The sequence below is a fragment of the Drosophila elegans genome, unplaced genomic scaffold (assembly GCF_018152505.1).
Source record: "Drosophila elegans isolate 14027-0461.03 unplaced genomic scaffold, ASM1815250v1 contig_520, whole genome shotgun sequence".
Lineage (NCBI taxonomy): Eukaryota > Metazoa > Arthropoda > Insecta > Diptera > Drosophilidae > Drosophila > Drosophila elegans.
The window spans coordinates 1,887,691-2,131,981 of NW_024545903.1; the positions used below are offsets into that span (position 1 = coordinate 1,887,691).

The 244,291-nt window shown below is 43.0% G+C and overlaps 43 protein-coding genes and 3 non-coding genes across 65 annotated transcripts; 25 read left to right on the forward strand and 21 right to left on the reverse strand.

Annotated features, from left to right (window-relative positions):
* Positions 1-590: 590 nt before the first annotated feature.
* Positions 591-49,520, reverse strand: LOC108149074. Its single transcript, XM_017276442.2, has 6 exons — positions 48,806-49,520; positions 27,604-28,267; positions 8,086-8,295; positions 7,178-7,407; positions 2,725-4,502; positions 591-1,891 (listed from the first exon to the last, which is right to left on the reverse strand). Exons 1-6 carry the CDS (start codon positions 48,869-48,871, stop codon positions 1,732-1,734), a joined length of 3,108 nt encoding a protein of 1,035 aa, XP_017131931.1. The 5' UTR covers positions 48,872-49,520; the 3' UTR covers positions 591-1,731.
* Positions 49,521-69,763: 20,243 nt separating this feature from the next.
* On the forward strand, positions 69,764-75,812 carry LOC108149123 (solute carrier organic anion transporter family member 74D). Its single transcript, XM_017276523.2, has 8 exons — positions 69,764-69,849; positions 70,500-71,260; positions 71,383-71,612; positions 71,680-72,012; positions 72,951-73,813; positions 74,925-75,056; positions 75,126-75,445; positions 75,509-75,812. Exons 2-8 carry the CDS (start codon positions 70,941-70,943, stop codon positions 75,681-75,683), a joined length of 2,373 nt encoding a protein of 790 aa, XP_017132012.1. The 5' UTR covers positions 69,764-69,849; positions 70,500-70,940; the 3' UTR covers positions 75,684-75,812.
* Positions 75,813-76,015: 203 nt separating this feature from the next.
* LOC108149137 (solute carrier organic anion transporter family member 74D) lies at positions 76,016-78,383 on the forward strand. Its single transcript, XM_017276543.1, has 5 exons — positions 76,016-76,173; positions 76,227-76,456; positions 76,511-76,831; positions 76,893-78,063; positions 78,130-78,383. The coding sequence occupies exons 1-5, from the start codon at positions 76,034-76,036 to the stop codon at positions 78,305-78,307; spliced, it is 2,040 nt and encodes a 679-aa protein (XP_017132032.1). The 5' UTR covers positions 76,016-76,033; the 3' UTR covers positions 78,308-78,383.
* Positions 78,384-78,827: 444 nt separating this feature from the next.
* LOC108149141 (solute carrier organic anion transporter family member 74D) lies at positions 78,828-81,259 on the forward strand. Of its 2 annotated transcripts, none has more exons than XM_017276546.1 (6): positions 78,828-79,021; positions 79,075-79,304; positions 79,351-79,674; positions 79,733-80,574; positions 80,630-80,940; positions 81,000-81,259. In XM_017276546.1, exons 1-6 carry the CDS (start codon positions 78,843-78,845, stop codon positions 81,175-81,177), a joined length of 2,064 nt encoding a protein of 687 aa, XP_017132035.1. In that variant the 5' UTR covers positions 78,828-78,842; the 3' UTR covers positions 81,178-81,259. The 2 variants fall into 2 exon arrangements, with proteins under 2 accessions (XP_017132035.1, XP_017132036.1); XM_017276547.2 differs by having other exon boundaries at positions 79,363-79,674; positions 81,000-81,258.
* Positions 81,244-82,414, forward strand: LOC108149142. Its single transcript, XM_017276548.2, has 2 exons — positions 81,244-81,666; positions 81,861-82,414. The coding sequence occupies exons 1-2, from the start codon at positions 81,310-81,312 to the stop codon at positions 82,335-82,337; spliced, it is 834 nt and encodes a 277-aa protein (XP_017132037.1). The 5' UTR covers positions 81,244-81,309; the 3' UTR covers positions 82,338-82,414.
* A 725-nt stretch (positions 82,415-83,139) lies between these two features.
* LOC108149128 (potential E3 ubiquitin-protein ligase ariadne-2) lies at positions 83,140-87,937 on the reverse strand. Its single transcript, XM_017276533.2, has 3 exons — positions 87,270-87,937; positions 84,236-85,548; positions 83,140-84,172 (listed from the first exon to the last, which is right to left on the reverse strand). The coding sequence occupies exons 1-3, from the start codon at positions 87,346-87,348 to the stop codon at positions 84,026-84,028; spliced, it is 1,539 nt and encodes a 512-aa protein (XP_017132022.1). The 5' UTR covers positions 87,349-87,937; the 3' UTR covers positions 83,140-84,025.
* A 314-nt stretch (positions 87,938-88,251) lies between these two features.
* Positions 88,252-89,968, reverse strand: LOC108149058 (glycerol-3-phosphate phosphatase). Its single transcript, XM_017276403.2, has 2 exons — positions 89,166-89,968; positions 88,252-88,564 (listed from the first exon to the last, which is right to left on the reverse strand). The coding sequence occupies exons 1-2, from the start codon at positions 89,906-89,908 to the stop codon at positions 88,297-88,299; spliced, it is 1,011 nt and encodes a 336-aa protein (XP_017131892.1). The 5' UTR covers positions 89,909-89,968; the 3' UTR covers positions 88,252-88,296.
* A 1,446-nt stretch (positions 89,969-91,414) lies between these two features.
* Positions 91,415-93,941, forward strand: LOC108149134 (membrane-bound alkaline phosphatase). Its single transcript, XM_017276539.2, has 3 exons — positions 91,415-91,878; positions 92,567-93,257; positions 93,333-93,941. The coding sequence occupies exons 1-3, from the start codon at positions 91,474-91,476 to the stop codon at positions 93,833-93,835; spliced, it is 1,599 nt and encodes a 532-aa protein (XP_017132028.1). The 5' UTR covers positions 91,415-91,473; the 3' UTR covers positions 93,836-93,941.
* Positions 93,942-94,900: 959 nt separating this feature from the next.
* Positions 94,901-95,683, reverse strand: LOC121467697. Its single transcript, XM_041709884.1, has one exon. It carries the CDS (start codon positions 95,681-95,683, stop codon positions 94,901-94,903), a length of 783 nt encoding a protein of 260 aa, XP_041565818.1.
* Positions 95,684-97,158: 1,475 nt separating this feature from the next.
* Positions 97,159-100,515, forward strand: LOC108149139 (membrane-bound alkaline phosphatase-like). The gene is made up of 3 exons (XM_017276545.1): positions 97,159-97,595; positions 99,069-99,759; positions 99,817-100,515. Exons 1-3 carry the CDS (start codon positions 97,191-97,193, stop codon positions 100,317-100,319), a joined length of 1,599 nt encoding a protein of 532 aa, XP_017132034.1. The 5' UTR covers positions 97,159-97,190; the 3' UTR covers positions 100,320-100,515.
* A 617-nt stretch (positions 100,516-101,132) lies between these two features.
* On the forward strand, positions 101,133-103,988 carry LOC108149050 (membrane-bound alkaline phosphatase). The gene is made up of 4 exons (XM_017276393.1): positions 101,133-101,212; positions 101,270-101,619; positions 102,231-103,251; positions 103,759-103,988. The coding sequence occupies exons 1-4, from the start codon at positions 101,140-101,142 to the stop codon at positions 103,947-103,949; spliced, it is 1,635 nt and encodes a 544-aa protein (XP_017131882.1). The 5' UTR covers positions 101,133-101,139; the 3' UTR covers positions 103,950-103,988.
* Positions 103,989-105,215: 1,227 nt separating this feature from the next.
* Positions 105,216-121,189, forward strand: LOC108149076 (tubulointerstitial nephritis antigen-like). Of its 2 annotated transcripts, none has more exons than XM_017276447.2 (4): positions 105,216-105,425; positions 118,247-118,437; positions 119,379-120,364; positions 120,438-121,189. In XM_017276447.2, exons 2-4 carry the CDS (start codon positions 118,275-118,277, stop codon positions 120,579-120,581), a joined length of 1,293 nt encoding a protein of 430 aa, XP_017131936.1. In that variant the 5' UTR covers positions 105,216-105,425; positions 118,247-118,274; the 3' UTR covers positions 120,582-121,189. The 2 variants fall into 2 exon arrangements, with proteins under 2 accessions (XP_017131936.1, XP_017131935.1); XM_017276446.2 differs by lacking the exon at positions 105,216-105,425 and adding an exon at positions 116,092-116,252.
* Positions 121,190-121,271: 82 nt separating this feature from the next.
* On the reverse strand, positions 121,272-125,157 carry LOC108149075 (vacuolar protein sorting-associated protein 35). Of its 2 annotated transcripts, none has more exons than XM_017276445.2 (8): positions 125,039-125,157; positions 124,366-124,555; positions 123,564-124,297; positions 123,270-123,505; positions 122,874-123,212; positions 122,253-122,816; positions 122,009-122,192; positions 121,272-121,951 (listed from the first exon to the last, which is right to left on the reverse strand). In XM_017276445.2, exons 1-8 carry the CDS (start codon positions 125,039-125,041, stop codon positions 121,790-121,792), a joined length of 2,412 nt encoding a protein of 803 aa, XP_017131934.1. In that variant the 5' UTR covers positions 125,042-125,157; the 3' UTR covers positions 121,272-121,789. The 2 variants fall into 2 exon arrangements, with proteins under 2 accessions (XP_017131934.1, XP_017131933.1); XM_017276444.2 differs by having other exon boundaries at positions 124,782-125,133.
* Positions 125,158-126,112: 955 nt separating this feature from the next.
* Trnaw-cca lies at positions 126,113-126,184 on the forward strand. The gene has a single exon. It is a non-coding gene; the product is annotated as a tRNA-Trp (tRNA).
* A 515-nt stretch (positions 126,185-126,699) lies between these two features.
* Positions 126,700-126,770, forward strand: Trnag-gcc. The gene has a single exon. It is a non-coding gene; the product is annotated as a tRNA-Gly (tRNA).
* A 279-nt stretch (positions 126,771-127,049) lies between these two features.
* Positions 127,050-127,121, reverse strand: Trnaw-cca. Its single transcript has one exon. It is a non-coding gene; the product is annotated as a tRNA-Trp (tRNA).
* Positions 127,122-127,388: 267 nt separating this feature from the next.
* LOC108149100 (heterogeneous nuclear ribonucleoprotein U-like protein 1) lies at positions 127,389-134,986 on the forward strand. 3 transcript variants are annotated; one of them, XM_017276498.2, is made up of 10 exons: positions 127,389-127,824; positions 127,999-128,784; positions 129,391-130,257; positions 130,325-130,800; positions 130,858-130,986; positions 132,239-132,410; positions 132,985-133,856; positions 133,918-134,092; positions 134,169-134,239; positions 134,309-134,986. In XM_017276498.2, exons 1-10 carry the CDS (start codon positions 127,683-127,685, stop codon positions 134,468-134,470), a joined length of 3,852 nt encoding a protein of 1,283 aa, XP_017131987.2. In that variant the 5' UTR covers positions 127,389-127,682; the 3' UTR covers positions 134,471-134,986. The 3 variants fall into 3 exon arrangements, with proteins under 3 accessions (XP_017131987.2, XP_041565761.1, XP_017131986.2); XM_017276497.2 differs by having other exon boundaries at positions 127,390-127,824; positions 134,306-134,986; XM_041709827.1 differs by lacking the exons at positions 132,239-132,410; positions 133,918-134,092; positions 134,169-134,239; positions 134,309-134,986 and having other exon boundaries at positions 132,985-133,078.
* Positions 134,987-135,441: 455 nt separating this feature from the next.
* On the forward strand, positions 135,442-137,869 carry LOC108149138 (serine palmitoyltransferase 1). The gene is made up of 6 exons (XM_017276544.2): positions 135,442-135,525; positions 135,780-135,852; positions 135,927-136,426; positions 136,486-136,813; positions 136,871-137,236; positions 137,293-137,869. The coding sequence occupies exons 2-6, from the start codon at positions 135,805-135,807 to the stop codon at positions 137,455-137,457; spliced, it is 1,407 nt and encodes a 468-aa protein (XP_017132033.1). The 5' UTR covers positions 135,442-135,525; positions 135,780-135,804; the 3' UTR covers positions 137,458-137,869.
* Positions 137,870-138,512: 643 nt separating this feature from the next.
* Positions 138,513-142,166, forward strand: LOC108149124 (1,4-alpha-glucan-branching enzyme). The gene is made up of 4 exons (XM_017276524.1): positions 138,513-138,688; positions 139,701-139,870; positions 139,942-140,882; positions 141,154-142,166. The coding sequence occupies exons 1-4, from the start codon at positions 138,609-138,611 to the stop codon at positions 142,018-142,020; spliced, it is 2,058 nt and encodes a 685-aa protein (XP_017132013.1). The 5' UTR covers positions 138,513-138,608; the 3' UTR covers positions 142,021-142,166.
* Positions 142,154-143,545, reverse strand: LOC108149041 (ficolin-2-like). The gene is made up of 2 exons (XM_017276385.2): positions 142,490-143,545; positions 142,154-142,429 (listed from the first exon to the last, which is right to left on the reverse strand). Exons 1-2 carry the CDS (start codon positions 143,332-143,334, stop codon positions 142,285-142,287), a joined length of 990 nt encoding a protein of 329 aa, XP_017131874.2. The 5' UTR covers positions 143,335-143,545; the 3' UTR covers positions 142,154-142,284.
* Positions 143,546-144,459: 914 nt separating this feature from the next.
* On the forward strand, positions 144,460-145,326 carry LOC108149060. Its single transcript, XM_017276406.2, has 3 exons — positions 144,460-144,626; positions 144,682-144,840; positions 144,903-145,326. Exons 1-3 carry the CDS (start codon positions 144,534-144,536, stop codon positions 145,275-145,277), a joined length of 627 nt encoding a protein of 208 aa, XP_017131895.1. The 5' UTR covers positions 144,460-144,533; the 3' UTR covers positions 145,278-145,326.
* Positions 145,327-145,747: 421 nt separating this feature from the next.
* LOC108149071 (probable lysine-specific demethylase 4B) lies at positions 145,748-169,432 on the reverse strand. Of its 11 annotated transcripts, none has more exons than XM_017276430.2 (9): positions 168,787-169,431; positions 157,388-157,919; positions 156,962-157,300; positions 156,578-156,900; positions 156,234-156,493; positions 155,748-156,107; positions 154,685-155,077; positions 150,801-153,162; positions 145,752-148,328 (listed from the first exon to the last, which is right to left on the reverse strand). In XM_017276430.2, exons 2-9 carry the CDS (start codon positions 157,817-157,819, stop codon positions 147,134-147,136), a joined length of 5,664 nt encoding a protein of 1,887 aa, XP_017131919.2. In that variant the 5' UTR covers positions 157,820-157,919; positions 168,787-169,431; the 3' UTR covers positions 145,752-147,133. The 11 variants fall into 11 exon arrangements, with proteins under 11 accessions (XP_041565770.1, XP_017131924.2, XP_017131919.2 ...); XM_017276427.2 differs by having other exon boundaries at positions 155,748-156,110; XM_017276428.2 differs by lacking the exon at positions 168,787-169,431 and adding an exon at positions 159,898-162,851 and having other exon boundaries at positions 155,748-156,110.
* A 549-nt stretch (positions 169,433-169,981) lies between these two features.
* On the forward strand, positions 169,982-173,959 carry LOC108149090 (valine--tRNA ligase). 2 transcript variants are annotated; one of them, XM_017276485.2, is made up of 6 exons: positions 169,982-170,047; positions 170,098-170,313; positions 170,459-170,626; positions 170,691-171,953; positions 172,122-173,151; positions 173,219-173,959. In XM_017276485.2, exons 2-6 carry the CDS (start codon positions 170,128-170,130, stop codon positions 173,719-173,721), a joined length of 3,150 nt encoding a protein of 1,049 aa, XP_017131974.1. In that variant the 5' UTR covers positions 169,982-170,047; positions 170,098-170,127; the 3' UTR covers positions 173,722-173,959. The 2 variants fall into 2 exon arrangements, with proteins under 2 accessions (XP_017131974.1, XP_017131975.1); XM_017276486.1 differs by having other exon boundaries at positions 169,989-170,047; positions 170,102-170,313.
* LOC108149091 (origin recognition complex subunit 3) lies at positions 173,877-177,260 on the reverse strand. The gene is made up of 4 exons (XM_017276487.2): positions 177,081-177,260; positions 176,209-177,021; positions 174,166-175,400; positions 173,877-174,102 (listed from the first exon to the last, which is right to left on the reverse strand). Exons 1-4 carry the CDS (start codon positions 177,105-177,107, stop codon positions 174,006-174,008), a joined length of 2,172 nt encoding a protein of 723 aa, XP_017131976.1. The 5' UTR covers positions 177,108-177,260; the 3' UTR covers positions 173,877-174,005.
* On the reverse strand, positions 177,201-179,065 carry LOC108149092. The gene is made up of 6 exons (XM_017276488.2): positions 178,844-179,065; positions 178,646-178,790; positions 178,464-178,589; positions 177,984-178,133; positions 177,681-177,921; positions 177,201-177,317 (listed from the first exon to the last, which is right to left on the reverse strand). The coding sequence occupies exons 1-6, from the start codon at positions 178,969-178,971 to the stop codon at positions 177,298-177,300; spliced, it is 810 nt and encodes a 269-aa protein (XP_017131977.1). The 5' UTR covers positions 178,972-179,065; the 3' UTR covers positions 177,201-177,297.
* Positions 179,066-179,636: 571 nt separating this feature from the next.
* Positions 179,637-182,544, forward strand: LOC108149107. The gene is made up of 5 exons (XM_017276506.2): positions 179,637-179,728; positions 179,788-180,114; positions 180,175-180,365; positions 180,425-180,895; positions 180,958-182,544. Exons 1-5 carry the CDS (start codon positions 179,705-179,707, stop codon positions 182,507-182,509), a joined length of 2,565 nt encoding a protein of 854 aa, XP_017131995.1. The 5' UTR covers positions 179,637-179,704; the 3' UTR covers positions 182,510-182,544.
* A 2-nt stretch (positions 182,545-182,546) lies between these two features.
* LOC108149112 lies at positions 182,547-183,403 on the reverse strand. Its single transcript, XM_017276511.2, has 4 exons — positions 183,289-183,403; positions 183,063-183,235; positions 182,868-183,003; positions 182,547-182,755 (listed from the first exon to the last, which is right to left on the reverse strand). The coding sequence occupies exons 1-4, from the start codon at positions 183,395-183,397 to the stop codon at positions 182,682-182,684; spliced, it is 492 nt and encodes a 163-aa protein (XP_017132000.1). The 5' UTR covers positions 183,398-183,403; the 3' UTR covers positions 182,547-182,681.
* LOC108149113 lies at positions 183,377-185,608 on the reverse strand. Its single transcript, XM_017276512.2, has 7 exons — positions 185,363-185,608; positions 185,101-185,288; positions 184,903-185,038; positions 184,061-184,342; positions 183,899-184,005; positions 183,694-183,832; positions 183,377-183,580 (listed from the first exon to the last, which is right to left on the reverse strand). The coding sequence occupies exons 1-4, from the start codon at positions 185,469-185,471 to the stop codon at positions 184,284-184,286; spliced, it is 492 nt and encodes a 163-aa protein (XP_017132001.1). The 5' UTR covers positions 185,472-185,608; the 3' UTR covers positions 183,377-183,580; positions 183,694-183,832; positions 183,899-184,005; positions 184,061-184,283.
* A 339-nt stretch (positions 185,609-185,947) lies between these two features.
* On the reverse strand, positions 185,948-189,081 carry LOC108149109 (aquaporin-11). 3 transcript variants are annotated; one of them, XM_017276509.2, is made up of 4 exons: positions 188,979-189,081; positions 187,915-188,095; positions 186,796-187,209; positions 185,948-186,705 (listed from the first exon to the last, which is right to left on the reverse strand). In XM_017276509.2, the coding sequence occupies exons 2-4, from the start codon at positions 188,090-188,092 to the stop codon at positions 186,497-186,499; spliced, it is 801 nt and encodes a 266-aa protein (XP_017131998.1). In that variant the 5' UTR covers positions 188,093-188,095; positions 188,979-189,081; the 3' UTR covers positions 185,948-186,496. The 3 variants fall into 3 exon arrangements, with proteins under 3 accessions (XP_017131998.1, XP_041565774.1, XP_041565773.1); XM_041709840.1 differs by lacking the exon at positions 188,979-189,081 and adding an exon at positions 188,547-188,671; XM_041709839.1 differs by lacking the exon at positions 188,979-189,081 and adding an exon at positions 188,518-188,536.
* Positions 189,082-189,279: 198 nt separating this feature from the next.
* On the forward strand, positions 189,280-190,278 carry LOC108149110 (transmembrane protein 186). Its single transcript, XM_017276510.2, has 2 exons — positions 189,280-189,505; positions 189,575-190,278. Coding segments are annotated over exons 1-2 (621 nt in total). The 5' UTR covers positions 189,280-189,504; the 3' UTR covers positions 190,195-190,278.
* A 123-nt stretch (positions 190,279-190,401) lies between these two features.
* Positions 190,402-196,107, reverse strand: LOC108149108 (organic cation transporter protein). Its single transcript, XM_017276507.2, has 8 exons — positions 195,713-196,107; positions 194,359-194,985; positions 192,774-193,494; positions 192,610-192,703; positions 191,762-191,862; positions 191,623-191,703; positions 190,737-190,847; positions 190,402-190,673 (listed from the first exon to the last, which is right to left on the reverse strand). The coding sequence occupies exons 2-8, from the start codon at positions 194,907-194,909 to the stop codon at positions 190,650-190,652; spliced, it is 1,683 nt and encodes a 560-aa protein (XP_017131996.1). The 5' UTR covers positions 194,910-194,985; positions 195,713-196,107; the 3' UTR covers positions 190,402-190,649.
* A 584-nt stretch (positions 196,108-196,691) lies between these two features.
* On the reverse strand, positions 196,692-197,436 carry LOC108149054 (UPF0587 protein CG4646). The gene is made up of 2 exons (XM_017276400.2): positions 197,119-197,436; positions 196,692-197,059 (listed from the first exon to the last, which is right to left on the reverse strand). Exons 1-2 carry the CDS (start codon positions 197,369-197,371, stop codon positions 196,821-196,823), a joined length of 492 nt encoding a protein of 163 aa, XP_017131889.1. The 5' UTR covers positions 197,372-197,436; the 3' UTR covers positions 196,692-196,820.
* Positions 197,437-197,480: 44 nt separating this feature from the next.
* On the forward strand, positions 197,481-198,096 carry LOC108149096 (COP9 signalosome complex subunit 9 homolog). Its single transcript, XM_017276492.2, has 2 exons — positions 197,481-197,631; positions 197,833-198,096. Exons 1-2 carry the CDS (start codon positions 197,554-197,556, stop codon positions 197,968-197,970), a joined length of 216 nt encoding a protein of 71 aa, XP_017131981.1. The 5' UTR covers positions 197,481-197,553; the 3' UTR covers positions 197,971-198,096.
* Positions 198,022-199,451, reverse strand: LOC108149095 (F-box/SPRY domain-containing protein 1). The gene is made up of 4 exons (XM_017276491.2): positions 199,232-199,451; positions 198,955-199,169; positions 198,526-198,890; positions 198,022-198,459 (listed from the first exon to the last, which is right to left on the reverse strand). Exons 1-4 carry the CDS (start codon positions 199,322-199,324, stop codon positions 198,365-198,367), a joined length of 768 nt encoding a protein of 255 aa, XP_017131980.1. The 5' UTR covers positions 199,325-199,451; the 3' UTR covers positions 198,022-198,364.
* A 139-nt stretch (positions 199,452-199,590) lies between these two features.
* Positions 199,591-206,136, forward strand: LOC108149093 (transcription factor Dp). The gene is made up of 10 exons (XM_017276489.2): positions 199,591-200,232; positions 203,286-203,446; positions 203,515-203,581; positions 203,651-203,715; positions 203,774-203,835; positions 203,902-204,235; positions 204,298-204,533; positions 204,594-204,676; positions 204,741-204,824; positions 204,880-206,136. The coding sequence occupies exons 1-10, from the start codon at positions 200,166-200,168 to the stop codon at positions 205,062-205,064; spliced, it is 1,344 nt and encodes a 447-aa protein (XP_017131978.1). The 5' UTR covers positions 199,591-200,165; the 3' UTR covers positions 205,065-206,136.
* Positions 206,137-206,262: 126 nt separating this feature from the next.
* Positions 206,263-208,209, reverse strand: LOC108149094 (probable peroxisomal membrane protein PEX13). Its single transcript, XM_017276490.2, has 3 exons — positions 207,274-208,209; positions 206,987-207,216; positions 206,263-206,854 (listed from the first exon to the last, which is right to left on the reverse strand). Exons 1-3 carry the CDS (start codon positions 207,903-207,905, stop codon positions 206,433-206,435), a joined length of 1,284 nt encoding a protein of 427 aa, XP_017131979.1. The 5' UTR covers positions 207,906-208,209; the 3' UTR covers positions 206,263-206,432.
* A 376-nt stretch (positions 208,210-208,585) lies between these two features.
* Positions 208,586-209,832, forward strand: LOC108149118 (transmembrane protein 183). Its single transcript, XM_017276519.2, has 2 exons — positions 208,586-208,762; positions 208,816-209,832. Exons 1-2 carry the CDS (start codon positions 208,696-208,698, stop codon positions 209,688-209,690), a joined length of 942 nt encoding a protein of 313 aa, XP_017132008.1. The 5' UTR covers positions 208,586-208,695; the 3' UTR covers positions 209,691-209,832.
* Positions 209,831-213,134, reverse strand: LOC108149117 (sulfhydryl oxidase 1). The gene is made up of 2 exons (XM_017276518.2): positions 211,564-213,134; positions 209,831-210,622 (listed from the first exon to the last, which is right to left on the reverse strand). The coding sequence occupies exons 1-2, from the start codon at positions 212,986-212,988 to the stop codon at positions 210,137-210,139; spliced, it is 1,911 nt and encodes a 636-aa protein (XP_017132007.1). The 5' UTR covers positions 212,989-213,134; the 3' UTR covers positions 209,831-210,136.
* Positions 213,135-214,063: 929 nt separating this feature from the next.
* Positions 214,064-215,407, forward strand: LOC108149098 (probable palmitoyltransferase ZDHHC24). The gene is made up of 2 exons (XM_017276494.2): positions 214,064-214,374; positions 214,428-215,407. The coding sequence occupies exons 1-2, from the start codon at positions 214,137-214,139 to the stop codon at positions 215,039-215,041; spliced, it is 852 nt and encodes a 283-aa protein (XP_017131983.1). The 5' UTR covers positions 214,064-214,136; the 3' UTR covers positions 215,042-215,407.
* Positions 215,408-215,421: 14 nt separating this feature from the next.
* LOC108149097 (protein PTCD3 homolog, mitochondrial) lies at positions 215,422-217,630 on the reverse strand. Its single transcript, XM_017276493.1, has 2 exons — positions 217,170-217,630; positions 215,422-217,117 (listed from the first exon to the last, which is right to left on the reverse strand). The coding sequence occupies exons 1-2, from the start codon at positions 217,497-217,499 to the stop codon at positions 215,486-215,488; spliced, it is 1,962 nt and encodes a 653-aa protein (XP_017131982.1). The 5' UTR covers positions 217,500-217,630; the 3' UTR covers positions 215,422-215,485.
* A 213-nt stretch (positions 217,631-217,843) lies between these two features.
* On the forward strand, positions 217,844-219,922 carry LOC108149099 (glutathione S-transferase E14). Of its 2 annotated transcripts, none has more exons than XM_017276495.2 (4): positions 217,844-218,067; positions 218,327-218,527; positions 218,587-218,709; positions 218,771-219,922. In XM_017276495.2, exons 1-4 carry the CDS (start codon positions 217,864-217,866, stop codon positions 219,017-219,019), a joined length of 777 nt encoding a protein of 258 aa, XP_017131984.1. In that variant the 5' UTR covers positions 217,844-217,863; the 3' UTR covers positions 219,020-219,922. The 2 variants fall into 2 exon arrangements, with proteins under 2 accessions (XP_017131984.1, XP_017131985.1); XM_017276496.2 differs by having other exon boundaries at positions 217,845-218,067; positions 218,799-219,922.
* A 6,679-nt stretch (positions 219,923-226,601) lies between these two features.
* LOC108149104 (muscle-specific protein 20) lies at positions 226,602-227,706 on the forward strand. The gene is made up of 3 exons (XM_017276501.2): positions 226,602-226,721; positions 226,863-227,195; positions 227,265-227,706. The coding sequence occupies exons 1-3, from the start codon at positions 226,692-226,694 to the stop codon at positions 227,454-227,456; spliced, it is 555 nt and encodes a 184-aa protein (XP_017131990.1). The 5' UTR covers positions 226,602-226,691; the 3' UTR covers positions 227,457-227,706.
* A 1,085-nt stretch (positions 227,707-228,791) lies between these two features.
* On the reverse strand, positions 228,792-230,957 carry LOC108149103. The gene is made up of 3 exons (XM_017276500.2): positions 229,508-230,957; positions 229,290-229,386; positions 228,792-229,224 (listed from the first exon to the last, which is right to left on the reverse strand). Exons 1-3 carry the CDS (start codon positions 230,912-230,914, stop codon positions 228,827-228,829), a joined length of 1,902 nt encoding a protein of 633 aa, XP_017131989.1. The 5' UTR covers positions 230,915-230,957; the 3' UTR covers positions 228,792-228,826.
* Positions 230,958-231,355: 398 nt separating this feature from the next.
* Positions 231,356-234,105, reverse strand: LOC108149102. Its single transcript, XM_017276499.2, has 3 exons — positions 232,363-234,105; positions 231,799-231,895; positions 231,356-231,740 (listed from the first exon to the last, which is right to left on the reverse strand). Exons 1-3 carry the CDS (start codon positions 234,103-234,105, stop codon positions 231,367-231,369), a joined length of 2,214 nt encoding a protein of 737 aa, XP_017131988.1. The 3' UTR covers positions 231,356-231,366.
* A 2,409-nt stretch (positions 234,106-236,514) lies between these two features.
* Positions 236,515-237,303, forward strand: LOC108149126. Its single transcript, XM_017276531.2, has 2 exons — positions 236,515-236,955; positions 237,031-237,303. Exons 1-2 carry the CDS (start codon positions 236,606-236,608, stop codon positions 237,251-237,253), a joined length of 573 nt encoding a protein of 190 aa, XP_017132020.1. The 5' UTR covers positions 236,515-236,605; the 3' UTR covers positions 237,254-237,303.
* Positions 237,304-242,876: 5,573 nt separating this feature from the next.
* On the forward strand, positions 242,877-243,482 carry LOC108149127. Its single transcript, XM_017276532.2, has one exon. The coding sequence runs from the start codon at positions 242,977-242,979 to the stop codon at positions 243,454-243,456; it is 480 nt and encodes a 159-aa protein (XP_017132021.1). The 5' UTR covers positions 242,877-242,976; the 3' UTR covers positions 243,457-243,482.
* The last annotated feature ends 809 nt before the right edge of the window (positions 243,483-244,291 follow it).

A 244,291-nucleotide genomic window follows, 5' to 3' on the forward strand; every position in this document is an offset into this window, starting at 1 on the left:
GCCGAGAAGAAGCTAAATGTGCTGCTCAAATTGCCATTTTTCCTTCGTATTTCGTACATATGCATATTTATTTCCCCTTTGCTTATCAGTGACTTACCAAAAAAAAGTATAAAAAAGCAAAGGAAATAAAGCAAAGATCTGGCACATATGAGAAATTGCCAAACACATTACGACTGCAGCAGCACATTAGCTTCAGGCGTCTAAAAGGAAAAAGAGAGAGAAGGATATCACCAACCCCATCCTTTCAGCCTGACCCAAGTGCAGTGCATTTCATTTAAAATTTATGAACTCCCTAATTATGTTCCTCTGAAAAGGAACATTTAAATCATACAACCTTCCATTTTTAATATTAACCACAAAAGCACCATTGCAAAACCCATTTCTTAAACATTTAATTCATTTAACTCTTAAAAAGCTTATCTCTTTGATGGCAATAACACTCTCAAGCAGTTCCACTTGATTGAATATAAATTTATTCTTATCATTTTCAATTTAGCTGCAATCTGTCACAGTCACTTAAACCTCTTTAAATGAATTATATATTTATCACAGCTCATCCCACTGCCATTTGTCGCCATAAAAACTCATCATTTGAATTTGACATTTAAAATTGTATTTATTTAATCATTTAATAATTGCAGGGGAATATATGTCTATTTATATTATATATAAAGATGTGTAGATGTTTTTCTCTGTTTTTCTGTTGCTCTGTCTATGTTGTGTGTCTGTGTGTCGGTGTATTGATGCTTGCAATAAATTACAATATTATTTGAATTAAGTTTATTATCTATCTGAAGGCTTACGAAACTAATGGAACAATTTATAAAACATTTTTATTTCAGTGTGTAGATTTAGTTATGTGTATGTGTTTCTTTCGAAACGCTCGAAATGGAGTGGATAGCAACGAAAGGTTTCATCCGAAGCGAAGCTGATTGGGTCGCTGGAATTTTTGGGGGTTGGTATTAGATACCAAGACTTCGAAAGCAACGAATCGTATGTTATACATTCTATATGCGATATCCGTGTGCATGGATCGAAAGGGATATGTGCTAGGCTTGGGAAGGGAGGGGCTTCTCAAATAAGGCAGGATAACTAAACGTACTGGTTGAACTCAAACTTAAACGGTAACTTATCATACTGCGGATACAAATGCAACTAAAGCCGAAACAAAATTCACAATGCTCAAAGAATGCGTACCTAGGATAACATACATTATATACAGATCGCAGTTTGCAGTTCGAAAATTGGCTTTCTTTGGTTTGCTTATTCTTAATGAGCTGGCCACTAAAATTGTGCCGCCCTTCTTCTATGTCAATGGCTAAGAACTAGGTGGAAATACATACATAGATGCAGAGAGTTGTATACTGGGTAGGGTTAGGGCTCTCTGGAGCTATAAATTAGTCATACTGGTTCATGCAAGATCGTATTACTCGTAAGGTGGCTTTATCTATTTGCTCTAATTTTCGCTAGATGCTCCTGGGCAACTGATAACGCGTAACTGGGTTAGTTCTCTCGTTCTATAATACTTAGAGTTGACTAAACTAGGGGATTACATATTTATGAGCTATCGTATCTGTTATAGTATTTGTCATAGCTGCAGCCACAGATTTCAGCTGCTTAAATTGGGTTGTGTGTGGATGTGTGTGTGTCTCTCGTTCAACTATTTACAAGAAGAAATGCTGCTAATTTTGATTTCAAACTCCGCTTTCCGGCTGCTCAGTTGCCTGCTGCCTAGTCCCGCTCCTCGTACTTGGGCACAAACGAGCCGAGTCCGCCCAACTGGGCGCACTGATTGCTGTCGTACAGCGACATCTTGAGTCGCTTGCACTTGGCCCGTCGATTCTTGAACCAGAACTGCACATTCTTACTCTCCAGACGCGGGAACTTTTGCCTGCAATAAGAGAAGAAAAAAAGAAAAGAAGGTTAGTCAATGCTAATTACATACATCATAATTACATTACATACTGAAGGAAATATAATCAAAATTATTATACTTTCTTATGTAAATGATTTTACACCGCGACTTTTCAAATTGAGCATTAAAAATACATAGCAGAAAGTTTATGGATAAAAACGTATTTATCACTTATTTGTATGGACCTCAAATCATTAAAATTGAACAATTAAGTTTATCATAGATTTCAAATTTTAGAAATACACTTTGTTGAATTTCAACAGCCCAAAAAGCTAAAGTCTAACATCAGTTCACAACTTGATCGTTCAAGGATTGAAAATAGAACAATAAACTTATTAAAAAAGAAAACCCTTTAAAAGCTTATATTACACCCAGAGGAAATACAAGGCAAAACCCAAATTTTTCATTTTGAAATAAATATTTTCGGTACTAATGAAGCCTCAAGGACTGTTTTATTGAAATCAAATATGTAAAACTTTTGATTTAAAATTAAAAAAATTAAATCTTAATTTTTTTATTGGATAAACCAATAAATATGTTAATAATTACATTACAATGTTTTTAGTTTATGTTAAGAAAGTGTTTACTTTGAAAGACCATGTTACATTCAAACATTTAAATTATTAATTCTAGTATGTGAAAACTAGTTTCGAGAGCTATTACTAATACCATTTTTAACCCTTATTGTTCAAAGTTGATTGGTTTTATTTTAGTGCTTGGTTCCAGCTTCGTATGATTTGTATGATTTTTGATTTCGGGATACTGATAAACTACCTTATTTTATAGCAAGCAAAAAGACAATAACTCACCTATATGGCATGGTGTTCAGGTCCTCGGTGTACTTGAGGATGAGGTTGTGCGAGGGATGTGTGTTCATGGCGAACCACTGCTCCAGCTTGGGCACCTCGGTGACCGGATCGATGAAGGTGCGGTTCCGCTTGCGGCGCTCCTCGTTCGAGATGCTCGACAGGTTGAGACCGCCGCCGCCCATGAGGGCGTTTGGCTGGATTCCGGCTGCAGCGGCAGCAGCCGCCGCATGGTGGTGCGGATGTCCGGCGGTCGCTTGGCCAAAGGCCGGGATGTAGTGGCTCATGTACATGAAGGACTGCGAGAACATCGAGTTGGGGACCATGGGAAAGGGCAGCTGGTCCTTGTGCGGCACAACGCCGCCCGCGAGGTCCGGCGATGGCGATCGGAACTCGTCCAGGTGGCTGGCATCGTTCTCGTTGTCCTCCTCGTCCTCGTCCATGTCCAGGTCGTCGTCCTCCTCCTTGGGCGTGGAGCGTTTGGGCGTAGAGCTCACCTCGGGGTCATTGTGCGAGCCGCTGTTGTTGTGGTTGTTGTTGTTGTTGAGGCTGGAGCTGCCCTCCATCTGGGGATCGCTGTCCTGGTGGCGATCCTCCGCCCCGGAATTCTCCTTTTCGTTGTCCTGCAGCTCATCCCGTGACTTTTCATGGCGCTCCTCCTCATTCAAGCTGCCATTCATGCCGTCGCTTTTGGCCTCCTGCTGATGCTGCTGCTGTTGCTGCTGCTGCTGCTGATGCTGCTGCTGCTGTTGCTGGTCCCCCGCCTCCTCCTCGTCGTCGTCCATCAGCGGGGACGTGCGGTGCCGTTCGTGGGTGGTCAACGAAAGCGGCAGCTGCGGCGTGTTCGGCCGGCTCTGCTCCTCGTCCATGTCATCGGAGTGTTGCGACATGGTGTCGATGTCCTCCGACTTCAGGCTGAGCGGACTCTTCAGATAGTCGTGCGACATGGACAGGTTGCCCATGCTCATGGGCTGGCTGCCGGCACTGCTGCTGGAGTTCTGACCCAAGGGGGCATGCTGGCTGAGGTAGCCATTCATGGCCGCATGGCCCAAAGCACTCATCGCACTGCCCAAGCTGCCGCCCCGCATCTCGGCCCGCTTCTGGGCCGCCCGAGCGTTCTTGAACCAATAGACCACGTTGTTCACGTCCAGCGGCTTGCGGCCCCTGCGCGACTCCAAAGCATTCAGCTGCACCACATACGTCTGGATCTGCTGGCGCGACGGATGCGGATTGTCGGCAAACCACTTCTGCAGCTTGGGCAGCTCCATTTCGGGATCGAAGCTGGTGCGCATGCGAGTCTTCTGGTTGGGATATGGCGGTCCATGGCCACCGCCACCGCCATGGTGGTGATGGTGGTGCATGGACGCGTGCATGGGATGCACCAGCATGTTGGCATGGTGTCCCGCCCCCGGCGCCTGCCCAGCGCCCGCATGATGAGCCACCTCGTTGGCCAGCAAAAGGCTCTCCCGACTGCCCATTGATCCCAGCGGATTGCCGCCGGCCGCCCCGCCAGCAGCGGCTGCATGAGCCGCAGCAGCGGCCGCCGCCGCCATGGCCGTGCCCACCGGAAAGTCCATCTCGCCGGGCACTGCCACCGGAACGGGCACCGCCGACGGACCCGTCATGAACGGCAGCATCTTGGGCGCCATGGCCGCCGCCTGCGGAGAGAGCTGGTTGGACCACCACTGGTCGAACTTGCGGCGCAGCTCGTCGGAGATCTCACCTCCGGGCAAAGCATACGTGTTCTGGTGGGAACTCCGGCAGATCTGTGACAGCGTCACCTGGAAAAAACAAAATAAGCATGGTTTTTTATTAAGTATTAAGGATTAAAAAGAGAAATTGCAATGAACATTCTTGAAATTGTTTAATCCGCAAAGATATAAGGAAAAGTATCTTGGAAAAATAAATGTCTAATGTCATTTAACTATCTCGATTTTTGCCAAATAAAGGTCCGTGAATGAAATCATCCCAATATTCTGATCCCAATCCAATAGTCTGAATATATAATTTAGATTTATTAATCCAAGCAACACTGCTACTAAAATATATAGCTTTAGCAAAACAGATTTCTTGTAAAATTAAATTAATGCTTATTTTTCATTTAAATACAATAAATATAATGAATTATTAATTCAAATGAAAAAGAATCATTAATCAGATTTTAATGGAAAAAAGTGTGTCACATATAGCGATAATTTAGCTTTTCCGGATTCCTCAAATATGTGATTGTTTTATTTAGATTAACTATAAATAATACTGATATTGAGACAAGTTTTAAACTTTAATTTCACTAACAAAAGTCCAGAAGAGTGCCAAATAATTGATATATTCTCAGATTCATAAACATTGATTTTAATATGTAAATGCATGTATCATGCACATCGAAATTAATGGAAACTTTTTAGAATCCAAATTCTCTAATTATTCTATTATTATTATTCAGACTACCCATATCAAGGATACTAATAAAAATATTAAGAGATCTAAATTTGTTTTAAATTTTATTTTTAAATTATTATTCTAAAAAGCTTCGAATGGATTACCTACTTTTGATTCAGCAATGTTATTCATAATCTGCCATTTTATTCTGCAAAAGCATGTGTCATACACATCGAAATTAATGGAAACATTTTGGGTTCCCCAATTCCGCAATTGTGTGACTGTTTAATGTAGATTACCCATTGCATGTGTTGCCACGCGAGGTAGTCACATAATGGTTATATGAAAACCAACGATTCGATCATCGGACAATTCGAAAAACCGAGTTCCGTGTGGAAATCAGAGCCAAATGCTCGGGATTAGTGGGGGCAACCTTGGCCAGCGGTTTGCACTGAGCGACTGTCAACAGGAGCTGCACTAAGTCCCCGGAGTCCGCCGGTCACTAAGCGGCTGTCATAAAAATCACAGTCGCCGGCTGGCGGACGGGACGATCCGGGGGCCTCAAGTGCCGGGATTTACTTAGCCATAAATGTGCGAGTGCGACTGAGTGCGAGTCCGAAATTGCTTATTACGATATAGACCCAGGGCCCTGATACCGCCGAGCTGATATTAACAGACAGTGCCGCAGTGCCTCGAATCGAAGGCGATAACTAGATAGTCCCTGATAGGCAGCGACACATCAGCTTATGGCGATTAAAATTGAATTTACCCAACAGAAATAGAATCGAAATGCGATGAGTTGGCCGCAGGGTGGTGCTGAATGGTATGGCGTATTAAATGCTCATAGATACTGCTTTGTCTCCCAACTGCGGAAAGATAATGTCTGGGTGTTTCGGTGATTCCGAGGTGCCTTCTAGCCTTCTCTGGTTTTTTTTTTTTTTTTGCTTTTCCAACACAGTGCTATCAGCTAAGGAGGCGCCCCAAATCACTTAAGCTGCTCAAAACAAGCGGGGAAACCGAAGGGTTAGGTGGTGGGGCAGAGGGATGGTGGGGGCAGAGGGGCTGTGGGTGTTGTGGACACCTAATTGTAAATAAAATGGGTTGACGCTTCTTACGTGGCGGGGTATTATTAAATTGATTTTCCTATCGCCGCACCCCAAAGCTCCTCGGCGGACACTGGAGAACCGCGATGGGCTGGAGGTGTCGTTGTCAGACAACAAATGTGGAAATTATGGTAAATGCTTATCATGTGATTAGGACAGACGACAACTGCCGTGCTTTGCTTTGCTTTGCTTTGCCTTACTTTGCTTTGCTAATAATATTAATCGGGAGAGGAGCACAGGGGGCGGGGGTGGTGGGTGGAGCCAATAAAATAGCAGTCACAATAACAATTGAAGGGTATTTCTGGCCGTGATTTCGTGTTGTTCATCGTTGGCGATAGTGTACGAGCGCTTGATTTATGGCGTTAATGCACCGATATCGCCCTCCGCCCACGGAATTGGGTCATGTGAGTCGTGCAGTGGCTTCCCCTCCTGCAGATTCCTGCAACTAAGCCTTCTAAACCGATTTCAATAAGGAAAACAAAAGCCACACACACACACACACATCCTGGAGACTGCTGGCAACGCAAAGCTGATTAAAATGAAAACTATTGCAAAAAAGGATTAGTTAAGTGAACCAAATAAATGAACTCGGCTTAACAAAATTTCTTTGTAGTAGCTATCAAAACATTTTCAATGCGTTTAATATTCCACAAGCAGACAGGACATGCAAAAGTTCTGTGTGTGTTTGTGTGTGTGTCTGCGTGTGTAGCTGTGTGTTCTCTGTGTTCATGCCTCACAACACGCAAATTAGCGTCGCCACTTCTCATCCGGAGACATTTTTCGGCAAGTTTTAGCAACTCCAAGACGGATAAGAGCGCTTCGTAGTGCGGATAGGGGGAAGTTCTCCATAAACCGCTTATGAATCATTATAGAATTTTGTCGTCTTAGTGCTGAATTTTAAGTGAAAGTTCAAAGTGAATGTCTAATTGGCTGCCGAAGGCTTGGGGGGAACAAGAATGGGAACGGAAACTCACCTCATCCAGCGGACATCCTGTGGAGCGGAGTACCGCATGCGACTGCAGGACCAGCAATTTGAGCAGTTTGTCCTTGATCTCGCCGAAGGGCGATGTCTTGGGTCGCAAGATCACGATCCTCAGGGTGATCACCGAGGTCAGTTCGCCCACAATATCGCTGACCGGCACCGCTGGGTTGTCCGATATCTGCTCTAGGGGTATGGGCTTCCAGTGTTTGATAATTAAAGAGCCTGCGGAAAGACAAAGCCCTCAGAGTTAGTTTTTGTTTGGGAAATATTTTATGCTTAAAAGTATTAAAATATGTAAAATTATCTATTGCACTAATTTTGTTAAATTATATAAATGTTTTTTGGCTAGTTTAAGGCAGCACTGCTTCAACTAATCTTTCCAAAATGGCTTCTTTTGGTTAGCGAAGACATTAAAATTGTAATGTTTTTTTTTATAAATAAATTTAAATATTTTTTAAACGTATAAAAATAACACTAAAATTTTGTATACATATGCCAGAACCCAAGACTTTTATTTTCAAACTTTTTCTTGGAACTTTTATTTAACTTTATTACCAATCTGGCTCATTTTCATCATTTTGTATGCAAGAGTATTTAGATTTGGCTTATTTTAAAACGTTTTGTAGGCAATATTTTAATTTGTGACGCTAATAATGAAAATCTCTGTAGTTCTTTATAAACAAACGTTTTGAATTTCTGTCTTTTGCCTTGAAAAACCAAAAACTTAGAAATAAAATTATTGTACAAAGAAGAAAATGACCTTCTCCTCATTTAGTAAGAACTTACTATTAAAGTTATTGATAATTCTGTGGGTTATAGGTTTAGTAGGGTCTCACCCCGCCTAATAACAAATGTACCGAGATTTCTAACTGATATTTTGTTAAAAGATAAATAAGTTACCTCTGGCCGTGTTGGCCACCTCCTGCGAGTAGCCCAATCTCTGGAGGGCCGTCTGGACAATCTCGCTCCAGGGCGTGGCCGCGGCGATGATCACGTAGCTGTCCGTCTCGATGTTGGGCCTCCGCTTCCAGGGCTGCCGACTGTCGATGGTGAGGGAGGCGTGCAGCGAGTGCACCGACTCCACCACACAGTGAAGTGGAAGTGATTTGGCTGCAAGAGAGAGAGAGAGAGAGGGAGAAAAGCGGTAAACGCTGGTTAGAACTAATAACAATAATAACTGAACGCGGCCAAACACTCGAGAGCTGTTTAATAATCGGTTTAGTTCAGTCTAGTTCCAAGTGCAAATCATCGACAAATTAAAAAAGGCAATTAAAACATATTCTAAATGATGAATTTTATACAGATTTGCGCCACACCTCCACACGCACTAAAGTATTAAAATAAATTATTGCATGTTGCGGTTAGCCGCAAATGGTTTTAGCCGCTAAAATGGCAGGCAATTTCGGGGGATGGAGCATAACTAAAACCCACCCGAAAACTGGCAGAGAGAATTCTGAAATTTGAAAACACAAATTTTTAAAATCGAAGCGAATTATGTTTTTCATTTTTCCTAAAACTTACATTCTTTTCCTGCTGACCAATTATCAAAGGCTTAAATTAAAATGGCAAAATTCAGGAAATAGAAGTTATAGACATTTGTCCATGGCCGCAGGGGGCGTGTCTCGCCCTCAATTTGGGGGGCTACAAGGGGTGGAGGGGCACACAGTAAATAGGCTTAACGCCCCAGGTCCGGCCGACATAATGGTATTATTAATTATTCCAATTATAAAAATTGTAAGCAGCCAGAGATTGGCGAACGATTGGCATTTGCCGGGTGGGTTTGGGTTCGGGCAGCTGAAAGCTGGAAGCGTTTTAAAGAACCGCGGTCGGGGACGCTATGCGGAAAATCGGACCAACCAAAAGTTCAGCCCAATTACGTGCGATTTTCATGCCATATTTTTGTGGGAGGTGTGTGTGTGTGTGTGTGCCATGCAAATCTTTTAATTGCCATGAAAACCTCATTGGGGGCCATTGGCATTAAAAATAAATACATCAGCCTCGTGTGGGTGTATGCTCTGGGTCGAGTTGAAAAGGAATAAAGAATTCAACTATAATGCATTGTTTGTCACCGGCGCAGATCAGGCCGTAAAGCACTATAGAACTTTAAGTGATGGGGAAGTTATGAAAATAATCCCATTAAATTCAATACATGCCAAATTTCCCCAAAATATTTACATGAAATGACGAATTTCGCACAACATTTGGTTGGTGTTCGCCCTATTATCCACACACAAAACGCATTGTTTTTTGGACCTCATCCCGACCAGTTCCCGCGCCCAAAAATTGGTCATTAGCGCAGCGGTCCGATTCCCCGGATGAAAACTCGTTGTGCGGTCCGGGCAACCGTATTATAAACTCAATATATCCATTATCCATGGAGCCATGATTCGATGGGGCTAAAACAAAAGCGGATTTCGTCCACCTGCATATGCATATGTGTGTGTGTGTGTGCGAGTTGCGTTTAGTGTGCGGTGGTTTTAGTGTGCAGCCCAGTGCCACGGAGCACCCACTAATTGTTGCATCACAACGGGCATTTCAGCAACCACAACCTCGGCCCGGAATCAGCAGCTTTAAGTCACCCGGACCAACGATGGCAGACAGAGCTTATCCTTATTAGCATTATCAGTGGCACTGGCAGCAGGGCAAAAAAAAAAAAATAAAACGGAAAAAATTGTAAGTAATCGAGACAGTCGAAGCGGGCCAAAACAAATTGAATTAAGCGCGCGGGAGGAAAACTGTTTGAGGGCATTAAATCTTGGCGCGGCAGACAGACGACTCCGGCGACTTCTCCCCCAGTTCCCCTCGGTAAGCCGACAAACGATTTGTAAATGAACTCTACTTTTCAGAGGCTAAGACGGTATCCATCCCCTGCCCCTGGCGAATTCACAGCGAACCGCCACGCGGCTTTAGATTTATTAACCTGCATCGATGGCAGCAGAAATAATCAAGTTCAGTCATCGCAATCAAGCGAAATTGGAAAATTCCCAGCTCAAGGAAAATGGCAGCGAAGGTAAATGCCGGGAGCAGTTTTCCCCCTGGTTTTTTGGGGTCTCTACTCCCCCCCCCCCCCCCGAGGACTTATAATCTTTTGAAAAGTTTCCAGAAACATCTCATGTGTGCATAAAATATCTGGGTTTGGGTTTGTATGCTGGGCCAAAATGGAAAGAAAGTTTTATCCACTCGACTTTCTTCTAAGAAATTGACCAATTGGCTGACCACAGGCCGAGGCAAACAAATAATTATAAATTGCCCTGGCAAGGACATCAAAACGATTTAATCCTTACATGAGCACTCACACAAAATCTGCCGGACAGAGCTATTTAGGTGACTGCAAGGGATTACTCAAGTATCCTTCTTGGCCAAATGCCGGCAAATATTTGTAGTCTTTTCTCGACTTTTTCGATGGAATAAATTGTGTGATTGTTTATTTATAGGCTGAATGCTCATAATTTACTTATTAAAATGATTTTGAGTGATTTGGGTATTTGAGAAAATTAAAATTTCAACAGACCAAAAGTTTTAATAACCAGAACGGACACGTGAGCAGCAGCTGGAAGAAAAGGGATGCTGGATGCTGGAAGGGGGAAAAGGGTTCGTCTTAAGCCAAGTGAACTGTTGGGAAATTTGCTTATCATTGCTTGACCAGTGCAAAAAATCTCAAGGATTTTAAGGGACTTAAGTAGGCTTCTCGGTGCCAGACCAGCGTGTGTGTGTTTATCAGGGTGGTGGGTGGTTGGGTGGTTTGGTGGTGTTTAGTTGGGTGGATGTTTGTAGGAAGAATGACCGGAAATTAAGCAATAGTCTTAAGGAAATTGCCACAAGTTTTTCCTTCACTTCACGCCAGAAAACAAATTTCCATGTCCTTTAGCCCGGCATCTTAAGGGATTCGCCTGCGTGTGTGTGTGTGTGTGTGTGAATTTTTATTTACACTTCAACTTAAGTCCTACTTAATTGCAAACTCTTTTTTAGTAGAATTTTTAATGCGTGCATTTTAATTTATAATGCCTCTGACAGCGCTCGGCAGCTTCAGCAGCATTCGGAGCGACTTAAGAACTTTGCCCAACGCACACAGGTACACACACACACACACACACACTGGCACAAAGGAAAATGCACACACATACACGCCCGCCTGAGCCCTACGCTTGGCTGCCATCTCACACCTTTGGCTCCCTGCACATATCCCGGCCTTAGTCCCTGCGCTTTCCCCGCTTTCCCCGCTTTTCCTGCTATTCCTGCACTCCCTGCATTCCCCGCTGCATTCTCAAAAGAAAAACAAACATATTAAACAGGACAATAAAATGAAAATCGGTTTGCGTCTTGCCTCGGGTGTTTTCGGTCCCTTGCCGCAGGACACAAGCAATATAAGCTACCTAACAATTGCCTTTGCCTTTGCGAAAGGAATAATGAATACCTAGGAAATGAAAGATTAGCTATAGAAAAACGACACGGGGCAGCGGTGGTGGATTGCTGGGGTATCGAAGTTGGATTGCCAATTAGGTTGGATCATTTAGTATTTGTAGAGAATAAGATTGGGTATTATAGATTTCACAAAAAATGATTTCATTAGAAAAAAATATTTACAATATATTTTGAATGTAATACAGTTGATAGATTACTTCAAAGCGTACTTATTACTTAATAGAAGTTAGTTATGGAATACTTTGCCACTGTATCGTAGAAGGATTGCCAATAAGATTGAATTGTTGAGTATTTGTAAAGAAGAATACATTTGAACACCTATATTCATAATATACTTATTTACTCAGTACTTTTGATTATATTTAAGTGGTTTTATAATTTTTGAAATTTAAAATTTTAATATAATGGAATACTAAGACAACTGATATCGCAATTAATGGTTTTTAAATATTTTAATTAATTAATTAACTAGTTTATGATGATGGGTTTTTTATAAATCGAACTTTAACATACGAAGATTTGTAAGGGCTTACAACCCGTTAAATTGGTTATTGAACTATTTTTTCAATCCCTTTTTTTTAAATGGACTTTAATATACCTTATTTTACACCTACAAAAAGAATTTGAATTAAGCGGTTTGTTTTATGAAATGAAGTCTTGCAATAGAGATTCCAAGCTCCGTCATTTTGTTTTCTTTTCAAGGACTACTGCTGTAAGTCGAGGGTCTTTAAGCTGCCTCTTATGATGATCTTTCACCCCCATGAATACTTCTGTTCCGAATCAAAGTCAATGCTCTTCAGCACTTCGAGTTCCACTTGTGCACATGCGAAAAATCAGCGCTTTGCATTTGAGTTGGCCCTCTTCTCCGTGGCCGTTCCTCTGAGTCAGAGGCGTATTTTGAGATTTGCACTTTTTTTGTGCCGCCGTATTTGTATTCGTGTTTTTTGAATAGGGCTTTCGGGGCTGGGAAAACATGTTGAAACTTTTAAGCGGATTATAATTAATGCCGCGAGGCATTTTCTTTCTTTTATCGCTGACTGTTCGCGTTTAGCGCCCTCACCGGCGTACCAATCGAAATCCGCCCAGTCGGATATAGCCGGAAATCAGGAATCCTTTGACTCGACTCGAATCGCCAGCCATCCAGCTCTCCTCCAATTACTTCGCAAAGGAAAGGAAGTTGTGGAGCACGTCAGTTTGGGGGTTGGCCGTAAATGTTAGTCAAAAATAATCCTAATGAAATAAGTATGGCCCGTAGCGGTAATTTATTTGAATCCTTTACCCAAAACCTCCACCCCTTTCAGACCATCTCAGCTGCTAAATTGGCCTGGGCCTCTTGGGTTAGGCTTTGGAATTGTCTCAAGTTTTGTTTTTGTTGCGCAATAAATTCATTTTTTGTCCTTAGACATGTAAAACTATGCATGAGGACAGGCTCATGTGTGTGGGTGTATGTATGTGTGTGTCTTGGACTTAATCCTTTTTGTTGTTTGCTTCATATGTTGATTTGGGACCATCATCAGGTGAGCTTTCTTTTGCCGGCAAATACGACAGGGGCCAAACCTCAGACGAAGCGTTCGAAAATCTTTGCAGGACACTCACACACACACACACACACACAGAGACAGAGCCAACGGCAGGTTTGCCAGGACTCTAGTTAGTTTCAGGTTGTGAATGGATTTTCTTAAGTGGTTCTAAGCTTTGTCTGTGAAGCAAACCAGAAAACATGCTTATACATGCGGCCAAGTGGCTGAAGAGTTCAAGAGTCCAGCAGGGGGAACTAAGGAAAAAGGACTCCAGTGGCATTAGCAGGCAGCTCAAGGAGCTGCAGCACTTCATTAGTTTTGCGAATTTGCGGACAGGCAGCCTGAGACAATGGCCAACTGCGAGGCCAAACGATAATTGAATGCACAGGGGGGGTTTGGGTCGAAGGGTGGGCAAAGCCATGTGCCGGGGACAAATCCTTACAAAAGGATTATGATGTGTATTTTTCGGCCAAATGACTCTCAGCTCCTCCGCAAACCAATGCAAAGTTATGCAATCGAAGAGAGCAATGATAAATTGATGGCAGCAGGATTAAGTCAAGTCCAAGAACTGAATAATTAAGGCGCAAAGAAAGAACCTTTGCAGCTCAAGGACTCGCCAGCTTCTCTGCGATTCAAATAAGCAGAAATTTTTGTGGAACAGGATTAAAATTATGAACTGCAGGATAAGGCCATGCGTGCACACAAGGACGAGAGCTAGCCACAAAAGGATTTTCCATTTGTCAAATACTATCAAGGGCTCTGAGCAGAAGGACGCCCAAGTAGCAGACACAAATAAGGGATTTAAATGTCGATAATGTCTGCAAACAAGCACTGCCGAGATAGAGTTCGGGAGGGGGCTCCCTTTGGGCTTGGATGTCCAAAAATCAACCAGAAGCAGTTGAACCGAACATAATCGCAGCCGCAGCTCGGAAAAGAAAAGGCGAAAGCCAAAATGGCACCCAAGAAATCGCTCATGCCTCGCCTCACATATAGCCATAAACCCACGGACTCAGACTGCGTTTGTTTCAACCATTTCGAATTGACCAAGTTGGCCACCCACTCGGTGGCACACTGGCACTCTGGCTGGCATGGGATCCATACTTAAGTTCCAGCGGACAAAGACAAAGCCACACACAGAGACCGAAGGGAACTGCAAATGCAACTGCATCAGCAGCAGAAGCTGAAGCAGAAGCAGAGGCAAACGCAAAAGCACAGGCCATGGCAAAACCAAAGGCAACCTTAATCACTTTAGTTATCAATATTACTTATTTACGTTGCTTCTACTTAGCGCTTAAGACGCTTTGACTGTGTGACTGAATTATAGGCATGTATACATAAATGCATGAATATGTTAAGGGCGGTGGGGGCTGAAGAGGGGAATCGGCTAGCATTACGTTTAAATCTTCCTGCTTAAAGCCAAACAAAGTCTCTGGTCGGCGGAGGCAAAAGGAGCACAACATGCGATCTGTGCCATTGATTCAATTAAAGCGGGCAAAAAAGAACTCGTAGCAGGTCTGAACCGAGAAACCAAGGGGCAAATCCCTCGATGACGACTTCCTGATACCCATTGTGACTACTTTAATTATCATTTGTATTAGACTGATAGAAAGGTGAGTTCTAAATTAAATCAGATGCTATTTAAAATAAATTCAAATGTGTTAATTAGGTAAAATACTAAAATGCATTTAATGAGTCTCTTACTTTCTGCGTAAGTAATCCATTTATATTATTTCAATTACATCCTTTAGCTTGGACACTGCACTACTATAAATATATACTCTCATTTGGTTACCAAGACAATACCCTTATCTTTCCCAATCGTTAGTACATAAATGAATTCATAAAGATTTCCACTTTTCAGAGAAAGTAGCTCTTGCGCTGAAGTAAATTAAGTATACGCCTAGTGGCTGTCAGTCTGTTTTAAACCTCCTCGCTGGCAAATAAGGAAGAGGAAGCCGGGAGCAGAAAGGAGCAGGGCTGAACAAAAGGCCATATATATATCACTGTATTGATTAATATAATCCGCTTGAAGACGCTGGCAGCCACACGGCGAATTAAGTTACATTCGCTCAGCGAGAGAGAGAGAGAGAGAGAGAGAGGGGGCGATATTGCCCCCCTTGTTTCGAGCGGTCCGCACCCCGGCTCAACCACCTGCCACAGTTTTAAGTACAAGTTAATGGTGCTTATGCATATTACCCTTCCGCCTTCGCCTCCGCCCCCCTTTGCGCTTATTAATACCCACAACTGATTTTTCTTCGCCATCCCGCTTATTTTCCTTGCCGTCGAAGTATTTTAAATCGATCCAATGGCAAAAGCGTCTTTTGTATTTGCTGCCTCTGCGAATGCGCGCCGTCTTAATCCGCTGCCAATGAACTGCGAACTGTGGGGCAGGGGGCAGGGTGTAGGGGGTTTAGCGGGTGGAGGGACCGAAGGAGCTGCCAGATGAGCGGCTTTACAGAGGCGGCGGCGGAAGGGGGAGCTCGGGTTTATTAGTGGCCCACAGACGTCGACGATGTCCTACTCAGGAGGCAGAAAGGATGTCGACGATGTCGCCATATCGCATTGGTATTTTGGCATTTGGGCTTTGTCTGCCCGGGGGGACGAGGGGCAAAGGAGACGAAGGGACGAATGAGGAGAGGCTTCGGCTGCCCTCAGAGGAGGATGAAATTTGATCCGGCTGCGGTGAGCGCGTAGCATTGTATTTGCATTAAGCGTAACCTCGACTCGGAACGGGGAATTCGGATGAAGGGTGCGAGACGTCGATACGCGAGGCTGCCAAGGAGCTTAATTTGAAGGGGATTTACGCAGTGCCATTATAAGACCCAGCTCCTCCGCCCTCCGCCCTCCGCCGTCCCTCCCTGCAAGCCACCTTTTTTTCTTTTCTTTATTTCCAGACTTTTGTTGGACTCGCTGCAGAGATCTCTGAACTCTGGCCGGGATTAGGTTAAATTTCTCAACAGATTTCTTCACTAGTTGCGGATTAAGTGCCGTGGGGGCAGGGGCCGGATTCTCTAAGCCTTGGCCACAAAAGCCAAACCGCAAACACAGTAACACATACGAGCTGGCCGGCCGGGCCGACAGCTTAGGTCCCAGAACACAGCTCGCTCGCCATATCATCCGACGTTCCCAACTTAAAATCTTAAACATTTATCCGCGCGTATTATGTGGCAACTCCGGCTAATTGCCGCAAACACGAGGCCAACAAACACACACACACACACACACACACACTCACGCCTCTTGTTTGCGCGGTTAGCTTTTCCCCCCAAACAATCTCTGTGATGTCCAGGCGTCCAGTTAACTTTGCTGGTTTGCTCTGTTTTTCTTTCTGATACTGATTCTGTTGCTGTTGCTGTTGCCCTTAGCTGCTACATCAACTAACACAGAAACAAGCAACTGAAACAGAAACAGAACGACAGCGGCAACACCATCTGCGGCATTCAATTTAAGGGGATTAACTGCTAATTTTTTGCGATTTCGCCCAATGCCAGCGGTATTCGAGTTCATTTTTTTCCAACTCCGCATATGTATGCACGAGCACTCGAATGTGGGAGGTACACAGCAATGCCGTGGGGCTTTTACAGTTAAATCTTTGGGGATTGCAAACACACACACACACACACACCCAGGGACACATGACACTCTCAACCGCCTGTGGATCCAACAAAAAAAATGCAGCAGTTAGCCAACTTTAAGGGCATGGGGTGGAGCTATGACTATGAATACAAAATCAGATAATCAAATTAGTCAAAAGTTGCTATAATCTCTAAGCGGTATGGGGTATGAACTACCCGAGTGCTTCGCGGAATAAAAAGGGATGAAGGCAGCGAGTTGGTTTTTAATCCGAAGCGGAATTCGCTTTTTAGGCATAATGAGCGAAACCACGCTACCTAATCACCAACGAACACGCTTGAGGAGTCACTCCGGGCAACATAATCTGATATGACGGAGTGGGCTAACCAGGGGTTGGGTAATTAAATGCCCCGGAGTACTATTGTAATGATCAGATATCGCGCGCTTAATCTGAGATTTTTAGTGAAAAGAGCTTTGGGCTTAACATGTTTTTATCATATGCTCTGATATTCTGGACTTCGGATCAAAGGGAACGGATTTGCAGATCAAAATCAAATCGAAACCCTGCCTGGTTACGCGTTTCGAAAGCGCGGAATGCCATATGGTAATTGGTTTGGACGCGAGCCTAAGCGGCTTTTGCTATTTCGACTAAAATAGTTCATTGTCATAACAAAAACAAAAACAATAATTATTACAAATTCATTTCAAAATAAGAATTAAAAATACTATATTTTAATTTAAGTTGTCCTACAATTTTATCTGATGATCATAAGAAAATGAGTAGCTGACCAATCCATAATATTTATTTACTTTTTAATAAGAATTCTATATAACCTAGAATCTTATTTAAACGAGTTTATTATCTAAAGTTTCTTCATTGCGCAATTATCTGACAATCAATCTAAAAGATTTAAGGGCAAAAATTATATGTTACATTGAATGCTTCCGATTAGACCTCATCTTTAACTCACATTTCGTTAAGATCAATTACTAATTCGCCAGCACAACTTCAATTTCTTCTTAGAGTAACCTTCTATTCTAGGACATCTAGTACCTACATACATGGATGATCCCGTCTAGACCCCTAGCTCAGTTCCCCATTTCACTTATCCTTCTCACAGGCTTTACTTTATTTTCACAGCCTCGCTCCTTGTTTGTTTTTGCTCTGGCTTTTATTTCTGCGGGCGGTGGGTTGGTTGTGGATGGTGGGTGAGCGTGGCTTAGGTCAGTGGGTTGTTGGGTGGTCGGGTCTTTGGGGCGTTGGGTCGTTGGGTGGTCAGAGTGGGTGGGTACTTTCCCAGCTCCAGCCTGCTCCCTTGGGCACTGGGGATGAGCTCTGCCCGACGGCTCAGTTCGGTTTAAGTGCCAAAGCGCGCCGTGCATTGTTGTTGCTGTTGGCAGCTCTCCCTTGCCAGCTTTGCTTGGCATCTGTGTTGGTGTCTATGTGTGTGTGTGTGTGTGTGTGAGTGTGTTTGTGCGCGTTTATGGGTGTGTGGGTGAGCTGGTGTCTGCCACTGTTGAACTGGGACAACAACAGCAACAAAGCAAAATCTAGTGAACTTCATAGGGATTAGCCTGCACGAAAGCAACAGATTTAAAAGCTTTCGCTCTGCTTTTTAAGTTCATTTGAGCGCTCCGTCTGTGTGTGTGTGTTTGTGTGTGTGCGAGTGTTTGTTTGCTGGTGTTTGACAGTGTGTTAGTGTAGCCTTTGTTGACAAATGCGACTTGACAGTGGTGTGGCAAATCTGGTCTGCAGACTCAAAACACACACTCGCACACCCAGCTGTCGAGCTGTCGGGGTGTTAAAAGAGGAACTCAATGGCGGGATCTATTGTGTGCCAAGTGGCAAGTGTCCTCACTACAAGTTCTTTGGTCACTTTCTTACAGCGGGTCACATACAGTTTCAGTTCACATCTTAGTAGCCTAGCACACACACACACGCTGATAATAATCCCGAGCCTCAAACATAATCCAATTGCCGGCCATCAAACATAAACAACAACAAACACCAAATAACACCGGCGCGAACTGAACGAAAACAGTGGCAACAGCGAACAGGCGAAAAGCGAAAAGCAGTAACACCAACCTTCTTCCAGCATGTTTTGAACGATACTAAAACCGAAACCGAAACCGAAAACTCTGAGAGTCGAGGAGCGTTCTGCCCCATGCAAAGGCACTCACACAAATGCTCAAACTCACACATACTGCGGGCAAAGGCACAGATACAGATACAAATGAATAGCAACATGTGGCTCTGGGCTCTGGGCTCTCTCTCTCTCTCTCTCAACTCACACACACACTAGAGCCAGCCAGCCACCCACCCCACTCACTCTCTCTCTCTTTTGATAGCCCCATCTCACTCGCTCTGCCGCTGAGCCCTGGCCCCGCATTACGCTTATCAAAGTATATCTCTGGGATTATACGAAATGAATGGAATTAAGGATTAATTTCCAAGGGATGTCATTTCGTTTTGGGATAATGCCCCGGCTGTACGTGTGTGTGAGTGTGAGTGTGCGTGTGTATCTGGGTGTTGGTGTTGGCAGCAGCTTAAGCTATAATGGATTCGGGTTCACAGTTTCCGTTGGCGAATGCTGAAGCTGTCGCAGGCGATGCGAAGGTTTTAGTTATAAAAATACACCGGAGTTTATAATGCCAAAGCGGGTTATAGAACAGTGGCGTGCTAACCTCGCATAAAAAGTGGTTAACGTTTGGATGATGTACGCCGAAGGGGGGTGGCTGGATTATAATGGATTTGGCTTGAAGATAAGTACAACTGAAAAATATGTGAATCATATTGCGATCGCGGGTAAGCAATGTTAGCACCGTTAGAGAATTCATTTTCTTCGACTTCCATAACAAATTATCTTCAAAGTGATCGTTCAAACATATTATTAAATTAGCAAATTAGAAACAAAGTTATATTAAATGTTCTAAATTTTACTATTTAATTTAGAAATATAACAAAAATTAAAAAGTCTTATTCAAAAAGGATTACTATGTGATCATTCTCTTTGAATATTGGCAGATGATAATAATATACAAAAAACATTTTGTAATCGAAATGTCATCCTTAATTTTTTCATATGTATTATCTTCACATCATGCCCCCCTTTACGCCCATGACCATTCAGCGACGCCGCTGTTCATTATAATGCCAAGCGATCCATAAAACGAAGAGTTAAATCCGAAATAATAATCCCGCACGAAATTAAATCCCTCGCCCACACGGCCACCAAAAGCAAACGCAAACGCAAAATCCCAGCCCCCACAGCCGCTCCCCTGCTCACGTCCCTGCGCCCCCCTCGTAAATCCCCCGTCACCCCGCCACTGTTTGCATGGAAAAAAGTTAATCTCCCAACAGCAGCAGCAGCAGCAGCCGTCGCCATCGACTCATCCGCAAACCGAGACTCGAAGGGCGGGCGGCCAAAAGGGGGTGGGGCTGGGACGGAAGGGGGCGGGCTGTCACTGTGCGTTGCTGTCGCTGTGTGGGGCCCCCTCCCCCACTCCAGCCAATGACCCCCCTTTCCTTCCGCCCAAAAAACCACCGCACACCCTTCGAAAACTCGAACTCATGGCATGCTTTTGGGCCTTTTTCGGTTGCAGTTGGCAGAGACGTCGACGCGGGCAGCTTTAGCTCTGCCGGTTTAAGGATTAACACAGACACACACAGCCTCACACACACACTCAAACACACCCAGGCACGAACGGACCGGGCACCAATACTCGGACAAATAAAGCACACGCAATGCCCAGAGCACAAAATCGTTGGGATTAATGCGGGATCTACTTTATTGCGAAAATATGCTCGACCCAACGAAAATCGAGGATGGTAATGGGGGGTGTGTTGGGGAAGGGGAAGGGGAGGGGGGCGGAGGCGGGGGGTGACGATTTGGCATTGGACAGTGTGTGAGTTTGAATGAGTGTGTCCGTATTCGTGTGGATGCGTTGCGGCATTGCCTGGGCATCCATGGATTGTCAGTGACTTAAACGAATTGGGATTACGTTGCGTATGATTCATATGGAGGCTAAAACAACAAAGCACCAGACAGCCACTGGCTTTAAGCAATAACAACAGCAACAACAACAATAGCAATGCAGGCTGTGCATATATATGTATGAATATAGATGTATCCGCACTTATAGGCAGCATTGGCTGGGCATTCGAACGGATTACAGGCCCACTCCGCACACCCCACTGCCCAATACATCCCAAACCCACTATATTTCGACGTACGTTTCCCCTTTCCCGAATCGCTGGTGGAGCACAAATTGAAAATGGACAATCGCCAGACCGACTGCCAGCCTGCCAATATGCCAGCGCCCTGGATAATCCCCTGCGCGATCAATAAAGCCTGCTGGCACACCGAGAGAAATTGTTGAGACAAAGGTAAGAGTGGGAGAAATTATAGCTAGAAATGTTTCCATGGAGTGCGGGAATGTTAAGATATAAATAAAGACTAATTATAAGGAAAACATTTGATAATTTTGATTATTATGATTATTATTATTAAGACATCAACTTAAGAACAGGTTATTTTGTAAAAAAATAAATTACTTGAAACTTTAATGTTATGTTTATAATATTTTTTAAATGTATCTGTTAAAATAAAATTTAATGTAATGTAATGAATGCTTTTGCTTTTGCTTCTAGACCCTAAAATGTTATATTCCTAATTATTAAATCTTTAATTTAATACAAGCATTAGTTTTAAATAAATTTCATGTACATGTTGAATTTAATATTTTATTATTTATTATTATTTATTAAAATTAACCTAAAATATTATTTTTTTAAATAACTTAACTTTAACTTTAATTTACTTAAGTTTAATTGATTTGGGTTTGATGCAATTTAATTTAATTGAATTATTTCTCGCGATGTACTCATTTTCTATACCTATAGAGTCAAGGCAAACTTTACTTTCAGTGACTCAAGGCAATTCTCATCTCCTGCAAATCCGGGCCTTTTCTGTTTCTCGCAGTACATCGCCTGCAGTTGCGAGTTGTCTGCCGGCAGTTTGGCAGGATTGGCAGTCGTATTGGGATTAGCATCCCCAAAGACTCGACCTCGACTCGACTCGCTCCCAAAACTGGCAACTGTCTGGCCCGCCGTCTAACCCACCTGGCTCACACACACACACACACACACACACACACACTAGCACTGGCACTGGCGCACGCATACCTACACAGGCACGGAAAAGGACACGCACACACACACACACAGGCACAAGGACGCATTAGCTGGCGGCCTAATCCCGACGTCGTTGCCATTGCCAAAGCACTTCAAAAGCAAAAGCAAAAGCGAACGAACAGGAACAAAAACAAAAGCTTAAGGAGCTGGAACAGGAGCAGAAGGGGTAGCAGGGGGCAAGGGGGGCAGCAGGGGCAACGCAACTCGAAACGTGAAACTTCTCTTCATTTGTGTCTGATGGGATTAGGGCTAAGGCCAGATAAAGGGATAAGGGATTCCCAAATAATGTCGTGCCCTCAGCTCGAGCAACTCGGGCTGAAACTCGAAAGTTTTTGGCGCCAAATTCGCATGCAAAGCAGGCAGCCAAGTCGCCGAAAGAGATGGCTAGATGCAGATAGAAAGAGAGAGACAGAGAGAGGGATAGACATGGGGTGCTGTATTTCGTACTCTACCCTTTTTTGGGCTGAACGTTCACCGGGTTCAGGAGGCTTAGGTTGCAGGATAAGTCGCAAACTTGATGCTTTTGCTTAATGTCCTTGGTTGGTCGCTCCTGCTCTTTCCCCTTTCCCCTTTTTCCTGATGATGATGATTTTGTTTTCGCTTGCGGATTATAAAACGCCCAGTTGCATTCGCATTAGTTGCTCTCGCCTGGTGGTTTTCCTAATTCCCCTAATACCCTATATGTGTGTGTGTGTATGCAAAAGCAGAGTTAAAGTTGAATATTAAATGGGCCGAAGAGGGAAAATGGGGAAAATTCCATATTAAGTGACAGGAAATAAACGGTTTAGCAGAAGCGTTAATTGGCACTCTGGCATTTGCTTGTGGCTTAATAAAATAGTAAAGGATGCCTGTACAGAATCTCAAGAAAGTGTGTCCTTCAGTCGGAGGCTTATGGCAAATCCCAGTTGCAGCTGTTGTTGCCAAAAGGGAAAATGTCTAGTCTTCTAATATTCATAATCGAAACGTTTGGCAGACCTGGTCCTTGTCTAATTACAAATGTGCTGCCAGCATAATTCCACTTGTGTATTATTAGATACGCACTTCCACATATATTTACTCGCACAAAAGCGCTCAAAGTTAATGCACGTGATTTATAGTTGCTATTCCTGCCGCTGTGGCTTGTGTATGTACTTCTGTTTTGATAATCGCACGGCACACAGGGAGTATTTATTCGATTATAAACCGAAACGAACAGAGATCCTTAAGCCGCTCGAATCGAGCTGCAAGTGGCTCGGGGGACGTTACACGTTGCACGTTTGGAGATTGGAGTTTGGAGGTTGCAAGATGCATGTTGCTGAGGGCAGAAGGCGGGGATTGTGGACTCTCCGGCTCATCTCCCGATGTGGCAGCTCGGAGTGTTCGATTCGTGCTCCCCTCCCAACATTTAAATCCTTAAAATTTGTAGTTCTCTTTGTGTCAGGGCTAAAAGGACCAACTGGAAGTGGAGGCGCTAGCCATCGAGGCGAAATCTCCCTTCACAGATACACATACAGAAATGGGCAATGCTTCAAATGGTTAAATGTATAAAGAAATGAATATAAAACTCGGATACTTTCAATGATTTGATCAAAAATATTTTTGTTTAATTTTTAAGGCCTATTTAATCCTTTGCATGGAAGTAAGCTGAACTTATGGAATTTTATGTAATTTTAGCTTACCAAAAATACGTGATCATGCCTATTTGTTCCAAAGAAAAATTTGTACTGTGCTTTAAGGTCGTTAAAATTAAATTTTAATTTAAATTAGTATATAATTAAGATCTAATATGAAGGTTAAAATATGTCTGATAAGTAAAGTTTATTTACATATTTTTATAATATTTATATTGATTAAGTTAAACATGTAAGATGAATGACGTTCCCTTTTAATTATGACATCATCAGATGTTTTTTTTTAATTTAAATTTGTTATTAAGTAACTTAATGATCCCTGATTGCATTACTTTCCGTGGCAGGCAAAACATATCACTCAAGTGAAGGGCTACTCTTGAGTTGGCCCTCTGCATTTTGCAGTGCACTCGATGATGGTGGCTTAACTCAATCAGCATCACCTGCAGCACCTGCCTTTAGCTCCTGGCGATGTCCTGGCTAAATGTATGCCAGAGTGTGTGTGGCTGTGTGTGTGTGGCAACAACCGGCTTTTATGCTGTAGCTCCTGCTCCTGTTGTTGTTGTTGTTGTTGTTGCTGCCGTCGTTGGCCGGGCCAATCCCTTTTTGCTTATAATTCGGAAATGTTGCCTCCTGTTGCTTTTGGCATTTATTCGAATTTGTATCTCAATCTGAGGTTGTATCTGTATCCGCATCTGCATCTATGCTCTGCGTCAGCACATATGCCAGGATGGGGTTTTGGGTTTTAGGAAGTGATTGGGAAGTGGGTGATGGTGGGCTGGGAACCGGCTTAGGTGAGTGGTATCATTCAGTTCCGCACTGGCCACTGTGCATAACGCTTAACACTTAAGCTGCAGCCGCTCAACCGCCCACCTGTCGCCCCGGCGGATCCATCGGCCCAGGGCTTAGCCACTCCTCTCACAGGTGACTGAGGTGAGTTGGAGTTCGATTCCGATACCGAGTCCGAGTTCGATTCCGAGTCCAAGTTGAAGCTAGTTTTGCGTGTGATTGCGAAGCCGGCTGCTCCTTCCTGCTCTGGTTTTGAGTATCTCTTATCCTGCAGCAGGAGCAGTGCGTTGCTTTTGTGTGCGCCTGATTACCGGTAGCACTCCACAGAACTCGGAAGCTAAGTGAGTGCGTTGCCGACACTTGTGCGTCCATCAGGGCTTATCGGTGCTTCTCCGCCCAGACCGAGCCCGAGCCGGAGCCGGTGCCCACCATCTCATTATACAATCCGGCCCCATATGACATCTGCATAATAGCCGATCGAACGGGTGCCGGTGACCATTTTTTGAATCCTTGAGCGCATGCTTATGTCCACAGAGTCCTGTATGTATGGCGCCTGGCTTATGACACATGCGGATGCAGCTGCTACTGCTGCCGCTGCTGCCGCTGCTGTTGCTGCTGTTGCTCTACTTTCGGTGGCCAAAGGCAACAATGATTCAATAGCAGGGTCAAGTGGGGGCCAGTGTGTCCAATGTCCAGTGTTTTTCGTTGCCCAAACGCGTTGATCCACAAACGTGTCGTTAACTAAGGCGCAGTGATTTTCAATTGCAGAGCGCGCGTCGCCTCGCCGGCATGGGTGTGTGTTTGCATAGGCTTATAGGTGCCAACAGTATGGCACAACTGCAGCAAGCACCAAGGGGCCTGGACAGCCACAGCCACAGTCAGAGCCATAGTCATAGCCAGAGCCACAGCCATGGCGCGCATATTGACAAGTGCAGCCGGGTGGGGATTTATTAAGGCTAACGTATGAAAATGTTGCATACTAAACTCTGCATAAATCGAAACGCAGCGGCAGAGACAGCAGAATCGCAAAAACAGGAACATAAAAATTGGTCCCAAATGGAAAAGCCCAGCTGCCAAAATGGGGGTGGTAGTGCTGGGATTGGGTTTGAGTTTGAGTTTGGGTTTGTGATGGGTGGTGCGGCAGGATAAATATCGTGTTGCGTCGCTGAGCAGCTTAGGCGCAATAAACACGCACACACATTCCGAAATATGCACAACAAAACGCATCGGAATAAAACAGATTTACATGTGAGCACACACACTGAGTCACACACACACATGTGCAGCTGTTGCCAATGGCAATGTTAAATGACAATAATAACAAAAACAGCAATAACAATGCCAAATGACGGCAACAATAAGCAAACCAAACTGCACTGAGCCCCATCCGTAGGTCGTAGGATATGGCATCCATTGGATCCCAGTCCATTCCATTTCTGTCCACGTTTTGTTGTGCAAATCCTCAAAATATGCTACAAAGCACATTACACAGATACTCACCCACACATACACACACACACACACACACGAAGCGAGCGAGACTTTCACAAATTCACAGCGACAAAATTCAAATCAAATCCTCTCTGCTGCAGTGGGTTTTAGGCTCGAGCCTTGGTATTTGTGAATTTGGAAAAGAAAGCTTAAAGTATTGGGTAACCTGAAATATTAACAATAACAACATTTATCGGCCAAGTCAATTGTTTGGCCAACTATCTGCGAAGGTGAAGCCACAAATTGGCCATGTGACACATCCACATCCACATCCACATCCACCAAGTTGCCACCGGTGGTCAAAGGCCACCTGTTGAGCCAGAGCACACGTGCTGCCACACATCCGGCCAGATTGCATATACGCATGGAGTGCCCGAGAGACGAAAGACTGAAGCCAGAGTAAACAAAAGCAAGGCACGCTTCCTGGCCTGCATTCTCCTCGGGGGATTCACTCCACAAGTGGGTGCTCACTTAGCACCCACCCAACCAGCCAAACAGCCAACCACCCAACCTCAACCTCAAACCCCCCCACCCACGTACACACTTCCTAAGCAGAAGTGAATGTTTGCTCGCAAACAGACGCAGATACAGATACAGATACACATCCGTACACAAAATAAACGTTATGAATGCTTCATATGCTTAATCCAGGGGATTTCGATGCATATACGAGTGTGTTGTATCTGTATATGTCTCTGTGTTTGTATCTGTATCTGTGTCTGTCTCTGTGGCTGAATGGAGCCAAGGAAGTGCCTCGTGCTCGGGCTGATATCGTTGGTATGCAAAAGGCTTCACAGTTTCCATTTATATCCGGCAGATACTCGACGCATGCATCCGCATCGAGGTGGCACAGGTTTACTTCTGGCCATGGCTAAACTATTGATGAACCAAACAAGATTACCACGGCCATTGCTCAAGGAACGTATCCACTTGTCTGTTTGTGCGTGTGCCCTTGTATGTTTCTGTGTATCTGTGTATCTGTGGGATACGTGCTTAATGCCTTGTGAGCAAATCAAATGAACTTTTCATGGATTAGGCCGGCTGAGTTGAGACAGAGGAAATGCCTCGACCATTTCCATTTGCCATCAGCAGCTGGCCTGATTAAAGATGTGTCTTTAAAGTGGTCTGAGAACTTCCCCGCACCAGTTGCCTTCGCTCACACAAACCCCTTTAATTACACACATAATCACGCACTGGATTATGAATAATAGTAAATTTCATTATATATTTTGCTCCTACTCTTTGTCATTATTGATTAGAAATCATTGCAATTTAAATTATTTTATCAAATCCTCAATGTAGAGCATGCTTCAGCAGACAGATTTGTTTTTTAAAATCGACTTATTTAATATTTAAGCCATAAATTCTCAGTAATTACACCATTGATGAAAACATAAAAAAACAAAAAAAAAATAAAGAAAATACTTTTTGAAATATTTTTAATCTACGCAATCATAAATGTCTTCCTTAATATAAGCTAAAAAAATATTAATGTTTGTATAACTTTTAATGCAACTTTTAATAGTTTTAGAAAATATTAGATATTTTGAACATTTTCTGTACGGAATGTCGATCACAAAACTAATATTATTTCTAAAGAATAAATTAAGGGAAAGGTTTACAATGCTTGTGAAAGCCTTATTGTTTTTTAAAGTATCCATTTGGCCCTTAACCCACCCTCCTTTTTTTGTGAGCTAGTTACAGCTATTCAGATACGGATTATATTTATATACCAAATATTTTAAATTATCAGGATTCCCTTCCCTTTATAAATACAAGTAAATATATTTGATTTGACATAATGAAAGCGTTCTTTACTCACGATTCACTTTGCTGACGTCGAACTCCCTTCGCGAGTCCAAGGCCGGATGGCTGAGGAGCTTCTCCGCCTGCTGCTGGGCCTGCTGGACGCCCACGGCCATTCCAAGGGCGGCCGGTGGGAGGCATGATATGCTGCCCCGCTCCACACGCTCCTCTCGCTCCCTTTCCCTCTCCCTTTCCCGATCGCTCTTAGGGGTGGCATTCTGACTAGATGAGGCTGTGGAGGAGGAGAGCGCCTGGCCCTCTGAATTCGCCGGCGGATGGCCGCTGGGTGGGGTGCCCTCGGAGGACCTGCGCCCAGCCACCTCGCCACCCACTCCGCCCGCCTGTTGCGACTGTTGCTGGTGGTGATGTTGCTGCTGTTGATGCTGCTGCTGCTGCTGGTGATGTTGCTGTTGCATCTGCAGCTGGGTGAGCTTCTCCTGGACACCCTGCAGCGAGGCTCTGCGGTGCTGATCCTCGCCAGCCACGCCCACGCCCACGCCAACGCCCACACCCACACCCACACCCACACCCACACTGTGGGGCGGCGACAGTGAGTGCTCCTTCTTGACGGCCAAGTCGGCCAGGCTGGCTGAGGCGGATGAGGCATTCGGCGATTTGGCATTGGCCGCGGCCACAACGGCGGCCGCGTTGGCAGCTCTGGTTAAGGCCAAGGCCTGACTCTGCAAAAGAATCGAAACAAAAAGGGAAAACAGACAATGAGTACTTGGGCCAAGCTTTTCCATTTGTCGCTTGTTTGCTCGGCTAAATGATCCGGTGAAATTTCCACTCCACTCCATTCGATCAATCGCCAAGCGAAATAGAAAACAACCCAAATTCGCTTTATTGATTAAGTCAACAATGGCCATGAGAATCGTCTCAGCCCTGACAGGCGTTGATTTCTATTGATTTGTGAGCAACAGCTCCGGCTGCAGAGGGGCACTGTTTGCTTTCTATAATTTAGCAAGTAATTTGCTGCACAAATCGTGGCGAATCACGAAATTGTCTTTAATGATGCGCAGATCTCCGACTCGAGATCGTTGTCGAAGCGTAACTAAATTAATGTGGCTCTCGTCTCCAGTCCATTAAAGAGCAGAAAGAGCTCTTTCACAATGCTACACACATGCCCCAGCCGAAGACCCAGACCAAGACACAGACCAAGTCGCTGACCAAGTCCGAGCCCCCACAAAGCGGCAATTGATGACGGAGTCGGACCCAAACTCTCGGATTCAAAGCGAAATCAGCGATGGCACTCTGCCCTTGCAAAGTGTTGACCGAATTCCGATCTATTCAACTAGTGGTGTATAATTGGCTTTGCAATGATTGAAATAATTAGAATGGGACTTATGTATTAATCCCATAATTTAATTCATTTGGAAACATTATTCATTCGGAAAGCTTCTTAGGAACCAAATTAAAAAAAAATGTATTAAAAGCACTTAGTTCGAATTTATTTAATATGCTAAAATGAGTTTAATCTCAATGATAGATTCATTAATTTTAATATAAAATTTTCTTGTACCAAACGGTTTAAATTAAATGAATTTAAAGTTAAGTTTTTGTAAAAATCGTTTACTTTTGATTCCCAATCGTTAAAATAAAATAAATTGAAATTCTTTTTTTTTTTAAGTTTAGTTTTTTTTATTATTTCTTATATCCCATTATTGGAACAATGCTTACCGGAAAGTAAGTAAGTTATATTTGTTACGCTGAGCTATTCGCTTAAGACGATATTTATTTTAGCCGTAAAATATATATTTTTTTTTTTTTTGAAAATTTGGTATTTTAAGCCCTCTAAATTCTTTAGAACTAGCTCATCTGCGAACCGAACTCTGTCTGTCTGTTTGCTCATGGATCTTCATTTTCCCACTAGCCATCCCGATTCGACCCCAATAATTATAGCGTCTCGCTGTGGCTACCGTTTTTACCGTTTATGCTGGCTGAGCACGCATGGAATTTTAGCAGATTCTAAGGCCCAAGGATTCCATACCGCCGGTTTTTTTTTCCCCAATCCCGTGCGTGCGGATTGGCAAAAAATTATGGCATTGGCATTTCGGCTTTTTGGCGCTGATCGTGCGGATAAACTTAAATCGAAGCCGAGGCATCGCATCGCATCGAGATTTTGATCCGGGCCAGGTCGATCGTGGCCCCTGGCTAGTTTGTCAAATGAGGGCATAAAAACAGCAGCAGTCGATACCAAGATCCTTTTCGAAAACATGTTCGGAAACTTAATAAGAGCAGAGGGGTCTGGCTGTGGGTCTGGGTCTGGGTCGTCCATGGAGATGAAGATGACGATGGAGTTGGAGTTGGAGTTGGAGAAGCTGCTGCTGCGGCGTCTCTGCTTTCCACAGTAGCCGCATCGAGTTAGCGATCAGCGACAAGCAATCGATCTTGTGTTATAATCATCGCCAGCTCCCCACCTTTTCCTCTTGGCCATCAGCGGCGATTTAGGCCCGCAAAAATTCATTTACGCTTTAATCAATTTCATTCACTATGCAACAGCAGCCGTTGAAAAAGAGGTTGTGGCGAATGCACAGAAAGAAATGTGTAATCTAATCTGCTTTTTGTTTTAAATAACACCTAAAGTTAAATGCAACCCGGAAAAAGTATTACATTTAAGTAGACATTTTTCAAATGCTTTTATTGGAATTTATTTAATAAATACTTTTCTGTGCATAAGCCTTTCAAAAGAAACTAATTTTGAAAAAAACCAAATAATTTAGTGAACAGAGAATACCTAATCAATATTTTTCTTGCTGTGCAGCGAAATATGGAAAGGAACCCGCAGACTGAGCAAACTTCGCCTAAGGCCTCCGGCCGACAATTTCAGCTTACATTGATCTCGTCTTGTCTCAGTCCCTGTGCCCGTCCGCTTTTTACTCTTTCTGCAGTTGCTACTTGGCTTCTGTTCCTGGCCACATGTCAAGAAATTGACGAAAATTCGATCAAAAATTTTAATTGATCGCCCTGCAGTGATTTGGGTTCCCGAAAAATTGATCTACCCATGCCGAGCCATCTCCATCTCCATCTCCGCGCATAAACCCATATGTATATTCTTCGCGCTCGCACTTGCCGTAATTTTCGGTTGGCCGTCGAATGGGCTGAGATCGACGGACGACCGACTCGTGTTGTGATTATGTTAATAGAGGTGCTGCCTCCCAGTGCCCCCTCCCCTTTCCCTCCTCTTTCCCCCTTCCCGGATTCCTGTTTCCGCATCCCGCCCGAGGGGGAGGACGGCGCTCGTCTCTGCCGGAAACTGCAGTGCCAGCGGCCACAAATTGCGAAATAATCAAACATTTCAAGGGCTGCCACCAAATGCATGGCATTAAGGCTGATCGAAGAATGCCAGAAGTCGCTGATCCTCCAGCAGAACTGAATGAGTCATCATCAAGAGAAATGAGGTGGAAAAATGGCAGGTGGGTAGTTATAATAGGTATCTATTTGTCTACACCAGACTGATACGTTTTTGAAAAAAAGTAAATTAATCAATTTGTCTTGAAAAAAACTAAAAGGAACTAAGAGAACTAAAAGCTTGAGAGTCAATCATCAAATTCAGTTGAAACAGTACCAGAAAAAAAGTCATTATAGATATCTCTTTGTGTGTGTCAGTGTGATACGTATTTGAATAAAATAAACTTTCAAAATGTCTTGAAAAACACTATAAAATATATATGAAACAAAAATAAGCTCCAATTAATCCCTTCTCGATCACACCACACCACACTGTTGTTCATCCGTTTATTAATAGCTATCCAGGGCATTAATCAACTCGGCTCGCTCCTGATCTTCCAGCCGATCATCCTCGCTGAATGCTGCCAATCAAGGGGCCCATCACCCTCCACACTTTTCCACCCATCGAGCCGAACATTTTAATATTAACCTGTCAAAGGCCATAATTGACAACGATTAACTTTGTCTTTTGTCTCGCGAAAATTTACATTTTTATGGTTCAATAAAATAAATCAAAGAAGGGGAAAAAACCCGAATATGAAGAGGCGATGGCAAAAGGCAGCAGCAGCAGCAGCAGCAGCAGCAGCAGTGAAGCGAAAGAGCTAAAAGAAACCACGAGCACAGTGGCAGCGAAAAGTAATTGCAGCACATAATAATCTCGCATTTAATAATCCTCATTAAAGCGCAAAATCACGTCGGTGCGCTGGAGAAGAAGAACGGAACGAACAAGAAGGGCCCATCGACTTGGCTGATGGACAGTTTACACTAACAAATATCACCACCACCTTGACGAGGGGAGGGCGACATCAACTCTCGGATCTGCACAAAATTAGAGGCCCAACAACATTGACGTGGTGTTTTTTTTTTTTTTGTTCTACCCTTTGAAAATTCCAGAACAGGGCTTCTGTTTCTGTTTCAGTCCCGAAAAATATGCACATGGGCCCCCAAAAAAAGGGAGGATCGGGAAAAAGGAGGAAGCGGGAAGCGATGCGCATCAATCGATGATATGATGAGCTGACGTTTCGGGTTGACGTTTGCTTGTCGTCAATACGTCGCCTAATAACACGTCGCAACAGGTAGTCCCCGAGCATCAAGCAAACGGACGGACAAAACGGACGGACAAACGGACAGACGGACAGTCTGGGATTCTGATTGCGACACAGATACAGATACATATGGTGGCTGTAGCTGGAGATGGTCCCGAAGCTGAGCTGCCCAAGAAAGGAGTCGCTTTTTGGGGGCTTGATGGAATTTCATCAATTGCATGAAAAATATGAAATTAGTTTGGGGCCGAGGCATCGGGAAAGGCGACCAAAAACCAAAAACGAAAAACCAAAAAGCTCAGTCTGCGGGGCTACTGGATTTTTAATGTGTTTTAATCATCGACAGCAGATACTACTGCTGCGCCTCCTCCTTGCTGGCTAAATTGTTTTTGCTCCTCTGATCCTGGGACTGATGTATGGCGCATTCCACTTGGGCTATAAATCGTGGTTGCGCCTGGCACCATGGCGCTGTCTCCTTGTCCTTGGCCAAATATCATTTGATTCCTCCTCTGCCAGGCATTAATTGTTTTTGTGCCGAGTGCTGCGTGATGGGAATGACTGATCAACTGCCTCGATCGGGATAGGGATCGGGATAGGAATCGGGATCGAGCTGATCGACAGATCGACTGATCGCTGGTGAGAATGAGGTAAAATTGCCTGGACAGAATTCGGTGGGAATTTTGGGGGAACCGTGGATAAGCTCCTCTATCTTCTGTGTCTTGTCAAAGGCCTTGTTCTTGTCATGTTCCCTGTCAGTTTGCTTAGCCAGCACACATGTATTCCAAAAGTGTTGATCACTTGAGCAGCGAACACTGATCGAAGATCTCTTTTATGTGATCTTAATCGGAAGAGAACTGAGTGCACACACTACAAGAAATGTCTTTGGGTATATGATTTATGTATTCTTGAACAAGTTATTTAAATTTTATGTGCATTTAATAAATCTTTATCATATTTAAAAATAAAGTAAAAACTTAAAAGTCGGGTATTGCTCTGAGCTTTGAGCAAGTAAAAGTTAAAAGGTTAGTTATTGCTTTTAACTTTAAACAGTCATTCAGTATTATTCGACCCTTAATAAGACGTGATCATATTGTTAGTTTTTAGTTAGTTTTTAAAATTGTATTCAATACTACAGACTTTCATCCAGACTTATTTCCAGGGGAACTCTCCCAACTTGACACTTTATTTTCCTTTAAGTGCAGCCACACAATGACATTCCCCACCGTCTGAGATTATGTCCGACTGGTCGGTCTTCTTTTTTGCTTATCGGGAGGAGCCTCGCTCCGAGACATTACCATTTCCATTGGCCGAGACTCTGGGTTTTTTTGCTGGCCGTGCGATTGGGTGTTTGGCAGCGTTTTTATGCTCTTTGTAGGGGCCGGGCCCCTGTTATTAATTATCATCGTCAGCGGGAGGCAATCAGCATCAGCGTCAGCATCAGCGGACCGAGATTCGCATTTCGTGTTTCTCAAATTCCCTAGCGAGGCAACTGGCGGCCAGCAGCAGAATGCGATCATTCGGAATTCGGCGCGTAGAAATATCATTTTCGTGGCTCTGCGCTTCGTGATTTCTCTGGTTTTGCCTCCGTGTCTCTTCGCTTTTCGTAATTTGTATGAGATTTTTGAAATTTTCGCTGACTTTTGCCATTTATGTGTGTCCCTGCTGTCTGTCTGTCTGTCCGTCTGTCTGTCCGTCTGCCTTGTGTCCTTAACGAAATTGTGATTAAGTGTTTCAATATCGAAGTGACGAAAGGCAGCAGATCGAGCGTTCAGGCCAGCAGCATACATGGGCCAAACTCAACGATGGCGAACATCGTTGCGACGTGCAAAATAATTAAAAATCAGCGAACGTTTTGCAACAGAGCAGTGGCTACCGAACTCATGAGCTCTCAAGCTCCCAAGCTCCCGATCTCATCCCCCCCCTTTGCCCCCTTGGAAAGATCGACGCCCGCATCGAGTTGGCGAGTGCGAAAAAACGCCATTTAAAGATGCCACAAAGCCGCAGATAAGCAGAGACAATGTGCGAAGGGGACGAACGATGGCCCAAAAACCGGTTGACAAAATACGCCGGACTTGGTATGCGATCAGTTTGAGCGATAGCCAGATCCAGACTTCGACTTGAGTCCAGACAACCGTCCGGCGATCAGCGATCGCGGAAGAATTTCTGGCCAAATTACGAGCCGGCCAACAGCTACCCAGCTACCCAGCTACGCGAACTTCGTCTGAACAGCGACATTTAATTATATTTCATTTCATTTTATTTTACTGCCTCTGCTGCTGCTGCTGCGCCTGCATCTCGGAGGGCTTTTTCGGTAATGCTCGCTGCACTCGACGCATTAATGATGACTTTGCCCTGAATTGCAGAGGCCTACACTCAATAATAACAATAATCATAAAGGGGAGAAGCAACCGCAACAGCAGCAGCAGCAGCAACAGCAGCAGCAAAGGCAAATCGCCAATTGGCTATGGCAATGGCAATGGCATGTCCAAAGTCGAGGAGCAGGTCCATGTCCATGTCCATGTCCATGTCCCCATGCCTTGATTATGCGCGCGTTCCTTGCAGCCCCCCGTCCTCCTCCTCCTTCTCCTTCTCCTCAGTCGTCGTCCTCCCTGCAAGGTCCTCATTATTTCTACTCGTCGGACATCAATTTGAGATCATTGCTACTGGTGCTACGGCTACTGGAGAATCGAGACCCGAGTTGAAGCTTATGAAACCTCAACTCAGCTCAACTCAAACTGGTACTGCTTCTGCTACTGCAACTGCTTCTTCTGATGGGGAGAAGGTGTCGAGTGCTTGAAATGTTTTAAATACAAAAATTAATAAAGCTCTCTCGTGCTTACAATGTGTGCTGGCATTTTCCATTCTTTCAATTACCTGCCCTGAGTGTATTTCCCCCCAAAGCGAGCTGGGCAAATTATTAACTTAACACTTGATGCCCACTTAAATCGATCGAGAAGGGAATAAAAAGTAGAAGCTGTGTTGGCAAATACTTATCGACTTTTAATTATAGATATCTAAACTTTTTATGGCAGCTGCATATTTTTTTAATAGGTCATAGAATATTGAATAACACTAACAAGAGGGAAATTCGAAATTAAATTAAAGAAATATATTTTAGATATATTTGTGAGAATAATTTGTGATAGCAAGATTTCTGTTCCTGCCTTGATTTTACCATTAAATAAATCGCTTTGAACGCAGCTTTGTACACCATCCAAGAACGATCTTTTTTAAGGCTAGATTCTTTATTTATGCAAAATTAATAAAGCTGTATTTACTTTTGTGAGTAATTCAAATTAATCACTTTGAATGCTGCTTTGTATACCATTAAAGTAAAATTGCAATAAGTTCACCATTTAAAATGTTGATGACTATCTCAAACAGAGACGCTGTCCATAAATACATCAACTTGGAATTTGTTTAAGCCAGCAATTCTTGATAATCCTTTAATAACAGTACAGAACGCCCTTAACTACCTGCCTGTTGTTCAGTAAGTTAACATTTCCAATATCCCAAAGTGGTGGATAATTTTATAGTGTCATTTACCATCGATCGAGGAACAGCTGACATCGTTTCTGGAGGACCAAAAACAGTTAACGGAAGAGTAGACTGCAGTGACAACCCCGCTTTTTGTTTTTTGTTGGTTCTGGTACGACATGATGGCCTATGTAGGTGCCCTTGCCAATGCCAAATGCCGGGAACCGAATGCCAAATTACATTTTCAAGTTCAACATGCCGGGGCGGCATAATTTCCTCGATGCCAGCCCCTCCCCTTCCGCCCCTTTTCCCTGTGCCTGCGGCTGGAAAACTCGTTCATGTGTGACTGCCTCGGCCAAGAGCACTCTGCTAACTGTTTCACATGATCCTTTGTTCCCGGCCCTTCGAGTCCGTGTTGCGCTTGAGGAATTCCCTGCTCAACAAATTATAACCTACACACATGACGGACCCTGTGTGCGTGAGTGTGTGTGTGTGGGTCACTCCGAACTCCAATTATAAGTCAATTAAATAGGTTAAAAGTTAGAAATAAAAAGGCAGAGGAAGCGGAGTTAGGGGACACAATTTTGTCACGGACAAATGGGCAGGAACCAATTTACGAGCAAGAAGGTCAGGCTTTCCAGGAAGAGGATCCCTTCGTTCTCTACCTGAATCGGGTGCAATTGTACTATATCATTTCTCCTCCCATCACTTATGTAATCGCCTGATTCTGGGCAAATATATTTTATTTATCAATCAATAAAAGACGCCTCGCTACAATGCCGAGATTCATGCAAATTCTAAACTGATTCTCGCGGACAATTGGCCCATTGATCAATCATTTAAGCGAACCAAGAGCAAAGCAATCAAGTGATCTGTGAGCCTAATCGACACCGAAAGAAACCGATGCACACACGATGTGGTGTGGTATGGTGTGGTGTGGTGTGGTGTGGTATGGTGTAAGCATCAAGTGGCAGCAAACGATTTTAATTCAATCGCACCAATTAGGCCAGAGCCGCAGGCGCCCCCAAAACGTAGAGCCACGGATGCTTCTCTATGGGCTCAATTAACACAAATATCTGTAGATGTAAATAATCGCACTGCGGCTTGACAATTTGCGTCACTCGCAGAAGAAGGGGCTGATGGGGGATGGGCCAATCGAAGGGGGCTGAGGGGTTGGGGTTGGGGTAGAGCTGGGATCCATTGGAGCCCGAGGAATACTCGAAAGCAAAGTTCAACATTTCGTTCGCCTCGCTCACTAATCTGTTGGGGTCAATCGATGTTAAGTAGAATCACGAATACCAAATTAATTGATGCCGTTGATATACGCAGCTCCCAGTGTTCGGTGTTCAGTGTTCAGTGTTCAGTGCTCAGTGCTGAGTGTTCACTGTTCACTGTTCAGCCTTCAGTTTATAGTCTTCAGCTACCAAGAAGAACTCTCTCTGATGATCCATCCATCTATTTGCAGCTCCCCCACACTCGTCGATCGGGAGATGTATGTCAATCTGTGAGTGCGGCTCGCATACGCCATACCATACCGTACCATACTTCTAGCGAGTGTCAAATGGGTAAATAATACTCGGTTCATGTTTTGAATTAATTTTAATTGAGATTCATTTGTAAGCAATCAGTTAGATTGTTCAGTTGAGCTCTGCCAGCTTACTGATTCAGCGCAATGCCCACGTATGTATCCCATAGATACTTGGAGTGACGAGATTTCCTCATTTTAGATATCTATACTTTTTAATTAACCTAAGGTATGGGATAGAAAATATTATTAACCAATTTAAGAAGCTTTAATAATTATTCAGCACTAAAAACATTTTCAATTAATTGGCTATTATCCCCCGGTAACATAATCCACTTTTGGATCAGTTAACGATTTTATTATTTCAGCTTTTGCCAGCCAATTAAACATTAACAACACCCCTAGCAGCTCCCTTACTAAATGCCGGACTAAATGCTGTCTATCGCTTGATGGTTGTAATTAATAAGGCACGCCAGCAATCATAATTGAAAACATGTCTCTTAGCGCCGAAAGCCTCGTAACAGCAACACGTTGCAAGTTGCTGCGGGGCGACGGGGGCATGGTTGCAAGTGGGATGGCACCCAGGCCTCTGTCTATATCAAACAATCTTAAACTTAACAAGCCACAGAACACAAAACACTCCCCCTATTTGTGGCCAGCCCCCTTTGCCACCGCTCTAGTGCCTCCAACCCATCGACAATTGTTTGACTTTGCAGCTATGTTGCAAGCTGCAAACTGCACTTCATGTGTGTGTGAGTGTGTCTGTCTATTAGCGAAGACAGCTAGGAAAATACCAGTTGCCGTGGCAAAATAGCTACTTGATGGTGTTGCTGCTGCTGCTGCTGCTACTGCTGTTGCCAGTTGCAGTGTTGCAGTGTTGCAGGTTGCTGTGTTGCAGGTTGCAGACGAGACGCGACGCAGACGAGCGTAAGATAAACAATTGCCTCTCGGACAACCACTGCGGCCGGAACGTGCGGCCAGCCAAATGCAATTAAGCTAAAAATGTGAAAAATATCCCCCAGCGTTACTCCAGTAAAAGTGGATAGACGTACTCGGCAGCCATGTCTGCGCCCAGGAATGGAAGCCCCTCGATAAATAAAAATGTAAATTATGTCTGCTCTGCTTTAAATTGATAAACCGGGCACGGCCGGGGCGGAGTTGCATCCGAAATGGGGAGGTCGTATGGAATATAGAGTTTTAATTGGCGTTAGTGAATGGGATGTGATAGAGTGGATTATTTGATGAGATAATTTCCGTGTAGAGGATGTGCCTGAATGGCTATCAGAATTGTTTTTCATATTAAATTACATAGGCAGGTGATTGACAGTTCAAAACTCTCTTAGTCTTATTAAATTACTATATCCAGATCTTAAGGCTAAGCCAGCTGGTTAACAGTAAAAATCAGTTTCTCAAAGTAAAGACCTCATTTATAAACTCCCTTCCAAGTGACTTGACTCTTCGAGCTAATCCCAAGATGCTCTAATCCCGCCAAAGAAGCTATGCAAACAGAAAAACAGGAAAACAGAAACGAATATCCCTCATTTCAATTGCACAATTTGGACAGCTGTGCGCGAAGGCAGCCGAGCAGGACCTTTGCAGGGTTTTCTCCTCGAGGAGCCCGAGTCCTTCTTCCTGTAACTGCAAACTGCAGTTGCGTCGGCGTTTGCTTTGACATTTGGCCCAGTGCAAGTGGCACCACCTTGAGGGCTCCTGTAAGCGAGGGAAGAACAGGAAGCGGCCTGAAAAATTTCGACAGTCCATTGCAGATAGCCGAGAGCCCTACATAGATAACAATTGCAGAAAGTGCATTCGCAATGTAAGTGCAGCCCAAGCAGCTGAGGAGTAGTCGAGTGGAAAAGGATAGGGATAGAGATAGGGATAGGGGATGGGGATGCCTCGATATGTGTGTCAAGGGCAGGCGCCAAAGAAGCACCAGGACACCTCGCAACGAGGGAAAGAAGTCGGTCGAGGAGATCACAGCTGTCGCGAAGTACCGAGTCGGGGTCACACCCACCGCCGGACAATCGGCAATAAAACAGGACGAACGGCGACCAACGAAAGGGAAATGCGACAGCAGAAAACCGCAAGCCAAATTGACCGGAAGCTCTTATTAATTTGCTATTAGCCATAGACAGACAGGAAGTTAACTTAATTTGTGTGGCTTTCGGCCTAAACGAACTGGGCAAGCTACGGCAAGCTAAAAAAAAAACCCAGCGACAGCATTTGAGAGCAGACAGTTGAAAGAAAACAAAACGTTTTTCTAAACAGGATGTGAGCAGCAGGACATGTGACTTCAAACAAAGCAGTTGCGGAGTTGCGGAGTGGTACGAAATGCAAGTGAGCTTTTACCGTTAGCGGTAACGAAGGCTGATTAGATCAGCCAGGACAAAGGACAAAGGACAGGCTCATCCTTTCTCCCCATCAGGGTCAATTAAAATGTTTGCTCCAATTGCGTTAGGTCACTTTTTTACCGCCCCCCGCCTCCCGCCCTCCAGCTCACTGCTTTCACTTTTTGTCCAGGGGAGTACGGCAAAGGTAGGGGAACCCCAGAACTTCAGCACTCCAGCACTCCAGCACTCCAGAAACCCCAGACTTGAGATCGCAGGCTCGCGATATATATGGCACATGAATAAAAAGAACAAAAGTCGTTAATGATAAGAGACCAAATGACGAACAGCCCCTCTGTTTTTTCAGCTTCAAGGGGGGGAAACAACGATTAGACGACGCGGAGTCGCGGCATACAGGCACACACATGCCAAGGTTCACCTTGGACTCGAGTGGAAGCATTCCCGTTTTTACTGCCACACCGAGACAGGAAGCACTCGGCATACAATGGGGGAAGACCAAGACCTCTAGACAATTGCTGTTCCACAAATGAGGTGCGAGCTCTCGATTGCGAGATTATCATATCAGGGCACACATCGGATGTGTAGAGCTCTGCCAGCACCCTCATTTGTATAGGAAACAGCAGTGTCCTACTTCTCGAAGTCCTGTTTCTGCTCCTGATGCTCCTGATGCTCCTTCTGCTGCTACCCCAGAAAGTGAAACCCGAGGTCTGACAGGAAGCCGGGAGATGAGCGTGTGCCGACTTTATTCTGGTTTTCACATGCAGCACGTGCTGTTTTATGAGATGAGTTAACATCACCGCCGCAAGCTCTTGCCAAATGTATAAATTGTTACACCTAATGATATGTTTCAGGTGACAAATAACAGAAAATATGAAAAAAGGGGTTACAAAAACTAAGGCATTGTACAAATTTTTAGATTTATAAAGTAAATGGTACAAAATAAAAATATACTTAACGCAAAAGTTTTGAAGATTTTTGAGTAAAAACAAGAAAGGAAGCAAACTTCGCCAAGCCGAAGTTCATATATGTACCTTTGCAGCTATTGATTTTAAGAAAATTAAGAGCGTAATTCTATATTTATAACCATTACAATGTCCAAATGAATTTTTTTTTTAAATTAATAATTTATTATTTTTAATTTAAAATTTCGATTGTTCCTATAGGAGCTTTATGTTATAGTCGGCTGAATTGAATAAAATTAAAATCGTAAATCTTAATTATTTAACCATTACTATATCTCAAAGAAATAACAAAAAAAAAAAATAAAAAACAGCAAAGCTATCACTTTTTTCATTTATTTTTCTGATTGTTCCCATGGGAGCTATTTTAGGTGATATTAAATGAGTATTCTTTACTAAAATGTTCTAAGAATATTTTAATTATTGTGCCAACAAAAAATGAAGTTGATAAAATAAATCAAATAAATCAGATTCGGTAAAAATATAATGTTTATAAATTATCTAAAAATAAACAGAAAAACTGACAGGTATAATTTTACGAGACATCTTCGTGACTATAATAATACATAATTATTCTGTGCTGATACTTTTTTGGCGTCAAACTTCCTGATCCCATAAACGCAGTCTAAGGGCTAAGACTGCCTATATGTCACCCTTTCATTTATTTCCCTGGCATTTGCGAATAATGGTTTTATGCATTCGATGACAGTTCTCCGCCAGGCGCAAACTTTTGTTTGGTTTGATCGGCTTAATTATTCGTAGACAAATGGCTCTTGCCATTCAGGGAGTCAAACGTAAAAAAGTCAATTAAAGAGGGTGGGGGAGGCTAATGGTGGGGGGGGAGGGTGGTGGAGGCCATTGGCAACTGTCAACGGACACGCGCCACCATGGAGCTGCAATTTCCGAGCTATGCGTGCGAAAATGTGGCATGGCCAAGTGGAAACTCCGAGCGGCAAGTGGAAAACGGCGAATGGAGGATGGCGTAGAGCGAATGGCGAATGGAAAACGCGGCACCTTGCTCCGTCTGGCGTCGCTTTTAATGCTTTTCTTGGTGTGAATTAATTTTATTGCCTAATTGTCTCTCCGCGCCACATGTTGAAACTATTAAGCGCATTTTAAACAGGCCCAACTATGTAAGTTTATGGGGTCCTCGCAGGGACCCGCCCCCTTCGGCGAGGCCCTAATGCTTCCACTTTACGAGTCCGCCCGCAGGGTAATGTGTTTTCCAAATATATATACCGCTCGCCAAACAGTTTTTGGCGACACTCGGAATTGGTTTATGCTCTAAACGCTGGAATATGTCTTTATTTTTAAGCGGAAAACGTTTGCCAGGCCCGAAAATCGCCAAACAGGAAATGCTCTCTGGGAAAATATAAGTATTTCAAAGAATTTCAGTGTGTGGCAAAATTCTAAAAGGTGTATCTTAACGACGGTATAAATATCTGAAGCATTTGTTCAGTGGAAATTTTAAATATGTTGCATTTATTTAGAGAATTGTCTATATTGTTGCAAGATAAATTTAAATTAATGATTTTATCTTTATGATGACTTGCCCAAGTATATACTCAATAAAATTATAAATTATTGCTGTATTTAAACATAAGAATTAAGTGATTTAAAGATGCAACAGTTTTAGCTATGTAGATTGCAATCTTGGGACTCCCGTTTAAAACTTTTTCGTTAATTAGCTGCTGTAGTAGATACAGTTTGCATCCCGCAGATACATATCTCTTGCATCGCCTCGACGTTGTTTCAGCTGTTCCCAGCTGACTGCGGACTTGTCTAGGACAAGTCACCCTCACCTGTTTGCATTGCCATAGCTACGGGGATCTCCTACCTCTGTGGCTCTGTGGCTCTGTAGCATTGTACCTCCCATTGCCTATGGCCAGTTTGTCGTTTCCCTCGCCCTGAAAACGTTTTTTTTTTATTAATTGCACGTGGGGGGACCTTTGGTGGTTGTCTGTGTCTTCTAGCCATTTTTTTTTTACCCAGTTGTTCCTATTCTCCCTTCCAGTTCCTTCCCTTTTAACCGGTAGTTGTGCTGCTGCTGCTGCTTTTTTTTTCTGACTTTCCTCATCGCGTTTTTCCTTAGCGCTTCCCGCTCATTTTTTCCTTCTTGGCACAATGGGTTAACCCACACACACACACACACACACACACACGCACATTTGATCACTTCCCCGCTCGATTACGCTTCCGGTTACTGGTTCCCTACTTCTTTTTAATGCCAAACGATCCTGCAATCGAATGACACAATTTCTGTTTTGTCATCTGCCCCTGATCGCTGCCCAAGAACGCTTCCTCTGGCCATTGTCATTAGCCTCCTTTCTATATTCCGTAGTATACTATATACATATGTACCTCTGCGCCTGATGATCGTGGCAATTAGGTGTGCACTGGTGTGAGTTCTTGTGAGCTGGAAAGGCAAATCCATTGTCTGGCCGGGGCACAGCTCACATAAATTATGGGATAATCCGACATAAGCGTATTTCCATGATCTGCTCGAGGCCCTCCGGTTTACGGAATGACTGAATGAGTGCCCGACCGACAGACCGACAGACCGACTGAATGAATGAATGAATGAGTAAATGAGTGATTGAGTGTCTGACTGACTGAGCGAGTGAGTGAGCTGCTGACAACTTCCTGCTGGTGGTGGGAGCAAAAAAAAAAAGGGGGGGAAACTGCACTCCCCACTCTCTCTAATTAGTGTTTTGCGTAATTGCTGCCTCGTTTTGCCTTGCAGATTAGCTGACATTCACATAATGGCACATGTAGAGCTACCGCCATTTAGCCTGGATTAGTTTTGGCTAACACGCAAAGTTTAGCCAAGTCAAGCTGCATCGCATCCAGCGTGTGGGCAACAAAATACGATGACACCGATAAGCGGCTACCGCCGTCTGACATGCGAGCCACCCACTTTCCAGGTGATTTCCGATTTTTTCACCCCCCCACCTGCGGTCGCTTTCAATTTGCACAGGAATTGATTTGTTTTTTGTTTTTTTCTTTTTTTTGGGTTAGTGTCAAGCACGCAAGCGATGATGGGCGATGGGATTTGGTGTGGGTCATCGGCTCGACACTCGCCTTTGACCCCCAAAAGATGCAGCTGCTGCCAGAAAGTGTGAAACACTCACCATGCCCCCATTTGTTGTTCGAAAGCGAAGTCGAACCCCCGCCGCAATCAAATGTGATTGTCTTAATTGTGTGTCTAATCAATCAAATGATGTTTACCTAAAACCACACTCTAAGTGAAAATTGGGGGCGCTTCATTATGATAGCATAGCATTGGGAATTTATCGAATTCCGTTCTTCGCCTTGCGTTGGTTATCTTCCCCAGCGGTCGCATAATTCCCAGAGACCCGATTAGATTAACCCGCGGCGACAATTTGATATAACTCTGGTCAGGCTTTGGCTTTGGGACCCTTGGCCAGTTCAAAAGGCCTCCGATAAAAGGCAAACACACTAATTTACACATTTAGATATTGTTCGGGAGGGAGCGCAATTGGTGGAATTGATTAGATTTGGATAAAAGGCGGCTGGTGAACCATTATATAGATTAAATTGGTTAATGATCGGCGACTTTATGACGCCGATTAAAAATATGAAAATGTGGTTCGATTTAAAGGAAGGTGTTTGTTGGGTTGGCAGGGGGGAAGGAAAATGAGGGGTTTTCAGATGCAAGACTGATAAGTGGATTAGGTGATCACGGTAGCCAGACGGCGATCGCCAATAAATCGCTGGTAATTTGAATCGATTGGAGGGCGGGGCAGGTACTCAAAGGGGAGCTACAGCAAGTAGCTTATTTTCCCGCAATCCGCTTTGCGCTGCAAATTCAAACTATTCCCCTGTAAGATGTCCACACACCGGGCATTTCCTCTCGCCATTAGCCAGTTACCATTTACCATTTGCCATTTACCAGTTGACCAAAGTGGCCAAAGGGGAAGAGGAAGGCAGATCACCACTTCCTGGGCACCAAGCTGCGCGATCGTCGTCGCTGTTAATGTGTGACTTTTGCTGTGTTTTTCAACGACATTAATTTTGTGTGTTGGATCTTAAGCCGGATTTAGTTAAGCAGCTCAGCGATCGTCGGGCATTGAATAGCCTACACCATACACCATATATACCTCTCCGTACCAGACGCTCCAGCCGCTCCAGCTTCGGACACATTTTGTTGGGACCGCTTAGGAAATATAATCCCTTTTGTCGATGCCAGGCATGATCGCCGCTTACTCACTGTGCCGGCGATCACCTGTTTGGTATCGATATGTGTTATGCCCGGTCTCGCGCTCTTTATAATGTGTCGCACATTAGTTAGCAGTTAATACTTTAAATAAGACGAGGTTACCGACATTTTGTTGACTCGACTCTGTAACTCTGGACTTGAAGAAATATGCTGGAAGCCGATTGTCGCTGTGACTTGTAGAAATCAAGCGGCTGCTGTGGCGGCTTATGATTTTCAACGGGGCGTATTAGTGATAAATAATAAATCTTCAAAACCGAAAATACCTTCGTGTAAGCCCCACAATGTCATCGTGATCAGAAGCATCAAAGTTTATAATCAGAGAAACGCCCCAATAGACAAGCATGCTATATATATATATATGAAAGGCATGGCATATATACGAATCTCCCCAGATATTCATTTCATACCCACTTGTCTCCAACCCACTTGTCATAATTTTCAAAACATTCGAAAATTTATGTTCGCCGGAGGAGTGGAGGAGCGGCGGAATACGGATTTGGCTGGCCCATATAAAAATAGTTGCGGAGGGGCTGAAATTCAGGCAGTCTCGTATATCTACGGGGAACAAGCTAAATCCACTAATTAAGAATGAAAAAGGTGACAATGGGGGAGGCACGGCAACGAAAAGCAAGGCAACATTCGGAGATGACTTTCGAAATGCGTAAATTGTATAAAATTCGATTCTTTTCTCGTGTTTTGTCACAGTCTGTGCATTCCGATTAAGCTGAATGACAAATGCCCAAAACAAATACCTAAAGACATCGAATCCACAATCATTCCTCCTTCGCCTCCACAGGCGAAATTAATTACCCAAAAGTTGTCATTATCATTCGAACTTTTCCGTTTTTTCGGCTTGTATTTTTATCAGCTTTCGGTTCGCCTTAAGCTACAAAGCCTGAACCGCTTTTATCGCAATGTCTTACAAATCGTTTTATCAAGGTGTCATTAGCTGCGAAACAATAACAACAACAGCAACAGCAACACCCCAGTCGAAAGGTGTTCTATGATAAGTGCAGAAAGGAAAACCTCGACAAGTCGAACACGTTTTGTTGATTATCTGAGGAGCTGCAAAGAGGCAAAGAGCTGGCTAGCGGCGCCTTTGAAAGTGATTTCGATTCCGAGTGGGGGAATAGAAATACCAAAACCCGAAACATGAACACACAGAAAAACCGATCACGAAATAGTGGGGAATTGATTTAAGGCCGCTCTGCAAGTGCCAAAATACTAATAATGAAGAAATGGAAGACTCTGCAGGCTGACAAGCTGACAACGTGTAATTAACTTAAAGCGTTTTTCGGTGTTTGATATTCTTGCCACTTACCGCCAACTAAGTACAATCAGCATTTAGTTTGATTGAAACGAAGCTCGCAGAATGAACAACAGACAGAAATCTGGAACTCAAACCTGAGTCGCAATCTGAATCTCTGAGGCCAAGTCCGCCGACTTATGATAATAATCATTATAAATTATTATAATCCAATCGGCTTTGAATAATTAATAAATACGTTTACACACACAGAGGCGGTGTATCGCTTGTATGCGAACTCAGCGAAGGCGCATAATCGGGCCGTAAAAGCCCCCACCACGCCCCCCTCCCTCCTCCTCAATCCCCAAGCCGCTCGACTGACACATCGCGGAGCGGAGTGAGAAAGCGTCGAATGAAATGCTAAAAATGTGTTACAATCAAGTAGCAGCAGCGCATAAAGCGGCTAAAGAGATCAGGCAAAGAAGCAGGGGGACATGCCTAAGCTCTGATAAATACGGACTACGGACTACGGACTACGGACTACGGACTACGGACTACCCGAAGAATTGAAAGAGGTGCTAGACCCAAGGAAGAAAAGAAAGCCAGAAGCCAGAAGTCAGGAGCAGCATTCGAAGGAAACACAGTCACAAAGATGACAAACAGTTTGGACATTTATGAGCAGCATTTAATGGACATTTGACTACCGGAATTTAACGAAACCGAAAACGTGGGAAGGGGCCCTCAATAAGAAACGAAAGAAGAATGCATTTGATTGGAACCCAGATTCGATGCGCGGCCAGATTAACCCCGATTATCATTAGTCTTGGTCGCAGATCGCTGGGGAAAACGAGGAGTCAGAGGAAATGACTATTCGATGATGATCACGGCGGTGAGCAGGAAGCAGCGGCGAAGAAGATTTCAATTAATAAATATTCCATTATCTGACTCCTAAGGCCTCCGCCCGGCTCCTCGCCCCTCCTAACACTTTCAGATTAGACAAAATCGAACCATTTATAATTTATAAGACGGCCTATCTGATCGCAAGCGAATGAGGGCTAGGTGATCTAACCGGGTGTGAAGAGACTCGCTGGGCATTATCTATTCCCCCAGTTCGATTCCGATATTTTTCCCTAAGAAAAACCCAAAAAAAAATTATCACAACAATAAAACTAAATGCTTTATAATTAGTTTGCAAGCCCAAAAAGTCACTCGCACTCTCGCCAAACCAAACAGTTCCTATTGAATATGATTTGTTAGAGTTTTGAAAGAATTCCCATTTATTTATACCCATTCTGGCCATACTGGTTTATCATCTGGCCCAGTCAGCGGAGAACTTACGCCGTCTTATCTTAATCCCATTCACTAAGCATATGCGTCGACACATAAAACTGTCAAAACTAAAGAAACAACACCAAAAGTTGATAAAACTAAACGCGTAAGACCGAATTTTCAAATACTCTGGCTATGGGATATATCGACTAAATTGGGAATAGACGGAAATAATATGTGGACAAATTATTTATAACAAAATTCTTGAGCATTGAGTTTTATCGAGAACGTAATCTTATGTACGCATGTACATTCTTCAACCCGAATCCCAATTGAGCCCATTCCCAGAGGGTCTAGATTTCAGCTCCATTAATTCAAGGTTATATAAAGTAATCTCAATCTTCCTCTGGGAGGACGTAAATTGGTGATTAGAAGGCAACTTTTCCCAGTGGCAAGGGTATACGAAGTAACTGGCAATCCGGCGGCTGGTTTTTCAAGAGCTTTGCGATTTGGCCAGCACAATAATTCTTGGGCCGTGATTTCAGGCAAAAGACAATAACGGTGGGTTGGTTCCCGTTTACCCTCCCCAAGATTGGGATTTGTTTAATATACAACACAAACTTTTTCGAAATCGAATGGAAATAAAATCCATAAATTCTTGGATTAGTCACCCCCCTCCCACCGTTTTCGGCGTTTGGGTAACCGATATCGAAGCGCTATCAATGGGTTGAGCAGCCGCGGCAGAAGTCAGACCACAGAGCCAGATAAATAATAATTACACTCACACAACATAATCAATTATGTCTGCTAATAAACGCTGTCCGCCCGGGGAACTCAGCTCACACACTGCCAGATATCTGGACATGTGTATGAGTGATCCCCCACACCCTTCCAGATCGACTTGGTTCGGTTCGGTTCGGTTTGGGGGGAGTTGGACTAATCACGCCAGCATGTTCATAATCAATTTTATCGCACTTATTTGGATTAATTGCGATATCAGTGACAGGGGCGCTCGAGTCCGATAAAAAGCGGTGCACAACGATGACGCGATGGCCGAGCCCAGAAACATTCTCTATGGGCAGGGTAGGAATATTACCTCTTTCCAGTGACATCCATACATTCATCCATCCATCCATCTATCCCCACACGTAAGTCCCATCGATATCTAAGTTCGTCATCGCCTTATGCCGAAATTACCAGCATTTGACAAAGTTACCGACGGGATTATCTTATCTGGCTGGCGCAAAAGCTCTCGGAGAACTCGTAACCCAGAACTCACCCACTTGGGGATCGGCTTTACAATGCAATTAGTGGCCAAACAAAGCGGGGAAAATAAACAGTGGGGGAGGGGGAGTGCCCAGCAGTGGGCTTATCGCAGCACCGATCTCGAAAATCTCAGCCGATAAGGATTATCTTAATCTGCATAAATAGCGAAACGGGCGCATATCTACACGGACGTTATCACTTTAGCTTGGCCATATGTCGCAGGGCCGATTTTGTTTGTTTTTGAACTGATTCATTTGGTGGCGGGAGCGGGAAAAGTTGATGAACATCTGACTAATGGCTGTAAAGTGCCGGCGGCAAAGCGATCTCGCAATGATGAAATCTGGGGGAGGGAGGGGTGGGGATCCCTGATCCCCGAACATTTCAGGGTCAAAACTCACCTGCTGACCGGCATTGGCTGCCACCCAGGCCTCCGCGAAGGTCTCCATGGCGCTCTGGAAGTCCATCTCGCTGGCGATTCAAAGTTCTAATCACTGACGCTACAGTTCACGTATTTCTTTTATGCAGCCAGATGCAGGCGCTTTGGCATTAATTGCAATTTGGATGGTTCGCTGTGATTTGTTTGATTGCAATTTGTGACCGCGATAATGGGGTTGCTCGATTACAAATTCGATTACTGGGGCGGCCGGTTATATTTCTTGATTTGATTTTCTATATTTTGTTGCTGTTGTTGTTGTTGTTATTACGATTTAGTGGCGCGGATACGCAAATTAGACACAGGCACACACACACGCGTAACCGCACACACGCTCAGGTGAAACGCGCGTCTCCTTGTGGAACGGATTCGATGACGCTAGTGGAAGCTGCAGTTGCTGTTGTTGTTGTGGGCGACGCGACATCATTAGTGCCATGAAATCGGGAGCTGATCGCGTCGCTGCTGCGTCACCAGGATTGGCAGCGTATCGAATGTGGCAGTTGCAGATCGCAAGTGGCACGTAGAACGTAGCAAGTAGCAAGTAGCAAATCGCAAATCCAACCAAGCGTTGGGTAATGGATATGGCCGAGTCCTTTGGCTCTGCACTGATGACTGATCTGGACTCTCTTCGCAAGTGTGTTGGTGAGCGGACGCGCGTCAAGACATCCTCTCTTGGCCAAAGTTGTCGCACTTCTGACGGCATTGGCATTCTTTCGCCTTCGCACGTTCTGCCGCCGCCACCGACGCTGCCGGCGGCGCAGTCCATGTTGCCGGTGCCGGTACTCGGTCTCTTTCGGCCCGCTGTCGTCGGTCTTCGGTCTCGTTCTCGCCCCCGGCCGCGCTCCTCCCCAGCCCACCCCCACCCCCTTTTGGACCGCGTCGCTCTCTCACGCGGCTCCATTTGCCGCCTGTCCGTGTGCATTGGTGTAAGTCAGAGAGCCCGGAGAGCCGGCTTACTCTCATGTTTTCTTGCAGAGAGAGAGCTCACGAAATAGTAGTAGACCGGGCACTGAAAAGGTAGTAGAACCATATCTCAATTGTATATCGAAAGTATTGCTATGGCCATAAATAAAAGGAAATATGCCAACAAAATTGAACTGAATTCACAGATCAAAAAACTACGATGCTATCTCAATGTGATATATAAAGTATTGCTTTGGCCAAATATAGTTGAACAATCAGAAGAAAAAGCTGGAGCTCTCGACATAATAATGCATAGAATCAATAACTGATGAGATCAAAAGATGACTCCCGATTGAAACATTTTTCTTGTCCTACAGGATAACCTAATTGCGTACAAGCTTACAAGTATCCTTGTCCGCGACTTCGGCAAGCAAATTAACTTTTTTCATAGAAGTTCTATGAGAAAATCAGATTATTTACTGATTTGTTTGCAAATCAATTTTTTTATAACAACCAAAAATGGATGCGACAATAATCACTAATGAATGACTTAAATATAAATGCTAAGCGTCGAAATTGATTTTTTTTTCTGAAAACTTCTTGGAACATATGGAGATTTTACAATTTTATTGATGTTAAAATTCCTGAACGCTTGTTGATGCCAAAAAATTTAAGTGGGATGGATAGAATGGTTTATATAGAACATCACGCAAAATCTTGCTTTTCTATTCTTAATTCTTTAAATTATAAATGGCCATGGTATTTTAAAAGACAATGGTTCTATTTCGATTCTTACCCCATCCAAATATATAAATATTGTTAAAATAATTATTCCTTTTATCGACGAAAGTTGTCTTTAAAAACCCTGAAATAGCCCCACTCCCCATTACTTTAATAAGTTAAAGGTATTACAATATATATTTTATTCATACATTTTATTTTTTTTTTAGGATAAGGAATAAATTTCAAGTTTCTTAAATGTTAAGCCAGGATGAACGAAAATTATTATTTTTAAGATTTTGTTATCAGTAAACCTTTTTATATTTTTGTTTTTAGCATTGACAGACAACCTTAAAGTATGAACTCGAAATCTGTAGGGTCGGACATATTACTTGAAAATGTTGTCAAATGAATGGTAACTATTTTTTCAAGAAAGCTGGCGATTTGGAAATATTTGAGTTATGGAGTATTTATTGTAATCCCATGTTTGCTAACAAAATTAAACACTTAATTCATTATTTGTTATTACCTAGCGAATAATGATGTTTTTTTTTTTTTTTTGTGATTAGCTTAAAAATAAAATTATTAAAAATAGATTTAATAAAAATGATAACTGTAGGTACTTGTCAGAATCCAACTACATCGAAAAGGTCTTTCAAAACGTAGTAGAAATACTGCCAAATTCCATTCTCGTTAGTGAGGCAAACAAGCAGCTATGCATGTGTGGGTTGGTGAGTAACCAAAACAAAGCACACGCACAGGGGCAGAGTAAGGAAAGAGAGTAGCGTTTGGAGAACGCCAGAGAGCGTCTCTCCCGGACACACACACAGACACACTTGTGAGTAAACAGTGGGTAAACCTGTTCCGGCGCAGAATTGCACTTGTCGTCGCCACAACCTTCGCCCCACCCCCTGCCATCACCTCACCTCACCACACCACACCCCCCTCCACCCAACAAATTCCTGTTCGGCTGCGCGTTTTCTTTTATTTTTTGTGCGCTGTGGCGAAACTCAATGGATTTGCTGCAAATTCGGGTGGAATTATGCCACACACACATACATACCCCCCTACACCATGTAGAGTGGGCGTGGGCGTCAGCCAAGCCAGTGCGAGTGCGAGCAGTGCGGCAATAGGTTCGGTTCGGGTATTCGGGATGAAAGAGTAAAGTAAATCGGCCGTGCTTATTCCTCTCGGTGGGTGGTGGTGGGAATTTTAGGGGGTTACACCCACTCGGCGTTTAGCACCTCCGTCGACTGTGAATGGCGACGGCCTTCGTTTCTGGACTCGTGAGTTCCAGGCACGAAGTGGATTTCGCCGGAGGGCGGGGTTGGGTGGTTCCCCCGGAAAACAAGAGATAAGAGCGCAGATAATGCGCGCGCATTACATGTGATTAGGTGTCCGGGCTGCAGGATTTAGCCAACCGCGTCCAAGTAAATGGTACATAGGCTTTCTATGTACAGTAGCCGTAGGGAGCCACTCTTCCAAAAATATATCGAATCGGGGTGGAGTTACAGTGGGTTTAGTAATTAGTTAAGGATCATATATCCGTTTTTTACAAAAATATAATTGAAACTGAGTTTACCCCGTAATAAACGCTTAAAAAATTACAACTTTTAAATAGTTTTAAAAATGCCTAAATATAGCAAAAACTGAAAACCGTTTTCCTTAAGAAAAAATTCAAATTTGAATCTGGATATCTTTATCCCGCGATTCGTTTTTCCCCACTTCCTCAATGCGCAAGCTCTCCCTTTCTCACTCTACAGCGCGCTCTCTCTCTCTCTCGCTCGGCAGGTTTCTCACTCACACAAACACACACGAGGGTCGTTCCCTCTCTGTCGCTCCAATGGCCTCGTGCCAGAGCGAGATAACCCATCGAAAAAATTAGAGCAAAGAGAGATGAGCAAGGCGAAAAACGCCAAAGAATACGAGATACGAAAAAAGAGGAAAAACACGAAATAAACATAAAAAGTGCCGGCAAACCAGTTCGGGATAGACTCCGCCCCCGCCGCTCGCTGATTGGCTAAGCAACCGCTTTACCCGGAGACTTCATCTTGTTCTTTTTGCTGTTCATATATTCTTTTTCCACTGCGGTTTTATCGTCCCCCCTCGTCACTCTCATCTATTCTTCACTTCTTTCCATTCTCGACGTCGACGTTACTTGCGGAGCTTTACCAAATTTTGGGGCTCAAAATCTTTTGCTGCTCTTAGCATTTTAGATGAAGCCCCCCCGACCCAAACACTCACTCACTGAGTGAACATCCTTTAATGTGCCTCGCAGAACCATTTCTATGTGGCATGTAATTTTAGATCCCCAATCGAGAAACTTAATTAATTTCTCAGCACAAGCAGAGTTAATAACCCAACTACAAAGTAGAAATTGAGCGAGGGCTTCGGTTAAAGGATTGTGTTAGTTTTTATGATATATTTGACATATTTGTCATTGATTTTTTCTTATTTATTAATAAGTAGATATAATTGATACAAAAAATATTTTTATTTCTTTTTTTATTTATGTATTGGTCTTACTACTATTTAATATAATTTTGGTTACAACAAAATGTTTTTTTAGCATGTACTTACATGTATTTAAAGTTACGCCAAATGTAATTATTTTTGTAATGAATTGATATTTGAATTCAATTTAAAATGAATTAAAATATCAATACAAAATCAGGAAACAACGCTGCACTCCAGTATTAAGATTTCTTAGATTTTAATGTGGAGTGGACGGCATTCCTGAATTCCATTCCATTTTTGGAAAAATAACATTTTCGGGGCACCGAATATGTATAGGAAATTAAGCATCCTGGGCAGTAGGTTTTCAAGCAGAATAGTTTTTACAAAACCATCAATTCTTTAAAGAAATTTGAACAAGGATTCTTAACGTTTAATGAAACACATATTATTAAATTAGAGTTCATCTATATCTTTGCATGACGTAAAAATGGATGCAAAGCTTTTAGAAAACCATTGAAAGTCAGTTTCAAAAACATTGTAAGTCCTACTAATCTAAAAATCTTTTTTTGATATGTACTTCCAAAAAAATCTTTCTTGGAAAGTATGATATTGACGATGTCTTTCAAAACGTTTTGAGTAGGAAAACTCATAAAATAACCCCTCTTGAATGCACACATTCGAATTTCCGGTTCGATGACATCTTTTGGACCACCAAAAGCGTTGCAAATTTTGCGCTTGCCAAAAATAAACCCATGTGTCTGGCTGGCCTCCCATACTTCAAACGTAAATTATATTTACTGTTAGCCAACTCATCATCGACCCTCTGTTCCAAAACCCCACCCTCCTGGCCGTCTATATTGTGCGGAAAAGTATTTAAATAAGCAAGAACGCGACATCATCAGGCTAAAAAATACCTACACATGCTGTGCGAGTGTTTTTAAGGTGTGGACGGAGCCTGATGTCTCCTCGCGGTACACGAAAAATCAATAATTTTATTAAAGCTCCAGTTTCGGCGTTTGGAGTGCGCCTGAGTTCAGTTTGAACTTTTGATTTTGTAAGCTCCGTTTAAACACTATGCAAAAATTGGTATGAAATGTTATTCAATAGAATTTGATGGTCCTTAGATCTTATTTTAGGCGATAAAGAAGAGATAACACCATTAAAATACACAGAATATAAATAATTAGGAAAAAAGTTAACAAGTACTCTTTCTGAAAGCTAGTTGGGTTTTCTAGATTTAAAGCTTTATAGACCAATTAAAATTCCCTTGCAACTATTACAAAAATATTTTTCGCACAATCTTTTCATCGCTCTTATGGCAGCTTTATTTTCATCGTCGTCTGATCTTAAGGGGGTTATATACATTTATGATTTTCAAAAAGTCAATTTTTTGTATTTTGTTTTTTTAATGTACATATATGCACTCAGAAAATTTCATATCGTTCCGGTAATCATTTTCAAAGTTACACGCAAAGTCGTTTCAAAGTACAGGTATAATCTTTAAAAGCGTTTTTATCAAATAATTCCTAGAACTAATTACTAGATTTGACAACACTTTAACGAAATCTTTTTAATTTTTTAAACTTCAGAGGATCCAGTCCAATGATATAGTGGTCACTGCAAAACGCCTTTCTTGCAGTTAAAATGCGTAAGCCGAGTCGGAGTCACAATTTTTGTATGGGGTGTTTTAGAAAATATTAAAAAAGGATGTACAAATACACCAAATGTTTTTAGTGAAGGTGTTTTTAAAGGAACATTTTAAAAGCTAGAGGGTTTTAAATCAAGATAACTTATGTTTATGCTGCGTCATTACGTTGAGAAATAAGCTTTCTTAAATTAGTGATTTTATTCTGGAATTTCAGTTTGGTAGGAGACAGCGTGGCGCTATAACGTGTGGGGAAGTGCTTCAACTTTAAGCGTTTGGAGGGTGGGCAGTGGGCCAGTTCTGGCCATTCCCTGTTACCGCTATTACGGAATGTGGCAGCCATCAGCCACGCTAAGAGCCCTGTTTGCCGTCATTGCCCCATCAACATCATCGCAGTCATCATCCCGGACACTGCCACAAGCACGGACACTGCTGCGGCGGACACGGATACGGACAGAGGCACGGACACGGATGCCGTTACGGTCTTTGGGCGCGGAATGAGGCAGCTACCCGTCATCATCATCATAAGCATCAGCATCAGCATCAGCATCATCGGTCCCACCCCGAAACAAAACCTCCTTCGGTGTCATTGTGTCGGCGTAACGACAAAAGGACATTCATTAAGTTTTTGATTTCTGATTTTATTGTTGATTAAACGCATCACAGCCCCTTTTTTTTACAGCGCCCGGGGAGACTGGGTAATGCCGAGAAGGATACAGAGTCCTGGTATCGCTGGCATTGTCCTGTTTTCTATTTCCCAGCTCTCAGATCCGAGCACTGAGCACTTCCGGCAAGAGCGTCAACTTGACATTTCCGCTCTGCTCGGGCGTCCTTATTTTTTGGGTGGTCCTGCTGCCTGGCTTATCAACCCACTCGACCACTCAAGGATACACTCGACAGCCAGGACATCGGCCCCTTGTGCAACTTATGTACAGAAGTATATTTACAGAGGCAGGCGGTCTGGCTGCTGGCTGCTGGCCAACCAACTCGAATGCCCGATTAGGGAAGCTTCGGTATTATCCTGCGGCCAGGATGTGTGTGCCAGTCGAGTGCTGCCATTCGCCTGGCTCAAGTATCGACGTTCCACGAGGAGGGAGTGGAGGCAGGGAAATCCACTGCTGGCGGTGCCATTGGAGCTTCAGCAGAACTCGTTGCCAATGCGCCTGCGCCAATTTAGGGTTTTCCTTTATTTTTTCCCCCAATATATATACCAATGCGGATACATATATGAGCTTCTTATATGGGCGATTATGTACTTGAATCGCTATTTACTTGCTTGAACCGCAAAATGGGATCTCGAGCGGAAAGAATGTCGCGGAAAATGGTGGAACATGATTACAGAAAATAATTTAATAAGATAGTGCTATACATATCTATTGATAATTTTCTAATATCTTTTCTCATTTGTACTTGCTTGACTTCCCCAAAAAATTAGTTTCAATTTATTCAAAAGTTATCAGCTGGAAATATAAATTTTATCTATCATCTTCAATTGGTTCAAATCTTTTCGATAGTTCATCAAGACATACCATCAATGGATTTTATTTCGTTGAAAAATATTTCATATGAATGCAATAAATATAATCTTAAAAAAAAAACAATTTTTCCAAGCTTACTTTTTTTAAAGGAGCAGTAAATAAGGATGCGTTGTCCAAACATACGTATTATAAGAATTAATATAGTTACAGAAAACTAAATTCTTATTTCACTTTTCCTGCTCTGCTTGTCAATTAAAAACCCTCAAAATTTCTCAGAATTTACCAAAATTCCGGTTAAGAGTAAATCATACGGGAAACTCTAACAATATTGAATCAATTTCTTTATCTTTCCGACTCTGACCGACATTTTCAAAGGGCTAACCTTGGTCGATGAACGCACTTCAATTAGTCGAAGAAGTGGAATGGTATGAGACATTAGCCAAACAATGTACTGGCTTTGTTGGACCAGTCGCACCTCATGATTAAATGGAATAACCACATTTCCCACTTGAAGTAATTGAATGTGGAGAGGGCGACAGTGGGTGGTGATGCACACACCCAAACCAAATGGTGACACTGGTAAGCGTGTTGCGATCGGCAAAACTTCCACTTGAAAGCCTTAATTGATTTAACTGATACCGAGATACCGGAGAGAAGATGCCACCCCCACTCGGCCCAAGCCCGATTCTCAAGTCAATAGATAATTTCGATGACTTTGTATCTGTATCAGTGTCTGTATCTGTATCTGGGGAATCGGATGTGGCAGTGATTGCGGTTACCGTTCGGCCGGCATCTTCAAAAGTTCGCTCCGAACATGATATCGATTTGTAAATTTCGCCCGACGATAAGGAGCTCGACTTTGGTGGCTTGACAATGAAACCGAGATCGGAGACCAAAATGGAGTCGCCGTAGTGTCCACAAGCTGGCAGATTGTTTTCCCCCTTTGTGGATGCCGCCGAACAATGTTTGACGAGTGTGTGTTTGCTTATCGCGATCGATAGATCGATAGGCAATTGCTATCGGCGATGTTTGCCTGTTGTCTTTGATGCCCGACTCTGTCGTTCGACTCGTTTCGGCCGGACAAATCCCTAATTAAAAAAGATACTTAGATAGCAGCTTATCGCCCATGCAAATATTGACCTCTCGCCTTAGCCAAAAGTCGCTGACTGGCGGCGTATCGGTTGTTGGCCAAACAATCGCATCTGCCAGACTACCTGACTACCCGGCCTCTATTCTCCGGTTTCCATGTCTCTACCCGTCTCTATGGGCAACACTTGACTTTGTTTGCCCTGCCATTGAGGTCTCGGTCTCGTCTGCGGGTCCGCAAAAAAGACCGTGTGCCACACCCACCCACCTTCACCCACTCACCGAAAGACCTTGCGCGATTTGCCCGCTGTATTTGCTCATTTCAGTAATGGTTTATTTTTAAATGGTCTACAAAATTAACGCAAATAAACACACGAAGTGCAGTAGAAAATACTTTTAAATGTGCGATTTTTAAATAGACTTTTGAACTTATAAAGAGATTATGTTTAATTCAGCGCCGGATAAAAAATAAAACATTTTATACTATTATACTTAAATTAAAAAATAAGATAAATTCTTTGTTTGTATACCCGGTACTCTGTGTTTTATTATGATATATGATATTATTTATCATTATTTACTTAGTCATGTTCATTAACGGTTCCTTTTCCATAGAACTATAGAAAAATTGGTTAAATTGACATAAAAAGTTAATTTATAATTTAAAAAAGTTATTACTAATGTTTTCAAATATGATTTTTTTTATCTAAGAAAAAAACATTTTGTTTATTTGCCAAAAATCCTTTAAACATATAAAGTTACCGCAAGAAAATTAAAAATATTTTCACTCTTAACTCATTTAAAATTGATTCATAAACTGCATCTGCACCCAATTTGAGGCTTTTATAGAGAGTTTACCGCAATTTTCTAGTTTCGCAAATTTCATCAATAGGCCAGCAGCAAATGTGGTTAAACTTTCGAGCGGACTGAACTCAATTTCAGAATTTGAAACATTTTCCGCTAAAAGCAACTCATTTGGGGACCAGGGCAGAGAGCTGGCTGACCAAAGGATAGTTTGATATGACCACATAATTAAATTAATTGCATGCAGAGAACGGGGAGCTGTGGGCCCCAAAGAGGAAAACCATTTATGGGTGGTGGGGAGATGAAAGCCGGGCCAAAACATTTTGTGTGGGCGGCGGCTGGGGGCGGTAAATATTGGTTAAAAACTGAGAGCCGGCTCGTGTTCGTGGCCTAAACAAACACGGACTCGGCTGAATCGAATCGGGGTACAAAATCGAAAATCAAACAAACAAAATCACTCGCTTTGATCGCTCGAAACTCGAATTCGGCTGGAGTACTCCACTCTCACAGGGCTTATCTCGAAAGGGAAATTTTTTAAAGCGGGTAAGGTCGACTCGAGTGGGCTATATAGCAGCCAGTGCCATAAGTTACTAGCTATATAGACTGGAATACCTGCTCCACCTAGCTGAGATCGATAAGTTCATTTGGTTTTGCGATTTGATTAATGTTGACTTAAGAACGATTCTGTTTGCTTAGCTATTGTGTTCAGCTGTTCCCCGTTGATTAATTTGAGGCGATAAAGCTTAATTGGATTTCGCTTAGATAACTCAACTGAACAGTCCACCGATAGATTTCCGATAGGCGATCGCCTCGAGTGCTGTTCAAAATCGCGGCTAATCAGAGTCGGTGCGGTAAACAGTCTTCTTGAAGGCAAAAAGGTTGAAATTGCTAAGCAGTCCGGTTAGCAAGTGAGTATCTTACCCCATCAAGAGTCGTGAATCGGCCGGAATTCATCGCTATCTCCGGCAAACAGCTACCGCAACCTTAAGTCTTACACTCTAACTAAGATGTCCACTTAAGTGAAATAAATTTCTACTTATGCGCAACATTTCATCGAATGGCAATCCTGCAAGAAGGGGTGACTCGCCATGCAATATACACTTATACTTATACTTATGCTCACAATCCTCCTAAAAGGCAATAAAGTTTATCATGCAATTAAGAACGAATTACGCTGCTAATAGAATAATTAATGCAATTTCCCACAACATTAGGCACGAGCACAGACACGGCCCGAGAAAAGGGCAGAAGGAGCCAAGTGGCACAGGCACACTGCGAAATCAAGATGAGAAGCTCTCTAGCTCTCTATCGGACTCGCCATCCATCCCGTCCCGTACAACAACCCCATCCCCGCCAGAACCCACTCCCCCAAGACGAGTTCAACTGTGACAACTGTCGACGTGGACCGGGAATGTTTTCGTGAGGCTGCGAAACCCCAAGAACTAAGCCATTCCAAATGGGGTTTATGTGCGTGATCTGTGGGCTCAGCAGGGGCAGGGGGTCCTCAACTGGCGGAATGGGACTGCCAATTGCTTGGCCACCGCGTATGTGTACTGTGGATACAGTAGTTAAAGAATATTTTTAGACAGCCTAGAAATTAGCCAGAATATTGTAGCCGAAAGACTTTAGACCCAAAATGGTGCTTTAATAAAAAGCCCAATATTAAAACATACAGAGTAGTGTAGACTCCAAGGGAAGTAATATTGGTTTCCATTGAATTTATATTTTTAACACGAGCTCTAAGATCGATTATAATCGTGTATAATCGTAGACATAAACTTAGACGGCTTCTTGTAGCGGGGACTATTTTCATGTAATGCGGTCGTATTCAGCAACAAATAATAAGGTAATTCCATTTCTGCGGAATCTGTGGGTACTGCCAAATAAGTTTAAGGGAGACTTTATTTCGGAGCACCTAAATATCTTGTAAAATTCAAATGGCTCGGGGAAATTACAAAAAGTTCCTGTTTTAAGTTAATTTGCTTTAAGGCATCTTTAGCCATTCATTTTGGCAGTAAGCATAAATGCCAAATTTGTTGTTTATAAAGTTGTTACTAAGCAGAAGGAGAATAAAACAGATAAAAACTCATTATTAATAAAATTACAAATTATACTAAAATGAACGCTAACAATAAACAATATTATACATCGTTTAACTCGTAAAACAATTCAAAATAATTTAAAACGAAAAATGTCGGGTAACTTATACTTCTAAAAAGCTTGTGAAATAACAAATAGAATATGTATTTTCTTGGCTAAAATATAGGGAACAAATAATTACGTTAGTATCTTACTCACATTAATATACTTAATTGATTGTCATTCAAACTGTCCATTTTTTAAAGAGATGTGAACCAGAACCTCCTCAAAACACAGAAGAGTATCTATAGTATAATCAATTTATATTTGTATTAGAAATAAAACAGAAAGAAGTATGATCCTATTCTGTTTTCGTTTTGTTTTTTAAATTATTGGTCTTTGTTTCCCTACAGTTTCATTGTTATATAATATCAGCTTGCAGCAGTGTCGTTGATTTATTTTTATTGACAGGCTTAACCAAAATGCTTATACCACTGTACTCATGTGTGCTGTTCTGTGCAGGCAATCCTATCCATTTTTATTCCTGCCAGAAACCGCAGGCAAAACGCAGCTACGAGTGAGCCCTCTTTGAAAATGCGGCTGTTGGCTGCCGGCTGCCGGCTGCCAGCTTCCCAATCCCAATTCCATTCCCATTTTGCTATTTTTGCTCCTTTGCCGGCAGCAGACTGGCAAAGTGTTTTGTGGCTGTGCCGCACTAATGAAAATGTCAAGTAAATTCCTGCTTTCGGACGGAAACTGCTTCTCCAGCGATATCGAGACAACTATCTCTGGGATGGCTTTTTACGGGATGCTGGTTGGTTGCTGGGTGGCAAATGCATTTTCGTGCCGGCTTCAAGCCAGCTTCCGTTTCATGTCCCGCGCGTTGATGGCAATTGTGTTTGGCTTTGCTAACCCTCTGCCCCCCGCCCACCGTCCCAGCCACTCACATTATAAACTCGATGAAAAGTGATGAGGCAGAATCAGAAACAGAATCAGAATCAGAAACAGAAACAGAAGCTAAAATAATTTGCAGTGCCAACCCATTTCAGTGGGTCCCCAGCTTTGGCGGTGATTTTTTGAACAGTTTTCAGCTTTCAGTTTTCAGGTTTGCTTCAATTTATCTACGGTGGAAATTGCATGTCAACCGGAAAGTAGTTGTCAAGATTGTTAAGTCCCTATTTCTTTCACAGTGTGCAGTTGGCTAATAGCTGGAGGTAAAGGTGTCCTGGCAACGCATCCTTCGAGTATTCGAGTATTCTTAAGCGGTTTGGGTAAAGGAAACTGCTTCCGTTCTCAGAGATTTTCCTTCACTCTCCAAAGTATTTGGTTGGGGCAAAACCCATGTTCTTCTGCCGCTGCGAACAACGTGCAAATTTAGTTTTACATTTTATATTCGTTTTTGGGGGCATTCTTCATCAAGCCACCTGCTTACAGTGGGCCACGAAATGTGAACACCCCAAAGATTGCTCACAACTGGGAAATCGTTATTGTCGTTCCACGGTAAAGAAGCTTTCAGACGTCTTAGAATTTTAAATGCAAATACTCAATGAAAGAGGCAAAACTACAAGCATACATGGGGTTTTACCCAAAGATTTATTTTGTGGTCTCCCCTAAAACCTTTCCCCTTCCGCCACTTTACGAGTGTATTTTCGCAACCTTTCAGATTGCTTTATTCAGGAAGGCGGCTAATTAAGTGCGCTGCCTAAAAGTATGCAACAAAAGAAAACTATATGATGCGGGGAATGGGGCGGGGAGGAGGAGGAGTTTCTTTATGAGGCCGAGGGGTTGCAAAGGACTTCTTAGCGCTGTCAACTCGATTGTCGCGCTGAAAGGCTGAGCTACCCGCCCCCTCTAGCCTCCATCTAGCCCCATCCATTATGCTGGGAGCTCTGTTCTTACGCCTTTCTTATACAATTACGCCTAAATCCCTTCCACACGCCGAGCATATTTCACGCTACTTTGTGCCGCACTTCGCTTCCGTGGCGCAGAATTTATGAAAATTTGATTAATCTTATCAAGATGCTCTGAGGCAAGTCAGTCAATCAAAGGGTTGCCGAAGGAAAAATGAATTATCAACAATTTTTGCCTTGTCTTGCTGGCTGCCTTTCAGCTAATTGAGTTACAGCCAAGTTGGAAACGGAGTGCTCCGGAGTAAGTGAGTCACTATCGAAACACATACAAATTGTTGGCCATTTGACCCAGCTCTGCCACAGCCCCAAATCGAAAAGTCAGCTTACAATCGATGGCCAATTATGGGGGCTGGCATCCTTTAAAACATATTCATGAGGTAATTTGTCTGGACCGTTGGCGAAGCCTTTGATAAGGACCAATTGATTTAAATGCGTATTAGTATATATTTTTTATTTGACCAAGTATCGACTTATTGTGTATTTGTCCTGGGGCCACATCCTTTCAACCTAAGCTGCTTGTATCAATAAAAATTCGATTATACACACACATGGGAGTTGGAAGCCGGACCCTTGCAACGATTTATCATTGTGCTGACTTTATCGGCCAGGGCACACATAAAAAACAGTGGGCGGGCGGGGTAAGTGAGTGCTCGTCTTATAGTTGGGGACGCACACACACACATCACGCATACGCCTAGTTGGGCTTGACAATATCAGCTTAGTCTGCCGGGACAGGACGCTTCTTCTTTATTGCAGCGTTTTTCATATTTTTATAAATATTTTAAGCAGTAGTCTGGGGGGGCGAAAATCTGCAGCATTCAAGTAGCTTATCAGTCTCGCATGTGAGCTTTACTTGTTTCCCTCTCCCAAATGGCCCATAAGCGTATCAGGCAAGTATCAAATGCCAAACAAGTCAACAAATTGCCCGAATCTATGTTGTTTTCATAAGCAGAAGAGGGTTTCCCAAAAAAACTTTTCCGACTTTCCGACCTCTGAACCCCCTTCGATGTTTGACCAGTTAAATAGTATAGTCGAGCTGGTTGGCTTTTGTATTCTGCCAACGTAATCGACTTCGATTTGATGTGCCTCGCTTGTCGGCTAAAGTTTGACGGTGACTCCTTTGGCAGGACACTCGAAAGCGACTTAATTGCTTACGTAATTGTTGGCATTAAGTGATTTCTTGTTTATTTCACAGTTGGTTGCATTTGAATTTAATTGAAATTGGATGGTGGTCACAGTAAGGAAAGGGTGAAAAACATATTAAGTTAGCATACTTTACAGAGCTTAACAAAAATATAGTGCAATTTTCTAGTAACCAAGGTTGGTATTTTAAAGCATTTTTTCATCATTCAGCCAAGTATTAAGAGCATTCACCTGCGAAATGCTAATTAAACAGAAAATAAGCTTAAGATTGCCTAGACAAATAGTAAAGAAAAAAGGCGCTGTGTGGAAATTAAAAGAAAAGTTCGGACATCAAAGAAAAACTTAATGAAAATTAAATAGGCAGATTAAAAATCAGAAGCAAATATTAAAAGAAGCGACGAGAAATTAAAATGCATTTGTCAATGGAAAAAAGTTGGTAATTAAACAAACACAAAACGGAATATTCAATAACTTTGGGCCAAGGAATGGGCAATTTTTTTATTTTTTTTTGGGAAGAAAAGACACCGATAATCGCGTCTTTCATATATTTTTCCCCCCGTGATTTATTGAATGGAAAACAGAGGGGAGGAAATGAATCCCAAGTTGTGTAAAATCCTGTCATTAAATGTATTCGGTTTCTGGAACCATCCCAAGTCAGTACATCGAAGCAGAACCAAGGCAGTTTTCTTCTAATCCAATAAGTCCGTGCAACTGGCACCGTGGCGAATTTCCATTTACAATTTTTAACCCTTTTTTGCGGAAAATTACAAATCGAAAGAGAAACGCATCGCTGGTCCTGGCCAAGAAACTCTCGTTATCCTGGCCCAGAACAACAATAAAATAAGAGAACAGCGAGCCAGCCACGGGGCACTTAATTAGAAAACGTTTAATGCCCCCAGCGATATCCTTGTGGCATTCGACTCCTTCAACCGGAAGCCATTTCGGGATTCAGTCCAAGAGGACACTTGGCATTGGTATGCCGTAGCCGTCGTTTCTCCATTTCGGGGACCAAAGAGTGGAGCTCACAAAAGACAATCTAATTTTCCAACTAATTTAGTTAGAGTGCTCAATAGTTGAGTTACGTATTCGGCTCCGGCCATTGATTAGAAATAAAGTTTTCGCAAGGCGAGTGGCATTGCTGGTAAGTTGAAAAAATATTTTTGCCTGCTTTGGGTGCAATTATATTTTTAATGAAATTAAGAAATAAACTTCTAAGAAGTTCCATTCAAGCAGACAGAAAGATGGAGCCAAAAGATACTTTCTGCACAACTGAATGCAATTAAAAAGTTGAATGCAAATTGAACTTTCCACTGCCAGGGATACCTTAATACATTCAATCAGACAGAAACTCCACTCCTTCATCAAAAAAAAACAAAAAAACCCAACCCTGATCATATCGGCGAATCGAAACAGAACAAGCGTGTCAAACCGCAAAAAATGCGCGGCATGAATATATTAACGATATAACAAAAGCCGAGGGAAATGCCGGAAAAACGCTGGCTGGGGTGAAGCAGATACAGATACAGATACATTAAGTGGCAACAATACGAAGCGCAGAAAAAATTAAAAGGGTCACTTTACAAGGACTTATGATACAAAAAAAGACAAAAACAACACAAAGAGAAATGAGATGAAAAGTATGGAAAATAAATTCATATTTTAGACCAGCGAAGGGTGGGTAAAACTTGATGTTTTAGGGGATGAGAGGGCTGCAATGTTTGTCGATGATAAAGAGACTTTGCTTGTCTTTTGGTTTGCTCATTGGACACAGATTCTGGAAAGGTTTTCCCCGGGCTGGGGTGGCGGCCAGGAAAATATTTACAAACATAATCGCTGAAAAATTAAGTTTCTGAAATTGCTTTTTTTTCAGTTTATTACAGCATATTGCCTGAAATTTATCAATGAAAACGAGCTTACTCCCTCGAAAACCCGGGATTTTCTAAGGAGTATATTTTAAGAAAATGGTTAAGGCAAAAAAAGGCATGAAACACAATTAAAAACGAAGGCAAAACGTGATCGAAAGAGGTCAAACCCCAGAGCAAGATTAAGCTGTGAGCTTAGCATACTTAAGTGGTCACGGGCCTGGGCTCTAAAAAATAGAAAAATACCGTGCCCGGTTAAGCGCAGTATCCCAAGAAGAGAAAGGTCTCTAATTGAGTAAACGCGAGCGGAAAAAAACAGGAATTAAAATCGGAAAAACGATAGATATACCCACACAGAAATATACACAATGAAAAAGGGAAATTGGCGTGGAGGCCAGGCAGCGGTTTGTTTTCCATTCCTAAGCTTATTTTGCAGAGCCGCTTTCGCCGAAGTGGCATAAGATGCATCAACAACGGGCAGAAAGGAATCAAAATATAAAAAGCAAAGGAATTAAAAATGTGAATGGTTGAGGGGTCCGCGGATGGAGTGCTTCCACTGGCAAGGAATCAAGACAAAGCAAATGGAAGGCCAGAGGCAGCGACCCGCAGCGCATGAGGGGAACATTAAAAATGTTGGGCAGCTTTCGGTTCTTAATCCTTTTGGCCGTCGAGCTCATTATGCACGCCCATTGGCCGGGACGTTTTTAATGACCCAAATCCGGCCGAATGTCGGATGCCCCAAAGGCGGACGGCTCGAGCTTCCATTTTTTGATTAATTATGTGCCGAAAGTGAATGAGTTTCTCCAGCTCCCGGGTAATTCAGGTAATCTCTGCATTGTCTATTTTGACATTTGCTGTGGGGTATTCATTTTTTCCCCAGGATGGGAGCTCAAGGTGTGCTGTTTGCATCCACCCCTCCTTTCATGCTAAATTTATCAAATGCGTAATGAGCGTACGTGAGCTGCATGCCATATGCTTTCCCCCACATTTTCACCCATGACTCCCAATATTCTTTTATTTTTTTTTTTTTTTGGGTTTTCGACCACTATTTGGCAGGGGGGAGTGGGAGGGGTGCTCAGCCGTCGGTCTGTTAATTACAACTTAAATTGACAGCAAAAATTGGACTGGAAAATTGTGGGTTTTCCATGCGGTCGGCATATTAAGCGCTAACTTCGGAGGAGTTGAGGTACAGAGTAGCATAATTTCGCTGGCAGGAGTAGACAAATGAAGACTTAAGACCTACTTAAGGCCAAAGGCAGTCGGGCGTATAGCATTCAAAACTCCTAAGCTGCCCGAAAAGTATTCCGCAACAAAAGCGCCGCATAAAAAATCCAAGTAAAAACAACAAATTAGCTAAGAAGACAGGGGAAGTGATGGGTGGATGGGTGGCTGGGTGGATGGGAGTATGGACGGATGAACGGATGGAAAGGGAGAAGCATTTAACCCTAATTTGACACACACGCAACCTTGACGAACGGAGTGGAGAGAGGGTTGAATAAAGCAGGGGGTTCTGGATGCTCCAGGGGGTGCGGCGTCATAGGGCAAGTCACAAATAAATACATTTACGCCTATCAAGGGTTACAATGAACACAATAAAAGGAGTTAGTAGAGGTTTTACTTGGAAGTTTTAATACCCTATAATAGGCAGATGCCAGAACATATCTTGAAAAACATAGTGTTTGACTTCTGAAAGCCTTTCGATGTAAATACCACATACTTCTATATAACAAAGATTCCCTTATCCACTTTCAGAAACTATATTTATATTAAGCAAAAATGTAATAACGCAATCCTCGCACAATTTTAATTTTAAAATAATTTATATTATCTAATGAAAATCCGACTTCAAAATGCTATTTATTTTTAAGAAATTAAACTTTAATTGAAGGTACCAAATATTTTTAGATTTAAATTGAATAGGAAGGAAATAAAAATAATTTACTTTAAATAATCTGATGTGAAAATAAAATATTTTGCTTTCGCTATTGTTTAGAGCTGACCGCCAGCACCTAGTCAAATGCTCATAAGTGTGCGCTGCACATGCAAGGCTGTTATACAGCTTGCATGGTTATTGTTCTTCGTCTTTCTTATCTCGCTACATTTGTCGCGTTATCTATTCAGATGAGCATGTATAAAAATTTTAAGTCAAGCTTTCTGCAAGTCAGTTATACGAAATCGCTGCAACTCCGAGCACAGCTAATAAAATCAAGAAATAATTTCAATTGAACCTATCGTGCGTTTAATTTATATTTCTAAACTAAAGTGTGGCATTTTGGTTGTTTTCCCCATAAACAGCTATGGTTATAGTTTGAAGAATTAGATGTATCCCTACAAGCAAATAAAAAAACAAATGTTAAGTATTAATAAGTGAGTCTGGAAAACAATCTACAGACAGTATTAAAGTTTCAGTACTAATTCAATACTGACTAATATAAGTTTAAGTTTATTTTCTGTACCGTCTAAAACTGTAGTCTAAGGTCTTTTTTTTAGCCACACAAGTTTTATTTTAATACATTCATGGTATTAATTTAATACTCATCTTTTATAAAAATTTTTCATACCCAATAGTTTTGAAATTCATGTAACAATAGTTTAGATTCTATGACAATTTTTTTTTGGCTACTAAAATTTAATTTTGAGAAAATTCAAACTTGACTTTGACAATGTTTAATAAAATTCCTGACTACCCTTTCAGCATTTAAGTATACATCACTTGTAACTGAAACGTATGCTAACTGCCGTTAAATGCGAATTCAAGGAAGACAACAATATCAATAAGCACACATAACCACTCACACCCACACTCACACTCACACTCACACATACGACGAAGGGGTAAACGGATGATGGGCGTTGGGGTGACGAGGATGTAGCGACAGCGGAAACGGAAATCACAACAAAGTGCTGACATGTGCCGCGGTTGGCCAAGGGGAGGGGGTGGGTGGAGTTGGGCCTATGTGGTTACCCACACACAGACACACACACAAACACACCCACACAGATATGTGTGGGTGTCAAGTTCCTTTTCACGCGCAAATTGAGTGCTTAAGCGGTTTAGTTGGCACGTCTCTCCGCCCGCGTTTTACCACCGGAAGCGGAAACTCCGCATGGGAATGTATTCGCACTCGCATTCGCATTCACACTCGGATGCTGTTTGCTATTTGCTATTTGCTGTGGCGTCGGTAAGCCGTCTTGGCATTCATCTTGCGCCTCACTTGAGACTCCCATTCAGATGGTGGAACTCCACTTTCCATATCCTGGCGTGAGATAAGCAAGTTTCGCATTCGCGTTTATAATTCATGGCGATTCAGTTGGAGAAACAAAAAATTATTATTTATTGTCAACGCTTGCAGCTTCATCTTCCGCTTGGTTTATGTGTGCCGCAGCGATAAGAAGGAGGGGCGGGGAAAATTCGGAGAAAATCAAGGGGGCGGGGTCGTACACATTTGCATACGTTTTGGCCGGAAATAAAATCGCAAACCGAACGCGTGCCAGCGACATAAAGAAAGCAGCTCGAATTGCGGGTTCTTTCACATTTGTCCATATATAGGTATAGATATATATATATAGCATACTTACAGGCAGACCGTAACAACAACAAAGATAAAGATGCTACATTGTGTGGCTATATCTTTCTCCCTTTTTCGCGCATTCGGCTCATTTGTTGTTATTTATGCTGAGCCCTAGTGGCAAATGGTATATGGAAATCCCCCCCTAGCAACCGCGGTCACATTTGCTCCTGTTTTCCTTGTTTTGCCTATGCCAACATAGAAGTAGAGCGGAAAAGCGAGTGAGACGGCAGCTGGTGTTGGGAAAATGAAAAATACTAATAATATGAAATAATAATAAACATGCTTCGGCTGGCATTTTATTGCCGCTCAATTGATATCATGAAATTATGCCTTTGATTTTTATTGCCCTGCCGGAACATATGATGTTCCCTTTAAGGATACATCTGCATATGTGTGTGTTTCTTTGCCAAGTCATGTCCTGGGATTATTTTTAAGCTACTGCCACTGCCTACATATGTGCTCGTTGTAATTGCAATTTGAATTCAATTTGCTGGCGATGGGGAAATTCGTTGGCTAGTGTAGCTTATCGTTTACGATCTAAAAAATAAGTGGGAGAGCAAGTGTCTGGGGGAGCTTTCTTGGAAACCTGATACCCAAGACTATAGAACATCTTAGTGTCTGGGGGGGTGGATTGATGCCACTGGCAACCGCAGGCCTTATTTATCTCTAACATAATACCACAAATTGGCAACAGTTTAGTTTGATCTGTTCGATTTTCTTCCTCATTGAAAAGCTGCTTCAAACGCGTGCTGCTCTGTTTTAGTTTGTTTTTTCTTAAGCTTGTGGATTCTATATATATTAAAAGCCAAAAAATATATACATTTGTAATGTTTTCTGTAACAATATTGATTTTTTTTTTTCACTCCACATCACAGAAAAAAATCTAAACAGAAAGCAAATGCTCTTTGTAAATGCCCATAATTACTCAACGGTTTCACTTTCATTCGCTGTCATTCATCCGCCGATTCGACAGAGAGTACCCAATTTACTTGAGCTACATAAGAACATTCGCATATATATAGATACCTGCGATCTAACTATTTTGACTGCGAATTGATGTCAGTGACACAGTCAAAATACAAAGCTAATGAGCATGAGTCCGAACCCAAATCCGAATTCAAGTCGAAGTTAAAGCTAAGCTTTCCGAGTGGGCTCGGCAAGTGAAATGTATGAGAAATCTTCCTGAGATGAGTGAGCATTTCGTGGAGCATCCACAACACGCTGCGCTTAGATTAGTTTAGTTTAGTTCGCTTACGATCTTGTCCGAATTAAGATCGTCTCAGCTACCGCCTTTGCTGAACCGCGAACCGCGATCGAAACAAAACAAATCTAAATAAATAAATAGTACTCGTAAGTTATGCAAGGGCAAATAAATTACAAGAATTAGCCCGAAGTGTGAAAGAAAAGAAAGTTCAAGGGGCGAAGTTGTGGAAAAGTTGCTATTCAAATATTTATCAAGAACAGCACAATCAAGATAAAGTTCAAGTGATAAGCTGCGCATAAATTTAAATATGCTAAGTGAATTGTGGCGACACATAAGCTCTACATACGGACACACACATGGGGATACACGTTAAATAATAGAGAAAGATTCTCTGTTTTTTTTTCGGCGTGGGGGCGTGGGGAAAAGCCGAATCCGGACTGAATCCAGACTGACAATAATAAACGAAATACCCGTAAGGCAAATCCGCTCTCCAGCGCTCTGACTAAACTAATTTGGCACTCACACAGGGACACAGCGATAGCCACTATATCACATTGATCCCGTCCCTAATCCGAAACAAAAACAATGAGCAGGCAACTATAGTGTTTGCCTCGGTGGGTATCTGTAGTTCTTATATTATTTCCCTGGAAATCTCTGGCAATGACTGGGCCGAGATTTACGTGCTCATCAATGTGCAAACCTGGCGCTCTAAGATAAGTCCCATCGCCCGCTGCACATCTTCCGTCTGGAGCCGGCCTTATCACACACTTTAGCTGTCTATTTTATATATTTTTAGTACCCGAAGCTCAACCCGCAAACAAATTGTAAATTTCGCAGGCGACAACAGAAGCAGCATGAGCGAAGATCAACTTTCTCAAGATTAGCTCAATGGCTCTGAGGAGTGATAACTCGGCCTGAGATAATATTTTGATACAATATTTGATACAAACTGTCGGAACGTCACTATTTTGGGCGAGAGCTTGAAGAGGTCTGTCTGGATGCGAGAGTTAAGATCCGCGGCCGCCGAACCACATCATGCCACTCGATCCGCGAACGTCCATGCGCCAGGTTGTTTTCTAGATCCCATCCCCAAGAAGCCAGCTAATTGCCCGCGAAAATTAAGAAACATTTGTGAGCAACTGTGTGCATGTGTGTTTGAGCGTCTGAGTGCCGGTGCCACAAAGCGGAAGAGACCGATGTGCCAAGTGAGATCGCGACCCAAGTAAGACCAATTAGAATGGTGCAGAGCGAGAATCCCAGCAGTCTGGGACCCGAGGAGCAGGATGTGGAGGCCAGCAGCCCAGGGGTTCGGGATGAGACCGATGTTGAGTCCAGACTACTGGACAACGGCAAGGCCAACGACAAGGAGAAGGAGGCTGGCATCAATCTGGGGGATGAGGAGCCCACTCCCAGGACAGGCAAAACCAAAAAGAAGAAACAGAAATCCGCGCAGGATCGCCTTATGACGGCGGAAATCAACAAACTGCTGGAGGAATCGCCGCTGGAGAAGAACGTGACTTGCGGCTTTTGGATATTCAAGGGAAAGTTCTACCAGCGGTATGTTAGCCAAAGCACTTGTATAACTTCGAGAGTTAAATCTTTGAGTATAAATCGATCTCAGAAAGTATTGAATAATGAGTAAACATAATGTAATCCTTTATAAACTTAATCCCCTGTAGCTTTGCCAATCAAACAGCTTATGTTCTACTCTACGGCATCGTAGGCTGTATCTTTTCGATGACGTATGCCTACTTTAATGGCACGATCACCACCATTGAGAAGCGTTTTAAGATACCCTCGAAGAACACAGGCATTATCTCGGTGGGGAATGACATTAGTCAGACTTTGGTGTCTGCAGTGCTGGCCTACTATGCGGGAAAGGGCCATCGGCCGAGATGGATTGGTTTTGGTAAGACTTGTACATTTACTGGAAAAGTTTTCCCCGTTTCTGGGACTTATAAAACTGTTTGCCTTAGGTCTTCTCACCATCGTCCTGTTCTGCGTTCTAACCACCGCACCACATTTTCTCTACGGCCCCGGGGAGGATGCACTGGCTCTGACCTCGGAGTTTGGCGGAATGCCCGATGAGAATGCCACCATGGAGGCCATCGAGGAGCAGCGATCGAAGACCCTTTGCCGCTTGAATGGAGGCGGAGCGGAGTGCGAGGTCGGCGAAGGGAACTTCGCACCACAACTGCTGCTCTTTGTGGCGCAGTTTATATCTGGAATTGGAGGATCCCTGTACTACACTTTGGGTGTATCCTACATGGACGATAACACTAAAAAGTCCAAGACTCCTGCTTTGCTAAGTGAGTAAACCGGTTCTAGCCAACCTTAACTGTAAAACTGTAGAATATGTTAATCTCTTGCCTTGAACCTCTGTGTGTTTAGTGTGATAAGTTAACACAACCAAAACTGGAAAAGTGGCTTTTTCACGCTGATTCAGCTTCAATTTGTTTGAGCGCAAAAGGAAGCTCCTTATCCGAAAGTTTGGGTATTACAATAATATACTAGCCTAAAAAGTTGGCATCTATAAAATACTTTAAGCTTGCTGAAAAAATAAAAATTATCTCAACTTCAAAAAAATTATGAAAGCAATGCATAGAATACAAATACTTAAAGGGTGAAGGTCAAAGAATATTTAGTAGTAAACTATTGTTCGTTATATATTATCATTACACATAAATCCACATTCTGAAACAAAAATAATATAAAATTCAGAAAATTGGTTTATGTGTAATGAGTTTCTGGCGATTTAACATATAAATATTATATCGAGTGCTCCGACTTTTTTAATAGGTACCTAGCTCAAAAGCGTAAGCAAACATTTTAATCCAATCCACGTAAAAATTGTTAATTTAAAATGGCTTAATCGCTGTTAGTCAAGAAAATTTATACAGTAAATTTGATGGAAAAAGATTTATTCTCTCTGTTAAATATTTTTGCCCCATTTCTAAACAAGTGATGGGTTTGCAAGTTGCAGTTGATATACATTTTTGACTTCAATACTTTGTTGTTTAATGTCAGATAATAGTGAGTTATCTCTTCTAAATATTTTATAAGCAGCTAGACAAACTAATCGCTCACTGTTTGTAATTTTAGCTTAAAAGATATGCTTATCTCTAGTAAGATAACCAAAACTGCAACGTGTGGCATTAATTGAACCCCATACTAAGATAAATTAAAATTTATAGAATAATCTTCTCTACGTAAGTTGCTAAATGTAAGTTTATTGTCCATTTTTAAGGTCTCTCGTATTTCCTGCGCATGTTGGGTCCTGCCATCGGCTATGCTTTGGCATCCTTCTGCCTGCGGCTATACATTGCACCGCAGATGCATCCGGTGATCAACAACAAGGATCCTCGCTGGCTGGGTGCCTGGTGGTTGGGCTGGCTGGTGATGGGCGGTCTGCTCTCCTTCTCCGGCGTATTCCTCTCCATGTTTCCCAAGGAATTGCCCAGAGCAGTGGCCCGCCGGAAGGTGGAGGAGAACCGTCGGCGTGAAAGGGAGCGACTGTCGTTAAAGAATACGGAGAGGGAGCGCCTGACTGCCGAACTGGAGCAGAAGGCACCGATGGAGGCGAAAGCCTCCTTCCAGGACATGCTGAAGACCTTCCGCCGCCTGATCACCAACAAGACGTACATGTGCAACACCCTGTCGAGCATTTTCTACCTGGTGGGCTACACACCCTACTGGATATTCACGCCCAAGTACATCGAGGTGCAGTACCGCCAGTCGGCGGCCACTTCCTCCATGGTTACCGGAACCGTGGCCCTGGCCTTCTCCGCCGTGGGAGTGCTGCTGTCCGGCTTCATCATCTCGCGCTATAAGCCAAGGGCTAGGTATATGGCCGCTTGGAACGTGATTGTGGGCTTCCTCACGGTGGCCGGAATTCTGGCCTACGCTTTCATCGGCTGCCCGGGAAATGAGAGTTCGGTGATAGTCAATATTCACGATAGCTCCCTGGCGGGCAACACCACCACCTGCAATTCGGCCTGCTCCTGCGACTACGTCCGGTACTCTCCAGTTTGTGGAGAAAACAAAATGACCTACATCTCCGCCTGCCATGCGGGATGCAAAAGTTTGCACGTCAATTCGGAGGGCAAAAAGGTAAGTGCAATTACAAAAAAAATGTAATCTTTATTTATAACTACAACAGTCTGGAAAAAATGGGGAGTTTGTCGAAATGACATAGCATCTTTGAGGTTTGCTTTTTACATTAGTAATTGTATTTAAGAGTTGATGTTATCTATGCCTCTAGTTTAACTGAAATTAAAGTTATGGATTTATAGATATCTGAACACAGTTTTGTAGATAAATGTTTTAAACCGTACTGGAAAAAAAAAGTTTGTGGAAAACATAGTATGTCTTAAGTATCTATATTTAAGGGTTTTTGTAATCTTTGGTTTGAAATTATATTTATGGCTTTCAAGAAATCTGAATATAGTTTAGTAGTTCTAACCAAATGCTGAGGACATAATATATTTTAGTTTTGTTTACATCTAGTGTCGATAGCGAAAGAAATTGTATTTAGGGTTATTGGAAATCAAGGTGTTTCATTTAAAAACAAGAAAGGAAGCAAATTTCGGCAAGTCTAAGTTTATTTACCCCTGCAGCTATTGCAAAAAACAAAGCAAATTTTAAACATCTTAATTTCGAATTATATGAGTATCTATTAAATTCCATTCCAAGCTATTATAATCTTCACCCCAATTATTTGATCGTTCCTATGGCAGCCATATGATATCAATTTTCGATTTGAATAAAATTAAGAGCGTAGTTCTGAGTTTTAAAACCATTTATATGTTCAAAAGAATTACAAAAAAACATTTAAACTTAGAAAAGTTAAAAATTATTACAATACCATGGGAGTTATATAATATAATCGTCCGATTTTGATTATATTTAAACAAAATATTGAAGAACTATAAAAAAAAGAAAGAACAGCAAAGTTATAATTTATAATTAATTAAAAGTTATCATTTTTTACCCGAGTGTTCTTATAGGAGCTATATGCTATAGTCGCCCGATCCGGCTCGTTCCGTTGCTGATAGTTTCCATGGCTAGATCGAATTCTCTAGTGATCCATGAACAAGAATATATATGCTTTATAGGGTCGGAAATGTCTCCTTTACTGCGTTGCTAACATCTGACTGAAATTATAATACTTTCTGCGTGTAGTACTACTATAATAACTACTACTTTTCTCGAATTCTCTTAGATCTTCTATGATTGTTCCTGCATTCCGGGCAACGAGAGCGGCAATTCCACCGGCCAATTCAAGCGCCTTACTAGCTCCGATTTGAGCAGCGATAACTTCAGAGAGGACACATCGGCTTTAACTCAATTGGAGGTAAACTATTTACCCATACTACTTTACACCATTGAGGCCTTAGAACTTAGGTTCGACTTATTTTGATAGGAGCTAGCGAAGGGGCAGGCGATGCCCGGAGCCTGTCCTGTGAACTGTTGGACGCAATTCGTGGCCTTTTTGGCCGTAATGTGCTGCCTGAAGTTCGTGGGGGCTAGCGGCAGAGCCTCCAATTTCCTGGTCTCCGTGCGTTGTGTTCCGGAAAAGGACAAGACGGCAGCCATGGGCTTTGGCATGACCATGTGCTCGATGCTGGCCTTCATTCCCAGTCCGATTTTCTTCGGTTGGGTCTTCGACAGGGTCTGCCTGGTGTGGGGCAAGACCTGCACAAATAAGGGAAACTGCTGGCTCTACGATCCGCTCTCCATGAGGTGAGTCCTTTCACAAAGTCATTGAATATTTAATATTACAATATTCGATAATTCCCATTTTAGATACACCCTGAATTTCACCGCAGCCGTCTTTATTGCCATTGGAGCCATTTTTGATCTGGGGGTGTGGTACTACGCCAAGGACCTGCAAATCTTCGACGAGGACGTTAAGGAGGTGGAGATGAAGATTGTGCAGCTCGAGGAGGAGGCCAACAACGAGAAGAATACAGAGATCTAGACATAAGTTATTTTTACCCATAAGTGCTGTGTCAAGCGAGAGAGAGTTTTGGTGCCTTGACTTGTCAATATCCATGTGTGATTTCCCCCGTAGAGTCCAGTACCATAATAAACGGTATTGTAACAGTAAGGTTGCCCCACTGTATATACTCGTATGGTAATTGCTGACAATTAAAGACCAGATCCCGATTAGAAAGATAAATCTCACACGGACTAAGCTATAAAAATGAAGGTCGTTATCTAGTTATCTCGCAGCTTTTTTTTGTTTACCCCCATGCCGCAAGTCGATTGTAACCAGCTCCTGACTAGGGGGTTCAGTGTTTCGAAGCAGTTCGACAGTGAAGGATCGACATGGCCAGTGAAGAGATCGAAACCTCCAGGTTTTTGAAGGATAAAGAAGCCGGGAGAAATGCAAATGAGAGGCAGGAGGAACAGGAATCATCGGATACGTTCTGTGGTCTCTCTGTATTCAAGGGACCCGCTTTACAGAGGTAGATAGTTCTGCTCTGGCCAAATTGTTCGATAACACTATCCTGATCTCCAGATTTGCCACTGCGCATATGTTTGTGATCATGTACGGCATAGCTAGCTGCTTTCTGGCCATGGCCTTTACCTACTTCACTGGAACGATTACGACGATGGAGAAGCGCTTCAATATACCCACCAAGATATCGGGTCTCATAACGGTGGGCAATGATATAAGCACTGTTTTCTCGTCGGCCTTTTTGAGCTACTATGCCAGTAGAGGTCATCGCCCGCGTTGGGTTGCCTTGGGTAATGTGCCTTAAGTAGAATCCCCTCGCTTGGTCAATAGTTTGTGTTTTGTAGGCCTCATCATAATAGCCCTTTTCTGCCTGCTCATGTTGACCCCGCACTTTTTCTACGGAGCCGGCGAAGAGGCACTGAGACTGACCGAGGAGTACATACTGAAGGAATCCGTTGACACTTCAGTCAATGCCACGGATAACAATGACGCTCTGTGCCATGCAAAGGACTCGAACTGTGTGGAGGGTGCTGGCGACTACACGCCCATCGTGCTGTTCTTCATCGCCCAGTTTATTGGGGGCATTGGTTGTTCCCTTTTCTACGCTCCGGGTCTCTCCTACATGGACGATAACTCTGCGAGTTCCAAGACGCCAGCTATGCTTAGTATGGTTTGAAACAAGTTGTCTAATCTAAATTATATTAATTGATAGTATACTTCCCAAAGGTTGGACCACCTTTCTGAGGATGCTGGGTCCTGCAATGGGTTTCTCCATGGTCTCCTTGTGTCTCCGGCTTTACATCGATCCCTTCAAGACGCCTCTGATTACCACAAAGGACCCACGCTGGATGGGAGCCTGGTGGCTGGGCTGGATTCTGATCACCTTTATCCTGCTGATATCGGCATTCTTTGTGGCCATGTTTCCCAAGGAGATGCCCAGTGCCAAGGCAAGACGTTTAAGAGCCGAAGGCGAGGAGGATGTCCCACTGGCGAAGCGTTCCTTTCAGGATATGCTAGACTCGCTGAAACGTCTTGCGGGCAACAAGGTGTATGTCTACAACATGCTGGCCTCGATACTCTACTTCTTCGGCTACATGCCCTACTGGATATTCACCCCGAAGTACATAGAGATTCAGTACCGTCAGTCGGCTTCGACTGCCACCATGGCCACGGGAACCTGGGCGCTGGGCTTCTCCGCCGCAGGTGTACTGATCTCTGGATATGTGATCTCCAAGTACAAGCCGAGTGCCAGGGCGATGGCTGCCTGGAACTTTGTGGTGGACTACCTCACGGTGGCCGGCATCCTTTGCTACATCCTGGTGGGATGTGACGAGAGCGATCGGGCCAACTCACTGTCCATTCTGCCAATCGGCGACAGTTGCAGTGCCTCGTGTGACTGTGAGTATGTGTACTATGCTCCGGTTTGCAGTCCGGAAAACATCACCTACATATCCGCCTGCCATGCGGGATGCACCGAAAAGGGTCTGGATGATCTGGGAAGAATCATTTACACAGGCTGTCTGTGCATGGACAGGTCCCCCAACCTGACCACTTTGTCGAGTGTCACATCACTGGCCGCCTTCCAGTCGGAGATCGCCGTGGACGGAGCCTGTCCGGTGGATTGCAACAAACAGTTTCTTATCTTCTTGGCCGTCATGTGCTTCCTGAAGTTCGTGGGGGCTACTGGGCGATCGAGCAACCTGCTTTTGGCCCTGCGATGCGTTCCCTCGAGGGACAAGACCTTTTCCCTGGGCTTTGGCAGTATGGTCTACTCCGTGCTGACCTTCATTCCTAGCCCCATTGTCTTTGGCTGGATGCTGGACAGCTATTGTCTGGTGTGGGGCAAGACATGTAGCTCGAAGGGTAACTGCTGGATATACGACACGAAGTCCTTGAGGTGAGTAGTTGCTTTTAGCATAAAATAAAACTTAAATTTAACTTTTTCCTTTCACCTTTCCTTTAGGTACACAATGAACCTTGTGTGTGCGTCTTTAATTTTTCTTGGTAGTTTTTGGAATATTGGCGTCTGGTATCATGCCAAGGACATGAAAGTCTTCGATGAAGAGGAAGCCGTCAAGCCGAACAATCAGGAAGATGTAATAGAGCTTAAGGAAAAACAAAAAGAAATGGTTCCCACATGAATTTTAAGTTAATTGTAAGAAAACTGTATTCTGCCTGTAATTTCCGAAATGCCAATTATAATCTGTAAAACCAAAAGCTGTGTGTATAAGTTCAAGTGTTTAAAATTTTATTGGTCCCATGAAAAAATACAAATAGAGTTTAATCTAACAACTCAGGTAATGTGGGTTGCTTGTTTTTTGGATTAAAATTCACAGAAGAGACTTATATAAGCCATCATAAATAAGTGAAGATCCTATTTTTTGCACTTTGATAAGTAAATTTGTATCTGAAGAAGACGTGGCCTAACAATGATGGAAGAGGTGTGCCAGAATTTCACACATTTCCGAAACAGATGCGAAATCGTGATAAGGGAGTCCCGTCAATTAACATAGCTGCTCTTAAAATTACATCTTATACATGGTTGATAAATGTCGCCTGTCTGATCCCCACTGTCTTATCTGACTGCTTTGATAAGATGCAGTTGGCTATATGGTGGGGCGACCTGGGTTAGAAAGAATCAGTTCAGTCGCGGTGTTTGAAGATAAAAGTTGAAACATGGCAGAAGAACGAAAGCCGGAAGCCCCACAGCCGAGTGAAATGTTGCCCTTTATCGAGAGATCATTATACAACCCGGAAGAGGTAGAGGATTACTCGGAAGATGAAACGGAAGAGGAAGTAGATAGTAAGGACACGGCCTGTGGTTTCTGGGTATTCAGGGGTCCCTCCATACAAAGGTGAATAGTAAAGAACTTTCCCAAAATCTTTCACCTAAATGATTTCATTGCAGATTTGCCACTGAGAATATGTATGTGATTCTCTATGGGTTGGCTGGCTGTGTGATGGCAATGACCTTCGCCTACTTTAATGCCACTATTACGACCTTGGAGAAGCGCTATAAGATACCAACAAAGACTAGTGGCATAATCTCGGTGGGAAACGATATCAGTACCATGCTAACAGCCGCCCTCCTGGGTTATTATGCGGGAAATGGGCATCGACCCCGCTGGATGGGAATAGGTGAGCGAAGATCTGAATACTGATTTACCAATTACCAGACATACAGTTTCCCATTTAGGCCTACTGACCATTGTGGCTTTTTGCCTACTCACAAGCTCCCTGCATTTTCTTTACGGAGCTGGCGAAGATGCCCTTAAGTTAACCCGGGAGTTTGGTCAGGTCAATGAAACATTGGCTCGGCAAGAGAAGGACCAGAAATTGTGTCACTCAAGTCCAGGGGGATGTGTCCAGGATGTGGGCCAGTGGGTGCCCCAAGTGTTTCTGTTCGTGGCTCAACTCATATCGGGTGTGGGTCAGGCCCTTTTCTATACTCTGGGCATTGCCTATATGGACGACAATGGCACCAAGTCCAAAACACCTGCCATGCTGAGTAAGTATTGTAAATTATTATATTTCCAGAGAAAGTTTTCAGTTTTTTCATCTACCAGGCATGTCCACATTCTTGAGGATGCTTGGCCCAGCTATTGGCTATTCCTTGGGTGCCCTGTGCCTGCGTTTGTATATTGAGCCCAACTTGGAACCCCTGATTGGGCGTGAGGATCCCCGCTGGTTGGGCGCCTGGTGGCTGGGATGGTTAGTACTGGCTGCAATTACCTTGATCGCTGCAATATGCCTGTTCATGTTTCCCAAAGAACTGCCCAGTTCACGGAGGAGACGTCTGAAACTGAGGCAGACGGAAAGAAAGATGTCACTGCCCCTTAAAGAGTGCTCCTTTGGGGACATGATGAAGACTGTCAGGAGATTGGCGAGGAACAAGGTCTATGTGTACAACACCTCGGCCTCCATCCTATATTTTTTCGGTTACATGGCCTATTGGATATTCACGCCAAAGTATATCGAAACCCAGTACAGACAATCGGCGGCCACGGCGACCATGGCCACGGGTACAGTGGCCCTCGGATTCTCCGCCGCCGGAGTCCTAATCTCCGGCTACGTGATCTCAAAATATAAGCCGAGCGCCAGGTCAATGGCCTGCTGGAATGCCATAGTGGACTTCGTAACGGTGGCCGGAATCCTGTGCTATGTGGCCATAGGATGTGAAGGCAGTGACAGGTTGAACTCCCTGACCACCTTGTCCGCTGGAAACAGTTGCAGTGCCGCCTGTCACTGCGACTACGTGCACTATGCTCCGGTTTGCAGTCCGGAGAACGTCACCTTTATATCAGCCTGCCATGCCGGGTGCTCGGAAAGGACGAAAGATGTCCTTGGAAGGACCATTTACACCGGCTGCCAGTGCATGGGCTCATCGGGTTTGATCTCCGACCCTGAGGTGAAAGACCAAAATCTCTAAATAGCTTTCTTACTTATGATTCTGCCATTTTCAGACCCAATTCGCTGTGGATGGAACCTGTCCGGTAGACTGCTTTAATGAGTTCCTGGCTTTCCTAGGCGTCATGTGCTTCCTGAAACTCATGGGAGCATCTAGTAAATCCACGAACCTGCTCATCGCCCTTCGCTGTATTCCTCCAGAAGACAAAACCTTCGCTTTGGGACTAGGTTCCATGGTTGCTTCCCTACTCGGTTTCATTCCCAGTCCAATTTTCTTCGGCTGGCTGATAGACAACTATTGTTTGGTGTGGGGCAAGACCTGTTCCAGCAAGGGAAACTGTTGGCTCTACGACACGGCATCCTTGCGGTGGGAAAACCTAAAGATTTTATTTCAAACTTTATCCATCGATATCTTTTGCTTTCCAGATACGCTTTAAATCTCACGGCTGCTTCCTTTATATTTTTGGGAGGCTTTCTAAATATTGCCGTTTGGTATCATGCCAAGAATCTCAAGATATTTGATGAAGAGGAAACGCCAACAGACAGTTCGCAAAATGAGGAAGTTGAAATGGAAACATTGGATTGCAAATCTGAACAAAAATAAAAACAGTACCTATTTTTTAGTTATTTAGATAAATAAACTAGCTATGATTGAAGCTTCAGTTTTTTGACTGCTTCATAGCATTTCCAAATTGTTCGTCTTCCTGTTGACACTGCTTTTTTTTTTGGCCTCACAATGTCCGCTCCGGAGAGCAGTTGTCGGCGCGTGATCCTCAAAAATTGGGTCGATGGTCCATGCCGGAAGTGCTACGAATCCTCCTGCGGACCGTGCATCGACTACAAAGTAACATCGCCTTCGGGAAGCGTAGTCGAGCCGCAGGCAAATGTCATACAGGCCACTATCGAGCCGGACGGACCCGTGCGGCCAGAGATCAACATCCGGGCGGAGTGCAGCAAGGGTCGTCCGCTCCTGGAGTCCGACAAGGATAAGCTGAGGTGCTGCACCATGTGCGTGGCCCAGGAGCAGAACATCCAGCCCAATCTCTGCTCGGCGGCGTGCAGACCCCTGCACACCAATTTGCACCTGAGTGAGGTACGTTTAATCATAACAAATTAAAATTTGGCAAATCAAAACCACAACTCTAAATGTTTTTAAAAGAAACAGACTGAGTTAAGGCCATAGTTTTTTTAGTTACTTAAAGATTGAACTCATTTGATTGATGGCCGATTTATAGATTTATATTTAGATAAATAGATCAACTCAACCAAAAACATCCTTCTCCACAGTGGACCAAGCGACCCCTGCCAAAACCCACCTACAAGCATTCGGTTATCCTGGACAATAACACCATGGTGGGTCGGTGCTTTCCGATTAAGTTCCAGCTGAAACGCATGAAGAACAAGTGCCTGGATTGCGGCAAGGATCTCTACTTCCGGTATCCGATTACAAGCACTAGCGACCTGCTGCTGATAAAAAACTGTTGCGATGTTGAAGTCTATCCCGCCATGAAGGTGGAGAATATGAACAATGTGAGAGTGACCAAGATATCGGGGGTCAAGAAGTTTGCCAACAGTCTGCTGAAGGAGCGCTCCGAGTGCCGACTGTTCAGCCTGGCCGCCCAGCAAGAACCGTCGTTGGATGTGACCAGCAGAATGAGCACTAGAAAGAGCAGGAAGAGTACCAGAAAAAGCAGGAAGAGCAACAGGAAGAGCCGGAAGAGTACCAGGGCCAGCAGGAAAAGCAGGAAGAGCAGTAAGAAATGAAATTAAACATAAAAAAAAATAAGTACCCATTTGAAAAAGCCAAGAAACCTGAATAAAATTAACAGCTTTAACTTCAATATATTAGCTCATTGCATTGATCGACTTAAAAATAATCAAAACCTGATAAGGAGATTTATAAGAATTTTGATAGCATGGTTTAAAGTTGCTTGGACTTCCAAAGGTTGGGAGGTGCCAAAACAAAGTGGCCCAATTGCTGACATGATTCCAGCCAAATGAGTAGCAGAAACAAAAAAAAATTCAAAAAGTTTATTTCAGTTGAAAGTATTTCCTATACAATGACCAACAAGCTTTAAAAAACATCAACCACATATTTTGTATGCCAAACTTATCAGTGCAAGGCAATGACAATGATTTTAAGGCATTGCAAGTAAATACATTCAAGAACACTCAGTATCAATTTGAAGTCGATCGGCCAATTTATCATCGAGTTACGATATCAGCAATTTTGGAAAATGTTGTTTCGAGAAAAACGCGTTTAAGTGTTAAGTAATCAATACCGAGTGGTCGTTCTTTAGAACGCTGCCATTCCAAAACTTTTCAAGATTCAAACTGGGCAAAACTTATTAAAACCCAAATAAAACATTCTTAATATTAAAATTAAAAAAAAAAAAGTTCAATAAGATGAGTTAAAGTCAAACCGCAATTAACACTCAAACTTGAGTGAAAGCTTAGCTCCACATAGCTCTAACCAAAGTTTGCTCGAGCTTTTCCTCAGCTTTTAGTACAAAGCTCGCTTTGCAAACTTGCAGCCCACAGTCCAAAAATCAGTTGTTTTGTGTAGTTGTATATCTAGTGTAAATTTAATTCAAATTCAGTCGCATAAGCATAAATACATAGCGTAATCCTAGAATATAATTTATGATTCAGCTTACAACGTTAATCGAGAATCAAGTGAGAATCGAAGGGAGCGCGATCAGGGGACGGGGAATACCTAGTTTCGTTATATTTAAAGACTTCTTTCGTTCGATTGATGTGCTGCGGGGTTAGTAACGAGATTACGAATACTTGATGCTGTTAACGCGCCTGCTGCTCAACCCTGGGCTAGGTTAATACGAGATTTAAAGCTTAGGGTCTAGCCGAAAAACCGATCTCTATACGCGGTCATTGATCTATGTATAATTGCTTGACTTGCGGCGCTATAAATTTAGAATTGTTTCTGCATTTCGTCGGGTCATTTGGGCTAGTTTTTGGAAAACTGTTGGAACACTTGGCCACTGAAATGCGTCTGGTTTGTCAGTTGCTAGATTTATAGTTAGAGTTATGGTATAGCTATAGCTATCGCTATCGCTAGGTCTATAGCTACTATCGTTAACGTTCTGCGCAAGGCGTTGTATTGCAGTTACACCGATCATTTTGAGTGATTTCAAAGGTCACAACTATTATTATTATTATTTTACTTCAAGTAGTCGACTATGCCCTATGGTATGTACTCTAGCCTATATGCACTTGATTATTTGTTTAATTTTAAAATTAGCTACACGTCGTTAGGCCTACTGCTAGATGGATACAAGTAAGTGTGTGTGTGTGTGTATAATTTAATTTAAATAAGCGTCTATATACTGTCGTGTCGTTCGCGTCGCGTCTCGTCTCATTATTTCGTTCAGAGTTATTTGTGCTAAACGGAACAAGCTGCCTGTTCTGGGGGGTCCTGGAAGCGTTCAATTTGCCTATGCATCCAATGGGAAAAAGTCTTTGAGTAGGGTGGTGCGCCGCTTTTCAGCGATGTCCATTTGATTCTCGAGATCACCCAGGTCTGTTGTCTCGGCACGCTCAATCTTCCACGACAGGTTCTCGATCTCGGCCTCCAGTTGCGCCTGCAATGGGAATTTCAGTTATTTTTAGGCAATTGTCCAATGACCAAATTCAACGAATCTTACCTGCTGATACTCAAAGAGATTCTTTCGCGAACCGGCCTCCATGTAGTAGGCATACGGATAGGTGTACTGCAGCGTGTATCGGCACTTGGCCAGCAGTGCCGCCGCGTTGAAGAGATACTGCCAGTCGATCCAGGTGCCGCTGCCGTTCATCACCTTGGAGTTGATGCGCTGGCGCAGCCGGTCGATCGTCTGCTGTTCGAGTTTCAGCGACTTGGAGTGGTTCTCCCAGCGCTCGTAGTAGTGCAGGTACTTCTTCAGCGCCTCGCGGGCCTGCACGTGCACCGACTCGTTGGCAATATTGGGGTTGTCCTTGTAGCGGGAGCACTCGTAGTACTCGGAGCCGTGCGTCTTCCAGTCGCCCAGGCACATCCAGCAGAAGTCGTGCTTACAGTTGAAGCACTGCATGTGATTGCAGCCGCCGTTCTTCTCGATGCAGATGTGACACTTGGGGCAGTCTTTGGTGTGGGCGCTGATGTAGTTGGCCGTCTCGCTGTCATCGGCGCACTTGGTCAGCCACTTCTTGATCACCTGGCAGTCGGTGGGCGCATGGTAGTCCATGCCGCACCGGAAGCAGAAGCCCGTGTGGCAAGCCTTGCAGATGGCACGTTTGGCGGAGATCTCCGATGATTGCACGATTATCTGACAGTTGGGCCCCGGGCAGAAGCGCAGCTCTGGGTGCGACTTGACGTAGTCCTTGAACGCAAACTGCTGGTACTTGTCCCGCATCACCGGTCTTGTGACCAGTGTCAGCACCAGATCCTCGGGCACCCGTACATTGCACATCTGGGCCATGCAACCGATCTGCGTGGAGATTCCCTGGAAGATCTGTGTCTCGAAGTATATGGTCCAGCAGTCCTTGCAGAACGAGTGTCCGCAGGCCAGGCTGTAGAACTTGTCACCCAGTTGGGAGCTGGCGCACACCGGACACATCTGGCTGCGGTACTGCGGCGCCGTCGATGACGTCGACGTCTTATATCCGCTGCTCCCCAGTCGCAGCAGTTGGGCACTGGCCGCCGCTGCCGCTGCACTCGTCGAGGCGGTATCCGCTATCGCCACCTGCGGCGGCTTAATGCGTGCCGTGACCAACAGCGCATTGGCGTCCTGACGGTACTTCTCCACCACGACCACGTTGTTCCACTGGTGCTCCAGCAGCAGCACCTTGGCCAGCGAGGGCGTGATCTGCAGGATGGTGTTCAGCTTCTCCACGCGCTCGTTTAGCAGCTTCTCGATGTCCTCAACAGTGAGGCAGTCGAACTCAAAGTACTCGGGATCGGCCCGCTTCGGATCCAGGCGCTCCACATCGCAGTCTTCACCTGAAAGGAGATAGGATATGAATAAGTAAACGTTTCTTAGTGAAGGTGGTAAGTTGTAAATGAGGTTTGCAGTCAGTGCCTTTTCATTTACTTGGAAATACTTACGATAAGAGTACAAATTCTAACGAAGATATTGAGAAGGACATTTTGGAATACTTAAAACTAGTGCTTGAGCTTACGAAAAGGGTTCTAATATCTTTACTTGTTGAATTAAAATCGTACTTCTGACATAGTAAACCATTAATATAATAGTTACAGAAATAACTAATTTTCATTTCCTTCGCTGCGTATCAATCATTTGGTTAAAATTATAACACCCTCAGTAGGAGTATAACATGGTTTGGTTTGTAACAAACCTTTTATAACCATTTGAGTTACGTAAAATTGGATATTTATAATCCTCTTTTTTACGTAACTGGTAGAGTTTAAGTGATTTCGGGTTAATAGCAAACTTAGTTGGATAAAACGTTTCTAACTGAAGTCAATTATAAGCCAAAACTGCACAATCCGGAAATATTCAATTAATTTACCTCCTGTGATTTATTAGGATAATAACAATTTACTTTTTCTGTAACTGACAATCATTTTGGCATTTTGTAAGCCATAAACTTTGGCTTATTCACGAATATAGCCACCCGACAAGGCTGCCATAGAAGTGCCCGATGTTACGGGTATCTGATTGAAGGTTGCTTTACGGGGCGTTTTGGCCAGGTCGAAACAATAAGGGACAGGTCAAGAAGCGAAGCCCGAATTGACGGAAGAGCGGGCACAAAACAAAATGCAACTGCGTACTCGAGCACGCACCTGAGTTGGTGTTGGTGTGTGTGTGCATGTGTATGTGCATGTGTGGGTGTGGAGCTACGAAGAGCGTGAGAAGAATGGCAGCCAATAATGAAGCTAGCCACAAAACACAAACCTCGCAATCAGTCGCCACTCGCAACTACAAATCGTACTTGCCCATGCACAGAGAGAAATAAAAAAAAATTTAAAAATTAGTTGTAAACAAAGTAAATTTGGAAAAATAAAAATTGAAGTGGTATCATCTGACGCTTAATTAAATGGACTAATTAAACTAATTAATTTTAAGGTATTTTTTCTCTCGATTCCCAAGATTGATTATGATTTTAATTTCTTTTAAGGGAATTGTGCACTTCCAAAATCCAGCTTCCACTAACAATTTGTCACAAAAAATTTAAAATATAAGACTGTTTGATTTTCAGATTTTGAGCTTAAACTTATAAAACTAAATTAAATGAATTTGAGTTACATGATGTAAACAATTTGACCGACTAAATCATGTATTTATTGAAAGTACATATTTAAAGACATACTATTAAGCCTTAATTTAAGCCCTTTTAGTGATTTTCTTGAATAAACTATTATTTTTCTCTCCGTGCAGCTAAGTCCGTGTGTGTTGGTTTCAAGTTCAATTCCATAATTTTAGCTTCATGGTCAGCAAAGAAAAGGCGGGGATTGCAGAGGGGGCGGGGCAAGGGGGGTTTCGGTAGTGGAACCCAAGGCGAATGTCAAGTGCTGAATGCAAATTCTCGGGTCTTATGGGCCCTGGGCCTCCCAAAAAGGTGAATAACCAACCCAGGCCAATCGTTTGCGTGTGTGTGTGTGTACTTCCTCTCAGATACACTCGTACCCCTATTTAGTCTCAGTTAAATCGATGGCTGATTGTTGTCAGGAGGAAACCCTTTAAGTAGTCCCATTCTTACCTGTATTATAGTAATCGTAGTCGTCGTCGTATTCCCCATCGTTGTCCGATTCCAGATCCATTTCGATATCAGAGTCCATCTTAAGGGATTTGGATTACAATTACGGTTGAGATTGTGATTGGGATTGGGATGTTGGAAATTATTTCGAGGACACTCGGTGTATGTGTGTGTGTTTGTGTGGTGCGGGGTGTCTCTCTTTCGCTTTTGTAACAGTTGTTGTAAGGGCGCTGGTGGTTGATGTTGTTGTATGCCCAGGAAAAGGAGGTGGATGAAGAACGAACAGGGGCCGGGGGGATGGTGGCCGATTTAGTGCGATGCAGTTCCACCTATTCTCAGGCGGATGATGAACTTTGCGGGGTGGCAATTCGGCGGGGAGCGGTCCCTTGTTTTATTTTCGTTTATCCACATGTATACGCATACACACACGCGCGCTCTCGCTCTCACACACGCACACACTCGCAGCCGTTGCACTTAAATGCAGTTTATTTTCATCCTCTCGTATTTATAGACCCACTATTTTAGGCCCACTGGCAATGCAAAAAGTGCAGATCGCGAGGGCCAGTTGTCACTAACTTTTTGGCTATTGAACGAGCACAGCTTTTACAGAGAACATTTTGTTTCTTTGTCTTTCTGTTTCTCTGCAATCTAGAGCTGCACGGCTATCGATGGGCCCTATCGATAGGCAGGGCCAGCAGCTATCGGTTCCAATCAGAACACTGCTAGGTGCGAGTGTTTTTTCCAACACTAGTCTATAAAATAAAATAAATAAATGGTATAATTTCTTTTATTGCACATTCCGAAAATCCTCAATTCCAAAAAGATTTAATTTTACTCATAAAAAAAGTGCAGACCTATATCACAGCTGATACATCAGTATACCGATAGTAGTCTTTGTAAATCAGCTGTGATAAGGGTCTGCACTTATTTTTACTTTTACAGTTCGCAATAGTGTTGGAAAGTCTTTGGTTTTGACAAGCAGCTGTTCGAATTGAGCGCCTTTATTTAAATTTGAATTTTATCGTAATTATTACTTTTCTGATTGTTTCTTCTGCTTTCCTGAGCCGCCCACGGTTTCTTGAGGTTTCTTATCACTTTTCTGGCCCGGTTTGACTTCGATGCTCAAAAGCTCCAGAATAGGAGCCAAGCTGGGCAAAAATGTATCTGGAACAAGTTTCATCTTTTTCTCGTTACCCTCTTTTTTTATATTTTCCGCTTCTTCTAAAGCTCCATTGTCTTGGCCCACCAGTAATGAATGAAAACCACAGATATTGGCAAATGCAATGTCCGCCCTTAACCTGAAAATAATACATTTTTTTTTATACGTTACTCGTAGAATACAAGGGTATATTGTAACTGTTGAAAAGTATATAACTGGTTTCCGACCCTATAAAGTATATATACTCTTGACCAGGATCTATAGCCGAGTCGATCTATTCGTGTCCATCTACCTGTACAAATAAACTGCGAGATCTCGGAAACTTTAAAAGCTTGAGATTTAGGATTAAAAATGCGGTTGTGCATGGCCGTCCACGTAGTGACCACGATCACTGGGCAAATTTTTTTAAATATTGGAACTGTTGGGGCCGGTGGAGCAAAAAGTCTGACAATTTCAAAGAAGTTAAATAAAAAAAGTTAATTTTTTGGTAAAATAAATATTAATCGTCAAAAAATTTGATAACAGAAATTTTTGGAGCTTATGGTGCGACAGTCACTTTATTCTTACCCCGTCAAGAGGTATTTTGTTTGTTTATATAATAATGAAAAAGTAGCATTTTATAAAGCCAAAAATCTTGAGTTTTATCGATGCTTCAAGAGTAATGAATACGATAAAAACTTAAGCGTGATGGTTTTCTACAATATAAATATTCCCACAACAGCGACAAAAACTCAACTTACGAGCTTCCAATGACGAGCGTTCTTTCCGGCTTAATTTCGCCGGACTCGAGCAGTTTGCCCAAGATTCGGGGATTAGGTTTGCCCAAGACGGTTGGCATGCGATTCACAATCACCTGGATGGCTGCTGCTACGGTGCCGGCGTCCGGAATTCTCCGCTTGCCAAATGCCAGGAACGCATCCGTACAAGTAGTCAGAAACAATACTTTGGGGTCTTGCAGGTAGTTGCAGGCCACGATCAATTGGTTGGACCTCAAGGAGTCGTTTCTGCCCACCAGAACAGCACCCACGTCCGGATCGAGTACCAGGTTCATGACGAAGTCAAATCTGTTCCGGCCATCAGGCCGTTGATCGACAACCACGGAGCAGAAGCCAGCTTTTTGCAGCTCCTTGCAAATGCCATTGCCACCCAAAACAAGTACCTTCTTCTTGAACTTTCTATCGGTAAGATAGCTCGATATGGAACCCGCCGAACTGAGTATGTCCTGGTCCTGAGCTTTGAAGCCCATGCACTTGGCCTTTTGGATCAAATCCGATGATGTTAGGCAGCAGTCGTTGGTCACCATCAAACATCTCTTTCCTTTGGCCGTAAAGGCATTAAAAGCCTCCATGGACCCATCGATAGGATTGTTTTCCTGCCACAGAACCCCATCAGTGCCGCAGATTATGGTGTCAATCCCGCTTAGCCACTCGGCCACCTGCAACTTGGGCAACTTATCCAGTTGGCTAAGACTGCGCTTGAACATTATGAATTTTTGTGTAATTATAAATGTTGATTCTCAAGCCGATGCCTATGGCATTTTTTTCCATGATATATAGTTAACCCAGGCAGGGCCATAGCTGGCTTGGGACGGTGCTCCTGGGCCCCCGAAGGTAAGGGGACTCGCCGGGGCCCCTTTTTACCGACCATTTTACATGTTGCCCCAGGGCCCGATGCTCTAGCTAAGGCGCTGAACCAAGGTCAAAAAAATGAAACTTTTTAAAAGGTGAATGCTTATTCCTGCAAAGAAAATGTTAGTATAGACCTATCTAAGCTTAAATCGATACTTAGTTTTCATTTCTAATGCACCACATTCATCATAATGACCCCCACCCTTATCAAAAATGCAAAAATTGGTCATAAAATTAATATCTTCAAAAAATCGATTCTTAAAAATCTGTTTTTGCACCAAAACAAAATTTATTTTTCTAAACCGATTGTGGATGGGTAGAATAAGTCGCCAACTATACAAAACAGTCACTCTTATAAATTTGCAAAAATTGGTCATAAAATTATCTAAAAATATGTATATTCTATTTATTAGATAAAAATAGTACGTACAAGATATTACTTGAAATCCTAACCCAGCAGCTATGGCTGACACTAGTTTTATACTTAAGCTTTCATATAAATATTTAAAAAAAACCCACCGTCACGAGATTCGGTGCGAAATACCTTCCACTGATGAAAATGCAAAAATTGTACTGATAAGTTAGCTACACGTTCCCCATAAATTATGACCATAAGGGTGGATGAAATTTGTACCACCCCGAAACGTGAGTGAACTGATTCAGATAGCTGAATAATTCTTTGTACAGGTGATCCCAGCATTTTGGGGATCATGAGCTAGACAAATGGGAAACGGCTCTTGAGTTTTAAGACTGTACAAGGGTCAAAAAAACTTGAAAAACATAATTTTCAACAATAACGACTACTTAATTACTCTTTTAACCAAGGTAACAATCGTAATTGTAAATTCTATATTAGTTGCAAGGATATATAAACTTTGGCTTGCCGAAGTTGGCTTCCTTTCTTGTTTCAAATAAACTTCGCTGGGTATACATCACTAGAATCTGCATTGTTAATACGAATTCTCTGGCTCTGAAAGTTTGGAAGTTTCTAGACGATCATACGGACGGACAGACAGTACTAGATCGACTCGGTTATTGTCCTTGACCAAGGACATATATACTTTTGAAGTCAATACTATAATACATACATATATACTTTTCAACGAATACCAAATACTCTTATCCTCCATGAAACGGGTATACAAATCTTTAGACCATAAAAATGTGGTAAGATAGAGGCAAAGCAGTCTAAACATACCGTTTTCCAAATTACCGAGCACCATGCTAAACACATCTGATTGTATGAGAGATACGACATTCCAGCAGAGATAATATAATAAACCTAATTTTGGTTATTCTTTGTATGGAGTACAATTATCCGCACACATGCATATCCGTAGGCTATATAAGCCTACGGAATCAGACAGATTCGGCTTAGTTAGTGAGATCTCACCAGCAGCACAACAGCAAAGAAATAAAGATGGACTCCTCCCAGAGGCAGTTATTGCTCCCGATCCTCGGGCTTCTGGTCTTGACCGGAACAGCTCTCAGTGGAGTCCAGGAGATGCACAATGTGCTCGAGCTGACAGGTCAGGCGGTCAATAAGCTGAGGTTCTCCACGGATGTGGCCATCGGCAAGTACACCCCGCCGGAGGAGATGGATCCGCAATTCTGGTACAATATCGCTGACGAGGAAATTGCCAAGCGACTACTTCTACCCCAGCCCAATGCCCAGAAGGCCAAGAACGTCATTATGTTCCTGGGCGATGGAATGCCCCTAGCCACCATCACAGCTGCTCGTATCCTGAAAGGACAACGCCAGGGAAAAACTGGAGAGGAATCCTCGCTGAGCTTCGAGCAATTTCCCTATACGGGTTTGAGCAGGGTGAGTTTTGGTTAGACCTCCATTCACAAACCTATCTACATTTTTCTTAGCAACAAAATAGGACCCAATCAGTTGCGCGACACCTAAATAAAAGGGACTTGTATTTCGTAATTAAAGAATTTTTAACCACCATTCCTATAAAGAAATAAATAGAAAAGCCAACTAAAAATTAGGGACTGTAATCATATGAGCGATATTCAAAAGCGGAAAAAATATCGCTCAGTAAAACGGATTATTTTTTAAGCGATGTAATTTCGCTTAAAAATATCACTCAAAAACCGAAAGCAGAGAATGATGACAAGATTAAAATATGTACTTGTAGGTTAGACCACGGAGCACATATACAAGATATAAAAAGTTGTTAAAATATTCATTATTTCCGAGTGATATTTTTTTTCGCTTACAAATAAAAAAATCATTATTTCTTATAAAAATCAAAAAGAAAATTATCATTGCGGATTCGAAAAAATAATCCAAATAGCAACCAAATGGTATAATTCAATTGATTATGAGACTTTTGGAAGTGGATGATTTTTTAGTTTGGAAAAACCAAAATAATGATTGTTTTCGGTCCCTGATTAAAACATAAATTCAGTAATTGTCAGCCTAAAAGATTATAATTTTTAGTTGTTCCAAAACACCATCAATTTATTTTAATGTTATAATTTGTAATGGTTTATCTTTTCAGACCTATTGCACCAATTCACAGGTACCGGACTCCGCCTGCACCGCCACCGCCTACTTGTGCGGCGTAAAGACCAATGTCGTCAACATTGGAGTAAGTGCGGCTGTAGAGTTCAATAACTGCACCGCCAGCCAGGATCCGGCCAACCGCCTGACCTCCATTGCGGAATGGTCACAGAAGGAGGGCAAGTCCACAGGATTTGTGACCACAACCACACTGACCCACGCCAGTCCCTCGGGAGCCTATGCCAAGACGGCCAATCGAAAGTGGGAGTGCGACACGGACGTAACTAAAAATGGTGCGGATGCCAGCACCTGCATCGACATGGCCACCCAACTGGTGACCCAGACGCCTGGAAAGAACTTCGAAGTCATGTTTGGCGGGGGCATGGGCAAGTTCCTGCCCAACACCATCGAAGATAGTCATGGAAAAGCTGGAGAGCGATCCGATGGTGTCAATCTCCTGTCCCGTTGGCAGGGACTCCACGATGGCAGTGTCCTGGTCACCAATCGCAAGCAGCTGCTCAGCGTAAACGTGTCCGCGGTGTCCAGCATCGTTGGTCTCTTCCAGTCAAAGGTGATGGACTTCCACATGGATGCAGATGCCACCTACCAGCCCACCCTCTCCGAACTCACCGAGGTGGCCATCAAGAAGCTGAGCCACAACGACAAAGGATACTTCTTGTTTATTGAAGGTGGGTTGTACTCCGTAATTAAAAGTCATATCTTGAAAATCCATAGTTTTGTAACTAACTAAAAAACATTTTCAGGTGGTCTAATTGACTATGCCAACCACTTCACTAAAGCTGGATACGCCTTGGATGAGACTCTGGAGTTCGAAAAGGCCGTTCAGTTGGCTCGTGACATCACCAACATTGAGGACACGCTTATTGTGGTGACTGCAGATCACGGCCACGCCGTTAGCATTGCCGGATATCCTGGCAGGGGCACTCCCATCCTGGGCATCAATCAGCACGACGCTGATCTGAATGGCGTGAAGTACTCGGTGCTCAACTATGCGGCAGGACCTAACCAGTATCTGGATGAGAACGGCCAGCGCATTCCCTTGGACGATATCCTCGGCTCCTATGACGCCATCACGCCCAGCTATATCGCCAAGGACGCAGGCGTGCACTCTGGCGAGGATGTGGGCGTCTTCGCCTCCGGTCCGCAGAGCCACCTTTTCACCGGAGTGATGCAGCAGAGCACCATTCCCCACCTGATGGCCTACGCCTCATGCGTGGGCAGCGGAAAGAAGGTGTGCGACAATTAAGTGCGGAAGATCTGAGCACTGAAGAAATTAATAGACTCAAGCAAACAGAATTAAAGCGCCAAATTTTTGAATGTATTTGTTTCTCTATTAAAATGTTACTAAGCAATTTTATATTTATGTTTATTATTAAAAGAGGCTTTAACATTAAATAAGGGTGTAGGAAAAAACTTGTTATAAAACGTTTAAATACTTAACCAACAAGCCATAAAATGGAGCAATATAAAATATAAAATTGTAAACTTAGATTAGATATCCTGATTATATTTACTTGTCTAGCATAATAGGCAAGTATTTTCTCTTAAATAAGAAATCTTGCCTATAGTAAGCATCTTTTTAAAATGTGCCCCTTTGGTAATCGCTATATCTTTTAATTACCAACGTGATTGTCTTGAACTCATGTTTCACTTAGCACCGCCACCCCCAAATCTAACCTTGAGTGTGGGGTGAGGGTCAGTTCCTTGGTTAAAATCTGGGTGTCGTGCCCACTTTTTAAATCCCAAGGTGTTTCGTACACTCAGACTTTACGACTGGTAGCCACTTCTATTGACTTAAATACCACAATAATCATAAAGTCTAATAACTAAAAACTGAGTAAATATGAAACCATAAACTGAGATTTTTTTTTGACGTTTGAAGGATTACGATACGGAGATGCGACAATTAAGATAAAATCTGCCGCGTGTAGAACGATGGTATGGCATCAGTTTAATAGCTTATCCGAAGAGACAAATCTGTATTTGATTTGTACTCGAATAAAAAAAGCGTATCAAAATATAAAATTACAAATATCAAGTTAAATGTTTCGAGAATATGGTAAATGTGTGGAGTACAAATCACTACGCCTAAAAGCCACTAAGATTGTGAGGTTTACGATTTAAGCTTTGCCTTGTTTTTCTATATGATGGTATGGGTACCAAAAAATATCAACTGGGACTACTATATCCTACTGAATTTGCAAACCCAATTATTTTATTAATTCCAAACTTCACTTTTTTTGACCATGTTTCCGTATTTGAAATGTATCCAAAACTGTATCAGTATATTTGCTTGCTATTTATTTCATTTTTAAGCCTGGCAGTTGGCATTGGCCCAGAGTTGGGCCTGAGTCTGGAAGAAGCTTACCAACTCGTCCATGCTCACGTTGGCCAGCAGATCGTTGATCTTGGGAACAAGGAAGTGCTGGTACAGCAAATCGGTGATGTTGGGCTGGATCTCCTCGAGAGCGAGTGGCAGCAGGGTCTTCATCAAGCGGTTCCAGAAGTTGTTGGTGGAGCTGTTCCACAGGGTGTTCCAGTTGTCCAGTTCGACGCCGGCCAAGTAGATGGTCTGCTTGAAGTCCACCACGCGCAGTCCGGACGAATTGGTAAGGCTGTTGGCGAAGCTGTAGCTGCCCACGAAGCGCAGATCCATCAGAGCCTCGTTGATCACGTCATTCTGGCAGATGGGCAGCTTGAGGCCCCCGACGTTGATGAATCCATCCATCTGCGCAAAGCCCAGCACTTGAATGTTCGGGAAGAGCAGGTCGTAGGCGGCCTCGCCGGTTTGGCCATAGTCGCTGGCGCTCAGAACCTTGAAGGTGTCCAGGCCCTGGATGCGGATGTTGGTCACGTTGCCCACCACGGTGAAGTCATCGCTGGCCACATCGAACTCGTAGAACGGATTCACGATGGGGGCCAGCACTGGGATGTCTCCGTAGCCGCAGGGCATGATGCTCTTGAAGGCCTGCAAAAAGTCGGTCATTGCCGAGGTAAACTGGGCGCTGGCCGCCTGTTGCACCACCGGAGTGGCTCTGACTGCGGTCAGACCCAGAAGGAGGGTCACAAGGAGCAGCTGGGCGCTGGAAACCATTTCGATCGATCGTGGTGAGCTGGTTGCCAAACTAATAGCGAATAATTAACGATCAAGACAGTGAGCCTTTTATATGCGAATTCTTATCTATTATCGTCTAATTGATCGATTACATATCGATTGAATCGCTTGTATCTTGCTGATATCAGAGCTATAGCTCTTTAATCCCAGCAGACCAGGACTGAGTCATCCGTACGCTTGTGTTTCGGAGGTTTCGTTTACTTAATAGCTGATAAGTTCGGTAACAACACATGTTTTGCTTACAAAAAGAAGTTCTGGGAAAACTTTCTTTAATTGATTGCCTTTTATAAGTAGTGCTTCGAACTACAAATAAAATTCAAATAAATTTTTACCTTTCGGAATTTTGTAAGTTTTGTGCTGCAAAAGACGTTTTGTGTTAAAATTAACTAATTTGTATCACCTAATCCAAGGTTCTGCAATACTGAAACAGGTTTGATCATTTGATGAGTACATTAGTTATAAAAATAAATTTTGAAAGTAAACACACCAATATGTATGGTTTTTGCCTAATAACGCTTCCCAATTACAATCCTCTCTGGAACACCGTTTATTACGAACTATGACGTACCAATATTATACGCATACTCTAAAGTTTTTTTCAAAAATAACAGCTCAGCTTTAAGAAATTTGAATGATTTAATAACCAAACTAAGTTAACATAAAAAACTTGAATTTGCTTCAGTTTTGATTATAATATATACCAAAGTAAACTTGACCTAATAGCATTTTTTTCTTTAAGAATCAAAATTTGATTGTAATCGGTCTTTCAAATTTTAACTTAGCATATAATCCGATATCTTTATCTTTAAATTATGATATAAATTATGATATAATAATTTGTGATGGTTTAGGAAAGGTACCTGCGCAGGTGTTTTATATGATTTTAGTTATTGTGATAATGAAATAATAAGAAGTGAACTAGAATGCCCGATTAAACATTAACAACTTTCACCGTAAGCAAATCCATTACCACGAGATGCGCTGTAAATTACCCCCAATTAGAAAAATATGTGCAAGTTACAGTGATAAGAAAGTCACACGTTCCTAGTAGATTAGTATCTTGAGATGGACTGCCTTTTTTACGACACCAAACGTGACTGAACTGAATCAGATATCTGGACAAATTCTTTGCACAGGTGATTCCAGCATTTCGAGGATCATGAACTAGGTAAATGTACAACGTCTCTTTAGTTTTTTGCAACACATAGGTAAAACATTCTCAGAAGACAAGTATAAATTTTGTTAGAGCCTTACACAGTGTAACAGCGTCACTATCTCAATAGAAATGTATTTGTAAGTTTCAGCAGATCTTCCTAGAGTTACGGAATACCAACAGAGATAAGTTCAAGGGTCCATAAAGTGGGAATAAAGCGTATTTTAGACATTCCTTATTTGTAGTACAATAATTCAGTGCAGGGCAAACGATATAAAACCTCGGAATTAAAAAAGTTCGGAGTAGTTAGTTGGATTTCGTTTCAACTGAAAGATGCACTTGTTCGCCATGCAGGTACTGCTACCGATCCTGGAACTCCTGGCCTTGGCCGGATCAGCCTTTAGCGGAGTGCACGAGGTTCACGACGTATTACAGCTGGCTGGTCAGAAAGCTAACAAGGCGAGGTTCTCCACGGATGTGGCCACCGGCAAGTACACCCCGCCGGAGGAGATGAACCCGCAATTCTGGTACAATATCGCCGACGAGGAAATTGCCAAGCGACTCCTTTTACCCCAGCCCAATGCCAAGAAGGCCAAGAACGTCATTATGTTCCTGGGCGATGGAATGCCTCTAGCCACAGTCACAGCTGCTCGTATACTGAAAGGACAACGCCAGGGAAAAACTGGAGAGGAATCCTCGCTGAGCTTCGAGCAATTTCCGTATTCGGGCTTGAGCAGAGTGAGTATGTTTTAGAGCTTTGTTCACAAAGAGAAATATTACATACAAAATATTGGATTATTTTACCCTAGCAGAAGGTATTTCAGAAAGTTAAATATATGTATTCTTGATTACCAAAGAGTTGATTTAGTCATGTCCGTCTCTCCAATCTTCCGTCCTTGTCTACACTCATAGAAAAAATCAAGAATTTCGATGTCAATTCAAGAACGAACGATGTCAAAAGTAGGGTAAATTCGAATTTTTTTGATTCAAGAACGAAAGGCTTTATTCAAGAACGAATTATTCAATCCCGAAGTTCTACATTTGAGAACGAACGTCATCAGTTCAAGTACTCAAAAGTGCTTGAAGAAAGAGCGAAAGATATTAATTTGAGTACGAAAAATTCTTAATGCAAGTATGAAAGTTTCTTAACTTAAATTTTTTTAAAAAATGTTTTTTGTCTCTTTTTCTTGTTTTTCTTTTCTCTTTGACTCCATATGAAATTAGAATGAAAGAGAATATGATAAATTGATATGTAAAGGAAACAGAAAAGCAAACCTTATTTATTTTACTGCAAGTCGACCCAACCGGGATTCGAACCGAGGCCTTTGGATTCGTAGACGCATTAGCCGGTTGCGCCACACTGGCATCACAATTTGCTGTGTACTACGCCCGTATAAGAATTCGAAGCAATTTGTTTGCAATCAAATTGCTTTTATTTGCTATACTTTTGAGGTCAACTAGATAAAAATTTAAATAAAATTGAACGTTTGAAAAAAAATCATAAAAACCAAAAAAAAAAAAAAAAATTGATAACTTTGTCTGGGATTTGAGCTCGGGTTCTTAATAGCTTACCCAATGTTTGATGTTCCAAGACACTTACCCCCTAGGCCAATCATTTTAAGAACGAAACATTCTTGTTTTAAATTTATAGTTCTTGTTTTTTTGTTAAATTAATAGTTTTTAATAGAGTTTACTGTTTTTAATAATTCTGATATTATTTACAACCACTATAAGCAGGGATAAAGCGAAAAATATCGTTTTCTCTATGTATTAAAAAAACATTTTAAAATATTATTATCAAGTATGACTCGTACTTATTCTGTACACGTTCGTTCTAAAAATTTTAAGAATTATTCGGGCGATTTTCAAGAACGTTCGTGCTAAAATTATTCGTTCTACTTTTTTCTGGGTGTACGCAAACAATTTCTTTTAAATTTAAAAATTAACCAAAAATCGACTTTATTGCTTTTGTACATGCTCGAGTAAAATCCAAAATGTTGTTGTTTTATTTATGTAATAGCTGCAAGGGTTTTTTTTTAACTTTCCATAAGCAAAGTAGAGAGCAGCCATATATATATATATATATTAGTTTAGTTAAATCTTATTTTTACTGCCATTACGTAAGTTGCCTGCGTTCCTTTATTATAATTTCATTTGAGTGTCTTAAGCATATAATTTGTATAAATATTTGACTTCGTTTTATCTTTAAAGACCTACTGCGCGAACGCCCAGGTTCCCGACTCGGCCTGCACTGCCACGGCTTATCTTTGCGGCGTGAAAACCAACATCATTAATATTGGAGTAAGTGCCGCTGTGAACTTCAACAACTGCACCGCCAGCCAGGATCCGGCCAACCGCCTGACCTCCATCGCTGAATGGTCACAGAAGGAGGGCAAGTCCACAGGATTTGTGACCACCACCACACTGACCCACGCCAGTCCCTCGGGAGCCTATGCCAAGACGGCCAATCGGATGTGGGAGTGCGACACGGACGTGACTAAATATGGTGTGGATGCCAAGACCTGCATCGACATGGCCACCCAACTGGTGACCCAGACGCCTGGAAAGAACTTCGAAGTCATGTTTGGCGGCGGCATGGGCAAGTTCCTGCCCAAGGCCATCAAGGATAGCCACGGAAAAGCTGGAGAGCGATCCGATGGGGTGAACCTGCTGTCCCGCTGGCAAGGACTTCACAACAAGGGCGTCATGGTCACCAATCGCAAGCAGTTGCTCAACCTAAACGTCTCTGCTGCGTCCAACATCATTGGTCTGTTTCAGTCAAGTTTGATGGATTTTCACATGGACGCGGATGCCACCTACCAGCCCACACTCTCCGAACTCACCGAGGTGGCCATCAAGAAGCTGAGCCACAACGACAAAGGATACTTCGTGTTTATTGAAGGTGGGTTGTCCTTCTCATTTACAAAACGTATCTTGAAAATCGTATCTTATTTTTCAGGTGGTTTAATTGACTATGGCAACCACTACACCCAAGCGGGCTACGCCTTGGATGAGACTCTGGAGTTTGAAAAGGCCATTAAGTTGGCCAGGGACATCACCAACATTGAGGACACACTGATTGTGGTGACTGCAGATCACGGTCACGCCGTTAGCATTGCCGGATATCCAGGCAGGGGCACTCCCATCCTGGGCATCAATCAGCACGACGCTGATCTGAATGGCGTGAAGTACTCGGTGCTCAATTATGCGGGTGGACCTAACCAGTATCTGGATGAGAAGGGCCAGCGCATTCCCTTGGACGATATCCTGGGACCCGATGACGCCATCACGCCCAGCTACATCCCAATGGAAATTGGAGTGCACTCCGGAGAGGATGTGGGTGTTTGGGCTTCCGGTCCACAGAGTCATCTTTTCACGGGAGTGATGCAGCAGAGCACCATTCCCCATTTGATGGCCTACGCATCATGTGTTGGCAGTGGGAAGAGGGTGTGCGGTAACTAAACACCGAAAACCTAACACTACAAAAATTAATCTAGTTTTCTTTACTTTTTAACAATGTACTTGACTGTTTGAAATAGTCAAATAGCATAGTCAAATAGCATAAGTTGTTAATTTTTAAAATTATTTATTTGTTACTCGTAGAGTAAAGGGGTATATTGTATTCGTTGAAAATAAATATATATATTATTAATCATGATCAATAGCCGAGTCGATCTGTCTGTCCGTCTGTATGAACGATGAGATCTCGGAAATTATAAAAGCTGGAAACTTTTGCATTTGGCATGCAGATTCTTCTGTGTAAATAAATAAACCGTATTTTGTTTAATTTTTACTTTTACATTTTTTTGTAAAGCCGTTAACATTTAAGCCTGATCTGTATACAAATTCTGCAACACTTTTCATTACGATGGTTGAGTATGTATCTGACCAAAAAACCTTAGAGCGATTGTCTCCTTTTTTTCTAGAATAATCTCTTAGTCTGTTATCACGGTTCTCTAATTTAAACTCATGTTACATTGCAACCACCATCTCCATAAATTCGGTTTAAACTCTGCCGTGCTTTTGAAAGCCGAAGTGTGTTCGTTTATTGGCGACATTTCATTGGACCAGATTTTCGGCATGGTAGCCAGGTCTTTTATCTGAGAGACCCCCATAATCATAAACTATGATGACCAAAAGACTTGGTAAATATTAAAACATAAACTGGGATCATTAAAGGTAGACAGATTATGCCACGGTGATATGGCAATCCAGATAGCACAAGTCTGGAAGGGCTTATAAATAGTCGCGTGCAAAATCTGAAATTAGTTCAAACGCCGACATGAAGAGCTACGTGGCCATTATCCTGGTGTGGAGCGCCCTGGTGGCCTCCTCCATGGCTGCTTCTATAGACAGTGAGTTCAGGAATGGATTCCAATTCTAAGAGAATTCCTTAGGAATCAAATTTTCAGTGCCCGAGATCCATACCCAAAGTCAGTTAGTCGGAGCATCGGTGAGTTCGGCGAAAGGCCGTGATCTAAGCCTCATCGATCCCAATGTCATGGGCAAGGGAAAGCCGACCCCCGAGGAGGAGAAGAACGCCCAGTTCTGGTACGACCTGGCCCACGAGGAGATCGCCAAGCGGCTGGAGCTGCCGCAACTGGACAAGAGGAGGGCCAAGAACGTGATCATGTTCCTGGGCGACGGCATGTCCTTGTCCACGGTGGCAGCCGCCCGCATCCACAAGGGCCAGTTGAAGGGCAATCCAGGCGAGGAGGATTCCCTGAGCTTCGAGAAGTTCCCCTACACCGGTTTGAGCAGGGTGAGTACTTAACAGGTAGCAAGACCATTACACTGGTAAATAAACGTAGTCAGTTTAAATATTTTTCGCTTTGATATTCATCCACTGCGGTTTCTAGCTATTTTAAATATGAAAATATACACTATTAATATTAAAAATTAAATTAATTAATGTAATAGTTCGATAATTATTTTGACTATTCCATTTTTATTTTTTAAATGGAACTTAAAAGCCCATGTGATCTACCATTATATTATTTTGGATCCTTATTAGATAATGTTAGACTATCATTATTGTTACTGGTATATTTCTTAAATTACTTTTCTGCTGCCTTCGTGGCTGCATTAATCTAATTCTATATTGAAGGGGAATGACTATCTATCTATATTTGACATGGGATGTTAATGTTTGTGTAATGAGAGCTAGATTGAATTGTTTGTTTTGTTGTTGTGAGCTACTCGAGCTGAGTTGTTTAAAGCTCATTAAAGAAGCTGTTACTCGATGAATTGATGATTCCATGACCATGATTACCAAATCATAGTCAAACAGATAAAACTCTAGTTTCGAGCTGATTCTTTCAATTTTTTGTTTGGTCTGAATTACTATATAAGTGATACATGCTTTTCCCGCAGACCTACTGTGCCAATGCCCAGGTGGCCGACTCTGCCTGCACTGCCACAGCCTATTTGTGTGGCGTGAAGGCCAATATCGTGGCTCTGGGAGTTACGGCGGCAGTGAACTTCAACAACTGCAGCGGCAGCGAGGATCCGGCCAACCGGGTGGAGTCCATCGCCGCCTGGTCTCAGGCTGCCGGAAAGGCCACTGGCATCGTGACCACCACCACGCTGACCCACGCCAGTCCGTCGGGAGCGTACGCCAAGACCACTAACAGATTCTTCGAGAGCGATACGGATATCCTGACCTACGGCGAGGGCCAAAATGATCCGGCCACCTGCACGGACATCGCCACCCAACTGATCACTCAGTCGCCGGGCAAGAACTTTGACGTGATGCTGGGCGGCGGAATTGGCAAGTTCCTGCCCAACACCATTACGGATCCGTTCAACAAGAAGGGAGAGCGCTCCGACGGAGTGAATCTACTGTCCCGCTGGCAGGGTCTGCATCCCGGCGGAGTTTTGGCCTACAATCGCGACCAGCTGCTGAGCGTGAATGCCTCGCGGATCACCAGTCTGATCGGCACGTTCCGGTCGGGCGTGATGAGCTTCCACAAGCTGGCCAATCCCAAGGAGGAGCCCACTCTGGCGGAGATGACGCGCAAGGCCATCGAGGTGGTCAGCAAGGACGAGGACGGCTACTTCCTGTTTGTGGAGGGTGGTCTGATCGACTACGGCAACCACTTCAACTCACCCACCTATTCGCTGGACGAGACGCTACAGTTCGAGCAGGCGGTGGCGGAGGCTCTGGGAATGACCGATCCCGAGGAGACCCTGATCGTGGTCACCTCCGATCACGCTCATCCGCTGACCATCTCTGGCTATCCTGGCAGGGGAACCCCCATCCTGGGACTCAACCAGCATGACACCGATGTGAACGGTGTCAAGTACGCCACGCTGAACTATGCCGTGGGTACGAAGCAGTACCTGGACGAGCATGGCCAGCGCATCGATCTTACCGATCAAATTGGAGCGGAAGGTAAGAGCTATTTGTTACAATGTTTTATTACCAGTAGATGCTCCAAATGGGGACATAAAGTGACTGTTCTTAAACCAAATTTGTAAAATGCTTAGCTTAATTATTTAGTTTTAAAATATTTTATTGAGTGTCTAAAAGTAGGCAATGAAAAATAGAAAGGCCGTCTTCCTATCGGACTTCGGGATTTAAAAAAAAATGTATATACATACTGCATACTTTCAGGCATCTTTATAAGGTTTTTCAAAAACCTGTTGACTTCTGTAATCCTATATCATAAATATGCACACCGAATAATTTACTTTTGAATTAAGAATGTTCTACATTTTATATTTTTTATCGCTAATTTCGAAATCGAGTCACTTAAATCAAACTGATATAATTTGTTTCCTGATTCAAGCATCCCCATCGCTATTGTGAATTTAGAATTTACTTCATTTCTTATTTTCAATCTTCATCTTAAATTGTTCATAAATAAATAAATAAATAATGTCTTTGATTTTCTTTCAGACTTCATCCATCCCAGCTATATCCACGGTAGAATCGGCGTACATGCTGGCGATGATGTGGGAATCTTTGCCACTGGCCCCCAAAGTCATCTCTTCAGTGGAATGATGCAGCAGAGCACCATTCCCCACCTGATGGCCTACGCCTCGTGTGTCGGCAATGGACCCACTCTATGTGACAACAATGAAGACTAGAATTCCAATGAACATTTTAAATAGAGTATTTGAAAAGCACTCTCCTTTGACTTTGATTATTGTGGGCACTTTCGAGAATTTAATAATCAAATTGGCCCGACTCCCGTAATTTATGGCATGTGTCTGCCGAATTGACTTCAATTTAAAACGCATCAGCAGAGTCGCAGACACTCGCAGATGCAGATACAGATACAGATAGAATTTGTTGAGCGATCGAATCGATTTGTTGCCAGTGGACGGACGTAGACGGCTGTCACTTGCCGCATGTGGCGGGGAATAAATATGAATGCGCCGAATGTCAGGTTCAAGCGTTGGCATTGCCGCCAGTTGGGGATATGGCGGTATGGCGATATGGCAATATGTAGATATATGGACTCCCACACGCATGTGGAGCAGCTCCTTCACTCGCTGACTTTGACAATTGCAATTGTTTGCTTGTTTATGGGCCGCTCATTCAACAGAATTTATTTAAATGCGCTTGACTTGAAGTGAGCCGAGACGAAGGCGCAGCTCCGGACAATTAAGCTTAATGTTCGATCGTTGCTTATGCAATTAAGGATCGCTTTTGCCAAGGCAGTGTCCTTGCCCCATCAACTTCAATAACTCAATTAATCTGAATATTGGATCATTGGGGCAAAATATGAGAAATACACAAACTTAAAAACTGCTTAAACTTTAATATAGATGTGTAATGATAAATAATTATTTTTAATAAAAAAACTATTTACCGTCAATAAAATTAAATAAATATATATTAATAAAAAAATTTTTGAAAAATATTATAAATTTTGGGTTTACTCCAATTTAAAAGCAACTAAAGTAGTTAAAGCATTATGAGAAATACACAACATTTAAATACAAGTAATAAATAAATATAAAATATTTTTCTAAGGTATTTTGAATAAAATAAGCAAATCCGAATTTGGGTGTAAAGCTACTATATTTTTTACTGGCTTAAAATTTTGTAAGAAACCAATTTAAAAAACGTCATCACATCAGTTCAAATATCATATATTAAAGATTATTTTTTTTTTATATTTCACTGTTTAGGTTACTTTGAATATGTTTTCTTGTTGGTTTGTTTTGTTTAAAAAGTTTCCGAACAATTTGCTTGTTCAACGATTTGTGGGCTCAGCGAAAAGTGGAAGCCGTCAGAGGCTTGAGGTTCGTTGTGGTCGCAAAAAGCAAATCGCTTGTCGGCAGTTGCTTGTCGGCTTTTGGAGTGGCGTCGTTTCCCCGATTTTCAGTCCTCCGATCGCAGTTTAGTCTGGCAACTTGGCTCAGTCGCAGTCCGAATACCAAATCTGTTGCGACAGTAAACGCGAGTGCGGATCAGATCAGTCTGTAAGGTTTATTCCCAGTTTAACGCTAATTTCTGCTGACTGCTGTTAGCCAAATAAAAGTGCGCGAGTGTATCTTTGCATTGAAAAGTCCCGATTTCGGTGCAGTGATTGCCCCTTCAGTTGACTGCGACAGGTGAGAATTTGAGTTAGATAATGCCAACCAAATCCAATCCAGCTCGAACTGCCACCAATCGCAAATGTTGAAATCGAAATTTAATGCGTGGCTTGGCGGGAAATCAATATCAGATGGCTGGTCCCCGGATTTGCGGTAAATGAGTGTGTGCCCACAAACAGAAATTCGAGTCGGAAAAACAAAAACAGGTGGAACTCAATCTGACAGCTATCAGTTAACACTTGCTAATTAATCATACCAGACAAACAGCCTGAATATCTGCGCTAATCCAGGTAGCTAAGTCACTAGATTGGCGTAGGTAAAGAATTGATAACCTATTTAGCCCGACTTTTGGCCCCTTTTGGCCTGCTGGATATTTCTACAGGCAGAAACATTTATCAGAAATCTGAGCTTGAACTTGCATTTTTCATGGGACGCACTAGAAAGTCTGGAAGATGGCTGTGCCACTTTGGGCCAAGATCGGGTCTGCCCAAAAGCGCTGATGGCGTTTCGTGGGTGCAGACCAGATGCAGATGCAGATGCCTTCTCCAGATACGGATGCAAAAACAGGCAACGGAGCACAGTCACGCTATTTAAGAAAAATAGGAGAAAAATGCCCACTAACACGAGGCATTTCCCCATTCTCCACGAGTTTGCAATCGATCATCGCGGAAGAAAGATGTGGGATTTGGTGCTGAATTCATATCTTAAGGCAAATAGACAACCTGGGGATTGCGTCTTATTTTCGATGTGCAGCTGGAATTTCTCTGGCAAATGTTTACTTTTGGCATTAGAACGTCAGCGGGGGAACATGTTATTCTAGTTCTGTGTATTTTGCTCCACTGACCGTGAACTTGGGCACGTGGAATTCCTAATTGCAGCTCACATCAGCCGCCGAATGCACTATCCTGAGTGATTTGTGTGTAACCCCAGAAAAAGGGGTCAGATATCACGGCGCAAAATGTGCTGATCAGTTAGAAATACCTCTATTTAAATGCGGTTGGCTCTAAGGTTAACCAGAATTCGTGCAGGAAGCGATGCCTGAGCAATCTGTAATGGAACACCTGAAAACCAGAGCAGCCAAATATTCGGTATTTGTATCATCGCCATTGCCACTAATCCCATAAATAAGTCAGTTTTTCATCTCTGAGTGGACGACGCAAACACGCAATCCGGTCCAGTTCCGGCCCCTCCCCCTCCGCAGCCACTGGCTGAAAATCAAAAACAAACAAACAAACACACCTGACGAGTGAGCCAAAGCCCAGTCATGTAGCTACTGGTCTTGTCCAGGTGATGTCATATTTATCTCTGGTCGCGGGATGACGCTCTTAGAGTTAGGGGATCTTGAACCCAATTTGGGGGCTTCAGGCTTCATTCGTAGCTCCGAAAATTAATTCCTCCCCGCTACACTTACGATCTTTTTTGTCGCCGATCCAATTTGCATTTACATAATTCTCAGAGGTTTTACGACTCGTTAAGTATGGGGCCAAAACCCTCAGATCTATTTGATTACCTCTGCGGCATTTGCATAATCAATGATTCGAAAAGCTCAAATGGCGCATATTTACATAGCCCGAATTCGAAATGGGGGAAGTGTTAGCCGGGGCCCACTGTAAACGGGGGAACGTGACGTTGTCATTAGGCAAAGCGCCATTTAAATGGATTGGCTTGGGCAAGAACACACAGCTTGGTAAGCGGCAATTAAAATGTAAATTGCATCACAAGCAGTTTACATTCTGCCTTCAATTGCTCCGTCATCGTTTTGAAATATGGCTCATACGCACTGTTAGCCGACGAGTGGCGCGGCGGTTAAGGTTATTGCTATAGTACGAAAATATGTTAAATGCCCACATTTATTTATTCGCAATTGACACGCTTCGTGTATCAGTCCGATCTTAGCATTTTTTCTCAATTGATTCGAATGGTTATTGTGGCTATTACGATTAATACAATGTGGTTATGACTCGCCTGGGGTGCTTGCATGCAACCAAATAGACTCCCACACCCCGGCAATCAACTTCGACCTTTCCGCAGGTGATGGAATGTATCTGCTTTTCTCAATGTATCTCTATTCGCCATTTAACGAGATATACGATCCGACGATGTCACAGAAGCAATTGCGCTCTGCCGTCGATTTTGATTTATGGCACGTATCGAACGACTCCCATTCAATCAGTGATTCAATGGCGCTAAATGGAAAATGCACTTAGCTATCAGTCGGCTGTCAGCAGGTTGACAAATGACGTCACCGCCATTGCCACTCGAGTGCAGCGGCAAATACGGATCTATGTGACGTCACGGCCCACCTGCAACACTGATAGGCATTTTTTGTTTGGCCAAGAAACACGGGCTTTGGGCTATTTACTTTTCCCAGTCAGTTGCTCTGGGCATTGCCACGATATTTGTGGCCCATTAGCAGTTTACACCTTGGCGAGCGCTAAAGTGGCGCCCTGCGATCGAATCGGGGGAACCTGTTGGCACTTTCAATTATGCAACCGGTGCTAATTGAACTTGGCCAAAGTGAAACCCCAGTCCAGAAAATGACAGCCAGTCAGATCGATAGATAGAGCGAATAAAGCCATAAAAGTTCATGAATGGGGCGAGTGAATAGTTGACGACGACAAAAGTGGGAATTGCTTATCCATGAGATACTTAATTAACACACCCTTTTTAAGTACGCATTACCTCTTTGTCCCTTCAAAATGGAAATGTTTATAATAGCCAAGCACAAGCGAAAAATTCTTTATCATAAAATAATCAATTTAGACAACTATTTTCAAACGTTGGAAAAATTCAAAATAAATTATCGAAGAGATACTCAAAATCAAAAAGATACTCAACTTCAATAATTTTCTAGGTGACAAATTAAAGAAAAGAGATCATTCCTCTCATCTTCCCAACCCAAAAATTCACATTTTTTTGTGTATTTAAATTTTTTATTTTTCTACGTCCAATTATGAGATATTTATGAGATATTAAGTTTAGGTACTCTATTGTTCCATTAATTTATCACTCGTGGGCAATTAATTTATGATGACATGTCACCCATTAACATCACACAAAGTTTTTGGGCTAACTGCGCAAAATAATGGAATGGAAATTAACTATATAATTGGAGCGACATTGTTGAGCAGTGTGACAAGCGTAAAAGAGGTAGGCAAAAATAATTTTTGTTTTTGTTTGGGGGCACGTCATATCTATATCCGTACATGTAGCCAAATAACATCGCTATGATTCAGTCTTACAAGCAAATAGCATTTTTTTGGGAATGCAAAGCACATTAAGCCCGATGAGCGAATGCTTTGTCATCGGCCTGCAGACATTGACACTGCCTGAGTGTCACTGACATTGGATGAGGCCGCATTAAAATCAACATGCCCATGTACACGGATCGTATGTGTATCTACAAGCAGATACAGCTGTATCTATCGCACGCCAAGTGATTCGCTCTTGGCATTGACAATGACTTTCTGGCCGAAACAATGGCGCAAACATCCGCGAAAGCGACAATTGTCACAAATTCGAAGTGATCACATTTTTCGATTTATTGGGACTCTTTCGGGAAGCTCATTAACCCAGTAACCCCTTTAAGGATCGAACGATTAAGGCTTAAAAAGTTAAAGCTAAAAAGACCCAAGTCGTTGAACAATTCCTAATTCCTGTGTTTATTTTGGCAATATACAATACTTCTGTTTTATAAAGTTTGTTATGGGATTTTTCTTATATTTTTTGAGCAGTTTTGTTTACGATGCTTACAAAAAGTTGCACTCATTACTAAGGTAAAAAATCAATATATATTTATACATTTTTCTTGAAAAACTAATCAAGCAAATAAACATTAATTCCAAATTAAACATATATAGGTACAGTAAAACCTTTCTCTAGATAAAAATGTATCAATAAATTAAAATAACAAACTAAATATGTTAATTAATAACCGAGTTTTTTCAAAATTCATGCATAATTTCCTACTTGAAATTCTTGGTTTAAGTGTGTTTCTCTGAATTGTAAGTGTAACATTAATATTATCCTCTGTTGAAAAGTAAAAGTAAATGCTTTGCCACTCGAAACTTGCCATCTGTTTCAAATGAAATTTTTGGCAGGCCCCAAAACAAATCGTTGTTAATGTTAGTTCACGGTTCGCCCAATATTTGGCAATGCAAATAAGTACAAATAATTTTCAGTCAGGGTAATTTTAAATGAATTCGCTTTGGATCTAATTGCGCTACCTTTTTCGGTTGATTGGCGTACAGAAGAAAGTGCCAAGAAAATATTCGTCGTGCGAATCAGAGGCTAAATCAGAAGCAAGTCGGCTATGAATAGAACTCCGAGTGACACCAACGCTCCAGACAGACAAACCGCTTGTATAACATTCGGATTCGGGTTAAGATTGGAGCTCAGTCTGGCACTGAGTCGAGGCAAAAAGCGGAGCTAAATCCAAAGTCGGGGGCGGCAGGCGGAAATCGGATGACGGAGGGCGGTGGGCGGTGGGCGGGGCAACTGCCGCGATCGCAGATATCAGACTTGTCCCACTGGCCTGCTCAAAGCCCATGGGACCGTAGGCGGTCGAATATGGGACAAGCCGTATCGAAAGCACTACTTCTCAGTATAATTAAAACATTTGTCCCGAGCGCATGCAAAGCAATTAATAATAAGTTCGATTGAGCACATGTTAACCATTGCAAATACCGAATAATTGACGGGGGAGTTGAACTCCAAAACATAATACACAACACTGCGCTGAATCTGCTTTTCATTATTTACAAAATGTAAACTAAAAAATTAATGATATTCACCCTTTTTAATTCTTAATAACAGGCGAAGGTATTCACGTTTTCCAAATTTGTTAGCAAACTGCAACTGTTTGGCTTTTTGAGATTTATATCCAAAAAATTTTAAAAATAAATTTTGAACAAAAAAATAATGAAAAGGCCATTTTTCAACTTGAGTAGGATTTAAAAAAAAATACATATAAATTAAAAAATATTAAGTTCTGTAGCAAAGTGTAATAAGTACGTTTGGGCACATGTTGCCATGGCAAATACCAAATATTTGACGGGGAAGCTGAACTCTAAAACTACAATTATACATAACATAACAGACAACATTATACCCAAATCCAAAATTATTGTCATGGGAAAATAAAGTTTTAGGCAATCACTTAAAAATAAATTAATTTTGTTTCCTTTGTTCCACAATTTGTTCATAACAATTTGAATTGTAAATCTCACTATTCGTTTTACCTATTTAAAGTCTAATTAAAAGAAATAAATCTTTACATTTTACAAAACAGAAATAAATTAAATACTATTTTAGGAATTGGCACTTAAATCTACAAAAAAAAAATATAGTTCAAGTGCATTGCTTGTTTCTAAAAAAAACTGAACCAGTATAAATTAACTTGTTTACCGCACAATAATCCCAGATGCATGTATACATATTTGCCAATAAAGATATCCAAAATAGACGTCATTAATTTGTGGGGGAGTAAACCGTTTAGTTTGGATTATATTACCCAGAAAACTGTTAAGCGAGCCGGCTAGTAAACAAATCATTCTGTCTATTTTGCTCACCGTTTTATGAGCCCCATTGGTTTATTTTGCTTCCCTTTGCACCAACAATCTGGGAACTTGATGGCAAGGCATTTTAGCTTAAGTGCTAACAGCAAAGCGAAAATTAAAAGGCAAACGAAGCGGTCACAATAAACAGAAAACACACAACTCGGGATTCCAGCCAGCTCCATAAATTAGCGCCAAGCAAAAGCAAAGGCAAAGGCAAGGGCCCATTAAAATTCGTCCACTCAGCAAGTGGAGCTCTACAGAGCTGTAAGGCCAGCTGTTAGGCCCCAATAACAGCACTGTTGTGCTATCAAAAATTCTTACCCTCTGGTGGATCGCATGTAATTCCCAACCAGTTCTAGACCCCGCTAAGTGGTAAGTCGAGTGATTTTGACTATTCACTGCGAGAGGTGACGATTGGGCTAGGTCTCGCTTTACAATGCTTGAGGGCCTTGTTCTCCCAACCCATATGTTACGACTTACGGAACAGCCTTGAAAACATCTGATCTCGCTTGTTTCAAATAATGCATATATAAATATAACTTGTACTCTGTATGTGTTTGGGGATGGGTATGGATTGGATTTAAGTGACGTGATGACGAGTTCGAGAGGTGGATTGACAAGACGCCCATTTCGGAGACCCGCAGCTGAGTGACTGACATGTGCGATAATTACCAATCACACTGCAAACATGCCAAACAAAAAAAATAGCAATAATATCCGAGTTGTGTGGGGGCACTCGAGTGCAACTTTTAAGAGTACTGTGTAGTACACCTGCCCTGCTAATAAGTCGACGTCTGCAGCTAAATATAGAAGCTTACAAACATCTTCCACCCGTTGAATTGTTTTCGATGAGCGAATTATTAATTATCGACAACAGACAATAGCAACAATGAAGAAAAACAATTTCATTCCGCGTATCTGGAGAGCAACAACTGGTATATCCAAAAATCAAGCTTTGTTTGTTTTAAGAATTTTAATAAACATAAACAGGGAAATTTTTATTCGCCACATAATGCGCAACCTATGAACAAACAGGTGATTCCGGTCCATACGACAGCGACAAGATGTAACAATCTGCATCGAGGAGTAAGATCTTCAAGGTCGCAAACAAATTCACGATCAAGGAAACTTAAGCAGCCGTGAAAAAATCAAGTGACGGGCAGAATTTTTCAATTTTCCAATTTCCACGTAATGGCTCCAGCTGCCGATTATCAGAAATATACATAAATATGCTCCAGCTAGCCGTGAATATTCCAAACTCATTTAATCTATGACGTCGGTCTAGAGTGTTTGCAAATGTTTTAAAATAGCCGCTTGGCTGCTTGGATTGCTTTCCATTCTTTCGTGAAATAACTCCTATAAATAGCCAAATCGCTGTGATCAGCTGATAGGATTATGCGATTTATTTTCTTTGGCGCGGTAAAATCAACACCAAATGGCAAGTCGTAAAGCGTAACTGCACCAGAACAATAGAAATGCAATATAAACAGGCCATCTGATTGGGTGTGTTAGTTGCACCCGGAAACAATGTTGAAATCGAAGCCGATCAATAAATTGGCTATCGAGCAGCTGGGCGAGAGAGTAATAATAAACCAATTGTCAAACTGTCAAATTCCCAGCACTTTGTCTGCACTCGCATAAATAAAATACTTTGGCACACAGACAATTCTCGCGTTTACTTTGCCTGACACCTCTGTCTGTCGTCGCGTAATTGTGTTTTTTCCTTAAATTGTTAATATAATAATTCGCTTTCAATGTCAGAGAGCCGCACCGAAAGTATTTAAATTGCATAAAACAAAACAGACGCCCTGCACTTGATGCCCGACAAGTGGAGTGTAATTGAAACGAATCGACAATTTGAGATATTAAACACAAATATGCCAAAAAGAAAAAAAGAATGTTTTTTATTGCCCGCTGACCTCCGCTTCTCGGGCGGATCGTCTTCTTGTCTTGTTTGTTGCTGCCGACCAAGAATTTGTCGAAATTGATAAATGAAATTAATTTAATTCGCCTTGTGGTCACAGTTCCACTTGCTCTATTTCGTCATTACTTGACCAATATTCCCCCAAAATTGAACTGATGCGAAAATTGCGTGCCAAATCGAGAGACCTCGACCTTGAAGACACACAACTCAATTTGATTTACGAAAATTCATCGCATACCTACACTAAATTTCTCTGTAATTGTTGGAAAATAAATACCTCCATTTCCACCGAAATATTCCCTCAATCGATCCGATCAAGGTTTCAGTCCAGCCGGTGACCCCGAACACCAAGGAGAAAGCCGAAATTCCTTCTGGCAAACACTTCATTAATTGCTTGATCAACAAGTTAAAAATTCCCACCCGCAATTGCACATAAACAAAGACAGACCGTTAAAGAATTGAGCAAATAAATACACTTTTTAATGATCAGTTAATTGATTATGGACGGATGAAAATGGCCAGTGAATTCCGGCAAATATTTATGCATTCTTTGGTATATTTGCATTACAATTCATTCGATTCGGAAACGATTAACCACAGTTATTAATTTCTGAAAATAGCCCCATTCGCAGTCCGACTCAAATGGGCCGAAAGAAATTTCTTCAGACAAATATATACAAAAGCAAAATGATTTTGCCAGGGAGAGCTAATTAAAATTCCGTTCGCAACTTCTAGACAATAAAGAGGCATTCACGGGGGAATCTTTCCATTTATCATCGAAGTTTCCCCATTTTTATGTCGTCTACCATAACAACTAATCAGTTGGCGCTATGACGAAATAATATGAATCTGTCCCCAAAATGGAACAATGTAAATCGTACCGATAACATCCGCGATAAGGAAGTTACATGTGAAGTGGGATTGGCATTGGATTGGCGCGTTCTTGAACTACTTTTGGGTATCGAAAACACCTGTTCCGCCTGCTCCGCCTATTTGTCCAGATACCAGTGTCCAAGCAATTCAATTCAACAATATGATTTCAGTGCTTTGGAATGCCAGCCAATCTATACAGCCAATACAGTCCAAGTGCGTATTGCCAGAATATCAATAAAAAAGCCTTTTGGCCCGCATAGCCAAACAAATAATGCTAATCAGGGGCCAATTAAATAATGGCATAATTATGTATAAATACCAGCTAATTGATTGCCCAGTTTAAGTCAGGCATTTGCCATGATAAGGCATAAGCCAGTCGGACGTGTTTCATTCACCCGACGACGGCACTTTAATGACTTCATTTACCTGGCAGATTGTCATCGGTTTCTCACGTTGATAGTTCACCTTAATTGCATTCCATTGCGATGGATCAATGTAGTCACAACTGGACATTGTTGTCGTGCTGTCATTAGTAAATATTTGGCATTACTAAAAATTAAAGATTAGATATTCAGGGATTGCTCATGGAATTCCAATGACAGGAAGTAAGCATTGCAATTGCAATCAGTTAAGCTTAACTGGCTTACTTATAGTTAGTTTTGTCCAATCTGGCTAAGTTTGCATCCCAGTCCATATTTGGTTGGCCTAATCGAATCTCTTTAAACTGAAAATAAGTTATTAGGATTACATATGCCATTTTAATGTTAAGAAGTAGACATTGCACTTGAAATCGGTTAAGCTTGCCCGTTTTTTATACTTCCAATTGCAAACGGATTAGTCTGTCTAAATTCGCATCCCAAGGCATTATTTGTTGGCCTAATCTTATCCAATACCTTGAGCAGATTAGTGGTAAATGTACAAGGAGAAAGGGCCACTACTCAGACCGACTTTTGACTTGGCCATTCGCTCTGGTTTCCATCAATCTCTTGGCCGCTTTTGTCCGCTTTGGGGCTCAGATCGTAATTTGGTTCGCAGCGGACCGAAATCGCTCGTAAAATTGAAGTTTAATGCCATGCAAATCGCGTCGGGCGATAGAGCGACTTAATGTCGTCTGATGGCTTTATTTCACACATCGAGGCCTGATTTGTTTCCCATTTAGCGTCGGAGACATGCTTTTTATTTTGCTTTCCTAATGCTTATGGGTCGTTTTTTTTTTCCTTTGCCTACATTATTTTTTTTTTTGTCTTTGTAATTTAATCTATCGTTTCTAACATCGTCAAATAATAAAAGGGAAATGCCTTAACATGAATCATGAGCAATATTTTACAAAGAAACTTCCGGCTTTTGCCTGGCATTCCACGCGCATATTTGCTTTAAGTTTACTCATCGATAAACAAATAAAGGTTGCGGGAATATCTTGTTTGTTTTAGGCGTAATTCGAAATTGGATCATCCAGCCACGATGACGATGCTCAGTTAACTGAGATGATGATGCGGTCTATATATGAGAGGGATGTTTGCAATTGCATGTGCTCTTAATTACAAATACTTACATATATGCAAAGAGCAGAAGCTTCAGATAGAAGTTAAGTGAAACGCCAGACAGATTGGCGATGATCGCATCCTCAAAGCAACTGGCAAACCAGATACTCGGGAATCTTGGCATGTTGCGCAAAATAATAATAACAATTCCACAATGACTTGCCAAAAGTTAAAAGATTTTCTGTTTATTGTATTATGGTCTGAAGGCCTTGAACTCGAATTGGTTTCAATTATCACTTAAATATTATCAATTGATAAGATAAATTTTTGGGTCTAGATAAGGGTAAAGAAAAACAAAACCGAAAACTAAATTTAATTGCGCACAAAAATGTGCCAAGGAATTTGCACACGAAAGTGGTTTTTAATGATCTCTGACCTTGCACCGGTGGGCTACATACCGCTGCCATCCGCCCACACACATTGCACCCACTATCGCTACTTTCATTGTGCCGCTGTTTGCCAAATCCGGCCAAACATTTTGCCAACCAAAATATGTACCTTGGGAAGCGTTCTGCTGTTAACACAGCAAAGTCATATGACGTATACGCCACAGTGGCAGTAACAGCAGGACGGATCTCTCGCTCTCTCACTGTCTCCTCCGTTCTGTAGACCACCACCTGCCACCTACGCTATGGCTATGGCTATGACTATGACTACAGCAACAGCTATATCATACAAGATCTGGCAGCAGAGCACAGCAGAGCAGCGCAGCGCAGCAGCAGACAACAGACAGCAGCAGCAGCAATAACAGCAGCAGCAACCTTATGTGGTGGCCCATAATTCTAACCGAATTCAGTCAGCAATCAACCGCGATCGGAGTAGGAACAGCGCGATAAGGAAATCGAATTGAAACTCTAAAAAAAAAAACGGAACAGCAGAGAACGAACGCCTCCAATTATTGGCCATTAAGTGCGGGCATTTGACTCGAATTGTGCAAACTTATCAAAATGTTAGTATTGCGTATACGCTTGCGGGCAAGTAAAAGGTTCTGAAGCCTTAGCCTTTGTTTACCACACTGCTGTGTCAGCAAAGACGAGATTGTTTGGGCTTCAATTTAATGCCTGGAATTCCGAATATCTCTTGCTCCACCAGGAATCAGCACTGGTGTTTGTGTTTCGCCAGTCCAAAGTGTCAACAATCTTTACCAATCTGGGACGAAGTTATTAATCTTCATTGTTTACTGGGCTTCTAATTATAGACCTTCGTCACGACTCCAACTACAATACAATTTCACTCTTTTGCGCTTATTTTATTCACGCCAAAACTTTATTGCCAATTGATTTGGCAATCAATTATCAACTCGAACGTTCAAATTAATTATCACTAAATTAAAAACGGGTTCAGCATTAGCGAACAATCAGCACCAAAAAAAATCAAATAATAATACTTGAGTGGGGGAATGTTTGAACACCTTTGAGACTTTTGTTTGACCACAGCCACTCGTGATTCAGAAGATGTCTAAACTTATATGTGTGCGATATGTTTTAATTGAATACATTTTGTGGCACAGTCGACGAAAACGCTGACGGTTTTGTTTTGGCCAACAGGCGAAACAGGAAAATCTATTTGCAATTTGCATTTATTTATTAAAACTTTGGCTTCGCGTCGTGTTTTCAGACATAAACACGTTTAATCTTCGTCTTCGTCTCCAGAATTATAAGCCGAAAAGAAACATATTAAAGCGCCAAAACGAAATGAAATAAAGAGGCGCTTTTGAAAGTAATTCTACGGATTGATTTCGACTTGAGTGTGCAAATTTGAATTCGTTGCCGAAGCAAAGAAGTTTAAACCGCGGACAGGGAAACAAGCTGGCGTCATCAAAATAAATATAGCGGAGCTAACTGTTAACTGTTTGTCTGTGCACGACCAGCGAATTTCTGATGAGGAACTGCCCGTATCCAAAACATATAAAATCGAACTTTCAAAACTCGAACCCTCATTTGCCAACTTTAAGTGTCGAGTGACAGTGACTCCAAGTTAGAAAAAAAAATCAAAGTTTTTTTTTTTAATGTACTCAAACCTATTTATTAATAACTATTTATAAAAGAATTTGCTTTATATTTGTTTTATTTTATTTATTATGCACAAAAAAAAGTTAGCAACGAACTCTCTCCTTCAGAAATCTTAAACATGAAATAACGAAATCTTAAGATTCTCAACAACATCAACAACATCACAAAAAAATCGTACTCGCCGAACAAAGATTTTTTTAAACTTTTAAAAATTGTCATTTCATTGCGTAAAATGCCCATAATTAAGGCAACCAATTCCTTCAGACCAATTTCAACAATTTTTAGCCGTTTTTCGGAAATATTTTATTATGGGTGTACTATCAAGCTAAACAATTCTAATTAAAATATAAAGATTTTATACATTCTTGGAGACTATTAAAAGTAAAAACAAACTCGGGGAATTTCATTCGAGTCAAAGATTAAATACTTTTTAGCACAATTAATTCGAATAGAAAAAATCGACTCGTGATTAAGAAATTTAAGTGAGTGTTTTCAAAAAAATAAAAACCCTAATATACTTTTTGCAATAAATGTATTTTAAATTGTATTTTAAGATTTTAAGTGTTAAAATGAATGTCAGTTATATTAAATTATTAAAAATGGTAAATTAACCAAAGCGTAAAGGATATGGATAAAAGACTTCTGTCTGAGATATAAAATATAAATGTTAGAAAAAATCGAGTTTTGGAAGTCCGACTGTACCAATTAATTATCTCACCTAGAACGAACGGGTTTCTGATTCCCAACCACATTTGCCTAATTGCTTGACGGCATCGCATGGGTCGTATAAGCGATGTGTGGAATTTTGTGTATATGGCTTTGTTGATTGTTGACAAATTGCAGATCGCTTATCTGGCTGCGATCTAACCGATAAGATAATCTTTCCGGAGACATATGCAAAATTTGAAATTTTCTAATTTCACCGCTTTAGTTGCAGATAAGAGGTCGTTCGAAAAGCCATGACCATCAAGTGCGCCCAGCTGGTGGGCCTATTGGCCCTGCTAATGGGCGTGGCCAGCGTCATCGATCCTACCATAAAACGAGACTTCCCGGGTCCCTACTGCGAATTGCGCAACACCTGCTGTAAGGAACGGCACGATGGATGCTCGCTACCCATCGCCAGTAAGTAAAACCCTATGAAATCAAATCAGAAATAAAAAAGCCTAGAGGAATACTCATCATCCCTAAAAGTAAGCCATTGGTAAAAGAAAAACGTAGTTCAAGAAGTTTATACTAAATTAAACAAAAACACCCCCTAACGAAGTGAAAATGTAGGGACGATCGCACCTCAACAAACAAAATTTCTGATATCAAATTTTGGGACGAAAAATGAATAAACATGCGACTAAATAAATACACTTCCCATTGGGATCGCCAATCGCAGCACGAAGACGTATTGACTTTGTCGAAAATCATCACAAAATTTGATGTCAGAAATTTTGTGTATCAAAGGTGCGGTCATCACGATGATGAAACTTAATATAGGTACATTGTATTTATTATTGTGATTTTATATTTATTTATTTTTTTATAGAGCCCTTTTAAAATACTTACCTACTCAGTTAGGGAACAAAAGAATTTCAATTGAAAATATTTATTTATTTTCAAGTACAAAAAGTTAGAATAGACTACTGCAACAAGTATCTGCACTTGCCGAGTTGAATTTTTCAACATATTCCACTAATTTTATAGCATCCTTTGCTCAAGGATCTATTGTGAATAAACTACTTAAATTAAATAAATTAAATTTAATTGTACACCTAGAAAACAAATTAGTTTATTTTTCAAAATATTTCTTAATTTTATAAAAAAGTTACCTACAAAATTAGTATTGACTTATGTAAATTTTTAAGCATTGTTTTTTTAAATATGTGTTTGGCAGGATCATCGTGCCATGTTTAGGTGATTATTCCAAAATTAATGACAATGTGCTAGAATAAAAGAAATATGTTTTCTGAGTGTATACTATACAATGCATTATTTTCATTTTTTAAATGCGCTATTAAATTAAAGAAAATAAGTGTAATGTTCATCTGAGAGTACATTTTTTGCCCCTTTTGCAGACACTCTTTGCTACTGCGATGAGTTCTGCGACCGCGACGACTCGAGCGACTGCTGCCCGGATTACCGCTCCTACTGCTTCGGGGAGGCGGATCCGGTGGTCGCCTGCCTGCACGAGGGCACCTACTTCACCAAGTTCAACACGACGTTTGACAACTGCAACGAGTGCCGCTGCCTGGACGGCGGTCGGGTGCAGTGCGACACGGACCTGTGCCTCACCGACGACGAGCTGATCAACGGCGTCAACTCCATCCACCAGCTGGGCTGGTCCGCTCGCAAGTATCCGGAGTGGTTGGGCCGCAAGTACGCCGAGGGTCTGCGCCTGCGTCTGGGCACCAAGGAGCCCACGTATCGCGTGAAATCGATGTCGCGCCTAAAGAACCCCACCGACGGTTTGCCCCGATCCTTCAGTGCCGTGGACAAGTGGTCCAGCTACATATCGGATGTGCCCGATCAGGGCTGGTGCGGTGCCTCCTGGGTGCTGTCCACCACTTCGGTGGCCAGCGATCGCTTCGCCATCCAGAGCAAGGGCAAGGAATCCGTCCAGCTGTCCGCTCAGAACATCCTCTCATGCACGCGCCGCCAGCAGGGCTGCGAGGGTGGACATTTGGACGCCGCCTGGCGCTACCTGCACAAGAAGGGCGTGGTCGACGAAAGCTGCTATCCGTATACGCAGCACCGCGACGCCTGCAAGATCCGCCACAACAGTCGCTCGCTGCGGGCCAACGGCTGCCGTCCGGTGGACAACGTGGACCGGGACGCCTTCTACACCGTCGGTCCGGCCTACAGTCTCAGCCGTGAGTCCGACATCATGGCCGAGATCTATCAGTCCGGCCCCGTGCAGGCCACCATGCGGGTGTACCGCGACTTCTTTGCCTACTCGGGCGGCGTCTATCGCCAGACGGCGGCCAATCGTGGAGCACCCAGTGGCTTCCATTCGGTCAAGTTGGTTGGCTGGGGCGAGGAGCACAACGGCGATAAGTTCTGGGTGAGTAATTGTGGACTTGGGCTTTGGCCACTCTTAGCTGACCCATCTTATTGTTTTTGTTCGGCACACACAGATTGCGGCCAACTCGTGGGGATCGTGGTGGGGAGAGCATGGATACTTCCGCATCCTGCGCGGCTCCAATGAGTGCGGCATCGAGGAGTATGTGCTGGCCTCCTGGCCCTTCGTCTACAACTATTACAACGTGAAGTCGGCCTAATGGGACGGCCTGTACGCCTCGCACCGAGCAATCTCGAGCTATAGCTATGCAGAAACGAAAACAAATTTATCTCATGCTTCAAAATTTTCCATTTGCTAAATAGCACTCAAAGTGAATTAGGCGCTTCTATCTGTAATGTTTATGCTTAGAATCTAGTGACTAAAACCGATTAGCTTTAAGTTGCGCAAACGCACCAAGTTAACTGCCCGCAGTACCAGATCTGTCTTTGTCCCTTTCCCTGTCCCTGTCCCTATCCCTAACCACTTTTCTCACCCACTAACTGGTCTCGAAGCAACACGAAACTGCCACTAAACCACCGCTCCATCCCCCCAAAAAAAAAAAAAAACTGCCACAACAACCAGAGCCAGAGGAAAAGCAGAAGAAATCGAACATCTAACACTAATCTAATGATTGTAGCGCATGTGATTGATGGAAGGACGAACTTCAGATCAGATCGGCGAAAGTCTGTAGGATGTAGGATATGTATGTACGTGGGCGAAACTCAATCGTGTATTGTAAATGGAAGCTAAGTTAGCTGATTGATAGACCGATCGGTCGGTCGGTCGGCTTATATATTTTTAATAAACGAATTACTTTACATGTTATTATCGACGACGACTTTTGATTCACTTCAGTTCAAAGTTCAGAGGCCACACATCCAGGCGAATTGTTCGCGAAAACACTTTGATCTTAACTTTATTTGTAATACATATTTATACGTAGCGCGTGGCGATTCGTGAACCAATTCGATAAACGTATGTAAGATTTGTATAATTTTTTTTGTTTAACAATATTTTCACATTAGTTTTTAGGGTAGAGTAGGGTAGGGTAGGGTAGGGGATTAAATAGAGTAGTAAAGTAAAAATCCTCTGTTAAGGGGTTGCGAGGATTATTTACGCATAGCTATCATACTAAATAAATCAGGAAAATAATCAAGAATGTTTTTACTTTGCACTTACGATTACGATCGAAATCAAATTGACAAAACAAAAGTTGGTCGAAGGCCCACAACTTTCCTAACCATGGAATTTCATATCTCACACAAGCAATTTGGATATTCTCTCGCCGAGCTTCGGGTTATCTAAACGGTCTGAACGAGCAAGCTGATAACTAGCAGTACAAAAACGGGCCTGGCCGATCGACCTTCGCGTCTTCACGCCTTCAGCTCTTCGATGCTTGCGGGGGGTGTCCGAAGTGGGTGGGCTGGGCTAATTGAGAGTGATGCCCGCAAAGGAGACCTCCAGCGTCGAGTCATTGGACTCCATGCGACTGCGTATGTGCGCCAGCGTGTTCTTGTAGTGGCTCTCGATCTGTTTGGTCTCCTCGCTGGGCTCCAGATTGGGCAGCTCCTCGTTCACCTTGGCAATAAGCTGAAAAGTGTAATTGACATTAGCGATGTTTTCACCCTTTCAATTAGCCGCATTCACCTGGTTGAGCATGGCCACGGTGATGAGTGAGTTGCCGCGCTCAAAGTAGAAGAGATAGTGGTTCAGCAGCTCCACATATAGTTGCACCTGCACGCCGGTATCCAAGCACTGCGAGGCAATGCGAGCGCCCTTCTTCAGGCAGTCCAGCGTGCGCTTCTCATCCCGCATCTCCTCACCGTTTTGTCTGATGCAGAAGAGGGTTAATCAAACAATGATTAAGTAAGGAATGAGGGAGCCAACATACTTGCCACTCCAGAAGAGCGCCGCACAGGCCACAACTCCACGACATTGATCTGGCTTTTTCAGCAACTTGGATGCGGCCAGCGCACAATTCGTCCTGAGCGGCTCGGCGTTCTCCTCGCCAAAGCAGGACATCTGCTCGAATGTGGACATAATAAGCGTTATGGCTGCCAGTTGAGCCTTGGAGTCGGAAATCTCGTCCTCGTAGAGGGAGAAGGCCTGGGTCATGAACTCGTACGCCACCGTCTCGTGGTTCGTGTAGCCAATCTCTCCGATGACCAATGCACCCTGCAGGTAAAGACGCAACGCCAGATCCGCTAGATCGGCTTTGGCCAGAGCACTGATGGTGCTGTGACAGTACTGCACGATTTTCTGGCACTTCTTGTCCCAGTTCTCGTCCTGCTCGGCAATTGCCTTGTATTTGAAGGCCAGCTGATAGGCGGCGAAGACGAGTGGCGGCAGGACATGCTTCAGTCGCTGACCTCCACCGTTGCCCAGATGCTTGCGGGCAGTCTGCAGCATCTTGTACTGCATGTCAGGTTCTTCCGACCGCAAGAGGTGAATGAATCTTCAAGAAGGAAATGAGTTATAAAAGGGGCGATTTAGGCAGAAACCATTCACATACCGTGCCACAACGCCTTGCTCTTCTGCAAACTCCTCGGCATCAGGGATAGTGTTTCCTGCTGCCACTGGGTTGTCTTTGTTCGCCTCGTCGTCTTTTATCAGCGGCGTGATGATGGTCAGCAGACTGTCCGCCTGGTCAGCCATGGGAACGACGGTCTCGTTGTCCAGAATGTTCATCACCAGATACAAGGCCAGCGATTTGCGGGATGTGTAGTCAAACTTCTCGAGCAGCGGGCAAAAGTTGTGCAGCTGGATGATGGTCAAGGCGTTGTTGTAGAAGTCGATGCAGATGCGCAGCAGGCGGGACAGCTCCTGGTTTACGGACAACAAGTGCGAGATGCTGCAAAGGATGAATATATATAGCAACGAAAGCCACACCTTCCAGAGCTCAACCTACTTGTTCATGTTCATGCGCTGCAGAATTTGTGCGGTTGTGCCCAGCACCTTGTCCACATAGTCAACGCGATCGGGATACACCTTCTGGGCCAGGCTCAGCAGGGCAACCTGCAGCGAAATGGTGTCCTCCAAGGGCATGTCCATTCGAGTCTGCACAATGTTAGCCACCTGGACGCTAAATACCTCGAACAGTTCCACCTCGGCGGGTATGATGGCATCGATCGCGTTGCCGCTGGTCTGAAAGGAAAGTTTGTTAAGTATTGGGTAAATTTATGCAAGTTCTGGAAGGGATTACCTTGCCACTACGCTGGTTATAGGCAGCCAGTCGCTCGATCAGGGATATTATGATGTTCTTTACGTTAACACCGGTCTCCAGCTGGGCGCAGGACTTTAGGAAGGGATCGAGAGTCTGTAGGTGGAACTCGTCGGGGAACACCTGGATGATGCACTCCATGAGGTATTCCTGAGCAATGGCATCCCGGCAGCTGACCACCTGCTCCAGAATGCCCGGCAGAATGAGCCGCTGGTAGGTCTCCAGAGTGGCCGACTCAAGCTGCGACAGTCGCACCAAATTGGTGCCCACCAGGATCTTCAGCTCCTCGCGCTCCTTCTCGCGCCGAGTCTTCTCGCTGGAGTGTCCCTGGTGCTGCATACGCACCCACAGTTTGTTCATCTCGGCGAAGTTGGTCAGCACAAAGTCGATGGCATCGTACACGTTGCCCTCGTGCTCGTTCTCCGCCACCATCACGTCGGGCAGGATGTTGCGGGTGCACTGCAGCAGGTAGTTGCGCAGGAAGAGGCCCCGCAGCGGATGCTGGACGCCGCGGCACATCTCCACCAGATCCTTGAGAATACTGCGCTTCAGAGTTGAGTCGTTCTTGATGTACACAATGCCCACGGTGATCAGCAGGTACAGGCGCGGCACAATGGTGTGCGAATACTGGACCAGCTCGTACAGATCCGTCTTCTTGTCGCTCTTCTCGCTGAGGTACAGCTCCAAGTGGCACAGCTCGTTGGTGACGGCCATATCTGAAGGGGTGGTGGGGCAATGCTATAAGATCGTGGCGAGTATATATTAAAGTCCTTCGATGGCTTACACAACTCGTAGTAGCTCTTGGGGGAGAGCAGAGAGGTCCTCAGCTCACTCAGCATGGTGCTGGCGCACTTGAGCGAGTCCAGCATGCGCTCCTTGTCCAGGAAGTGGTTCATCTGGAAGGCCTGCTTCCTCGCCGCTCCAATGGCCTCGGCGAGCAGCTTCTCCTGGTCATCCAAACCATTCGGCATGGTCTGAAAGGAGACAGGAGAAAGCAGACGACAATTACTCCACTGGGTGGAACATCAAGTAGGTTTGGAGCACACACACACACAAGACACATAGCTCGAGATAAGCCTGCTCGGCCAGTACGGATGGAGAGTCCGGAAGCAGAGCCCGAGGATTACCCGAGTTGAAGATAAGAGCGATAGAGATTACACACGTCCGAGATTCGCAATCTGGGACTTGCGGAGTATTTACCCGGGCGTTGGCGGCACTGGGCACCTGACCGCCGTACGAGGACGAGCTCCAGGGATACATGGACGTGGGCGTGGGCGTGGGCTTTGGACCGGGGGCGTTGCTTCTCACCACGGACAGCCCCTTTTGACGTCGACAGAGGGCGCAGTCAGAGTCAGCGGTTTGCTTGGGGCACTGGCACTCGGATCTCTGCCAATTCGCAATCCAGATTCGCGAATCCCGGCTTCGGGGGACTACTGGGAGCTCCTGGACACACTTACCATTACTTCAGCGTGGGGGCGGATCGAAATTGGCCAATTATTCTCAAATTATCTGGATTTTCGGCACAAGAGCTCAGTGTGACCGTGGCAACGACAAACAAATATACCGTACCATATTCAAATATAACGAAAATATGAGCAGTCTGACTGTTTTTAGTATATTTGAAAGTATCGAAAATATAAGCACTTATCGATTTATGTTTTAGCAGCCGTGAAACGCGCCATTTTTAAAAAATTTAAACGAAAAAATTTTTAAATTGAGAATAAATAAAAAAAAACAAATGAAACGACTTTATTTAAAGTTTAAAGCAAACTTCGTAAAATCGTTCATATGTTTTAATCATGAAAATTAACTCTGTAATTCAAAACATACCCCAAAAATATTTTAATGTATTGGCATGTGTGTTAAATGTTTTAAGAAAAATGTTTTGACTCTTGACCAAAGTCCCACCTAAGTACGAGAGTCACCCTTAGGCTTTTATCCATTGGCGTAGTAAAGGGGTGCTCTTGTGATGAAGAACTCGCGGTTGCATCGTTGAAAACGTTATAAAATGTCCAAACGAATGGCATTTACAGATAAAAATGTATAAGTTTCGAAAACAATAAAAACCATCACGGCGAAATTCGACATATTTTCCATACTCTTAGATTTGACCATGTTAGGCTAAGCAGCATTATGGAAAAGGAAACCAAATCAATAAACGAATTATTTCCTCCAGAGTCCTTGTACAATAAAACTTTTGTCCAAAACAACCAATTCGGAAGTAGAGATGGTAGGTCTGTTGCGCTTCAAGCGTGCATTGCAAATAATGAAATGACGTGATAAAAATATCTGTAACGAATAGTTTATGACATTAAAATATAGTAAACAATTTGTAATTTTCGACTTCCACAACAACTGGATCCTGTTAGGCCGTAAGACTTCTTTGGAAGTTAAAGATGGAAACCCATTTTTTGGAATTAATTTCCTAAATAGATCTAGAAAAGTCGAATTCGTGAGGATTGTGAAAACCTATACAAAGCTGTATACCAAATAATATATTTTAAGGAAATGTAATACCCTCCCCGCGTCAGGACTCCGTGGCGCAACGGTAGCGCGTCCGACTCCAGATCGGAAGGTTGCGTGTTCAAATCACGTCGGGGTCACTATAATTTATGTTTTTATATATTTTACTAGTGGAATTTACGATTAGTTTTTGTTGTCACATAAAACAAACGCTAAACAAATTAAAAATATTAATCAGGAAAAAAATAAATCCGAGTTTCGAAATTTTTTTTCTTAGAGATAAACAAAAAAATGTTGTTAGAGAAGTAATTACATTTGGTTGTATAAAGTAAAGTTCGAATTTAATGGTGCTATCCAATTTAAATTGACATTTCAGTTTTTATCTGGTTTTACTGAACTTAAACAAAATTAAGCAATTCTTTTTGTTTATGGAATACCTTTGTTATTGGTAAAATCTGCCAATTGCATCATTCTAGTCATCATCAGACCAGAAGTTAATATTAGCATTTTTTTCAAAGCAAAGTTTTTAAGTTGTTTTTAGATAAGGGCTTTTGACATAGTCGTATGTAGATAATTAGCATACGTATTTCACGAAAAATCTAAGTAGCGTTTAATCACCAAACTTAATATTTACATTTGATCTCTCTTTTCACAAGCATCGGTGGTTCAGTGGTAGAATGCTCGCCTGCCACGCGGGCGGCCCGGGTTCGATTCCCGGCCGATGCAAAATACTTTTTTTTTACTTCTTATTTTTATATCTTATTGTTTTCTGACATAAAAACTGACCTTTGTTTGGCCCTTGCCTTCATCTTCAACTTCTTCGTCAAGATGAGCCGAATCCTGCAGGCGCAAAGCCAAACAAAAAACAACATATTTAATCAAAATGCTTTCAGCCACCTGGTGTCAGTATGATAAGTTTGCGTACTCAGCAATTAGATCTTGTACATCTTTGTGTTTATGTTTATAACAAAACTTTTACTTTAAAAAAACAAAAAAGTTTCACCATGACCCCGACGTGATTTGAACACGCAACCTTCCGATCTGGAGTCGGACGCGCTACCGTTGCGCCACGGAGTCGTTGCTAAACAATGTGCCCAAAAGCCAACAAACATTAGGCCTTTAAGCCAATACATGATTTAGGTTTTTTTTAAGTTATCAATGTAAGGGAAAATTGTTAGACCCCTGTTTATATTGTTTTGTTATTTATTACATTTTTCTAAAAGATTTTTCAACAAGTCGGTTATATATTTAAACGAAAGTACATGCACTCTTTACTTTGATATCGATAATCGATAGGCGGCCGAGCACATGTATCGAACGGCTGCACAGCAGCCCTGCGTTTTCTCAATCGCAGCCAACTTCACTTCAACGCGTTCGGTGTATAAGATTTTGGGCCATTTATTTATTCGCAACGAATGCGAATGTAAAAGCAAATTCGGTGGTTAAATTTTTCGCGCACGGTGCTAGAAAACATTGTGACTTGTCTTTGGAGACATTTTCAGCGCGAGTTCCATTTGCCGAGAGCGCGATTTGTCGCCTAATCCCCCGTTTTTTTTGCGCATCGCCAGCTTTTCAGCGTTGCGTTGGTGTGAGTGAGCGTGTGTTTTTCTGCCGCCAATCCACAGTTGAAGCGGAAAAATGGATGTCGCGAAGCTGGAGAAGATGAAGGTGGTGGACCTGCGCAACGAGCTCCAGTCGCGTGGCCTGGACACCAAGGGAGTCAAAGCGGTGCTCATCGAGCGCCTAAGGGCCCATGTGGAAGGAGGAACCGGCGACGGAGGTGAGTTTGTGTGTGTATGCGTCATTTGTGCGCCCGTTGTGTCTGTGTGTGCGTGTGGCTTGCCGCGTCCAATATTCATTTGTGTGTGTTTGTGTGCATGTAGCTCAGCGTGAATAAGTTGTAAGTTTTCCTTATATAATGGCCAGTTCTTACCATTCACTTTCCCGCCTCCAGAGAATGCGCCCGTCACACCAAGCCGCCGACAGCGCCGCACGCGCTCCATGTCCCGCTCCCCTTCGCCCGTGCAAGCAGCACCGGTGGCCGCAGAACCAGTGCTCGATACTCTGCAAGAGGAGGAGCAGGCGGTCCCGGAGGAGAAGCCAGCGGCAGAACAAGAACCACAGCCAGAACCACAGCCGGAACCAGAGTCAGAACTGGAAGCAGAGCCCAGTGTACCGGAGAAGCCTGAGCCGGTAGCAGAGGCCGAGGAGACATCCACAAACCAGGCGGAAAATGAGGAACCGCAATCGCAGGCCGAGGAGTCTAATGATAAGTCGGAGGCAGATGACAAGGAGGAAACAGTTGAACAGGAAGCCCCAGCCTCCGCACCGCAAGATGACGTGGTCGACGAACCCATGGAGGAGGACCATGACGCTGCCCCAGAGGAACAGGAGCAGCAGGAGCAGGCGGACGAGCCAAAACAGGAAAAGCAAGAGGAAAATGCTGTTGCCGAGCATCAGTCAAATGGCGACAGCCAGAAAATGGACGTCGACGAGGAAGACTCGGCAGCCCCAAAAGCAGAGGAGAATGTCGAAGCCGCTCCCAAGTCGGATGAACAGCTCCAGGAGCGCCGCAAGCGCTCACACAGTCGTTCACGTTCCCGCTCGCGCAGTGGCTCCCGCTCACCCAAGCATCGCAGCAGTGTGGGTGACAAGCGCGACTCAAAGTCAGCCGCCGAAGAGCGCACCGTTCCTGAGGACGAGCCCACCATTGAGGAGAACAAAGTCGGTCTGAGCTGGCGTAAGTATTCCCTGTCCACATAAATTTTCTGAATGCAGAAAATCTGTCTAAAATAAGTCTTTTAGTGTGGTCGCTTAACTCGATTTCTATAAATGTTTAGGCACTCAAGTACTTTACTGGGCTTAGAATGTAATACATTTTTTTTCTTAAAGTGATTTGTCATTTTTTAAAGGTGGCGACTTTTACATTTACGGAAGTATTTCCCAGACTTATCTTTAATCCACATAAGTTTATTTAAAACCTATATAGTTTATTTGTGTTAAAGTCAAGTCACTGGCTGCAACATACTGTTATAAACATGTATTTTGATAAAGCAATCTGTAATTCTTCACATAAGAGAACTTTGTCAACGGTTAAAGTCCACCGATTTCAGTTTGCATTTTGCAGCAAGATCTTTTGAACCTAATTGACATTTATTAATTATTATTACGTTAAGAGAAATCAAGGATCTTTTTTGGAGCTTGTGATAATTATTTAAGCTATGAAAATGTAAGGGAGTCGTCTAGTCTTTTAGCACCCATTTTTTTTAGTTTTTAAGTACCAAAAATATTTCTTAGTAGATACCAGCATTCATACAACTAAAATTACGTTGCGTTTCTATTTCAGTGGATTCAGATCTGCATTTGCGCATTGATCCGACTACGTTTGCCTCGGCAAAACCTCTGACATCGGAGATTTACTCCCTGATTTGGTCTGGAGCCCGCGCTAACTACGGAGTGCGCGAGGGCAAAGTATGTTTTGAGGTACGCTTAGCAGAGGAGTCCGTGCCAGAGAACTCACACTACTTCCGGGACGAGCCACATGTGCGAGGTTTCCGCGTGGGCTTCTCTGTGCCCCAGAGCTCTCTGCTGCTTGGCGAGGCAGAACATTCGTTTGGCTACTGCGAGACCGGGCGAAAAGCCAATCAGGGCGAGTTTTCCGACTACGGCAAGCCTTATAAACTGGATGACGTGATTGGCTGTTATTTGGATCTGGAGAGTGAGCCATGCACCATTAATTACACTCTGAATGGCGAGGATCTCGGTGTCGCATTCGAGTTTGAAAAGAGTATACTGGGCGAGGAGGGAGCCCTGTTCCCGCATATTGTAACCAAGGGCTACGAATACTCGGTGAATTTCTCAGACACCGAACAGCTGCTGGTTAATGCCGAGCGGCCAACACGCAAGCGCCGCAAGCCGCGCAAAGACGAGGATAAGGACAAGGACGACGACAAGGATGACAACGATGGCGAGAAGTGGAAGGTCTTGGACGAAGCCACAGCGGACGATGATGAGGTCGAGAAAAAGGAAGAAGATGGCAAGACATCCTCGGAGAAGGACGAAGAGGATGGTGAGAAACCCGAGAAAGCCAAAGAGGCTGACGACTCGTCCCCTAAAGCGGAGCCAGAAGCAGATGCACAAGCGGAAGCTGAAGTCGAGGCTTCTTCTGAAGCTGCTAAGCCGGAACCAGTAGCTGACGAGTCTTCAGAAACTGGTACGTATTATTAGAATTAAAGTAACTAAACTTAAATCTACAGTTATCGCGTTTTCTTTTTCCCCAGCCGAGACGTCTACCAAACCCTCCGAAGAGGCGGCAGCTGTGTCCAATGGCGATGCTTCTGCAGAAAAGACCAACGATGAAAAGCAACCTGAGGAAAAGAAGTCGTCGGCCGACAATGAAGAAGAGGACAAGGACGGTCCATCGCCCAACAAGCGTCCCAAGACCGATGGCGATTCTGAGAAAGCCGAGTCTGAAAAGGAGAAGTCACAGACAACGGAGGATGAATACGAAGATGTTGTGCCCGAGCCAAGAGATACGGCTGCCCTGTTGGAGGGCTATGTACTGATAGGTCTTGTGGCTGTCGAACAGCTGGTTCCTGGCCCACAACGCGCCGGTTCTCGCAAGGAGTGCGAGGTCATTCTATTGGTTGGCTTGCCCGGAGCCGGAAAGACCCACTGGGCCCTTAAACATGTGGCTGAGAACTCCGACAAGCGTTACGAGCTAATTGGACCCGATTCATTCATTTCTAAGATGACGGTACGTTAATTTCATGTTAAACTGTTGATTAAAACTATTAACCAAACTGATTTTCAGATCGATGGAGCCTCCAGGAAGACTGTGCACAAAGGCCGCTGGGACAAGGTGTACGAAATATGCTTGAATAGCCTGGCAGCTTTGGAAGATATTGCCATGAAGCGGCGTCGCAATTTCATACTTGACCAGGTAAAACATAAACAAATGACTTACACACACCCGAAACAAAACACCAGTCCACAAACACACAACAAACAAGATAACACAATGAACGAACGATAACCAAACACCAAACGAAACAAGCGAGAATGATACGTTGATGATGTCTTTGGCGCCCGGCCAACACACTGGGGCCCAGATCCCACCCAGATCCCCTCGGGAACGAGGTGGCGGCCCACCCACCAGCAGGGGTGCAACTCAGTTGCTCTACCATTTTTTTTTTTTTTTGTTATGTACATTTGAGTATGAATTTAATGGCTCATTGCTCAAAACGTAGAGATCCCAAGTGCCCCCAAAGGGGTGCCAACTTGCTTAGCCGGCAGGCAGGTACGTTCTAACTTTAAGTTGATCAGATAATTAGAGTGCATAAGTTAAAGGCAGTAAGTATCGATGGCATACCCGTAAGCTTTAGTTTTAGGTGCAGGTGCAACAGTTGACGGGGCAGTTAAAGAGGGCATTGTAATGGATGTGGGGATGGATGTGGAATGAATATGGCATTGGAGAAAGATGAGTGAGTGTAATGGAATGGCAAGGAATGAAGGGAAGTAAAGTGAAGTGAGGTGAAGGAGGAGGAGGAGCGAGCGGCATGGAAGCCACTGTAAGTAGACAAACACAAATCCGATCGACGAGTCGTTCGCCTACAATCTAATCACATATACGTATTAGTACCTACTATCTCTACTCTCTATCTCTCTCTAAATGCCAACTATCTCATATATATGTATGTGTATCTACAGAGAGCTATGCGATGCTTCATCCTACAGCCAGCAGCACAGCCAACCACGACTACTTTTACCCCCATTGTACATTATATATTATCCCTATGCAAATTATTGAGTCAACTGTTGTTAGATGCGGCCGGGTTAACCCTTGGCCTCTAGGTATTATATTGGTGTGCGCACCCCTCTCTGTAAGACCCCTCCCTTGCGGAGTGTGGGCGGGAGAAGTGGGTGTCCAGCCGTGTCACAGGTATGTGTTAGCTTGTAAGCACAGAAGCCGGGCTTCGACAGGAATATGGAGAACGATTTCCGGGGTCTGCAACCGAGCCGAATCATCAACGTGTTTCTCAAATGGCTTGCTATCCGTTCGACGACTATCCCAACAACAACAACAAAAACCAAACCAATCCAAACCAACCAACCAAACAACCAACTGGCAGACAACAAAATCTGAACCCAAATTCAACAAAACACCAACCAACCGATCAACTGTATTCTTGTAGACCAATGTGTATGCCTCGGCCCAGCGACGTAAAATGAAGGGTTTTAACGACTTCAAGCGCATTGCGGTTGTTTGCATACCCAGCGAAGATGAATTGAAACGTCGCATCGCCGAGAAAGAGGAAAAGGGAAATGCTTTTACAGTTAAAGAATCAACAATTAATAACTTACGAGGTAAATATTGTCCACCATTGACACCAAAAGCAACGAATTGATAACAATATCAATATCAAATATCAAGAATAATGTACGATCGTATTACTTATGTTCTACCTATCTAAATAAGGAGACAATCTTGTAAAAAAGAAATACAGTATAAAATGTTATGTAACGTATTTAGTTCTTAAGCAGCTGCACTTTATGTATCTGTACGTAATTGTAACTGTAAGCCTTTAAAAATATCTCATAATTTAATGATTCAAATTTCCATTATTCATTTATATTTATTCTATAAAAACTCCCCCAAATTCCCCATTGGCAACTGGAATGTATAAAGTATCACCTGCACTTAAAGTACAAATGTTATTAAACGGATAATAACAAATTCTTGTATACTTATTAAAGTATAAAACAACTCTTTTAAAAAATTAAAATTCTAAGGTTTCTACGTCCAGTTGTCAATATTTGACCTGATCCTTCCTACCCTCTTACTCTTCCCCTAAAATAATGCCTAATGTGTAATGATAATGATGAGCTATTTATTATATCCTGCAACCCTACTAACGATGCACACGCAATCTTTTTCCAGCCAACTTCACACTTCCCTCGCTGGAGTTTGGCTGGTTTGATGACATAAACTACACGGAGCTGACCGGAGACGAGGCCAAGAGCGAGGTCAAGAAGTACAACGAGAAGGGCAAGAAGGCCATCGACGCGGAGAGGTCGCGGGACAAGAGGTCCCGTGGAGGTCGCGACAACTACCGTCGTGATGACCGCAATAGGAACCGGTACAACGATGATCGTCGACGGGATTACGGTGGCCAGCGGCACGAAAGTCGATGGAGCGATTCGAGGCGCGGTGGTGGTGGTGGTGGCGGCGGCGGAGGCGGCGGCTACTCTAGCAATAGTGGCGGTGGAGGAGGCGGCGGCAGCCGTGGGTATGACAATCGCCGCAGCTACAACAGTGGAAGCGGTGGCCAACAGAATTGGGTGCAGAACAGTCGCAGGAGCGGCTACGATGACCGCGGATACAGGGGCGGCGGCGGAAGCGGCAGTCGTGGCTACGACAATCGTAATCGTGGCTATGCAGGTGGCAGCGGAGGCGGCGGCGGCGGTGGTGGTCAACAAAACTGGATGCAGAACAACCGCAGAAGCGGGTATGACGATCGCGGGTACGGAAGCTCGCGAGACTATCGCGATCGAGATCGCGGCAATGACCGCAGTCGAATGGGTAGCAACGACCGCAACAGGGGCAGTAGCCAGAGCAGCTATCGCTCGGGAGGCGGCACTCATCAACAACGGGATTTTCGGCCTGGCCACCGCGACACCAAAGAAGATAGTCGCGGTGGCTATGAGCGGTCGGCTGGACAATCGCTGCCCAAGTACGGCAATAACTCTGCTGCCGGCGGAGGCTACGATCAGTACAAGCAGCAGCCGGGTGGAGCACCCGGCGGAGGCAAGGTAAGTAGTTCACGACTTCCTCTTCGTTATTCGATAGTTATCTAACCCCCATTTTGTGCAGGCCTCTCTCAGCGGCAAGTGGAGCACCTACCCCCAACACCATCAGCAGCAGCAGCAGACGACGCAGCATCAGCAAACGGGCGTCTGGCAGACTCAGCAGCAGTCACAACAGTACCAGCAGACGCAGCAAACTGCGGCGGGCCAGCAACCATACTGGGGCTATAATCAAATGCAGGGTAAGTAAAGCAACGTGTGTGTGTGCTGTCCTGGGATGACAACAACTGAATAATTTGGTGGTTTACCTGCCCACAGGTTATGGCAACCAACAGGCCTGGCAGAGCGCCGATCCGCAGCAGCAACAGCAATGGATGTCCTGGTGGCAGGTAAGCAAAGCGTCTCCTCTCTGGAGGAAAGAATGATGAAAACTAAAGGTCTCTATTCCCCTCCAGCAGCAGCAACAGGGCTCGGGCGGAGCAGCGGCCGGAAATGCCATTGGCGGGGCGAGCGTCAATGTGGGAGGCGCCGCTGGGAACAATGATGGCGGCGCCACCAATCATTATTGGTCTCAATATTCGTACTCCACACAGTCCAATGCGGGCGCCGACAAGAAGTAGAAAGCATTCTGCAGCCCCGTTCCTTCTGCCCAGAACCCTCTACATTATTGCGCAAGGAGTAAACCACAAATCTGAACTAAACTTTATAAAATAGTTTTAAAAGATTAACAAACAGTAAAAACGAAAATTAACTTAGTTTAGCCAGTTTTAGGCGTATTGGCCGTTTGGGCTAGTCCAAACACAACCACAACGAGGAATAATCCTCAAGCAAAATTCTTACCTAACCCACAGAAGCATTGTGTACCATGAAGACGAGCTATTTTCGATATAAATTGAACCTGCACTAATGTTTTGTTTTTCATTTTCCATAAAGCATTTCCCCTTTTGACGGTGGCAAAGCAAATAAAAAAAAAATCGCTCTTTAATCTGACTCCTCTACGTATCTAGGCAGTACAACTTGTTTTAACGTTTTATTATGATTATTGTTTTGTTTTTTACAATCAACGCAAACACTTGAATGGAAAGCATTAGAGAAGAAACATTAACAAATAAATCTATACATTGAAAAAAGTCAAACAAATGGAGTTTGATTGGAAAGTGTGGGAGGAGGATTAAGGCAAATTTGGATTAATGTGTATCTTATTAATCAAATGTGTGGAAAAAAAGGTTTATGAATACGATAGATATTCAAAACACTTCACTGATTTGCAAACTTTAAACTGAAATTATAATGCTCTGCAAGAATATAAGAAAAATTAATATGTTTGTTGCACCTACTACATATATAACTTTTTTTAAAATTAATTAGGATGCTAATGATAAAAAAAATACTCTATTTAAGAAATCAGGCTAGTTGTGGATCCTGACAAATAAAAAAAGGTTTGTTATCTGTTGTTGTTATTTTTTAGTGGTGAGATTTTTGAAAAAAAGAAAATAGGGATAACTTTATTTTGTGTGTGGGTGAGCTTAAAGCTCGCGTGTTAATAAAATTTTCATAACATTTTGTTTGCTTTTGCGTTTGGTATTTCTTAGTGAATTATATGCATCAGCTGTTGTGTCGGATATATGTACATACATATGTACTCCGCCTTTTAAAAAGTAAACCCAACTTTGTGGTAAGTACTCACTCTGAATAAAATTGAAATGCAAGAAAATACCAGTTATGGGATAGGTTTGAATTCTTCTACTTGCGTATAAATGGTTTATGTCAGAATACACGCCCATTTCCAAAAAAAATGGCACTGTATGGTTGCCTATGTGTAATTGCTTTTTAGTACATGGGCGATAAGAAAGCGTCGCCTGCATGACACATACATTAAACTTTAAAGTTTAAAAGAATTAAAGGTGGTTTCAATTGATTTTTCCACAGAAAGGGCACGGAACACGATCCCAAAATGGTGGCCATACAATTGTTTAACGAAATCGGCAGCATTTTCCGAAACGTGAGTCAGAATTTGGTGTTTTTGGTTCCGCACTTTGCCCTAACCGGTGGTTGAATTTGGTGTTCTTGCGACAGACGCCCACATTTGCCCTCGTTTTGGAGACACTGCTGGTCATAACCGTGATCTGGCTGCTGCTTCACAGGCGTGGCGGCGGTCGTCGCCGTCAGCTTACCAAGGAGGAGGAGGACCGCATCATCGCCGACTACGAACCGGAGCCCTTGGTGGCGGACACCGATCCCGAGCATCCGTTGCTGCGCACCCGCATCGTCCAGTCCAAGGTGGGCAAGCACATCCGGGTCGATGGACACGACTGCCTCAACCTGGGCTCCCACAACTACCTGGGCTTTCTCGAGGATCAGGAGATACTGGACGAGGCCTGCAAGTCGCTGCGCAAGTACGGCGTAGGATCGTGCGGACCGCGAGGTTTCTATGGCACCATGGACGTGCACCTGGACCTCGAAGACCGGATTGCCAAGTTCATGGGCCTGGAGGAGGCCATTGTCTACTCCTACGGCTTCTCGACGGTGGCCAGTGCCATTCCGGCGTACGCCAAACGTGGCGACATTATCTTTGTGTAAGGCACTTTTGTTAACCGCCCTCAATTGTGGCCCCCTAAAGACGCACTTTTCGTAGGGACGAGGCCGTCAACTTTGCCATTCAGAAGGGCCTGGATGCTTCGCGCAGCACCATTGTCTTCTTCAAGCACAACGATGTCGAGGATCTGGAGCGTCTGCTGATCGAAATGCAGAAGCGGGACCAGAAGAACCCCAAGAAGGCGCTCAAGACACGTCGCTTCCTCGTCGCCGAGGGCATCTATATGAACACCGGCGAGATTTGTCCACTGCCCGAGCTGGTGGCCCTGCGCCAGAAGTACAAGCTGCGTCTCTTCCTCGACGAGAGCATATCCTTTGGCACAATGGGACAAGGCGGTCGCGGAGTTACGGAGCACTTTAATGTCGATGTAGGTGAATAACTTTAGAGTCATTTAACAATATAATTTAAATTGCCTATCCTGCAGCGCGACGAGATCGATCTGATATCGGCAGGAATGGAGGGATCCATGGCCACCATTGGCGGCTTCTGCGTGGGCTCCCACTTTATAGCCGAACACCAGCGTCTCTCAGGTTTGGGCTACATCTTTTCGGCCTCCCTGCCGCCAATGCTCACCCAAGCGGCCATTTCCGCATTGGATCGCTTTGAGCGAGAGCCAAAGATCTTTGGCCAGCTGCAGTCCAAAGCCAAGTCGCTGCATCAGAAGTTTTCGCGTTTCACCAAACTGACCCTGCGCGGAAATGAGTTGTCGCCAGTGAAGCACTTGTATTTGGCCCAGGCCGCCGACAACTTTGACAAGGAACTAAAGCTGCTCACAGAGGTGGCCGATAAGGTATGGGTTGCTCTTTTCATAGCAGCTTAATTGCTAACTTTCTCTATTTTTCACAGTGCATTGCTCGAGGAGTGGCCATTGTGCAGGCTGCCTACCTGCAAAACAGGGAACGCCAACCGGTGCGTCCAAGTATTCGCATCGCCGTCAACCGGCTGCTGGAGGATGCGGACATAGCCACTGCGTTCGAGGTCATCGAAAGTGTTTCCAACGCCGTCCTTTAGGTTCTTCCTTTACAAAGAAATATGATCTAAGACAAGAGCCTTAACTGTTATAATTAATTGTCTGCCGGCTCCAACATTTTTCCTATCATTTATTAACACCCAGATCAGTATGCTTTATTTAAGCTAAACTATTGCACTACTATTTTGTTTTTAGCTGCATTGCCTTTAAATAAACACATTAAATCTAGGAAAAATTCCAAAGATACAAACTTTTCTGATAAGAGCTGGTTAAATAAAACTTAAGGTTACTTGGCATCCATTAATTTTTTAGGTGTTTTCTATCGCCTTCGGAATCACGCACGCCATTATATATTCTGATAATGGAAGCACAATGTGATTTAACCTTTATGATTTTTTTTATAAGATCCAATTAATGTGAAATCTATTATCTAACATAAAGGCATTGCTCGAAGGGGTGGTAGTTTTTCTTATCTGCATTTGGGAACGGAGTAGTTTTAGTACTTTAACAAGTTGCCTTTGGTAAAGTCCATTAAATTTTGTTTTTTAAATAGACCCAATACTAACAAAGTGTAAATTATTTAGACTAACAAACTGTTTTAAATGTAGAATCTATATACCAGACTTATAGCAATCTGTTGTTTCTCACAGATAAATTTGAAAAGAATTGGCTTAGGGAAACGAACAAGAGTAAAGCAGTCTCCCGAGCAACCGTGTCCCAAATAATCTGTACCAATAATAACCCTTTGACTTTCAAAATGATGTACTCGATCCTCCAATGAACTTGACAGCGACGACCCCAAATCATGATGCTTTGTACATAACGCTTCAGCCGCTAAAAGCGATCGCCGATCGGTAATCAGCGACAATTGGGCGTATACGTACTATGCACCCAGGTGCTATCAGTGCGGGTACGCAACATTTGGCGACAAAAACATGCAATTGCAGCGCCTGGCATTCCGTTCGTTCGTTGTGTTGTTTACATACGCGAATGGAAGGCGCAAAGGCAAAGCTGCAAAAACAGCTGTTGCGCTGGAAAGCTCCCGTTACCCGGCGAGCTTTTGTGTTGGACTGCAGCTGATAAACGAGCACAGTTGTCGGCCAACAGGCAAACGAACAGCGCCGTTGCCTCCGTTTATTTTTCCTCTGTTCTGTTCCCACCGAGAATCTTCTCGGGCTATTCCTAATCCGCCATGGTCGAGGTTAAGGACATCGAGAAGTTGTTTGAGCTGGACGGCTATTTGAGGCCGCACGAGCACGAGATCCGGCGCCGGTGAGTAGAGATCCGCTTGCCAGGTGACACCATAACCAGCACATCATCATGTAACCCAACCCAAGGTTGGCGCCGGCTTTATGCGCTCCCCATGCTGATAAGCGACTACGGCGTATAACCCATGCTGCAAAGAGCCGTATCAGCTTCTTGGCCCGAGTGGCCCCACCTCGCCACCCGGTGACATGCAGTTGGAAAACTGCGTTCGCAATGTCGAATGAAGGTCGCCGGTGTTTGCTGCCCTCTGTGTGTGTGTGTGTGTGCGTGTCTGTGGCCTGTGTTTGTGTGTGTGTGTGTTTGCTAAAAAACATTTCTTTGGGGAAGTGTTCGCAGCGTGATGCCGTCGTGTTTGGAGCATGGATCACCTGGCCTTGATGCCACTTTCCGGGTTGGCCAAATTGTGTCAGCGCCATTTCTATTTTTGCATCGCCGCAAATCTTAACGTTTCGGCTACTCTTCCGCATTTACGAATTTTGTTTTGATTTCTTTTTTTGCTGAGCGCAAAACTTTGAGATGAGAAGATGTTTTGTTTTCTATTCTGTAAGTTGGTAAACAGAGTTTATGCTAACATTTTTTAACACAAAGAATACTATTTTAATCTCATCACTAATTTTGTTTTTTTATATTTTTAAATTTTTATTTAAATGATCAGATTTGAGATCGAAACTTTCCAATTATTTGCATATGATCTACGCTCTAGCTTATCATGTCATCTTATTAGAATATATATAAAATCTATCTCGATGTGACCCCATAAAAGAATATACATACTTGATCACTGAAACAGCAGAGTCGATATAAGTAGTATTTTTCGAGAAGAGCTAAAAACAAAACAAACAAACGCTTAAAAAGAATGAAGTATGTTGCCATTAAAAGTTTCACCTCTTGAAAAAAGTGAAAATGGAATTGGAAGGATCACCTTAAATCCCTTTTTAGGAAATTGATATTTTAAATAATATACATAGTTTAATAACATTTTGGTGCTATCTAACTAATCTAATCATTCCCGTTGCAGTCATGGCGTGCTCCAGGATTGGCTGACCAAGATAAACCAGAGCGAGGGCGGAATGGAGGAGTTCTCGCAGGCCTACAAACACTACGGCCTCCATTTCCAGCCGGACAATTCGGTGATTGCCCGCGAGTGGGCACCTGGAGCCAGAGATGTTTATCTCACGGGTGATTTCAGTAAGTCATATTGGCTAAAACCGGCTATATATGGAATACAAAGTCTAATCGATTGACCCAAAACCACACAGACAACTGGCACTGGGAGTCGCATCCGTTCAAGAAGCTCGACTTTGGCAAATGGGAGCTCCACCTGCCGCCCAACGAGGACGGTAGTCCGGCCATCAAGCACATGAGCGAAATCAAGGTGATCATTCGTAACCATTCCGGTCAGCTGCTCGACCGCCTGTCGCCCTGGGCCAAGTATGTGGTGCAGCCGCCCAAGTCGGCCAACCAGGGGGTCAACTACAAGCAGTACGTGTGGGAGCCGCCATCCTACGAGCGCTACCAGCGCCAGCATCCGCGTCCAGCCAGACCAAAGTCGTTGAGGATCTACGAGTGCCACGTGGGCATTGCCTCCCAGGAGCCGAGGGTCGGCAGCTACGACGAGTTCGCCGACCGCATCGTGCCGCGCATCAAGCGGCAGGGCTACAACTGCATCCAGGTGATGGCCATCATGGAGCACGCCTACTATGCCAGTTTCGGCTACCAGGTGACCAGTTTCTATGCGGCATCCAGTCGATTTGGCAATCCGGAACAGCTCAAGCGCATGATCGATGTGGCTCACTCGCACGGACTCTTCGTTCTCCTGGATGTCGTGCATTCGCACGCCTCCAAGAACGTTCAGGACGGTCTGAACCAGTTCGACGGCACCAACAGTTGCTTCTTCCACGACGGAGCCCGCGGTGAGCACTCGCTGTGGGACAGTCGTCTCTTCAACTACGTTGAGTACGAGGTGCTGCGGTTTCTGATATCCAACCTCCGTTGGTGGCACGACGAGTACAACTTCGACGGCTATCGCTTCGACGGCGTCACCTCTATGCTATATCACTCTCGAGGAATCGGCGAGGGCTTCAGCGGAGACTACAATGAGTACTTCGGCCTGAACGTCGACACGGATGCCCTCAATTATCTGGGACTGGCCAATCATATGCTGCACACCCTTGACCCCAAGATCATCACCATTGCGGAGGTAAGTGATTTGAGAGCTTCTATATCTTTTCATATGAATTTAAGATTTTTATGGGTCTGCTTTTAATCCGGATGCTTTTCAAAAACTTTTGTTGTACTCCAAAATTATAGGCATTTAAATGATAAGTTTGTTTTCCTATAACTACTAACTGCCATTTCCAAAAATTAATTTTAATTTTGTAGGGAAAGTTAAGTAAATTAAGAGTTTATGGCATTTTGTTTTGGTTAAATATGTAAAACAAGATAATAAAACTTTGTTTTATTCAACTTAGGACGTGTCCGGAATGCCCACCTTGTGTCGTCCTGTTTCAGAGGGCGGCATTGGATTCGACTACCGTTTGGGAATGGCCATTCCAGACAAGTGGATTGAGCTTCTAAAGGAGCAGAGCGACGATGAGTGGGACATGGGCAACTTGGTGCATACGCTGACCAACCGACGGTGGATGGAGAGCACCGTGGCGTACGCAGAGTCCCACGACCAGGCACTTGTGGGTGACAAGACGGTCGCCTTCTGGCTGATGGACAAAGAGATGTACACGCACATGTCGACGATATCTGACTCCTCGTTGATTATCGATCGAGGAATAGCGCTGCACAAGATGATACGCCTGATCACGCACGCCCTGGGTGGCGAGGCGTACCTCAACTTCATGGGCAACGAGTTCGGCCATCCCGAATGGCTGGACTTTCCGCGCGTCGGCAACAACGACTCGTATCACTATGCCCGCCGCCAGTGGAATCTGGTGGACGACGATCTGCTGAAGTACAAGTACCTCAACGAGTTCGATCGGGCGATGAACGAGGCCGAGGAGCGCTATGGATGGCTGCATTCCGGACCCGCCTACGTCAGCTGGAAGCATGAAGGCGACAAGATCATTGCCTTCGAGCGTGCCGGCCTGGTCTTCGTCTTCAACTTCCATCCCCAACGGAGTTTCACCGGCTATCGCGTGGGCACCAACTGGGCCGGCACATACCAGGCCGTGCTCTCCTCGGACGATCCACTCTTTGGCGGACACAACCGAATCGATGCCAACTGCAAGCATCCCTCCAATCCGGAGGGCTATGCCGGTCGCACCAACTTCATCGAGGTCTACACGCCATCGCGCACGGCCGTGGTCTATGCCCGCGTCAGCGATTAGCTTCTGGACGAGCTCGACTCCGGATCGGGACCCCAAAATTGTTAATGCCTAAAACGAATTTCACATATAGTCATAGTGTTTGTTAATGTTACGAATCGGGAAGCCATCATTGAAATATACGCTCATTGAGGTATAGTTTTCTAAAATTAATTGCTTTATTTTATGGTTCTTCTAGGAAAAATGAATTACAATTACTAAATGTTGGTTAACTGATGGATATATAGTTATATTTTTCCGAGTCAGCATTGGACTCCTTTGGCCAAGTTAAAGATCAGGGTTAATACGACGAATTTTCATCTCAACAAAGGTAAGTGAGAATTCAAAGGCTTTTGGGGACCAGGTACCCCAATGAATGCCAAACACTTTGTTTCTTACAACGCCATCTTTAAGGTACAATCCATTGAGGGTACTGTAATTTCAAGTCTTTAAATTTAATTTGTTATTAGTTTCCAATTTGATATAAGTTTACCTGATTCCACACCTATCGTACCACCAACCGCCACCGTGCTTTACTGCGCAATTCTCATTGGATAAGTCGTTGTCGCGATCATAAGTGCTAAACTTGTCCCACGCATTATATATTAGGGAGTGTCCGGCTGGACCTCCTAGGAAATGGTTATATACGTCTTTAATTCTGTACGATTCTGCTTCGCTATCAATCCCAAAACTACCGTAATGGGCGTATTTGGATGTTCCATTAACATCGCCAAGCACAATGTATAGTTCATATTGACCTGCATCAGTTATTCGATAAAGTTTTTCAAGCCCCAGGAAAAACTCTTTCCTTACATCTCCGAATCCATTCTTATAATCCTCCCACGTTCGATTGAAGTCCTCGGATCCATCCATACGCCTTTGTATTGTTAACCAGCCATCTCCATCGCATGGAGCTTCAAAGTATTCTATTTCGGGTATTTGTATTTTGTAAATGCCACTTGGACTGCCAATGGGACATTCAGTTCGCTCCTCAATAAACGATTTGCTTTGACCTTCAGCAGTTTCTAACCGACTTTTTAAGTCCTTAATAGTTTGCGCCATTGAACTCAGTAAGTCATCATTTTCCTTGAGCTGTTTAGCTTGGGTATTGATCTGGTCAGTTAGCTTCTCATAAATCGATTTGCTTTGTCTTTCAGCACTCACTAAACGACTTTCCAAATTCTTGTTAGTCTGCTCCATGGTATTTAAGAAGTCCTCTTTGTCCCTAAGCTGTTTAGCTTGGCTAATGATGTTGTCAGTTAGAGTCTCATACATCGATTTGCTTTGTCTTTCAGCATTCAATAACCGACTTTCCAAGTTCTTGTTAGTCTGCTCCATCCTATTCAATAAGTCGTTTTTGTCCTCAAGCTGTTTAGTTTGGGTTCTTATTATGTTATTTTTTAAATTTCATTTAATCTGCCAGCTTTTAGTAATTTTTGTTATCTTCCACTGTACTGTTTGATTGACAACGTCGTTGATTGTCGCCTTACAATCTTCATAGCGAATAAAATCTTTACTTGGAGTTATTTGGTTTGCACTGGTGAGAGGTAGCAAAATATGCAGGAAAAAAACCAAAAACCCCGACTTCATTATGTCAAGTGTTGGGCACCGTGGATTTTAAACTGAACTCAAGAAAGAGTCTTTGGACAGTATATATAGGCAGACTTAAATAAACGTCATTGCGATAATGGCCTTTAACAGCCGAAATTATAAGGAGTTTCCCACATCCGATAACCGTTGACCCAAAAAGTAAGATTCCTATGAATTAGGTGAAGTGACACATTTTGGAAATTCGCACGAACTGTCGTCTTACAGTTCTCCGCTTAGAATTTAACATTTATTTACTGTTTTGATCACACAGGACAATAAAAGTAAGGCTTTGTAAAAGGTGCAGGCTATCCGTATATAAAAATTGTTGTATGCATATCTGAAATTAATAAAATCCCACGATAGCAATAATATATTTAAATGCTTACATTTTGTTGTATTTTTAGAGCCTTTTCACTGCATAAAATGACTAGAGATAGACTAGATTAGACATTAGTTTTACCTAAAATATGATGAAAATTTTAATCCAAAAGGGTTGCATCACAAAGAAATCGAGTACCACTTTTTAAGGTATCTTAACACAAAACATTATATGTTGTTCATTTATTCGAACCTCGATATCACAAAAAACTTACGATAGAACCCAAAACTACAATGCTAAGATAAATCTCTTGTAAAATAATTGAGTTTAATTTAATTATAATTAAAGTACAATTTTTACTTTATTTTCTTTCTTTTTTTCAAGATAATAAAATCAATACTTTGTTAAAATAAAAGCATCTATAAAGCAGAATTATGTAAGAGCACTTGAGCGTAAATATTTGTATGACGACTATAACGATCTTTTTTGCTTGTGTGTAAATAGGTAAAAAAACGATTTGTCATCTAATCACTCATGTTGAACAAATGTTTCCCAATAAACAGATATAAATTAGATTTCATAAAATTATTTGTAAAACGGTCCAATTAAAAACACATTAGACGTAGATATGTGGGCTGTAAATAGCAGACATATCGCACTACCGAGAAACATGCATTCCATAGTTCTTGCCATATTGGTAAGTTACCTATCCTGGAGGGTGGTAAGTATATCATCATCTTGTTTTTTATTTTGTTTTTTATTAATTTATTTATTAGCTATGTGAACCCTCTGTTATATACAAAATGAAGAACATCGAGTGCTCGACCGTGCCCGGGTACTCAGCGAACGCTAGGTGCTATATAAAGGCCCTTAACTGGAACAAAGCTGTGGCCCAAATGGATGTGGACCTCGTTAGGACTTTGCATAATATCTCTGTGAGTTTAGTTGAAGTGTGCCCCGTTTTTCTTTGCAAATTTATAAAGCCACCTACGCTTAGGTCCAACTCCAGCTCTTCAAAAAGGACTACAGCAACAGGTTCCAGCCTTTTCTTGTAGATGTACACTTAAACATATGCGATTTGTTATCAAAGCGAAGCTTTATGCCTTACGGCTTAATTATTCTCAAAGTAACAAAGCGTTTTTCAAATTTTAATCATAGCTGCCCATATGCCGGCCACTTAATAGCCCGCGACGCATACCTCCACGAATCGGTTTTTCCAAACTTTTTTCCATTGGGCATCTACAAAATAAACATTACCATAATGGAAAACTACGTAAGGCCGCCAAGTGCACACGTTGGGGGTATCGTGTGGTATTTCCAGGCTATGGAGCCAGTCAAGACTAAGAAAACTGTGAATATAACAGCCGGCTAGTTATTAGATACTTACCTTTCAGAAATACCATCAAATTTAATAATCGTGTATTTGTACAGAGAAAGGAAAATAAAAAAGGCAATGGAAAATTCCATAGCCATAAAGTTGCATTAAAAACATAAAAAAGGTAAGCCGAGCGTAAGATTTATTGCTTTTTAACCTTGCAGAGTCAGTCAAAAGTTTAAAAGCGAAGTGATTGAGATATGTATATATATTCTTGATTTAGCCATATCCGTATTTCTCTCCGTCTGTTCGTTTCTACCCAAGCTAATCTCTCAGTAGCACATGCCTAATCGGACGACTATAGCATATAGCTCACATGGGAAAAATCGGGAACACAAGGGATATGGTATTTTTACAAATCAGAAGTTCATTCTGTAATAAATTAATTCTGCGGTTGTATTTGGCACCTTTTTACACTGCTTCCAACAAATATACCGATAAGTAACAAATACGTTATTTATTGCTTTAAATTTTTAAAATTGTATTTTATTGTTTATAATAAATATATATATATATATGTGTACGTAAAGTAATATTAGCTTTATAATTTGTATCATACATAATGTAGGCTACTTGAGTTGCTTAATTTTTTTGCTTTTTCGCTTCGTTATAATTTAAAGTATATCTTACAGAAGTGCAACTCATTTTTGCTTATTTGTCTTAGATTACATATTTTTATATATATATTTTGAATCATTGTCTTCCATCGGTTAAAGTTATTTTAGGCTTAACCTACTTCGCTTAGCTTAGTGTGTTGTTGTTGTTGTATTCTCGGGCTGTTGTTGTTTTCGCAAGAATCTTTTAAAAAAATACTTTAGTCTAAAGTATCGAGCCTACAACTTAGAGTAATTTTAGGTCAGTGCTATGCTTGAATTCCTATTTGTTTATGAATGGCATAACAAAATTGCAAATAAAATATATAATATATATATATATAGGTATGTAAAGAATATACAACACGTTAAAAGAAATAATGAGGACAAGGGGGCGGTGGTGGGTGTGGGGGTGCACAAGTAAGATTGGTTAACAAAAATAAATAAATATACTGAGAACTTATTGAGTAAATACTACATGAATTACGTTGCATAGTTGCCTGTCTATCTCTCTTATGCAAGGAACAAATTATATTTATAAGTACTTGTAGAGAACGCTCGCGTGGAGTTTCAAAAGTCAGTTATCATCTTTTCATAAAACGGAACAGTTCTCACAAAACTAAATTAGGCTAAACACATTTTGACCCGCTCTCTAGGCAGGAAAAAATAGTTACAACTGGTTGGGGGTGTGTGTCTCGTCTCGTCTTTTCCTTTCTTTCCTTTAAATTTAATTTAGCTTAGGCGTAGAAATAATTTAAACTTACGATGCTCTTAAGTATGCCTTGAAACGTACATATTTGATTCTTCTGCAACACCATTCGCGTGTGTGTGTGTGTGTGTGTGACTGTGTGTTGAACAACATTTGATTTGTAGTCTTGTAGGCATTTGGTTTTTGAATAAAAAAATAAATTTCGTATGCACATCCAACAGTGTGGTAATATCAGTTTGTTTAGCTTGGCTTATGGTTTGAGTTATTATTCATTGTGTGACGTCTATACACGCTTCAGTTTTCCCATTTCTTGCAATCCCTTTCAGTTGATGCGGTGGTGGCCAAATGTGACGATTTTTAACGTGTTCTTAGGGTTTTTTTTTTTAATCTAAACAATTAAACGTTGCCGACAGAACAAAGCTTTGCTTTAGCTTTGTCCCATGAGCAACCGAATCACGGCTGAATATTTTTGGAGAGTTTTAGAAAAAGTAAGTGGTCGGCATTATGGTGGCACTGTTTAAAAATCGACCCATTTGGCCACCCATTAGCCCCTACGCGGCGAACAACTGAGCAGCAGCAGCCGCGGCAGCCTGTTGCTGTTGTTGCTGCTGCTGCTGCTGCTGTTGTTGCTGCTGCTGTTGTTGCTGTTGCTGGTGTTGTTGCTGCTGTTGCTGATGGGGAGTGGTCGCCAGGATGGGAATGGCCGTACCGTCGGCAGTGAGGAGCAGGGTCTGCGTGGCCTGGGGCGTCGCTGTAGCCTGGACTTGGGAGGACGTCGCATCGGTGGCGGTGGTGGTGGTGGTGGTGGTGGCCATGGCCACGTTACCCGGCAACGCTATCAGCTGGTGCTGGCCCGCCTTGCTGGGATGCGGCACCTGGGTGGCAGCGATTATGCTGCCATCGGCCGACTGCAGCAGGATGGTGTTGGGCGGGAGATTGAAACAGGTAACCGTTCCATTGGGGGACACTGTCTGGAGCTGCAGGGGTGGCGGCTGGGGGGCAGCCAACAGCATTGTGGCGCCCGTTGTGGCCGCCCCGTGAGCGTTCGTGCTGCTGTTCAGATCCAGGCCATCGGTGGTCGTCGCCTCCTGCAACTCCGACTGCTCCTCGCTGGGCTCCTCGTCGATTATCTCCTCGACCAGATCGTCCTCGTTCAGCTCCTCGATGATGTCGTCCTCGTTCTCCAAATACCCGGTGGCCTCCTCCTCCTCCTGAACGTCGGTGCCCACCAAATTGACGACGCCCGGCGGCGAGGGCGTTGGCGTGGGCATGGGCATGGCCAGGTAATGGTCCCCCGATTTGGCCGTCACGGCCGTACCCTTGGGTATGCGGAACTTTCGCAGGATTTGGGCAGTCGAAGAGGACAGCGCATCTAGAGCCACTGCATCGTCGTCCAGGTCATCCTCGTCGAGATCCTCGTCGTCGGCCAATAGCTCTTCGGCGGCCACAGGCTGTTGCTGCACAGCAACCGCTTCCGGTGCGACAATAACTTGGCGCTGATTGCGACTGGAGGCATTGACTCGCACCAACGTGACGCCTCCGTTTCCGTTTCCGCTTCCGTTTCCGGCTGTAACCTTGGCATTGCCATTGAGTATGCTGAGGGCTGAGGGCTGCTTGGTGGCACCGCGAGCGGCCAACAGGATGACCGGAGTCTTCTTGGCCGCTGGCTTGAGGCTGCCATTGCTGGCGCCGCTGCTGCTCACCACGGCGCTGGCGTTGTTGCTGTTGCTGCTGGTGCTGCTGCTGCTGTTGGTTTTAGGAGGAAGGATTGCATTAGTCGCATTGCTTGTGGGTGGCGGCACATGGGACTGGACATGGGTCTTGGGCATGGGAGTAGTTCGGCTCGAGTGGGTGACAAAGTCGGCGAACTTGTCGACGAAACTGCTGCCGCCACTGCTTCTGCTGCTGCTGCTGTGTATGATGGTGTTGCTGCTGCCGATGCCGCCGCTGCGACAGCAACTTTTGTTGCTGTCGGCGAGGCGAGCACGAGCGTTCGCCTGCTTCACGGTGATCTCTTCATAGTAAATTCGATGCGCTTCCACTTGGCGACGCTGCGAATCTTCTCGTGTTGTGTTCATGTTCATGTTCATGTTCTTGTTTTGATTCTGATTCAGATTGTGATTTTGATTCAGATTGTGATACTGATTGTTGGTGGTGTTCTGGGTTGTGTGATGGCTGGGTGTGTATGGCCGCTTGAACATTTGTTTCGCGTTGTTGTCGTGTTTAGAAGAACCTGTTGTTGTTGTTGTTGTTGTAGTTGATGTGGTTGTTGTGTCGCATGATTATGAATTTTTGTGTGCAAATCATAGGGAATAACACAAAAACACAAACAACAGACGAACGAACGTAAAATGTTGTTGGGTGAAAAAAGAAAAAATAAAAACAATTTGATTAGCATATTTGCTTCATTCTTATTTTGATTTGTGTTAGTTTTCGTTTCGACTCTTCTTTCGTTTAATTTAGATGTTAGATATGCTTAAATCAAAGTTCATTTTGGTTAGTAAATGATAATGATGACACTTATGACTGATAGCTTAATCGAATGTTTGTAGATGTGTGGCGATTTTGTACTGTTTAGTGGTCGTTAACTGTCTGCACAGAGACTCAAACGAAAAGTGTGTGCAATTTTATAGAATGAGTATCGGTGCAAGCAGTTCCCTTGGTGGTCAAAACCAATTGTTTTTAGGATGCGGGAACCCAAGGGACATTCGTTAGTTACAGAACAGAAAAAAAGGTTTATGCAAAACAAAATAAAACAAGAAAATAAAGTACACATACCTTTCACTAAATGTCCAATATTATTAGTTATGTTCTTTTTTATATTAATTTATTGTTTCTTTTGTTTGGTTGTGTTGGTGATTTGTTATTTGTTTGTTGTCATTGAATCTCTGTTCTCGATCGGTGCTGCTCTTGCACACTCGCACAACAAGTGACGATGAATGGGGAATGAATTAATAAATGACACAAGACGAGGTGTCCTCAAGCAATTGAGCATTACGAGTATGATGTGACGGATGTAAGTACACAAATGATTCGATAAGTTAGTTGGATTTGCTGGATTATTTATGATTGCCCGCTGATCTGGGCTTACATTTGAAAATGGCTTCCATTTGCGTTGCTTTGCTTGGGAATTATGGGTTGGGGTTTTCTTTTCAAACTCGTTTTTAAGCGATCGTTTTGATTGCGAACTCAGCGATGAGTTTTCATTATTTCATTATATAGAATTTTTGGTACTTTGGCTGCAGCTTTTTGTGGCGGTCGATTGTTCAGAGAGCTAATAGCACTGCCTCTGATATATCGTAGCTATTGTTAAAATGCGTGTTTTTTTTTTTTTATTTATTTATTTAGGCGAGTGTTTTATTGTGTTTCATTGTTGTTTTAATTATTTGATTGATTGATTGATTGGTTGGTTGGTGGGTTGGTTGTGTGTACATAAAATAAAACAAGAGAAAAAGAAAGAAAAAGAACAAAATTGCATTGAAGTATAAAACGTATTTGAACACAAGTTTTTTTTTCTCGAAACAAAAAGGAAACGAGTTGGTTATTATGATTAATTTTGGGTTATTAATTGGGGGTAATCGTTGGCATATCATTTTACAAGGAAGCAACAACAAGCCACACAAGGTGCAGTCTATTCGAAATAGAGTGCAGTACCTTTGCAGTGTGGTTTCATGATTGGTAAATAAATAAATGCACAAAAATCAATTCATACGACTAGAATACAAACTGAAAAACTCTGTTAAGGGCTACAAAATCATACACATACGTAACAACTAAAGATTTACATAATGGATGAGTACAAAATATAAATAAAGTATGCATAATCCTAGTTTAAAACTAAACAAGTTAATGCTTAATGTAGTATCCCCTTTAGTATTTCCCCTAATGTTCAGTTTATGTGTTTTGTAGGCGGCCATCGGGTGTTTCAAGAGTGTTTTTTTTTTTTTTTTTTAATGGCAAGTACACCGTCGTTGCGCGTCTCTAAATACGTGAAAGGAAGATCAGCGCAATAAAAGGGTTACGGAGGCAGAGAGTTATAGTTATAGATAAAGATACAGAGATATAGTACAGATACAGATAGAGATACAGATACAGATACTGAGCGGCAATCTAATCGAGCGAGCGCGTTACACTAAGAGAAGTCGGGGCAGACAGAGGAGGGAGTGGGTAGTAGTAGTGGTAGTAGTGGGTTTTTGGTTAGTTGGAAAGAGCGTTTACCTAATTTCTTTGGTTTCCAGCAGCGACGAGGTGTTCACATCGTTCACCGCGTTTATCATCGAGGTGGGCGAGAAGGGCAGGTGGTACATGGAGGCGGTGTCCAGGGCGTAGGCGTCGCCGCCCTTGATCAGCAGCTCGTTCTTCAGCTCCATAAACTGCTGGTGCGGATTGTGGTGCGTGGCGAATGGATGCTGCTGCTGAAGCAATTGCGTCTGCTGGTGATGTTGCTGCTGCTGCTGGTGGTGTTGTTGCTGCTGCTGCTGCTGGTGCTGGTGTTGCTGCTGCGTCTGCGCGTCCAGCGCGTTCGCATTCAGCGTGGGCTGTGCGCCGGCGTGCGTGGTGAAGGTGTACTGCGAGTAGGGACATAGGTCGCCCAGCTCAGCCGGTTCCAGTTTGGGCTGGAAGCTCTGCAGGCCATCCGGTGTCAGGATTTGATAGCTCTGCACCGTGCCAATCACGTGCTGTTGCTGGTGTTGTTGCTGCTGCTGCTCGGCCGTCGCCGGCGTGGCCGCCGCCGTGGAGCTCAGATAGGTCACGTTGTCCAGCTCGTAGTGCGGCTGTTGCTGTTGCTGCTGCTGCTGTTGCTGCGACTGGGTGGCGGGCTGTTGCTGCTGCTGCTGTTGCTGCTGCTGGGTCGTCTGATATGAGGTCGTTGTGGGCTGCTGGCGCTGAGCCTGCGGCGCCGTTGTGTATATCGCCTGGGTTCCGGGGTCCAGTTGAAGGGGCACCAGGTTGCCTGCCTGGTCCTGGATCATGATGCTCTGGCCATGCAGCTGCTGCTGCAACAGCGCCTGCTGCAGCTCCAGCTGGTTCGAGTAGATCAGCGTGGTGGTGGGCGCCGTCGGCTGACCGCCATTGGGCGTTCCCGGGCCGCGCTGCAGACCCACAGAGCTGGTGGCCCCCGGATTGGCCAGCGCCAGCTGTGCCCCGCCCGGCAGGATCATCCCGCTGAATTCCAGCGATGGCAGCGTCTGCAGCTGGTGCTGTGGCTGCGCCGTCGTCTGCGAAGGAGCCAGCGTGGTGGTCAGACTGTGCTGCAACTGCTGCTGCTGGTGCTGTTGTTGCTGTTGTTGCTGCTGCTGCGGGTGACTCACATTGACAGGGGATTCGCCGTTCTGGACGTCGTCCAGCACACTGTCGATCTGGGCCAGACGCTTCTTGGTCGGTGTGCTGCCATCGCCGCCCTTGGACTTGCGGACGCGTGGGGTGCGAGCGGTACGCGCCCGCTTCGCTGGCGGACCGTCAGCCTTTAGCGGCGTCGTGGCGGCCGACGGCGGCATGGGCACATCGCCGTGCTTGTCCTTCTTGTGCATCTTCATCTTGTCGGGGCGCGAGAACTCCTTGTTGCAGATGGGGCAGGCGAATATCTTGCGGTTCTGGCCCTCGTGGAAGAGGTAGGCATGCCGCTGGAAGCTGTACTTGTTCTTGAACGTCTTGAAGATGTCATTCTTGGCACAGACCAGGCAGTAGGCCACACCGTCGATGATGTGCTCGTAGCGAGCAATATCCAGCCCGCGCACGCTCATCTTCTCCAGGTACTCGCCCTGCTCATCGTCGGCGATGACGCGCGTCTTGCGCTTGCGCTTCTGCTTGGCCGCCGCCGCCGATCCCGACTTCGGCACCATCGACGACATCACCGTCGTCGTGGGCGTGGCCGCACCCCCGCCCGTCTGATTGTCCTGACTGATCGTATAGCTGGTGGTGCCGGCCGCCTGTTCCGCCGCCTCGGCCTCCACCTCGGCCTTGATCACCTGATACTCCTCATACTCGTGCTCCTGCTCTGCATCGTGATCGTGATCGTGATCATGGTCATGGTCATGGTCGTGATCGTGGTCATTCTCCGTATCGTGCTCGAGGCTCTGCTCCTCGTACTTCACCTGCAGCAGGCCGTTCTCCTCGTCATCCTCCTCGTCGCCGACGATGCCGTGCTGCGGCTCGTACTTGATGATGTCGGCGGCCACGGCACTGCTGCCGTTGCTCAGGCAATCGCTGCTGCCCGGCTCGCTCTTGAGCACATGGTACTCCTCGTACGTGCTGCCGTCGAACTCGATGATCGTTCCGTCCGTGTTGACCAGCGCGGTGGTGGTGGTGGTCGCGGCGGCATTGCCCTGTGCCGTCACTGGAACGGGCGTTGGAGCGGCGGCACTCACTGCCGTCGGCATACCGCCGTTGTAGTTCTCAAACACTATGGTGGTCGGTGTTTGTCCATCCTCGCCGGTGGTGGTGATGTAGTGGTAATGTGGCTGTGGCTGTTGCTGCTGCTGTTGTTGTTGTTGTTGTTGCTGGGAGATCGTGTCCACTCCGTTGGTGTTGGCGTTCGTGTGCAGGATGGAGGACGAACTAATAGTTGTGACCACATTGTCTTTTGTTTATATATTTTTTTTTGGAAAATACATATTTGGTTTGGTTCATAAAAGATGTGTTTGAATGTAATATTTGCATAAATCAATAAATCAATTCGTAATCGAAATCGAAATCGAAATCAATCAACAATTCACTCAAATCAGGTTCGATAGAAAAACAAATGTAGTGCAAAATGAAAGCAAATTGCGGCTAAACATTTGCGTGCAAGTGCCACAAGATGGGAAGCATCTGTGGCATTTACACGGGCCGCTTCTTAATCGAATCGATTGGATATTGGCAGCAATACAACAGGTAGCAATAAGGATAGAAAGTGAGTGAATTGGTTTTTGTTTGTCGGTAGAATTTGTGTTTTTACTTAGATCTACTTTACAGCAATCGTAATCGTAACTCTGGTACAGTACTCGCAACTCAATACGTACTAAATAAAATTAAATAAATAATCGACTTGAATAACTGAGGGGATTTACAGGAGGACAGAGCAGAGGATGAAACTGGTGGAGTGTTGGCCAACGTTGGTCAGACTCCTCCTATTTTTTTTTTTGGTTTGGAGGAGGAGCTGAAAACGGAGTGTGTTTCGTGTTGTGTTGTGTCGAAAGTGGTAAACAATAAGTGACGTATAGAAGAGGATATAGTGTCGTTGCTAAAAATAACTAAATCATAAACGCAAATCTAAAAAATAATGAGCTCAATTTAAGATTTGGCGACCAATTTGGTTTTTACCCTCAGGCGCCAAAACTTCAATTGCACATTCTTAAACTAGCTAATAAAATAAAATAATACGTGATCAACTATTTTTGAGCCTTTTTCGACGCGCTTTGCACGAAGTTTCCTCGCATGATTTGTGCATTTATTTATGTGATAGTTCCAATAATCATGACAATTCGAGAAGAGACAGACAAAGACCTGGGGAAGGGTGGTCGTAAATTAGACGAGTATGTATCATAGTGTGTAAGGCAGTCGAAAGCGATTGTTGTTATTAATTGGGCGATGCGATTGGATTTTCATATTTTCAGATAGGTCGGTGGTTAATTGAAGAGTTGCCTTTTCTTTTCTTTTCTTTTCTTTTCTTTTCTTTCATTTTCTCTCTTTATTTTTTTTGTTTTTGAGGGGCAAAGGTATGACAAGAACACCGCAAATGGAAGTCAATTTCATTGTTCTTACTCGAAAACATTCTCTCTAAATGGCGCGCTTGAATTTTGGCACAAAACATTAACAAATCATAAAATCAGTATTGAATGTCGGATGGCAAAAGATGTAATGGAATGGATTGGAATGGATGACATGACATTTCTGTGCGACACTTACAAAACAAAACAAATTTGATTTGGATTCGAATTTGGCCAATTCGGATGACGATAAAATCATAAAGGGGTGAGTTTGTATTTACAATGAGCGGTTAGTGGTAATAGCTTTAACTGAAACACCAAATACGAGTACATAGGAGGGTTAAACCATACACAAAGACTACAACCAACAAACAAATGAACATAAAGCAAACAAATTTTAAGGCGGACACTTACCGGCAACATTCTGTTGTTGCTGCTGCTGCTGCTGTGGACTGCTAGCCGTTGTTTGATATGAAGCCGTGGCGGCAGTTACGGCATGTCCGTTTGCATCACAGAGTATTTCATTTTGCAGTTGATAGACGTTGCCGTCCGTACTGCCGTACTGTTGTTGCTGCTGCTGCTGCTGCTGTGGAATGCCATTTAGGGTATTGGCCGCTGGCAACATGTTGACGTAGACAATCTGTTGCTGCTGCTCTTGACTAGACTTGGATGTGGATGCTCCAACTGCTGCTGCTGCTACCGCTGCTCCTGCTGCTCCGGCACTCGGCTGACTTAGTTTTGGTATTTTTCCCTCAAATTTACGCGATTGTTGCATAAACTGCAACGCCTGCTGCTCCTTTTTGGCATCTGAAAAAGGGCAATCGATAGAATTTAGTGCTTGATCGGGACAAGCTTTTCAGTGATAGTGATTAAATGCGTTTGCTATTGTTATTGTTGGTGTAAACACACACACACACGCACACGCACACACATGGACTCTGAATAGGGAGGGTTCTGGGGTTAAGGTATTGCGATTGGGTTGGACTATGGAGGTGAGTAGCCAAAGCGAAGGAGCGAATGAAGCAGATTCTGGGGCAGATTTTGGGGCAGATGCGGCAAAACAAGAAGAACAGGCCCAGGCAGCACCAACCAACAAGAACACCTTGGATTCGGTTTAGTAAAACAGTTTTGGTTTTTGGTTAGTTTTTAGCATAGATTTAAAAGCGTGATCGTATATTTCTCTTACGCACTCTTACAATTAAAACAAACTAGGCGACTTATTTGTACATTAAACGCAAAACGAAACGATGAAATGCTTGTCAAACGGTTTTAAACACATGGAAATTTTTGTAAAAAAAGAACCGAAAGGCAACGAAGTAGCTGTGAAAAGTGGAATGATGTAGCTAAAGGAGGGGATGTTTTTAAATGCGGCATTGGGTTAACTGTGTGTTTTGGGATGACTTGGAGGTGGTGGTCAGGTGAAGCAGTGATTATGTGGATGCAGTGGTGCAGTGGCTGCTTTAGCTGCTGCTCTCACCTCCATCACCGCCATCTGCCGCTGTGGTTAGTGTGGTTGGTGGTGTAACTGCCGCAGTTGTTGTTGGTGGCGATTTCGCCACAGTTGCTGCCGCCGGAGACGTGACCGTGGTGTCCTTTTTCCGTCTCGTTGGCGTCTTGCGGGGCGTGTTGCCGGCCTTGCCACGTCTCGCACCCCGTGACGTTGACGAAGTCGACGATGCCGGCGATATGGAGCGGTCATCTTTGGTGCGTGGACTGCGACCTCGACTGCTATTTCGTGAGTGCGTCCTGCGCTTGGACGCCAGCCAGTCGTCATCGTAGTCGGCATCGTACCGTCGCTTCTGTTTGCGCCGCTTGAAGTCTTCTTCCTCGTCGTCGTCTTCTGTCAACAAGCAACAAATTAAAGGGGAAGAGACAGAGAACAATAGCGAGAAAGGGAAGAGATTAAAGTTCAGCTCGGGGGGGATTGACTACTCAAGGGCACCTGCCGGTGGCCCCCACACACCTGTGCCGTCGTCTATGTACTCCAGCAGCTCCTGCTTGGTCTTCAGGTTCGCCGGACTCTGCAGGCTCATGGCGTCCTCGTTGGCAAAGTCACCCTCTTCGGCGCCCAGATCACCGGTGTCCAGTGTCAGCACGCTCTCCTTCAGCATGGCCTTGACATCGTCGGGCACGTTGGGATTCTGTTGGATTTCATCCAGATCCAGATCGGGATTGCGTTCCTTGAAGCTCTTGGCCTTGGTGGGGTTGCATTGCTTTTTCATTCTGGGGGTGCGGGGGGAAGCGGTATACAAGAACAACAATAAGACAAAAGGTTCAAGGGGAACGCCTAAAAAAAAAAAAACCTACTTTTTATCACACAGCAAGACATCGAGGTGTGGTGGCAGTGGAGCTGCGCTGGCCACCCCGTTCGTCGGATCCTCCGGATGACGACCCACGTCGCGACCCTCCATCCACAAGTCATAGCGATCACCCTGGAAGCGCTTGACAAAGGTGTCCATCGATATTTTGACCATGTCGTTGCTGCAGGTGCACTGCACGGCCCGCTTGCCGTACTCGATCCAACGCTCCATGGCAAAATTGGTGGACTCGGCACAGTTGAAGCCGTGATTGAAGCCGGCATGATAGCCAAACGGAAACGTGATCATGATCTCGCCCGCCTCCTGCGTGATCTGCAAGAGCCGGATATATATAGCGGCCACTAGCCAAGTGGATAACTACTGATTAACGCACCTTGCTGACGGGCACATCGTGCTGCTTGAGGATTTGCGGTGAAATGAGCGTCATCTTGTGACGCAGATAGGCATTGCAGTTCTTATAGCTGGCCGGAAAGTACTGGTTGGCAACCTTTTCCAACTTACGGCCGCACTCCGGCGGTACCACGTACCACGTCTTGGGCGCCCCAAAATGCAGGTAGTTGATGGAGTACAGATCCATGTCTTCCGTGTGCCATGCAAAGGTCGTCTTCCACATGCCAAAGTACAAGTATGCGGTGTTTACGCCGTCTATCTGGATGTTGTAGTCCTTGTTAACAAAGTCTAGGATGGTGCCCAGCCGGTTAATGTTCCAGCTCTGCAACGGCAAAGGCAATAGCAAAGGCAACGTATCGTCAACGGGGAACGGAAAGTGAAACTGAAACTCAAGTCCTAATCAACTTACATCCTGGTCGGGATCTGTGATGCTCCCACTGACATCTGCACCGTAAATGGGCGCCACATATGTTATGTTTTTCCAATACTTTCGCTCCAAGTCCTCAAAGTCAAAGTGTTTGGGAGTGGCGTAACGCTCGGTGCTGGCCAGTTCACTGAACTGCTTGACCGTCAGTGGCTTCTTTTGGATATTAATCTGTTGGTAGTAGCCCTGTTTGCCGGTGACCACCTGACAAATGGGCGCCGGAATCGTCACGTTCAGGGCATCGAGATCATCGTACCCACTTCGACGTGGCACCCATTCCGGTGGAGGCACCACCTTTGCCAGACCAGCTTTGTGGGCACCCTGGGACTCCATGTAGGCAACATATTTGGGAAAGTCCTTGAACTCCTCCCAAGTGGGTCTAAAGACCATTATGCGGGGCACCTCTGACATTTTCATTTTCCTGCCAGTTTTGATTTCGTTTTCGTTTTATTCTATATAGTCTTCTTAATACTCTACGAGACACCTTTCTCTCGGAGTTCTATGCTTCGATCTGGAACTGTGATAGAAGCAGCATTAAAATTCCGTACTCCGTGCGGCCCATTAATCTCGAGCAGATGCCTAGCCCGTCCGCCAGTCCGCCCGACTGCCTGGCCCGTCGCTAAGCGCTCAACGATCAGATCGCTTGGGATCGGTTGCCTGTCAGAAAACAGAGAAGGAGCGCAAGGAACAGCTGCAAATTTTCGAGGTTTTTTCTTTTTTAATGGGCGCGGCAGCAACAACAGCAGGCAGGCAGACTGGCTGGCTGGCAGGAGAATAGAGGCTGGCAGGATATGCAGTGGCCGCTGCCCCTGCCCCTGCCCCTGTACTTCGAGTGGTTTTCTCTTGTGCTAGCAGGCCCCGTATTAACCCATAGGAACCCATAAAAAGTGCAACGATCGTTAATTTGATAACCTTACAAACTATGTAGAAATGTAAATTGAATAAAAATATCACATTTCATGCAGAACTGGCTGAAAATTTGAGAGATTAAGAAAGCGCTTTTTTAATGAAAATGTTATGAGCTGAAAATGTTAAATTCATTTGATATTCTTACCAACAATTATTTAATGATACAAAGCTAGAGAATTAAATGAACAAAATGTATTATACATATATGAAAACAATAGAAGAGATTTAGCAAAATTAAGCAATAAACAAATTAAATTAGTCGGGAGGCTTGACTTACTAACAGCTTTTTTTTTAAAACATAAATAAAAGTGATTTGCATTGCTATTTATTAAAAATAACTATCTTTCATAATATATAGATTCATAAATATAACTAAAAATTAAACCTACATGTATCTACCATTAACATTTAATTAAATTAAAATCTGGATGCTATATTATTTATGGCAACATTCATGATATGTGAGGGACTTATAGAAAACTGTGTGTCAAAAAGGGATATTATAGCGTTAATAATTCAAATGAACGGACGGACATGCCTTTTTTGCTTGAACTTAACTCCTGAAATTATGGGTACAAAAACTAGTTAGTAACTTAAAAACAAAAATTTAGCGTATTACATTAAACATGATATAAGCGTTTTAAATTTAATTTGACTTTAAAACATTTAAACATTTTTTTAAACTCAAAGATAACGATTAAATGATGAAAAAAAGTTTAATTTTAAATATTAAGACGCCTAGGAATGATGATTAAATCATAAATTAATATTCCATCAAATAAATTTTCCTAAAATTTCATTAGCAAATGAAACAATTTTTACCCAACTATTAATAAAACGTACATGTAAATTTAGTTTTGGATAATATTGTGTGTCTTAAATGAACACAAAAAAAAAAAATAAAAATACCAAATTAATAAGTCATGCGAGATTAAAAAATTTCGCTGTCTGTATTTCTGTATACGTTAAGCCTCCCAAAAAATCACAATAAATCAAACTGAAGAGGATAATTAATTATTGAGTGCCAGGACGAACCGTTTTCCCCGCGGCAAGCCATTTATATGGATTGAAAACGCCCAATAAGCAAATGACACAAATCCGGCGACATCTTTTTCGCAGTCAATACCAATGGTTTTCCGTTTGTTTTTTCTATTTTCCGCACAAGCAGATTGCAAGCTCTGCAGGACGGAGGAGCAGCGAGGATAACGATAACGAGGACAACGCTGTGCGAGACATCCCAGAAAACTAGATGAAAATTTACGCAATTTTTCGGCCACGCAGAAAACTGTACCACCACCCGAGGATTTCAGAGAGCGAGAACACCAAAAGGAGCGAGAGAGAGAGAAGAGCCGACGATGATGGGGAAGGGGAGGGGTGAGGGGGGCGATGACGAGTGCGCAAAACTATTTGCTAGTTACAAAAAGAGAGCGAATGGGAGGACTGTATGCAAAGGAGCGGGCAGGATATACTCGCTACAGAGGGGGTTTCAATATGAGCGAGTCGCAAAGCAGCGAGTTCATGTGCGTGTGTGTGTGTGTTTACGAATGTGTGAGTGTGTTTGTGAAAGGACGAAATTTAGAACTCACTTGTGATGTGTTTCGATGGTTTTTTTCTGCTTCTCTAGTTTATTCGATGCTCGTCGTGCGTAAGTCCCAACAAAATGGCAAAAGTAATTTTGTTACTTTATGAGAAACGCTTGCTTGTTTTTGTTGTTCTTGTTGATGATGCGTTGCTTTTGTTAGTATTGGGTAGTAGTTTATTGCACATTATTTGATTGTGTGTTTGTATATAAAACTTCTGCTAACAGTAACTAATTTGCACAATTTGGATGTTTGATTCGACACTTGAAGCACTCTTTTGTTTTGCGATTCTTAAAGAATGATTTAGCTTTGGTTTTGGGAGGATGCTTTATTTATTTTATTTTGGTTTATTTTATGTTATCCTGCAACATCTGATGGCGTCGTTGTTTTGCGTTTTACAGTCTTTGACTTGGTGGCAGCTCTCTCTTCGAGGATGTATATATATATATATATATATATGTGTATATGCAATGAACTAGCTAACGAAAAGCACTCACGACGGGCGCGACATGTCTGAGCGGTCTGAGCGGCAAGCGTCGACTGAACGGCAGTTCGATGCCAGGACGATGGCGACGCAGGCGTCGAACGAACTCGCTAACACTCACTCACTCACTCACACACACACACACACACTCTCAGACGCAGAAACACGTACGCATGAGAGCGTTGTCCTTTTAATGCGAATGCTCTGGTCAAAGCATAATGCGAAAGGAAAATTGGTGTAGAGCAGGAGGGAGACGGCGCAAACAAGTTTGACAGGATAATTGTGGAAAGGAAAAAGGCAAGCCCGAAGGAAAACTGACAGTTTTTATCGTTCCTATTTTCCTCCAGCCAACCAGCCAACCAGCCATCTATTCATCCGTTCATCGAACAATCCCTTTTCCCCTGCTCTTTCGTTTCATTGCGAAAAGCAAATGTTGCAAAATGAAAAACGCATTCGCCATTCGAAACGCTCTGCTCTCGCAGTTGGGACTTCCTTTCGCAAACTCTCTCTATCTCTTTAAGCAGTCACAGGAATCGCAAAGGACTTAATCCTCATTATGCATTGTGTTGGCCTGGTTTTCGGATTTTTGCGAATATCTAATCTGGGTCTTACTGATCGAGGATCGCAAGCGATCGTTCGTAGGTAAGCGTCAGTAGATTTTAAGGATCCACTTGAGACTGGTACCAAGGATACTCACTTTTAAGACGGCTATGTATGGGTAATTAATAATTCAATGTTTATAAAATCATTGCAGAAACAACAAACAGGATATGGGTTTACAGTTATGGTCTGCATAACACATTTATTTGGTTATTTTTATTATTAAATATGTTCGTAACAAGCAAATTTGCACCCGTAAGCTTCAAAATAGCACAGCTCCTACTTAAGCTACCTGAAGAACAGTTAGGCATTGGGAATATTAATACAAAAGCTATAACACTTTGTAAAATGTATTCGGCAGGGCAGGCTATATCGGAAACTTTTACTTTAAAGATGATAAATAAAAAGCACTCGATCATAAAAAATATATATTTAAGTAATTTGTGTTCTAGGAATAAATCTGAATAATACATTTTCAGAATTTTCGCTTTATAACAGCTAATTGACAATTTCTTTTGCTACTTCACTGAGAAAAATAATACAACAAAATAATTAGTCTTGTCTAGGATCGCACCTGGATTACATTATAGAAATATGCACATATTATTAAAATAACGAAATTGCATACCCCTCGGTTAATTTGGAAGATAATGTATAATGACAGGGACTACTAAGAACTATAAGTCCCCAAAGCATCAAATAGAGTTTGGCAAATCCCATATAATGACAACTTTAATGGAATAAATTTTTCTGGAATACAAATTAGTACATCTGCAAAAGCGCAGGATAACTGCAGCAAGTAATTACGTGATAGCGTTTCGATAACAAGCTTCCCCTCATCCTGTGAGCGGAAAACCCATACAAAAACCAACAGAAAATTATAAAACGAAACAAAACGGGGGAGAAGGAGATGGGCAAAAAGGAAATGATGCCGGGCTGAGTAATAACAGCAGCATAAAACAGCGAATGCAATGTCGCGGAGCAGTATAATTTACAACATGTCATTAGTCGGGCAACGCCTACGGATAATGGAGCTTGGGGGAGCGGTTAACGGAGAACGAAAACGGCAGGATCAAAGCGTGACCAGAACACAAAAGAATGGTCACACTGCTCGCCAAGACTTGGGCACAAACAAAAAGGTGGCGGGGTGTCGTGTCCAAGGATCCTGGAAACTTGTTTCTCAGGAACAACTCAGGCATAGCGTACAGAGAGAGAGCGGGCGAAAAAGGACGAAAGAGAGAGAGAGCTTGCAGAAAAGCAGCGAGAATGACCAGGCGGCGGCTTCGACTTCCGGCAGGAATTACTCACTTCCACACACACACACATACACATACACGTTTAGTGCTGCAGTTGTGTACACAATGTGGTCATTGACTGAACGGTAAAAAGCGAAAACAGGAACCAACAGCAGCAGCAGCAGCAGCAGCAGCGACAACAACAACAACTGGCGATGACGTCGTCGACGCAGAACAACCGGAGAACCGCCATAATGCGCGTCCCCTTTTTCCACATTCCCACTTCCCCCCTTCCATTTGAAATTTTATATTCCATTCCACACACACACACACACACACACACACAATTTCGTCCTGTGTCTCGTGTGATTTCACAAAGCATTTCTCTAATACAATTTCTCATAAAATTTCAATTCGAGCTCCGCTTCGCCTCAGCTGCGACAACAACTACAAGATTATTTATGCTTTTTTCCTTGTTCCTGCCGCTTGTTGTAGTTGCTCCTGCCGCTGCTGCCAGTTGCCTGTTTTATATCCTTTTGTGACGCTAAGCACGCGCGTCGAAGCCGCACGGTGGGCTCAAAATATTTTAAAGGTAACATTTTAAATTTGCTACTTCTTCAGTTTGAATTTACTCATTTCTAAATATATAAATTTATCTACAGCAAAGTTAATATTTGTCTTTTTTTGTTTAGTGTGAGCTTCAAGATTTCGGAACCTAAACTAACTAAAAAATGTATATTAAAAATAATACAAACAAAAAATTTACAGCCCTAGTTTAAAATATAAACATTTACTAATTAAATCAATTTCCATTTCAATTTTCATTGCAAGTTTAACATTCGCAATCGTCTCCAAAAAATATGCAATAATTTTTACAAACGTAGAGCCTAGAACTTTATGGTCAAAATCCACTAACAAAGTGTTTCTTGTAAATTAAATTTGTTAAAATAATCCATTACCGAAAAAGTATTTTTGAAAATCAACTATATCTATAATTTTAAATTTTTACCCGAGGCATTTTAAATTTACATGTTTTATTTGTTTCCGGAACGAGAAATGCCACTGTGCGGCGACGACAGGCATCGACCGAAAAGCAAAGCACGCGTCCCCTTTTCGAAGTTTCCCTTTTGTTGTCCTTTATCTCAATTGCACAACTGTTTGGCTTTGGCTCGTTGCGCTGCCTTTGCCGATGGCCTTTGTTTTGTTTTTATGCTTTTCGTTTGTTACAATTTGTGATTCTGGTGCGTGTGTGTCTGTGCCTGTGTCTGTGTCGGTGTCGGTGTCTAGTATCCCTGCGAGTCCTGTTTTAAGCAGGCGCCCAGCCACAGTCGTCCTGGCGTCCATTCTTTTGCCTGTTATTGTAAACTAAGTGAATAAAAAGCGCTGGGGAAGGAGGGAAATGCGAGGCGCATGACAAGTTTCCCGTTGCAGGCTTTCGGCGCACACTCGCTGCTCTCTATCTCTCTATTTCTCTATAGTTCTCCCCGCTCGATTCTCTATTTCTCTTTCTCTCAGCTGCAGCACAACCAGCAGCTGCCGTCGCAATCTAATTAATTCTCCTTCTCGCCATTGTTCGTCTATTGCTCGACACTTTTTGCATCCCATGACTTATTGGTCCACAAAATGGCGGCCATGTGGAGCACAAAGCAGAAAGCAGAAATAAAAAGGGAAAACTTTTTAAAACGCCAAGTCCGTGCTCAAGTAGCAACTTTGCCATCCCGGGGAAAGTCGATCGGAGCAGGATGTGCGCCAGAGGACCTTGGTATCAACACACATATGAAGTTGTTTGTGCTCCAAATTTAGATATATATAACAAGGCCATGAAGCACAAGAATTCCTTTGTCTAAATAAGCCGATTATGGTTGAACTTTGGATTCAAGAAAAAGGAACTAACAAATGTTTTATCTATTTTTCTAAAATTTTCCAACACATCAATTTTCTAACCAAAAACATTCAGTCTCTCTAAATGAAATAACATTGCATATGTACAAAAATTACAAAAACTATAATAATTTCAAATAATATTAATTTATTACAAAAGTTGTGGAATAATAGAAAAGAAAGACTGTTAGGATTTTGTTCTAAAGAAAACGTTTGACTGAAAAAGCAATAACGAAGCCAAATTAAATGAAATACTTTTGAGAATGTTGAAACTGAAAAAACATGGGAGCTCTGCAAAGTATGCAATAATTGCCCAATGAAGCCCCCATTGTATGAAAAACTGTCCAATAGCTTTCTAGCCAATGCTGTTATTATAAGCTTAAACCTTGCACAACACCATGTGTTTTAACCCCTTACTCCTAACCAAATTTATTGGCATAGCCTTAGTCGGAATCAAAGGGATCGCACCACCCACCGGCGGCCACTGCACATCAACTACCCGGCGGGGTGACGACCTGTTGAGTTGACAACTTGTTCACTTCGAGCACGGCTCGGAACCACCACACCTGACCTGCAGACTTCGGACGGGATCTGTGCCAAAAGCACCACCTAGTTCAGGGGTATGTTTGTTATACTTTATGAATGGAAGCGGGAGCGGATGCTCCTTGTTCGGCTTTAACTACCACTGCCGGTTCGCTCTGTTTTGGTTTCAATTTTTTTTTTTTTTTTTTTTTTTTGTTTTTGGGAAAACCCCTAAATATGACGAAGACGTTGTGTGGATGGATGACATGCCGGCACACGCCACGCCACGCCATGCCACCGAATCCATATCCGTGTCCGTATCCGTGCCCGAGGTGGTGGATTCAGACTCAGAGGCACATGAAAATGAAAATGAACATGACCAAGAGCCAGAGCCAGAGCCAGAGCCAGAGCAAGAGCGGATACGGTCGGTGCCGGTGTCTGCTGGGGTTGCTTTCGTTTGTTTACATTTTGGGGGTTTTCCCAACGTCCTTGCACCTACGAGAAGGCCGTGCGGTTCGATGTGGTGCGTGCGTGTGAGCGGAACCACCCCATGCGCCATGTGGCCCAGAGCAAGTGCGCCAATGTAGGTCGGTGGTTGCTCTGACGCTGGCTCTGGCTCTGGCTCTTGCCCTGGTGGTGATTCAAAAAATATGCCCAGACATGTCTAAGGGTTACTGCCACTGCCACTGCCACCGCCACCGCCACTGTCACAGTTCGGTTTTTGTTTATAAACATTGCGCAAAACAGCTGATTTTCGGCCATCCCCCATAAGCTGCGTCCCGCATTCCGCATTCCGCTCCACACAACCCCAAAACTCGTCACTCCGCAAGGACAAAGTGTGCTCCAGGCAGAAAGTACTGCATCACCTGCATGCCGAGTCCTTAATCGGAGAGCTAGAGCTCGGGCAGGACAGCTGGCTGGCACAGCAGCAGTCCCGGCCCTTTGGAACCGACAGATGTCGGCTGTTAATGGCCGTTCGTGGGCAGCAGTCCAACGAATTGCAGCCGGCTTTGAGGCATTGAGGCATTTAGACATTTAGACATTGAGGAGAACCGAGCTGAAAGAACGAAGCAGAAGGGATCGAGAACGGGCATGGCTAGCCTGCTGTTGCATTGATTACTTCACGGACAGGACTGTTGTTCACATCTGGTCCCTCGTCCCTTGCTCATCGTTCATCGATCCTCGCTTGGCATGTGCCACGGACCAAAGGACATCTGCCAGCTGCCTGCTACTCAAAAGGGCCCCAATACGAACGATTCTATCCGCTTTTCCACGTAAGAAAGTTATTATTTTTCAGTGCGATACAGCCCCCTTTTTAGCGAGCAGAAGAGTAAAAAAGCCAATTTAACGAGAATTATGGGACAACTTTAAGTTGTTTGTAATGAATGTCTTCCTTTGTATTGACACAGTGGTTAGCCAGTTACATATTTAACAAAAACCGTTTTTGGGAAAACTTTGTTCCTAGAATGTTAGAATGTCTAATAACTACTTACACTAGAATTCCGATAAAGATAAGAACCTCAGGTATATTTAGTTGAAACTTTAAAATATAAATGAGTTAATAATGCAAAATTTTTCATTTTTTAAGCTACCCAAGACATTGTTTTTTATTAAACCGTATTGAGTACCTGATCAAGTAAGCAGAACTGATAGGATGGCTCCCTTGCCAGCAGCTGCTTCTCCAGCACCAGCGTTAGTATCGGCATCGGCATCAGCTGCCCGACCCCACAGGATGCCCTTCCACTGCTCGAGCAGCCAGCATAAAAAAACTTGCAGCAAACGCTAACCATACAGCTTTCCAAAACTGAATTCTCCCAGCTGTAACTGGACACCGCAACCCGTAGGAAAAAGAATGGGCATGGAGACTGGAATAAGGTCGAGCACAGGAAGAGGGGAACGATTGCCCCAACTGGGAAAAGTTTCGAATTGCGTTCCGAACAACTGGCTTAGGGAACCAAACCGGTTTGTGAACGGAGCCAGGACACGACCACGATCGCAGGCGATTACATGTAATTTACGAGGAAGGATCTGGGAAAAAAAAAGCCGGCTAGAAGTGTTACACCATTTGAGACTTCCGCCTTTGGCTTTCGTCAAAAAGGAAGTGCAAAATGTCGCTGAAAATCACGGCTTCTCTGTCGCAGTCGTTTCGCAGTCTGTCTGTCCTGGTGGCAGCTGCATTTTGCCACCGTGTTTGCGCAGGCGTACATTGAACCCTGTTCCTTTTGAAGCCGGAGGCAGGTAAAAGCAGACGCAGACAGAACGGCAGATGTTCAAGAGTTCTTCACGGGACCTTTTTGTCGCAGGTCAGTTGCTGCCTCTAGAAGAGTTGATTTTCGTTATCCTATCGGTGTTTGAGGGCACGACAAAGGCTTGTCAAACATTTGTTTACTTTTGTTTGGTTGGAAGAAGTCATTGCCACGAATGTCGTGGGAAGGGACCTTAAAACCGCAGCTGCGATTAAGACAAATAACACAAAAAACCCAACATATATTCTTTAAACCTTCTTATTATAATACATCTTTATGTATAAGAGTTCATTATATTATTCACCTCTCTTAAATTTATCGAATTGGTAGCTCGTTTAAAATTCAATGACACTTGTCAATTTATTGCTAAATTAATTTGTTGTCTTCCGCATCCTTAACTTGAAAAAAATACGAGTACTTTTCGGAATGTTACAACATGAACAAAGAAAAGTACGAAATTTAGTTCGTAAAAATCATTGCCAACTCATTGCGGCACAAAGAGTAATATATGGCAAGTAATGATAAAATAAATCGACTGTTCCGGCTTTACATAATTTGTTTATATTCTCAAAACGGAAGCTATATTCGACAAAGCGAAGCTTATATTAGTTATATCGAAAACTGAAAAATGAATTAGTCCAGATTATTATCAAATAGCAAGATTTTTTAATTCATAAGACATGGAAATGTACAATCAGTAGGAAATAAAAAACAGCTATAGCATGTATACATCCTCTTTTGATAAAAAAAAAGTTAAAAAAAAACATAGACATTATTTATAAAAGATAGTGCGTATTCTGGTTTAGAACATTGAAAAAATCGATTCTTTTTACATTTTTTAAATGTTAAGTCTTTTAAAAATATGATCCTTAAAAGATTTTTCAAAATTCGATTTATTTTGGGAGTTACAGTAGATTTTGCGCCCGAGCCATTACAAATGCTTCCTAAACTTTAAACGCGTTTTTCTCGATACTTTAAGTTCTTATAAACCGATTTCTTTGCAATTTGTTATATATCTTGTTTATACTACTCTCTATCGCGTCTGCCTCGATTATAAGTATTTTTAAAATATTCGAAAATGTCGAATAAGTTGGTTAAAAAACTTTGTGTTTTCAAGTCGACGCCGTTTTGACATTTTAAATTATTTTTTTTCGAAAGTGGTCAACTCGATAAAGGCATCTTAAGTCATGTGAAAAAAAAATTTATAAGAGCAAGAAGAAAATTATGTCGCTAGTTGCATTTTGACTATTTCTGATCCGATAATTCGAAAAAGTTTCCATCTTCGCTAAAGTTCAACTCAAAACAAAGTGAAAAGTGCAATTACCAGCTTCATTTTGAAAAATTTGTATCTTCTTATATTTAAAAACCAACCTAAATTTTTAAAAAAAATCTTGAAATTTGTACAATTATTTTCTTATTTTCAATCGGCAAGGCTTATTATTATATATCGTAAAATATATTATTTTTACATATTAAAATACTTTTTGGTGGCAAGTTTCAAATTAAGGAGTGAAATCTTTACTTGAGTTAAAAGCCAATGTAATTTGCTCAGTGGTTGATAAATAAAACAAATTTTGAAGTTTAAGAGATAAAACAAAGAAATTATCTGAAAATGTGCAGCTTAAAAACATACTCTTGGCTGTTTTGAAAACAAACAATCAAAATTAGTATGTGCAGTTTGCAGTTCTATTTATACGACTCCGACTGTCCATCACAGTCGTTGGAAAGAAAGAAAGAATGCTCGGCTAGCGAATTTGTAAAGTTAATGGCATTAATTCGGGTCCAACCGCTCCAGTAACAGAAAGGGTGGCAGTGGGTGGTAGGGAGGCCGGTAGCCCCATTTGGCGATTTGAAAAATCGATTTTGCACAACGGACTTGCTACGGCGAATCGCCAATTGGAAAAATGGGAAGCCAATGGGAACTTACCCGATTGCTGCTGCAGTTCAGTTGCTCCGCTCCTCCTCCCTTTTTGATCCCCTTCGGCGGCGCTGGAGGATGTGGGGCATGCACCTGTATTTTCGCGAATTCCAAGCAATCCAAGCAATGATGGTGCAACGGAATCGGGGAATCGGGAATCGAGGAATCGGAATCGGCGTACGTGACCGAGAAAAGGTGTACGTTCACAATGGACGCAGACGCAGTTTATTTACAGTAGATTAGCTGCGCGCTGCACATGTCTGCGTGCGTTGTTGTTGTTGTTGTCACTATTGCAATTGTTCTTGTATCTCGTGGATGGAAAAACTTTGAATGCCCCTCCTCCGCGGTAATTGTTTTAACTTTTGTATAGATTTGACAGCGATTCACTCGCCATTCTTATAAGATGGCTGCTTATCAGACGCTTCTTCTCCAGTTAGAGGGACACACACACTTGAAGGGGAACATTTACACTGGTGCGATATCTTGGCACAGGGGGGAATTAGATTATATCCCCCGATTTCTGGCTAGGGACCGTGTCCAGTTGTCGTCACACAAATGCACAACAAAAATTACAGTAGTTTATATACTTTTCGCAAAAAATCTAGCCATGATGCAAAAACAGCAAAAACACTGTGACAGCAGGTGTGACCAGATGCGGGTTAATCCAGGAAACCAATTATAAATACCGATGCAGAGCTGTAGAAATCGTGATAGTGTTGCCAAGCTGGGTAAGGCCTAAAAATAGCCAAGTTAGCTATAAAATAATTATTTATATGAAATGCTCTAGATAATTAAAATTGTATATACTTTATATTAAGAAATATAGATTTTAAATACAATTTCTATTGAATTAGTTTGCTTTAAAATTGAAATTACTTTTACTCTGTAAAAAGCTATTTTTCAATTGTAAAGTTGACAAACACCTTTATTTTAAAAATAAAATAACTTGTTGTAATGTTTATTTAAAGTTTTCTTATTTTTAGATAAGCAATTTTTATACAATTTCGAGTATTCCCTAAAAAATAACCTCTCTTAAATGACACAAATAATCTAATATGCAGGAAACAAAATACATTTTTTTAGTTAATTTGAATAAAACAAATTTCCATTTACATTTTTTATTATTTAGAACAACATAATAATTAGCTCATAATTAAACCAACAAAACTGCAGACTCGCCAAATTTCAAATAAAAACAGATGTTGGCAACCCTGCCTCCAAACTGCACACGTTTTCATCTGTTTTTTCTGCGACTCCAGTCCAACTGCATGTGAGTAATGTACTCCGGCCATTTCATCACTTGACTCACGGTTGAACCAGCCAGATTTATTCCTGCGAACACCTGTGAAAATGCCCGAGGCTGAACAGCAGAACGATGCCAGTGCACCAGCCGGTGCTGGAGGTGATCCTCCCAAGACGGCCAAGCAGCTGGAGAAGGAGCGCCTGAAGGCGGAGAAGCTGGCCAAGCTCCAGGCGAAGCTGGACAAGAAGGCGGCGGCTGCTCCAGCGGCGGGTGACAAAAAGGAGAAGCCCGAGGTGGGTAAATACGCTTCCATAGCACCATTAATTGGGGCCTCGAAACGAGGTTATGTGGCCAAGTGAGAGGCACTAATTGCAGTCCATTGTTTGCTGGTGAAAGCTAATGCCTTGATCCATTACTACATTTCTCCACCCTTTGCAGAAGCGCACCAAGGAGGTGAAAGAGGCTGCCGTGTACTCGGCCCAAACGGCGCCTGGGGAAAAGAAGGATCTGAGTGGCCCCCTGCCGGATGCCTACAGTCCACGCTACGTGGAGGCCCAATGGTATAGCTGGTGGGAGAAGGATGGCTTCTTCACGCCCGAGTACGGAGTGAGTCCCGTCAAGTCAATGTCAAGGCCATGTAATAACAAACTAATCCATTGCGAACCTCCAGCGCGCATCCATTGATGCCCCCAATCCGAATGGCAAATTCGTAATGATCATTCCGCCGCCCAATGTGACGGGATCCCTGCATCTGGGCCACGCCCTCACCAATGCCATCGAGGACGCCATTACGCGCTACCACCGCATGAAGGGACGAACCACGCTGTGGGTGCCTGGCTGCGATCACGCCGGCATCGCCACCCAGGTGGTGGTGGAGAAGCTGCTGTGGCGCGACGAGAAACTCTCCCGGCACGACCTTGGCCGCGAGAAGTTCATCGAACGCATCTGGGACTGGCGCCGCGAGAAGGGCGGCCGCATCTACGATCAGCTGAGGAGCCTGGGCTCCTCCTACGACTGGACGCGGGTGGCCTTCACCATGGACCCTAAGCTCTGCCGCGCCGTCACCGAGGCCTTCGTCCGTTTGCACGAAGAGGGCAGCATCTATCGCAGCTCCCGGCTGGTCAACTGGTCGTGCTCACTGCGCTCGGCCATTTCGGACATCGAGGTGGATAAGGTAGAGATTGCCGGTCGCACATTCCTCGCCATTCCCGGCTACGAGGAAAAGGTGGAGTTCGGCGTGCTGATCAAGTTTGCCTACAAAGTGGACGGCAGCGACGAGGAGATCATTGTGGCCACCACTCGTATCGAGACGATGCTGGGCGACACGGCCGTGGCCGTGCATCCCCAGGACGAGCGGTACAAGCACTTGATTGGCAAGTTCGTCGTCCATCCGTTCTGCACGCGTCGCCTGCCCATTGTGAGCGATGAGTTTGTGGACATGGCCTTCGGCACGGGAGCTGTGAAGATCACCCCGGCCCACGACCCGAACGATTATGAGGTTGGCAAGCGCTGCAACCTGCCCTTCATCACCATCTTCAACGACGATGGCTTTATTATCGGCGACTACGGCGAGTTCACGGGCATGAAGCGATTCGACTGCCGCAAGAAGATCCTGGAAAAACTCAAGTCCCTGAATCTGTATCGTGAAACGATTAACAATCCCATGGTGGTGCCCATCTGCAGCCGCTCCAAGGACGTGGTGGAACCGTTGATCAAGCCCCAGTGGTATGTAAGCTGCTCGGACATGGCCGCCTCCGCCACCGAGGCCGTGCGCTCCGGCGCCCTGAAGATCATCCCGGAGCACCACACGAAGACGTGGTACCACTGGATGGACGGCATCCGCGACTGGTGCGTGTCGCGGCAGTTGTGGTGGGGCCACCGTATCCCGGCCTACCATGTCAGCTTCAGCGACCCCACCATCCAAGCTGGAACGGTGAGTGAATTGATTTTGGGTTCCACCTATCAGTGGGTAATGTGTAATGTGTAATGTTCGACTGTTCCCAGTCTGCACAAGGAAACGTGGTGGGTAACAAGTAGACTAGATTCGCATTAAAATTTCGATTAAGTTAAATCTTAACTCGGATCTCGCCTTCTTCCCCAGAGCGATGATGAGCAGTACTGGATTGTGGCACGCAGCGAGGCGGAGGCTCTCAACAAGGCAGCTGAACGATTCGGAGTGGACGCCAGCAAGATCGTCCTGCAGCAAGACGAGGATGTGCTCGACACGTGGTTCAGCTCGGGCATCTTTCCCTTCTCCGTGTTTGGCTGGCCCGAGAAGACCAAGGATCTGGAGACCTTCTATCCCACGTCGCTGCTAGAGACGGGTCACGACATTCTCTTCTTCTGGGTCGCACGCATGGTGTTCTTCGGCCAAAAGCTGCTGGGCAAGCTGCCCTTCAAGGAGGTCTACCTGCATCCGATGGTGAGGGATGCGCATGGCCGCAAAATGTCCAAGTCGCTGGGCAATGTCATCGACCCGATGGACGTGATCTGCGGCATCAGTTTGGAGGGGCTCAATGCCCAACTTGTGGGCTCCAATCTGGATCCACGCGAGATCGAAAAGGCCAAGGCGGGCCAAAAGCAGGACTATCCACAGGGTATTCCCGAGTGCGGTTCGGATGCGCTGCGCTTCGCCCTGTGCGCCTACATCACACAGGCGCGCGACATCAACCTGGACATTAATCGCGTCCAGGGATATCGCTTCTTCTGCAACAAACTGTGGAACGCCACCAAGTTCGCCCTGCTCTACTTCACCGGCACCGAGAAGTTCGACACGGAGGTCAGTGCTGCTGATGCAATTAACCAGATGGACGCATGGATCCTCTCGCGACTGGCGGCTGCCATCGAGGCATGCAACAACGGCTTCGAATCGTACGACTTTGCGGCCGCCACCAGCGCTTGCTACGCCTTCTGGCTCTACGACCTGTGCGACGTGTACTTGGAGTGCCTGAAGCCGATCTTCCAGAGCGGCAGCGAGGAACAGCAGGCCGCCGCCAGGCGCACCCTTTACGTCTGCCTCGACTTTGGTCTGCGCCTGCTCTCGCCGTTCATGCCGTTCATCACGGAGGAGCTCTACCAGCGGCTGCCGCGAGCCAATCCGGCACCCAGCATTTGTGTGGCCAGTTATCCCAGTAAGAAATCAAGAGTTCCCTCCCTTTTATCTACTTTTGCTTAAACCACATACATTACTTACTCTAGGCAACGTATCTTGGCGTAGTACTAAAATAGAGACGGACGTGGAGTTCGTTCAGAAGGCTGCGCGCATCATCCGCTCCGCTCGATCAGACTACAATCTGCCCAACAAGGTCAAGACCGAAGTGTATATCGTGTGCACGGATTCGGTGCCAAGTGAAATACTCAAGCGCTATGTCGGTGACCTGGCCACAATCGCCTACTGCTCCAAGGTGGAGTTCGACAGCCCGGCACCACCAGGATGCGCCATTCTGACGGTGACTGGCCAGTGCGAGGTGCATCTGCTGCTCAAGGGCCTCGTGGAGGCGGACAAGGAGATCGCCAAGCTGCAGAAGAAGAGCGATCTGCTGGTGCAGACGGTGGCCAAGCTGACGCAGGCCATCCAGGCAGCCGACTATGCCACCAAAGTGCCCGCCGAGGTGCAGGAGGCCAACGACACGAAGCTCTCCGAATCGCAGGCCGAGATCGAGCGCATTGCTGCCGCCATCGAGACACTCAAGCTGATGTGAACAGGGAACGTTGACCGCTGGTCGGGATCTGTGGTGATTGATATTTTACGCTATTAGCACGCTTGCCTCGCCAGCTGCTGGGCTTTACTTAAACATATTTATATGCTATGGCGCTTCACTGTCTAAAACAGTCTATGCATTTCAAACAGATTAGATGACTCAAAGGTGTTTTATTTATTTATAACGTCCCACACATGCTATTTTCCTCAATAGCGATCAATAAATAGAAGAAATAACATTTGCTAGACTAGGGATTTTCGTTGTTGATATCCCAATATCTGAAACTACCAGGTTAATCGGGTGGCATGATCCGTCTTGCGCTTGGACATCTTGATGTACCCCAGAAACTGCAACTCGGCTACGGCGCGTGTGAAGCGGGCTCTGGATGGGAGTGAAAGCAAGAATCAATGGATATTGCAGAAGGGAACCAAATGAGATACTCACTGGATCTGTGGATCGATCTGCTCTTGATTGCCATCCTCGTGGTCGCCGCCACTCACCACAGAGCGAAAGGCCTGCAGCCAGTCGAACAGGTTTATCATCCTGCCGCACTCCAGGTGCAGCTTGTAGACCACGGAGAGATCGGGCAGGCTGCCGACCAGTTGGGCCTGATCTTGCAGCTCGCAGCACTTGCACTGCATGTAGAAGTGCGGATTGTTGAGGGCCGTGTGCAGCGCCGCTCGCGGTGCTCCGATTATGTTCCGGCGCACGGTGGCAATGTCGATGAACACGAACAGCTCGTGGATGGGCGGTGCATTGGGCAGCGGGCGCAGATGGTCCTGGACGAGCAGCGACTCGATGAGCTGCAGTGTCTTCTGCAGGGCCCGAGCGAACTGAGTGGTGGGTGTGTTTTGCTGCTGCCGACTCTTGTCCTCCTTGCTGCGTTGCAGTAGCTGCTCCTTAAGTTCCTGGCGTGAGGCCACCGCAGTAAGATGCTCGACGGTCGGCGCACGTTCTTCGATAGGTGATTTTACTGCTGCCATGCTAGCGTTGACCACATCATCGACTGACTTGCGAATAGTTTCCAGCTGAGGCTGCAGCACTGCAGTGCAGGCCTCACCCAGTTCCAGCGAAGCTATCTCGTCGGCCAGGAACTGTTCGGTTCTGTCCAGGCAGCGGCTCACCTTGGCCACAAATTCGTCCTTGGACAGGAAGCTCAGCATCTGTACGCACTCTTTGTACTCGGGCGTCGTGACAAGCGCCTTGTTAAGGCAGTTCACATACAGCTCTCGGCGCAGCTTTCCCAGCGGACAACGAGGCAGATCGCCGACCAGCTCCGTGAGGAACTCCAGCGAGCTGCGGAATAGAAGGAAGTGGAGCAGGCAGTCGCGCAGCAGCTGCGGCAGCTTCTTCTTCAGGTAGTCGTCGTCGGTGAGCACGGCTATGATGCGCTTGCAGTCGTTGATCTGCTCGACATAGGGACGAAACGAGGGCAGCCTGCGGATGGTCTCCATGTCCTCGTGGGTCAACTGTTTGATCCGTCCCAGCGCTTTGCTGTAATCCGTGCACAGTGCAAACGCATTCCCAGCGAAGAAGTGTTCCATCAGGCAGTACTTGAAGCCCTGAATGAATCCATGGATGGAGAAGTCGTAGTACAGGAATATGTGCGTCAGGAACTTGAAGGTCTTGCCCGAAAGGTGGAAGGCGTACTTGGGCGACAGCAGAACTTTATCCAGCACCTAAGAGTTTAATACATATCGGTAAGTACAATAAAATAACAATGGCAATCTTTCTGGAAGAAAGTTAAGTAGTTTGGCAAAGTTTTAGGCGAGACAACACAGGCCAACAGATGTTTTTATAATATAATTATTATTAATAAGCTATAGTCTATCAGGTATGTTATTTGTGGTATTTTAACTTTAAAAAAATTTTAAGAATGGTCAACCAATTTTGGTACAAGGTTTGGAAAATAAATGTCTTATTAATCTTTTATATGGTCATCTATATAAAGATCATATCTATCTATGAGCATTTTCAAAATCATAGCAAAATTTAAAAATCTGAATTTGTGAAAAGCGTTTAAAAATCAAATAAAAATGTTTTCTTCCATGCACTTTTTTTTTTGACAGTTCTTACGATCATCTAATCTGTTTTGGATTTTTACATTTTATTGTTTAAAGGATTTATCACAAAAACAAAGGTTACATTATTAACCTTTTACTCATACCTTTTGACTAATAAATACTTATTTAAGTTAAGAATTTAGAGATCCTGGCTTTAAATGCTAAATATTTATTTTTAATTTTAAACTTCAATTGAACATTGTCTAAAATAACTGTTTTAAAATGTTTCAAATTCAAACAATTTAAGAGGAATGATGATATTTTCAATAAAAACCTATTAAAATTAAGTAGTTTTGAAGAACGAACAGAAGGACGTTACTAGATCGAATAACTGATAACCAAGAATCAGGAATGTAAAATTGGTACGGCCGGAAAAGGAAGCGCAGTATTTAAAATTAATTCTTGAAGGGATCTACAGTCTTACCTCGTTTAGGCCCGTGGGGGCGGCCTGTGTTTGGAAGACCCGCAGACGGATCTTGCTGCTGACGTGGTACGGCAGAGTGCCATGCACGGCCGTCATGGCAGTGGCCACGCCCAGAACCAGGACAAACGGCAGGGCGACGCAGTGGGCGCTCAGGATTAGGATGAGATCCTGCAGCACGCTGGCGGCGAAGCACTCGAAATCGGGCAGGATGACCACCAGCTGGGGTCGCTGCTTTCGTTCCGAGTGAAAGTTGTTGGCGTACCAGGACTTCAGTTGCTTCATGGTGCACTGTGAGCGACGCAGCCGCTTCCGATCCCTGTCGGCCACGTCCTCCTCCTCGTCGTCATCACCGGCGGCGTTCTCTTCATCCGCATCCTCGTTTTCAATGAGTCCAAAGACCAAGGATTCCACGGCGGCCTTCAGGGTGGCGCAATCGCGCGACTGCAGCACGCAGACCCTTGCAGCCCGCTGAGAGTGGAGCCGCTGGGTGAGTGCCGTGAACTGGCTGAGATGATCGGGCTGATTGATGCCCGTCAGCAGGGCGGCAGTGGGCAGGACCTCGTCCCGGGCCTCCCGCTGTCCCTGGCCCACCACGAAGTCCACCAGCTGGTCCAGGGTGCGGGCGTAGCTGCGCTGCTGCAGGTCGGCAATGTGTTGGTTCACCTGGTTCCAGGCTCTTCGGTATTCCACGTAGAAGGGCTGTTCGACCACCTCCTGGCCCAGCAGGCTACTGGATCCGGCAGCGGGACGCTTTCGCTTGCCGGCCGCCTTTTTGCCGGCTCGCGTAGCGCCATTTTTGTAGACAAAACAACCCTGAGAAATAACTATGGGTGAGAAAAAAGATGCCCGAAATAAATAAATCACCAGCTCACCTTGGACACGGAAATGGTGGGATCCATCGCGCCTCGTTGTCGCGTCGAGTCTGTGAGTCGTGGAGTCGCCGGGTTGCGTTTAATTACTTGTTTAGCTTAGCTCAGCTCTGTTGTGTGCCAATTTAAGTTTGTTCACCGGTAGAACGCGAAATGGAAATGGAAACAGCTGACAGCTGTGTGTTTGGCGCCAACAGCGCGGCAGTGTTGGTTAACGGCTTTAGCGGGTAGTGCTGGTATCTGCGAAGGCGGCATTTTCAAACATATACACTTTAACTTTGTTGATAAATTTATGATAATTATTTAATATACTCCATACTCCTTTTTGACTGTGTGTTTCCTTTGTTGCTGGTAAAGCTATAGCATTCTTGGCAATACTAAAAAACTTTCATAAGTAATCGTTAGCCCTTTCAAACCCCCCGTTGTCTACAGGCAACATATGTGTATTTTTATTTAGTCCGGGAATGAAAGGGTTAAAGTACATTCATTTAAATGAGCTTAAACTAAATAAAAGTTAGGGCACAAATATTTTTTCAGTCTGAACTTAGTTTTACAGAAGCAAGCAAATACTAAACAATACGAAAGAAAATACCGAAGACTTACATTCTCTGGTCCACATCCACGTATTCCAATATGGATTCGCCGTGGTTGTATCTCTTAACAGTACCAAATTATTCGAAAGTTCGCGGTTACAAAAGTCCGACCATTTTGGAGCCACTTGAAAGGAGAAAAGATACATAAGAAGGAAATCGAGGAACAGTATTAGGGCTCCCAGGAAATAGTCCTTCGTGCGCATCTCGGCAAACCTTCCTCCGTTTATAATCTGCGCGTGATACATGACAAACTGTGAAGAGATGTGTTGAATGGCATTCGATTACTTGATCTATTAACTGGTTTTGTACCAACCATTAAGATGCTGATGATAATAAAACCACGAGCGACGATAAACGAATATGGGACATTTGCCACTATGTAAAGCATCACGAAATATATAGCGCCTATAATGGCCACCACAGCGAGGACAAATAACAATACCACATCCAACGTCAGATCAAGCTTAAAGAATGTAAGCGATAAGAACTTATGTAATAATACCTTTGCAGAGGGTATTATAATTTCAGGTTGACATTTCCAACCCTATAAAGCATATATATTCTTGCTCAGCATCACTAGGAGAGTCGATCTAGTCTATATACTATAGTCGGGCGATCCGGCTTTTTCCGATTATACCAGCAATATGAGGTCAACTTTTGGAAAAGTTTAATGCAGACTGACTGAAATTATAATATCTTCTGCAAGGGTATAAAAATAGACTGTTTATGTAACACTAATCACAAAATTACAGTATTATGTTTTTGAGTCAAACTTTTTTTTGGATTCTCTTACCGGTACATAGGAGCCGCACACTATAAAGCAGGCCAAAACCAGGGTCCATATGATGAAGCTAAAAAGAAATTGATACTTATAGTGGCGAACAATCAATGGCGCCATCCCAAGCACTATGCATTCGAACTGAAAAAGAAAATCACTGTTTTAAAATAGGGCTATGGATTACTTTACCGACTTACAATTAGCACTGCAAAAATCCAATTTACAATCTTTTTAAAGCGCAATGACTCAAAGAAAATGAAAACTACGAGAAGTACCAGTCCTATACCAAAGAAAACACAGCTCACCCAATAGTAAAATGTAAAAAAATGGTTAATAATGTCTCTGAAAATTAAGAAAAATTTAACATTTTAAAGACGGAATCGTAATATGCGTACACAAAGTAGAAAATACACCATTGCACCAGGGCCACAACCAAAAAGATCAATGTCAGAAGGTAGGTGATCAGAGCAAATTTCCTCCTCTCTCTTTTGTAGTATTCTTTTATTCCCAACGTATCTTCCATTGTTGTTGTTAATCGTGTAATTGGTATTTGTGTGCCTTGTAAATAAGGGGAAAACCCCTTTCCAAATGGAAATCCTTGTATCTAATTTGAGTAGAAAATAGATTGACTTTCAAAAGAGTGCTCGATAAGATGCAAATTGAAAATAAATAAATACATTTTCTGTTACAGACTCTTGAGATGAAAACTTTTGGAAAGTCCTGTTAACGGTTGAACTATTTGTCATCTTTATTTTAAAAGTAGATAAATCTTTTTGGTCAGCTTATCGAAATATGTATCGAAAAGTATCTGCTCATAGCGTTCAAATGTGTTTCGGTAACGTCGTGATTTGCGCAAATAAACAAAATACATATATTTTACGAGAAAATCATGGATTCTAAAAATTTTAATATGATCGCAGGTTTGGGCTGTTCGGATGTTTATGCAAGTATTTAAGTTTTTTCCAGCAATGATCAATTTTATTGTAAAATGCCAAAAAATCTGGTTTTGTTTTTGTCCTGTCTATCTGTTTATAATAATCGCTATAAGCTATAAGTTATAAATTTAGTAAAGGCGGCGTACTATTTATGCTCGTTTTTAATGACGTCTAAACAAAAATTATTCGATTCAACAGTCATATGTTATCGGTTACTCGGATTGAATTACCGATAGCCCATCCCTAGGATACTTTGTCCATCTCTAAAAGTGTTTTTCAACTGGTGGCCCGTAGGTGTTGTGTTTATAATTTATTTAATAAATGGCGGACCAATTAAACATTGAGGTGAGTCAATGGACAAACTGCATAACGATCTTTAAATTTTCAAAATCTTCCTATTTAAGGGCCGTCCCCAAAGGGCAAAAGCATATGGGAAAGACAACGAGGAAACTACTGAGGACAATGTTTATGTCAGCAGCAAAGCCGCAGAAGAACTGGTGCTTCCAGAAGCTCTGGAAGAATTGCTGGCTCTGAAGGAACAGCGGATGGCCGGGATGAAGAGCACAGGTTGGACAAAGCCTGAGGAACTGGACAAATCCCTTGACTTGGACATCTATGATGATTTAAATGAGGTGGCGATCAAAGAGGGAACCAAACACGACGAAATGGATAAATCTTTGGATTTGGACATCTACGACGACTTGGACGACTTCCAGAAGGCGGAGGATCGCGTAGGTCATGCATATGGCATCCTTCCCACGTTGTTTGATCGAAGTTCTACTCTCTTGTAGAAAACCAAGGAGCTGCTGGCTTGGGAGGTCAAACACGCAAAAGCATTGATTGAAATCGAGTCACTAAAGGCTGAAAACAAAGCGCTCGGGAAGAAGATAAAGGCCATGGAGGTGAACCTGCAGAATCTGCTGGATACGGCCAAGTCGGAGGTGAAAAGAAAGGAGTCTCTGATTGCACAGCTGCGAAAGGAGTAAATACACCAATTTCAGACCGCAATTTCCAACTAACACTTCATTTTTTTTTCTACAGAAAAGACGACATTTGCTTCAGGCGAAAGCGAGGGCGTGAGGTCGAAGAGCCAGGCGAAAGATGCCCCGAAAGTAAGCGCTCCAAGGAGTCTCAGCCCAAAACAGTTGCCAAGAAGGATCTGGAAACCGATAGAAACCCCTTTAAGACGGCTTCCAAAGAAGGGACCAAGAAGTCTGGCACAAAAGAGGATGTCAAGAAGTTGGTCGTAAAAGATGATTTAAAGAAAACGAGCACAAGAGAAGATCCGAAGAAGTCACACAGACGAAGCAAATCTCCCAAGCTGGTACAATCCAAGACCAACGAACGGAGATCAAGCACGCACACTCGACGTGAAGAGGATCGCCAGAGATCCAGAGATCGGCGCCACAGCCGCAGCCGGAGTCCAAGACATAGCACCAGACGGGATCACCACAGGAGTCGTGATAGCAGTGCCCGGCATCACAGACGACGTAGCCGTTCCCAGTCGCCCAGGTCAGTGAGACAAAAGGACATTAGTGACCATTGTTAACAGCAGCATATGACTTTTGTTGCAGAATCCAGTTGGCAGTAGAAAAGCACCATACCATGACGACCCTATTCGGCGATGAAACGAATGACCAGCCGAGCGAGAGCCCGCCACTTGAGTTGGCCAAAATGGCCACTGAATTGCAACCTTCGAGGAAAGTGCTTACCAAGCAAATTGATCATGCTTCAGATCTTTATGTGATCTCCAGTAGGGAACAACCAAAAGATGTTACTGCTGGTCTCTTCGCTGAAGTCTGCACACTGCAACAAGAGTTAATTCCGGGTTTGGACATAATTTCTCAGCCAGAAACCGTAGATTTGGTCCACAACAAAGTCGAGCTGAACGAAGAAGAGACAAAGTCTCTCCAAAAAAAGATTAATGTTTTACCGACTCGTTCAAAAGGCTCCGCCCATGGTAAATTAAAGGAAACAAAGCTTCTGGGCTTAAATTTAGATGTGCCGAAAGATAATGGAGACAGTGAACTCCTTCCAGCAAATCATTCCAAACCTGAAGTTCACCAGCTGGACTTACTTAAAAGCGGAAAGCATTCAAACGAACCGCAAGTTGAAATGGACATCAAAATAAATAATTCGCATGAACCTGTTGAAGTTCAAACAGATATAATCGAGGATAAAATAGATAATGCAGTACAAACAAATACTGCCAGCGTACATACTGAAAAGTGTTCTCAGTTGAATGAGAAAGCTTCAGAAGATTGCGTTACACCTCCCGATGTCGGAATAAGGATCATCGAGGATATTAGACTGCCTAAGATAGCGGACATCGAAAATATTGCTGTTAAAGTCGACAAGCCTTGCACGGACCCAACAGTAATCCCGAACTCCGAGTCAAATGAGCAGAACCCAGGTGTGGATGATCACAACCTTCGTTTAGGCGAGTTGAAGGAACCTTCCAGCTCTACCGACGATACTCCCACAAAGTCCGCCACTGTCCTATACGCTAAGCCAGACTCAACGAAAGTAGACCATAATGATGAAAACGACGAGGTTATCCTGGAAGCTGCTATGAATATGCTGACGAGCGAGCAAGATTCGCCCAGGGTCGCCGATCCCACCTATCCAAATCTGAGTATCGAAGAAGACGCCATTGAGATGGCATTGGAGCAGTTGCATCAGCAGTCACCAGACGAAACCGTAGTGACCTCGACATCGAATAGAGCTTTGCAGACGCCCAAACAGAATCTTGTTTCGATGCTCACCCAGTCCCCCACTCAGGGCAGCCCGTTAAAGTCAAAGACGAAATTGAAGCTATCACCGAAGGGCACACCGGAAAAGCCATCCGTTGAGAAAACCCCGCTAAAAAAGAGAAAAATCAACATGGATAGTTCAACGGAGGCACCTCTTGTACCCACACTTAATTTGACGACGGCTGACGAGGACGTCAGCATGAACGAGACGATGGGATCTAGCTTGGGTGACGATACCTCAACAGTGATCAAGCGCTGTTCTCTGGGCAACACCGACTACCAGTACGAGGAAATAAAAGGCGAGATCATATTGCGAGTCAAGCGTCGCTGTCGACGGCGACGACCAGCACTCGCTGACAATACAGACAGATAATGTGCCCGACAAACCGACTTAAATAAATATATACATATTTTACATTTTAACTTGGAATTTATTTCGAAAACGTCAAATTTTGCTTTCAAATTAGTGCTACAATATCAGCGATTTTGGCTACCAATTTGTATGTCGCATTTAACAATGCCATTCAAAGCATGTACTTAGTCTGCTAATCGACTCGAGTTGAACTTCCAAGCATCTTGAACCATGAGTAGGCGACGAACCAGAAGAAGATCGCAACACCTGGGGGTTACAATAAATACAATACTTAATTTCAAGGAATAAGTAACATTAATATTTGTATAACTACAAGCAAATATTCTAATGACTTCATTTTTCAGTTAACAACTCTTACCGAAGCCAGCAAAGATAAGCAACAGGGTCACAGCCATAGCCCCAACTTCTACACAAACATAAATAAAAAACATGAGATCATAAGTTATGCGAACTATGCCGATTGTAAGATACGCAAGAACAAATTTTTTGATTTGCTGAAATAACGTTAAATATAGTGTTAGTTTATCGAACATAGGGAGCAGCTGCCACTTACCATCCAAACAGAAACTATCACAAGAACGCAGGCGACTAAATGGGCGAAGTGGATAACGAGGGTGACCATCCACACATAATAGGAGGGAGCGTCGTAATCGATTTCAAGCGTCCCCATATGATCATGTTCTTCAAGTTTAACAAAGTTTAACCAGCTTTGATAGTAGGCGAGGTCTGTGAGATACATTACAAACAATATTTTTTAATTAGTTGGTAGTAATACCTACATTTTGTTTCCAAAATAACTGCAGCCGACATAATCATATCTACAATGGCCACAATAAGAGCTCCCCATTTAAGTTCGCAGCAGCAGCATTTCCCAATAGTCCAGCCCATTCTTTATTATTGAATTTGTAATAATTTCTGTTCTAGCTTTACGAGTGAGTTATTGTCAATGATATCTAGATTTACGACTGTTCGATTTTTAAATTGGTTGTAAGGACTTTTAATCCAGTGGAGTAGAGCCTCCGAGCTTCTTGAACCACGAGTATATAACATACCAAAAGAAAGCCGCAAGACCTGTGGGACAAAACAAATACATACGTTATATACACTTTTACTATTTTGTGTTGGTGAAAAGTGAAATGAAACGTATTTTTTAAAAACAAAATTCACTTAGTGAGGACGCTTACATATTCCAACTAGTATAAGGCACATGGTTACAGGAAACTCAAATTCAATTTCAATGCAATAGTATATAAATACTATTATGTCGAAAATTATGCGAATTATCCCAGTTATTAGGTAAGGCAAAACCAAATTCTTGTTCGGCTGAAATAAAGTTTAAATGCATCTTTAAGCAGAGTTTAATTAAAACAAACAGCAGACACTACATACCTTAAAAACAGAAACAATAACTAAAATGCAGCATACTATGTGAGCCAAGTGGACAATCATGATGACAATCCAAATAATTTCCATACTGCCCCCCCAACGGCCCAAGGCTGTGGAATTCGTTGCTTCACATGTCCTTTAACCAGATTCAATAAAAGTACTTACAGTGGCAGTCGAAAGCAACTGAAGCCGCCATGATCGCATCCAGAATAGCGACAATAAAAGCTCCCCATTTCAGCTCGAGGCAGCAGCACTTCTTCATAGTAGGGCAGCCCATTTTGTTGACTGTGTTTCATGTGCGTTATATGACAATGTCTGACAAACGTACTAGAATGAACTGACAGACAATTTCACGGACTACGTTGTTTAAAATTTCAACGGATAAATTTTATTCTTCGATCGGGTTATACCACGAAACGACGGTTAGCCAAAAGTAAGTGGCTGGAACTGTTAGAAAAAGTGAAAAAAGTATTGAATGAGGCAGACCTCTATTTCTAGATAGAGCCCCGCATGATTGGAATCATATTGCAGTTTCCTTTGATTTCACAAGCCATTCGATCTATCTATGCTGATCAAGAATATATATACATACTTTCGTACTTTGAGCTCCATTGAACGGCCAACACAAAATATTATTTATCTTAATATAAGCAGCAACTAAAAGAAAATTAATGGAAAGGACTAGTCGTAACTGAATATTCTGGGCTCTATCCGCAAGGGAATTCGATTTAAAAAAATTTAATTTTTTTTTAACTGATCTGTTTTTTGAGCCATTGGAGACATGAGCCATGGGAGTCATAAGGCATACGAGTCATGAGCTTTTACGTTTTAGATCAGTTAAAGTAGATCATTTTAATTGTACAAGAGCTGAGCCATTCAAACCTTAAATATTTTCGACATGATTTACTCGAAACCTATTTTTTAAAACGTGAGCCAAAGGTCCCCATGACTCTATTCATGCAGATCTCTAATTTTTACCCACTCAAATGCAAGGTGTTTATACTTACACAGACTTAGACCGATCAACCAAAAACTGGTGGTATCATCAAACGACTTGGTAACTATCCAAATCAAAATCAGAAGCAAGACAACGAATCGCATTAGGGCAGTGGCTAAATAGGGAGCAGCCAGCATTTTATCCTCCTAAAATAGTAAAGGGTTTCAGGGAAAAAGAACAGTCAGTTTTGGTCCCTGCAATGACTTACTGAAAGTACGGAAGTAATAACAAGAATACAGGCGCCAATGTGGAGGATGAGGACCACCAGACAAAAGATGTACATTGAATAGCCGAACCTGTTGTAGTAGAAGTCGGGACCAGTATAAAATGCCACATAGGATTGTGACGTTGCTTCTGTAAGAACCGAAATATCAGCTTCCACTTTGCGCCTCATCCCTTTGATGACAAAAAAAAAAAAACCAATTAGTCGACGGTCCTTACAGATCTGCTCTTTCAACGAGCATACTTACATGGTAAATAGCATCCGCAAAGAATGCTTAAGATTATGTCCACGAAGCCAGTTACTAACAAGCCCGACTTTAAATCCATGATAGCAAGAAATTTTTCGACAGGAGCCATTTTAAGGAATTGCAATTTTTACTAAGATGTTTTATAGTTGGTGCGTAACAAGATTATCGATTGGGTAACTTATATTAAGTTGTATGGAAATTTAGAAAATATGTGATGTCAAGTTATTCAAAGACCACTAGGAAATAATAGCTATCTAACTGTGGAACTGCAAAAATTTACCAGAATGGGAGCTATAAACAATTCCAAGATACTCTACAAAACGAACTTTAAGCCTAAGTCTGAAGTCATTTAATTCAATGTTATTATTATTATGCTCTTAAAATGTATAGAAGTTTTGACCTCAATTTTCATGTCGTGGAATCAGAAATCATTTCCATCCCTTTTAATTTGGGAATTAGGGAAATTTCTGGAAAAATTGAACATATTCTTGTACTTACTAAATGGATGATGAAACCATGCTGTAGGAAAAGGTCTGCTTTAAATGGGATGTTCGGTGCTGCAAAAGGAAAGTAGTATTCATATAATTTCCATTTTTTAATTTTTTATTCTTTTATTACAATATACTTCCTATCTAACATAACTATATTTTTACAAACGCTATTTTTATACCCGATTATTTTAGAATTTTAAACAGGGTTGGTTAATGTAATACATTAAATGTATATTGCAATCAAAATAAATTAACACATGAATTGAAGTTTTTCTGACCTCAAAAAGTATTATATGTATTATTTGTGACCCATTAAGAGCCTAGTCAATTTGTTCATGTCCGTCATTGCGTCAGTTTAAACGTGAAACTCCTTTCAGTCTGATTAATTGTTGTTTTAAACCTTTCAAGATTTTTATAAAATCAATTACCATGTAAGATTGATTTTGATCATAAATTTCCCTTGCACGCCAAGGGAACATAAGGCAAGGGAACATAATTTAAAGCAGGAAAATGAGTTATGAGTGGGCCCTCAACTACATTGTTATTTTATTTTTCATATAGCACACTTTGCTATAGAGCAAGCACGCAAGAATTGTATATCTTTCTGGATATTGACAGATATTTGAAATACTCGCACGGTAGCTTATTCCCGCTTCGACTTTGAGCCCGCCTCCTCGCCGAGTAGGATGCGTCGCACTGCGGGCAGCTTGAAGACCGGAATGGAGAGCACCGCGCCGGCACAGGCACCTATCCAGTAGACGATGATGTGCTCCATGTGGCTGTGACCGCGACAGCCCCACTTAAGGGCCGTGGCCAGAACCGGATTGAAGTAGCCGCCGGAGAAGTTGAAGGCTGCAAGCAGGAGATAGTTAAAGGCGTAAACTACTTGGGAGACCAGCATTGGACGGGCGGATCGGATTGGACAAGCGCTACGCCACTCACCTGCCACCACCAAGCTGGTGCCGATGAAGGAGTCGATGTAGCTGCCGAATCGCGGCTCCTTTTCGCTGATCGTCTTCGAGGCCAGTCGGCAAAGGAGCGTGGCCACGCCCTCGATGACCGCGCCCAAATACGGACTAACCTGGAGGTCGGCATTGCAGGCCTCGAAGGCGCGGCCACGGTGCGTCTCGGCCAGCTCCAGCCACCAGAAGAGCTGCACCGCCCGGTAGACGCAGCATCCGCCCATCAGCTCCGCCCAACTGCGCAGCGCCATCTCCTTGAAGCTGGTGCGACCCTCCAGCACGTCCTCCATGTGGGTGTACGGGCAGGCGGAGGCGTCGCCCCACACCCGGCCCCACCAGATGGTCAGCAGGAACAGGCAGATGGCGTACATGGAAACCCCAAAGTTGTCGGCCACTGAAAGGGAGATTTCAAAGGACATTTGATTTTATCCTGGAGGCTACTTAAATCTAGATTTAGAACCATCGGAGATAATTTGACAAGTAAAAGTGGACAGTAAAATGGTAGACTAATTCCAAGGTAATGCATGACCCAAAGAAGCCAGATAGACTAAACGTCAATTTTAAGGTAATGGGTTACCTCAACAAATCAAAATATAGACTTCGTGCCTATTTTTAGACCATTTTTACCTATTTATAAGTCTATTCATAAACTTTTTAACAACTAAAAAACGCTTTATTTAAACGACAGTTTTGCATGAAAAAGTTAGTGACTATTATAAGAATGTATAAAGTTTATATATCCTCCAAAAACTACTTAATAGATCGTTTTGAAAGCTTAACATTTTTAGCTGTTGTAAAAATATGTTGAGGCACGATTGAACTTATTTCCTGTGTTGTAACCTCTCTTAAATTCAAGATTTCCTTTCCTTGGGAAAAACAAAATAAATAAAAATTGATTTTTGAAAACTCTTGAAAAAAGTAATCAACAAAGTTGAATATTTAAAAAACTTAAAAAAAAACGAAAACCTATTTTAAAGTGCCGATATTCTAAAGTTCTCTTTATTAGAGAATGCAAGTGTGCGATAAAGATAAAATCAAAGTGGTGCTAAAAAATAATATAAGCCTAATAATGAAATGAAAAACCCAAACTACTACTCACCTATGATCAGCTCGAAGCAGCAGGCGCACAGCTCGGCGGCGGCGATGGCCTCGTTGATCAGGATGGGAACAATGCCCTCACGAGTCACCATTCGCCGACTCATTACCCGGGCGATTTGGGCCAGGGCACAGCAGCCCACCATGAACAGGCCACTAATGCCCAGCGCTGTCGTCGACATGTCCTGCGGTTTGGGTGTAAACGGAAATGATCAGTCGTAAATTATAAATACCTTATTTTATTCCTCATCTGCCTGTTCCCTGAAGTCCCAAATATATCAAACTAAAGTGTACGCTTAGTTAACAAGCATACAGGAAGGATGATACCTTAACAGATTTCGGAATCTATTATAATATTGAGAAACTAATTAAAAAAAGTGCAATTTTTATCAACAGAAGTCAGTATCCAAATTATAGATGAACTAGAAAAATTTGTAAGTCATTATCCTTTTGTAACATATTCATAAAATGGGATTGAGAAAACAATTCGGCAAGTTTAATTTTATTAAACATTTTTTTTTGTACATTAGTGTCTTGTTTGCAAGTTCGAGGTCGCCAAAATGATGTGCAAAAATAAAAACCACATAAAGAAATTCTTTTGGTTTACCCAAACTCAAAATAGTTTAAACAGCTTACTTAAACTCTCTGTTTAATAGTTTTTTTTAGAAAAATGAGAAAATAACATAAAAATTTTACTTTGTATAAAAATTGATTGAAAAAGATTTTAACAACATTTGATAGCAGAATATGTTGTGTTTGTAGGGTTTTTTTAGTTAAAATTGCGGATAACACGAATAAAAGGTAAATTGTTGGACCCTTTTTTCAAGGCCTCCTAATCTCGTGAACCTTGAAAAATTTGCAATTCAAAAAACAATGTAAACTAGTGTACGTTGATGCGAAAAACTATTTCTGAATTCAAAGCACAAGCGAAAGCACTAAAAATAAATGTTTGGGACGAGGCTTGACCGCGCAATAAATCCAAATAAATACGGCAGTATGAAAACAAATTGTGTTTTTTGCACGGAAGCACATAATCCATAAAATGTTGTGATATTCGCATGCACATACTTCGCAGTTATAAAAGACGAGCTGGATTAGAAAATCAGCGGAGGACCGCGTAACGAGGCTGCGAGAACTGTCCGTCGACTAAAGACCTGGTATAAGTGATTTATTTATTAATGATCACTCTCCGCTCGCTGGGAAATCATCTGGCTCTTCTATATTTATACGCTGGGTCCTGACGTAACAGCTCATACGGCAAAAAGAGCGCCAATTTTCAAATTAACCGCACTTTCAGCCTGGCTGAATGGGCAGCACTGGCGACGGCAGTGCTATCGATTGTCATCTGTTATATCGATAATCAGCTGATTTCTTTAAATATTGTCAAGTCGTACCAGCTGATAAATCTCAAGCTAGTAAATTAAATTTAGAAAAAAAAGTTTTTAATATGTAACAGGTCTTTTACATTTAAACTAAATCCCAATTAAAATGTAACAAAACTTGGATTCTGTTTTAAAAGAGATAAAAAAAAACCATTTAGAGGTTGCCCAGTGTAAGCGGCACTAAATAATTGCAAAACCACAAGATTAATGAAAGTGAGTATGGTTTGCATTGGATAATCTAGTGTTATTCGATTTATTAAGTTGGGGCTTAATTGTTTCCAGTGCTGGAGCTGCTGAGCAGGATTCGCCCGACAAGGCTGCCATGGAGGAGCTGCATGTCCCTGGCTATTCAACCGGTACAGAGACGCCCCCTCGCAACACAATCAACCGGCAAAAGTACGGCAAATGACCTCGCCGGATTCACCGAGTGGCGGACAGTCTATAGCCTGCCTTCCATACGGATTGTGGCCGCATTCAGTAAACTGAAGGTCTACCAGGCGGTGATCACGGCAGCCGGAACGCCGATAGCCTTCGCTTTGGGAAACGCCGGACAGCTGAGCACAGATGCCCTGGCCATTTACGCCGCCGTGGGAATCAGTGGTCTGGTCACCCTCACACTCGCCAGCTTTGCCGCCAAGAACCTCGTGGGCTTCATCTACGTCAACGAGCAGCAGGATCTGCTGAAGCTGGCCTACGTGGACTTCTGGGGACGACGACAGGAGACGCTGGTGGACACCGACGATCTGCTCCCCAGCTGGGAACTGGGCGGCAGCCCGTCCCGCCTGAGGTTCGTTTCGCCCATCTGCCTTCGCAGCGATCCTAAACAGCGGTACAAGCTGCTGAGTCGCTTTGGCCATGTCAGCGATCCCCACGTCTTTGAGGGCCTCTTTGGAACTGATTGAAGTTAGTTTTACATAGTTGTTGTACCCGGAGTAATCCACTTGTTTATATCTGAATTACAAAATTATGTTATCATGCATCATGTATTTAAAGCTTCTTTTTCCTTGTGGATGAGCAATATTTATGCTCTTTATTATGAGGATTTACAATGCTCTGCAACATTGCTTTAAATAGTTGTTGAAGCTAAAAAATCCATTTGTTAATATCCGAATTACAAAACCCTGTCAACATGTATTTGTAGAATGTATCTTTTCACTTATTGCTTTGTTGGTATTTCATGTGTGCCATATTTTTGACAACTTAAAAAGTCGAATGGTCTAAGATAGTTTTTCCATTTTGTATAAAATACTTTATTACGAGGATTTGTAAAGCTCTGCAACATTATTTTATAAAAAAAATCTGGGTCGCCAATCTTATAATGTCCCCAAAATCGGCATCTAAAAAGCCATTATCATTTTCACAACGCAATGGCCTCTTCCACCTGCAAGAGATTGATAAGTTTATTAATGATTTAGATTTGTCTTTACCACTTAGTAGCACTTACCGTATCCGGCAGCTTCTTATTAAAGGTTTCCGGCAGTAGCAACGAAAGGAGTCCAGCAACCAGGGATAATGCCCCAAATAGCAGCAGAGGCAGCGGTTCGTAGTAAGTAGCCTGTTAAGAACGTACTTTAATTAAAATATTTTTTGGATTTGTGAATAGACTGGCTTCATTCAAAGCTTTTCTTAAAGGACTGTTACCAATGTTATTTATTCAAAAAAAATTTTTTTTGCCTAATCGATACTTTACAATTTCAAAAATATCCTGTGAAAGCGGCAAGGTCGTATCTAAAATATTTTTTTCAATGCCATCGGCCATTTTTCCCGAAAGGACATTTATGAAAACAGCTGACTTCATAGATCGACTTTAAATTGATTAAGCGGTTTTAAGTTAAGACTTAATGATCTTGAATGGGTCCTATCTAAAATGAACTACGAAATTTTGGATTAATTGAAAATGATCCATTTGGCAAAATTTAAAAGAAAATTTTCTACCCCAAAAAACGATCTTTGGCAGTGTGAGTACTTTTTTGTTTCTCTATATTTTTGAAATAAAATAAAATCTTAAAATAAGGTTAAAAGCCTTCCTTCTTACGTGCAAAAAATCCATATATTTGATTAAGTACTTTATTTAAGCTAAACGTTATAAAGCTATCAGGTTTTATCTGAAAAAATGGGGTTTCTGTATTAGTCTTTCAGTTTTCTGTTTAAATCTTTTAGAATCTTTAGAGTTATGAAATATGTTTTACTCTATGGATTTATAATTGCTTTATGCATTTGCTTATACAATAACTCTTTTTTATTAAAATGTTTTAGTTAAAATAAGCAACTTTTTCCTTAAAACTAATATTTTTGAGAATTGACCAATGGAATAAAAGTATGGGACTTACCAATAGCGGCACAAAGGGAGCCAGCATCGCCCCAAAGCGTGCAAACGTGGACATGACACCGACGCCTCCGCTCCGAATGACCTAAAATGAATGAGATCCAACTTAACTAACTAATCTAACAACAATGAATGTCTCATACCGTGGGCATCATTTCCGCAGTGAATGTGTAGATGACGGCAAAGGAGGAGGTGATTCCGAGTTTCCCGATGAGGAAAAGGGTTACGACGAGCCAGTTGGCACCTGCGAGATCAAAGGGGTTTTGTTTTAACGGTTGTGGTGTTTATAAGGGGCACTAAAATAAACTGATCTGGAATACAAATTTATTAAACTTACAACTCCACGAGTTTCTACTCTCAATTCCGGCCTTGCAGGGAATCCAATCTCCTTGCGCTTAGCGTGTTTGCATGAATTTGATTTTTTTGTGAGGTAAAAAGATATTTGCGTATTGTACAACCATTGACATGTTACTTAAACAAATTTCAATTTTCAAAAAAAATTATATTTTGAAACATTTCTTTTTGAAACTTTTGCTTAGTTTCTATTAAAATGTACACGTCCTTAGCATCAGGCATGTTAGATTTATTTTAATTATATATTTTTAAAAAGCAACAGAAAATTCTATACATTTTTAAGGGTCTTATGTGTCGTATGAGTGATACTTTGTTAAACTGATAGGTCTTTACTCAAGGGCAAAAGCTTAATAATATTTTTTTATTAATTAAATATTGGCACACACAACTATCGACGAGAGTTATGTAGTGTCAGATTTTCTTAAAGCAACTTATAAGAGGTTTACATGTCGTATGGGCAATAAAATAAATACGAAATGATTGCACAGATAGCTTACATGTCGTATGAGTAATATATGCACACACTTTTAATAAGAAATGATTAAAATAATTGCCTGATGATTCATTTAAATTAAAGACCATCCCACCGTTCAATGGTACAACTAATTAGTTGGTCGAAAGCTGGCTTGATACTTACCCAGGGTGACGAAGCCGCTGGCAACACATGTGATGGAGCAGAGCAGGAGTGATCCGGAGAGGGCCAAACGTCGGCCAAGCCTTTGCAGGAAGAGCTACTAGTGGAGGATTGGGATGTTGTTAAGTGGTTAGTCTGGCTTCCGGTCGAAGGGGGTGTCAACCTACCCAGGCGAGGCTATAGCCGGGGATCTCGACCAGGCAGACCAGGGCGAAGTTAAGGTACTTGTTGCCACTCAAGCTGGTCGCATTCAGCGATAGGCCATAGTAGACGATGGCGTTAACGGCCCAAATGAGCAGCAGAATGGCGTATCTGGCGATCAAAATGTGGCATCCAGCAACCTCTTTGATGGCCAGCCAGATCCGGTCGTCCTTCCGTTCGGCCAGTACTCCAGTCTCGGCCTCATCCTCCATGGCCGTTTCCGCATCCAGCTCCTGCTGCTTGAAGCTGGCCATCAGTTCGACGGAGATGTCCCGCCGGTTCACCTTCGCCGCCCGTCGGATGATGGCGCCAGCCTGCTCCCGCCGGTTTCGAGCCAGGAGCCAGCGCACCGACTCCGGAACTAGCCAGAAATAGGCCACACAGACGAGCGGCGGAAGCGAGAGCACCAGCTGCAGTTGACGCCAGTCCGCCAGGAAGATGGATAGACCCAACAGCGCCTCGCCCACCGCGTAAAAGTAGTTGAGCACAATGGAGGACATCTCGCGCTTCCGTGGACCCACCATCTCCACGCCAATGATGAAGGCCAGCGGATATACGCCGGAAGTGCCCACCGCGTTCAGCAGGGCGAACACCAGAAAACTGCCGTAGTTCCAGGACAACGCCTGCGCCACTCCCGTCAACGCCATGAACACAATGCAGATGAGAAAGACGTGCTTACGCCCATAACTGAAAGGATTGAAATGGACTGAATTTGAAAACCGAATTAATAACAAAATGTCCTTCAAATAGAAAGATTTCACTTTAAAATATATGGTTCCAAATTTAAGTTTTTTAGCTAAATAAACCATCATTATTACGGGTTTCCTTTGAGTTACAAACATTCATCTCTAAATAGTTCACATAAATCTATAGTTTAAAAGGCAAGAAATAATGTTTATTACTATTAATTACACTCAGATAATAAGGATTTTTGGTTTCGACTGATTTTTGAGTTAGAGAGAGAGAATTTTTAAATACCCGTTACACAGCTAACAAATTTAAAAACAATTATCCCCCCAGAAAGCAATCGTGTTTTAGGTGGCGCCATCTGCCGAACGGAATTTACAACAAATATGTAGTGACGTCATAACCAAACATACATAATTGCCAATAACTTCTAAAATTAAAGCTCGATTTTGAAAATTGTTGTGTCTACTGATAGATGTGGCCGACACACGTACGATCTAACATGGGCGTGGCTTCGTTTTGAAATTACTGGAATCTGCAAGCCAAATCCCCAAAACTGAAGCTTTTATAGTTTCTGAGATCACGACGTTCATACGACGGACATAGCTAGGTTAACTCGTCTATTGATCCTAATCGAAAATATATATATTTTATAGGAACAGAAACGCTTCCTTCTAACTGTTACATACTTTTCAACAAAAATCTAATCTAAGAGTAACGGGTATATCAACGGTTTTTTTTTTCAAAAGTTCTGGAACGGTTTTTTTTTAAATCGCCAAGGAATTATTACGGAATTCCCCACAATTTCATTTCCGTACTCCTTGAATGTTCCCTAAATGTATGTAACTAAAATTGTATACTAACCGATCGGCCAGATAACCGGAGAGGGCTGTTCCCACCACCAGACCGGCAAAGTGCATTGTGCCGACAAAGGCCAGCTTCCAGAGGTTCTCCTTGCACTGCATCCCCCACTGCTGCACAATGGTCCGCTCCGCACTGCCGTAGACGAACTGCTGGCATCGCTCCGTTTCCGCCGTAAAGTTCTCGGCGGAGCACCGACCCAACGACCATGGGCTCCAAGGCTCAACTTCGAGGGTGCTTTCATTCGCCACGAACCTGTCACAGGTTTCCGGCGTGAAGTGTCCCCGCTTGCTCCAGCTGCCGGGCACCGCGACAGAGACCCAATCCGCTCCATAATCCTGCTCATCCGGGCTGTCGCAGCCGGGCACGAAGCACCGATACGTGGGCGATCCGGCCGTAAAGACATACGACAAACTGTTGGCTGCTGCGAACAGAACCGGCAGGCATATGAGCAGGTAGTTCCGCCGCTGAAAGCGCCCGAATTCTCCGATCTGGGCGAGGATGTCGTCAAAGTCCAGGACGGCAGACGCCGCAGCTGCCGCCGGAACTGACATGCCAAAGGTTTAAGAAACTCCCAATAGGGCAAAGGGAAAAGAAATCTAGGTATTCCGGATTTTTAAAGCACGTGAGCTGCAATTAATAAGATGTTTTTAATTACGGCATTCTAATTTGGGCGATATATGTACATATATACAACGAGGAGTATACAATATCAAAAATAGAAATACGTTTAAAGCTTAAAAAAGTCCGGAGGTCGAAAAACTAAATTAATTAAAGTGTTATCACACAATAAATTTGGAATGCGTTAAACAGAATACAACATGTTGAGATATCTAATGATTATTTCAGCTAATTAGAAAGACGTTATCTCAGTTCAAAATTTGTACTTCTAAAGAATCTAAGTATATTTGTATTTATAACCTGCCTGGGGCTTTAAAAACGTAAAATATAAAATGTGAAAATTTATAATTACGGAATTTGTATCTAACTAAAAATACCGGAAACTGAGGAGGCCGAAGCGTTTTTCTTTGTCCTTAAGTTTTCAGATCGATGAATTGACTGTTTGATCTTGTTAACTCAGACGGAGCAACATTAATTGTTAATAGACCCTATGTAGTTGCGGCAATGTACGTGCATGCATGCAATCCAATCTTTGCCAATTGAGATAAATTGTTGCATGCCGGTTGTCTTGAAAAACGGAGAGTGTTGTAATTGGAATATGAGTTTCAATAGTGTAGTAGCCGACAAACTGGAGGAGAAGCATGATTGATGCGTGCCAGCCGAGAATAATGCATTATGGATGAGCTGTGTGGGAATTGCCAATAGGTAATCCGGAGGGGGTAATGGGTTTCCTTACCCCTAAGTTGTTTACAAAGGTCAGGGTCGGGGTGGACTCTATATTTGCATCCACTTGGTGGGAACTTCTGCAGGCTGCTGAAATACGTTGGCCAAGTGTCCAGATAAGACTGCTCCCATTATCTAATCACTGCGAGTTTTTAATGATGCACTTGGTGACTCTGTGTTTTGCACTCGCTCACTAGACCGAATAATTACCGAAGACCCACTTACTAAACAGGTGTCTTTGGAGTAATTATTGTGTTCACCATTCACCGAATAAAAAAAAAACCCCGCACTTCCACTGCGGATGTCCGGGTCCGGGATTTAGCTCCGTGATTTGTCTCCAATCCGAATCGCGCAATGTCAGGCGAAATACTGAATTGTCTTGAGAAAAAAGAACATGCAAACGCACACAGAGCGGCAAACACAATGGCCAGAGTGCTATCTTCGTGCTCAATCTGAAATCAAAGTAGCCGGCATTAAAATCAATACCAAGAGAAAACTGCCGGGAGAAAAAGTTGGGCAGCTGCTTTCTCTTACAGCGCTGACTGCTAAGAGAAACGCTTGCTGATCGCAAGTATTTCAACATTTTCAGGGAGCGTTTCATCTATAATTTGTAAATTACCCACACTTTAAACTTCTTTGTTGCGTAAATTCTTTTAGAAAAAAAGTGAGCAATTTAAAATCTATATAAAAGACGAGTAAAAAACGTATAACTTCATTTTTAACAAATTTAACAAAATTAGGCAAAAAAAAAATTTAATGCACATTTTTTTCAAACATCCATCTAATGAGCTATTGACAAGAACAATAATTTTTGCAATTAAACTAGCTAAAATGCATTAATTGGATGCTATTTTGAATAAAAACTTTTTGTTTTAATATAAATGCTAAAAAAAATGCATACATAACCCATAAAATTAAAAAATATATTCAAATTAAAAAAAAAAACGTCTGCTGTTTATAATTTCACTGTGGTTATAAAAAAAGACTTTAAATGTTTTTCAAGATTTTAAGACATAGTGTTTTTTAATTGGCGTGGAAAGTCTTTGAATGGAAAACTATTATTGCCTTCACAAATATCAGATTTATCACTGGTTTGATTGATTTAACTGCTCCAGTTAGCGTTACTTCTTCAGTTTGATGAACTTCGAGGCGAACTCGTAGACGCCCACGGAGTTGTTGTGCTTCTGGTCGTACTCCACCCAATCGTCCTCGGAAAGATCGACGTCCTCGAACTCCTGGCCATTTTCCGCCGATGAGACTCGCCATCCGGTGCGGGGCGAGAAATCCACAGGCTCTGCGCCGCGGCACTCGAAAACCACAATGGTCTTGAATCCGCCGGAGTCGTCTGCCGTATAGGGAGCTGTGAATAGGTTGTGGGTTAGGATTAGGCACTAGATTGAGGGTCTGGCAAGGACTCACCATTGGACTTCTCCACAATGTCTATGCTGTTTTCCCGACTGCACATCTTGCATTTCATGAAGAAATTAAAGCCGGCCGCATTGCGAGAATCCTGCTGCACGCGCTCCGATTCGGTGATGTCGTGCCATTTGTCCGACTGTTCGCCACAGTTGCTGCACTTTAGTTTCAAAAAGAAAGAGTAGTCTGGATGACAGGTCTCCAGTTTGTCCACGTTCTCCAGCGTGGCGGAAATTTGTAGGCCAACGCGCACCATTTCGTTAACAAGACAATATTTACAATATATTTTAGATTCGACAAAATCAGCTGTTCGGCAGTGTGGCCAGATGCTGTATATTTTTGGTATGTCATCGCAGTGGCAACACCGGCAATGAGAGTGAATATTTGGCTGCGCAAAGGCGTAATAAACATAAATAAATCGTTAAATCACTTATAAATATGGATCTCAACATGAAACCTTCTTTGGCTGCTGACGAAATGTTCTCCGAAGGCCCCGGCTACATGGAAATGGACGAGGTAAGTTAATAAAAATGCTACCCCGTTAAAAAAACAACAAAATACATAGCGAAGCCCAGGACATCTTTGTGTACCCTTGCATAGAGTTAAAAAGTTTTGGTCAGATCTTTGTAATGTGTTCCTCATACTTTATTAGGAAATTCCCGTAAGGTTTTCAGTAAACTTTCTTTCTAATTAATGCCATAAATTGTATTCTTTCAGTCCGGCGGAGCCACAGGAATGATGATGGACCACCTGCCCTCCAATGATAAACACGTTCACGCGGACTTTTACAATGATTTTGATGATCTATTCGACGATGACAACTGGGCCAAGATTAAATCTGAATCCAAGCAGTAGACTCACACAGGATTGACCACAATGTGATCAGCGAATTGAAAGATCAGTATCTGCAATTAGTTCTTCTGTCTGTAATTTTACTTGCACGATCATCGGTGTATAAAAATTGGTTCAACTATTGTTTAATCGCTATAATATTATATTCATTTGGTTCGTATAACTAACGTAAATTGCCATGTGAAGATAGTGCCGAGGTGGATTTGAACTTTGGCGTGGCGTAAAATCAACAAAATGCATAATTTTGTACAGAAAACGAAACTAGTAACTAAAATTTACGATATCGAACTGAGTTGCAGGTGGAATGAAGCAAACGTAATCATGATAAATACAAATGTACACAATAACCTAGTGGATCCATTGAGTGTGTTAACCAAGTTGTATGTCCGGGCCAAATCTATCCGTCCAACGGGGTGCCCAGGTAGACCATTGAGACCTCGGTGTTGCCGTAGACAGCCGATACTGTGGGATAGAGCTTCTTGTCCGGCAGGCCTGCAAAAGAACACGAGGGACATGTGAAAATGAGTGATGCAGCACTGGAAGACATTGTCACCTAACCTCGGAAAGCTACGCCCAGGAACTCGTAGTTCTTCTCGAACGACAGGGTGTTGTCCTCGCAGTCGAGAATGACGCGAATCCGCTCGCCCACCTGGTACTTGGGCGCGTTATTCAGAAGCGGATAGCTGCCCTGCATGTCCCCGTTGTGCAGCAGGTGGTTCTCGACCAGGTTCCAGCCCCAGCTCTGGTCGTCGGAGCCAAGCAGGGCCACATAGCCGTGGCACTGCAGCGCCGCCTCCTTGGTGGAAATGCCGATGACGGCCACCGTGCCCAGGGGACCCTCCCAGATCACTTCCCAGGTGTGCCGACCGTGGCGGAACCCGATCTTGCCCCGAGCCGCGTCTGTGCTCTGCGCCACGGGATTGCTTGGGGCAGGAGAAGTAGAAATGTGAGTGCAATTGGTGTGAATTGGTGACTCGACCACCTTACCGATGCAGGGTGAATCCGTTGGGCTTGATGTATACGTTCCGGGAGCAGTCGTTTGGGCTCCAGGCATGGAAGTACGCCCGCAGCTTTGTCTTGTACGTGGAGACGGAGGCCAGCAGGTCGGACTTGAGGGCCTCCTTGGGCAGCTTGTTCAGGCAGTGCCAACGCCAAACGTCGCTGTTTTCGTCGTTAAGGAAGTGGTACCAACTCTTGCACACCTGCGAACAGTGAAACAGTTGGTGTCAAATCATATCTTGGTTAGATTGGGCCAAAGGCGCACCTGTGAGCAGTGGCTCAGGTCGTCCAACTCCAAGTAGGAGAAGATCACCTCCAGGACATTGTAGTTGCACAGCGCAGCCACCGGGTCGACCATTGTGCGGCTGCTCCTCTGCTGGGGACTTGTTAGATGGCTGCTCTGATTTCCCTGGGCCTGTTGTTTGACATTTTTCCACACCAACCCGAAAAAACTTCAGAAATTCGCAATTCAACTCTATAGTAAGACCGTACGAGGCCTACTGCGGAAATACCGTGTGGCCGGACCAAGTGGCCACTTTGTTTACATTCACGACCAGTGTGGCAAAACAACGCCGGCAGCCAGCTGCTTGCAACACTGCGTAAATTGATGCGTAAATTGGCGCGCACTGTCTGCCATTTCATTCGCACCCGCACACAGCCTGCTTTGCCTTTCCCACATGAAAACGAAAAGCAGCCACTTGGTGGAAATTTTGTGACCATCGTGCTGCGCTTAGAAATCGTTCAAATTCGCGTCGTCATATACCGATCGAAAGCCACGAATCCGGCGAATCTTTTGCCACCTTTCTAGTGAAAATCGAAAAGCGAGAAGTCCGCGAAAAAGGCCACCGAAAAAGGGCCGCCACTGTGAGTGTGTGTGACCAGAAGAAAAAAAAATGCCCTGCCGCTGGAAGTGAAAAATGCGCTCGCCATTTTGACTCGGGCGACAATTTTTGTACAAGTGCGCTTCGTCGTCGTGGTCGTGGACCGCATCCGGATTTGCACACGTGCCCCAGCCCGTGGCTGCAGTACGTCCAGTCCTCCCCCACCGCCGCCTCTTCCAGTTTTCCCGTGCACACGTTGCGGCTACGGCACGTAGCAGTTTTTTTTTTTGTTTTTGGCGGTCCACCAGGTGAGCGGTAAGCGGTAACAACAACAACAACAACAGCTATCCGGCTGCTGCCGCGCTCCCCCATCAAAAAATGGCGCATTCGACGGGCGGAACTGTGAAGGCCGACGAAGTGAACTTCTTCTTTCGGGACGAACACGGTAAGTGGGCGGCATCCTGCGTCAGGACTTGATAAGCGTTGGAGTGGGTGCACTCGCTCCCACACACACTCCTCCACACACACCCACACACACGTACACACTACAAAGTTGCATGGGCAGCGTAAAACGCCATCTTTGCTTTTTCGGGTTTCTTTTGCCTACCATATTCATCGTTTGATACGCTTTGGGGGGCAGGCAAGACCAACCGAAGAGTGCTAGAAATTGGCAAAAAGTAATAATAAAAGACAGAGAGACCACCGCGAAATAACAACTAAAATGGGTGAGCCACCCAACCCTGCCCCCGCTCCCTTCCATTCGCCCACCGCCCAGTTGGCGCGCTCACTCACACACATGCACGCGCGCATTTTCTCCCACTTTTTTTTATCGGGCGGCCAACAGCTGATTACTTCGCCGCTGCTGCGAATTCGCTTCGTATTGAGGATTTTGACTGGGCCAGCCAACTCGCAAATTTCAGCCAGTTATTAATCCAAGGGAAAACAATAGATTCAACTTCAATCGAATGTATCTGAACTGTGTGACATTCTGCAATGTCTCAGCTAGTCGGAGGGTGGCAAACAGGGCGACATGCGGAGAGGAGAGTGAAGAAAAGCCAAAACAAGAAAAACTCTGCAGCACACACACACACGTTTGCATGCAGCAACGAAGCTGAGGCCCAAAACAGGCGAGCGCAAATAGGTGTAAGCGCTGTACACGTGTGTGGTTGTCCGTCGTCCAGTTTATGCGGCAATGGTTGGTTGGATTATCTTGAAGTTCTATAACTTACCACTTTGATTGTATCGAAAAAAACTCACCGGCATGCCTTGTGTGTGTGCCTTCAAGTATTGCTAAAAATATGTTTATATGTTTTATATTTTTTAAAAATTTATCATAAATTCCCTGACCATCTGTATAAACAAACGAATTTTGTGACCAACATGTGTGTAACCGCAAATTATCAAATCAAATTTTTGTCACTTGCACAAGGAATTTATTTTATAGCCTCTTAAACCCTTCGGTTGGCTTAGATTACCGTTTGTGGTCACATGAGAACTAATTTTGTAAAGCAAATAAAACTATTATTGACTAAAAGTACTTCCTAAAAAATTATAAAAAAATATTTAATTGGATAGGGAAATTTTCGAAATTGAGAAACATTTAGTTGAGAAGAATGACCTTATCTTCCCCTTAAAGGAAACATTCTCATTAAATGTAATTGATGGCAAACTTGATACACGCATAAACGGAGTATATCAGTGTTTGCTGCCTACTCAAATTAGCGACGAACCCGGTTAGTGGTTAACTGGTGAGGGTGAATTATGGAATTGCTCTTCCAATTTCTGGGATTATATGTTTACTTGTCCCAAAACACTACCAAGGCATTGTGTTTTATCAGTCCCGCCAATTCCGAGTTGCCCAGGCCAACCATCTGGCTGGATAGTCTGGTATTTGGACGTATTGGAAGCCGTTTGAGCCCCCGTGGGTCTGAGCTGAGTCATATACAGGTGTGTGTGTGTGTGTGTGTGTGCTCTTAGCTGCGAGAGAGTTGACAGGTATTTTTAGCGTTTCGACCCTTTGCTGTTTTTGTTTTGGGCCCTTCATCTCCATTCTTCTTCGCTCACTTGCTTTGTTGTTATGATTATGCAAATCTCAAGTAGCGACAGGTGAATGAATAATTATTACATCGAATGAAGACTATGCAAAACTAGAAATGTTTGGTAAAGCCGGTTAGATATGTAGGTTTGAACCAGGGCTCCGTTTCAAATCTTATTTGAGTGGATTGGTTTAAAAAGCGATCATCGAATTAGCAAACTACGAACTTGTTACAAAGGATCAATGATTTATCGTTCTAAATATGATTTCGTTTTTTTTTGTCCTGCAGGCCAAAATTTATTTTAAAATATCGCTATTACAACTTGTACTACATATGTTCTTTTATGAATGATTTATGTATTAAGTATTTATGTATGTAACTTCGTTCTTACCAATTTAGGAAAACCCTTTTAAACCAATGCAAAGGGTCTAATAATTTCAGTCTAAAGTTTGCAACGCAGATATAGATATTTCAGAAATATGGTTTTCATTTTATTAAATTCGGACGACTATATCATATAGCTCCCATAGGAAAAATCTGAATTAATATAGTAATGGTTTATTATTTCAGAATTACGTTTTTAATTTTATTAACTTAACGATATTATATAGCTGCCATAGAAACCATCGAATAATTCATCGGAAAGTCATCATAGCTTAAAAATCGGAACGTATTAATGTGTCTGTATGTTGATTTCTGAAGCACCCTCCATTTGTAGGCTTGGCCTGAGTTACCAAATTTTATGAGTTTCAAGCTTATAGATCAATTTATGTCTGATCGTATCGCGATCATTACCTATTTGTTATTTAATTTTGCTAAATAATTTAATTTAGTTAAGGATACTGTTTTCAAAACTTACAGTAAACTTTGAATACAACATATTGCAGTAGGACCCGTGTAATAACCGATTTAAAATAATCCAGTCATTAAAAAATACCGGTCTTTGGCCAACAATCGAGCCGAGTCACGAGCTCGTGCTTTCGCACCATCTCTAGTTGGTAAAGGTTCACCTTCGGTCACGTGCTGGCCATCTCTAATGTCCAGGCGATCTGGTTTCGGGTTGTTTTTGTACTTCTGCATCTTTATCCTTGCCACACCACTTTATACACACGCACAGCACCGCTGGAGACCGCTGTGCGAGTGTGGCTACCTGTGTGTGTGTGTGTGTGTGTGTGTGTGTGTGTGTGTGTGTGTGTATGCACCCCAATCTCACCGCTTGCCTTTTGTTGTTGCATTCCGCCTCCAGTGCGCTTCGTTCGCTCCACTCGCTTGATTCGCCGCGCGGCGAAAACAACGCATCGTTGATAGTACCACACACTCTTACCCTTACCCCCACACTGACACACATGTGTATCTGTGAAAATACATGCAGTTGTGTTATCAAAGAAGGCAATTCAGTCGCGTGTTATGTGTATATCCGAAACTAAGAAACATCCGTATCTCCGTATTTCCAATCCCGCAGGACAAATTGCCAAGATGCTGAAACCAGCCCAAACCAAATCGGAGATGGAGGCCGGTGGAAAGCCCGTGGCTGTGGTGTACGCCACCGGCTCATCGGCGCGCAACAGCGGAAGTTCGAGCGGCATCGGCAACGTGGGACGCATGGGCGCCTTTAGTCAAATGGTGAGTTCAAAACGCTGACCCCGCAAATGAAAATGAAGCTTTTGCCTAACGATCCGGTGTATAAGCAGGGATCCAGCAACCAGGGACAGTTCATACGGCTACAGGACAACGGTCTGGTCATTCCAAAAACAGAAGGTAAGACTCGAGAATCCAAAAAACTCCAGAAAAAAATCATCAATAAACCATGGTACTGTTTTGAATCAGGTACTACGTACACAACCGTTTCGGCGCAGAAGACTTCAGGAACTGGCAGTGGACTGTACGACGTGGTAAGTTGGTATGCGAGTACCAAACTCCTCACCTGCTTTAATCTCTCTTGAATTGCAGATAAAGGGAGATCGCTATGTGAAGTTTACGCCAAACAATCCCATGAAAATCAAATCAAAACTGTAAGTAACAACTCGCAAAGAAGTCAGAGTGTAGAGGGCAATCTTTATTTGTTTCCTACCAAGCAGCCATGCCATTCAGAGCAACTCTTTGCACTCCATGTCCGCCTCCTCATCGTCCGTTCAAAGGAAGCGCAAGCCGGACAAGGCCGGCAAGGGATTGCGCCACTTCTCGATGAAGGTCTGCGAAAAGGTGCAGGAGAAGGGGAAAACCACCTACAACGAGGTGGCCGACGAACTGGTCGCCGAGGAGATGAAGAACAATGCGTACGACAACAACTGTGATCAAAAGAATATCCGACGTCGTGTCTACGATGCGCTTAACGTACTGATGGCAATCAATGTTATCTCCAAGGACAAGAAGGAGATCCGCTGGATAGGGCTTCCCGCCAATTCGGCCGAGGTAGGATTTGCAAGATTCCAAACTGTATATAATAGTGCTAATATATTACCACGTTTCCATAGCAATTTCTGGCCCTGGAGGAGGAAAACAGTCTGCGCCGCGAGCGCATCAAACAGAAGAACGAAATGCTGCGCGAAATGATCATGCAGCATGTGGCGTTTAAGGGATTGGTAGAGCGGAACAAGCGAAACGAAAGCCAGGGCGTGGTGCCTTCCCCGAATGCCTCCATCCAGCTGCCGTTCATCATCGTAAACACGCACAAGTCCACCAAAATCAACTGCAGTGTGACCAACGACAAGTGAGCCCCCTTTTCACTCATGATGCAGACCTAGTTTCTAATCCTTAATCTCTGTTGCAGGTCCGAATACATATTCAAGTTCGACAAGACCTTCGAAATGCACGATGACATTGAGGTGCTCAAGCGCATGGGGTTCCTGTTGGGTGAGTTTTTTTTAAATCAGACGCCCCATTGGATAAAAACTAAACATGTATTTACCACATGAAGATCTGGATAAGGGCGAATGCACGCCGGAGAACATTGAACGAGTCAAGTCGTGGGTGCCTCCAAACCTCGCCAAATACGTGGAAGGTATGGCTGTGTAATTAATTTCTTATGCCTTGATTAAACCATTTACTTTAATTAGCCTATGGCACTGGAAAAACTGGAGAAATCATGAACGAATCGGAGGATGAGGACAACGAGTTCAACGGGTACCTGGAGTCCACCAATGAATCCCAGAACTTTGCACAACACTCGACACAACATACCACCGATGCCGAGTTCAAGCTGGAGATGGATGATGACGAGCTGGACGACGACATCGATTGAGCTGACTGTGCCGCCGACATTGTGCCAGCCATGGCCGATGCGGACGCGGTTGCGGATGAAGGAGCAGATGCAGATGCAGATGCGGATGCGGAGGATACATTTAGTCTTACGTTTATCAACGCTTTGTTAGGTTTGCCACGCCCCCCCGGTTAGACGGGGGCCGCTCTCCAACCCAATCCACACCACTCCACTCCACACCCAATCCGACCCACCCACACAATTGGTTTTGTTTAATTCTCAATGAGACTCTATTAAATTATACAGCTCGCAGCGACGAGAAAGGAAGATTCGGTAGTTCATGTATGTACGTGTACACAGTTTGTACGTGTATCATTGAAGATTTATGTTTAAGCTCAAACGTTTTTAAAATAATTTGTCTAGTTAAGCAGAACGCGTATTTTAGTGCAAACCACATTTCAAACCACATTTGGCAATCCCGCGAATGCACAGGGCCCAAGCTATACTGTTCACTCTCTTCTTAGTTGTTATGAGTCTCCCTCTTCCCCACTTGCTCCTTCTTGTTTGGGTAGGCATAAGTGAAAACGATTATGTTATGGGTAATTGTCTCTTAATAATATAACATACCAAAATTGTACACATAACAGCAATGAAATGCAATTATTTTTAGGATGCCAGACAAGCAGTTTGAACTGCAGACAAGAACGAACATATGAAATATGTTTAATTTGCTTACACCTTTCGATAAAAACAATCATGTTTTAGTTTCTCAAAACCCACATTTTAAGTTGACAACGGAGAGTTAATTGCGAAATAATCAACCTACCTAATTAGTAATAATAAAATTAAAACGAGATATACATTTTCAGAATTTGTATTTATATTATTGAACCTTCTTCAAGTGAATACAAAAGCATACAAATACAAATACAAATTAGTAGAAAGTCAAGAATAAGGCGTTACCAATTAAGTGTCGATCATGTAGTTGTGTAATAAATCGAAATAATTAATTGCATGATTGCAAAAGGAAATAACAAACAAGTAAGACGAAATCGAACCGAGTGACGAGTTAATAAAGTAATTTGCATATTGTAAAATATGATAAATCAAGAAACGCATCGTCTTTCCCTCAATTTATTTGCACAAGTTTCAGGGTGCGTTTAGCCTGCAAAAACAACCCGAGAAGGCCAAGTTCTACGTGAACTTTACGCAAATTACCCAACAAAAATGAGTCACGGCATATGGTTTATGTTTACTTTCATTGGGATCGCTGAATAATTAACATTTACAACTAAATGGAAATATACAAAAGGCGGAAGCTAACTTAAAATACAAGGACGTACGTTTACAGAAGCTGAACCAAAACATAACTAAAACTAAAGCTAATACCCAGAGCATATACAGCTCAGCTCAGGCGAATCCCTCGCCCAGGACAGCTGTCGTCGTTGAGGGCGGACCCAGAGGCTCCTGCTGCTGGGCGGCCAGGTTGAAGTCGTAGTTCATTTGCTGCTCCAACGGCGGAGAAGCGAAGGCTCCCGCCGACAAGTCCATCAGTTCGGGCTGTGGCTGGGCGGGCTTCATCTGATCCTGGACCTCCTGCCGCATCTGCTGCGGCGATTTTACATAGCTAATTGGAATGATGCCGGACGTCTGGCCGTTCGTGGTGGCCAGGGCCCAGCCGGTGTTGAGCAGATTGAGAGTCTGCTGGATGTCGCGCGGGGCCACATGAAGCGTTTGGCCGGCACGCAGCGAAAGCTCGCTCTGGCTGCGCCCCACGAAGTCGTAAACGGCCTGGGTCTGAATCGGTGCCGTCCACTTTGCTGGATTGCGCGCTGGTTGGGATGAAAACATAAGCGTTATTCGCAGTCTTATCTTAACGGGCCTTATCGGTCAGATTATAGCACATGGACGGAGCAAAGTGCTCTCGATTAGATAAACCGAGCTGTGCAATGTGCACGGCTTACCTTCCTCCTGGGCGGTGTTCGTCACGGTGCCCAGCAGCTTCATGATCAAATAGGGAGCTGTGAAGATGAAGCTAATGAAGGCCAGCACTGGCCAGGGGGAGTTGCCCTTACGCGGAGCTTGGGGCGCTCCGCCCGCCTGCGGTTGGTTCTCGTTGAGGGCCTCTGCAAAGGCCTTCTTGAAGGCCGCCGAAGAAGGGTCCAGATTCGAGAGTCGCAGCCAGAAGAGAATCCTTAAAATGGCACAGTTGTTAGCATATGGTATTTCACACTCTGCACTCCGCACTTACTTCCTGTAGATCCAGTTCAGACCCCGAAATATGGCAAATGTCGTCCAGAACTGGGCGAATACACTGCGCAGCCGACCAAAGTTCGCCGCCACACCGAGAATGGCCCGGAACGAGCTGGTCAGCGCGAAGAATGTGGAGTCCAGCATGGAGGCGATGTTGCCAATGGCCGAGACCAGCGATTCGATGCTCTGAAAGGCCGGACGTGAGCTGGCCTCGGCCATCTGAATGAATCGCTGTTCGGGATCATTGGCGCCGGCGGCCCCGTATCTGTTGTATCCACCGCCATAGCCTCCGCCGTAGCCGCCACCGTATCCGTAGCCACTTCCAAAGCCGCCCATTCCGCCGTATCCAAAGGCGCCGTTGTTAAAGCCACCGAATCCGCCGAGACCGTAGCTGTTGCCGCCGTAGCCGCCGCCGAATCCACCGTACTGTTGGCTCTGCTGGAACGGCGACTGAGGTAGAGGAGGAGGCTGCGCCGGACCGGGGAGCGCCCTAACATTGCCGTACGGTGTGCGCAGCACTGCCTCCGGCGGAGATATGCCGCTGGACACGCCCACTCCGATGCTGCTCGAGGGCGGCAGCAGGGGCGCCTCGTTGATCACCGCACTGCGCAGATTGTTGTTGTCGACCATGGCGACGGATTCCGACTGACTCCGGACAAAAGGAAAAGTGCTGTGAACTTTACCCCACGGCACGGCAGTTGCTTTTGTACTGTATCAGCTGCGATTCTGGCTTAATCTAGTGGGCGGGCGGTACGGATCCGCTCGCTCTGGTTGCCTCTAAACTCCAGCGGATGTTTATCAACGATATCGGGCCGATTTTCGTATTAATAATTAATCAATTTCAGCAGTTGTACCGTTTTATCTATTTCCAGAAAGGTTTAGCGGGAATTTAGCTAAAAATTTAAAACAAGAGATGGGACTTCACAAGTGTGACCGTTCGGTGATTTCAGCTGAATGTAACTGTCATTTAGCTATTAATTGACAACTAGAGGTGGTCACAGTGAAAGTAAATTAAAAATTAAAGAAATGATTGTGGTAACTATATTGTTATAATAGCAATAATAGTAATTAAATACTTTTCTATAACCAGAATTTATTATTACAAACCTTCGAAAACCAAAACCACTATTTTAAATTTCAAAGGTCTTACAAGTTCGTCAAGATTCAGGAAATTGTATGCAACCCATCAGGTTTTAACTACTGACACAAAACGACGAGACTTAAGAGCGCATATACAATTTTGAAGTATAAATCAAAAAAATGGTCCTTAAATTAAAAAGTATTTAACTAAAACCCACGACATAGAAGGCAAAACGATATTCACTTTATTTACCATAAAGAGTTAACAGTGTCAGCCCTGGCGGTGTTTACCAGTTCATTTATGAACTAAACACCAGCTGTGGAACCAGTTTGACGCGATATGAGTTTTGATGCCGATTGCAATGAGTTTATTCAAAACAAACTATTTCGCACCAGAGGGAAATGTGGTAAGTATATATTAACTAGAATATGCCAATTTTACATCCGTCATAACCCACAGCAATATATGCGCGCCAATCGGATGTGTGTGTCGCGGTGAAGTGCAAGTCCACTTTTCGACCCACTGCCCCCACTTTGGCCATGGCGCAGAGCAACAACAACAATGTGGTCAACATGCGATATGACATCTGGTTCCACATATCCATGCACATAGATCCGGAGGACGTGCAGACCTTCGCCTTGATATGTAAACAAACCGCCGGATTGGTGGCTTCGCGGGCCTTCTGGCGCAGTTTGTACCGACGCTATTGCTCCGGAGCCACCTCGGGCTGGAATCTGGATCTGCCCGCTCGGCTGCAGCCGGAGCAGATCCGCAACTGTGATACCCGTGCCCACAGATCCCTCGTCATCGAGGCGCTCTTCCGTTGCCACCGTCCGCTAAAGATTCGCTTGGAGCTGGCCTACAACCTGGACTGGCTGGTGCAGCGCACCTTCGTGTCCTGCTGGCAAAAGCAGTACCAGTGCCTGTGGATAATGTGCTACAAGTTCTGGAACCGACTGCAGCATGTCCAGAATGAATCCGAAATGGACACCAGCCAAGTGGCTAATGATTGGGAATCCCTGGCAGAGGATGCTGTGGAACAGTGCCGCCCTCCCACCTTGGGAAATCCCAATGAAGGGGTCGTTCTCCTTATTGTGCTGTGCCGTCACTTTGTGCCCACACCCAATCAGCTGTCCTACAGCCATCAGCAGGCACGCTACCGTCTTCGGGCCACCCGCGAACTCCTCTGCACGGACATGAGGGCCAAGAACCTCGAGCTGGACTTTGCCGAAGATGGCTGCCGAAATGTTTCAGTTACCGTCAAATACTCTCGCATCGAAAAGTACAAAGTGCTGCCCTGGTGGCATCCAGACTTCCACAGTTTCGTGAAATAAAGCCCCAACCGCCAATTCGTTGTTATCTACTGCAGGTCATCAATTCCTTATCTACATCTACACTATTGTAGTGCTAGTGATCGTTACCTTATCTTAAGTGCTACCGGCCAAACAAGTGTTCGACATTAAAAACAACGCTGTAGCATTGATCGTTTTTATTCAAACGGACTCGGGAGTTACATACTTCTGGAGGGATAAATCACATTTGCATACCTAAAAAAATTAAGCAATCAGGTGCATTGTCGTTGTAAAAAAGCGATTATGTTTAGGGACTACAACTGGAAGAAGACTGTTCATATATACACACACACACTTTGTTCTTAAACATAACTCTAGGGGCCACGAATACAAAACATTCAAGAGGTGGTCATAGTAAATTCCGTTTCTCGGTGTTCGGTGTCTTTTCTTTAGAATAAGTGGGAGTGGAAGCTCTTCCGGGGATTGCCCTAAACCTTGCCCAAAAGGTCGTGACCGTAGGGCTTCTTGCGGTAGCCCTTGAAGGCGAACAGCTTGAAGGCCAGAATCATCATCACAATGCAAAAGGCGTACAGTAGCATGCCCATTTGCATGTCGGTGTCGGTGAAGACACTTGAGATCTGTCGCTTTTGCCGCATCTTATCCTCGGTGGGATGCAGCAGTTCCTCCCGCTGCACTCCATACCGGCTTACGAACTGCGGATTGTGTATGTTTTTCAGGAAGCCCAGCACAGCGTCCTTGTTCCACTCGATCTCCAGGCTCTCCGATTTGGAGACAGGCGTTCGATAGCATTCGCTGCAGCTATCAGGCGTTGGGAACTGCTTCTTTGGAAACTCGGGATCCTCGGTGGCGTCGCCGGACAGTCGCTGGTTCACCTCATTGTGGGCCGCCCACAGCCAGAGGACCGCCTCTTCCTTGTTCGGTACACTCCAGATTTTTCGCCTCGATGCCATTGCCTGCGGAGCGTAAACAAAGTAAATTACCCAATATGTGAGCGTCACAAAAAAGAACTGTTGGCACAGCTGCCGAATGGAAACCTACTTAATAACAGTGGTACCTCGTTTGGGGAACCCCGAAATTAATACAAAAAAAGGGAATGTATATCCGCCTTTATCACTTTGAAAAAAATATTGTTTACCTAACACGCGTTGTTTAGCTAGAATCAACTTCTAAAATAATTTTTCTAAATTGTTAAATTACAGTAACATCAACACTGTGGCGGTTCAGTGATTGTTAATTTACATGGACAAAAATTTAAATAAACATTATCTGCTTGGAACTGAGAGATAAAATTTTCTTAGTAGTTTTTATAATGTAGTCGTGATCAAGAATATATAGTTAATTATTTCTGAAACTAACAGCAAGTAACTTACAGTTACACGAATACCAAACGCCCTTGTGGCCTATGAATAGTTTGTAAAAGTAATTTGCCTTTGGAGAAAGTAGGTTTATGACTCACGGTTTTTAAATAACAAATAAAATCTTACTTTAGAGCTTGGGTCGCTAGACTCACAACAACAAACAGTGTGACTACGACTATCGTGGTTATTCAATCAGTGCTTATACAAGCAAATTACGTGTAGCTTAATCAATAAATGGGAGGTAAGCACCAAAGAATACCCGTAAAGCCCAGTTTTCAGAGCTGCTGATCCGAAGACTACATTTTTTTATGAACACAGCATTAAAATATATACAGGTGTAGCCGATTTAATGGTCTATTTTGGTTGGTAATTTAGTTTTGTGGGGAAAAAATCGAATTTGCATGCATGGAAAATTCCGGCAGTCAGCACTCAAGTCTTTTGTTTGGTAATCAACTATCCTCTCGCCTTAATGATCGCCCTCCTAATCAGCACTATTGTGGTCATTGGCACGTAGCCGTAGCCGTCTGCTGACTCACCTGAAAGTGCTCGGAGCACTCGCTGCAGCCGAAGAAGTTCTTGATGTAGCCGTGCATGGCCTGCAGGACTTCCAGTGGATCCTGCGAGTCCTCGTTGCCGGCCGCCTGGACGGTCATAAAGTGGAACAGCGTCCATAGGGAGCAGCTGAAGCCGCGTAGTCGAGGGTTGGAGCCAGCGCATCCCACAAAATGGGTGGAGGAGTAGACAGGCGACAGCTGCTGTTCCAGGCGCTTCACCTCGTCCTCGAAGTGCTTGCCAGACAGCTCCTCGTTGAACTGCACCACGAAGTCCTTCAGCTTGGACACCAACTGACGACCATTAGCTCCCAGCGGATTGTAGCGCTGCAGCACAGCCAGGAAGCGCTGGAGGGCCAGCAGCTTCTCGCCGCTGATCTCGCTCTTCTTGGGCACCTCGTTGTGCAGCACCGTGCGAATGGCCTGCTCGAGGTCCGCCTGGTAGACGAAATGCTTGTTCCGGTGCACTTCCTTGATCAGTTCGTTTTTCCCGGCTTCATTGGGCGACGGTGTGGTTACCTGTTGATGCACCTTCACCGGCCTGGGCGTGATGTTCTTCTTGCCCAGCACTTCCTCCAGTTTTTTGGCGTACGATTCACCGTTGGCAAATTCCGGCGCATACGCCGTAATCTCTCCCTTGCGATCCACCAGACTCATTGGCAGATTGGCGGGATCGATCTTGAACTTGGCTGCCACCGCGGGGTCGATGACTCGGCGCACCGCCACCGCTGGCCACTGTGTCATGAACAGAGCCACCTCAATGCCCAGAGTGGTGTTTTCCGGTTCGTGGACCACGGCCACGTACTGGGTGACGCTGCTGAGACCTTCGAACAAGCTGCTAGCGGAATCGTTTTCCGTGACATAGTGGACGTTTGGCCAGTAGGAGTTGTTGTGGCTGCTGGTGAGGTTCTCAGCGGCCACCATTCCGGCCAGCAGTTCGCGGATCTCGTTCACGTCCTGCGTCATCAGGTTCTGTCCATAGTGCTGGGCACTCGGCTGGAATCCGGGACCAAGGTAACGCAGCGTGGGATAGCCCATCACCTCGTAGTTCCGGCAGACGGCGTTGTTCTCCTCGGCGGCACAATCGATGGCGGCCACGATGAGCACCTCGGACCAGGGCAACAGGTGCTCCGCCACCGTCTTGTAGGTGGGTGCAAACCTGCGGCAGTGGCCGCAGTACGTGTTGTAGAACTCGACGAGTGCTCCACGATTCTGGTCCACCACTGTGGCATTGAAGTTGTCCACGGTCAGGCGGACCACCTTGTCCCCGTCGTCGTAGAGACCCAGTGAGGGGTCCTCGGGAGCGGACTGCTGCTTGAGGAGCGCCTCGTACCGCGGCAGGGGAACGCCCGCGGAAGTGGAATCCAACAGCAGGCCAATAAAGAGAATCACCAAACACACAGCCGACATTGTTGGGATATTCCGGATTTGCGCGAGCGGTTGCGATTCGTACGGAATGCTATGTGGAACTCGACTGATGCGATAAGATTCAACTTCAGCGAAGCATTTGGAATGTTTTACGGTCGGTCGCAATTGGTTTGATTAACTGCTGCACTCTTTCTGGAGATGGGCTCGTGACTAATTTGTCACGCACGGCACGACTGCCGATAGTCACTTGTGGCGGATGTAATAACCAAATATTTAAATTGTTTTATTAAAAATTATTATTATCAATGTCTAAATTAATAAATTTAGTTAGCATTGTTAAATTAAAGAGCACAAGTCCATCTCTAACTCTGAAAGAGTTTTTATCATTGAGAACTAGTTCGTTCTTACTGCAATTATTGAGAACTAACGAACTTTTAAACTAAAAAGAAACTTGGACGCTTTAGTTTTAGCTACGGCTAAATAAAACGAAACAATACACATTTCTTACAATTACAGAAACTTCAAAGAAAATTATTCGTTTTTTTACAAAGAAATAAGCAGTACAAAAAAATGTAGTATCATTGTTAAATTCCAATAAAAAACTTATAGATTTATTGTATGTACAACAAAAGTAAATTTCAATGCCCTTGCATTAATGGGCATACCCCCTTACTAAGAAAAAAAGAGAAGCTTATTGACCTGCAGTAACTTTTTCTTATCAGTTTTCTATATGTAAGATGTATTTATTATGGAAAAAACCCTTATTGAAGTGCTTTTCTGTGTAATTCGCTACGATGTTATTAAGGAGTTTAGGAATTCAAAACTAAATCCAAGTTAAAACAGACAAACTTTGTTTTTGGGATACTTATTTGGTTTCAAATATGTTGCGAAAATCAGCATTTACATTTTATGCGCATATGTTTCAAACCGAATTGAAAGTTTTTATTTTTCAAACGTTACAGAAAAACAGATTATTATTATTATATACGTAATTGATCTGCTTTTTAAAATTATTTTAATTCAATTTATAAAATACAACTTCTGTCACACTTGCTCTAATTTAACTGGTTCATTTTGTAAATTTATTTTCAAACGGACACCAATTTTACCGTTAGCAGCACTGCCGAAAAGCAATTTCCAGCACTGTCAAAAGGAGTCGCAGTAGGGGGTGTAAAAATAACGGGAGTAAAATGATTTTGCGCCCGTGGGATCGGGTTAAGCCCCGATCCATGTCGGATTTGGCCTGCTTCCTTCTGGTGGCCATCTTCGTGCCCGTGACGTACATCTTCCAGGTGACAATTGTGATGCCGGAGCTGTTTGCCATTGGAGGGGTTTGCTACACGGCCCTCTGGCTGGCCAGCCTGTTCCTCGTCTTCAACCTCACATCGAACATGCTGGCCTGCATGCTGGTGGACACCAGTATCCGGAGTGGGTACCTTACGAACTTACCGAAGTATCTGTACTAAGATTCTCTCTCATAGTGGAGCTGCTGAAGCCACCAGTGGATCCGGGGCAATTGGCGCGGTGGCACATGTGCCAAGACTGCCAGACACTGGTGCCACCTCGCTCCTGGCACTGCGAGGTGTGCAACGTATGCGTCCTGAAGCGGGATCACCACTGCCGATTCACCTGCTGCTGCATCGGGCACCATAACTATCGATACTTCTTCTTCTACCTGGTGTACATGATCATCGGATCCTTGGCGGCCGCCATCATGGAGAGCATCTATCTGTGGCACCTCCATCCGGACATCTACTGGCGGTGGTCGACGCTGTTCACCGTCCTCGGTCCCGTCGTCAGCCTTACGCTGTATCCCAGCTGGGAGACCTTTTACATAGTCATATACGATCTCACCCTGCTGGGCTTCGCCATATCATCGCTTCTCCTGGTCTTCCACTGGCCGATAGTCAAGAGCGGTTCGGTGACAAGGGAGCGCGGCTCAAGGAAGTACGACCGAGGCTTGCGAGGCAATCTGGAGATGGTGCTGGGCAATCGGATGCACCTGACTTGGCTGTCACCTTTTTTACGTAGTGATTTGCCGCACGATGGGGTGAACTGGGAACCAATAGCTGCATTCTCGCCGAAGGAGGACTAGTTTATAATAGTGTATTATCCAGCGTTGGCATTAATATGAGTATAAGTGGCATTTACTTACGCGTTAAATTTGTAGTATTCAAATATGGAGTATATGGTAATGGTTATACGGAAGGAAACTAGTCAATACCTGAATCTTAATCTGTATCTATATCGTTCCACCTCTATATTATCATTATCTCCTGTTTATATAAGATGGGCTTGCCGAGACTTAGGTCGTTACTTCTCAATGACTTGTATTATTCTGCAATATTTTGACCAAGATATACATATTAGCTGGGTCAATAATAATGACACATTTTTACACAACAAATTTTATATCAAGTACAAATAGATTTCATTAACATAAAGCTTTACTAACTTATCAAGCAAAAAATTGTCTTAATTTGTATAGTAATTTATTTAACAATCTTGTTTATATCAATTTCACAAGTATATTACTTTACTACTTGTCAAGGAAACTTTCGCCCACCAGCGATTTAAGCTTGGACAGGTGTACTTCGTTGAGCGTAAATCCCTCATGGATGCGTTTGGCCAATGCACTGGAGTTCATATTGTTCTCCACGGCATACTGCAAGACGACCAGCGCCTGGCTGGGTGACTTCTCCAGAACACTGGCTTCCACAAACTCTTGCAGGGCACTTTCCGCTGGCGTTCCGGGAATCCTGTGCTGGTTCTTGTCGATGTGGGCGAACACTTCGCAAGCCTTTTCGTAGTTACCACCGCGAACGAGCAGCGTTAGGATATCGCCCAGCATTTGACCAGTGAATGAGACCTTTCGGAGGCGCCTAATGGCCTCTTCTATCCTCTCGTACATATCTAGGGCCACTTTGGCACCCTGCTCCGGTAGTTGTTGCTGGGCGGGGGATTCTCCACTCGGCTTATTATCCACCAAAATGCGAAGTACATACAGTAGTAGGCTTTCACGGTGCGTGTGATCGAACACCACCATGTCCGACCAGATGCGCGGCACATACTCCACTCCGCCATTGATTTCAATGGCTCTTAGGATCTCTTCCATGATGCCCGGCTCGGGGATGTATATGTTGGGTACCAGCAGGTCGTACGTAAGCATGAAGTCATCCAGCGACTCGGTTTGGCAAAGCAGTGCCAAGTAATTACGATAGTAGATGGACTCTTTGAAGGAATCGCCTATCAGATCGTAATTCTTGCCGGTATGCAACAGCTCATCCACCTTTTTGGCCAGCGCTTTGTCGTGCAAGTGGTTGCGGCACACATCCATGGCGGTGGCAAAGAAGTACGTATCCTTGGGATGCTCAATCTTGAATTCCTTGCCGGCGATGTCATTAAGAATATCGACAATAACGTGTGACACTGGTCCCCTTTCCCGGCAGAAGATGATCAGCAGGTAATAGTAGGTGCCCAGGCTGGGACTCACACCTAGCTGTTTGAATTCCGGCAGCACCTGGAGGGCAGCAGAGCGTGCTAGTTTAAAGTTGCCAAAAGTGCTGATGCACTGAAGCACTGCATTCAAAGTGCCCAAATTTGGTCTTAGCTTCTGCTGTGACATTTCCTGCAGCAGCTCCGTGCAGAGCTGCCAACGCTGCTCGGCCGTGTCCTTCAGAAAGCTCACTATCTGGATAATTGAATTGAAGGTGTTTGTGTCCAGTTGGATCCGCTTTTCGCCGGCCTCCTGGAGCAGGGCATAAGCTCGTTCGCACTGCAAATACTTGGCCATTCCTCGAATGAGAGAGGCGTACGATTGCGGCGTCTTTGGTTCGATTTCCGAGTATAGTTTCTCTGCCAGATCGCCATCCTTCCAGGTCTTGCCACTCCGCTCACGGCGTCGGTTGTTCTGCATGAACCAGCGCTCCTCGATATACTCCTCTGGCAGCGGTTCCTGGTTGTTGTGGAAGCACACCAGCTCCAGAAGGCTTTGCTTAAGATCGGGGCTGATTACCGTTCCCTTCTGTTCAAGCAGGTTGTAGACCAGGACGGCATCCTTGAGTTCACCCTGGACAATCAGTTGGCGAAGCGAGCTCTCCTCCACGTGGGAGTCCTCGGTGTAGACCATGCTGGGTGCGAATTTCTCCACGGCTGGCTGAGCTTCTTGGTGCTGGCGGATGGGAAATCGTTAGACCGAGGTAATATTCCTCCTGGCCACTCACCATAAACAGCTCTCGGTGCTCCTCCTTGATCCACTTTGCCGCCTTGCGTCCGGACTCCTTCGACATGGCATATGTTCGCTTCGCCGCATTGGACATGGGTATCAGGAATGGGTCATCATGGTATTTGTAGTGCGGTGCGGTGTGGTCCCTGCCCACGGTGCCGGCCAGAGCCTGGAGAAGATCGGTGGGCGAGCGCTCGATCCGGTTGGGAATCTCAATGGGGGAACGTGAATCTTCTGCCGGCGCTGTTGTGTAATGTGCTCCGCTGGAACTCAAGCTGCGAGCAATGTTCGCCCTGGGCAGCAATCTCAACTGGCGCGAAAGGTACATGGTAAAGCAGGTTTTGCCCCAAAGTAACTTGGTTTTCAGTTATAAAACCAAAACAAATTAAATGTTTCTCCGGTTTTGGGTGGCCGAAATGCAGGTGCTTCTTCTTGCTCAGAAAGTGTGCCCGAACAGCTGATTCCACATGTTGTTTTGCAACACTGGTTCAGGGCTGCTGCAATTTCAAAAATAGGCGTTAAATTCAAAATTTCTATTCAACTTCATTTACATTTTTTGTGTTCAAATACATAAAATAATTAATATTTATTTATTAAAAGTAAATGGTGAATATCAAGTAATTGTTTTTATTTTGTATAGGTAGGCGCACCTTCATCTGAGTCAAGACAACGACTGCAATCCGATTTAGTTGATGATCGGCTTTCAAGGCGTTCGTTTGTCTGTTTTTCTACCTGGTATTTCGGATATGTCCCCAACTAAGCCGATCTTGTACTACGACGATCGCAGTCCGCCGGTGCGCAGTTGTCTTATGCTAATTAAGCTGCTGGATATTGATGTGGAGCTACGGTTCGTGGACCTCTTCAAGGGCGAGCAGTTCCAAAAAGACTTTTTAGCGGTAGGTGAAGTTTTTTTCATAAAGAAATATTGTTTTCTTTTTCAAAAAATGTAAAATATATTTCTTAGTACAAAAAAAAATAATTATTATCAAAATGATATTTTTTAAATCAAAAACATTAAAACAATTATAAATAGTTAAATTTCAGAAGCAATTTAATGTCAAGATTGTGTTTATGTGTATGATTGTGTCTTAGCAAAGTGATCTTAATTTATCGAAATCTAAGTTTGTGATCAATTTATATATCCCAATTTTTCAGTTAAATCCTCAGCACAGTGTTCCCACTTTGGTGCATGGTGATCTGGTCCTGACCGATAGCCATGCTATACTTATTCACCTGGCGGAAAAGTTTGACGAAAGCGGAAACCTGTGGCCCCAGGAGCACGGGCAACGAATGAAAGTCCTGAACCTTCTGCTCTTCGAATGCTCCTTTCTGTTCCGGCGTGACAGTGATTTTATGGTGAGTTTTTAAACCGATTAACACTACATAGTTTTGATTTTTTTCTATATGTTTCTCAGTCGGCGATTGTCCGCCAGGGATTTGCCCAGGTCGACGTGGCGCACCACGAACGCAAGCTGACCGAAGCGTATATCATCATGGAGCGCTACCTGGAATGTGGCGATTATATGGCCGGGCGACAGGTAACAAACCACCTCATTTGATTGCGATTCCCTGTCGTTGTGGCGTTTCAATTAAGTTTAGAATTGCACCTTTGTTGCTGCGGTTTCAGCTGACGCTCGCCGACTTTTCCATCGTGACCACATTGAGCACCGTCAATCTCATGTTTCCCCTGACGCAGTTCCCACGTCTGCGACGCTGGTTCACCGCGATGCAGCAGCTGGATGCCTACGAGGCCAACTGCAGCGGATTGGAGAAGCTGCGCCGCACGATGGAGAGTGTCGGGAGCTTCCAGTTCCCATCCTCATCCTCCTCCGCCTCCTCCGCCGATGATGTGAAATAGTTCTAGATGGTTAATAAATGGTGTGTTTAATTTGGCTTAAGCCTGGGGTGTAATTAAAAGTTTGCTCTTTAGGTGAAGGGTATACAGCGGGATCTCTATAAAAACTTTTTGGTAAAGAGATAAGAAAGTTTATTTTATTTTATATAATATATAAACTTTTCAGTAATTACATATATTTTTATAGGTAAATTGGTTATCAAACTATTGCTTTTTGTTGCCAAACACATTAAATAATAACTAAATATATATTTTTTAATAAGTACAACAAAATATGTCTTAAAACATTGTAAAAATATATGTTTGACATACAAAGTGCATTTATTGAATCTATTAAAACGCGAATCAAATTGATTTTTAGCTATAAACTACATACATAAAGCCAGATGTGGGACTTTTGGTGGAAATCATTATTGCTATGTATTAAAATAAACAAATAAAAGTGTATTGAAGGCTAAATCTTAGCCTTTCAACATTTACAAAATTGCAAAATTACCAATTTTGTATTAGTAAGAAATAACTTAATTAATACACTATGTTACTCCTGAAATGTTTAAATTTGTTTGCAAGGAAATATTCAAAAGCCAACGAGTTGCATTTCGACATTATGTTAAAGAATTCAAAAAACAGGAATCCGTTTGTTCTTTCTTAAGTTTTAAAAATAACAAACTCTACATTTTTCAACGCTGCCCACCAAAATCTATAAGCCAATTTTTTTCATTGACAGTATTACCTTGAAAAATAAGTTTATAGCATTAAAAGTGAGCTAAAATCTATTTTTTATTATACGTTTATATATGGACAAATTTTCATATTTTCAAAAGGGACAAACCCTGAGCATGTAAATAAGCACCCTACTGTAATTCCTCGAATTTGGCATGTTTATGGGTGCAGAAAGGTATTTTTTGGCTGGAAAATTATGTTTGCTTTGGTGAAGGCAATTTAGCGGTCGACCGCGACCTTTGACCAGCTCATTAACATAAACGCATTTGACCACTGTTTGCTCCCAAAATGTTTGCAAATATTTGCCTGCTGTGGACGTTTGTCTCCTAATGACAGCTTGTCAGGCCTAATAGCCGTATCGAGTGCCCTCCAGTTGAGCGGGGTAATCCTTTTTGAGTCCCGGTCGCTAATTGCTCCGGCCCATCCTCGAGGAGCCAGTGTGTAACTCGATGCCAACTTGAACAAAGTTTAACGCACGCATCATGCACCACATCCGATTTTGCTTCCATCTTTTCAACTTGGGGACTACGTGCACCTGGTCCTTTCATCGGATCTCTGCTCCCTTGGCCTGACTTTGCAACTGCCAACTGTCGGAGAAAATGCAGCCATTTGCTATTGGTTTTTGTGGGTGCCGTCTGCCAGAGCATCAACATCTTCCCGAGGCACGCGGCAAACTTTGCGCTCTGCAAGTTTTTCAATTTTGCCCGGCGTTGTCTCAACATTTATCTGCCCTTCGAGCTGTCAGTTCTTGTACCGAGATTTTTTTGCCATGGTGTCCGGGTTGTTTTAGTTTTCTGTCAACGGTCATCCAACAGCGGATCCAGGGTCCCAGATACACAAAACAGAATAATTTTACTTAAGTTTCATGGTACACTCTTCTGCTGGAGGGATAAGCCACTTTGTCGTGGAATGTGCTTCAATTTGCAACTTTAAGTCGGTCAGCAAGTCGCCAACAAAATTATGTATAAGCTGGAGTTTCCCAAAAGACAAAACCTAAACAGATTTTAATGCCTGTATTTCGTCGTCTAAAATTACTTTCCTTTTTGTATTTATTTTATTAGGGAAGTTTTACTGACAGTGTTGAAATTTAAATATACCATTTATGTAATTTAGAAGGCTCTTATTCATACAAGGTTTTGGAATAAAAATCTGTTACTGCATATTTTGAAAAGTCCTAAGAAAAAATTCAAATAAACTCGAGTCTACAAATTTTATCTGAACAAAGAAAATATGTTGTCCATTCTAAGAGCATTTACTGCGTCGGCACTGAATATTTATCATTTTTTCTACCCATTTTTTTTTCTGTATTTGTTGCTATGAATTCGATTAAAGGCCACGTTGCCCCATTCATGCGACTTTATTTATGGGCATTTCCAGCGACGGACGATGGTGATGCAATGCCACCCACTGGGAAATGTCCCAGACCAGCGGAATCAAATTGATATTTAAAAGCAAATTTTTTGTAGATATCGCTCGGAAACCCAATTTAATTTAAATCATTATTATTATTGTAATGATACTAAATAAATAATTAAATGTGAACAGACAACCTGCATAAATTAGGCACAGAAAACACAGTTGAAAAAGCAATAAGAAATGGGTTAACTTTTTGCATATAAACACGCAATCAATTGTGTTTTTCAACAAAATTATTATAGGAAAAACAAACAAAAAAAAACAATTAATAAATAAGAACTCCGTAGGCAAGAGTAGGAGAATAATTATGTATTATAGGGAAAATAAGGGCAATTAGGCAATTTTATCTTAAAATAGAAAAAACATGTAATTATATACAATGTTGAGAAGGTACGAATTTTTTGTTAGGTTTTTTTTGAAAAAGGCAGACAGCTTATCAAGTATCTAATTAAGGTAAAATTTATACAAAAGGTAAAATAAACATTTTTTAATATCTTTAGGTCAAATTGCTCTTCTCGAAATTCCAGTTAAATTGTGATATTGTGTATACGCTCTGGCAATTAAGTCTGGTTGTAGAATAATGTGAAAATAAATATCTTATATTTTGCATATGCTTGGGAATTAACTTATCTTCAAGTTGCAGTGAAATTATAATATTTTTATTAGCAAATTGGCGAAAATAATACAAAAATGAATTTAGTAGCATTAACCAAATTTGAAAACAAAATTAACTAACAATATTTCAGTACATATTTATGTAAATCTTTACCTAGGTAAAGATTTTTTTTATCTTAAGAATTAGCTGTTAGGTAGTTACCTAAGGTAAGGTAAAATATGGGATTGAAGTATTCAAATTGTTAATTTTTGAATTGCAAAATGTCAGTAGCTGAATTCTTAGGTAAAAATATCAGATCGTTTCGGCTTTTGCTTTTTAAACATTCGGCAGTCGAGCAGTAAACAACATGCATATGTTTAAACACTTTCCGGAAAGAGGAGTCCCCATAATTAGGCGCATAATCGCTTCAAATTAGCATAGCTGTTAAAAATTGGAGCCCAGTCATGAGAGAATTTGAGAATGCGACACACATTGCCAGTTACAAATCGAGTTATGGATGACAAACGACAACTTTTGTTCGAAACTTTTCTTTGGAATGACGGTAGGAGGGTCCAGAACTCCTTGAGCCTACGGCTGGCGAACACTTTGTGCAAATTGATTTAGTGAGAATGCTGCTTTGAAGTCATCCCCCACCGCCTGCCAGTCAATTTGTCGAAATGGAAAGTTCTGCGATGCGGGGGAGTGGCCTAAACCTCATTACACGCTCCTTGTAAGTAGCCTAGCAGCCAGCTTTAAAGTGTTAGCCAGGAAATTCAATTAGGCCAGGCCATTCTATGGTCCCGTACCGATTTCCCATTCGGGGCATTCAGAGTCCAGGAGTCAGCGGTGCGTGATGCTGAAATATTGACAAAGTTTTCGCATTCGACCATTGGGACAAGCGATTTCGGTTTTAGCTCTTCGATTATTACTTGGGGCAATATTTGCTGATTTTATTTCGGGTCAGACATCTCGCCCTTTGGCCACTGCTGACTTGGCCATAAACTGAAGAGTAGTCACAGTTGAATTATTGATTAAAACGCTGGCTGCTCACTCGCCATTTCGAGCTTTTACTTTTGGCGCCCAAAGCAAACCATCTTTGCACATATAAATTTCTATTATATTATTTTCACCTTCCCTATTCTCGACCAGCTGGTGAGGCAAACCTTTTTGTTGCGGTTAAGTGCTCGGCATCCTGCTTGCGGTCCTGCTGAATTTCTAATTAACCTTTTTCTGGTTTTTGCGGGGCAAAAACACCCACACCCACAGTATCATTTATCTGAGGCACTCGTCTCAAGATATTGGGCGAAAGCCAAATAAAAAGCAAGAGAACCGACCAAGCAAACAACTGACAACCAATAAACAAAAAAGTTCAAAAGATTCCGTATCGCAATAATTGCTGAAGCAAGTTTGGAACAAATGAAAAACTTTATTGGAAATGGAATTAGAAATACTCTTGAGAGTTTAATAAAATATTTATAAGCAGTATTAAGAGAGTTATTAGAAAGGGTTTCATCTGAAATTTAAATAAAACAAATTAAACAAAACAACATCTAGCACTGACTTGTTTACTTTAAGTGATTGCTTTAGTTGAGCTTAAAATTCAAGAAATTAAGTTTTATACAACTGATTATTGTGCCTTAGAATTTATAGAATTTGTTGGACTGGTCTTACAGGTATTAGTTTAATACACAAGTGAAAAAGACAAAGTTAAATCAAATGATTTTTAAATTTTTGGAGTATAACTCAGCTTATATTTCATTCAAGCAAATTGATCCTCTTGCAAAAAGTGTATGGCAATAATTTGGTCGATAAATAAATGTAAATTGAATGCAAAGGTTAGCCAAAAGTCCCACCAAAAGCTCTTTACAGCTTGTGTTTTGATTTTTTTCCGACATATTGTGAAGACTACAATATTGGCAAAAGGTAAAAACTATATATACCAGAGAATATTTTCTGCCAACATTGTGTGAAGCATGTTTTTTCGACGACAATGTGAAAATGGGAAATTTATTTAATTGCTTTTGTCGCAAGGAACGGGAAAATGTCTACAGAAATTATGGGAAACTTATAAATAACTATTCTATGCCATGACCGCGGCGAATCGAGTGTTTATTTTCGTTAACAAAATGACGACATTGGGCATGATTTTCCAATTAAATGTTGAGCTTAAATAAATAATATGTCTATTCATAGCCGGCCAGCTCACTGGCAATGGGGCACGAATTCAGTCAGTATCTGTTCGAATCGATGCTGTTTGTTGTCTGGGCTTTGTTTATAAATGAAATTGCAGTCTGCAAACTCGGCCGCTTGACTCAATTTCCGTTTCCGCCCAGTTTCACTGTAAGCCAGCGGAAGCGACACAAATGCCAGCAAGTGGTTGCTGCCCCAAGGGCGGGATCCTTTCCCCAACGACCTAATTTTCGCTTGACTTCATCTCGGATATGCGCTGCCATTTTTGGGCCATTGTAGGCTGGCCATTGTAGGTTGGCCATTTAGGAGGTAGGCCTTGGCCTTTGTGGAGTTTTTATGCTGATTTATGGGAATATAATCCCGGCTAACTTAGCGCCTGCAAAATGGTTTCCCGCCAGGATGTTTGCACACTCGAATCGAATTCTCCGGGACACAAACAGACCCAAGACGTATGTGTGTGCCCTATGTGCAATTTGGCCAAAACGATGCTGGCTGATGAGGATGCATGGGGCAGGGGACGGGGATGGGGACCCAAGGGACCGGATAAACATTTAATCAGGCGTGTGTTTGAATTGCAATTCAACTGGGGACTGTGCTCTCGCAGTTCTCGAGAGCCCCGTATCGTAATTGAATTTGATTCTTTCACTTACAGCTGGCTTTTCTGTCCTCATCTCTAGCTCATGCAATTACAATAATTTAATTGCCGTGAAAAATGGCCGCACATCTGCAGGGCATTAATTAAATTTTTCGTGAAGACAATAGTCGAAGCCCAGCCTCCGGCAAATTTAATTCACTTTAATGGCCGCAATTGCGGCTTTCTCCAATCCGCCGAGTATTTGGTAATTAAAAAAAGAAAAACGTAAGACAGCGGTCCGTCGAAGTGCCGCGGGCCAAGGAGGCGGTAAAAATAAACGAACACGCCATCTGTTTTCGGGGCGCGAGAAAAACCAAGAAAAGCCTGGAAAATCTCAACTATTTTGGTTCCACCTGTTCGGGACTGAGAATATATGTATGAAGAAATAGTTGTGTTACCCAGAGCACAAATCCGTCGCGCCTTTTACGTGTGTTCCGGGGATTTTCCGAGTGTTATCGAAACTGTATCCGCTCTAGCAGAAGAATTTTCCCCGACCGAAATAGATGTCGCTTGCCGATTTGTTTGTTAGGCTTTCTTCCCTCCGATTCACTTTAATAAAATATTCATTTTTGTTGGGCGGGGGGCCACGAACTTTGACAGTTCCAAGTCGCCTTGACTTGTCCTCTTCACTTTATTGCCCTCTTGTTGTGATTTTGAGGGAATGTTTGGGTGCCTTTTGGCGCTGATGTCTGTCCTCTAACAAAGTGCTTTTCAATAACACAAGGCGCATAATTCAAGTTAATTGTCTGCTCATAAAATAATCGCTGGCCTTGTGTTTTTGAATGCTTGTAAATGGCACTCAGTCTTGCTGCGATGCTTGGAAATCTGAATTTATACGCATTAACAGATTATAATTGCGATTTATTGCTAATTTTATGGATTAAGTGTATAGGGGAAAATTGTTTATGTTTACAAAAGAATTATGAGAGTGAGCTCGGATTAATCAGTTTGTTTTTTCATAGCTTTCATGATTATTTAATTAAACAATTTTCTTTCTGTGTTGATCGAAAACAAACAAAAAAAAGTGACTAAAGCAATAAAAATAGCATATAAGAAGTCTCATTAAAAAACCGTTATTTTTTCTATTATGTCGCCCCAGCAAACAATGCAATAAGTGAAAAATTTGAGTGCCAGGCCCAAAAAGTAAGAAATAATTTGTAAAACTATTATTATTCTGAATAAAATATAAGTTGTTTTGATTTTAATTAGTTTTTATCTTTCCCTATTTGTATTATCTTCGAATGTTGGTACTAAAAAAACCCAACCAAATTTATAAAACTTTAATAAATCGATTTGTCACTATTTGTGCCACAGTACCTTAAAGTTAAGCACAAAATGGTCTGCTTTAAAACAAATAAAATAGAAACATGGCAGTGCTCAATTATCCAGTTATTTTGGGCTGCATTTTTTTGTATTTTAGGAAATATTTTTTTTATTACTCTTATAGTTGTGCTTTCAGAAAAGGAAATGAATTTTCTGTTTAATAAGAAAACGATGATTAAAACTTTTGGGGCAACCTTTATCCCCCTGATTTTGTAGATTGACATCTGGAGGATGTGTCGCTCGATAAGAACCAATTTGCTGCCATTTTTAATTATGACCCAATGCATGCCATTGGAAATTACGAGCAACGAATGCACGCGCAAGAAATGACAGCGGCAGGACAGCAGCTTGCTGGCCTGGTCAAGTCCGAAAAAATTCGGTTAAAATGCAAATGAGCAGCGCATTTTGAAGAGCATCGTGTGCACACAGACTCATTTCCATCGATTGGTAATGTGTGAAAAATAATTAGGCATTCGTTGTGGCCGGTGCTTTGGATTTTTCCTTTTGCTCGGCCGATGATGATCTAAAATTATAACGCACGACTCATGCGAGGGAGACGGGCAAAGTCGGCGTTCTGAACATATAGAACGCCCACGCCTCACAATTTCACACACTCGACTCCGAAATTCGGATATATTTTTGGAAAATTCTTGAACAAATCTGTCGGAGAACGCTCTCTCGCGCTTTAAAAGCCGCATACGCCCCGTTGGCTGGCATCAGTGTTAGCTTGTCAGAGCTTTAGTGAAGATCCCACAGAAACCGAACCCAAAGCCAAAAATCAAACATGTCTCTTGAGCGTGCCGTTCGTGCCAAGGTGAATACTTAAGCAGTGCGAAATGAAAAGATCCTTACAAAAAAATGTCAAAAAAAGAAGTGAAATAAAAGTGAACATGGACGACAATTGGTCGACAATTTTCGTGACTAAAGTTTTGTTTTGTTTCTTCAATCCACCTAGATTGCCGGCAAGCGCAATCCCGAGATGGACAAGGAGGCCCAGGAGTGGATTGAGGCCATCATCAACGAGAAGTTCCCCGCCGGCCAGTCCTACGAGGATGTGCTCAAGGACGGTCAGGTGCTGTGCAAGCTGATCAACATCCTGGCCCCCAACTCGGTGCCCAAGGTCAACTCCTCGGGCGGCCAGTTCAAGTTCATGGAGAACATCAACAACTTCCAGAAGGCCCTCAAGGAGTACGGTGTGCCCGACATTGATGTCTTCCAGACCGTCGATCTGTACGAGAAGAAGGACATTGCCAACGTGACCAACACCATCTTCGCCCTCGGCCGTGCTGTAAGTTTTGAATCTTATTGAATGTATTGGTAAGGGCTTTTCTAACCGGTGGATTTTGGACCTATACAGACCTACAAGCACGCCGACTTCAAGGGTCCCTTCCTGGGCCCCAAGCCCGCCGATGAGTGCAAGCGCGACTTCACCGAAGAGCAGCTGAAGGCCGGCCAGACCATCGTGGGTCTGCAGGCCGGCTCCAACAAGGGAGCCACCCAGGCTGGCCAGAACATCGGCGCTGGCCGCAAGATCCTGCTCGGCAAGTAAGCGCCAGGAGGTCCAAACACACACACACACACCCACTTTTCTACACACGTATTCTAAGTGAACACACCCATATCTATTTTTTATGATGAAACATGAACACAAAAAAAATTCCTCACCAAAGCAAAACTCCAAACACCAAAACACTCACACAAACAACACATTAAAGCAACGCAAAGGCTTTTCGCCTTTAATTAAGTATACGCCTAAGTTAATCTATTTATGAGTAAAATAAAGTAATTCAAAAATCCCAGTTTTCGACTTTCCGATCACCTCTATAACCTTGAGTTCTCTACGATCTTGCTGTTGTTTTTTGTGTGGGTGTAGACACTTTATTTATCTGCCTATGGTGCGTTCTAAAAATGAATTTTATACGTATAGATATATATATATATCATCGTATCAACGTTATTAACCAAACATAAACACACTCCGATGAGTGTGTGCGATGTGAAAAATTCCGCTAAAGCGTGTCGAGGTCACAGCATCACCGATGGCCAGAGTTAACATCAGGTTGGGCATCTATACACGTCTATATCTAAGGAAAGGAATTTGCCCGAAACAAATGCCTAAACTCACCTGTGCGAGGCGTGAAATTGTTCACTCTAAAAAAAACACACAGGCAACTGTGTATCGCAGGTGCAACTATGATGGTGCCAAAAATTAGAAAAGCAAGACAGCTTTTGAGATTATGTTTCTCGCCCTCACCAGACTTTTTTCTAATTTCTTAATTTATTATAGCCTGCCCCTTGCATCTATTGATTGGTTATAGCTTGTTATTCCGCAAAAAAAGTCTTGAAATTAATTTTTTCTGTTCCGAAGATATACAATATATTATTGAACAAAATTCAAAACCCAAACTTATAGAGATTTAGCAGCCATTTTGCATTTTCATTTAGTGATTTATGCAGTCCTTAAGTGAAATATTAGTTTTGGCTAATTGAAACGTAATAAGTTCGTGTGTTCTTGAAACTCAAACAGTGCTCAAGAAAGATGATTAAGAGCAAAGCGTGCCAAATTCCGAATTTATATTTTTAGAATTTCGAATTTTCCAACAATTGCTCAAAATATTAATGAGAACAACCAAACGGTATTTTCACTTGGTTTCTTTTTGTTCAACATATAGTAGGAATAAATAAACGCAGGCATATAAATAACAAACTTGACAGTGAAAATATTTGGGATATATATTTTTTTATAATGGTCCATTAAAAGATTTTCTGTGCCGATTCAGGGTTATAATTGATGCATGAACTTATGAGTAGGAAGTCATGTATTTTCCGCTTACCCAATTAAGTCTGTTGTTTATAGTATTAAGAAATGACACACATTAAAATATATTTTTGTGAAAAAATGTATTTAGCTTAAAACTGTTAGGAATCCAAATGAAATAGACTTTTCGTTGTACCTGGCAACACAGTTCGGAGGTGACTGTTAAGGGATCTCAGGGTTTGCTTTAAGCTGGCGACCCGTTCCTGCTTTTCTCGAATATAGGCCACCGTGCGATCATAGTCGTACATCAAAGCGGGCATCGCCAGTATACCACCCTGGTAGGTCAACTCATTTATTCGACCTTTAATCTTTTTGCGTTCCAGTTTCGCCCGATACAGCTTGGTCTTTACGTCGTTTTTAATAATGTTCTTTTCCATAAGTTTGATCTTCAGTTGAACTATTCTGTTCTTGAGCGCAAGCGTCTTCTCACGATTATGCTTGATAAGATGCAATTCCGTGTAATAGTGGCTGCGCTGCTTATTTAAATCAAGATTTCGATCTGGTTGAGTTTTAAAAATAAAATATCTATGATGATTGAAGACAGGAGTATGTGAAAAGTTTTACCATCAATCTTTTTCTCTAATCCTAACGTCTTTGTTTGTACCATTATGAAGTCTTGCATGCTTACACCTTCGCAAACCATTTCTAGCTCTTTTATTTTCTAAGGGGAGAATGTTTTGGGTTTTTTTTTGTGTATAATAAATTAATAATAATTATATAAAAACTACCTAATCAACATAAAAAATAGTCATATAATGACAGCTTCACTGAGATATACCTACTTTCGTTATGAGACCCATTGTGTGTTTCTGTGAGATGACCAACAGGCGGGTGTCGCTGATCCTGTTTCGCAGTTCGGCCATCAGCCGCAGCTCGCGGGCAACCAGACGCTTGAGGAAGTCGCTCTCGGCATCCGGTCGGATCAGGAGTCGTCGCACGGTCTGCTCCAGATGCGCCTCCGTGCCGGAGACGATGTGCATGGCATGGTCGAGGTCCAACGAAGCCTTGGTCATCAAAATGCTGTATTTCTCCTTGACCTTGTCCAGGCGCTCTTGGGCGTAGGACAAATAGGCCAGAGCTTGGTCGTAACGGGATGCGTATGCCATCTCCTCGTTCAGGGGCAAGTCGGCAAAGGGTCGCTGGTTCTTGGAGCGACGGTAGTAGTCTATCACCCGTTCCTGGAGCAGCCTGTGACTATCGTTCACCACGATGTGGTCATTCACGTCCCTCTGCAGGAAGACCAGCAGCTTCTCCTTGTCCAGACTCTTTCGGATATACTCGTCCGTATCCTTGCGCTCTTCTACTACAACACTTTTAATCATGTCGTTAAGAAAATCGAGAACAACTTGTTGCGTCTCCTTAGCCCGAAGTTCTGCACTAACGTCGGCTTCTGACACTGCGCTTTTTTCCCGCTGGTTAGCAAAGTAGCTCTCGAAGTCCATGTCCTTTTGGGAATCTATTATCGTGTGGTCAGAAAATGGAACCTCCTCTAAAATCTCGTCCGATGAGGATTCTCTTAGTGACCTTGAGCTGATTTGATTTCCCATGGATGTCTGTGAATCGCTGTGTGATTCGCCAGACTCCCCCTCAACCGAATCGTAATCATTATCGGCGATGGTTAATCGTTGAGATTTTACCGACTGAGATCTTATGGATTTTGTGTCTGGTTCCGGCTCCGTGGGCAGCGAAATATCCGAAAGACTAGGAACCAGCATTAGCGTTTTGACCGCCAACTTCATGGGGTCGATGCTGTCTTTGCGTCCGGTCTCAGGGACTTCTGGCTCCGATTCTGAGGAGGATTCGAAGGGAGCGGGTGAATCTTCGCCTTCATCTTGAGCTGTTTCCAAAGTCTTTGTGAAGGCGGCCACGTCGGAGAACCGAGTTGTTCTTCTGACTTTACTTTCGACATCATCTTCGAGCTTGGACCACAACAAATGCTCCTCCTCTTCCTCCTTTTCCGATATGGACTGGACTTCCAGGATCTTCTCCTCCTCCTTCTCGCGCTCCCTTAGCCGCCTCTTGACTTCCCTCAGCATCAGCAACTTTTCCTCCTTCTCAGCGCTTTTCACCATATCCTCACTGGACGGCGTGGATTGTGTGGACACATTTTCGTGAATGGATGCTTCTTCTACGATAGTTTCGTCAATGACATCTTCTAGCTGAAGCTCTGTATTAGTCTCAGTTTCCATTGGTGAGGTATATTTGAATTAGTTTTTATAATACTTATATTATCTTTCTTATTTTATATTTTTAGGATATTTTTAAAACAACTTTTGCTTTTTTTTATACATTCATATATATTTTTTAGTGTTTATTTTTCGTTTATAGTATTGAGTTGTGTGTGTACTCGTGTGTATTTGTTTTGTGAGTGAAGTCTAACCGCTTTGATTGACATCATTTTCAAGGAGCACCAAAAAATCATTTTAAGTATGAATAAGTTTTAAAATGTGAAAATTACATTTTTTAACTACGAATATATTTTTTCAAGCTTTGTTAAAATTTTGTTTTTTCTTGAGTAAAACTATTTTTATTTAACCAAAGATTTCTCTATTTAAAAGCTGTTACTCCTCTAGAAAATAAAGTCATAGATTTGTTAAAATGAATTGTAATGTTTAATGGATTCTTCAGATGCAAGCAGTTTCTACACACTTCTTCCTTCTACTAGGCTGATCCGACGTGTCAGTGCCTTCATGGTCTCCCTGAGCTTGGACACGGTGTCCTCCTTCTCCTTCAGACGCTCCATGGTTTGGTCGAAGTCGTACATCAGCGATGGCATCGCCAGGATGCCGCCCTGGTAGGTCAGATCCCTGGACTGCTGGCGCAACTTGTTGCGCTCCAGTTTCACATCGTAGAGTTTTTTTCGCAGCATGCGCTGCCTATCCACGGCCTTCTTCAGCACGGTCTTCTGGATGTCAAACTTCTCGGCCAGGGCTAGCGCCTTCTCCCGTTTGTGCCGAATGAGATGCACGTCCATGAGGTACTGCGTCCGCATCTTCTTCAGATCGAGGCTGCGTTCTGGGTTCGAAACAGGGTTTGTTTGGTTGGTTTCAGCTGGTGGTTAACAGAAGCCTACCTTCGATTTTCTTCTCTAGAGCAAACACTTCATGTTGCACCGCTATGAAGTCATTTATGCTCAAGGTGTCGCTCAACGTTTCCAATTCAGTGATTTTCTAGAGAGGACAAAAACATAATAAATGAAACTTTAAGTTAATAAAGAATATGCGGTCACTAATGGTCACTAATATTTTGTTTTTAATGGCTTTTGAAGAAAATTTCGGTACAAAATTTGCAAAATTTATACGTTTTTGCTATAAATTGTTATTTAACAGGTTTTAAAATCGAATCGATTTAATGTTTCAGTTTGCGGTTAAATATATACTCATATTCTAAAGCAGATTACGTTATGATTAATAATTGTTATTTACCATAAAATATAATTTAATCGGTTACGGTTAAATCACTAAAATTTTAGTTATATTGGTAAAAAATAACAATTATGAAACCGGTTCAAAAGCTGTTTTTTTGTTCTTTAAAAATTGTCTATAAAAAAACAGTGCCGACATTGTTAGTTTAAAATCAGCTTTCTCTAGAAAAATCAAATCTACTCTTAACCCTTGTCTATTTGTAGTCTACTCACGCCCAGTATGTGACCCAAGGTGTGTTTTCTGGTGATTAGGAACAGCCTCGTGTCACTGATCTCGTTCCGCTTGCCGGCCATGAGCCTCAGCTCGCGATCGACCAGGCGTCGCAAGACTTCCGAGTCCGGCCGGACCAGGTGCCTCCGGAAAGTGTCCTCCAAGTGCTGCTCCGTGAACGAGGCGACGCTCTGGGCTGAGTGGAGATCCAGGATCACGCTGTTCATGCCGAGGGCGTGCTTGTGCTTGGCCACATCCAGCCGTTCCTTAAGGCTGTCCAGCTGGCTCAGGGCATTCATGTAGCGGGCGGAGTAGCGCTTTTCGTTTTCCGGCGAGAGGGCCTGGAAAACGCGGTTGTTGCGGTTCCGTTTGAAGTAATCAATGAGCCGATTGCCCACCATTTCGTTGGTGAACTTCTCGTACATATATTGGTCGGTGACTTTCAAGAGCTCTTTTATCAGCTTCTCCTTGTCGAATTTGGCGCGATACACATTATCCACATTCAGGTTATCCGACCATTTGGCCGTCTCCTCGATCAGATCGTACAGCAATTCGTGGACAGCCATCTGGGTCTCGTGAGCAAGCCTAATGGCTGAATCTACTGTTTCCATTGTATCAAATCCCACATGTGTTAGGCCATCGAAATCATCCAAAGTGACGACTTTTTTTTGCGGCACAGCCTTGGGCGGGGGATCCGCGTATTCAGGTATGTCGGACATGATGGACATGACGGAAATCTGATCGTCGGCAGCCACCTCTTCGTCCTGCTGCTCGTTGTCCAATTCGGCATGCGATTCTTGTACCGAGCTGGCACTGGAGCTGTAATTAGAGGTAGGATCCACAAAGAAGCCGTGATCCTTCAAGCTGCAGGTGGATTTAATTCGCGATAGCTGCGCGGTCAGTTCGTGCTCCTCCGATATGTCCGACAGACTGGGCACATCGAAATTCCGCAGAAAGTTTGTCTTTAACTGGACGGAATCGGGGTCTGCCGGACTCAACGGTCTCGTCGATATGATGCTCATGGCAGCCATGCTCGCCGAATCGTCCCAATCGTCATACTTTGGATCCTTGTAGAATATATCTGCATCATCTGTTGGGCTGGAGAAACCGTCGGGCGGAAATAGGTCCACCATTTTGTGGGACTGGAATTTAACGTACACTTCCTGCTGCTCTGACACATCCGACGACTCAATCTCCACGTCGTCGTTGGAGGCTGTATCAAAGCCAACACCAACATCGTCCATCGGTTCCTCTTGTTTCTCATTCTCAACCTCATTCTCATACTCTTCCTCCACTTTCTCCACTTTCTCCTTAATCTCCTCGACCTCATCTTGTACTTGGGTTTTCGAGAGTGTAAATCGTGTGGTGGTGAAATTCTTCAAGCGCTCCTTTCGCTCCCTTTTCATTTTCTCCCTAGAAGCCTCAGGCGAAAGATCATCTGTGGCTTCCACCATCTCGCCTTCCAGGTCGGTTGACTCGGAAGCCAAGTGCTCGGAGCTTCCTGTTTCCTGGCCCTCATCCGACTCCGGCTCCAATTCGGTTGCAAGGGGAGTCTGCTCCTGGACATTGGTTCCACTGGCTTTTGGTTGGATGATTTCCTCCGGCTTGGGAATCTCTTGCGACTCGGCAGCGGACTCAGGGGGCAAGACCACATTGGGAATCTCAACTTTCCCGTGATCTGCTGATTCCTCGATGGTCTCAACTACTGGCACGACTTCCGCCGCGGATTCGGGGTTTTGTTCCATGGCGGATATTGTTGTCTTTTTGGTTTTATTAGTTTTTATTCTTTATTTTATATTTATATGTTTTTTTTGTGTTTTTTTGTGTTGTTTTCTGTGTGTTTTGTGTGTTGTTTGTGGGGTAAGAGTTTTTTTTGTGTGTTTCAGGTTCCTTTTAGTTGTGACATATAACTCAAAAATTCGAATATGCAAAAAGTAAATAATAAAGGTTTGCTTCAATTAATTTATTTTAAAAAAAAATAATATACAATTACTAATTATTACCAATTATTATCTATTATTATTATCTATTTATACTAAAGGTTAAAGCAAGTTAAATATAGTTGCATACTTTTAGGCTTAAATGATAAGTACAAATATATTTGTTTTGGTTTTTCAAAAGAAAAGATTTTAAACAAAGCCATGAATTATAATTAAAATAATTGTATTCATATACTAATTCTGTTTTAAAGTTTTACATGAATAACTTGCAAATACTCATTGCTAAACTTTAAATTGCTTAAGTTTTATTTAGCAAACTTAAGTGTATAATCAATAATAAATATTTTTGAGTATTTTTGGTAAAACTTTTTGTTTTGACCAAAATAAAACTTTGCATGAATTTAATGGGAAACTGCTGCGATTTTAAGCACCATCTGGAGTCCAATTGAAGGTCCTAAGTAAATCCTGCGACGGCTTTAAATTTGATTGATCGTTGCCCATTGTGTGCGAGTGCTTTTTTATTTTGTACCAGCGCGGTAAACTTTATGACATTGATAAATTTTTAATAAATATGACAAAATGTTGGTGCTTTAATTCAGTTCATCCAGCCGCGCTTTTCGGGCAGCACCAGGTGCCGGGCGATTTACATAAAAGTGCTGCAGTGCTGGAGATTGTAATTTGCATGAGAAGCACTGCAGCACTTGGAATGGATTACAGGTCTTAATACTTTCCTTTTGATTGTCTTCTTGGCTGCGAAATTGATTCAGCAAAATGCCAAATTGTTTTAAATTATGCATGAGCCTGCGACTTTACTCCTCAAACCCGCCGGCCGCCTTTGATGTTCGGAGGACATCTGGGAATCATATTCAATAAGCCGGATCCGGCACGGAGGCCAAATAACTTTTTTATGACAGACGCAATGTGCCAATCCCCTTTGATGGCAGTTAAATAAATTTGTTTCCGAAGCCGCTTAAGCCATTGCCACGCCTTCAGGTGAGTGTTGGCCAAGGTTCTGATGGACGTTTAATAGCTGGGTAAACACTGGCGACACAATAATTGTCCCTGGACATCCGTCAGCGGGCACATGTGGTCTTCTAAGTGGGCCTACTTCCCAGTCGGCTCACGTCCTGACCGAAACCGGGGGAATCCTTTTCCTATTTATCATTCCGTCGGAAACATTTTCATGAATCCTTTTCCACGCCTCTGCTTGTCTGCATTAAGTGGCATTTTCGGCTCAGGCGGCTACAGTATCTGACGGATACTTAAGAGAACCCTTGAACTTGACTTTCCCCTCCAACTGCGCTTCAATTACGCTGGCGCGTTCCGCCCGGCGAAATTGTAATTTACGATTTTTACTCTACACAGCAAGATAAAAAACTGACATATCTGTGTATCCTAAATTGAATTACGTAGTTTGATGATTTTAACCTATATTTATAGCCTTTGTTTACCTAAATAGGTATTTAACCTTTTAATCTTTAATTCTAAATAAATATAGCAATTATTAATAGTTGTTTTGATAACAAAGTATAATTTTAAATAACAAGATGACTAAGTGTTTACGTATCAAAATCATTCTTGCATATATAGGTTCTAATTAAGGCGTAAAGCCAAAAAAAATGGGGGTCACTAAAATCGTTGGTCATTTGTAAACATATTTCGTAATAATTAATAATATTTATTAAAACAACTATTTAAAGAAAGTTCAGTTTATATAAATAATGTCAAAAAATGAATACTTATTTATTTCATTTACTTATTTATTGATTACACTTGGACCAAGCACACTGATCAGATATTTTCCAACATATTTGTTTACTGTGTGCTCGTGTTGTACGTATTTTTATGTTTGTTTTTGGAAAGCATCAATAATTACAAATTGCGCGTCGGGCTGATCTTTTGTGATCCGTGGGCTTATCAGTCTGCTTTGCTTTGGCAGCTCAGTAGTGCATCGCGTCCCACAGCCTCTCAATTTATTGTGATGAATTATGCAAGGCGAGTCTGGTATTCTGGTATTCTGAACTCGCAATTGGCACAAACTCGGAAATTGCGCAGTGCCGCGGAAACAGAGAGATAGTGTTATGTGCAATCTATATGCCAAACGTACTTTTTACTGCGTTTGATTGAAGCTTTAATTACATTTGCTCCCATAATCACAAGATCGCAGTCCACGCGAAAATGAATTTTAAAGGTTTCGTGGGAAATCTTTGCCGCCGCTCGAATTCAGTTTGGAAAAGTCAGTCTTGGCGCAAGGTGTGCCTCGAGGATTAACAGTTTACAAGGATACAATAAGGATATAAGAGCAATGCAGCGACCGTTGTTGCTCCTGCTAGTCTCAGCCCTTCTGCTATGTGCGGCAGTGGCGCTGCCCGTGAGTCTGGAGCAGTCCGAGGAAGACTGGCTGGAACAGATCCTGGCGGAAAGCCCGGACATTGAGGAGTTGCAGGACCTGGACCTCAGCGCCGGTAACAACATCAATAAGCGATCGGTCAAAGATTCCAGCAGCTCCTCCGAGGAGCACAAGGACAAGGCGAAGGACAAGGCAAACATCTCCGGGGACTCCTCTTCCGAGGAGAAGACGACAACTGAAAATACCCCCGCCCGAAAACGACGAGATAGTGAGATGGAATATAACGATCTAGCCAAGATAAGAAGGTGTATGCAAATTATTACGCCTGAAATGATTGATGCTGATGCGAGAAAATTTATTTGCGATTTGGTGGAATATAGAAGAAGGCGCGAGATAGCCCCAGAGGAGTCGACGGATAAAAAAGCCAACGATGAACCAGAGCTGGACGCCCAGGCAGAGAAGGAGCTGGACGAGGAAATGGCCCGAGCTGCATCTGAGCTTTTGAATGGCAAGGATAACACCAGCATCGAGGATTACGCCCAGGGCTGTGAGGTCATGGAAGTCAGCTCTAAAGAGGCCAATGAGGCCACCTACGCCGAATGACTTCCTTAACACCTAATGATTTTTAATAAACAAAATAAGAAACTACATAATAACTCTGACTTTTCCCATATTGAAAAATTCTTAAGTTTTAAATCTGCCCCTCTAAATTTCTTAGTATCGTGGTGGAATCAGTAAGAGGGCTTACAGGTTTCTCGATTTCATCATTCACCTTGTAAGTAACAAGTCTTTTAGGGTTGCGGTTAAACAACTCGGATACCCAAATACGTCAATCCGGGAAAGACGCTTATTATATCCGTTACTCGTGGAGTAGAAAGCTATATATATATCATATAAAGTATATAAAGTATCCTATGCAATGCAAGTTTATTTTAATACGGAGCCACACTTATCACGTCTGTCAAGTCGCATTGAGAAACGGGTATCTAATAGTCGGTAAAATTGACTAAAGCGTTCTCTCTTTTTATACCCTTGCAGAGGGTATTATAATTTCAGTCAGAAGTTTGCAACGCAGTGAAGGAGACATCTCCGACCCTATAAAGTATATATATTCTTGATCAGCATCACTAGGCGAGTCGATCTAGCCATGTCCGTCTGTCCGTCTGTCCGTCTGTCCGTCCGTTTATATGCAAACTAGTCTCTCAGTTTTAAAGCTATCTGCATGAAACTTTCCCAAAAGTTGTCTTTCTATTGCAGGTAGTATATAAGTCGGAACGAGCCGGATCGGACGACTATAGCATATAGATCCCATAGGAACAATCGGAAAAATAAATGAAAAACAAGAAAGAAAGCAAACTTCGGCAAGCCGAAGTTCATATACCCTTGCAGCTATTGCATGAATTAAATACTTTTGAAAATATTTAAATTATGATTTACTTGAGTATATGCTGAAAAACATTGAAACTATGATGATTTGCAGCTCAATTATAAGATAGTTATTTTATATATTTTTATTATTTCTATGGGAGCTATATGATATAGACGTCCGATTTTGATAAAATTTAAACCATAATTCTGAAATAATTAAACATTGCTATATGTCGAAGAACTAAACAAAAAATTAAAAAACAGAAAAGTTATAATTTTTTTTCATTTATTTTTCCGATTGTTCCTATGGGAGCTATATGCTATAGTCGTCCGATCCGGCTCGTTCCGACTTATATACTACCTGCAATAGAAAGACAACTTTTGGGAAAGTTTCATGCAGATAGCTTTAAAACTGAGAGACTAGTTTGCATATAAACGGACGGACAGACGGACAGACGGACAGACGGACAGACGGACAGACGGACATGGCTAGATCGACTCGCCTAGTGATGCTGATCAAGAATATATATACTTTATAGGGTCGGAGATGTCTCCTTTACTGCGTTGCAAACTTCTGACTGAAATTATAATACCCTCTGCAAGGGTATAAAAATTATAACTTTGCTGTTTTTTAATTTTTTGTTTAGTTCTTCGACATTTAGTAATGGTTAAATATTTCCGATTTACGGTTTAAATTTCATCAAAATCGGACGACTATAGCATATAGCTCCCAAAGGAACAATCGGAAAAATAAATGAAAAAAACAAGAAAGAAAGCAAACTTCGGCAAGCCGAAGTTCATATACCCTTGCAGCTATTGCATGAATTAAATACTTTTGAAAATATTTAAATTATGATTTACTTGAGTATATGCTGAAAAACATTGAAACTATGATGATTTGCAGCTGAATTATAAGATAGTTATTTTATATATTTTTATTATTTCTATGGGAGCTATATGATATAGACGTCCGATTTTGATAAAATTTAAACCATAATTCTGAAATAATTAAACATTGCTATATGTCGAAGAACTAAACAAAAAATTAAAAAACAGAAAAGTTATAATTTTTTTTCATTTATTTTTCCGATTGTTCCTATGGGAGCTATATGCTATAGTCGTCCGATTTTGATGAAAATTAAAACATAATTCTGAAATACTTAACCATTACTATATCTCGAAGAACTAAACAAAAAATTAAAAAACAGCAAAATTATAATTTTTTTTCATTTATTTTTCCGATTGTTCTAATGGGAGCTATATGCTATAGTCGTCCGATTTTGATGAAATTTAAACCGTAAATCGGAAATATTTAACCATTACTAAATGTCGAAGAACTAAACAAAAAATTAAAAAACAGCAAAGTTATAATTTTTTTTCATTTATTTTTCCGATTGTTCCTATGGGAGCTATATGCTATAGTCGTCCGATCCGGCTCGTTCCGACTTATATACTACCTGCAATAGAAAGACAACTTTTGGGAAAGTTTCATGCAGATAGCTTTAAAACTGAGAGACTAGTTTGCATATAAACGGACGGACAGACGGACAGACGGACAGACGGACAGACGGACATGGCTAGATCGACTCGCCTAGTGATGCTGATCAAGAATATATATACTTTATAGGGTCGGAGATGTCTCCTTTACTGCGTTGCAAACTTCTGACTGAAATTATAATACCCTCTGCAAGGGTATAAAAATTATAACTTTGCTGTTTTTTAATTTTTTGTTTAGTTCTTCGACATTTAGTAATGGTTAAATATTTCCGATTTACGGTTTAAATTTCATCAAAATCGGACGACTATAGCATATAGCTCCCAAAGGAACAATCGGAAAAATAAATGAAAAAAACAAGAAAGAAAGCAAACTTCGGCAAGCCGAAGTTCATATACCCTTGCAGCTATTGCATGAATTAAATACTTTTGAAAATATTTAAATTATGATTTACTTGAGTATATGCTGAAAAACATTGAAACTATGATGATTTGCAGCTCAATTATAAGATAGTTATTTTATATATTTTTATTATTTCTATGGGAGCTATATGATATAGACGTCCGATTTTGATAAAATTTAAACCATAATTCTGAAATAATTAAACATTGCTATATGTCGAAGAACTAAACAAAAAATTAAAAAACAGAAAAGTTATAATTTTTTTTCATTTATTTTTCCGATTGTTCCTATGGGAGCTATATGCTATAGTCGTCCGATTTTGATGAAAATTAAAACATAATTCTGAAATACTTAACCATTACTATATCTCGAAGAACTAAACAAAAAATTAAAAAACAGCAAAATTATAATTTTTTTTCATTTATTTTTCCGATTGTTCTAATGGGAGCTATATGCTATAGTCGTCCGATTTTGATGAAATTTAAACCGTAAATCGGAAATATTTAACCATTACTAAATGTCGAAGAACTAAACAAAAAATTAAAAAACAGCAAAGTTATAATTTTTTTTCATTTATTTTTCCGATTGTTCCTATGGGAGCTATATGCTATAGTCGTCCGATCCGGCTCGTTCCGACTTATATACTACCTGCAATAGAAAGACAACTTTTGGGAAAGTTTCATGCAGATAGCTTTAAAACTGAGAGACTAGTTTGCATATAAACGGACGGACAGACGGACAGACGGACAGACGGACAGACGGACATGGCTAGATCGACTCGCCTAGTGATGCTGATCAAGAATATATATACTTTATAGGGTCGGAGATGTCTCCTTTACTGCGTTGCAAACTTCTGACTGAAATTATAATACCCTCTGCAAGGGTATAATTATAACTTTGCTGTTTTTTAATTTTTTGTTTAGTTCTTCGACATTTAGTAATGGTTACATATTTCCGATTTACGGTTTAAATTTCATCAAAATCGGACGACTATATCATATAGCTCCCATAGGAACAATCGGAAAAATAAATGAAAAAAAATTATAACTTTTCTGTTTTTTAATTTTTTGTTTAGTTCTTCGACATATAGCAATGGTTAAATATTTCAGAATTATGGTTTAAATTTTATCAAAATCGGACGTCTATATCATATAGCTCCTTTAGAAATAATAAAAATGTATAAAATAACTATCAAGTAATTGGGCTGCAAATCATCATAGCTTCAATGTTTTTAAACATATACGAAAGTAAATCATAATTTTAATGTTTTCAAAAATGTTTAATTCTTGCAATAGCTGCAAGGGTATATGAACTTCGGCTTGCCGAAGTTTGCTTTCTTTCTTGTTTTTAATATATTCAATTAAAACTACAAAATACAAACACTCCATTTAATAAAAACAAGATTAAAACGAGAACGGAAGCTAGCTTTGGCAAAACAATGTTTAAATACCCTTGCAGTCTAGGGATGGATCTGAAACTATATATACCCATTATATAAGGCAAAAAAATAACTAAAAACGCCATCTAACATTTTGACCTGATTGTATCTATGGCAGCTATAATACAAAGACATTTCGTTCATAAAAGCATATGTCTGCGAAGGTTAAAAGTCTCTAGATTTTAAGCTGAGCTCAAAAACAGTAAAGATTAAGAACATATATACTTAATAGGGTACTTTATAAATTAAATCTCCCTCACTGCGTTACAAAATTTTGACCAATTTTTTAATACCCTCTGCAAGGGTATATAATATATAGAGATTTTAAAAACATGTACGATGTTCATGTGTTTTTTCCATTATCTGGACCGAAAATATTTGTCGACGGGAGATTATTAGTTATTGTGGCTCCGTCTTAAAAATCAGTTCGAATAATTCCGTCGTAAAGCAAGGTTCTTTCACAAATTAAAAGTAATTAAATGCAACAATCAACGTTTTTACTTCTAATCTTAGTCCTCGTGCTGAGTGCGGCAGTTGCACTGCCACTGGATCTAAAGGAACCTGGGAACAACATTAAGGGCTCGACGAAAAGCTTTGCTGATATGAACTTGTTGTGCTCAGTTATGCTTAGTCGGCATAATAATAGTCAAGATTTAAAGGAATATTGCGAGATTTTAAGTAAAGGATTGTTAGTCTAAAATAATTGCAATAAACTGATTAAACCTTCAAATTAACAAACACAATTTTGGAAGAAATCTCATTTTTTATTTCGGGTTACTTACCGCTTGGTAAATAACTGCTCTACAATTGCGATTTATAAAGAAACTGCTATCGTGGAATTGAGTTCACTTTGTTATACCCTTGCAGAGGGCATAATTTCAGTGAAAAGTAAAGTAAAGTAGAAAGTATATATACTCTTGATCAGCATCGCCACACGTTTTTATTTAGAAATAACCGTCTCTCCGTCCGTCCGTCTGTTTCCACGCTAACTAGTCCCTTGGTTTTCAAGTTATTTTGATTAAACTTTGTAAGAAGACTTTTTCTGTTGCAGGTAGTATACATTATATATATGTTATATATTCTTTATAAATCGGAGCGGGCCGGGCCTGCCTACTAAGTCATATAGCTAGCAGAGAGACAATCGAAAAAAAAAATATAACTTCGGTGTTAAGATATAGTAATTTGATTTAAATCACACGACAATATAGTTCTTGTGGAGATAATGAAAATATTACACAAATATATGGTGTATTAATTCAGAATAACGCTTTTTATTTTACTAAATATTTATTTCTTAATAGGAAATTAAATAAATATATAATGGCTTAAGTATAATTTACAACGAGGCATTACGTGCCATGTTGAGGGAACTAAAAGCGTCTGTTAGGTTCCAGCCATATGCTATATACAGAGAACGTTGTTTGTTTGTTATCTGCCTGACTCAATAATATTTGAGTAAATAATCACATAATCGCCGTGGAGGCGATAGTAAATTTGATGAGGTTTCTTGGCGAACCTGTGCAACTGTTCTAAAACAGTTCGAAAAAGTCACTCTCAGTGAGAGTTAGACCCAAGGAAGGATATTGAAATATAGTTTAAAAGGATACAACAAGAATTAAAGCAATGCGCTGGTCTGCGTTGCTGCTTTTAATCGCAGCATTCGTGCTGAATGCTGCAATTGCTCTGCCGCTAAATCAGGAGGAGTCTGAGGAGGTGGCTTCCAGTCAGGACGCCGAACTGGGGCAGCAGGATCCAGACAGCAGTATCGAAGACACTATTCAAAGAGGTGCCGCCAAGGTCGCCAGCAGCTCTTCCGAGGAGCTCAATGACGGTGCCAAGAACGAAGTTAAGGAAAAGATCGACAGCTCCCAGGAAGCTGCATCGGAGGAGGAGAAGAGAGCCCATTTTAACAAACATCGAGCCTTGGAGACCCATGCCAGAAGGAGCAGATCAGCTGAAGAGGAAAGGTATAGGAACCTATACAACCTTGCCCTTATTTGCCCAAAGCGTGATACAACAAATTTGGAGAAGGGCAATTCCTTAAACAGTCACATCGAAATAGCAGACATTTACACAATTTGCTCATCTTTACCTGAAAAGTGAAAATAAAGTTGAAATAAAATATCAAATATCAGTCACTTTAACCCTGACCCATTAGTCATCTGCCGCGTTATCAGTTTTACCATCCTTATCAAGACAGCGGCGTCAATGTCGTCGGAGCTCAGACCAAAGATGTGTCAGTTTGATGTCAATGCGTGTGCCTTAGAACTCATGATTAATTTGGGGGATTTTAGTCTAACAATTTTGGTATAGAAATTTAAACATTTGCATTCGAAGCGCGGCTGTAAATAAAGGATTTTATCTAATTGTCTAATTATTTTAATTTGAGTTAAAATGGCAAAACAAGGCTAATAAAAAATGTTCCGCTTTCTAAAGATTAGAATTTGAAGTGCTTGTTTTTTTGTTATGGGTACCTTACTTAAAAGCTTGACTTAAAGCATATATAGAGTTTATATATTATATTTCAAATTCTTAAAAATTTCTAAACGATTTTTAAGCTTTTTAATTTAAGCTTTTTAGTTTTGTATGTTGCTTACGTGCCAATTTTGAAACAAAATATTTGTTTTTTAGAAAAGCAACGCATACTCGCAGTATCTATTTGCCTTTTTTTTAACATAATTTTTTTTGTGATTCGTGTCATCTGCATTTTGCGCTCGTTTCGAGGTTTTGGGGTATTGAAAAGTTTGCTCTCAAATTATGCTGCAGGCTATATCCCTTTGTCTGTCTTGTGGCTGTCACCGTTGGTTGTTTTTGTTACTTTGGCTGATAAGACACGTTTTGCTCACTCTTTTACGGCCAGATTCAACACATTTTGTGTGTTTCCTTGAACTCACTACATACGTACATATGTATGCAGTATTCCCTGGGCTAATCGAAT

Excerpts from the sequence above, each read along its gene's own strand:
- LOC108149113 (XM_017276512.2), bottom strand. The coding sequence starts at position 185,471 with ATGGCTCCTGTCGAAAAATTTCTTGCTATCATGGATTTAAAGTCGGGC. Across the intron at positions 185,289-185,362 it reads TTGCGGATGCTATTTACCAT|GGATGAGGCGCAAAGTGGAA; the intron begins GTAAGTATGCTC and ends TTGTCATCAAAG. Across the intron at positions 184,343-184,902 it reads GTTGATCGGTCTAAGTCTGT|TTCCAGCCACTTACTTTTGG; the intron begins GTAAGTATAAAC and ends TTTTTCTAACAG.
- LOC108149050 (XM_017276393.1), top strand. The coding sequence starts at position 101,140 with ATGAAGAGCTACGTGGCCATTATCCTGGTGTGGAGCGCCCTGGTGGCC. Across the intron at positions 101,213-101,269 it reads CATGGCTGCTTCTATAGACA|TGCCCGAGATCCATACCCAA; the intron begins GTGAGTTCAGGA and ends TCAAATTTTCAG. Across the intron at positions 103,252-103,758 it reads CGATCAAATTGGAGCGGAAG|ACTTCATCCATCCCAGCTAT; the intron begins GTAAGAGCTATT and ends ATTTTCTTTCAG.
- LOC121467697 (XM_041709884.1), bottom strand. The coding sequence starts at position 95,683 with ATGGTTTCCAGCGCCCAGCTGCTCCTTGTGACCCTCCTTCTGGGTCTG.
- LOC108149128 (XM_017276533.2), bottom strand. The coding sequence starts at position 87,348 with ATGGACTCTGATATCGAAATGGATCTGGAATCGGACAACGATGGGGAA. Across the intron at positions 85,549-87,269 it reads CTACGATTACTATAATACAG|GTGAAGACTGCGATGTGGAG; the intron begins GTAAGAATGGGA and ends ATCTCCTTTCAG. Across the intron at positions 84,173-84,235 it reads ATCTCTTTGAGTATCAGCAG|GCGCAACTGGAGGCCGAGAT; the intron begins GTAAGATTCGTT and ends TTCCCATTGCAG.
- LOC108149103 (XM_017276500.2), bottom strand. The coding sequence starts at position 230,914 with ATGGAAACTGAGACTAATACAGAGCTTCAGCTAGAAGATGTCATTGAC. Across the intron at positions 229,387-229,507 it reads CAATGGGTCTCATAACGAAA|AAAATAAAAGAGCTAGAAAT; the intron begins GTAGGTATATCT and ends TTCTCCCCTTAG. Across the intron at positions 229,225-229,289 it reads ATTAGAGAAAAAGATTGATG|ATCGAAATCTTGATTTAAAT; the intron begins GTAAAACTTTTC and ends AAACTCAACCAG.
- LOC108149097 (XM_017276493.1), bottom strand. The coding sequence starts at position 217,499 with ATGTACCTTTCGCGCCAGTTGAGATTGCTGCCCAGGGCGAACATTGCT. Across the intron at positions 217,118-217,169 it reads AGCACCGAGAGCTGTTTATG|CACCAAGAAGCTCAGCCAGC; the intron begins GTGAGTGGCCAG and ends CCCATCCGCCAG.
- LOC108149142 (XM_017276548.2), top strand. The coding sequence starts at position 81,310 with ATGTCCGCTCCGGAGAGCAGTTGTCGGCGCGTGATCCTCAAAAATTGG. Across the intron at positions 81,667-81,860 it reads CCAATTTGCACCTGAGTGAG|TGGACCAAGCGACCCCTGCC; the intron begins GTACGTTTAATC and ends CCTTCTCCACAG.
- LOC108149092 (XM_017276488.2), bottom strand. The coding sequence starts at position 178,971 with ATGGAAGATACGTTGGGAATAAAAGAATACTACAAAAGAGAGAGGAGG. Across the intron at positions 178,791-178,843 it reads TGGTGTATTTTCTACTTTGT|AGACATTATTAACCATTTTT; the intron begins GTACGCATATTA and ends CTTAATTTTCAG. Across the intron at positions 177,318-177,680 it reads GTGGATGTGGACCAGAGAAT|ATACCAGCACTACCCGCTAA; the intron begins GTAAGTCTTCGG and ends CCGCCTTCGCAG.
- LOC108149112 (XM_017276511.2), bottom strand. The coding sequence starts at position 183,397 with ATGGGCTGGACTATTGGGAAATGCTGCTGCTGCGAACTTAAATGGGGA. Across the intron at positions 183,004-183,062 it reads TGATAGTTTCTGTTTGGATG|CAAATCAAAAAATTTGTTCT; the intron begins GTAAGTGGCAGC and ends ACGTTATTTCAG. Across the intron at positions 182,756-182,867 it reads GCTTATCTTTGCTGGCTTCG|GTGTTGCGATCTTCTTCTGG; the intron begins GTAAGAGTTGTT and ends TGTAACCCCCAG.
- LOC108149075 (XM_017276444.2), bottom strand. The coding sequence starts at position 124,841 with ATGTATCCCTGGAGCTCGTCCTCGTACGGCGGTCAGGTGCCCAGTGCC. Across the intron at positions 123,506-123,563 it reads ATAACCAGCGTAGTGGCAAG|ACCAGCGGCAACGCGATCGA; the intron begins GTAATCCCTTCC and ends CTTTCCTTTCAG. Across the intron at positions 122,817-122,873 it reads GAGCAAGGCGTTGTGGCACG|ATTCATTCACCTCTTGCGGT; the intron begins GTATGTGAATGG and ends TCCTTCTTGAAG.
- LOC108149094 (XM_017276490.2), bottom strand. The coding sequence starts at position 207,905 with ATGGTCGACAACAACAATCTGCGCAGTGCGGTGATCAACGAGGCGCCC. Across the intron at positions 207,217-207,273 it reads CTGAACTGGATCTACAGGAA|GATTCTCTTCTGGCTGCGAC; the intron begins GTAAGTGCGGAG and ends TGCCATTTTAAG. Across the intron at positions 206,855-206,986 it reads GAACACCGCCCAGGAGGAAG|CGCGCAATCCAGCAAAGTGG; the intron begins GTAAGCCGTGCA and ends CATCCCAACCAG.
- LOC108149118 (XM_017276519.2), top strand. The coding sequence starts at position 208,696 with ATGAGTTTTGATGCCGATTGCAATGAGTTTATTCAAAACAAACTATTT. Across the intron at positions 208,763-208,815 it reads TCGCACCAGAGGGAAATGTG|CAATATATGCGCGCCAATCG; the intron begins GTAAGTATATAT and ends CATAACCCACAG.
- LOC108149139 (XM_017276545.1), top strand. The coding sequence starts at position 97,191 with ATGCACTTGTTCGCCATGCAGGTACTGCTACCGATCCTGGAACTCCTG. Across the intron at positions 97,596-99,068 it reads CGTATTCGGGCTTGAGCAGA|ACCTACTGCGCGAACGCCCA; the intron begins GTGAGTATGTTT and ends TTATCTTTAAAG. Across the intron at positions 99,760-99,816 it reads ATACTTCGTGTTTATTGAAG|GTGGTTTAATTGACTATGGC; the intron begins GTGGGTTGTCCT and ends CTTATTTTTCAG.
- LOC108149074 (XM_017276442.2), bottom strand. The coding sequence starts at position 48,871 with ATGGACTTCCAGAGCGCCATGGAGACCTTCGCGGAGGCCTGGGTGGCA. Across the intron at positions 28,268-48,805 it reads CAGCCAATGCCGGTCAGCAG|AGTCAGGCCTTGGCCTTAAC; the intron begins GTGAGTTTTGAC and ends ATTCTTTTGCAG. Across the intron at positions 4,503-7,177 it reads CAGGATGTCCGCTGGATGAG|GTGACGCTGTCACAGATCTG; the intron begins GTGAGTTTCCGT and ends TGTTTTTTCCAG.
- LOC108149058 (XM_017276403.2), bottom strand. The coding sequence starts at position 89,908 with ATGTTCAAGCGCAGTCTTAGCCAACTGGATAAGTTGCCCAAGTTGCAG. Across the intron at positions 88,565-89,165 it reads ACGCTCGTCATTGGAAGCTC|GTTAAGGGCGGACATTGCAT; the intron begins GTAAGTTGAGTT and ends TATTATTTTCAG.
- LOC108149108 (XM_017276507.2), bottom strand. The coding sequence starts at position 194,909 with ATGTCAGTTCCGGCGGCAGCTGCGGCGTCTGCCGTCCTGGACTTTGAC. Across the intron at positions 193,495-194,358 it reads TCCGGTTATCTGGCCGATCG|TTATGGGCGTAAGCACGTCT; the intron begins GTTAGTATACAA and ends CAATCCTTTCAG. Across the intron at positions 190,674-190,736 it reads ATAAGAAGCTGCCGGATACG|GTGGAAGAGGCCATTGCGTT; the intron begins GTAAGTGCTACT and ends AATCTCTTGCAG.
- LOC108149054 (XM_017276400.2), bottom strand. The coding sequence starts at position 197,371 with ATGGTGCGCGTTGGCCTACAAATTTCCGCCACGCTGGAGAACGTGGAC. Across the intron at positions 197,060-197,118 it reads CATTGTGGAGAAGTCCAATG|CTCCCTATACGGCAGACGAC; the intron begins GTGAGTCCTTGC and ends ACCTATTCACAG.
- LOC108149071 (XM_017276427.2), bottom strand. The coding sequence starts at position 157,819 with ATGAAAATGTCAGAGGTGCCCCGCATAATGGTCTTTAGACCCACTTGG. Across the intron at positions 155,078-155,747 it reads GGCAGATGGCGGTGATGGAG|ATGCCAAAAAGGAGCAGCAG; the intron begins GTGAGAGCAGCA and ends GCCCTTTTTCAG. Across the intron at positions 153,163-154,684 it reads GCAACAACAGAATGTTGCCG|ACAATGTGGTCACAACTATT; the intron begins GTAAGTGTCCGC and ends TATAAACAAAAG.
- LOC108149104 (XM_017276501.2), top strand. The coding sequence starts at position 226,692 with ATGTCTCTTGAGCGTGCCGTTCGTGCCAAG. Across the intron at positions 226,722-226,862 it reads AGCGTGCCGTTCGTGCCAAG|ATTGCCGGCAAGCGCAATCC; the intron begins GTGAATACTTAA and ends CAATCCACCTAG. Across the intron at positions 227,196-227,264 it reads TCTTCGCCCTCGGCCGTGCT|ACCTACAAGCACGCCGACTT; the intron begins GTAAGTTTTGAA and ends GGACCTATACAG.
- LOC108149126 (XM_017276531.2), top strand. The coding sequence starts at position 236,606 with ATGCAGCGACCGTTGTTGCTCCTGCTAGTCTCAGCCCTTCTGCTATGT. Across the intron at positions 236,956-237,030 it reads GATCTAGCCAAGATAAGAAG|AAGAAGGCGCGAGATAGCCC; the intron begins GTGTATGCAAAT and ends GGTGGAATATAG.
- LOC108149096 (XM_017276492.2), top strand. The coding sequence starts at position 197,554 with ATGGATCTCAACATGAAACCTTCTTTGGCTGCTGACGAAATGTTCTCC. Across the intron at positions 197,632-197,832 it reads GCTACATGGAAATGGACGAG|TCCGGCGGAGCCACAGGAAT; the intron begins GTAAGTTAATAA and ends GTATTCTTTCAG.
- LOC108149117 (XM_017276518.2), bottom strand. The coding sequence starts at position 212,988 with ATGTCGGCTGTGTGTTTGGTGATTCTCTTTATTGGCCTGCTGTTGGAT. Across the intron at positions 210,623-211,563 it reads AGTGCTCCGAGCACTTTCAG|GCAATGGCATCGAGGCGAAA; the intron begins GTGAGTCAGCAG and ends TACGCTCCGCAG.
- LOC108149093 (XM_017276489.2), top strand. The coding sequence starts at position 200,166 with ATGGCGCATTCGACGGGCGGAACTGTGAAGGCCGACGAAGTGAACTTC. Across the intron at positions 203,447-203,514 it reads TGGGCGCCTTTAGTCAAATG|GGATCCAGCAACCAGGGACA; the intron begins GTGAGTTCAAAA and ends GTGTATAAGCAG. Across the intron at positions 203,716-203,773 it reads GCAGTGGACTGTACGACGTG|ATAAAGGGAGATCGCTATGT; the intron begins GTAAGTTGGTAT and ends CTTGAATTGCAG.
- LOC108149123 (XM_017276523.2), top strand. The coding sequence starts at position 70,941 with ATGGTGCAGAGCGAGAATCCCAGCAGTCTGGGACCCGAGGAGCAGGAT. Across the intron at positions 72,013-72,950 it reads CAAGACTCCTGCTTTGCTAA|GTCTCTCGTATTTCCTGCGC; the intron begins GTGAGTAAACCG and ends TCCATTTTTAAG. Across the intron at positions 75,057-75,125 it reads CGGCTTTAACTCAATTGGAG|GAGCTAGCGAAGGGGCAGGC; the intron begins GTAAACTATTTA and ends TTATTTTGATAG.
- LOC108149041 (XM_017276385.2), bottom strand. The coding sequence starts at position 143,334 with ATGGAGCAGACTAACAAGAACTTGGAAAGTCGGTTATTGAATGCTGAA. Across the intron at positions 142,430-142,489 it reads TACGATAGGTGTGGAATCAG|TACCCTCAATGGATTGTACC; the intron begins GTAAACTTATAT and ends TTGAAATTACAG.
- LOC108149141 (XM_017276546.1), top strand. The coding sequence starts at position 78,843 with ATGGCAGAAGAACGAAAGCCGGAAGCCCCACAGCCGAGTGAAATGTTG. Across the intron at positions 79,675-79,732 it reads CAAAACACCTGCCATGCTGA|GCATGTCCACATTCTTGAGG; the intron begins GTAAGTATTGTA and ends TTCATCTACCAG. Across the intron at positions 80,575-80,629 it reads GTTTGATCTCCGACCCTGAG|ACCCAATTCGCTGTGGATGG; the intron begins GTGAAAGACCAA and ends TGCCATTTTCAG.
- LOC108149098 (XM_017276494.2), top strand. The coding sequence starts at position 214,137 with ATGATTTTGCGCCCGTGGGATCGGGTTAAGCCCCGATCCATGTCGGAT. Across the intron at positions 214,375-214,427 it reads GGTGGACACCAGTATCCGGA|TGGAGCTGCTGAAGCCACCA; the intron begins GTGGGTACCTTA and ends TCTCTCTCATAG.
- LOC108149099 (XM_017276495.2), top strand. The coding sequence starts at position 217,864 with ATGATCGGCTTTCAAGGCGTTCGTTTGTCTGTTTTTCTACCTGGTATT. Across the intron at positions 218,528-218,586 it reads GGCGTGACAGTGATTTTATG|TCGGCGATTGTCCGCCAGGG; the intron begins GTGAGTTTTTAA and ends TATGTTTCTCAG. Across the intron at positions 218,710-218,770 it reads ATTATATGGCCGGGCGACAG|AATTGCACCTTTGTTGCTGC; the intron begins GTAACAAACCAC and ends AATTAAGTTTAG.
- LOC108149100 (XM_017276497.2), top strand. The coding sequence starts at position 127,683 with ATGGATGTCGCGAAGCTGGAGAAGATGAAGGTGGTGGACCTGCGCAAC. Across the intron at positions 127,825-127,998 it reads AGGAGGAACCGGCGACGGAG|AGAATGCGCCCGTCACACCA; the intron begins GTGAGTTTGTGT and ends TCCCGCCTCCAG. Across the intron at positions 130,987-132,238 it reads GCAATTTCATACTTGACCAG|ACCAATGTGTATGCCTCGGC; the intron begins GTAAAACATAAA and ends GTATTCTTGTAG.
- LOC108149095 (XM_017276491.2), bottom strand. The coding sequence starts at position 199,324 with ATGGTCGACCCGGTGGCTGCGCTGTGCAACTACAATGTCCTGGAGGTG. Across the intron at positions 199,170-199,231 it reads ACCTGAGCCACTGCTCACAG|GTGTGCAAGAGTTGGTACCA; the intron begins GTGCGCCTTTGG and ends CACTGTTCGCAG. Across the intron at positions 198,891-198,954 it reads AACGGATTCACCCTGCATCG|CAATCCCGTGGCGCAGAGCA; the intron begins GTAAGGTGGTCG and ends TCCTGCCCCAAG.
- LOC108149091 (XM_017276487.2), bottom strand. The coding sequence starts at position 177,107 with ATGGATCCCACCATTTCCGTGTCCAAG. Across the intron at positions 177,022-177,080 it reads CCACCATTTCCGTGTCCAAG|GGTTGTTTTGTCTACAAAAA; the intron begins GTGAGCTGGTGA and ends GTTATTTCTCAG. Across the intron at positions 175,401-176,208 it reads CCCCCACGGGCCTAAACGAG|GTGCTGGATAAAGTTCTGCT; the intron begins GTAAGACTGTAG and ends TTAAACTCTTAG.
- LOC108149138 (XM_017276544.2), top strand. The coding sequence starts at position 135,805 with ATGGTGGCCATACAATTGTTTAACGAAATCGGCAGCATTTTCCGAAAC. Across the intron at positions 135,853-135,926 it reads TCGGCAGCATTTTCCGAAAC|ACGCCCACATTTGCCCTCGT; the intron begins GTGAGTCAGAAT and ends TTCTTGCGACAG. Across the intron at positions 137,237-137,292 it reads TCACAGAGGTGGCCGATAAG|TGCATTGCTCGAGGAGTGGC; the intron begins GTATGGGTTGCT and ends TATTTTTCACAG.
- LOC108149076 (XM_017276447.2), top strand. The coding sequence starts at position 118,275 with ATGACCATCAAGTGCGCCCAGCTGGTGGGCCTATTGGCCCTGCTAATG. Across the intron at positions 118,438-119,378 it reads ATGCTCGCTACCCATCGCCA|ACACTCTTTGCTACTGCGAT; the intron begins GTAAGTAAAACC and ends CCCCTTTTGCAG. Across the intron at positions 120,365-120,437 it reads ACAACGGCGATAAGTTCTGG|ATTGCGGCCAACTCGTGGGG; the intron begins GTGAGTAATTGT and ends CGGCACACACAG.
- LOC108149137 (XM_017276543.1), top strand. The coding sequence starts at position 76,034 with ATGGCCAGTGAAGAGATCGAAACCTCCAGGTTTTTGAAGGATAAAGAA. Across the intron at positions 76,174-76,226 it reads AAGGGACCCGCTTTACAGAG|ATTTGCCACTGCGCATATGT; the intron begins GTAGATAGTTCT and ends CCTGATCTCCAG. Across the intron at positions 76,832-76,892 it reads CAAGACGCCAGCTATGCTTA|GTTGGACCACCTTTCTGAGG; the intron begins GTATGGTTTGAA and ends TACTTCCCAAAG.
- LOC108149102 (XM_017276499.2), bottom strand. The coding sequence starts at position 234,105 with ATGGAACAAAACCCCGAATCCGCGGCGGAAGTCGTGCCAGTAGTTGAG. Across the intron at positions 231,896-232,362 it reads CCTTGGGTCACATACTGGGC|AAAATCACTGAATTGGAAAC; the intron begins GTGAGTAGACTA and ends TGTCCTCTCTAG. Across the intron at positions 231,741-231,798 it reads TCTAGAGAAGAAAATCGAAG|AACGCAGCCTCGATCTGAAG; the intron begins GTAGGCTTCTGT and ends TTTCGAACCCAG.
- LOC108149090 (XM_017276485.2), top strand. The coding sequence starts at position 170,128 with ATGCCCGAGGCTGAACAGCAGAACGATGCCAGTGCACCAGCCGGTGCT. Across the intron at positions 170,314-170,458 it reads ACAAAAAGGAGAAGCCCGAG|AAGCGCACCAAGGAGGTGAA; the intron begins GTGGGTAAATAC and ends CACCCTTTGCAG. Across the intron at positions 171,954-172,121 it reads CCACCATCCAAGCTGGAACG|AGCGATGATGAGCAGTACTG; the intron begins GTGAGTGAATTG and ends CTTCTTCCCCAG.
- LOC108149124 (XM_017276524.1), top strand. The coding sequence starts at position 138,609 with ATGGTCGAGGTTAAGGACATCGAGAAGTTGTTTGAGCTGGACGGCTAT. Across the intron at positions 138,689-139,700 it reads GAGCACGAGATCCGGCGCCG|TCATGGCGTGCTCCAGGATT; the intron begins GTGAGTAGAGAT and ends TTCCCGTTGCAG. Across the intron at positions 140,883-141,153 it reads AGATCATCACCATTGCGGAG|GACGTGTCCGGAATGCCCAC; the intron begins GTAAGTGATTTG and ends TATTCAACTTAG.
- LOC108149127 (XM_017276532.2), top strand. The coding sequence starts at position 242,977 with ATGCGCTGGTCTGCGTTGCTGCTTTTAATCGCAGCATTCGTGCTGAAT.
- LOC108149060 (XM_017276406.2), top strand. The coding sequence starts at position 144,534 with ATGTGGGCTGTAAATAGCAGACATATCGCACTACCGAGAAACATGCAT. Across the intron at positions 144,627-144,681 it reads GTTACCTATCCTGGAGGGTG|CTATGTGAACCCTCTGTTAT; the intron begins GTAAGTATATCA and ends TTTATTTATTAG. Across the intron at positions 144,841-144,902 it reads GGACTTTGCATAATATCTCT|GTCCAACTCCAGCTCTTCAA; the intron begins GTGAGTTTAGTT and ends ACCTACGCTTAG.
- LOC108149134 (XM_017276539.2), top strand. The coding sequence starts at position 91,474 with ATGGACTCCTCCCAGAGGCAGTTATTGCTCCCGATCCTCGGGCTTCTG. Across the intron at positions 91,879-92,566 it reads CCTATACGGGTTTGAGCAGG|ACCTATTGCACCAATTCACA; the intron begins GTGAGTTTTGGT and ends TTATCTTTTCAG. Across the intron at positions 93,258-93,332 it reads ATACTTCTTGTTTATTGAAG|GTGGTCTAATTGACTATGCC; the intron begins GTGGGTTGTACT and ends AAACATTTTCAG.
- LOC108149109 (XM_017276509.2), bottom strand. The coding sequence starts at position 188,092 with ATGTCGACGACAGCGCTGGGCATTAGTGGCCTGTTCATGGTGGGCTGC. Across the intron at positions 187,210-187,914 it reads CTGCTTCGAGCTGATCATAG|TGGCCGACAACTTTGGGGTT; the intron begins GTGAGTAGTAGT and ends TCTCCCTTTCAG. Across the intron at positions 186,706-186,795 it reads CACCAGCTTGGTGGTGGCAG|CCTTCAACTTCTCCGGCGGC; the intron begins GTGAGTGGCGTA and ends TCCTGCTTGCAG.
- LOC108149107 (XM_017276506.2), top strand. The coding sequence starts at position 179,705 with ATGGCGGACCAATTAAACATTGAG. Across the intron at positions 179,729-179,787 it reads CGGACCAATTAAACATTGAG|GGCCGTCCCCAAAGGGCAAA; the intron begins GTGAGTCAATGG and ends TTCCTATTTAAG. Across the intron at positions 180,366-180,424 it reads ATTGCACAGCTGCGAAAGGA|AAAAGACGACATTTGCTTCA; the intron begins GTAAATACACCA and ends TTTTTTCTACAG.